The sequence below is a fragment of the Cimex lectularius genome, unplaced genomic scaffold (genome assembly GCF_000648675.2).
Source record: "Cimex lectularius strain Harlan isolate CLEC.00 unplaced genomic scaffold, Clec_2.1 scaffold312, whole genome shotgun sequence".
NCBI classification, from domain to species: domain Eukaryota; kingdom Metazoa; phylum Arthropoda; class Insecta; order Hemiptera; family Cimicidae; genus Cimex; species Cimex lectularius.
Window position 1 is genome coordinate 189,266 of NW_019392856.1, and position 251,630 is coordinate 440,895.

A 251,630-nucleotide genomic window follows, 5' to 3' on the forward strand; every position below is an offset into this window, starting at 1 on the left:
TGAAATTGGAAAAGAAATGACAGGTGGTTGCATCTGAGCATCTGTTGAAAGAAACATCTGTCGAACCAGAAGAAAGTAAATTTCTTTCAAATATAAAAGGCAAACTTGTAACGTATCGTATTTAAAGCCGTTAAAAGAGGCATCCCCATTTTTTCTCCGTTCGAGGGATACCGAATATCGAGTTTTCCCGTCGAGAAAATCGACCATAAACAATCGTCTTTTTTTTTTTGGACGAGCAGTCAGTTGTTTCGACCACCGGTCCTCATTAATGATTTCGGCGTAGGACCGGCCGGTAGTGTTTTTTTCTCCCCCGATGCTAAATATCTTATGATACGAAATTCACATTAAAAAATTTGTTTAAATCTCAAAGCCAATTCGTTTCGATCGTTTCGAAACCCCGTGTCGTCCGTCATTAATCCCGTCAGCGCTGAGCCAGTCGATTCGACCGAAAGGTGGTGCTACATAGGAAACTCGACCCCCTCCACAGGCACAGATATATAAATACTAGTGGGGGAAGGAAACGCGTTCATTCTTGGTGTGAGTCTCGATAAGCCAACATTGTAAGGCTTGACTAAACCGGAAAATTTCAAAGCTACTTTGCCTTTTCTTTCAAGTCGACCCAAAGTTCTAAAACCAACTATTCAATATGGTAAGTACAAACTTTATTTATAAATTGCCTACCTTAGAATATTCAATTAAACTTAGCAATAGTTAAAATAAGGGTTATTTGATTTTTACAGCAAGAGCTAAACGAAGTTTCTTTTTTAATTCAAAGCGTTAACAAGTCATTTAAAAAAAATCCAATTTCAATAATTTACGAAATTACTGAAATTGAGCCACGTGGCATTTCCTCCGTAATAAAATTGATCTCGTTTTGTCTCTTCTGGTTGAAACTCGACTGACATTCCTTTTCATTTTTCAGTGTTATTTTTTCCTTTTTCTCCTTTGATTTTCCATAACGATTTGTAATATTGTGCAATACTTAAATAATTTTAACGATTTTTCGAGTTGCCGGTCGCCGCTAACGCCCCGCGGCCATTTTTCCTATTCTTCGAAGCGTGATCTCATCCTCGTTCAATTCGACCTTCCGTCGATTTTATTTAGAGATTCGTTTCAAACCTGGACAGTTAAATTGGCCGGCATAGTTTTTATGCGGAGTTATTTTTCATTTTCTGGTTGAAATATTTGAGAGACGGTATCCCGATTTTTTTCTTTTACTTTGTTAACCGGCCTCCCCTCCATCAAAGTTTCCGTTGTAGATGTTGCCTCCGCTTCCAACTGTCCGTTAAGTTCCCGCCCAACGGTCGCCGTTGGAAAGCGCCGGAAACCAGATGGCGGGAGCTTAAGTTATAAGAAAACTGACAATTTTCATAAATGGAATAAACAATTTTTTAAACTTATCGCTCTTAAGGATAAAAATTAAACGCATTTATCTTTAAAAAAGCTCATTTTTTAAAAGTGTACTTAGTTTTTGTTAAAAAAAATAACAACTTGTGTCGTTCTTTTTTGGAAAAAAAACTGCTTCGTTCTATTAAAATTTAAAAAAAAATTATATTTAAAACTTGGACACCGTACGCGAGTAAAGCATGTAGATAATTTAAACTAAAAAAAAAGCCAATTCGAAACGGAACGATAGGATCATTCTTCAAGTCATCCTTTTTAGTTTTCATTAAAAAAAAAAAAAAAAATGGTTGTGTTCAGTGGAAAAAGACTGAACCTTTGCTGGTTTAAAAAAAAATCAATCTTTCGTTTATTAAAAAAAGAAAGTGCAAAAAAAGCATACTGGTTTTGCCCATTGGATAAAAAATTATAGTTCCTGTAGAGGACTCTTGTGGTTTTGTACAGAGGAAGAAGTATTCAGAACTTCTGTACTTACGGTGTTTTATCAAAAAGGTTATTCAAAAAACGTTTTAATACTGGTTTTGTTCAGTGAAACCTTTTATTTTTTTTTTAACTTAAGTACTTAGGGTTTTCTAACAAAAAAGTTCAGATAAAGCTTTAAAGCTGATTTTACCAAAAAATTATTGGCCCTTTATTGTAAAGAAAGCATACTTAAAATTTGTTCCGCGAGAAAAGTAGTTCAAACTTATTCCTTCAAAAAGCATATTTTAAAATTGCATAATAAAAATAAATTATGTTGAAAACTGAAAACTACACCTTTTTAGTATTTTGAATTGAAAAACAATTTAAACTGTTAGGAGACTTTATATTTGAAAATTTTACAGTCCTTGTAGAATAAATAAAAAACCTGAGAACATATTTTGAATTGTCTTTTAAAAAACCCATAAAATTGAGTTTTACCGGTAGAAAATATCAATAAATTTATATATTTCAAATAGTGTCTGACAATTTCTCAGATGGTGTAACTATTTTGTCAATTTATCATACTTGACAAAAATAAATAAATTGACTATTTTATAGTACAATGCCCCAGATGGGGGAAACATTGTAGTTTTTATTATAATTTTTTTGGAAGAAAGAATTGCATGAATAGGGCACATATGGTGACACAAAACATTGCACAATACAAAATATTATTTTAAGAAAATGAGAAATTGTAGTTGAAAAAACCATCAAGGGAAGGGGTGAATTTACCAATATTGAAAACAAATAGGTTTATAGGCAGTTTTCCCCTTTGCAGGAGTGAGATTTTTTTTGACACACTTACAGGTGAAATTGAGTTTTAAATGGGTAAATGGTTAGGAAAGTCAGTGGTTTACTTCTTTATATGGTGAAAGGTAGAGAACTTCTGAGAGTTGTTTTCCCATATTAGGCAAGTGGGGCATGAAGGATTGTAGGCATCACTAACTTGTTGATTGTGAAATCCCCCCCATTTTAATTTTATTTTTATTTTATTAACAAAATCTGTTCCTTTTCAGCGTGAATGTATCTCTGTACACGTTGGACAAGCTGGAGTCCAGATCGGAAATGCCTGCTGGGAGTTGTACTGCCTTGAGCATGGCATCCAGCCTGATGGTCAAATGCCATCAGACAAAACTATTGGAGGAGGTGACGACTCTTTCAACACCTTCTTCTCCGAAACCGGAGCTGGAAAACACGTCCCCAGGGCAGTTTTTGTGGATCTCGAACCGACTGTAGTTGGTGAGTTTCAAATATTTTTTTGAAATTTGTGAAATATTGCAATCAAATATTTATACCAATTTCTCAATGTTTAGATGAGGTTCGTACTGGGACATACAGACAATTGTTCCACCCTGAACAGTTGATCACCGGAAAAGAAGATGCTGCCAACAATTACGCTCGTGGACATTACACTATCGGGAAAGAAATCGTCGACTTGGTACTTGACAGGATCCGAAAATTGGCCGACCAATGCACTGGACTCCAAGGATTTTTGATCTTCCATTCTTTTGGAGGTGGCACTGGCTCCGGATTTACTTCCCTCCTCATGGAACGTCTCTCGGTCGATTACGGAAAGAAATCAAAGCTTGAATTCGCCATCTACCCAGCTCCTCAGGTAATGACATAATTGAATCTAAAAGTTCTTTTTTGAAGTATCATTTTCCATTTCTGTTATTTTCTTTATATTAATATTTTGGTTTGCTTTTAGGTATCTACAGCCGTTGTTGAGCCTTACAACTCCATCCTCACAACCCACACTACTTTGGAACACTCTGACTGTGCATTCATGGTCGACAATGAAGCTATTTATGACATCTGTCGCCGTAACTTGGACATTGAACGCCCTACTTACACCAACTTGAACCGTCTCATCGGTCAAATCGTGTCATCCATCACTGCCTCCTTGAGATTTGATGGTGCTCTCAATGTAGATCTTACTGAATTCCAAACTAACTTGGTCCCCTACCCCAGAATCCACTTCCCTCTTGTCACCTATGCCCCTGTTATTTCTGCTGAAAAGGCATACCATGAACAACTGTCTGTTGGAGAAATCACCAACGCTTGCTTTGAGCCAGCCAACCAGATGGTGAAATGCGACCCGAGGCACGGAAAATACATGGCCTGCTGCATGTTGTACAGAGGTGATGTCGTGCCCAAGGATGTCAACGCCGCCATCGCCACGATCAAGACCAAGAGGACAATCCAGTTTGTCGACTGGTGCCCCACAGGTTTCAAGGTCGGGATCAACTACCAACCACCCACTGTCGTCCCAGGTGGTGACTTGGCTAAGGTACAACGTGCTGTCTGCATGTTGTCCAACACCACTGCCATCGCCGAGGCTTGGGCAAGGCTCGACCACAAATTCGACTTGATGTACGCCAAGCGTGCTTTTGTCCACTGGTACGTCGGTGAGGGTATGGAAGAAGGTGAGTTCTCCGAAGCCAGAGAAGATTTAGCCGCCCTCGAGAAGGATTACGAAGAAGTCGGCATGGACTCAGCAGAGGGAGATGGCGAGGGTGCTGAAGAGTACTAAAAGCAAACGAATTGAATTATTTTTTACATTTATATTTTTTTATTTGCCTCCCTTTCCAATTCTGTTATTGGCCAAGGTACTCTTTAAGGGCGTTCTTAATTGAAATATAAATTGAATCATTTATTTGTTTTATTTAATTATTACACCACTTTCCTCATTTCTTAAAGAATATGAGTGTCAGCACTCAATAAGGCCAAGTTTAGAAAACTTGCTGTTTTAGTGTATTATACTGCATAATCAATCATTAGAAATGGCAATAGGGAAAAATGCTCACTATTTTAAAAATTCATAAATATACTATATAATCATTCATTAAAAAAACTTCTAATTTGAATGGAAAAAAATAAAATGGAATGAATGTCAATTGCATTACCCAATTCTTTTTCTTTTTGCTCTTCAACATATTCATGTTGAAAGAAAATAAAACAAATCAGACACTAATAATCATAATTTATTAAAACATCCAAAATAAATATATGGGTATGGGTCTGAATTAAAATTAATGAGATATATTTTATAGTTTTTGTAGAATTACAGCATTTATATGATCAGATTCCTCCTTTTAATTTTGTTACCATTTCAGTGAGATCCTCACTGCAGATGGCACAGCCCAAAATCACATTTGACTGACCCTGTGCTGATTCTTTTTTTTTTTTAATTTATCTTTTAATATAATTTTCTGTATCACCCAAGTTCGATTAATTTCTGTTTTTACGTATAAAGACTTGCTTGCTACATTTGTAAGTTGAAAATATGAAAGAGGGCAGACTTATTTTTGTTTTAAAAACAAGGCTCCTATTTCTACAACTCTTAAAAACAAATTTTTCAGGAAAGGTAAAAACTACATATTAGCCTAGATCTTTTGGAAATAAGGGTCTCATGTAAGATTTATAGAATACTTCAAAAGAAATTTATTATACTAATTTGTCCTTGTACCTGGAAAGTTAACTGAAATCCTAATCAATTGTTAAGCTTTTCTTTTTTCCTCATGTTCTTTTCATTAGCCTAATTGATTTTTTCTTCAAATACGCAGAATAAAATTTGAACCTTTTTCTTGGTATGATAAGGATAAATACCTGAGCACCTGGTCCTGAATGTTAGCATAAAGTTATAGCGTACAAATGCATAAGAAAATTAATTCCAAAAAAAAATTTCATTGCCCAATTTATGAGAATTTTTTTTCGAGGGTTTGCAACAGCAGAGGTCATATAAACCCGGGGACCTTTACCTTACAGTGATGAGCGCCGTGTCAACACCTAAAACGCTGCGGCCACTGACACCCTTAATTTGCTTCGGCGGTCCATGTACTAAAATTGGACTTCTATTATAAAATAAGTGAAAATTTCTCCATTATTATTAGTATGATCAGAATAAAACAAGATATTGCTGGATATTTCTGTTGTCTTTAGTTCTAATCCAGTGGCAGGTCTCAAGTCAGCATCACAGAAAAAGTGCAAGATCTGACCTGTTTATGTCGTTTCTTTAACTTTTTGTTAGACGTTTATGGAATATTCATCGCCGTATTGGTCCTTGTAGATGTGGGATGATGACTCAATCGATGCCGTCGACTGCCCACTGGCTTATTCATATTAATGGAAAAGCCTTTTGGACAATTATTCGTCTTTGCATGACTTCAACTTGAATTTACCAACTGAACCTGCAGTTCTTAAAACCATGGTGCATAAACAATGAAATAAGAAGACAAATGAAACAGTTTGTTGAATAAAAAAAAAAGTAATTTCTTAGTAACAGAAAGGCTTTATGTCCAACTACCCATTGGGAGTTGTGGATGAAAGGTGAAACCACTTTACAGTCCATGTTTTCATTTCATACAGTCCAAATTATCGACTTAGGCAGAGATTTGAACACAGAACCGCTAGCGTGGCAAATACTAGTCACTAGTCAGACACCCTATCCACTCAGCCAACACGGTCCCTTGCACTTTCATTTTTAGATCTGCTATGCCCAGGTTTGAAGCAAGAACCACTAATGTGGCAAATATTAGTCGGACGCCCTCACTACTTGGCCACCAAGGTCCTGTGAATATGTAAATAAAAATAAGTAGTAAAATAGTGGTCAATTTCTCCCTTCCAGTTTAAACATTGTATAGTGCAAAATAAAAAAATGGCAACATTTTTACCAGACATCCACAATATTGATTCGATCAGGAATAAAACTTAAGGAATGGATAAATAATATAAAACAAGAAGCAACTGGGATAATTTTAAATAATTTATTATTTTAAATAAACCACTTTATTGTATTTAATATTGTGCTTGAAAAGGTTCCTTTTAAAGTATTTTTGTACTATTCGCTTAAAACAACTTTGACCAATTGAAAAATTAAATGTAAAATCAAATGCTGTAGTTTTTAACATACATTTTGTAACGATTATACAAGAAGGATAATCGTTCCAAATGGCAAATAGTCTGAAGAAAGTTGACAATGAGCCTTCAAATAGAGCTTCGTGGTGACCTGTTTTGTCCTTGGTAAAAAAATCCTGAAAGGCCTAGATAAAAATCAGACATATTTATTGGGCGCAATAGATGATAATACAGATATATTTTTCAATGTGGTCAGTGAAAAGTAAAAAAAGAAAAAGGGCTTAAAATTTTGAGAAAATATTCATATCTTACATAATCGTTACAATTTATAAATGGAAACATCAATTTATATTATTACAGTTTAAGAGAAGGAAATTCTTTATACTGTTAATACTATAATTTTAAAAATGACTACGTTTCTCTAATGTTAAACAAATCTACTTTTATTTTATTACGCTACAATGACAAATATGTTCTACTGTTTGATGTCTGAAAAAACAAATTAGTAAATTGACTGTAAACAATATGTCCGATTTTAAGTAAATGACAAGTTAGTTGATACAACTCATAATTACCGTAACTACTTCAAATTTATAATTGAAAAAGTTCAACAATGGCAATACTTGTGGGTTTAAATTAAAGTACTAACATTTAAAAGTATCATCGCCTATGCCTACAAGAATCCCTCGAAAGGGCTTACAGATCAAGATAAGTTTTGGTAACTTACTTCCTTTTATGTTCTAAAAGACACATTTCACTTAACACTTTAACACCAATTATTTTAAGTATTGATAATAAACCAAAAACTGTTGCGAAAGACCATTTTCATTTTCTTACAACCCAGTGCACTATTTAAAAAGTGTCACAATCTTGTCAACTTTTTTTCATTACTCTTTTTTTTTTAAATATACATAGAAAATATAAATACATTTGGTACTAAAACGTTTATTTTTGTACTGATTGATTACTTGAAGAGTTTTAGACAAAAAACAAACTCAATTTAATTTCCCAAAAATATACATACATACATAATTTGGTAATTTAAAAAAAAGAAAGAATGTATATTAGAAAATTAAAAATAAAATCAACTGTCTTATAAACAAAAAATGTTTATTTTATTTTATTTTTTTTTAGTTAAAAACAAGAAGTTTTGCATTTATTCAAGCTATTTTGTTTTATTTGATGCTTGTAAAATATTTACTTTTTCCCTTTTTTCTTTTTTTTCAGTGTTTTCTTAAATCTAATTGCAGGAAGATTCTTTTGCTATAGATTCAGTTGTGGGTTGACAGTTCCATCAAGTTCGAACTGATCCTGTTCGATTGGTTTTTTCATCCAAGTTCCGAGGTTTGCTTTCTGAAATGCTTGGACCATCTGGATCTTGGCTTCCTGCAATGCATAAAACGACGATTGTTTGTATTTATGTATAGAAAGGTCGAGATTTTACTTTTCTTACCCTATATGTCACCTCAGCATATTTGGCATCCAGGTAAATGTCAGGCATATCCGCCACTCCTGACCTGGTTGGGAGTTGAAAGTCAACAAGTGTGCGGAAGAGGTGGTAGAATTTCTGCTTGCACAAACGGGAAACGCTGCCGGATATGCACTTCCCAGTCATAGTATTAACAACCTCAATTGGTCCATCATCTGAAAGCATATTATTTATGCAAGTATATTTAAGTAATTATTTAGAGATTGCAACATTCGGTCTGGTGTGATGTAGATTTAGAAAAATATTTTATTTCTAAGGTGAAAGGGGCTGATAATGAAAAGAAAAGTCTTTCACCTCAAAGAAGCCGACCCTTCACAGAAAAATGAATTTCTATCCTGACTTCCTTCCCCACTCCTTCAAAATCAAACATATATAAACAAAAGACATTAATATCTCACAACACTCTCAACACGACACTCTACACAGAAAACACTGAGTGGGTACAAATACTTTGATTAAATCTAAAAATTTTATATTATACATCATTGTATAAATTTATTTTCATATCTTATATGTATTTGTATAATTTAAACAATATTTATAAATCCCAGGCCTTGAAGATGATCTCAATAAAGATCGAAACTTTGAAAAGAAAATGTTTTTCTAAATCACATCTCACGATCTCTAAATAATCATTAATTAACATTCACTAAATACTGCACACTTTTTAAGTAAATTGAGGCCTGCTGAAGAAAAAAAAAATTTTGGATGGGTAATCACGAGAGCTCGAATTCCTGTACATCTTTTTTTAGGCTACTGTGAACTTCACAAGATCAAGTTATTTATCGAGTCAGTTGGTGTATTCAAAATCAAGTTCTATATTGTGCGAAATCACAAGTTTTGAGGATTACACGAAACGTTGCACAAAACTGAGCTACAGAAATTCAGTGTTCAGTTGCATTGTGCTAAAGTAAACAAACGCCCCCAGGTATTTCATAGAACTAATTAAACTATGGTTTGACTTTTTATTTAGTTTTTTATCCCACTGTAAATTTTGAAAAAAAAAGTCAAAAGATGAAATTAGTAAATCTTCCAAAATCACAGGATAGAAAAATATTTGGAAATAAACATAGATGCCGGTATGGTTTATGGTGTTCCAGTACAAAACTTAGTTTTGAGAGAAAATCTCAAATTGAGGCTCAATGTACCACTAGTAAGTATTTATTGTATATTTTTAATAAACAGAAACAGTCTTCTGACTAAAAGTTATTAACCCGAAAGCTGTTCTTCTAATAATCTTTTATGCCAAGTTAATTCTAACTCTAAGCCTGTCAAGAAATTTCTGGAAAATATACCCAACAAAACAATGGAAGAGAAATTTTTAAGAAAGTTTCGGATGAGTCTGTTCAAATTAATAATTATACCAAGTCGCAGCCATTGAAGTCAAGACTTTTCACAATATTATGTGATGATATGGGAAGCCTTCATCATTCCCAGCTTCTCCAGGAAAGCACTTTAGGCTATTACAGGAATTTCATTCTGAAATCTTAACTCCATTGCTGTACCACTGTGAACTGTCATATTTATCATTTATTTAATTTCATTTTCATGAAAATGAATGAGATGAGAAAGATCGCGCATTCAAAAGAAAAATCCAGATTTGGGTTGAATCTGTTGAGAAGGAAGAGGTGAAGTGTTTTCTTGTCTTAAACAATTTTTTAAAAGAAAACTGAGACTTGCAAACAGCACTTTGATTGTTGAAATATATAAATATGTGAATAAATAAATAAAATAAATATGTGTAATATATAAATATGTGATGAAATATATAAATATGTAAACACATTCGAAGTTTAGAGATGTCTTTTGAGTACTACTTTCCAACAGCTTGTGGCACAATGCTACAAGACCAAGAATGGGTGGTCAAACCATTTTCAGTTTCAACAAAGCAAATCAGCCTATTTTTAATTGAATACTTAAGTTTGATAGAAATTACTTCATATAATGCCTCGAAATCTACTTTTGAGTCCGATACTTACCCCCATTTTTAGCTCTGCCTGGAAAACAAAAGAGTTCACCCACTCGTTGAAAAAGCAAAACTTTTGCCACAATTTATCTGTGCAATTTTTTATACAACCACTAAAACTAAATACCGAAGCTGTCTAGATGCTGAACCTAATATTCGTCTCCAGCTATTAAAAATTAAATCCAACTTATCCAAATTTTGCAGACTAAAAAGTCTCATTCTTCCCCATTAATTGATTAAGTTTAAATTATTACTTTTGAATTTGCCTTGTTTTACATACAATTTGATTTTTATGTTAAAGATTTTGTAAATAAAGTTAAGTATGTTAATCTAATGTTTGTTTGCAGAGTGATATCCTCCTCCATCACCTAATTAGTAATGGACTGGCTAATTTATAAAACTTTAATTTATTAAATACTGTAAGTATCTAATTTTAAATATTTGAATGAGGGGGTTCGCCTGGGAATTTTTTCTGTGAAAGGGTCTGCTGGGCTAAAACGTTTGGAAAGCCCTGCTGTCTGATAAGAGATGATCAAGCTAAATCTTTGTTATTAATTAAAATTATATTTTTGAGGTATATTTTCCATACCAATTATCCAATTCACGCTGTGGCTCGGAGCTTTTCCAATATGCCTAGCTTCTGGGGAGCTTGTAGTATTTAGCTTGAGTTTATTGAGACGGAAAGGTGGAGGGAGACCCACAAGTGTGTTTTCAATCCTTTGATATAAAGCCCTGTAATTAAAATTAAAAGTTGAATATATTTTTGTACAAGTTTTATTTTTTCTTTTTTTGTGAAAAACGAACCTTCTCAGATGGGATGGATGGAATAGAGAGCCAACGACTAGGCTGTGTAGGTACACAGGTTCCAAGAAATGCGAGAGGAGGGAGCCTTGCAGTCCGACCACATTCCACTTAGCAATCTTATCTGAGCATGACATCGTCAGGAGTCTTTCTCCCTGTAAATAATTGCAATTAAGTACATTTGGAATTTAGTCAGCGGTGGCGAAAATCTACCTGCATCACTCCGTCCCAAGTCTGGATAGAATTGGCGGATTTTACTGGAATCGTCCCTTCCCCAGATTCAATTTTAGTTCTCAACTGGCCTCTCGACTGACGGTTTGGATGCCTGTCAACGGCCTCTTCATTCTGGCTGTCAGAATCGTGAGGAGAGAAAATCCTGAAATCAAAGTTAAACACAAAACTTTCAGTGGAGAACAGCTTAAAAGAAGAAAACGATAAATATGAATTTATTTAAATACCTCGCATCGCCGCAGGGTGAAGTGCTAATGTACAAATGAAACTTAAATTGAGGTTTCAAGCGAAAACCAGAAGTGTCACTTCTCTCAAAAATTGAACTCTCAGCAGTAGCTGAAAAACAATTAAGAAAAAGGGATATTTTTAAATTAATGTGCTTCACAGTTCACTTTCAAGTGATTTTGTTTTGGTTTTTCATTGGTGCTGAGTTGCAAAAGTTAATATATAAAATTATACTATAAAGGGGTTATTAGGCAAACATGTGTTAGTGGAAGCAAAAGCAGTAAAAATAAATATATCAACCAAAAATGGGTACAATATGCCAAAAGAACCCTGTAAACCCCATATTATCAACAAACAGTAATCAATTAGAACATGGAAATGCATTTAATTTGCCATAAATTTTTAGTGAAATATATAAATTTGTTAACATCCATCACCACCCAAAATGATCTTATTAGAAAACCTAATTAGCTATTTAAAATAAATTTTACTAACTTAATTACAAATTTTTAATAGTCAAACCAATCTTTATGTTAAAATATTGTCTGGGTTTAAAAGCAAGTATAATCTTAAGTACAATAATATATGGTAAGATTTGTATGTATAAATACATTTGTATATTACAAATAGGGTGAGTATGGTAAATTTATATTTATGTTATACATACTATTAGAATAGTTCGGAAGAAACTATAATTATTGAATTAAATTATTAAATCTAAATAGATTAAGTGTTTAATTGCACCAATTTAAATGATATGTAAGTTGATTTGTATTGTTTAGCAACACATACATGATCCAAACGAAACTGTAAAACAAAAACAATTTAAAGAAAATTACAAATAAAGGAATTATATTATAGCCTTACAAAAGTTACAGGTCAGAAAAGCATTCGTGATAACAAGGAATAATTAATTTGATTAATTTATGAGTTCATAAATTAATTAAACATACAAAAGTATACGAAGGGCATTTTTTGATCTGATTTAATTATTTGAAGCTAATTTATTAGCTACTTTATTTTAGCTGGGTGTTAACATGGATCAAGTTTAGTTTTCAGTGTTAAACAGACATAACCTCATACAGTAATGTTATTGTACAGTAGTACGATATACATCTTTGTATTTTATAAAAACTAAAGGTCCATTGTAAGAGAAAAACATGGAACAAATATTTATCATTTATGCACAATCCAGATTAAAAATATAAAGGAAAATAATATAACCTTTTTCTAAAATAGTTGTATGAAGAAACAGTATTCAGTATACCAAATCTAATTAATAAAATAATAATACGATAATAAAATAATAACAGAGAGCGACATTTCATGAAAAAAAATTATTCACCCTACTGATTATTTAAAATGTTGTAAATTATTCACTTAGAGCAGTGATTCTCAAACTCCCAGAGGTGCTGTGGCAAAACACTAAACCTCCTTTTAAAAAACTCTAAAAACTAAGACTTTGGTGGCCATCCAATCTCAATATGGACGGTTAACGAGACAGCTGCAATAGTGTATTTTATATTATTGCCCCTAAAAAAAAGTATTCACTAGTTTTGCTATTAAGTGTGTAATCACTTTTCAAAAGGCAAGTTTTTCAATTTTGCAAGAAAGTGAGGAGTTTTGATTATTTATTAAATAAAATTGCAGACAAAATAAGAGCTTTAGATATATCAATACTTTTCTGAATTGAAAATTAATTACAACTACTATCATAAAGTTCATGCTGAGGTAGACCATTGTTTTGACTCGGGGTGCTGTGGAAAAATTCTGATATATCAAGGGCACCAGAAACAGAAAAAGTTTGAGAACTGCTGTCTTAGAGCATAAAATTAATTAAATTATATTGGTTAAGAAAAGTTCTCTGCAATTCTTTATTAAAAAAATATTCTATTACTCAACTTTATTTTCAATTGAACGATTCGGTAATTAATGAAAGAAGAATTAAGAAAAGTTATTCTTACAGATTGTACTGATTGTCAGACTGAGACCGCATATGTGGTCATTACGCAGGGATAAAACAGTCAAGTGTATTTTTAACAGTGGATGGCTTGATGCATATACACAATATTTTGTGATACCATCAGGCACAGATCACTGTTCCAATACCTCAAGCTATAGGGATAAAAATTCCTAAAATTTGTAAGTACAGTTTGTGTTTTGTTTATGAACTATTGGAATGAATGTAATATGTTAGCAGGAAAAGGTTGTTTAGCCCGGTTTTGAGGAATATCAAGTACTCTGGGTGAGTGTGTGAGATATGATGAGTAAAATAAGTTAATAGCCAGAATGGAGACGGTTCAACCAACCTCCCTGTGGGATATTGGGTGCTCTTGGGGATTATTGTGACCACAGTTCTACTTTTGATTGAATGGTGATGGGGATATTGGTGTCACAATTGCTTTTAGGGATGGTTAGGTGGTGGTCACAATTGCATACTACTGATACAAAGCATGAAATTTCGACGTATTCTGCCAGCCGTGTTTTCTGGAGTGGGGTGCCATGGGGGTTAGTTTTTCCACACATTTTTACAAGCATAATCTCATCAAATAGCTTGCTTTTGCAACATCAGCCCTATATACGGCAAACATTTACTCGACGTACCCTGGAGAGTCTTACAGCAACACACTGCTTAGGTTTCTAGCTTTGGGATTGCCCTGGCGATCGGATGTTTAGTTAGACGAACACAACTCTCTGAATATTTATGTATTATGTTTAGATATGTGATAGTTCAAACCTGAGGTAAGCTCGAGGTTAGAATGTTAACATATGGTTCATAGTTTTTTCCCCACTTTCTTTCTTAATTATATTTTTCCAGTATATATTTTTTTTTGTGTGAAAAAAGTAAAGATGAAACATTAGAGTAGCAAGTGGGCTTCATTCAAATCCATGACATCTTCATTTATACCCTAGGTGCAACTTGAGCCATCATGTTGTCCCCCCCATTAACAACTTATCTCAACCTACAATTATTTAACACATTCAGTGCATCCTGGTATTTCAATTTTCACCCTCCCATGCAGCAAAAATGTTCTATTCCTGGAAATACTGGCTGTTTGTATTTGGAAAAGAATGATAATGGCAAAAGCCTAAAGCTATTCTGAAAAGAAATGTGTAGTGTTTTCACAGTCAAAGTTGTAAGGTACCTTGCAACATGATAAAAAAGAATGGAAATTTGTATGCTTCTGTGTGCAGGTCATGTGTCTTAGCCAGTCAAGACAACAGCATTTTCTGTTCTGACCACCTACCTTGACAATTCTCATTAACCCAAGAAAGCTTACGCCTTTCTTATGTTGGGGATGCTAGGTTAGAAAAATCTAAGAGTAATTACCACAATATAACTGACAGCACAAAACCTGATAAGGGCACGAGGGAGCTAAAGCCTTCAGGAAGACCGAACAGACTTAAACTTAGTCAAATATGCTTCAGTTTTCTCAGTCTGAAATCATAGCAATTGAACATAGCACCAGAAAAATAAAATGGCTAGGAACATGTTCTCGCAAGATCTTCTCTGACAGTCAGGGAGCACTTAATGCCTTAGCCTCAAGCGATGCGAAGGCAAAAAGTGTATGGTACTGGATGCCCAAGCAAAAGTCATTGACACAACTGACCCCGGCACGAGTCTTTGGACATTCAGGGCAAGATGCAATGAGAAAGTGGACATGTAGTCAAAATAGGAGCCAACATGATTCCTCCCCCGACACAGAGGTCATATCAACTCTAAGGGTGTTGGTGTTTTTAGGGGGAGTGTGTCTGGCTCAAATGCAAGGCCCTGACCTTTACCTTACAGTGATGAGTTTAGTCAACGCCTAAACCGTTGCAGGTACCAACACGCCTACCAATATGAATTCTCTAGGCCCTAAAACCTGATGTGTCCAAGCATCTTTCCACAAAAAAAGATACATTCAAAAATGGATCCTTAATGAGTCCAAGACCTGCTGGAACAATACCCCAGACACGAGGCACACAAAGGGATTCATAGAAGGGCCATACACAAAACTTACAAAGGAATTATTGGAAGGTACCACAACAGAATCAGGATTCTGGTTGGGCTCCTGCCAGGGCACTGCCACCGCCTAAGAAGGCGCATGGGAGTACAGACAGAATACTGTGCAGATACTGCTAGGAAGAAAAATAAACAGCAAAACATGTTTTGTGTTTATGTGAAGGTCTATGTATGCTGATTCTGAAACTGCAAGACTACATTGAGCCACTGGCAAGGCTATAGAGGTTGATTAACAACCTGAAGCTGGACAGTGAGTTACAAAAATAGAAGAGCACAATAGATCTACTTAGGTGGAGGTGCAGAAGGCCCCGAGGCCACCTCTTTTACCCCTATCCCCTACCACAATATAACAAATTGAGTAACTATTTAAAAAGATTTTTAAAAATATTTTATGATAGATACCACATTATTTGTGTGGTTTACAAAAAATAAAGTAACACCACAACTATGTTTGTATGTTTTTGATAATTATTAAACCATATACTGTATTGCAGAACTTAATTGGTAAAATTGGTTTCTGATGCATGACAGATCCACACTTAATTTTTTAATTAAAGGTAAATAAACTATATATCATCCGGGTACCGCAGTGGCTGAGTTGTTAGGGTGTCTGTTGCATTTGCTGCCACACCAGCAGTTCTGGGTTCGAATCTTGGCACACCCCATGACTTTTTAATTGAGTATGAAAAATGCATTGTAAAGTGGTTTGCCCCCCTCGTCCGCTACACCTAATGGCTAGTTGGACATTAAGCCTTCCTGTATGACAGGAATTATTTAATTTTGCTTTATATCATCACTGATAAACAATTTGTATTGTTTAGCAATAGATATATGATGTATTTGCTTTGCTCAATTAAAATAAGCCTATTATGTGTATGGAACCTCTCTACTGAGAAGGGCACCATCTGCTTGCACCCTGAACGTTCTAAAATGCAAGAAAGTAAAGGGGTAGGAATGTTCAGTTCTGAAACCAAATACTTACAATCCACGGGGTGAAAGTACACTAGCATCTTCCAGGCTGAATCCATGTAATTGAGTACTCAGTTCAATTTGAAAAAGGGTACCAAACAAGAATATAGTTATCAAGATAGTCAGGCAACCATCAAAGCACTAAGCTCAAAGATGGAGTTGAATCAAATGAAATTAAGTAGGTATGCAAAATAAAGTCACAATCTGCTGGGTCTCAGGACATGTAGAAGTAGAGCAAAATGAGAGAGGGGATCTTTTGCAAGTAAAAGGGCTGCTAAACATAGGTCCTTTTGCACAGGGGTTCACACTGTCATTGAGTCTTAGATAAAAAGACAAAATGAACATAAGCAAACAATGGAATTCATTCATAGGGCATAAACAACCAAGAACCTTCTAGCAAGTTTTGGAAGAAGCAACAGAATGTAAAGGAAGTACGACAAAACATCGAATCCTAACAGGATCTTAATGGGACACTGCGGAATGAATGGGCATGTGAAGAAGATTGGCACAATCCATACATGCAGATTCTGCAAGGAAGCAAAAGAGACACCTACTAACAAACTACACTCGCCCGCAGGAGGAATTGTTTGGGATATAAAACATAACCGTGGAAGAAATTCAACCATTGAAACAGCCTACTAATAAAATTTTTTTGAGGAACTAGGACTCACTGATGTGCTATAGGTACAAAGTAGGGGATTCAAGAGCTCTCAAATGGTGCAGTATATTACTCATCTTGAACAATACACATCAGTATGAGGAAAAAATCAATGTTTTTATCAAATGAAAATTAGCTATAATTAAAATTTTAAACATTTTGAACAAAAAACAAAATTTAGTCATACTTTCAATATGTTTAAAATAACTTGTATTTTCCAAGCAAGCGATTCTAAGTTTGAGTCTGGCATAGCTCATGCCTTTTTAATTTACCTTAACATTTCACTTGATCATATTTTTATCAGTATTTCCAAGCAGATACAGAAAAAAATATGTTTTAAAAATGTTAAAATGAACTTTTCCATTCTGTATCAAAAAACAATACCTGAGCTTATCTGTTAACTACTAGTGTATCAATTAATTTTGAACAATAATGAACTTAAGTTTAATAATTGTGTTATTTCAATGTTTAAAAAAAATTATTAAAATTTAAAATTCAGCCTAACAAGCAAAAAGTGGGTGAACAGGCTCAACAACCCAGATAGCAACAACTACAAACTCAAGTCCACAAAATTTACTAAGGGTCTTTTAACTTCCACCACATGAAGTAAAAATAATAATTAGAAAGAAGCAAACTGCAAGCTCTCATTAAAAGATAAGATAAAATAAAATAATAATAATAAATTCGGTCAAAAAATAACACTACCTCTTTGGCAACAGCCTATTGGATTCTGAATTCCGTCTGTAGGGAATTCAGTAAGAAGAATCATAAACAGCTTCTCCTTGTATCTCAAATCCAATTGTTCCCAAACTCCATTTGTTTGGTGTTATGTTCACTATGGTCCTACTAGAAACATATATTAAATATTCAGAACCTACGTTCTTGATGCAGTTCTTTTGTATGTTTTCTTTTTTTAATGTTTTGTCCATTTAATGTCTATTCGTTTTAAACATATGAAAATTCCGATATGATTGTAGAATGTAATGAACTAAGTCCATAAGTTTCAAAATTTGTTATACTGTTATTTGTTAAGTTATGCTGTTAATTACATTATAGGATCAGTTGGCAAAATTCTGTTATTTTTAAATGAAATTACAACTACAACTCATATTGGCCAAACTTTGTTGTTTATTGAGCTACATTTTTTTTATTAAGTATTTTTAAAAATTACATGATAATGTTTTAATGTATCTTGTGACCAATATGAAAATCATCAAAAATGTAGACTACAGTGTACAATGATATATAAAAATGATTTAAAAAATGTACAAATAGCAAATGTTAAGTTAAACCATGCTAGATTAAATATGAATCATCTTTATTATTTGAAATGAATGAGTACAATTTGACAATTCAAAGGACCCCCAGTTTGATTTCATCTTGTTTTCTTTAAGCAAGACAGCAAAACAAATTTATATTAAACATTTAATCTGTTTTATGGAAGTAATTATTATTTCTACAAAATTAACGAATACAAAGACAGTACTTTCCAATAAATTAAATTTTAAAAGAACTGCACCAAGAAGGTACATTCAAAATAAATAATATAAGTTTATGCAGGCACAATTAACAATTTAAAAATACAAAACATACCAACAAAAACAAAAAGGAAAAAAGAGAGTGAAAAGAAAGATAGAATTTAAAAGTGGCTTTTCTTCATTTTTTCTAACCTGGATCTGTGTGTAAGAGAAGTTGCTTATAGAAGAAACGTATGAGGCCTCGCCTTGCGATAATTTCAGCGTGACAATCGTTAAGCACAGCGCCTTTCACGCTGATGTGCTCGCCCCCGACACATTTTGTCCCGGTGCCCAATGAGATCATCTGTATGTCGCTTAGATCCTCCTCCGTCGACATGAGAACGCCGGCCAAAACCTTTCTTTTGGCGTAATCTTGGTGGTTGGCCATCAGATCGTAGTAGTGTTCGAGGACAATCCTTAAACAGACATTTACAAAATGAAACGTGCATTTCATTTTGTCAATAGCTGAAGAACTGCCGTCTCAAAATCATGTTTTGTACAATCAATTTCTAATAATAATACTGTATAAAATTAAAAAAAAAAAAAAAATGTGTTTTATAATGTTTTATGTATTATTCTTTTTTTAAAAGTATTTTTTAATTAAAAGCATAACTACATGCCTATATAAATTGTGCAGCGGTAAAAGATTTATCTTTCTTCTATTGTACTGTTGAAACTGTAAGCGTAATAGTTTGAAAGCACAAGAAGCATTTAAGAGTAGAAAAAATTGAATCCAAAGCTCTTAAAAAAAATTGTGAAGAATAAAATACCTCGGAATTACGCCAATATGACTGTAACACAAAATTAATTCTTTTAATTACTATGCTTTAACTTTAAATTAAAGAGTTTCATTGAAGTGCACAACAAAATAAATTTTTCACTTTAAAATTATTCTATTTATTTTAATTCTAAATTAATCACCAAGTTTCGTTTGATGTACATGTTTTGTGTGACCACAGCTGCACTTGGCATGAAATGTTTATCTGTTAAATTTTTTTTACATTTCAAACATACATATATGTATAGAAAGATGCATGCATATGATAAATAAGAGAAAAATTGCCAGTAAACGATGAACACTGTTAAGACAAAGTAAAAGTAAAAAAATCCACAAAAAGATATTTTCATTACTGGGCTTTTTTCTCTTTAACTCATAATAAAAACTTAAACGGTGATGTAATGAAATTCAATAGAATGACATTAGGAGAAAAAACTTTCAACTATATTTCATCGCCAAGTGATAAATTGGAAATTGTTTTCATTATTTAAATAATAACTTTTTTTTACATTTTCTAATATTAGATATTACTAGTTTATTACTGGGTAAAAATAATCAATATGGCCTCTTATATCTTGGATGAAATGCATTTAAATGTTATTCATGAATGTAAAGCAGTCAAATTTGTTTATAATCATGAACTTGCATCAACATAATTTCAAAGAATTAACTTTTATTTTGTCGATTCGATAAAATCAATAAATGTAATTAATTCCATTTTGATTGAAAAGATAGGAGCACCAAAGCACAATAATTTAGTTACTTCTTATTTAATTTGGTAGGCTCAAATGAACTTTATCTGCTTCCATTTGGTGCGCGTAACAGTTCTAAACTGACTTTTTGGATGAACTGCCCCTTTCTTTTTTTTTCTAGGGCTTTTCCCACCCTAGAGCTAACGGGGCTTGCAAGTAATAACAGATAGCCTTTATAAGGATGCAAGTTAAAATTTGAAAAAATGAAAAAACTTATGCACACCCAATATTTGCCGAATTAGCAGTACTGGGTTCGATCCGCTGCATAGCCATTAGAATTTTATTTGAAATTAATTTGGACAAAGTATTGTTGTTAAGTGGTCTGACCCGTCATCTGCCCAACATAGCTGAACGTAAAACCCTCCTGTATAATGTGAATGACTTTACATTAAATAAAGATTTGTTATTTAAATTAATGTTTTGCAACATTTATACAAAAATTTTTTATAACAAACAGTTGAACAATAATTGATATTTTATAATCTGTTTGCTGGAAGAAGCAAAATATAAAATTAATAATTCATAATATTCTTTCTGTTTTTGTTGTCCTTTCTTCTTATGGATTATTTATATGGGACATATTATTTTTCTTTTAAAAATTTTTGATAGAAAGCAAGTAGTTAGATCAAACAAAAATTTAATTTCTAATTTCCTGCCTTCTACTGAAAAAAAATTATAATAATACTACAAACAATTTATTGTATCAATTTAAAAATCTTGATAAAAAGATTGGAGATAAGGATTTCTTTGTTATTTTTTCCCCAAGTATCCAGACTATGATTAATCATAATCCACTTTGAAACAAAAGGTTATTGTTGCAGGCACACAGCCATAAAGTGAAATTTAATTTAGAATCAATTGGTCAGCCTGTACAAGGGGATTGTAAATGTAATGACTGTGTTCTTAAAAATTCAATATGTTTAAAATAATATAAAAAGTTTTATGTTTTACATAAAGTAATAAAAATTCTTTACTCGACAATTTTATTGGCTGCGATGGGCTGTAGGGACATTGGTCCATTCTGCGCGAAATTGTTCTGTCCAAATGGTGGCGTCTCGTTCAGAGCAGAAGTACAGAGATGCGAGAATTTTGTCAGCAACACCGACCGGGCTGCAGCAGCTTTTGCATTCTTTTTGCTGTTTCCTAGATATCAAATCATATTTGAAAACTGATCTTTTTCCCCCTCTTTGTAACAAATAATTTTCTTACCGGAACCTTGAAACGTTGTGTTATCAACAGTCACACCGAATACAAACGGTGAAACGAACTTTTGCGAGTTCTCAATAAGACACTCGTATTTCAGGCCTGGAATGAATTCGTTTAAAGCCATTACTGGGTTCACGGCTCCAGACATCGCCTTCGCTATTAAAGTCTCCATTTTAAGTTTTTTGGGAAGCAACTGAGCTGGTGCTAAAATTAAAAATGAAATTAGTCAATACAGGGATAAACCATTTAGCCTGAATCCTACTTTTATCATGGGATGCAGAATCTTTAGTGAAATCTATGTTATCAGCAGGTGTCAACAATGACGGGCAAAGGGTAAGCAAAGCAGCTTCCGCTGCGCGTTGTTTTGCTTGCTTTTTTGCATTGGCGCTTCCACTGAACACAATTCCATCGACCTGAACAAAATCAAAATGCTAAAGTATTTTACAATCACAAACAGTATTAAAAAATAAAAACTTGACTGTGAGAACAATTCTGATATAGAATGAACTCGTAGGTAGGTACTCATCCACTGAGATCTTGTTTAACTCATAAATTCATTATGTTTGAAACAATAAGTTTCTATATTGTAAGTAGATGTTCACATTTATTAATCTTGTAAATTATTAATAGTTTTAAAGTCCTAATCATATATTCATTGAAAGCTTAATGAAGTTGTACTTTCTTTAAAATTGCTATTATTTTTTATATTAATTATAATTTTTTTTAAGTTGATCACAATCAAAATTTACTTGTTAGCATAAATTGTTGATATAATTATTGTTTATATAAAAATGTTGCTCACCTCAACAGAAGCAAGAAAATTTGGACTGTGCGGTGGTCCATCAGAGGAGACGATTTTGTATTGAAGTCCTGACCTCAGTTCATTTAAAATTGCCAATGGTGTGTGCGAACCATTTTTTCTCATTTTTTTGGCTTTCGGCTCCAATTCTGAAAATCCATTTTTTCTTGCTAAAAAACAGCAAAGTCCAAGAAAGTGCAAATTAACAAAACAAGCAATGCACAAAATGAATCGAAAACAAATTAAAAACGGAAAAATGAAAAACGGTCTCGGTAAATAACCTGTGACATGTATACGAAATGGAGATGGAAGTCTGCTATTCAACTCGATCAGATTTTGAATGATGCGTGTGTTAATCCATATATAATAAAACCATAATAAATGCGATTGGGGATTTTTTTCATCCTCGTTTCTAATAAAGAAGCCATCATCGCTTTTGTCTGAGCTCATGGTGCTTTGTTTCAAGTTTTTTCAAGGAAAGATTTTGTAGTTGAATGAAAGATCCGGGTGAAAGAAATGGCTGAAGTGAAATAAATCAATCCAGATTGTGTAGTCTCCCCACTAGCAATTTGAAATGATAAAGCCATTTTGTATTGGAACTATTTACACCTTTCACAAGAAAAACAATAACATTCAGATTCTATTTCACAGCCTTATTTCACAGCAGAAATCCAATTTATTTAAATTTTAAAGTTTATTTTTACATTTAGGAAGATCGGAACCTAATTTAAAAATATCATAAAACAATAAGAGTAAATATTAATTTTTAAAAGCAAGAAAAAACGCACTGTTAATATTTAAAAAAAAGGGACAGATTCAAAAAAATAAACTTTTAAGAAAAGAAGCAATTAATTACCTCCAGGGGAACGACTCCTCCTAAGTTTGTTGGAGTCTTTCCTCTGGTCATGGCTGCTATTTGGCGGAGATTCTGAAACCTGGAAAAGTTTATTGCATTATTATGTTATAAATGTTTGTCAGGTAAACATTTAGGTAACAGTGAATGCTTTAAACTCGGCAAAACCAAAGACTTACAATATAAAATACACACTGCTCAGTTGTTTGTTTACATTTAAATCCTGAAAGCAGACCAATGAAGAATCAGCTTCACGAGATCGGCTGTTATAGTTTATAATTATTTTGATTATGCAGATAATTTGTTTTAAGCAAGCCTCAAGAAACATCTTGATAACATCCGTTATTCAGTTTCTTCATTATTCTGCATTGTACAAACTAAACTCTTTCATGTTTGTTTATACATAATGTTTATTCTGACTGATTTTGTTTTAATTTTTTTTTTATTCATAAAGGCTTGTATCTTTGCAAAAATGAAAAATTCATAGTATAAAAACAAATACAAAATTCTGTAATGATTGACTCACAGACACAAAATTGTGTTTATTCCATTTTTGATCAATTTATTGATTGTGAAGATAAATCCGTATTAGCATACACAAAACGCTAACTTGGAAACTTTCATAAGCATAATTTTACAAATTTGAAAATCTATTTCAACAGACCTAGAAATTTATTTAACCTCGCCAATAAATAAAATATGGAGTAGTGCTTCCATTTTTCATCTGTAATTAAAGTTAAATTTAGCTTTAAGTTCTATTTCTATTCAGAGGAGATACCTTTCCTTGTTACAAATATATGCGATTGCTTTACAGGGGAGAAAAAAAAATCTTACCTTATTTTCACCTGCCTCTTCTTTTACTGCAAAATAAATAAATAAATTGTATACTCATAAATGCATTAATGTGATTTATATGCTAAACTTACATTGAGGCATAATGGAAGGATAAACTGGTGTATCGTAAAAATGGTTGGAGTCCTTAAACATACAATAAAATTAATACAATGCTAAATATGAAGAACTATTAGAAAATATTGTTTAACGAAGTGGTATGCTTACATTTATATGTTTATTAAAAACCATTGATGCACCTGGAGGCCCAAAAAATTACAGCATTAATAAGATTTTATTATTTTAAATATATCAACAATATAAATTATAATATAAACAAACTTTTTTAATTAAAAACATACATAACATTACAGATTTTTTAGTAAATTATACATTTGAGTGGCTGTAGAATTAAGTTTGGACCAGTTAAATTGTCTAATAGTTAATGCATTTTCTTAATTATTTGAAAAGTTTTAATGAATATTAATATTTAAAAAAAAAATAATATGGATGCAACATGAACGTATACTCCAACAAGAAATAAAAATATTATTTAAATTAATTGAGTCCTTCAAATGTAATTACAAAATACACAACAAAAGCAATTTATTTTATTATAATTATTTTTGTGAAATGTGATGAGATTGAACTAAATAATGAACTTGGAGTTTGATCGTTCCTGATTAATGTCTGCCTATTCTCACCGGTTTTGTCTCTTAATCACATTTAATATTGCAATGCATTCAGTGGTGAAACAATAAGTGAGCGCACTGATCAAAAGTAATGCAAAAAATTTGTTTCTGAGAATGAGAGGATTGAAGATGAACCAGTTTGACAGACGTTCTGTCTTAAACCATTCGCTCCAGCTTCCATCATCTTAGGAATATGTGGAAGATGAGCAAATGCCCTCCTCATAAAATGACAGATGGTAACAAGCATTAGCATCTAAACATTTGCCTTCCACTGCTTTCGTAGTGCAAATTAGACGCTCAACAGGATCTGTACAATAAACCTAGGTTCCAGCATTTTAACATGTCAAGTAAGATAAATTAATAGTTTATACAAATATAATCTAAACAAAAGGATAGATTCGATGTGAAATGCACAGGCTAACCACTAAAGTGAAAACTATATTAAGACATATTTTCACGATTCAACTAAAGTTGAACAAAATCTATCGTGAATACCTTCAGTTCAACTGAGTTGATCAACATTTTAGTTAATCCTGTCAAACTTTTAGTTTATGTCAAGACTTACATTTTTTCAAGTTAAAATATGTGAGCAACTCAGCTGTTTCCTGTTCAACTTTTACACTGGATGAGTGGTGCTGTTATGTTTTTTGTTTATAGAAGAGTTTAAAAAATAAAACAGCCTCAAATAGAGTAGAAGAGAAATTATTAGAATTTTGATATAAGCATTAATGCCTTTGAAATCACCCACTTAAGTACTGTTAAAAATACAGATTTGAGATAAAATGCTGGAAATGGAAATTGCTGGATTCATTATTGCAAAATTAAGACGTTTGCCTAGTCTCAGATACCAGGATACAATGAACTGGACAAATGCACCAGGTATGAAACAAGCTAAAAAAATCATAAATCTCTCAAAAGGGAAGGCGGAGAAAATCCTCTCTCTGCAGGCAGGATTTGAGGAAAATCCTAGGGCTCTTTATTGGCCCTAGCCGCTTAACAATCATCTGACAAAGATGGGCAAAATGTGCATACACACTAAGCGAATCTCAGCTAATGAGCCAACCAATGGCCATCCTCATCAAACCAGAGGGTTGGGTAATTTGGCCATGTGGAACTGCAATCAACAACGTCAATCCTTTTGACATTACCACCAGTAGTCCGAACCCTGACCAAAGCCAACCACTTCATCAGGTCTGATTCGCCTCTACAGAATGTAATAATAACTAGAATGTATACACTAAGCAAATCTCGGCCAATGAAAGCCAACCAATATATCAGACCAAATGTTGGTTGCCAACATATTGGACATCTTCTCCAAAAACCAATGGATTTAGCCATGAGGAATCGCAGTCAACATCACTCCTTTGCGTGTTACCACCAACACGAATCCTTGACCAAAGCCAATCGCTTCAATGGTTCTTATTTACCTCTACACACTAAGCAAATCACGGCCAATGTTTTGACAGTTTATTGTCTTTTGTCAGCCGTGATTTGCTTACTGTCCCACCTAAAGCAGTCAGAAACATGCCATACCTGTCAGATGGAACCGGAAACATCGGCACATATCATTTGTCAATGTGAAGCATTAGGCTGTTTACAGCATAGCCTCTTAAGCATAACATTTCTCATACCAAAGGAGTCCGCCAAGGAAAGATCTTAATCTTACGGGAAAAATCACACTTTCCAAGGTACAGCTATAATTTACAGGGGTTCCACAATATATTTACTTAGTGATTAATTGGAGATCGTGAAATGTGGTCTGGTGTGACGTAGGTTTAGAAAAACATTTTCTTTATCGTGCCAACGTTTCTATCTTTATTGAGATCTTCTTCAGGGCCTGAGATTTATAAACATTGTTTAAATTATACAAATACATGTAGGATGTGAAAAAATGAATTTATACAATGCTAGAAATTTTAGACTCAATAAAAGTATTTGTACTCACTCAAAGTGTTTGTTTTCTGTGTGGATATCATTATTGTGTGTCGTGTTGAGAGTGCCAATGAGATATTGATGTTTTATGTTTATATACGCTGGATTTTGAAGAGGTGGGGAAGGAAGTTGGGATAGAAAGACATTTTTATAAGAGGAGTCGGCTTCTTTGAGGTACAAGGAGCCAACAACGGGGAAAAATGGATAATGGGCCTGATTACCCTTTCAGGATTATATAGATGGGGATAATTAGGGAAAGGAAAGACAAATTGTTGAAGAATTAGACTATGTAGAAATGTTTGATGTGTGGAATGTGATGATGATATATGAAACCTCATATTTTTGGCTTCTTTGAGGTGAAAGGAGCCGGCAATGGGAAAGAATAAGTAATGGTTTTTCTAAACCTACGTCATACCAGACTGCATCTCACAATCTCCAAATAATCATTAACTAACGGTCACTAAACACCACACAAATCTACTTAGGTTGAATTTGAGGAAAGGATTGTCAATTCTATATTAACCTCCTCAACTCTTAAAAAAACATGATCATCCTTGATCGTCCTGGCCAAAGTACCCTAATCGTTTCAGCAATTTGGCATCATATGTTGGTCTCCACTGATTAGCTGAACATTAGAATCTATTTAATGGAAAATAATCGAGGTGAAATTCTTTACTTAAACTGGCGAAATAGGCTGGTTAAGCTTGTAGCAACACGCTTTTCTTAATTATAAAAATAACACACGTTTGGTGGCATAAAGCGTGGTCTTATTTTTACCTTTTTCAGGATTCATTTAAAACAATCATGTTTTTCAAATTGTCTTCTAAGTAGTCATTAGAAAATACACAGTTATTGACTAAAAGCTTATAGCATTTTTATTATGTTGTAAAAATTAAAAAAAGGTTTGATATAGAACAGAGAGAAAACGCACAAATAAAAAAACACAAGAAAATCAATCGTTGTAAAAATCTTGAAAAAACTGACTCACCCTTTGTAGCCATTCAATCAGAGGTGTTTAATTATAATCAAACAATAGACAACAAAGAGAAATGCCGATAAAAATTACAAAGGAAATCAATATAGTTGATTATCTCGGGGCTTATGACAAGGGGGGGGGGTTAAGAAGAAGTATTCAAACAATAAATAGGAGAGAGAAAGAGGGAAAAAACGGCGAAACAAAACAAAACCCCTGGGAATGTAAAATATCTGTTAATTATTAAACGGCATCCGGCTCGTCCACATCAACGAAACGACGGAGCCGAGAGTTAAAAATCCAGTTTGTACTTTGTGGAAGTTATCGGAATAAAAATAATATCGGACAGGGTGAGAACTGAGTCACTGAGAAACCAGCGGACACAACCACAAATGTTCACTAGATCTGTAAGTTTTCCATTCTGACAAAAGGCCGTATCGATTTTAGGCACTGATGAAAATAGGATTAAAGCTTCCTTAAAAAAAAAAATAATAATAAAATAAAAAACTATACATTATACACGCATTAAAAATGGATTGAAAGACAAATAACAATAGGGGGAAAAATCAAATGAAGTAAAACTCAGCGAAACCTTTATTCGACATTAATTCACTTTAAAATCGACACACGAAAAATATTCTTTTATAGCCATCAGAGGCTTTCTTCATTTTTACTTTAATCAGGAACGAAATAAATCATGAAGGTGAACGTTTGTAACTTCATAGCTCAGAGTAAGAAAATCATAGGCGCCGGCTTGAATTTCAAGTAAGTCGCTTCAGTTCGTGAAATAATCCATCTAAGTAGTTGGTTAAACGTTTGGAAAATTTATATTTGGAACGTTCAAGTACATGTTTGTTTCTTTAAAAAAAAATAATAATAATAAAACCTACAGCATACACATCATAGTTGTAATAAGTAATTGTAAGTAATTGGATTGTAAGTAATAAGAGAGCTGGAAACAGCGCTAGAATGCAGCACCAACCCTCTTAAAAAATCATGTTCATCTTGCATACAATGGAATATTTATTAACAAATTAATATCTCAATAGAAATAAAACTTTAATTATTATTAATTAATAGAATCTTATATGTAAATTACTTGTGATTTTTAACTAATTATATCAAAATTTCATTTTCATTCATTCATGATGCTTTGATCATATGCACTGATGATTCCAAAAAAATCACATCACATCAACCCTTTCACATCATCACATCTTGGTTGGGGAGGAACAGCTCTGACATATTTAATTTTGTTTTTTTAAATAAAGTGCCTGATAAAAGGACTACTTTGATAGAGTAGAACATGCGATATAATCGCCTTTATTATAAAGCATAGCTCGCAACTAAGATCTAGGGTTTCAAAGCCCCTCATGCTTTAATAGAACACTTTATAAAAATATATATAAGCAAAATATAAGCTTTTAGGCTCATACCCTAAGTACAGAATTTTAAATATTAAAGTATTATTCTTCACTATAATAATTATAAGAACACTTTTAGTCTTAAGATCAAATAATTGATTTAGAATTTTTTTCTTTTCACCTCAAAGAAACCGACATTATACAAAAATGTCTTTCGATCCCGACTTCCTTCCCCACCCCTTAAAATCCAACGTATATAAACATAAAACACCATTATCTCACTAGCACTCTCAACACGACACACAAGAATGGCACAATTACACAGAAAACAAACACTTTGAGTGAGTAGAAATACTTTGATTGAATATAAAAAATAATTTTTTTGCATTGTATAAATTCACTTTTTTCCACATCCTACATGTTTTTGTTAAATTTAAACAATGTTTGTAAATCCCAGGCCCTGAAGATGATCTCAATAAAGATTGAAACGTTTGCACAATAAAGAAAATGTTTTTCTGAAACCATCACACCAGATCGCATCTCACGATTTATGTATAATCATCGACTAACAGTCACTAATCATCACACATTGATTTAGAATTTGAATAGGATTAGAAAATAATTTAATATCTTTTATTCCGTTAATATTTAACCCTAAAAACAGAATACTCTCTGAAGGATGTATAATATATTTTTTAAATCAAGCTATTAGATCTATATTATTACTTTTTTCTATTTTAATTAAACCTATGCAAATCATTAAATTAATAAATATTGGTTGTTCTTATGTGATTGAGGGTCTCACTCTTCTATTTTTCATTTAGCCTCACTTTTCAGTTCATATAATGCAGAAATATTTGCCATTTTAGCTTTAGATGATCCCTCGTATCATTCAGTATTTTCTGATTCTTATAGTGCACTTTGAGCAATTCAGAACCCGTACTCTAAAAATTCTTAGTTCAGAACATTTGGCAAAACGTTAAAAAAAAAATATAAAAAAAAATCGCTGAACAGCTTTTCTGTTACTTTTGTTTGGGTACCAAGTCATGTCGGGATTAAGGGAGATGAGCTAGCTGACAAGGCGGTGAAAGCTGCATAGAACAATCCCATCATCTCAGTATTAATAAATCATGAATATATAAAGTCTGCTTTCAAACTTAAATTAATTGAAAATTGGGAAAAATCGGAGGAAACAAACCACTCACAATAAATTACGAAATATAAAAGAGAACATTAAACCTTGGGAAACATCCTTCCAAACTTCCAGGCGTGATAAGGTCGTACTATGTCGATTACGTATAGGGCACACAAATATGACCCACAGGCACCTCATGGAAAAACCTATACCACAAACATGCTTTTTTGGTGATCAATTAGACACATACTTGCGCCCCCTCCCTTTTGTCTGAGGTGGGCTCATTAGCCCAAAATCCCCTGGACTATAAAATAATTATTAGGGAATGAACAGAAAAAATTGATCGAGTCTTCGATGAGGTCTAAAAGTCTAAAAATGAGGAATCTCTATAAACTTATATAAATTTCCACAATTTACAATAAAACACTGGTAGTACAAAGGTGATGATAACCTTTGATTTAAAAAAACTCATTTATTTTATTTGGGAGATATTTTAAGCAAGCTGCTATATACTTGACAAATTATTAGTATAATATGTAATTAAATTCACTAATTTCGTGGTCCGCTTGACCAATTATAATATGTAATTATTACAAAACATTTAACATAGTTACAGAACCGAATAGAGGCAAAAAATCCATGAAATATAATATAATAATCCAAACTGCACATACATATATACTGATGGTTATAAAATAGCTGACAGAGTAGGAACTAGGATGTGCCAACACACTAAACAACCAACCCTACTCATTCCTGCTACCATCAATCTTTAGCACATACAGCTAAAGAGCTGATGGTGATTAGAAGGGTGCTGGATAGATTAGGAATGATTGGAAACAATTTCATATTTTCTGAATGTTACAGCGCCCTTCAATTGATTCAAGATCCTTATTCAAAAAATGCAATCATTTAGAAAATATGGGAATCTATTAGCCAGAACAAAAAAAATTGTGTTATTCTGTTGGATCCCTAGCCATGCAGGTGTAAAAGGCAATGAATTGGCAGACAGTGGAGCAAAATCTGTACACAATTTATCAGTAACCCCAGATTTAATGCTATACCAAAATATCCTTTGTGCTTTTAAAAGATTCTCTGTAGCAAATTGGGATATAAAATGGGAAAACATAGAAGATAAAAAACTAAGAGTTACAAAAAGCACACCGTGGAACACATCAAGCCAAAACAAATTTAGGGATTGAAATTGTAATGTGCAGAATACGAATAGGCCACAGTTACACTACACATGGCTACTTAATGGACTACAGTACCCCTCCTTATTTTCAATGTAGAGAGGTATTAAGGCCTCTTTCAGGCTCAATAGGTTTCTAAAACCTATTAGGCAGATGGATAATATTTCACTTACAGTTAGATTGTACAGTTGAACCTCTTTCAATAGATAGATTCATAAAGCTTTAAAAACATGTAAACTTAATAAAAATACTAGTAAAAATAATTGTTGCCAAAAACAAAACAGTCTGTTAAATAGTGCAAACAAAGATAAATTTAAGTAAAGCTTTTTTTTTTAATCATCGGATGATAAAAATTCTTTAGATACGTAGAATTTTTTTTCTGATTGTTAGTTTGAACGATAAAATCTTCATGGCAAATCACCATTCTGCAGCCTGAACTTACATAACAATGGGACCAACTTTTAATGTCTTGAATTTTATACAAAATAGAAAAAAAATTCTAGGAGCGCGTCTTAATTATATGTAAGTAGATGAAATTAAAATCCCAGATCAAGTCCAAATATGAATTTTTACAAGGTCGTGTGGTAGTTGAAAAAACATGTGTATTTTTCAACATTATTACAATCTATTTAGGAATATTAAAGCACTGGAACCAGGAAGTGTCTATCTGTTGAACACAAATAAATGTTTATTTAATTTTTTAGGTCCGTAGCCAAAGAAAAAGGAATCCCATTACCCACAGAACCAGTGTTGTTTCTCAAGCCAACCTCTTCTTTCATACAAGAGGATAAAGACATAGAGGTAACATAGCTACGTATACATGGTAGTATAACTATCAAAAATTCTACTTAAAATTTATTGTTTAAATTTATTTTTTATTAAAATGTATTAATTATTACACATGCATTTTAAGATATTAATAAAAAGTAAATTATTGTAATAACCATAATTTTAGTTTTCATCCAAAGTCTTGGTTGAGGTAGAAAGTATAATTAATTGAATAGGTCTTATAACTACTGAACATATATGGATTAATATAATAATGATAATTTTGTCTTTTCAGATTCCACCTAATTATGAGGTCAACCATGAAGTTGAACTTGGCGTCATAATTGGCAAAAAAGGTAAAAACATCCCACGAGATGAAGTACCCAATTATATTGGTGGATACTGCTTGGCTTTGGATCTGACTGCAATGAATAAATTGGTAATAAAATGACAGAACTGTTACAACCAAAAATTAATCACTGTCTCATTTAGCAAGAGGCGTGGAAACAAGCGTTGCCCTGGACGATGAGCAAAAGTTTCGACACTGCTTGTCCAGTGAGCAAGGCTATTTCAAGAGAATGTCTACCCTGCCCTGACAAAGTTACACTCTGGCTCAAAGTCAACGGTACGATGAAGCAAGAGGGAAACACAAGTGATATGGTGTTTCCTATTTCTGACCTGGTATCTTACATTTCAAAAACCATAACGCTCGAGCCTTACGATGTAATCCTGACAGGAACACCGGCCGGGGTGGGTCCCATTAAAAGTGGTGACACCGTCTGTGCGGGTCTTAACAATTTAATCAGTATGAAATTTTTGGTCAAATAACTTAAGTTGGTTACTTTTGAGTTGTTTGATGTAATTATATAAGAGTCGTTTAAATACTGGTGATTACATCGTTCAAAATAACTTACTGGAGGTTTTACTGTTGTCATCAAACATCCTAGAAGATAACATAAAACTCACATATCAAATAAATTCATGTCATTAAATATATCATAGTTAGATTTAAAAATAAATTTACTTTATGAATTTATAAACAAATTAAGTAATCATAACCCTTTTTTCACTCTTTTAAAAAGCTCTAATTATGTAACTACATTATGCTCATGTTAAACTTTTCAAATTTTATTCTTTTTAAATATATTATTACATATAAAATAACAATTAATATATTATAATAGAAAAATGGTTACTTTGTTTTGACTTAAATTCCCTTTCGGGTAAAGATCTGAGGTCCGAGTGTCTGTTTGTGATAAGGCTGGATGTATCTTGTTTGGCTTATTTTTCAAAAAATGAAAGTGCATTTGGAAAAAGCTTCGTAGGCTTTACTGTCAAGCAGTAGTTTGTTAGTGTGTAGATCAAGTCTTTTAAGGAACTTGCTGAACTTTAGAGCGCAGCACTCATCCATACAGTTAGCTTCTTGACTAATGCCAGCACTGTCATATATGCTTGTGTGACATTTTCCGAGGATTTGACCTCCAGGAAAATACTGGGAATGGAACTTGAACTATGAAATTTCTAGGTTCTTTTAGATACAATCTTGCAGTAAAATCAGCATTGCTTATTTTGTTCAAGTTCTTGAAACTAGAGTGAGATAGTTTTCATCTTGTCTTTTTGGATGGCTCCAATACAACACATTATTTTTTTTTTTAACAATTATTTGAAGAAAGAAAAGAGCACAACCGCTGTTCTGAATCAAAAATTGTTTTACATTTAAAGCTATAAAATTGAATAAAGAAGAATTGAACAAAGCTATAGGACTTTGTTCGAGTCAAATATATCAGGAGCTTGCCAGTGTTCTCTAAGAGATAAAACTATTTGTTATAGTTTATATCAACTTAGAGAGATGTGGAAGCTGAGCAAGTTGGTTCCTCATAAATTGACCGACAGCAACAAACTTCAGCATCTAAACATTTCCTTTCTTGCTTTCACAGCACAAAGTTAAGATGTTTTTGCCTGGATTGTCGCAAACAAATAAAAAATTCCTTTACAGGTAACACCAAGAAGTTATACTCATGACCCTCTTCCATTGACGAGTAAACCGAGTATTTACCAACAAAAGGTGATAACTTTTGTACTATGTGATTAGTTTGGTACATTTTGAAACATTTTGAACCACTTTTGGGCAGTACGCTCACTTGTTTCCTAACCGAATGCAGTGCAAATTTTAGAATCTGCATCGGTTAGTACCAAGCTAAAATTTATACAATAAGCTTGCACGAATTATGGGTTTTGTAGACTTGAGAAAGAAAATGCTTTATAATTTACAGTGAACTGTTCAAGATACTTTTCATTTATGAACTGTATCATGGTGTACATGATGTTAACCCCTAATCTTCCTATGTAAATAGAAATATCGATTAATGATATTAAAACAATAACAATTGCAAAACCACACATTTTCTGGTTACTTGGTATATATTAAACAAATATGACTTTGATATACAGTACAAAGTTTCTTTTCTTTGGCTAGTCAAATGTATTAAATAAATATATTAAAATTCAAACCCGACATACGTACAAATGGGCTTTTTTTCAAAAACACTGCCACCCTGAGTGTTCATATGACCCCTGTTACTTGGTATATATTAAACAAATTTGACTTTGATATATTAAAAAAAGAAGTAATTATTTGATAATGTTTCTTTTCTTTGTATAGTCAAATGTATTAAATAAATATATTATTAATAATTGTTTCATTTTGAAAAAACTGTAGTTAAAAAAACAACAAGAGAGTGCGACCACTGTTTTGACTTTAAAAAGTTTTAATAAGGAATGTAAATATATGTAAAACCATAAAAACTGTGAACTATATATTTAGTTCAATTTATTTTTCTTTAATATATTAAATACATACTTTTTTTGTTAATATGTGATGCAAAATCTAGTTCTAATGATATAAATTATTTTCACTGTTCCATATAACATTTCACATTCAAGCTTAAAATACAATTTAAAAAGTCCATTAACAGGAACAGAAGCTTAAATGCTTAAAATACGCCTTTTTTTTGTTTAAAAAATATCTTTTGCTCTTCTTTCATCCATGCAGGCAGGCCTAAATATTCTCTTAGTTCAATATCCGGCAATTAATACATATTTTTTACGAAAATAATATTATACCCAACTTTTTTTAAATTTCCTTTGTTTACAAATAGTAGGAGGTACTTTAACATACATGCACAGCAAATACAGCCTTATAAATAATTTTTGAAAAAGCTCACAATAAATATTTTATTTCTTTTTTAAATTTTTTTTATTTTATATTGCGCCTTGAGTTAACTAGGTATTTCACTACAGTATTCAATTAGGTTTTTTTATGGACAAATAAAAAATTTTTATTACTCTTTATACTTTATCATATTCACATTAAAACATACAATTTTCAAGTGACTCATCAAACAATATTTGTTATATAAACGACACATACAATATATAGAGAAATATGTTTACACTTGTTATTGTATTGAGCAATACAAATTTAGAAATAGTAAGTAGTCATAAACATCATATTTACAAAGCAAAACAATTTATAATACAAAGTATAACAAAAACATAAAAATTGCCTATTTCAATTCTTATGTAGTTAAAGACATTTATATATCTATTACAAAATTTGAATTTTTAATCGAAACAAATGAGATTCTTTTTTATTATTAGTAAATCTTAAAATAATAAAAAAGACCAAGTTAATACCCATTTTGTACCGAGCTAATAAGCATTGAGCATATTTCACAATGCAGAAAACTAGAAGCCTGCTGGATGAGCTATGGAGTTCCTACTGACCAAGCATTACCACTACTTTTAACTATGTGTTGTATTTTCTGTGTTAGTGTGAGTAAATTGTTAGTGCGGATGAGAGAAGAATCCCCCTCCAAGTAATATCAAGTGCTCTGGGGTGAAGGTGTAATGTCTGGAGGACCAAAGTTAGTGTGATGGTTAGTTTAAACCCTAGGGGAGTGAATGTGGCCAGTCGTCTTGTGTTGAGAGGTGAAGTAAAACCAGCGTTGTCGGAATATCCAGTCACAACATCAGACATGTGCTTTTGTTTCTCTCGTTGGGGAACTGCAGCATCTTTTAAAGGCATAGCATACTGGGATATTGCATGGAGACGCTGGGCTAAGCATGGGGAAGCAGGGAGTTATGTGTTATGGCTACATGTCATCTTGCTTTTTCAATATTAATTTGCTAACCTGAGGTTATGAGAGGTTAGAAAATTGAGCAAACAAGATTTTAAAAAATGTGCAGCAATGAGAAAGATCCAGAAAAGAAAGAAAATGTTTGTATTATGCGCAAAGGGTCAATGATGGCCACTAAATGTTTGTCAGCCCATAAATAATATATTGTACTACTATAACCATATTTATGAATAAAGCTTGCTCTTTATTATGAAAATCATCCTAGAGTCACAAAATCATTGGCATATAGAGCCCCTCCCCCAAGTACCTCACAGAAGTCATTTAGATTATGTTATTAAACAAATAGACAAAAGAATCATACCAAAACGTCCCCCTTGCCTACTCCCTGAAGTAAAATTCAACTATTTGTTATATAAATACACAAAGCAAGATACAAGTTATACCAAATATAGGCAAAAAATCCTTGAAATATTATATAATAACCCAATAGCTGGCCGAGTACGAACTAGGATGTGCCTACACACTGAACAACCAACCCAATTCATTCCTGCTATCATCACTCTTTTGCACATACAGTGTTGAGCTGATGGTGATTAGAAGAGTGCTAGATGGATTAGGAATGATTGGAAACAATTTCATAATATTTTCTGCCTGTTATAGCGCCCTTCAATTGATTCAAGATACTTACTGAAAAAATGCAATAGTTCAGAAAATATGGGAATCTATTACCAGTTTAGCCAGGACAAAAAAATTTGTGTTATTCTATTGGATCCCAAGCCATGTAGGTATAAAAGGCAATGAATTGGCAGACAGTAGAGCAAAATCTGCACACAATTTATCAGTAACCCCAGATTTAATGCTATACCAAGATATCCTTTGTGCTTTTAAAAGATTCTCTGTAGCAAATGGGCATATAAAATGGGAAACCATAGAAGATAATAAACTAAGAACTATAAAAAGCATACTTAAACCATGGAAAACATCAAGCCAAAACAAACTTAGGGATGGAAGTTGTGATCTGCAGATTATGAATAGATCAAAGTTACATGGCTATTTAATGGACTACCTCCTTGTTGTCAATGTGGAGAAGTATAAGGCCTCTTTCAGACGCGGCGGGGCAACTAGTTGAACGGACGGGTGTCAAGGAGTGTGTAACCTGGTAGCAAAATGTTTGGGAATCGCCCCAGCCACTTCACACACAATTAACTCGTCTGCCCAGGCGACACACACTTTTCACAAGTGCCTGTCGTGTTATCATCCCCACTGCTTGACTCAACTCAAAAGAGATTGCTCGGCATTCATCCTTCACACCAGTTGCTTAATTGAGTCAACTAAGTTGACCATTTAAAGTGTTGCAATTGCAAGTTTCAACGTGGAGCAATTCATTGAAGACATTCGAGTTAGACCTGTGATATGGGACTTGAGGTGTGAGGGGTGAGGAGGAACAAAATTATAAGAAGCAAAGCTTGGAGGGAAGTAGCACAACAGTGTTTGAGAGAAAGATTTCCCAATTTTATAACAATGGATAAAACCACACTTTTCTTTACTGGGTTTCCTCCTTTTTTGCTTCTCCTTTTGCAGAAGACCAAGCACAAGAAGTGCTCCTGCTTCCTCAAATTCTAACATCATACTGACCTCCCGTTGAGAAGAGAGGTTGATACCACAAGTTACCTGGTGTGAAACCAACAAAGAAGAGTTTTCACATGGCAGTAAACTAGTTGAGAGTCAACCGGGCAACTCAGTAGAATCAACCAAACCACCTCGTTTGAAAGAGGTCTGAGTGTCAAGCATTTGTTGTCCTCGCCAAATACGTGTCCAACTTACTCCCTCGTTCTTTACCAATATCTTAGGGGATGACCAATATACCAAGAATAAAGTTATAGAAAAAAAAAAAGTGATGGCTCTGAGGGTTTGGCTGTTGGCAGTGCAGGCAGATCCTCGCCCCCCAAACAGTGCTAGAAAAACACTAAATTAAAGTTCAAAAACTGGGTCTTGCACGGCGCCATTTTTTTCCAGTCCCTTTTTAGGGCTCTCTCGGATGTTGCTTCATTTGGGGTGCAGCCACATGAAGTGCTGACAAAACCAATCATGAAATAGCTAGCAAATAAACGAAATGACTAAATTGAAAAAGAAAAAAGGGAATTAATTAATTTAATCAGGGGAAAGAAAAAAAGAAATAAATAAGAAAGAGTAATGAATTTTAAATAAATAAAATACGCAAGCAAATAAAAGGCAATGATAACATAGTAGTTTATCGCCTATAAAAAGGAAGGGCAAAATGTCATTCTTTTTCCAAATTATAAAAAAAATTAAATTAAAAATTAATTAATTAAAAACCTATTAGACAGATGGATAATATTTCTTTTACAGTTAGATTGTACAGTTGAATCTCTTTCAATAGATAGGCTCATAAAGCTTTAAAAGCATTTACCCTTAAGAAAAATACTAAGAAAACAATTATTCACAAAAACAAAACAGAATTGGGCTGTTAAATGTGGCAAATAAAAAGATAAATTTAAATAAAGCTTTTTTTATCATCATTTGATAAAAATTCTCTAGATATGTAGAATTTTTTTTATGATTGTCAGTTCAAACGATAAGACCTTCATGGCAAATCACCATTCTGCAGCCTGAACTTACATAACAATGGGACCAACTTTTAATGTGTTGAATTTTGTACAAAATAGCAAAAAAATCATAGGAGCGGGTCTTAATTATATGTAAGTAGATGAAATTAAAGCTTTCAAGTACTGGATCAAGTCCAAATATGAATTTTTACAAGGTCGTGTGGTAGTTTGAAAAACATGTGTATTTTTCAAGATTATTACAATCTATTTAGGAAATATTTAACCACAAGAACAAGGAAGTGTCTATCTGNAAAAGCTTCGTAGGCTTTACTGTCAAGCAGTAGTTTGTTATTGTTTAGATCAAGTATTTTCAAATAACTGGTTGAACTTTAGGGAGCAGCTCTCCTCCGTACGGTGAGCTTCTTGGCTAATGTCTGATATGCATGTGTGACGTTTTCCTAGGATGTGACCTCCAGGGAAATACACTGGGAATGGTACTTGAACTATGAAATTTCTAGGTTCTCCCAGATGTACAATCTTGCAGTAAAATCAACATCGCTTATTTTGTTCAAGTTCTTGAAACTAGAGTGAGATAGTTTTCATCTTGCCTTTTTGGATGGACTTAATACAACACATTAATTTTTTAAACAATTATTTGAAAAAACAAGAGCGCAACTGCTGTTCTGAATCAAAAATTGTTTTAATTAGGAATGTAGGGGGGGGGAGCGCCAGTGGCTGCAACAGTTTAGGCGTTGACATGGCACTCACCACTGTAAGGTAAAGGTCCACGGTTCAAACCCGACATACGTACAAATGGGCTTTTTTTCAAAAACACTGCCACCCTGAGTGTTCATTTGACCCCTGTTACTTGGTATATATTAAACAAATTTGACTTTGATATATTAAAAAAAGAAGTAATTATTTGATAATGTTTCTTTTCTTTGTATAGTCAAATGTATTAAATAAATATATTATTAATAATTGTTTCATTTTGAAAAAACTGTAGTTAAAAAAACAACAAGAGAGTGCGACCACTGTTTTGACTTTAAAAAGTTTTAATAAGGAATGTAAATATATGTAAAACCATAAAAACTGTGAACTATATATTTAGTTCAATTTATTTTTCTTTAATATATTAAATACATACTTTTTTTGTTAATATGTGATGCAAAATCTAGTTCTAATGATATAAATTATTTTCACTGTTCCATATAACATTTCACATTCAAGCTTAAAATACAATTTAAAAAGTCCATTAACAGGAACAGAAGCTTTGTAATGCTTAAAATACGCCTTTTTTTTGTTTAAAAAATATCTTTTGCTCTTCTTTCATCCATGCAGGCAGGCCTAAATATTCTCTTATTTCTATTAGCTGGCAATTAATACATATTTTTTTATGAAAATAATAATATACCCAACTTTTTTTTAAAATTTCCTTTGTTTACAAATAGTAGGTGGTACTATAACATACATGCACAGCAAATACAGCCTTATAAATAATTTTTGAAAAAGCTCACAATAAATATTTTATTGCTTTTTTAAATTTTTTTAAATTTTATATTGCGCCTTGAGTTAGCTAGGTATTTCACTACAGTATTCAATTAGGTTTTTTTTATGAACAAATACAAAAATTTTATAACTCTTTACACTTTATCATATTCACATTAAAACATACAATTTTCAAGTGACTCATCAAACAATATTTGTTATATAAACGACACGTATAATATATAGAGAAATACGTTTACACATTGTTATTGTATTGAGCAATACAAATTTAGAAATAGTAAGTAGTCATAAACATCATATTTACAAAGCAAAACAATTTGTAATAAAAAAGTATAATAAAAAACATAAAAATTGCCTATTTCAATTCTTATGCGGTTAAAAACATTTATATATCTATTACAAAATTTGAATTTTTAATCCAAACAAATGAGATTCTTTTTTATTATTGATAAATCCAGTTATTTGGTAAAATTTTCATTAACATTAGGTAAAAACGTAATACTTGAAATTAGTTCTCTTTCTCCCATTTTATAAATCATTCCCATACATGCATTGTTGATAAATTTTGAAGAATATAGAGTTTAATACATCTTTCTGATTAATTTTAAATATAATTTTATGAAATCCCAAATATTGTTTTTTGTTTTAATACAGTGATATTAAAGACGATATAACAATCTATAGCTTTAAATATTTTCAAAAGGACAAAGTAAGAGGGAATGAGGGAGTGGTAATAGTGAGAAAAAAGAAGCACTCATTCCATTCTTTTTCCTATACAAAAATTTCGAAGGACTGAAATATTTTTTTAAAAATTTTGTCAGGAGTTGGGGCTTGACATGATTTCTACGTCTCTATTATTTAAAAAATTTACAAAATAAAATAAGTCTTCAACGACTTAATTAGTTTGGTAAACATAAATATTATTTAAATACAAATAAATATTTTTAAAAACTGTCTTTTACCTCAACTTCATTAAAATTTGTAACCAATATTTACAAGATCAAGACTTATTTTTAAAAATTGACAAATATAAGGGGGTCAAATATTATGGCCAGTTGATGTAAAACATACATGCAAAAAAAGCAAACATAAAAAGCCACCTGTCAGTTGGCTTTTTTTATGAGGGCATATCGCAAAGTGATAAAGTTAAATTCAATAAAGGACAAGCTTTTCTACTTATAAACATGAAATATATCGTAGGAAATGAAATATTATTTAAAAAATAAAATTATTCAACTCCTCTTAGACCATCTATGGGCATAGAATGAAGAACTTCATCAAGAAGCTGCAGAGCTCGATGTAAATGAACCTTAAAAACAAACAAAAAGTATAAATATAATAAAACCCCTTTTTAATATTTAAATGTAATATTTATTGTTTATATTTACATATTTTTAAAACAATTTATGGCAAGTGAACATATTACTAAATCAATATTTATAAGATGATTATTCAGAGATCGTGAGATGCGGTCTGGTGTGACATAGGTTTCAGAAAAACATTTTCTTTATCGTGCCAACGTTTCGATCTTTATTGAGTTCATCTTCAGGGCCTGGGATTTACAAACATTGTTTACATTTAACAAATACATGTAGGATGTGGAAAAAAGTGAATTTATACGATGCAAAAAATATTTTTTATATTAAATCAAAGTATTTCTACTCTTTTTTTTATACTTGATTGAATATAGAAAATATTTTTTGCATTGTATAAATTCACTTTTTTCCACATCGTACATGTATTTGTTAAATTTAAACAATGTTTGTAAATCCCGGGCCCTAAAGATGATCTCAATAAAGATTGAAACATTGGCACGATAATTTTTTTAAAAAATATTAAATCAAAGTATTTCTACTCTTTTTTTTAATACTTTTATTGAATATAAAAAATATTTTTTACTTTGTATAAATTCACTTTTTTCCACATCATGCATGAATTTGTTAAATGTAAACAATGTTTGTAAATCCCAGGCCCTGAAGACGATCTCAATAAAGATCGAAACATTGGCACGATAAAAAAAAATTTTTTTATATTACATCAAAGTATTTCTACTCTTTTTTTTAATACTTTGATTGAATATAAAAATATTTTTTTGCATTGTATAAATTCACTTTTTTCCACATCCTACAAGTATTTGTTAAATTTAAACAATGTTTGTAAATCCCAGGCCCTGAACTTACATCACACCAGACCGCATCTCACGATTTCTGAATAATCATCGACTAACGGTCACTAATCACTACACAAATATTTATAAGGGTGGGGCTAGATCAAAGGGACTTCAACTTCGACCTTCCTACCTCACACTGAGCATAAACATCACAGACTAAAAACCTTCATAATATGCACAAATTCATTCACTGTGTCTTAGAACCAGGTAAAGAAGGGAAAGGGCCATACTAATGAGATTAAGCATAGGCTATACAAGGCTTAGACCCTAGAGACATAAGGATACCGAGCATGAAGAAGCGAAGTGACTAGCGTGACTTCATCATTGCTCCCCATCCTCTCCACCCATTAGATGTTATAAGATTCATGACAAATACCAAAAGAGAAAAATGGGAAATCGCTGGGAACATTTTTCTGCCAAATAATGAGGCAAATGGACTAGCATTGGTCCTTTGTCCATGGAAACCAGGTTGAGAAGGGAAAGGGCCATAATAACAAGGTTATACAAGCCATACTAGGTTTATGCATGGACACTTGCTGGCCAGAAAGAGACCTCATTAGTGCCTATTATGTACTGAGCAAATAAGCATTTAGACATATTACTAAATCAGTGTTTATAAGGGGAGGGAGTCAGATCAAAGGGACTTCAACTTCAATCCCTCCTTGTTTTCATATATGAACAAATTCGCTCAGTTGGTCCCAAGAAAAAAGCCTCCATGTTTCCAACAATAAATAAAATAGACAAACAGCCAAAAGGGATCGATGCCAATGGGAAAAAGATTGTGCTGGTCTGAATTCCTAGACATATAAGGATAGTTGCTAGGGATAGCTGGGACTGAAGCAGCAGACAAAGTGGCTGATGAGGGTGCATTAGTGCATGGCTCACACCCCATCCTCTCCGGCCAGCAAACATTATAAGATTAATGACAAAATAAATGAGGAAATCGCTAAGACAGACTTCTGCCAAATTATAGCAGATAAAGATTGGCATTGGTCCCTGGTCCAAAGAGGTCAGTTCGAGAAGGGAAAGGGCCATACTAGGCTTTCACACGGGCACTTCTGGCTGAAAAAAGACCACATTAATACCCATTATGTAGCTAATAAGCATTGAGCATATTTTACAATGCAGAAAACTAGAAGCCTGCTGGATGAGCTATGGAGTTCCTACTGACCAAGCATGGCACATCAACGAGCACAGTTGATTATTTCAGTACCTCGGGATTATAACTTTTTTTAAATGTATGTGTTGTATTTTCGTGTTAGTAATAAATTGTTAGTGTGGGTGAGAGGAGAATCCCCACTTCAAGTAATATCAAGTACTCTGGGGTGAAGGTGTAATGTCTTCAGGACCAAAGTTAGTGTGATGGTTAGTTTAAACCCTAGGGGAGTGAATGTGGACAGTCGTCTTGTGTTGGGAGGTGAATTAAAACCAGCGTTGTCGGAATATCCAGTATCAGTATCACAGGGGACTGCAGCGTCTTTTAGAGGCATAGCATACTGGGACATTGCATGGAGGTGCTGGGCTAAGCATGGGGAAGCAGGGGTTATGTGTTATGGCTACATGTCATCTTGCTCTTTCAATAGTAATTTGATAACCTGAGGTAATGAGAGGTTAGCAAGTTGAGCAAACAGGATTTAAAAAAAAAAAAAGTGCGGCAGTGAGAAAGATCTGGAATAGAAAGAAAAATTGTGCGTCATGTGCAAAGGGTCAATGATGGCCACTAAATGTTTGTCAGCCTATAAATAATAATAAACTATAACTACTACTATAACCATAATTGTAAATAAAGTTTGCTAGCAATGCAGTAATATCAATATTTTCAATTTACTTACTTCGATCCAACAAGGTGTTTCTTTAATTGACTGCCTAGGATAATCCGGTCCCCAGCCTTTTACAAAACTCAACCGTAGGATGCACAGCCTTCTTAAATCATCAACTCCAATACATGCCGAGGCGCTTAAACCTTTTCAAATAAGGATATTTTATTAATTAATTATTAAAAGAAAATGTATATTCAAAAGAAATCAAATTCATTTTTTTGTTATGTAATACTCACTGATAGCAGGAGCAATTCCACCGACGCTGTGTGGTCCGGGGATGTGCCCTGCAACAGCTGCAGCTTGAGCAGCAGCTGCCGCCTGAGCCGTGGCGGCTTGCTGTTGCATCTGACTATGGCATTGCCTCAGGTCAAAGACTTTGATGTAGGCAGAAGGGTAGATTTTATGCACGGCATCTCCAGGCGATCGCCCGGCTTCCCTGTCTAAGTAGTACGACTGTACAAAAACTGAGTGATCACTAAGACACCTCAGCCAGACATCCCCTTCCCCGCGTAGGTCCAATTGTACACCTTTACCTATATGCAGTCTTTGAAAGAAAAAAGTGTTTTCAGTAAACTTAGTATATTTTATTACCCTGTTGAGTATCTAAGTGTCTTATCCGTACTAAATGCAAAAATAAAAAGAATAAACATCCAACATGATTCTAATAACTGATGTAATTTATAACTGCTTTTTACAAATTATGATTTTTTTTTTTTTTCAATTTGTAATATATTTAATGATTGTCAATGGGATTGTAAATTTATTCTCACAATGCTTAGAAATTTTTTGTAGTTACCTTGCTCGCTCACTCTGTTCAGTACGATGAACGTTACTAAGAGCTCCAAGGCAAAATCTATTTGCCCCAGAAGGATCGACATAACCATCAACTGTAACATTTGGACAAGAAGAAGAGACTTTGAAAGTTTCGCCGACTTGAGTGTCCAATTCAAAATAGGCGATTGAACACCAGTATTCAGGAGCCGGTTGGTTTGAAAGTAATCCACCACTGACTCCCATTTCGGACCCAACTCCATGACCCCCTAGATAATAATTAGGTTAGTATTTTGAAAATATTTCCAAAAATTGAAATGCACAAACAGTATGTTCCATGGTGTTGAGGCGGCGGCTGCATGCTCTGGGTGTACGTCAACGTGTAGCCACTCCAGGCCGCTTGACTGCCAGTATTGAAAGTGTCTGGCTGTTGGCCTTGTGGAGGTGGTGCAGGGCTTTGGGCCGACGTCGAGAGCGTTGTCACGCCTTGCGGCTGGGCGCTGCTCACAACAGGTACACTTGCAGTACCCGTAGCCGTACTGATGGGACTAGCACCACTTTCCGCTACTAGCGTCACTGCTAAAAATTGAACCGAATGTATTTCAAATATGGTTATCATTATACAAAAAATGACTAACAAAGAGTGGTTTCCTGAGAATCAATTGACTGCTGAGGTATACTCGTGTAGAATGTTTGTTGAGATCCTTGTTGATTTTCTGTAGGGGATACCATACCAGTTGGAGAAGACTGTACAACAGGGCTAGGTGCTGATCCACTTGTCCCTGAAAGATTATTATCGAATGTGAAAATGAATAATAAAACAAATATATAATTATTTAAGCATATCTATTTTAGTGTTAATGTCTAATTTTCCCCACCCTTCCTTTCATAAATTTCCCTTTTATTGTTAGTAGAAAACAAAAACAAACACTTTGATAACGAGTATTGGAATAATACACCCCTCCCCCCCTAGAGTTTATAAATTACTTATAATGGACTATTGATACTTTATTACAGGATATTTGCAATACTTATATAATCAGAAAATTCATTGACAATCTTACAGAACATTTTATTATGACAAACTTTAACCAAAATTAATGATTCACTAAAAATAGAACAAAACATATAAAAACATATATCCCTCTAAATGATCTTTAATATCATTTGAGGATTGAAACAATTATCACAATTTTACAAGAAACTGCGATGGTTAATGTAAAATATTATGGTCATTTATATTTAAATTCTTTTATTTATTGTGACGATGCAACAGTTACTTTATGTTGACCGATCGACACTGATCACTTTGCTGGGTCTTTCTTTTCTTGCTGATTTACATTTTACTCATACACATTTCTGCCACTATGTTTATAATTAAAGATAGCATGAAGCTAAAATATGCATAAATGAAATATAATCCAGCGAGAATAGACAGACTCAGTTAAGCGATCAGTGTAGATCATTTCAACATGCGTCCAACCAACACTACAAACATACTTTAACTTATAGATTATGATACAAATGAATACTGTTTGTACATTGTTAGTATTTTCAACTCCAAGTTAAGCTAATTAACACTGAATCATCAAAGGTAATTTTTAGAAAATTAAGAAAAAATAATTATCTTAAAATATTTAACACTTAAATTGGTACAAAATGTTTACAATGATTTGAACTTTGCTTCTTTTATTTGGAAACTTAGGCCCAAAACACATTGGACTGTCTCAGGCTGGAGGATGCTCCAGGATGTTTGAAGCCAACGTGACTGTTTTAGTAAGGTTCAAGTGGAGACAAACCACACCGGCCAAGTCAAACTTCAGTCTGTTCCAAGCAAAATGATTGCCTGGTGTTGTTTGATAAACGGTTTGCTTCAAACATTACCAACAAAAGTAACATATACTATGCATTTTTCTAAGTCCCACATCTCATTTTTTGTCTCATATTTTTAAAGAAATGACCGGCTGTTACTATTGACATGGTTGCAAACCTAATGATTCATTTTCAGTATCCAGAATAAAGTTAAAAGAGACAGTAAACTCCAAATTGACTTGGTTGATTTTTTTGACAATTAATTGACTTGAGTGATTGTTTTGACAATCAATTGACAAATTGATTTTTTAAGAATTTAACCCTAACCATCCCCAAATTGACATTTTTGAAAAGTTTTATGACAGATAAATTATCAGATGTGAGGAAGAATTTAATAAATTGGAAGATCAAAGCAAGTATGATGTGACCCTTTTAAAATAATTCATTGAATAGCACCAGTTCATCAGCCAACAATTAATTATAACAAAATATTGAGTGCACACATATATAAATTGTAATTTGTCACATAATCACACAAAAACTTCACTACTGACTAAACAGGTTTGTCGTTCCAGTTATATTGTTCAGGTTAGATTCAAACAACTTGACTTATCCGGTGTGTTTTAGGCCTTAAGATGCATGGGACAAAACAGTGCAAATCCAAGAGAAAAAAACAAAAAACTAAAAACTGCAATAATTTCAAAATCAAGAAATCTAACAAATAGCATAACATGAAATGTAATGTGTCTTTCATGCTTTATTCAAAACAAAACTTAAAACAATTAAAACGATGGGTGGATGGAATGTTAAACGTACCTTGAACAACAGGAGAGGTGATGGATAAATAATACTTAAAAAACATTTTATCACTTATTACTCAAATATTGGACCTTTGACTTACTGTGAATTTGCGAATGTTGAGGTGCCCACTGTGGTCTTATATCCACTTGTGGTCTAGGAGGTCTCGAGTCTATTTTTCCCATGTAGCTGCTTCCTGGACTGCTGACTCCACTTGTTCCACCTTCCCCAACATTTACTAAACCTGCATGCACAATCCACAACACCCAATTGTGTAAAAGAAAAAAAAAGGAAAAAAGAACTGTTGACATCAGTACTAAGCAGTGAAAAGTGGTTTTAACTGTAGAGCGCTAATGTTAGCAATATAGTTATATTTTATAAATGCGAAACTCACTTAAAACTGCTGATATACTTACCTTTCTCTATTGAACTAGAGCTTAGTTAACATAAAATTCATTACAATTAAGCTTTATCTAGTATAAAGAGCCGACTTAATTACTGTGAAAAAAAATGTTTATGCTTTATGAAACAAGTGAAAAGGAGAATCAAATGTGTGCATAAATATTCTTTTGCAACCATGCAAGTGTGATAGGCTAAAAGAATAAAGAAATGTGATATAAATATAAAACTATACACTAAATGTACACAAAATACAGGCGAAAAATCAATTTGAACAACCGACCTTGCATGGGGTGCGAGTGATACTGCATCTGCTGTGGAGCATGGTGCTGGACCGTGGCCTGATCTTGATCGACTTCGATTGCCCCTGGGACGACACTGTATTCATCTTTCACTCGGTTCGGCCCAGACTGAAGGCTCAGACCTGACAGGTCTGTTGGACAACACTCAACGATATTAGACATAATTCAACAATTTTAACACATAATAATAGAGATAGAGACAATCGTAGTTGCCGCATCTGTACTAACATGCAAATTGGGGTTCTAAATGTGTACACTCAGTGGCAGTTAAGATGGTAAATTCTAATGATTATCAATAGAAAATATATTTTTTGTTTGTTAACCAAATAAAAATGTTTTTAAAAAGAAATGCCATATTTTTACACACATCTGAAGTTTGTCTATTTTTTTAGTGTGGACAGTGTAACCATAAAATAAAAACTATAATAAAATTATAATTCATAAACTATACAGAAAATATATTTGTATAGTCTATTTATTTCTGAAAATATCAACAATTACGTACAATGTAAGATGTTGATCTGGTGTATACATGTGTTGTAACAGTTTTCAATTCCACAAACCTGCATCAACAAATATAATGCACTCCTGAGGATGGCTTTATAAAAGGCTGAAAGCGTGGCAAGTGATTGCAGTTTTTTTCTTCTGCACCAGATCAACATCTTACACTAATACCACTGGTTGATAATTCCGTATGGTCATAATGTGCAATAATAATAAAAATAACTCTCTTGTAACTCATCAAATTAATTTTTTTTTACTGTACAACATTTAATTCCCAACTGCCTTTAAATGAAAGTGAGATAATTTAATATCCTTGGTTATTATTTATTTATTATTAAATATTTCAAGCATAACCCATAAACATTTCTAAGAGATAAAGCTTTTTTGTAATAAAGTATAATTTTTCGGAATACAAATAAAGCCAATAAATTAATTCTGTTTTTAATTGATCCAATTCTTCCTTCGTTGTAAAAATGTAAAATTTTTAATATGTGTATATAAAAATTAATTTCATGCTGTAAAGCCCAGTTGTGTTAAGTTAAAAATAATAATAACAATTAAAGCTAATTAACTAAATAAAATAGAAATTAAGTAAGAAATAATTTATTGTGCATTTAACATTTTCAGACTAGTGACGAGTTATCTCGTCCTCGTGGTTTTTTTGCCTTTTGGGAGCCCTAGCTGGACACCCATGTCATATATATACATAAATGTAAAATTAATTAAGATTAGACCTGAAGCAGACAAAATATTTCATCAAAAGCTTAGTGTTGGTACAAAAGTATTGTTTGTTTTCTGACCACAACCCTAATCCACGAGATTCTATTATTCAGTAAAGGCTGATTGATCGGATAGAAGATATTAAGTTTTAAAATACATAATAATGAGGGGATGGAGTGGCCGAGTAGTTAGGGTGCCTGACTTGTATTTGCCATACTAGTGGTTCTGGGTACAAATCCTGGTTAAGCCCATGACTTTTTAATTGATAATGGCGTGACGAAAGTATTTTAAAGTGGTTTGATACTCAAAGGGATTATGATAGATAGTTAAACCCTACATGACAGGAATTACTTTACTTTACCTTTTTTCAATATTCTTTACATAATACATAATTTTTGACTCAATTCACTTAAATACAATTTTGAATTTTTTCCATTACATTAAAGGAATTGGTCAACGTTATAGAAGTAAGAGCAATTCAAAGCGAGACTTTGAAATTCAATGTATAGTACAAAATAAGTCAGGCAAAATGCTGGAGTTTTACCATCTGAAAATCAGTCCCAAAAAGTTAATAAATTGTTAAATGCACAATAAAAAAATTGTTAGAAAAAAATACGTAAAACTGTCACAATTTTGTTATTAGCAAACTGTGAAGAGACAGTTGAAATGAGTGAAGAAGTAAATTTGGAAATAAAAGGAGAAATTATGCAATTTATTTTAACCAGAAGATAATTTTTGAAGATTATTATCTACAAATTTAAAATTTAGAATAAATTAAGTAATTTTCAAAGAGAAGTGAAACATAATGAACAATACTTATTATTTTTAAATTAATTGTTAAGGTGTACACTTAAATTATTTAACACAAAATATTCAATCCACTGACCTATACCTGGGGAAACGACTCTTTCATAATGGTAAGGATTCACACACACAGAGTCACACTTGAGATCAAATGCGAACTGGCAGTATTTAACGTGCTTCAGTTCGTTTTTGTGCAGATCAGGCCAACGCCATATCCTAGCATAAATGACATGGGGAAAGCCTTTCCTCCCTGCAACCTAAATTATTTTGGTGTCAAACAAAAAATAACAAATTAGGATGTATAAAGCCATAAGTCTTTCCTTATTGTTATGTAAATATAAAATAAAGGATTAGTGTTTTCTTATCTCGTTAATGCATGTATTGAATATTTCTATTGGTAAATATAACAAATTCTCAATTTATGGCTTGATATAATTTTTTCTTGGTGTTTTACCTGCAATCGACCATCAAGGGTCCTTTGTATAGTGACACATTTGCTATGATGAGATCCATTTGTTGTGATTGCGGTGATCAAACTGTCGAGTTCATCTCGTTTTTCCTTAAATTAAAAAAGTAAATAAATACTGACATGTTTTGTAAATAATTAAGTTTTATTACCTTCAGTTTTTTTACAAGACTTTCTATGGCCCTTTTTGCAAATCCTTCTGATTCACCACCTTGCCGGTGGCACATCAAGCTATGGACTATGCTTAAACAGGCATCTGCAGATGTAGGTGTGCTAGTAGTCATAGTGGTAGTCATTTCTCTCACTGAAATAATAATGAAATAAATGTCGTATGAAAAAAAAAATGTTAAAAATGATCAAAATGCAAAGTCCTATAGAACAAAACTATTTCAACTGTTATTGTTTGCGCGGGACTACCAAAATGTTTTCTTCACACATATTACAATGTTTTGAAAACATCAATGCCAATGCCAATTAAAACAAAAAATTCTGAGATTTTATATTTAGGTCTTAGGACGATGGAGTTGTAGTTTGGGCATTTCCAATCATTTGGTCTGCCTATCCTTGCAGTTTTGTTCTGTCAGATGTGTTTCAGCTTCTCCTCAGTATTGAACAACAAGTATACCAAAATGATTGGAAACGACTAAACTAGAAATTTAAATAATGTCTTCTGTTTGTCCTGCATAATTCACAAATTTGCAGGCCAGAATTTTAAAATATAACATTATATTGGTATGAATGAAAGTATAAGTTTTGGCATCATATAAATATGAAATGTGTGTATTATAGGGTGTAATTTTGCTAAGATATTCCAAACTTTAACACAAAATAAGAATATACAATAAGAAGTTTGCAAAACATTGCGACAAGGTCGAATTGTGACTAGACCATCCCAATCTTTTAATTTTTGCTGAGTTTGTCCACCAGAAGCATGATTATGTTGAAAAGTCTGAAATGGCTGAAATTGAAACCGGCAAGGACAGCAAGATTGCAATAATTAGGGTTGATCAAAATATAACTTGTCAGTTTGTTTTATACACAAAGTATTATTAATAAATTTAAATAGAAGGACTGCCATTTTGCACTGATATTTGGTCACTTATTGGGTCTGTTTACACTCTTGGGAAGTTACTCAAATGCGTTTCGGCTTTGATCCATCTTCAGTGAGGAACTCCAACCATCGCTGAAGATGGTGCAAAGCTGTAACACGTTTGAGTAACTTAAAAACACGCAGGTGTAGACGGACCCAGAAAGTAACCCACCTATTCAACACGTGTTCACATACATGCAAAACCAACACCCACCATCAACCAGAACTGACATTGTCATTGATATGTAGGTATAGAGTCAGAGGTCTTGAGTTTGAGTCCCATTCGTGTCACCAATTTTTCATCTCAACCACACTTTACATAAAAGTTATAAATTAATTTAAATAAATACTTTTGTTAACTATGATCAACTAAAACAAACAGATATTGATGATAGAAAAATAAGGAAATAACACAGAATGATCTCATATTGATAATTTAGTTTTAGAAATGTATTAAAATTGAAATACTTGAATGAAATAAACTGTGAAAAAATGTATTTTAATATTTTTCAGAGCCTGTGTACACAAGTTTATTTTTAAGTCAGCCAATCTCTATATGATTTGGATCTGACATTTGGACGCACTGTGATTACACATGAGTCAAAAGTCAGATCAGATATCAGACCAAATATGAACAGTATGAACATAAAAACATTTTGACCAACAGATCAGGTGTAAATGGCCAACCTAAATTAAAATTATATAAACTCTAGATTTCCTTAGAGTCACTTATTAACTTCTTATTTTTGTTGATATATCTACATTAAGTGAAGTAAGTTCTGACAAATCAAAGGAAAATTTAATCAAAATAATACCTATTGCCTTAGAAAATCAAGGCTTTAAAGGATTGCACAATGTAGATAGGATTATGACTGAATATTTAGGAAGGAAAATAGACGCACTGGACTTTGTAAACTTTTGAACCGAACATCCGTCTGATAATTATTGTTAAAAAGTAAAATATTGAATAAAAATGGCTTGATGTAATGTCTGTGTACTAAAGTGTATTCCTACCATCAGCTCTGACTATAGTGAAATGATGGTCAGTTCTGACAGTTGGGTGCACTGTGATTACATCCGACTCAGCAGTCATATATAATCACAGACCAAATATGAGCAGTATGATATATACTCATATATATATATACACATATTTTTAACAACATATCAGATCTAAGTGGGCAACCTAAATTAAAATTAAATAACCATTTTAGATTTCCATATTCACAATAGTTAGCTTCTTGCCGCCTGTCTCCTTTAAATCAGAGATGAAGCCAAGACTGACATTTCCTAGTAAAATCTGGCCTCAAACCAAGTTATGTTGCTTAGAAAACCAATGCTTGGAAAGATTGCACAATGAAGATATAATTATGATTGTATATTCAGGGAGGAAAATACAGGCACTGGGGCTTGTAAACTTTTGAACCGTCCTTCCGTCTGAAGATTATTGTTAAGCAATAAAATATTGAATAAAAATAGCTTGAGGTATTGTCTGCAATCTAAAGTTTAGTCCTACCATCAGATCTGATTACAGTGAAATGATGGTCAGTTCTGAGTGTTGGGCGCACTGTGATTACATCCGACTCGGCAGTCATATACAATCACAGACCAAATATGAACATTATGATATATACACATGTTATTTTTAACATCATATCAGATCTAAGTGGGCAACCTAAATTAAAATTGGATAACCACTTTAGATTTCCATATTCACAACAGTTAGCTTCTTGCCATCTGTCTCCATTAAAACCGAGACGAAGCCAAGACTGACGTTTCCTAGTAAAATCTGGCCTCAAACCAAATTATGTTGCCTTAGAAAATCAAGGTTTTGTAAGATTGCACAATAAAGATATAATTATGATTGTGTATTCAGGGAGGAAAATGCAGGCACTGGGGCTTGTAAACTTTTGAACCGACCTTCGGCCTGAAGATTATTGTTAAGCAATAAAATATTGAATAAAAATAGTTTGCGGTAATGTCTGTATGCTAAAGTTTATTCCTACCATCAGATCTGATTATGGTGAAATGATGGTCAGTTCTGACAGTTGGGTGCACTGCGATTACATCCGACTCAGCAGTCAGTATAACATCAGACCAAATGGAAACAATAATAAACAATAAACATATCATTTTTAACATCGTATCATATGTAAGTGGGCAACCTGAATTAAAATAGATTAGATTTCTTTCCTCAAATTTTTTAACTTGTTGTTTCTAAGATGTGAAATATGCAGAGTTGAAGTATGAACGTTTCTGTTTGAATAAGATGAAAAACACCAATAAACAAAGAACTTAGGAAATTTTTCTTCGTAATCCCAATGAAAATCTTGCAAAAACTTGGCATTAAGGGAAATTTTAGAGATTCTACATAGCCCTCGAGACTGCAGAGGGCCTAACCGATATGGAATTGTGCAGTAACACTCCAGAGGACAGGTCGTCCCTCCAGGGGGTTGAAATAGAGGGTTGTATTCTTTAAAACGGGCTCACCTTCCATTTGAAAATTATTGTTGATTTGGTGCCCAGCACCCGAGAGGCCGACCATCATGTAAAGACGGTGACCATCCGTCCTGAATCCAGCAGGACAGTCATGCGATCGAGTACCAGCACGTATGGGTCCCCTTTTGCAGGAGAAGATGCGATGCACTCCTCTTTTCCGCCACGGAAATCCACTTTTACTATTTAAATAACAGTTTAAAACTGTCCCAAGTAACCTCTCTTACTAGATAAATAAATATATATGCAGTCAGCCTGTGAGGATGACATAGAATCGGACTGTCATGGGGCTTAAGTCGGATTTAAGATGACGGGCGAAATGTAGAAGGGTGCGGGGTGGACGTCACGTGGTCATTCCCAACTCCCTGTTTCACCAATTTCCTCCCCTTTCGTTTTTCTTCTTCTTCCTCCCTTTATTAAAGAATAACAAACATTTTTTTCAATTAATACTAATAAACTTTGTTTTAAAATTTCCAAATGCTGTACTGATATTGCTGTATTACATGAGTTTAACATAAACTTTATTCAATGTTTGTCATTTATAGCTACTTTCATCAAACAAGACTAATTTTATGAGAGTGATGAAAATTGTAATTTAATAATGTAGCACGATATTGTTTAACTCCACTTAATAAACGGACACTTAATTAACTATTTTACCTTCTATTCATAAGATAGATATCAAATTGTGAAACTTAATTCAGTAACTTCTAAAAGAATAACAATATTGTCTGGTGTACCTCAGGGGTCATTACTAGGCCCATTCTTTTTTATTCTGTTTTCACTCCCTTAATTTCTCCCTCTTTTGCTGATGACCTGAAGTTTTTTCCCAACTATTCATTAATACACACTGAGAAGAAGAAAAAAATAAATACTTTTAACTAAAACCACAGTGTAATTTTGTCATTACCAATAATTTTTTGATTTTCATTTCTTTGTAATCTGTAAAATGGATTCGGCAATTTTGACAAAATTCTTCAAAGCCCACCACTGAAGGCGACGAGAAGCCAAATAACATTTGACAGATCAAACCAGGATCATCAACCACTAGTTTAACGGCACCAATTTCTTACAGATTAAATGAATTAAATAAAAGTAATAAAAACGCCAAATGATTATTTTTCACTCAGAAACAAAGAAAGACATAAAAGAGAGATAAATTATACGTTTTAACCAAACCACATTGTAATTAGTTCATTATCGACCATTTTTTGTCTTCCTATCTTCAGACAGACCAGAAATAGCCTTGAAATAATTATGTATCCACTAGTTTGAAGTTCCAATTATTTACAGATTAAATAACAAATAAAATTAATAAAAACTTTAACAATTCATTCAGTTTCACTGAAAAGGAAAGAAATATATCAAAAAAGTAATAAATTTTTAACAACTTTTAATTAAACCCACATTGTAATTTGTTATTATCAACCATTTTTTGTCTTCCTATCTTCAGATAGACCAGAAATAAATAGTTACGTATCCACTAGTTTGAAGGTACCAATTATTTATAGATTAAATAACAAATAAAAGTAATAAATACTTCTACAATTCATTCATTTTCACTGAGAAGGAAAGAAATGTATTAAAAAATAATAAATTTTTAACAATTTATTTTGAATAATGGTTTATTAGCAGCTTATTTATATATATATAAAAAAAAAAAAAAATACACTACTAGTTTTGATGCTCGATTGGTGGCATCCATTTGAAATGTTTCGTTGAAGTTATTTTTTTTTAATGCACTACTAGTTTTGACAAATAAATTCAAAATCAATATTTAATAGAAACCTCAACGAAACGATTTATTAAATTATTAACTTAACTTTTAACTAAAACCACATTGTAATTTGTTATAATCGGCCATTTTTGGTCTTCCTATCTTCAGATAGACCAGAAATTAAGTTAGTTTAAAGTTACCAATAGTTTACAGATGAAATAACTTAAATAGAATGAATAAAAATTTCAATTAATTAATTTTCACTTTCAAGCAAAGTAAGATATCAAAAAAGAGATAAATTATACTTTTAACTGAAACCAAATTCGAGTAGCAGTATGTGTTTGAATCAAGCGGGTTTTTGAGTAATAATTGGTTTGAATGGATCAGATTTTGAACTTAAATTTTATTAAATAAATTTAGCCAATAAGTACAAAATATTTATTATAAATAATGTTAATTTATTAGTAAAAATGTATATTTATAAACGTAAAAAAACTCATATAACAGCTAAATCTAGAAAAATATTTTTGGCATGATTTTCCCATTTTTTTAATAAAAAATTTATAATAATTTTTTTTCATTACAGTATTTACGTTTTTTGTTGAGAAAATTGTTTTTATAAGTCAATTACTTTAAGTTTGAAGTAGTTTTTGAGGGGCAATTTTGGTTGTCCTTAGGCAATGTTGGCCAGAATGGGGCCGCTTGTTTAGCTTTGTAAGTTGTGTTTGTTTTATTACTTTTATTTTGAATTCCTCGGATAATTTGTCTCTGGCCTCTTCTAGTACCAGGACGAGTTTCTAGCGTAGAAAACGCGTTTTTTGATATTCCTTGCCATGCCTTTTTACCCGGAGCACGCCTGCCGCCATCAGGAAATAGAAAAAGGCCGGTAAAGGGGAAACGAGATGTGATTCGTGAGAATTTCGCCGTCGGTTCGGTCGTAATCATCCGTGTGTCGGACCCGGACGAATATGGGAAAATGTGAAGAGAGTTGAACCATGGCAGGACGGTCTGTGATGTTTTGGCACATTTTCGTTCTGTTGGGCGTGTTAGACCGTTGTCAGTCCGACCCATGTCCAGTCAGGTGCGATTGCTCCAAGATTATCGCGTCCAAGCAACAGCCTGCAGAGAGGTACAAGTGGAAGTGCGGGGTGAACGGCCACCTCCTGAACACCCTCGAGGATCTGCACTTTGACACCCTCAACAATCTTTCAGACGTTTTCAATCTGTAAGTTATCATTTTGTGTCAAAATTTCAGTTTATAATTGATTCTGTTTCAGTGGATTTCAAAGCCTTTGGTCCTCACAAAAGTTTGGCAGCCCAAAATTATCTTCAATATGTGGTGTTTAGTTACCGTTAATTACACCATCCTTTACATACAACAATAACAAACAAAGGGCTATTTCTCAGAATTATTACCCCAAGCCATGAATATTTTCACCACAAGATCATAAACATTTCCTACATAACAATCACTACCCTAAACACAATCAGCAGAATAATCAACAACTACAACTCAACACTAACACCATCATTATTAATAATACTACATCAAATCTATCAAATATAGACAAACCAACATACATATCCATGCCGTTCATTCAGCGGAACATCTTCAACATACAGCCTATCATAAATTAAACACATTTCTCTCTTCTGATAACATTAAAATAGCCTTCAAAAACTATAAAACAATTCACACACTTTTTTCCCCAAAATTAAAGATCCCACACCAGTAACAAATAAGTCTGATGTAATTTACAAAATCAATTGTTTAAATTGTCCGGCAACTTACATCGGAATAACATCCTAATATCCGGATAAGAGGGTAAAGCATCATATCTATGATTGCAAAAAACCCAAACAAAATCCTACAGCACTCGCTACCCACCATTTTGAACACAAACACAATTTTGACTTCAACAATCCAAAAATATTACACACAGAATAAAACAAACGTAAATGTAATTTTTTAGAAATGGTTTACATCAACAGAGATAAACACAGCATCAATTACAGGACAGATATATGTAAACTCAGTCGCAGCTATGCTAAAATCATTAATCAAATTCAATATTGATAACATACATATATCATCATCACATTCCACACATCAAACATTTCTACATAGTCTAATTCTTCAACAATTTGTCTTTCCTTTCCCTAATTATCCCCATCTATATAATCCTGAAAGGGTAATCAGGCCGAACCATTATCCATTTTTTCCCATTGTTGGCTCCTTGTACCTCAAAGAAGCCGACTCCTCTTATAAAAATGGATTTCCATCCCCACCCCTTCAAAATCAAATGTGTATCAACATAAAACATCAATATCTAACTGGCACTCTCACCATGACACACAATAATGACACATCTACACAGAAAACAAACACTTTGAGTGAGTACAAATACTTTGAGTCTAAAATTTCTAGCCTTGTATAAATTCATTTTTTCACTTCCTGCATGTATTTGTATAATTTAAACAATGTTTATAAATCCCAGGCCCTGAAGATGATCTCAATAAAGATCAAAACGTTGGCACAATAAAGGAAATGTTTTTCTAAAACCTACGTCACACCAGACTGCAACTCACAACCCCAAATAATCATTATCTTCAATAGGAACGCATAATTTTACTTATTGTATATCACTATGCAGTCTGATTACCTCTGGATTAAAACTATTTCCACTAGCTTAATATTCATTTGTTTACAATTTGAAGATTTGAGGCCTTGCCAGCAAGATTTTAACTGCAGTGGTCAAGTGGTTAGGGTGTCCAACAGTATTTGCCTCATTAGCGATTCTTGGTTTGAGACTAGACAAAACCTTGGCCTTCTGTTTGAGAATAATTTAAATGAAAATATTCAATATTTATACAAAAATAAACTGCTCCACAAAAACAAAAAAAAAACTTGACAATGTTTTGGCCATATTTTTTTGTTTTACACCTTTAAAAATGATTTAATAACTATAATTAGATGGAAAGTATTAGTTTTTGTCATTGATAGTCTGCAAAACCACTTTTTTCATAATTTGATTTAAAATCTTCACAGTGTAAATCATCAACAGAGGTATTTAATCTTTAATAATGCCTTGGTGTTGGTGGCTCAAAACAAAATAACCAGCAAGTTGCCCGTGCCATTGCACTCATTGAGGATGGAAGAAATCAGCGTTACGCTGCAAGAATTTTAGATTTGCCTAAAATGGTTGTCGGACATTCAGTGGTCAACCAGGAGATTACAAGGATCGGGATGCCCAAGAACCAAGGGTCCAGCTGATGACTGATTTATCAGATTTCACACTCTGAGATATTGCTTTTCTGAAAGTCTCAAAGACTTCGAATTGTGCGGGATGTGTCCGTTAGTGCTGAAGCAGTAAGAATTAGACTTGCAGAAGTGAGTCTATATCCCATCAAGCCAGCAACGGGTTGCTTATCAGAGACCATCGTCAGGACTGCTTAGAGTTTGCAAGAAAGACAGGTGTAAACATTAATGAAGGAATGTTATGTTTTCTCTCAATTCACCAGATGGACGTCTTTGAACTTATCGAGCAGCTGTAGAACTCTACAGCCAGTGCAACCTTGGTGGAAGAGGGTCGTTTGGAGATGGTTCAGTTATGGTGTGGAGCAGAATTAATTTGGAGGCCAAAATGTAGATACATATTTTTAATAGGATGCCATTTAATGCAGAAATCTATGTGACAGAAATTCTTGAGAAATATGTAGTGCCATTCATTTGCTCCGTTTATTGGCAAACAATTTTTGTTTATGCAAAATAATGCAAGACCAACTGTCACCACCAGAATTATGGTAAATAAAAATTACCTTTGAGATGTCAACATTTACACCTTTATTCCTGATTTGAACCCCATTGAGCACTTTTGGAATGAGCTCGGATGTTAAATAAAACAGGGGGGGGGATAAATAACCCTCCTACAGCCTTAATTGAGCTGAAATATAAGTTAGTTGAGACTTGGGTAACACATGTGTTAAGTTTGTTTTATAATGTTTTATGTTCATACAAAAAAGTGATTTTTCAATTATTTTGTTTTTGTTTTTGAAAGATATTTTTATTTTCCCACTAACCTAATCTTTTAATAAATACTTCAATTATAAAAAAATATCGGTGTTCGTATTACTGAAAAGACAGAAATATCAAAATTTCAAAATGCACCACTTTTTTGTGGAATAGTAGTAAGTAGAAAGTAATAACTTCCTATATTTAAGTGGTTCTGACTCCTTGTCCACTTGACCTAACCCCTTGGATGTTAAGCTGTCTTTGTATGACAAGAGATTTTTATAAAATATTTATTGGATGGTAATAATAATAATAATAATAATAATAATATAATACTTTATTGCAAAAAAAGAAAAGTTATAAACATTACATAATATATAATTAAATAATATATAATAATTAAAATGCTTATTGGATGGTATTGTATGGGATTTTCCTTCATTAAAATAAAAATATCATATATAATATTATATTTAGAGTAATGTTTATTGAGAGTTTTGATGTAATGATTTCTGTTTTAATTTCTCATTAACATAATTTTTTGTAATAATGTGCCCACTGTGTCTACAACTTAATTTTTTTTTTCAGTGACCTGTCAGGAAATAGCATCACACATTTACCAAAAAGGGCCTTTCCTTTTCCAGAACTTCAAAAATTGTGAGTCTATCATATCACATTTGTTAATATTATTTGCTTAAGAGCATTATAATTTATTTTTCTGTCGTTTTTAGAGATTTAAATAAAAACAACATAGAAATCATAGATAGCGGTGCGTTTACTGATTTGACTTCCCTTAGACGATTGTAAGTAACGATTAATGTGATGAATCTTTATTATTATATACATAATATCCTGATCGATTATTTTTAAAGGGATTTGTCAAACAATCGTATTCGTTATCTTACGGCATCCATGTTTGTCGGTCTCCAGAATCTCGAAAGGCTGTACGTATTTGTATAATTCATACAATTTTAAGACTTCCTTCCTAATTTTAATAATTCATCCTATTTCAGAAAAGTGAGTCAAAATATGATACGGCAAGTGAAGGACGGGACATTTGAGGAACTCATTTCTCTGAAAATTTTGTAAGTGCTTTCATACTGCTGTTTTATCCCTGTAAAATTGTGTGCGATCTGTAAAATATATAAAATAATATAAAGTTAATGTATTATAATACACATAATATAATGTAAATAAAACCTTTGGTGCTTTTAGCTTCAATTTTTATTTTTAAAATGAAGTTTTGGAATTTTTTGTATGAATATTGGTCATATCTTGAAAGAAGGACAAATCAAATTTTCCATTGAATATTTAAAAAGTTAAAAATAAAACAAAGAATATTGTTCTCATTGTGGAATACATTCACCTAGCTGTGTATATTTGTCGAATCCTATGTATAATCAATATAATGATTAATAATAAATTAAATAATTTGGCAGAGACTTATCAGGGAATCCGTTAGTTTGTGATTGTGACCTATGGTGGCTGTGGGCACACACGTTGACGTTTAAGCTTTCCCCAATGCCTAAATGCTCAGAGCCTCTTACTTTCAAGGACCAGCCGTTGAAAAAACTTCGGACTCTGACTCACTGTTGGGGTGACTACTCGTCCCCTTTGCTTGAAGTGACTCCTGATCACGATCAAGTAAGTTTAGATTAAAAAATAATGAAATGTTTATAATGTGATTTTTTAAACGGTTGCAATTCGGTTTGCAGGTCGTTTTTGAAGGGGATTCTCTTCAGCTGGATTGCAGGGCGGGCGTCACAAAAGCAGCGTGGAAAGACACAAGCATTTCTTGGTATTGGGCCGGTCTCCCTCCTCAGACCGTATTCCCATCTTCGATACTTTTGGAAAATAAACAGTTGGTGGATACAGGCCTTATTGAAAGGTAATTTTTTTAAACCTGAGTTAGAAATAAATTAAAGCAGTTTAACATATTTTCTCTTATAATTTTATTTTTAATAAGTAATAACTTTTTAATAATTTCAGCTCTTTGGTTATAAATAAGTTAAATGCCAATCACACGGGCGAATGGAACTGTGAACTGATATCGAGTGAGGGAAACCATTCCAGCACATTATCTGTTATTGTTATATCGGGTTCGACAAAATACTGCCGACCAACTGGTACAGTTTTTAATATGAAATATATATTTAATTACAGTGCCAATAAACAATTTAAATAATTTTTAGTTACCAAAGACAATAAAGGGGAGTATATTTGGCCCAAAACAGTTGCTGGTCATGTCGTTGAACTTTCGTGTTCTGCTGAAATCGGATTTGCCGTTGCAAGAAACAACTGCACGCTCGACGGTTATTGGGAAGGGGCCAACACATCCTTATGCCCTTTTATCAGCGAAACTACACGAATTTTACAACAATACGCAAAAGTACGATTCTATAATTGAAATTTTCATTATCAAATTGTTAACGAATGTAAATTTTTACAGATGAACTTAACCGCTGGGCGTAACAGCATTCTAGAAAGTGCTGTCCGACTGCATAACTACACGTTAGAAAATAAAAGCAAATTCAACGATCATTTCGATGTTGTTTTTATTACACAAACTATTGAAAATTACCTTCAGTTTGTTGAGGCAGAGAAAGAGGTAGATTCATACATATTACAATGACAATTTATTATTTAATTTTTTTAAACTAATAAACAAATATTTTCAGCTTGGTACTCTTTTGCTAGATATTATTAGTAATATAATGGATCTAGACCAACAACTGTTATCAGATGCTCAAATACACGATCGTTCTTGTACAAAATTGTTGTCAGCCATTGAAACGATTACAGAATATCAAATTATTCCTGCTGAACCTGGCCATCGAGTAAGTCTACCATCCTAAAACAATGTGAACATAAATATATAAATATTAAATTTATTGAAATTTAAAGCATATCTAATTTTTGTAAAATTTGTGACGCCTGTGAGTTGATTATCCTGTAGCTTGTTCTCTCATCATCCTGGCCAATCTATTTTTTAGGTAGTTTTAGAATATTTTTACCATTTCTACACATTACACATCACATTTACATTATAATATCATTGTACCATTTTTCCACATTTATTTTTTTGTTTTTGATTTTTTATTAATGGCCTTATTTAGTCAATATTGGTTAGATTTTTTTTTTTTTTTACTTTTAGAGTACATACTGAAAGTCTGATGGGTTCACCACTCGGCTACTGCGGTACCGTTTCAGTGATTTTGGCTTGTGTGTTATTTAGATTTGCCAACAGCTAAAGATGGCAAATTGCTGATGCTATGAAAAGGCAATAAAAATAGCATTTATATAGTGTAATCACTAAATCATTTATTAGGTAAATGGTTAATTAGGTTTAGGTAAAAAAGATAAATAATTATAAAAAAGAAAGGACAATTACTTATGAAATCTACGATTTCTTCATAGAGTCTGCATGGTGATAAACCTGCAGTTTGGTCGTTTCTGATAATTTTGATCTGCTTCCTACCCTTGCTTGAAACCAACAAACCAGTAATGATAGGGCAGCCTAAACCGATTGGAAATGACCAAACTATTGTCACAAGTTCAGTGATCATCCCTAAAAGTGTTTTGCCAGTGTGCACCTTTTTTTTATTTCTTATGTGCACCTTTGAAAATATACTTTGCACTGGCAATGAGGTAAATGAAAACAAATAAGATAAAATAAAATATGAGAACTATATCAGAAAAAAACTAGTTGACCCTCTTCAATGATTTACATACAATTTACAAAATATTTTTATTTATATTCTTGTGGAACAAAAACTATAATCAAGCCTGGTTTCCTACAACGCATTTGATCTCCAGTACCAGGAGTCCTTCAGTGCTTTCCTCTTTTTCCCCTCTCCAGTGCACGATCTCTAGAGGTCCTCTAGAGTCCTAAAAGAAATTGCAGGAAACCAGCTTTTTCATGTTTTTTCTTTCACTCACAGTTTCCGTTCTGTGTGCCTTGTTATGACTGTAGCCTGCCTGTCCCTGCCTCCTCTTGATTGGTTGGATGGACCTGAGCCATTCAGTTCGCTGTCCTCTCCTCTGCTTCTTGAACCACCCAGACATTTTCGACCTTTTATGGTGGGCTCCTCCATTTCAAGCAGGCCCAACTTTACCCTTGTCACGATTTTTTTACCCTTCTTTGTTTCATTTTCTTCATCGATTACAAAATATTTGTCATCTGTGAGTTGATGATCCTGCAGCTTGATCTGTGACTAAGTTGGTCAGCCAGGTCTAGCTGGTTTTGAAATTTTTACATATTCAGTGGTTGATTTGTTATTTACTTGCCATGCACTAAATATGGCAAAATGCTGAAGTATGTCGTGTCTGTCAAGACTGACACTGACTATGATGATCCCAGAACTATAAAGATAGTATTTTTAATGTAACCTGTGAAATGGTTGATTAGTTTTATGTAAAAAAAAGATAAATGATTAGAAAAAGTACAATTACTTCTGAAATATACAGTGCACATTATACAATCATACATGAAATGTATAATTTCTTCATGGGTAATAAATCTGTAGTTTTTTCTGTAGGTCTTTTTTGATAATTTTGTTCTATTGCTTATTCTCTTTGGAAATGACTAGACTATTAATGAAATGAAGTAAATAGTACACATTCAACATTACATTTTTAAATTATTTTTCTTAGTAAATTTCGTTTTAAATTTTTGTAAGTTTTATTCCAAATGCTTTATTTACTTCTTATTTTTCAGTGGAATATGGCTGTTGAAAAGTTTAGGGTGTCTAGGGAAAGTTTTCTTGGCATAACATGTACTTGGTGGAATAGCAAAGAAAAAAATCCGAAAGAGAGGTTGTTCCACTGTTCGACCACAAATACCAGCAGTCTTCCTGTTACGTTTGACAAGGTATTCGAAGCCTCGATACAAATACCTTCGTCGCTGTTCCACCAGCTTGAGATAAGGGGGAAACCGTCAATGGCTCAGCAAGTCATGGTCGCGATATTCGACAGCGCCAAGTTGTTTCCAACCCCTTTCAATCTCAACCGAACAGTCTTGTCACCCATAGTGGGTGCAAAAATTATAGGCGTTGACGTCAGGGATTTGAACGAGCCCCCGTCTGTCACGCTCGGCGGAATTCAAGACGGTGTTATGCCGGCCTGGTGGGATGAATCTCTGGGAAACTGGGTCGCAAGGCCTTGCAGGCCGACATTCTTCCATCATCTACTCGTCACCAAGTGTCAACATCTTGGCTATTTTGCGCTTATTTCTGACATGAGATATGAACCAGCTCCAGTGTAAGTCTTCAGAAAACTTACAAAACACCAGATCAAAAATAAAGTCAACAAAAGGGTTCTATTGAATTTAACGAAATTTTTCAGAATTGAGCAAGCAAAATCAAGGATGAGCAATCCAGCGATATTTGTTGGAACGTTTGTTGGTTCAACATGTCTGCTTGTCGCTGCATTCACTTATGCAGTATGTCATTCATCAATTCAGATGTCGGACAAGATGAAACATGCTTTATCTAACACTTGGATTGCAATATCCTTACTTTCCATAGTTTTCAAGTATGTCAAATAAATCAGTATAATATACACCTTAATAACTATTTCAAGTAATTATTATTTATTTTAATATTTTGTCAATTAATCAAATTTTTATGTGTTTCCAGCATTGGAATGTATCAGACAGAAGATGTTTTCATTTGTCAGGTGATCGGCCTTCTTCTACACTACTTGACGTTATGCTCTTTATTCTGGATGGCTGTTTCTATTAAGTAAATATACCGATAAAGTATTTAAACATCTTTTCATGTATAAATATAACAAATAATTACAGCGGGATGCATCGTGCCTTGGCCAAAATGGAACCAGTCGTTTCAACAGGCAGCGACGATGGTAGTGGAAGGCCTGAAGTCGTTGGACAGCCACTTGTCGGTCTTTATCTGGTCGGATGGGGAGTCTCCGGACTACTTGTCGGCCTTTCCGGAGCGGTAAATCCGAAAGGGTATGCGACACCTACATATTGCTCTTTAGGCCCGGGACCAGGATTCACACCCGTACTTGTACCTATATCAGCGTTGTTTATATTTATTTTCACCAGGGCTCTTATGGTAGGTAAAATAATTGATGTTGAGTATAATTATATAATTATGTATAAAAATGTTTTTTTGTTTTGTTTTTAAAGGTAAGATCTGCAGCAGTTGAAAAAGACTCAAATGCTCAGTTGTCAGAAGGCACACAAGCGACAGATTTGGAATTGTTGGAGACGGGGCTTCCGTCCCCCGATCGAGCTAGTATTCAAAGCATCGCTACACCTAGCAGTCATGTTGAAGATCTCGAGCACCCGCCTTATGTCCAACTAAAGGCTTTTCTTATAATAATTGTCCTTTTTAGCATCACTTGGGTTTTTGCAGCCCTGTCTGTAATAAAACCTATAAATATGCCATACGAGGAAACAATATTTAGCATAATGTACGCAGTTTTTATAATTATTTTAGGGAGTTTTGTCATTTTTTTCTACTGTTTTTCAAGAAGCGATGTTAGATCGGTTTGGTTCACTCTAAAACACATCAAAAGATCGAGGAATGTTACTGATTTCGCTCCTCCTCCTATAATGAATTCATCTGAAATTCCGACGCCAGGACGAAAATCCATCAGTCCTCGGCCTGAACCTCAAGGGGAACTGATGCAACAGAAAACCAATTTTGTAGATTTACACAGGAGGCAATATCACAACAATATTATTGTCAACGAGCCGAATTCATTTTACAACCCACAGCAGAGCATTGTTGCTAAAAAGTTTTTCAAGAAACAGAGGAGAAAGAGAAACAGCCTTCGTAGGCGAAGGGGCGTCGGTGATGGGACCCCCGTCTCTCCAGATAATTCCGAACTGTTTCATCTAGGTTGTAAATCTACTGTCGGTTCTACCACACCGCATTCCGAATCGAGGAATGTCATTTGTGACAGGAGACCTCTCGAGAGGCTGGTAATCGGAGCGGAAAGCTCAAGGCCGACACAAACGAATAACGACGGCAGTGTCAAATACGCCTCGGTAGCCAGTGAGTGTTGCAGTTGCATGGTTTCCGAAGCCCATTCCATCACGGACTGCACAAGAGACTTGACATCGGAGCATTCGAGTCGAAGCAGTCATTTATACGCGACAGTTGCGCCTGACATGTCGCCTCTTCCAAGGCATAAAATGAACCCGCAACTTTCCATCGACATTAAAAATGAAGCTGTCCGACTGAACATATCAGAAAGTAATTATGATTTAAAATCTTCGGACGAAGAGAAAAGAGAAACAAGCGTATAGCAAAGACTATGACTACTAAGTAGTCAAATATATTAAAACTGATAAAATCAGTTTAGTAATGTAAATAATTTTTTCTATTCAATTAAAATTATTTTAATGCTTTTTTACTTTTTTATTTATAATGTTTGTTAATAAAATTATTTAATAGAAAATGAATTGTGCAAATGTTAAAAGACCATCGTGTTGAATTAGGATACAAAAAAGTAATATTTGAAAATAAAAAAATATAGTTATCGCTTACAAAATATATAATTTGTTATTATACAATTTATAGAAATATTACAGATATAACTTTTTTGTCATGTTAGTGTAAAAAATGTATTTTAAACCTTTTTTAAAATTTATTTAAAACTTTTTTAATCTGTGTTTGTCAATTTGTAATTCTATCTGTGTGCGTGTTGCATATATGTATTTCTGTTTGCCTGAGTGTGTGTTAATTCTAAGATATTTTCAGCTCTCTTCAAGTACAAAAACTTTGTATTAAGTAGGTTGTCGGATAGCGAAACACGTACAAAACATTCTTTTGTGATCTTAAGCATATTATTCTATTCAAGAACTTACAACATTTAATCGTACCTTTTTCAAAATATTAAATTGTATCTTAGCTATAAGATTATAAATATTTAATGTTGTTGGAAATCGACTGAATGTGAGCATGTGCTTATTTATCTGTAAATACCTTATTATGAAAATGTAGACTTTTTAATCAGTTGTAATGTGTGTATTTTTTAATCTGTTTTCTTGATAACGTACAGTTACGTTTATTGCTAGGAAGTTTAATATTGTTGAAATGATTCCTTATCGAATATGTTTCGCATTTACAAATATTTATTTTGTTAAAGACTGATTTTAAGAAAAAAACAAACAAACAAACTGCTTTCTGATGTAATATTTTAATCAGTGTGATCTCAATATAGCTTAGAGAAATAAAATTAAAATGTCCCAATGCTTTATTATTGATGTCTGTTTGCTTAACAATAAAGTTAATAAACTATTTACTAGTAGAATTTTCTGTGTAAACAACATATCAAAATTAGAGTTTGTAGGTTTTTTTACTTTTATAATTTGAAATATAGATATTTTCCATTAATTTTATAGTATTTAATAGCTCATCAGGTTTTCATGTTCCTTATGTGTTTGTAAGGTTTTTTATGTATTATTTATTTATTATTATAAATATGTGCTAATATAAATAAAGCCATTGTTAACATTTGTAATAACTCATTCCCCCCCACCAAATCGTTGATATATATTTTGTTTACAAGTTGTTATAAATTATTTTTTTATGCTAACATTAAAGTAAAGTAATTCTTGTCATAATGGTTCACACCACGGTGAGCAAGTGGTTAGGGTGCTGACTCGTATTGCCTCGTTAAGGGTTCTGGGTTCGAATCGTCGCTTAGCCCATGGATTTTTAATTATGAATAATAGTGGGAGAAAGTATTGTAGTTTTTCTTTGATTTATGATGGTGTGGAGGGAAGGAATTGGTTTGGGTTTGTGTGTACAGTTGAGAGACAAACCCATACCAAAGAATTATTGTAGGGTGGTTTTATGCCTCATCTGCGACATCCGATGGATGTTAACCCCACCCGTGCTATGGTCGAGGTGGATACCAAGCGCTTGTTCTACTGGGCATATGTACCGTTTTTTTTATGTATCAGAGAGATGTGGAATGTGGACACAAATCATTTAAATGTCCACATCCTTCCCCAATAATCCAGGGCTCAGTGCCCAGAAACCAGCGGAAACATCCCAGACAGGACACCCCCATAGGGCAGTCACTAGAACATCCATTAATTAAATAACTAATTGATTACTCTTAACGAAACTTCAGACTATGAAACAACGTTTATATTTTTATTGACAGCAATCTCGTTTTCACTTTGCAGCTGTCAGCTATTATCACTTATCAGTGAAAGGTATATTACTGTTACATTTATATAACAATTTGACATTGTGGTTTATTTGGCAAGATTAAATTTTCGATTTTGAAGCATTTTCTGTTGAAGTTCCGTTTAAATTTGGAACGCTTTTCGTACCCAGCAGGCATGGTAAGGCTCCAGGCAAATGTTTGGTAAAATTTTCTTAATTATTATAGTTTTTCATTCACGATTGTTTACTTTGCTCTCACCTTCACCAAGATTTATTGGAGTACTGTTAGTGCGAAAAACCTTATAAGTTTTTGCTTACATTATTATTTTTCCTCTACCAAATCAGTCTTTTTCAATATGAAATTATTTAGCAGAAATGATGCGTGTTCTAAGCTTGTTCAAGCTTCAAGGTTCAAGGTAAATTAATTAGAAATAGTAATTGAGCTATGTGGGAAGATATCAACTAAAGCTTCGAGGGGACTCTGGGGATGCGTGTTGATGTCTGGGCATTCTCAATAGAAGAATAACCATCTACTTGGACACTGAAGGCAGTTAACGCATCAGTGGTGAAGTCCAGTCATTTGGGACTGCGTCAGAGCCCTGTCCGACATTGAGAAAAAAAAACTACCTTTGTCTGGGTACCGGGGCACACAGGCAACAAAGAGGCCGTTAAATTAGCCAAGTAAAGTTTGATGAGGAGGCCTAATGGCCTGAACCATTTTGTGGCTCCAAACTGCCAAAAACACAGATCCATTAGACAGTGGATTAAAATTAAGTCCTCCATTCAATGGGGAAGTAGCCCAGGACAGAGGTATGCAAAAAGTTTATCAAACGTCCATTGCAGAAACTAACAGCAAAAATAAATCTAGGACGTGCTAGGACTAGAATAATAGTTGGACTGCTGACTGGGCACTGCAGACTCCGGAGACATATGTATAGAAACAAACCTGTGCAGATATTGCCAAGAAGAAGAACAGCGGAACATATCCTCTGTCGGTGCGAAGGCCTTGTAGTCTGAGATTCTTAATCCTGGGAGAGGAAAAGCCTGGTTCTAAAAGATGTACACCATGGAAAGAGCCGTTGAAAAAGCTTTGGGGTCTCGTAAAAAGCCTTAAGCTTAATGAGAAGCTCTAGATTAAAGGAAAAAAAAGGAGTGCTCAGGTTGTAAAGAGGCCGGCTCCTATATAATATCTCCATCTATCCTATCTATGTGGGAAGATATTCAAATCAGCTAAGAAAGAAAAGCTGCAAGAGAATAAAACGTAAAAGAAAATGGGAAAAACAAAAGGAAGAGTGAAGAAAATGGGATGATTCATGTCATTTTTAAAAACTCAGATGCCATGGATCAGAAACAAGCCAGCGAGGAAGCAGAACGTACTTCCCAGGGAAGCAAATCCCATTGTCTTGACCTGCAATTCTGAAGGATGAGGCTAAAGTTTTAGAGTAGAAGGTAATGGAGCAGATTGAAAGTCTAAGAAATTGAAAAAATAGTGCTATGTAAAAGAATAAATTAATTACTATGGATTTAATAATGAGAACTCTAAATTTCTGTTGAGTGAAAAAGTTAAGGTATTGAAGAGAATGGAGGCTTGAATAGAGCTTTTTTAATAATGCTTATTTGGAGATCGGACCGTATCTCATGATCTCCAAATAACCATTAATTAACGGTCACTAAACACCACACTTTTTAATAATAGAGCTCACATGGTCATGCCATATAAGCTTGGAGTTATAGCTGAGATTTTTAACTTTAAGACAAAAATTGGGGGGGCCGCGGTAGCCGAGTGGTTAAGGCGTCAGACTCTCGGCTAGTAGATCCTTCGGTCGTGGGTTCGATCCCCACCATCGCCTCTGGATTTTTTCTGACACCTAAGGGGACCGGTGGCCGCAATTGAAAGAAATTGACGACACACAGCAATGGAAGGAGCGGGATCAGATCTCAGCGACCCTGAATTTGGTCCCAACCCCCTTCCAAAATGAGTTTCTTCGATGGAAGAACACTGGCACACTGGGGGCTCAAATTCACACTTGTGTTGCTTTTATACATATTTAAAAAAAAAGAAAAAAAAAGGGAGCTGTTGATGTAAGGAGATATGCAGTTCTATAACGTGGTCTCTTTTGCATAACTATACATAAACATTGTAATATAATAATCTTTAACTTGTTTAAAAATGACTCTTTTATTATTCTGTATATTAAAGTGAAAATTCAATTATCCTTTTAGTTCACAGACAATCTTCCGACAGATCCAAAAATAGTGATTATCGGAGGTGGAGTTGCCGGTTTGGCCGCTGCAACAAGACTTCTGGAAAGGGGCTTTTCAAAAGTTAAAGTTTTAGAAGCTGAAAACCGATTAGGCGGTCGTGTTAAAACAGTTGCATTTGGTTTGTTTACATTTTTGCATTGTTAATATCAACATTAATTAAAAATATAAATTTCAGGAGATAGATATGTGGATTTGGGTGCTCATTGGATTCATGGTGAAGAAGGGAATTCTGTCTTTAACATTGCATCCTCAATGGAACTTACCTGTAATTCTAGGGACTTTGAAAATGTCATGTTTGTCACCGAGGATGGCGAGGAGGTCTCGTCCTGCCCGGAACTGTATCTCAACATGGGTGAAATTTTAGAAGATGAAGACACTCTGAAAAATACCAAGGGCAACTTGTACGACTTTGTAGTTTCCAGGTATTCTTAAGGTATTCTATTTAATCAATGCGATTAGACCTTTTACCACTCAAAAAGAAGCAATTTTTTGGTATTTATTTGAAAGATATGTTGAAAAATGTTGTGGAAAGGTGATCGTCTCCTAGTCAAGGACAATCGTGTGAAAGGATTGAAACATGAAAATACAACATTTATCTATGTATGATCCTAGTCGTCAATAGTTGGTATCAGTTGTCAGATAGTTAGGGACCGCAGTTAGGGCATCCGACTCTTATTTGTTATCGATTGTGGGGTCACAGCCCATTGTTTGTTTAATGGATTATGAAAAATGTATTGCAAAGTGGTTTGAACCCTTGTCCCCGAGACCTAATGGATAGTGTTAAACCCTCCTGAATGACAGGAATTACAAATACTACTACTTACTTATTAGGATCGGTATGTCGTTCAATAGTAATGGAGCACACAGTGACTTGAAAACTTACTTTTTTTGTCATTCACTTTGATTCTCCATTTGTAATACCAGAGTTGGGCAAAATCTAACTAATTCAATCATGATTAAGAATTTTGATTGAAGTTTAATCATGATTGAATTAGTCATGAGTAAATTAATCATTATATGATTTAATCATAATTAATTCAATCATGAGGTATGGCTAAATCATATAATGATTGATTTACTCATGACTAATTCAATCATGATTAAACTTCAATCACAATTCTTAATCATGATTGAATTAGTTTGATTTTGCCCAACTCTGGCAACTTCTCTTTTTATTACCCGCCACTGTTTTTCAACTCTGATACAATGACCAACTTACCAAAATCCAACCGACTCCGGATAAAAATTTTGAGATGAGAGTTGTGCTCAAGGCCAACCTTCAAAAATTGTTATCATAAACGAAAACCAAAGTTACTTAATTATGTCTACTTATTGTTAGTTACTATTACTACATGTCTATTTTATTACAATCAAGACCCCTAGATGGTGTATTTTCCAAATAATGTAGAAATCTCTCCTTTTAAGTGGAATAAATTTTTTCAAAATATAAATAAATTTTAAAAATATTTTTTCCATTGATCAGTTATGTAAACATATTTACTTTTCAAAGTGTAGCTTGTTCTAGGATTTTTTTTATTTTATTTTATTATTATCATTATTTTTTGGCTTTTCATAACGACGGAGTTTTACTTATAATTGGAAGATTGATTTTTGTTAAATAAGGTGTTGAAGGATTTTCGTTTTGATGAAATAAATTTCTGTTAGAAAATTTTTTAAAAGTGATGAAGTGTATTTTTCATTTTTTGAGCACCCATTTGAACATGATTTATCGAAATTTAGTCATAACTAACTATATTGTGACTAAATTAGTCATGCCTTGTATTTAATCAATGACTAATTTAGCCATCAATCACATATGACGAGTAACGACTAAATTAGTCATTTTCTACCAATCATTTCTAACGGTCTGAGAGATCAATCATCAATCATTAGACATGACTAATTTTTTCCCAACACTGTGCAGTACCAGTCTTTTAATAGGGTGAGGCGGCTTTGAAGATAGGAGCTCATAACGGATAGGTTTGTGATAAGAGAGGATAGCTGTGTTGCCAACAAAGATAGAGATGACTGTGTTTTGGTAAGTAGGAATGTCGGAAGTGAATATTGTAAAAAGGATCGGATCAAGGATATTTCCATAGGGCACTCCAGTTTTTACTGGAATATATGGTAACAATTCCTGCCATAGAGGAAGGCTTAACACACAGCGGACAAGGGGTCAAACCACTTTACAATACTTTCTACATATTTTCCACAATTAAAAATCCATGGGCTATGTTGGGATTCAAACCCAAGACAGTGAGCGTTGCAATTCAATTCTGATACCCTAAACACTCGGCCACCACAGTTCTGCGTGTGCCCAGTCAGACTTAGTGTTATGTATTGCGAAAATTTTTATAAATGAAATTTAATTTTGTAATGATATAGTGATTAGTGATCAAATATTATTGTTTTATTAAATTCACTAGTTTCGTGGTCCGCTTGACCAATTAATATCTTACAATTAATTAAGGTGTTCAGTTGAGATAAAAAAGTCAATGGCACGAGTGGGATTCGAACCCACGATCTTCGGCTTGATACGCCGCTGCTCTACTACTTGAGCTATTGTGACCTCGATCCTCTCGGACACCAACCTCCCATCTCTCAGTAGAGCAGCGGCGTATCAAGCCGAAGATCGTGGGTTCGAATCCCGCTCGTGCCATTGACTTTTTTTATCTCAACTGAAAACCTTAATTAATTGTAATTATTATTTTAAAAGCTATAACTACATATTTGTTTTTGTAAATATTTTTGAATTGAAATCAATTATTGATATTGAATATTTTAAAATAGAAATAGAAAATAATGATTTTTTTTCTATTTCAGGTGTACAAAAATTTCAAAAGAGAAATTGTTAGATCATCGGGTTTTACAGGCTTTTGTAGAGTGGTTTATTAAATTTGAATGTACTATCGAAGGATGTGATGATTTGAAAGATGTTTCTGCACCTGGCTTGGCTGAATACAAAAGATGCCCAGGTGACTCTGTAATGACTTGGAAAGACGGTGGCTACAATTCAATTGTTGAAATACTTTTGGTAATTTCTTTGATGATCGATTCAATCAATAAATACGTAGTACTAATTAAAAAGTGTGTCTTAGAATATGCATCCTCTTTCCGAGGGCCCAGCTGTTGATTTGGAGGAGATTGTTTTTTTAAACTGTGAAGTTATTGAGATCGACTGGAGTGGTTTAGAAGCACTGATAAAATGTGCCAATGGGTCTATCCACCGAGCTGATCACGTTATTGTCACCGTTTCTGTCGGTGTATTAAAAGAAAGACATTCGACATTGTTTAAGCCACCCCTGCCAGATTCAAAGCTGGATGCTATCAGAGTACTTATTTTTGAGGAGAAATTGAAATGTTTCTATAATTATTTTTTAAAATTATGTCAAGGGTTTAGGTATCGGCACCGTGGATAAGATTTATCTTCATTTTCCTTATCAATGGTGGCCACAGAATTGCTCAGGGTTCAGTCTTCTTAGAAAAAATACAATTTTATCAAGAAGTGTAAGTGTTTTAAGTTTTGGATATCATTTTGTAACTGGTGAAAAGGCGTAAATTATTAAAGCCTAATTCTAACAACTAAGAAAATAAAATTTGGTATTGTAACTAACGGAAGTTAAATCATGTAGGAAGTTTATCCTTGGGAAAATGGTGTCATAGGTTTTTATGCCGAGAGTTCGGCACCCAAAGTGCTTGGGGCTTGGCTTATCGGTGATGCTGCTAGGGATGCTGAACTGTACACCGATGAACAAATTTTAGAAGGATGTTATAGACTGTTGAGAAATTATCTCGGCCATAAATTCGTTATTCCGGAACCGACTGATGTCTTAAGGTAAACATTATAGCGCTAAAGTATTTATAATGAATTCAAGTAGAAAGTTTTTTTATCATCCTCAATCGGATAATAAAAAAGTTAAACAAATAGTAAAAATGTTGATTAATCATGGAAAATATTTTTTTAAAGGAGTAAATGGTTCAGCAATCCTCATTTCCGGGGTTCATACAGTTTCCGAAGTTTAACTACAGAGGCCTTAAAAACTGGTGCTAAGTCTTTGGCTAAGCCTATTGCCAATTTTTATAACAGAGAAGTACTTTCATAATATATTTCAAATTTAACTATTATAAATATTTATTTTATTATTATTTTTGTTAAAACAATAAATTTTTTATAATAGCTTTTAATGTTCGCTGGTGAAGCTACACATCCCAATTATTATTCTACTGTCCACGGTGCTTTGGAATCAGGCTGGAGGGAAGCGGATAACATTGCCAAAAAATATGTGTTGTAAGACATTCTGTTTCTAATAAAATGCTTCATAATATTTCATTTTCTTTGATTTGTGTCTTGTATAATAAGATATTCAGTAAGGATAAAATTTTCCATCAACACGGATTTATTTAAGATTTTTAATTCAGGACAGTTATTTTGTCAGATTTGTTTAATTTGAAATTTGTCTTTTAGGTCTCGCAAATGTTCGCTGTAACAATTTATATGTGAGTATTGTGTAAGATGAGATTATATGGAATTTATTTTAATCACACACTGGCATGGTACATTGTCCTTGGCAATGTTGGGACTAAGTCGGTCTTCAAGGAAATTTGAGATCGCCTGTAAAAAAAAAACTTAAATATACCAATCTCTAGACATATTTAAGATTGTTTTGCCCTGATGATGACTTTAAAATAGGCTGAAAGCTTGGCAGTAACAACTGAATTTACTTTCTTCTTCAAGAACATACCTTGATCCAGTGTTCGAACATGTATAAAATTCTAATATATATATTTGCCATTTTGGAAGCAGCAACTAACCATTGGTAATGGTACGGTTACAAATATTTAAATATGAAATTTTTGACTCCGAGTATGAACAGGAAATAAAAATGCAAGCCTGTTTATTTTAATTCAGCGCTGTAGCATTTTTCTGTCTGTTTAATTATTACACAGTTTTTCTCTAAGATAAGTGGGATTATGTCATGGTACTAACAATGCTTTCACATTACTGAAAAGGAAAAAGATCACTTGCAGTTCTCACACTCATTGCCTAAACAAAATAATTGCCTAAGTTTTTCCTAGACATAACATTATTTCAATGGGCTTTCTCATACTGCGGACATAAAGCTATGTTAATACGATTAAAGTTTAAAAACAATTTCCTGGTAGTGTCACAGCATTAAATTAAAAAAAAAAAAAAAAATATGCAGAAAGGTTTAATATTCAAGTACTGACGTGTTGGTGGCCTAACAGTCAAGGTAAAGATCCTGAATATGAACAACATAATAACAAATGTAACAAAATTTTTTTTTTTTTCCCAAACACCGACACCCTGAGAGATGACATGACTGCTGTTGCGAACCCTTGTAAAAAAATTGCTTTTTTCAAATTATTCTCAATTAAAATTCCAAATGCTATGCTGGGATTTGACCCCAGAACTCCTACCTTGGCAAATTCAAGTCAGATGCCCTGACCACACAGCCAAGCAATCACTTTAATAAAAAAAAAAACAAAAAAAAAAATATGGTCAAGGATTAAATTTAATTAAAGTATATTATATTTCTCTTTTTAATAAGACTTTTTATGAGGGTGGATTGTAAAATGTAAAATATCTCCAAAAATTGACTTTTTTTAAAATTTTTTATTGCAAATGACCTGTACAATTATCTCCTGGTGGATGGCTCGGGAATTCTGAACTACTGTGAATGCATGTGCATATTTTAGAGGTGGTTCGAATGAAATTAACGTCTTACCTTGTATACAATTAACAAAATCTAATTTTAAAAAAAAAATTGACAAATAAAGAGTTAATTATTGCATTGACCTGGTTGTAATTGAACAAGGAGTGAGAAGAAAAAACCCTAGAAATTATTAAGAATTAAAACAAGACTCATAGTTCTTGTTTCATCATAAATTTTTTTTTTTTTTTTTTATTGGCCTTGGTTTTCACCATAGCGCAAAGTCCACACCTACACCCAGGAAGAAGAGAGCCCCAGCCCCCCCACCGGGGAAAAATGCGGCACCAGGGGACTCCACCTCAAATTCCAATTTGACTCAAGTACGTCCGATCTCCTGGTGAGATGTGCGTGTGTGCCTGGCCACCCACATTCCAAACCGATCGGGGACGGCTATCGATGTCCATGTACCAGAGCCACCCCAGCGCCACACACCCCCAGCAACCAGACAAGGAACCCCCACCCCCCCACCCCAGGCAGCAGGCCAGAGACAATTATCATCTCAAATAGTTATGTGGCACTCATGGACAAATTTAACGATATTTGTATAAATACAAAGATCTTTAGGAAACAGTAGACATCTATAATCAAATGGTTTGTCCAACGTTAAATTAAATTTTAAAATTGGACAAAACAATATTTCATCAGATTTTGTTTTATACATACAAAGACAAAACAACCAGACAGAACATATTTTATTGTTTATTTCAAATAATATGCATTTTATCGTTATACTAATTACAACACATTTATGTTAATTTAAGATTAACACAGATTGTTTAATTCAAATTAAACAAGATGGAAAATTATGAGTTTTAATAAAAAATATTTAAACATGGTGGTTTGAATGAAAATTCTCCAAAACAGGAAATCATTTAGTGACAGATTTAACTAACAATTTTTTTAAAACCTTGTTTTGCTCTGAGCATGCTGTTAACAATAAAACTAGGTAAAAAATTATTAGTTAAATTTTAATCTATCATTAAATGATTTATCAGTTTTGTGTTTTGTTGCTTTGTTGGTGATTTTTCTTTCAAACCGTCATAATTAAATAATTTTGATTAAAACATGAATTTCTGATCTCGTTTAGTTTGGTTTACATTACAATAAGTGTGTTGATATGGTAATAAAAAAACATATATGTAGTTTGAAATAAACAACAAAATATGAGTCTTTTTTGATTATATAAAATTGAAGAATATTTATTTATTGTTTATTGTTTTTAAGTTCTACAATATTTGAAATATTTATGTTTTTGTTTTATTTTAAATTCATTATATGTTTATTTTTTGTTTGGACGATGCAAGACAGTTCTTTTTGCACAGTGTTATGTATGTGGCTAATGTGTATATAAATTTGTATTAATTTTTGTGATATTGGTAATAAAGTTTATTATTAAATATTATACCTACCTATCTATATATTTAAATGTTTGTATACGGATTTTGAATTTGTTATTTTATTGTATAATCTATTTTTATTATTATAGGCGTGTGTGTGTGTGTGTGTGTGTGTGTGTTTAGTAGTTAATATACATTAGAATTGTCAGTAGTAATTAGTATAGTTAATAGTAGTTAATCCTCCCATTTAATTCGGAAATGATTAACTTTATCAAAAATGGACTTATGTAAACCCCAATTTAATTTTGGCTAGGAATCGTGTGGTGGTAACAGATTTAACATAACTTTCTCATCAAGCTGGAAAATGACACGAACTTGGGAAGAATCCCATATTTTTTATTGTACGATTGGATTTTAGATTTATGCCGCTTTTACTGAAAGGAAAATTCTGATAGGATCGGCCATTTCTGAGTTATGCCCGATGTATGCCAGCTAGATGGTGGACTATAGAAGTTGACACACCCTGTATAATATATAAGGAATAGATCAGATTTGACTGGCCCGTGGCTAGATGTGGCGACACAAAGCAAAAAAAAATTAATTAAAACAAGCTAATATAATAATAACGTTCGTAGTTTCCGATCAGTCTGGTCCGCCTGTCTTCCCTGGTTTAGTCTGTATATCTTGATCGATCTGCATGTTGCGATTCTACTACGACGAGTTAAACACTTCAAAACAAGTTTTCTTATTATTTTCTAAATGAACAACTTAATATGGCTGTATGTACGAGTTCGAACACACACAAAAAAAAAAAAAACACGAGACGCTTAGGTTCTTGTCGACCGTGCTCTTTTAGGTGCTTTCATTAACAATAAAGAAGATAATATTGACAAATAGTCCTTTTTTTGTTTTACTTGTCTATTATAATGCAAATAATAATACAATACAAAAAAAAAAAAAAAAAGAACTATTTGTATATTAAATATTCCACATCATCTAATACTTCAAAGATATTATAAATTTATAGTAATAAAATTAATTTATCTTTTTATGTAAGGTTTTGGTTGAAATGAAAAAGCTAGTGGCACGAGCAGGATTCGAACCCACGAACTCCCCATCTCAACATACCTTTCGAATTGGCCCTCCTTTTTACCATTTGCCAAATGTGTAATCAGGATTCGATTCTCGGCGAAACATATGAAGTGGCCACGAAGAGCTGTAAGTGAAGATATACTTCGTTTTACTTACTAAATCCATTATATTTCGTCGTCGAAAGGTAGGGCAAATTTGGCAAAATGGCAAAAAGGAGGGAAAATTCGAAAGGTTGTAGGATGAGATGTGGAGTTGGGGTCCGAATGGATCGAAGTGGTAGAGCAGCGGCGTATTCAACCGAAGGGCGTGGGTTCGAATCCCGCACGTGGCACTAGCTTTTTCATTTCAACCAAAACCTTACATAAAAAGATTAATTAATTGAAAGAAGTAATTTGGTCAGTAGCCCACTAAATATAATAGATTGATAAAATTATATAAAGATCGATCACTGAAGGTGGAAAAATAATAAAACGCACTTGACATACCGAATAAGCAAGGATAAGCGGATCCAAGAATATCGGAAATGACTTATCTGCAGGACAAAAAATCTCGCAATCAAATTTGAAGCCGTTTTAGACAAGGATAATATGAAAAGGCAAAGTTTTATCGTGTTTAATAAAATAATGAAAAAATTATATTTGTTTTCTTTTGCAGTTTTGCATCTTTCAGTTCGCTAAGTATGATTCTTACGAAAAATTTAAATGTTATTATTTTAAAGCATATTTTGAACCGTTATTTAATAGAAATGGGCGTAAAGGAGTAGAACATGATTAAAAAATGTATATTGGTCATATTGCTTCCTTAATTCCTAAGAAACTTCCCGAAAACGCGCAGTGACTTTCACCAGTGGTTGGAAAAGTATCTTGTAACCACTTGTTACACATTCGGTCATTGTGATCACGTCATCCAATTAACTTCGTGCTTAATTCTGTTTTGAACCAGTCTTGGATTTGCATGCGAGGAAAATTGTCCCAGTGACGAAGGGACATAGGCAAATTAAAAAAGAAAAAAAAGACATACCTTTCACTCAAATTGTAATTGTCCTAATTGAACATTGAAAATTAAATCGATTTGCAAAAACATAAAAAGTGGGTCAAATGTTAGTTTTAATGTTTCAAGCATGTCCGTAAGGCTATGGTTGTAGAAATAATAAACTGAAATAAAGAAAAAAGTGACTGTTATTGTTAGTATTTATGAAAGTGCGCCAAAGGATGTGAGCGCGTTGCAAAAACATCTCTGGTTTTTCGAAAGCAATGATGTAAAAGTTATAGTTGAAATGGGAAAATATTAAAACCGGTTAGAAACGTCCAAAGGAAATACAAAAAGTCGACGAAAAGTTTCATTAAAAAACAATTACGAAGCAAGTTTCGTTTGATTGTGATGACCAAAATATTTTTAAGAAGAGCTCCAGGTAGACAAACGACTTCAAAATAAAACTGAGTGTTTAGGATCGTATTTTCCAGATAATGTTTATTTCTCTTTGAATGCTTGAAACCAACCAGTAAAGTTTTTCATTTTTGACGTACCAGAGTGAATTGACTGTGCATCTCATGTTCTGTAACCGTTTGATTTGACTATTGGTCCCTACAGCTGGATGCCATAAGTCCACATGGGTATGAAGTAAAGTAAAAGCTTACTTTAAATGGGAAATGGAGAGTTCCAGCCCATAAATCAGCCCCATATTTGGAATTTGTTGGTGAGCTAAGCTTCTTATTCGTTTTTGACGTGTGAGTGCTTAATTTAATATAAAAATATTGATAAATGAACATTCACGTGTGGTAAATGTAACCAATTTTAATGTTTCAAGTAATTTTAGAAAAATCAATTACAAACCGTTCTTGTGGTTATTAAAAATTATTGACGTGAAATTATAAGGAATAAATCGATATAAAGATGGATCCAATATGGTAGCAGAGAACAATATGGTGGTGTGAGCAGAAAAACTAAATAAATAAAAAAACTAACTCTCTTTACGTAGAACGGAAAAATATCTACGCACAGATCCATAAGTTCAATCTGACAATTCTAACCCAGCGAAGTCAAGAAATATCCAAAGAAGTTACATACTGACGAGTAGTTTTTGGCCAAGATTAACGGGGACTGCTCACCTTAAGAGGACCAACGATAGAAAATTAAAGTGAATTTGCCAAAGACCAAAGATGGAGATGGTGTGGACTAAATCCAAAAATGACCTTATGGTCATATCTACGATTGGAAGAGCCATGATCTCTTATGCAAGGTTCATATATTAACCAAAAATATAATAAAGAAAGGTTGAGGAAAATCTACAAAAACTCAAAAGAATTGTAGTATCATCGGTGCTATTAAAACAACGCTCACAGCCGCAAATGAAAGTATACTCAAGATGTCACCTTTACTAATGTATGTGAAAAGGAAACCAACGATATAAGAACTGAGAATACATCGACAGTGGAAAGTGCCTAGCCATACCAAAATCTTTGACAAAATTAAAATAACGGACATGGCTAAAACTAATTTGTCATAAAAAAATATTATACTTTGAAAACCAAACCAACTTTTAGTCGTGTGTGTTGGTTCCAGGTTAGTCTTGAATCTAAATGGAACCGAAGGTAGCGGACGCAGTCTGTTTTTGGCATGGGATTATTATTGAGGAATATTTTATGAAGGGTTTTGCTTCAAAGGGTGAATGATACACGTGTGCTTTTGCTTTCCTTAAACCCCAGTATTTGCTCCATTCGGACATTTGCAGGACATGTTCCTGGAGCTCCTCTGAAGCAATTATGGGATCAGGATCACAATATTTAGTGTTTATTTTATTGATATATAGGAAAAGTCTTCTTGCAGAAGAAAAATTGCCAGTAAAACAAATTATACAAAATTTTGCTTAAAAAACTTTTTGATAGCCTGATTATTTTCAAATACATACAAAGCTATACTAATCAATTATATAAATTAATTTTGGTAATTGTAATGATCGTAGGAGTCCGGATCCGCGAATCCCGTGGAAACAGGATATATATATTATGCAGGGTGGGCGACCAAGACCCTAGGTCGGCCCGTACCCCATCCCTAAAAGGTCCGGGACTTGGTCGGCTCACGAGTTTTGCGTAAACCTCTTGGACCTGTTTACAAACCCCAAGATTTTGGACCATTTTATCTTGGGGAGTGATTTGTCAATGTCCTCTCCTTCAAAAGTTTCAAATCTATCCCTGGCATACCTATCACATTCTGCGAGGTAGTGTCGCGCCGTTTCTTCTTTTATTTCACAGAAGCGGCAAAATGGGTCTGGTAGGATACCCATTATGAAGAGGTGTCTTCTCAAGGGGCAATGGCCTGCATCGGTGGTTCAGTGATAGAATGCTCGCCTGCCTGCCGTTAGGATACCTATCAGCCTCCTAATTCCCCTCCTTGAGTTAGAGAATCAATTCAATCTTATCAAATCTCGCTTCTTTTGGTTTGATTTCCTTCAGAAACTCCTTGGATTGACTATGTCCGGGGGACAGATTCCATTCTTTCAGGAATTGTTTCATGCCCCAGCAATTAATATTCTCTTTCGCTGTGCTTATAGAGTGAAGTAATACCGGTTGTGGCCCGACAAACGCGGTATTTGAGCCTTCTTTGGCCAGGCTGTCCGCCTCTTCATTGCCATAGTGTCCCTTATGAGCTGGTATCCATATGAGGGTTACCCTACTCTCGTCCCTGGTAGTAATCCTGTTAATAAGTTCAACTGGAAACAGGATAAATAAACTGTAATAACTATAAAAAATGTAAATCTAAAACATCACAGGTCTATATTAAAAACGTCTGTAAAGAAGCTTTAGCTTTCTTAATATTAAAATAACTAGTCAATCCTTAATATACAAAGAAAGACGAAAACAATTAAGAAATTTTTTTGAATGTTACGTTGCTTTTACCGAAGAGTATTATTTTCTACTCATACATACAGGCTGGCGAAAGGAATCGGCAAAGTTCTTCTTTCTAAAACGCTCTCATCATTTCAAAATTTCTTATCAATTTATTTTTATTGCGGTTTTTCCTGACATTTAAGAAAGTGAAAAACAGAAAATTGATCGGCAAAAAGTATTTTATCTGTGCAGTACTTCTATTTATCCTTTGCCAGGTTGGTAGATCATTAAGTAAAATCCTTCTACTTCAGAAGAAAATAAAATAAATTTCGTTCTGAAGCTTCAGCAGTTCAGAGGCGAGGAGGCATCTCGGATTTTTCCAACGTGGGTGCAGATGTGAGACAGGGTTGTGTCTTAAATCCCGTACTTTTTTCGTTCTTTTTTGACGATGTTATCTCGCTTCTAGAGGGGGTGTTCTCGCTGGTGGAACGAAAAAATATTACTCAAGCCGATGACATTGAGATTATCGCAGACCATCCGTTTATACCTCAGAAGATTAAAAATATAATCCATTTATGTTTAGTGGACTAATTGACCAAATTATTTATTTAAATTAATTATTCTTTTTATGTAAGGTCTTGGTGGAGAAGAAAAAGGGAGAGTCACGGGCGGGGTTCGAATTCCGCTGAAAGCCGAAGGTCTTGGGTTCGAATCCGGCTCGTTACACTAAATTTTTCATCCCAACCACGACCTTATATAAAAAGAATAATTAATTGAAATTAGAAATATAATTGAAACGTATTGTGACCCATAGAATTTGTTGAACTTAAAAAAATAAAAATAATGATTTTTCTAAATGGGGTTAGGCTGGCATCTGCAGAAAGATGATTTTTAAGATGTCAAAAAATAGAAATTTGAAATAGATATAAGTGTTTAGGAATTGTCTTCTTCACTCCCCGTCTTTATTTTGAATCTCATCTTACATAAAGCAGGGAAAATGTGGTTTAAATAGTGTCTGATCAAAGTTTATTTTTAACAAAGATGTTCCCTTCAATGTAAAAATTCAAACATTTAAACCAGTCTTTCGCTTTGTGGTCTGTTATGACGCTCAAATCTGGCTTTTCAGCAATATGAGTTACAAGAAAAATGCCAGCGATTTTTTTCAAAAACAACTTGACGTGCCATCGGTCATCTCAAACTTAAAGTTGGCCATTGAAACTGCCTTTCCCCTCTAACTTCATATAAAATACCGTTTAAAATCTCTATTTCTTCCAGATCTCCGTTTCCCGAGCAATAGAAAAGAAAACCTTTTGGTTCAACGTGAGGATCTCACTTTCCCACAAACATTGTCACTTCTTAAGAACTTCTTAACTTCAGAACATATGTCAATTATCACTGCTCCTTCTAAAGTAAGTACTGTTTATCATGAAGAATATATACACCGAACAACAACTCGGTTTTCATTGTATTGTCAATTATGGCAGATTGTAAGTTCATCACAAGCCAGTGGTACAAGAGAACCTGAATCTGGTTGAGTTAAAATGGTTTTTTAATTTTACTTTTTTTTTAAGTTGCAACAAACTCAGCAGACAGGTTGTCAATGCTTAAAAACTCTTATAAATTGTATTATTAATTGTAATGTTTTAATAAAGTTTTATTATTTTTATTATTAGTATATAAGTTGCTATTTCTAAGCAGTATTTACTCAACATCCTGACGTCGCCTTCCTCTCCTTTTCGAGAGAATCTTAAATAGATTCCGAACGGTTTTCAGACCATGACAGTTGTTATGGTGATAACTTTGAAAGTTATTCAAGTGATAACTGTAATTTATTATTATTAGCTGGTCATAGATTACGCAAATTTTCTCGAGAATTTTCCTCCTCGATGTATACCGGGGAAACATGATGAAAGTTGTTTTGTGCACTCGTTATATTGCTTTATTAAATGTATAATTAAACTTAAAAAGATTCTTGTGAAAGTGGGGAAATCAGGCAAAATGTCCAGAAGTTTGATAGTCCCTTATTATCCTAGTTGGCCCATTATCGCTGTATCGCGCGCTATTTTGAAATCTTCAGTGGAGCAGACTTTTTAAAATTAGTTTTGCACAAAATGCAGTAATATGTTTAGTATTTTATTAAAAGCCCCTTGTAATCCTGGTTCCGCCTATTCGTGCGGTGTCGGTTGTCTTTCTTGTAATCTACCTTCTGGCGTTTTATTGGAACATTTTATGATGATAAGAAATAAATAATGTTATGCGATTTAATACATGCCCTTTGGAATAAACGCGATTCTCGACTCACATTTGAATGGTATGATATCATTACATGTCAGTCCTTGTCCGCCTAGAATCGCTACAATACTCGTCATTTTGAATTCTTCGCCGGGTGATTAGAATTTTGTTTAAAGTATTAATTGTACTCTTACATACACCTACATAACAGTAAGTCTTTTATGATAGCAGTTTCGTAGTACTTTAGAAACTTGGTCTATTATGTGTATCATTTGTCGGCAGAGCTTCTCATTCAACTTAGTCTTTTACTAGAAAGACTTTTCAAAGCCTCCTGTTGGTATCCTTCAGGCTGGGGATTTTCTTCTCCCAGGAGTAGATCACACCCAACATAATCCTTCCCACCGACAGAGGACATGTTCCGCTGTCTCTTCTTCTTTGTAATATCTGTACAGGCGTGTTTCCGAGCCTCTGGAGTCTGCAGAGTCCAGTTAGCAGTCCAACTATTATTCTAAACCTAAGTCGTTCTGGATTTAGTAGTTCTGCCGTTAGTTTCTGCGTCCTGCTGAATTTTCTCGCATCGCTTTGTCCTGAGATACAGTTCCTTTAAACCGAGGACTCATTTTTAATCCATTGTCTGACAGATTAACATTTTTGGAAGTTTAGTATGTTCATGTTGCAACCTCCAGTGGATGTTTAGCTTTTTTATGGGTTGAAATTGTACACTCACAAATTTTGTACACTTACTTTTTTCTTGGGAATTCAGCAGAATAATAACATCTTGGTCCGCCCAATCTCGCTACATCAGTCATTTTTTAATGTTCGGTTGTTTAGATTTGTTTATATTATTTATACTTTTTGTTTTGCGCTTAATAACTGAAAATGTAGTATTTTTATCAAGTTTAATTATTACCATTACTTATTATCATCTTGATCAAAATTTTGACTTTTGGCTAGCTTTGTTGCAGTTCCAGTCCTCAACCTGAATAATTCTAAGAAAAGACAAAAACTCTAGAGACGCTGAGCGGGGAACGCACTCGACGAAACGAGACACGACGGGACCCAACGCCACCCGATGTATGTTGGTGGTTTGTAGCGTGTGCACATCTGTTCGACGTAGCACACGCCACGCGACAGACTATACAGTGTCAGTGAATATCACGAAATGGATCTCTCTGAGGAAGAATATGAAGAAGACGTGGAAGTCATGGCAGCAGCAGTGATTTTAACTACGAACAGAGGGGAACAGTGGGTTCATGAAGAGAACGTCACTCGAGGTGTATCTAGCGTATATCATACGTTGAATGTCATATCATAGAATATAATGATTATCGTAGAAAAGGAAGAAAAATGCTAATCGATTCAGTATTTCAGTGTTTTGTATTTTCGGATGACGGATGGAGGATGACTAGTATAAATTAATGCACATGCCATACATTATATACCATTTACCATATATTCACGTATACTTATTTTGTTGTTTATTTCAAATTATATGTATTTTTATCGTTACATTAATTAAACATACTTATGTTAATGTAAGCCAAATTAAACGAGATCAGTTTTAATAAACATATTTGAAAGAAACTTTTCCAAAACACCACAGTCATTAAAGCCAATACATTCAATTCAAAGTTGAACCGGCACTGAGCCATATTACTGGGTCCGCCTACACTCGCGGTTTTTGATGTCAACCGTTGGCACATCAGTTATTTACCCTTTTACCATCAATACTATATATATATATACATACANATCCATTCAGTGGATGTGTGTGGTGTTTAGTGACCGTTAGTTGATGATTATCTGGAGATCGTGAGATGCGGTCTGGTGTGACGTAGGTTTAGAAAAAAATTTTCTTTATCGTGCCAACGTTTCGATCTTTATTGAGATCATCTTCACGGCCTGAGATTTATAAACATTGTTTAAATTATACATACATGTACGATATGAAAAAGTGAATTTACACAATGTTAGAAATTTTAGACTCAATCAAAGTATTTGTACTCACTCAAAGTGTTTGTTTTCTGTGTGTATGTTCCATTATTGTGTGTCGTGTTGAGAGTGCCACTTCATTGGATGTTCACACATCTGATTTTATTAGTTTTACATGGTTTACTAAAAACGAAAAATGGGTAGAAGAGCAAGGAGTTTAGTAGCTCCAATAAATATACAAAATTGTGCACTCTAGCAATTTAATAACATCCTGGACAAAACTGTAAATTGTATAGGATTGTTGAGGTTTTGAGCTCCATTTCATCACGATCCACCGATTCTTACTACAACAGTCATCTTGGAATCTTCGTTGGACGTTTGTATTTACTTCCAATAAATTAATTTTTATGTGAGGTATTGGTTGAGATAAAAATGTCAGATCACGAGCGGGATTCGAACCCACGACCTTCGACTAAATTCGCCGCTGCTCTACCACTTGAACTATCGTGACTTCGATCCACTCGGACACAACTTTCTATCTCAACCTACATCCTTTCGCATTTTCCCCTTCTTTTGCCATTTTTCAAATGTCGTGTAATCTATTTGATCTCGGCGACAAATGAAATGGCCACGGAGAGCTTTAGTGAAGATATTCTTGGTTTTGCTTATAAAATTCATTATATTTCGTGGTCCGATTGACCAAATAACTTCTTTCAATTAATTAATTTTAATTTTTATATAAGGTATTGGTGGAGATAAAAAAAAAGAAAAATGGCAAAAAGGAGGAAAATTCGAAAGGTAGGTTGAAATGGGAGGTTGGTGTACGAGTGGATCGAAGTCACGATAGCTTAAGCGGTAGAGCAGCGGCGTATTTAGCCGAAGGTCGTGGGTTCGAATCCCACTCGTGACACTGACTTTTTTATCTCCACCAATACCTTATATAAAAATTAATCAATTGAAAGTAAATATAAACGTCCAAATTATACCGAAATATAATAAATATAAACATATTTAAGTTTTCTTTGTAGTTTTAAACTTACTTAAATAAAATTTAATAGTTTGTTTACTATATCATTGTTTAAATTTAACAAATACATGTAGGATGTGAAAAAAAGTGAATTTATACAATGCAAAATATGTTTTTTATATTCAATCAAAGTATTTCTTTTATCAAAATACTTTGATTGAATATAAAAAATAGATTTTGCATTGTATAAATTCACTTTTTTTCCACATCTTACATGTAATTGTTAAATTTAAACAATGTTTGTAAATCCCAGGCCCTGAAGATGATCTCAATAAAGATCGAAACGTTGGCACGATGAAGAAAATGTTTTTCTGAAACCTACATCACACCAGACCGTATCTCACGATTTCTGAATAATTTTGTTTTACGTATTATTTTCACATTTATCTAATATTACTAATTACTACTACTCGTGTAAAAATGTAAGTCGACAAGTATTAGAAAGTTTTTATTGGTAATTAATAATTGTCCTTTGGTAAAACACGATTCTTGAGTCATATGAACCATATCGGAAGATCGTGAAAGGTCTTGTTCCAATATGTCCACATCCAGGGCACAAAGAGCCCTCGAGGATGGCTTCTTAATCCGTGAACTTAATTGCAACACAGGCAACCTTTTGAAGTAACAACAGTCGCTTCGATTTCATTATGGATACCATTTTATAAACAGACTAAAAATAACCAATAATCAAAACTGGTTGTAAATTATATTTTAGTGCAACTAGTGGTGAGACTGTTTAGAAATGTTGATTACTCTCAAGCTCAATTATTTCAATGTATGTACTCAAAATTAGTCTATGCACTTCGAATTGAAATAATTTCCCTATTTAAAAAGATTCCGACATGTTCTGGAAAATCGTAGAAGGAAAAAATCGCCAATATTCTCTTTGGGAAATATTTTTTTATTATACAACTCGTGTATATAATAGTTGCCATTTTTAAAATTAGTAATAATATGATAGGTTGTGAGAGTTCCGCATCCAAAAAAGAAAGTGGCTAGAGATTCGGCGCGCTGAACATATACATTTAGGCCTAATCGCCAGCCCAAGAAGGCACTCAAATTACCATAAGACTCTACGGCTCTTTATTAACACTGTTGAAAGTTAAGAAATCATCACCTTCGAAATACTATTTTTCATATTTTCCCTAATTCGGTGGGCAAAGTTAAGAATTTCAGATGGAAATTAAATTTCATGGAGTTATGGAGTTTTTCTCTTTTCGACCCGAACGAGACGTCCAAGTTTCTATTTCAGTTTAAAACTACACCAGATCATCCGTGTCAGATACGTTGTCAGAGCAGTATCGTCATTTCGACACCTTCAGCTGACTCAACAGCAAGATGTGGAAATGTCGATACGCGTCTGACCGACAAATCCGTCGAGGATATGATGAACACGATGGTCGTGATGAAGATTGGATCGCACGTTTCAATTTGTATACAAATTATCGTGTCCTTCGCTTATGCCCTTATCACCTATTGGTTCGGCCAATTTTCAAATTAAACGTGGCACCGTTTCTTCGATGATCCATTTGGAAGAAATATGTCCTTTTCGTATATGCACACTTTGTTAAACGTTAGTTTTAATTTAAATAAGAATATTACTTTTTGTACATAATATGTACAGGTAATAGGCTAAGTAGGTTTGGTATGAGTTTACAAGAATGAAATTGTTTCAAATTTTATTATTTATTTCAATTAATTAATCTTTAATTAAGGTTTTGGTTGAGATAAAAAGTCTGTGTCACAAGCGGGATTCGAACCCACGACCTTCGGCTGGTAGAGCAGCAGCGTATTTAGCCGAATAGCAGAAGGTCGTGGGTTCGAATCCCGCTTGTGACACTGACTTTTTTATCTCAACCAAAACTTTAATTAAAGAGTAATTAATTGAAAAGAATTTATTTGGCCAAGTTGACTACGAAACCTAATAAATGTAAATTTATTATTTATATTAATTATTTCCAAGATAGCCATGTCTTTTTAAACTTTTAAACGCTATCTAAACTTAGATATACAATCCATTATATTTTGTTAGGCCCGATTGACCAAATAACTTCTTTCATGTAATTAATCGTTTTATGTAAGGTATTGGCCGAAATGAAAAAGTTAGTGCCACGAGCGAGATTCGAACCCACGACCTTCGGCTAAATACTTCGTTGCTCTACCACTTGAGCTATCGTGATTTATGTACTTTTTCATTTCAACCAATACCTTACGTACAAAGTTGATATATAATACTCACTGGCTATTTAGTTTTGAGATTGGTATTTTTTGTAGTGGTTTCTCTTTTTTTAACGATAATCTGATCGGTAAAAATTTATTTGTAGTACATTGAACCTACATAAATATAGCGTAATATTACTGTAGTGTTAGCAGTTCATACACTGACAGGTAAAAAAATTCCACCAAATTGATTTTTTTTTCATTTTCTCTATAAAAGAAAATTCTGCAATTAATTTGTCTCATTGGTTTTACCAAAAAATATTTTTTATGTTATGTTTTAATTAGAGGTAAACACACTTAATCATTAATGAAAAACAAGGATAAAGGATTTTTCAATGTTTACGAAATTTAAAATGTTTATTCAGTCTCGTTTGAATTCTGAAGCAATAAACTGTTTAATTTTCATCTTTGTTTTCTTAATTTCAATTTTTAAATTTAAAAATCCCACTTAGTGCTGAGGATGTTGCACGTGGTGTGGTACTTACGCGGCTATTGCTTTCGGAGTTCCCCCACGAAACACTGCGAGACGCCGTTTGACGTTTTCGAAAAACTGTGTCCTACCATAGAAGGCTCGGTTCTGGACACCCTCGGTTAACAGAACCACAGGATGAGAGTTTTTTGAGAATTTTGCGAAACCGGCACGTTCTTCATTAGCTCCAGGAAGTTCGAAGTTTCCAAATTTCTGAACGCACTGCTCGAAGATTAAATCAGTATGGACTGTTGGCTTAGTAAGAGGATCAGAATTGACCAGAAAACACGTTGCACGGCTCGCATTTGCTCGAGAACACTACCATCGGTCTGCTGTACTTTTTACATATGAGTGTAGATTTGCTCTACCATCTCCAGATGGGCGTGAAAGAGTGTGGAGAAGGCGAAATGAAAGATAGGAAGCCTGTAATTTTTCCCAGAGCCAACCTTTTCAACGTAACTCAGTGATGGTGTGAACGGAAATTTCAATGGAGAGTCGCACAGAGTTGGTTGTTGTTCGTGGATGGTCTTTGACGACCACTCCCTATGTGGATGAAATTGGAACATCATGCGTTACCTGTCTTCTATAAAATCAGCGACAATCCAATTCTAACGCACGATAATGGCCGTCCACATGTCTCTAATATCTTGGTCTTAATCTGGCCAACCCGTTCTCCATACTTGAACCACATCGAATATTTATGGGATAACCTCAAAAGACGAATAAGAGCAGTCCATCACTTCCTGAGACACTCCACGATCTTGAAAGGACTCTTCGTGAAGAATGGGCTAATCTCCATCGAAAGCCATTGGAGAAGGTAGAAAGTATGTCCAGGCGTTTTCGAAATGTAATTAAGGCAAGAGGAGGAAATAAGGAATATTGAAATGTTAAATACAAATCTAAAACAGAATTAAAACCAATTTTTTCTGTCCGAGAGACTCTCACTGTGAGTAGGAACTATCTTTAAAAAAAGGATTAAACATTTTCTTTATCATGCCAACGTTTCGATCTATATTGAGATCATCTTCAGGGCTCAAAGTGTTTATTTTTTCAGGGCCCAAAAAACTGGCACTCTCAACACGACAGACAAGAAAGATACATCTACTCGGAAAACAAACTGTTTGAGCCCTGAATTGATCTGATGATCTCAATAAAGATCGAAACGTTGGCATGATAAAGAAAATGTTTTTCTAAAACCTACGTCACACCATACCGCACCTCACGATCTCCAAATATTAATTTTTATTTGACTTTTTTAGACAAAGACTCAATTATTAAACGTTAAAAAACGTGATGCTTTGATCAATATATAAAAATATATATAATAAATATATATATAATATGTAATATCAAGTTATATTACAAGTGGGTGGAATTTTTTGCATGCCAGTGTAGTTCCTCGTCATGGAAGAATAGGTCCCAACTAGTTTAGAGTCAATAATAGATTTGTGATCTTCAGAAGGTGTTCAGATTATTATTTTATTAGAATTAGATTAAATTGAATGAAATTTAATAATATTTAGTATGCCACTGTTACAATTCCCATCCATTTTTCAGTGGATGTTCTAAAACTAAAAAATAAAATTCCGCTTAGGTACTTCAAACAAGAAGTAAATAGTTGTTATTGATAATGACAATTAATTAAGGCTTTTAGTTGAGATGAAAAAAAGTCAATGGCACGAGCGGGATTCGAACCCACGATCTTCGGCTAGATACGCCGCTGCTCTACCACTTGAGCTATCGTGACCTCGATCCACTCGGACGTCAACTTCCTATCTCAACCCCATTGGAAAAATGGCAAAAGGAGGGAAAACTCATAAGGTGGGGTTGAGATAGGAAGTTGATGTCCGAGTGGATCGAGGTCACGATAGCTCAAGTGGTAGAGCAGCGGCGTATCTAGCCGAAGATCGTAGGTTCGAACCCCGCTCGTGCCATTAACTTTTTTTCATCTCAACTAAAAGCCTTAATTAATTGTCATGTATTAATTGGTCAAGCGGACCACGAAAGTAGTGAATTAGTTATTGATAATATTAATTGTTTTTGAAAAAACATGATAATTGTGTCATATTTGAAAAGTTTATACTCAAATATTAATTTAATACTAATCTCTCCTTATCCGCCTATTATCCGTACATCAGGCGATATTTTGAAATTTTACTTCCATGTGCCACTTCCTAATGTATTAGTTGTAGAATTGCACAAAATTTTGTATTTTTTTTTAGTTGTTATTAGTTTTGATTGTGTGGAACGTTTTTTCGCTGTCCAATTTGGAGAAATGTGGCTTTTTAAATGCTGCTTCCTTCCCAAATGATTTATTTCAACGATGTACACTCGGATTTAAACATTATTTAATATAGAATGTATGTTTTCGTATGTATAATTTTAAAAGTTTATATTTGCGGTTGGATTACTGATTATTGATGTATATAAGCTCAAATCTGCACACGCCTGTATATATGCACACACTTATACAGAGTCTTCTCGCAGTCCAATGGCAATTCCAACTTCGGTAAATTGTAATAATTATAAGCAGGCCTCGAAATTCATCCACTCCCCCAGGTGTAGAGATCATAAGACCTCGGTCTTGTCCGTTTAACCGCCGAGGTTGGGCTCCAGGGACTATAAACAGCTAGGTCATTTCAGCCCCCAACGCAATCATTTCCTAAATCCATTCACACTCTGACTCACCCTTAAATAAATTCTTACTTATTTTCAAACCATTCACCCAGTTAGGGTGGTAGAGTACTCGATATTCCTCCACCACTCTTTGAACCTAACCTAATGGAGGGACGATGAGGTAGTCAATATTCTGTCATCGGCCCTCTCATATTCAACTCAAACGCCCAGAATTAATTAAGCCCAGACGTGTGTCATCCTCGCATGGCCTATTCTTAATCGGGACAAGATGAACCTTTTTCTACATATCAGATCTTCCGAAAACCATCTGTCGACCGTGTTCTTACAAAACGCGAGCTTCTCTTCAGGCTGTCATTTTCTTTTAATCGTGCTTTTTTATTTGTGGTTGGAGTTGTTAGTAAAAATAAAATGTTATTGACTTGTAGGTGATAAACAATGATTTTCTGTTGTACATCTAACTTTTTTAAAGATAACCCTTGTTTTTAAAAATCCTCAACGTTTATCAATTTCGTACGGTACTTTTTTTTAAAAATTTAGTTTATACGATTTTACCTACTTTTCTTTCTACTGACCAAAAAATTAAATTCTATGAAATTAAATGTAAAACTCGGAAAATAAATGATCTAAAATCGTCTGAAGCTAAAGGAATGTCATACTACTGACCTACTAAAAAAGAATTATTAAATTATTTTTATTTTTAAATTTGTTTTAACATATATTAAAAAAATATCTAAAAATCATCTGATTATAAAATAGAATGTCAGAGTACATGTACTTTGTAAGTGTACAAGTACTACTCATGAAAAATGTAAACATCCATATGAGATTATAACATGGCGATATAGTGAGTATAGGCGGACCAAAGAATCAACTTAAATAAACCTAAATCATGTAAATTTAAAACCAATACAAAAACTTACAATTCGCACTTGTCTATTTTCTCCACTTCATAGAAAAACATTGAATCATGGATGTGCAAATCCTAATTTTAACCCTACCTAACATAACTAACTGAATACACCCCCCCGTAACGCGAAAAATGTCAGGCAAGAAAATTGTGAATTGAGCCCAAAAACATATTCATGTTAAAATATATATAATCAAACATACCAAACTTTCCATAATAACTGTTGTAGCGAGCCTGGCGGACCAGGATGATAAAGGGCTATCATATCTACTGAAAAACTGAAAATGTTTTCAGTTTTGGCGATTAGTGCACAACTAAAAAATTGACCTAATTTTTACTTGTACTGATAGCAAAAAATGTTTCGAGGCTTTGTTTGTATAGTAAAATCATAGAATGATTTTGTAAACATTAGCCTGTTTTTAGTTTGTCGCTGAATAAATCGTTTTAGAAACTGACACTTTGTCATGTTTATACTTTGGCATATGATAGAATTATCTAGTTAATGGAGATGTTTTCTCACCTCCTGGGGTTTGCCATTATCTGCGCTGTGTTTCTTTCTCGATGTGGTCTGCGGGATGAAAAACCTGTACTTTCATCGTTACCGATTATTTCGGTCTGCATATACTCGGTGGTGTGACAACAAACTAGGCAAACCAAAATTATTGGTAACAATCAAATTGAACAAATAATTTTGTATCTTAAGTTTGTATATAAATCATTGGATTGTTTGGTTAGAATACGTCTTTTTGCTTCTATTTATTATGGGCTTCGTTTTTTTTAAACATTTCCCATAAAATGTCTAAATCGCTCTTATCATCAAACATGATGATAACAAATTTTTGGGATTGCATTTGCGCAACATTTTTAGCTTTTTAAAGGCAATCGATCATTTCGTTTTTCGTACTTTCTTTTCACAACGATTTCTAATATAAATATTTTTTCTGTACATAGCTATATATACAGATAAATATAGAAAAAAAATCATGTGCGAAAAATGATAAACGTTGAGGATTTTGAATTACTTCCTGGTTCCGAAACACCTACTCTTGCTGAGGGGGTTTCAGCTGTGGTGCTTCTTAGCAGGTGTTTCACTCTACATGTCCCGTTTACTTTCTGGTCAGTACAAAAATCCAAGGGCAACTTCTGAAAATGAACCGCGTACCGTTTACGGCATTAATCTCGGCTAGCGGTCCTGCTGTGTCTAATAATAAATGGATAGAATGAGTAATTATACACAAACAACATTACCTGTTAAAAAAAGTAGATTTTTCTTCCTAGAGTCCTAGAGACAGATGAAATTGATCATCACCATTAATCCGTTCCTTTCGACAAATTCCATAAGATAAATTCCTTTTGTGGTCAATTAGAAAAAAGACCCTACATTGGTATTAATTCTAATTAAAACCTATTTTTATGTACTGCAAAATTGCTATTCTCAAAACGTTTTCCTAACGACCATTCGTTTATTTGATATATTTATACATGCAAGTTTACGAAATGTTCTGTATATCACCGTATTGTACAATTTCTTTTTTTCAAATAAACGAAACAAAACTGTTTGATATTTTGTATAATTAAAATCGTCGTACTCTTAGAGAGAGAGATAGGGAGGGAGAGAGAGAGAGAGAGAGAGAGAGAGAGAGAGAGAGAGAGAGAGAGGGAGAGAGAGAGATAGGGAGAGAGAGAGAGAGAGAGAGAGAGAGAGAGAGATATGGGTGGGAGATAAAAAGAATGAGTGGAAAGGGGAAAAAGAGACAGAAAATGAGAGAGAGAGAGAGAGAGAGAGAGAGAGAGAGAGTGAGATGGGTGGGAGATAAAAAGAAAGGGTGGAAAGGGGAAAGGGAGACAGAAAATGAGAAGAGAGAGGAAAAAAGAAGGAATAAATAGAGAGGAGAGGGATTAAAAGAGCGAGAACGAGTGAAAGTGATAGGGAGATAATGAGAAAGATAATGTAAGAGAGAAAGAATAAGAAAGAGATAGTGAGAGAAAATGAAAAGGAGAGATTCTGATTGTGGGAGAGAGAGGAGAAGGAGAGAGAATGAAAACAAGAAAATGAGATAGAGTGCGAGAGTGAGGGAATGAAAAAGAGAGTTTGGGAGAGAGAGAGAGAGAGAGAGAGAAAGAGAGAGAGAGAGAGAGAGAGAGAGAGAGAGNGAGTGAGAGAGAGAGAACTAGTGGAAGTGAAATAGAAAGTTAGAGAGAGTAAGACAGAAAATGAGATAGATAGATAGAGAGAGTAAGACAGAAAATGAGATAGATAGATAGAGAGAGTAAGACAGAAAATGAGATAGAGAAAAAGAGTGAGAGAATGAGAGAGTGAGAGGGAGTAAGAGAGAATGAGCGAGATAGAAAGACGTAGAGGCAGAGAGTGAACGGTATTGACACCATCCCCCTGTGTCCTGGGCTGCGATTCGGCTGAGCCATGAACGGGTGGCACGTCCTGACTGGCGAAGGAAAGAGGGAGTCCTTCGCGAGGTCCTGTGCACCGGCCACGGGGGTTGCCGTCCGTTGATAGTGGGGGCGTAAGTCCGCTGATACGAGTCAATTCACTCGCGTTTCAGTCGCCCAACAGAGCCGGAGAGACGATGGCCACGACCCGCTCCTTTCTACTTTTTTCTCTACTTTGCGTATTTATTTACGCCTCTTACGGTCTCCCGGCGAATACAGGTATGCCGAGTTTATAAAAAAACAAACATCTTTATACTATCTACAAAAGTACTGTTTGATCAAATGAACCTAATTAGTCACTATTATAAAATATACATACATTCTGAAATTATATATTGAAAAATATTGGCGTTCGAAATTTACACTAGTAAATCAAGTATAGAATTTTTGGAAAATTATAAGCACTCTAGCGACCACAACAATTATTCTTTTTTTTTACATTAAATTACACATATACTTTTTCAATTTAGATGATTAAAAAGCACCTATTTTACGGTCATCTTCAGAGCAAAACAATCTTAAAAATGCCTGCAAATTGACATAATTAAGGTTTTAATAGGCGATTTCGAATGTCTTTGAAGACCGAATTAGTCCCAACATTGCCAAGGACTGTAACATGTAACATTGAATTTAGTTTTATTGAATTTATCTTTTGAATTTAATTTTTTCCATAAACAGCGGTTGGACTTGGCCAAATGGGCTAAGCATTATTATAGCTTTAAGATTTCCTCTAAGTGCAAAAAACAAAACATCTTGATACGAGTGTGTGACAACAAAGTCGTTTAAAAAATAATAATTTAAAATTTTATCCAGTGAAATTTTCATTTTTTATTTTATTCGTTAATTTTTTTAATCGTTCCTTTCAATACATAATTAGAGGTAATAATTAGTTCATGATATTTATAGTTAAAAAAATTAAATTTGAGATATATTTTTCTATAATTTAAAAAAAAAAGTCAGGCTCACTATTTTGTTGGGCCTATTGTTTATCTGTATTTATGAAGTTGTACATTCTTACTGATTACAAATGGAAATGGGAAATTTATAAATACAAATGATGGTGATAAGAACTCTCCAAATATCATTACACACTCTTACAATAAAATTTGTCAATTTATTACCGTATAATTGTAATAAATTTAATACAATTAAATATTTCATTCAAAATGTGAACGTGGTTTATGATATATATCTATCGCTTCCTTGCAAGAAATAATAAAAAACATCAAAACAAACCTGACCCTCCTCGTGTTTTTTTGTTTATTTCAATCTTTATGTATGCATTTTTACTGTTACATTATTTACAGCATAATTTTTTTACTGTAAACCAAATTAAACGATATCAGAAATTTACGAGTTTAATAAAAAAAAAATTAGGATGGTGCCAAATAAAATTCACCAAAACACCGGGAATTCATTTAGGGAAAGTTTAAAATTGAACTAACAATTTATTCTTTCTGTAAATGATTTTTCGTTGGAGAATGTTGTAAATAATATAACGATAAAAATACATATAATTTTACAACAAACAACAAAATACTAGCGTCTGATTTTTTGTCTTATATTAATTAAATATATAAATAAATTAATTGTGTAAGTTTATCTAATGAACTTCGTTTCCCCAAATCAATGTATTTTACATATTTCTGTTAACCTGCGAATACCTTATGAAATTTGTCTATGGCTTCCTCGCAATACATATTTATTGTTAATTAGTAAATAATTACTAAAGAATATTTATGATTGGACCATTAAGGTATACTTGTATAATGTAGAATTATACTACAGTTTAAAAAAAGTTTGTTGTGAGAGGTCGAAAACGTTCTGTTAACGAATAAAATGTTATGTTGCAGTTTATGTTAAACAACCTGCAAAAAAAAAATTCAATTATTATTTAAACAAATATGAAAATAATATTGAAACACATTGTTTAATTAATTTTAGAAGAGAATATTCTGTGCTGGTACAACTTACATCTTCGATCATTTTAAGAGTTTTATTTAATTGCAGTGAAGATTTTCTAAATTATTTTATCATTTTCCTTCCTAAAAGGGGAAACGGGAAAAATTAACCATCTTATGGTATTACGTTATGGGTTTTTTTTGAGAATTGCTGGAGGAATATATAAATTAGTGTGCTATTTGATCAGTTTTTCTCCTTTTTACTGGAACTGCATTAATAAAAAATATAAATGTTGCACGGGCCTGATGCAACATTAAATTGTTACGGGGTAATTACAATTACTTCAAACATGATTTGGATATTAAAAATAATTCGTTTTTTTTCTCTCTCTCTTGGGGAGGCGGGAGTTTCATAATTTTGGATGTTACGGGTAAAAGTTTACTTTCGTTGTGAATCAGATGATTATGAGGTTCTAAGGAAAGGGTTTGAAAGTCGGCTATTACTTTAATTTTTTATCTACGTAATTATTTATTATACGGTGAAAATGGTTTCGGCTAAGATTGAAGACACGCCGCGCCGACCATTGCCTGCCTCAACTTTATTCTCGGCAATTATTTGCTTAACTGAACAGCGCGAAAAAATACGGGTAGAAACGTTGTAAAAATTCAAGAGAGTGAAAAAAAAGAAGAAAAATGTCTCTAGTATTCAAAGCACGGCGGTGGCGTTATTCACGGGGTTTGCCTAAAATACGACCTCCTCATTATATATTGCACTTCCTCGTGAGGGAAAGAATCACATTTTATTGACACGCTCTTCTTACGTCGAGAAACGCGGTGTTAAATCATTTTCGAAGAGACCGTTTTCGACGGGTTAGTGAATTTACGAGACCTCGGCCGTCGAAACTTGCGATATTCAAATCTCCTAGATGATGGGACGGGGTCGGCGAAAGTAATCAGAATCTTTGTCCATTTACGTAACTCCAGCGAAAGCACCACGCGGCTTCATCTGTGACTCACGGTGTACTCGTTATCCTAGCTTTTTCCATTGAATAATGAACGTCAAATTGGATTTTAAGATCCAGTCCAAGTCGCTAACCTTTGATACATGAAACGAGACAAAACTTCAACGATGACAAGATATTGCACTTAAATTTTTTTCCCACGTTCGTATTTGATGATCATGGGTATGGTCCAATTGAAGAGTATTGTTATACCTCTACCTATAATAATCACAAATTTGGTTTACAATGTATACAACAATTTTTCAAAGAAAATATGTTTAACGGATATGGTTGGTGTACTTTTCTCAAATTTAAAAAGAAGGAATTGAAAGTAATGATAAAATTGATTGCCTTGCAGTAAGATCACGTCTATGATAAAAGCGTAGCCAATGTATAAACATGAAATTCTCTGTTTGTAATTTACTTTTCAACATAATTTTACATTCTTTGTAGTTTGAAGCGAACAAGTATTCCGGCACGTTGCTCAATGATTGTTGATTTTTGCACATATTGTTTGTTGGCCTGAAATGTAACTGATATGTACTGCTATGAAACTATAACTGAAACAGTTCCTCGCTGAACATGGCGTAAACCGGAACGCTTTATTATGAGAAATGTTGAAAAAGAAAAAAAAACATTAGACTGAATGAACAAGTAATATCATAGATACATAGATGTTCGATGGAGAAGTATGTAAGGAAGTGGAAAGAGTAATGCGAGTGAATGAAAAGAAGAGAGAGAGAGAGAGAGAGAGAGAGAGAGAGAGAGAGAGAGAGAGAGANGTAATTTATTTATTGTAAACATTTTATTCTACACGATACAAATTTTCCTAAATGGTTGGCCAATAAAGGTAGAAAATCTGATTAGTAAAAGCGATTAAAAGTTTCTTCAAGTCAATACTTCTTTTTCTTGAATCTTTAGATTTTTTTTTGTGTCCAATCAACAGAAAAACTTTTAATTTTTGTTGTCTTCATTAAATGAAAAATGAATAAACAATTATTTCAACCCCTGTCTTCGCCTCAGAAGAGAAGTTTAAAAGTTAAACTTACGCCGAATATTCATTCTTCGTTTCTCGATTCTTCAACATCAGAAATAAACAAAGAGTGATATTAAATATATTTACACACATACTATGAGGGTGAGAGTGATTGTAGGTGAGAGAGAGGGAGAGAGAGAGAAAGAGAGAGGGAGAGAGAGAAAGACAGAGAGAGACAGAGAGAGACAGAGAGACAGACAGACAGACAGACAGACAGAGAGCGAAAGAGATAAAGAGTTCGGCAGCGTCGTATTATTGTACACATCAATCGTTCATCCATTGTGACTAGAAGGATGATAAAAAAATTAGGGAGAAATAAATAAAGAAAAATATTACGAATAAAAAAAATATTGACAGACGCCATCGACAAGTATGCACACAATATATTTATGTTTTCTCGGTTTAATTTAACATTTGTAAAAAAACTGATACGACTACAAAACTGTCATTATGATTAAACGCGTAGCATATTTTGATCTTTAATGAAATATTGTAGAATAAAGTTTATTAGAATAGGAAATAATGCATAGATTATACAATTCGTATATGGCTGTATTTATACGCCAGGACAACATATCCTCTTCCATTCTATCAGTAAATGCGTCAGGGTTTATTAAGTAGATTAGCAAAATCACTATACACTGTGTTGAGATTTCCATGGAATCTGCAGTATTCTTCCGACAAACCCGTTTTCCAGTTTCTTCCTTCTTTCTCCCGGTATCTTCTGGATACCTTTCTTTTCAATTATTGCAAGGAGATTGCATTTGAATTGCAGGATCGACTGTGCCTAATGTTAATTATGTTATTATACTGTCTATCTTTATGTAATGAATTTTTTTTTGACATTGTGTTGCATTTAAATACGTTTGTTAATTTATGTAGATTATTCACGAAAAAAAGGCGAAATGGACACTTAGGTCATGATATAAAAATTACTGTATCATACTACGGCACTTTACTAATAGGCTGATGTTAAGATTTATTAGTTAATGGCCTTCTGTTCATTATTTTTAATGGGGGAAGCTGTGAAACATCAAATAATCGTAAAACGATAACTATCTCATAAACGGTCTGAGGATTGAACCATGTTTAATACGAACGGATTTGTTTCAAATGACCTATAAATTAACCTAGTGACGGATGGCGGAGGAAATGTGATACATCCTGTATAAATAGGGTGTCCCAGTTCAAATCAGTTATAAATAATAGTTTCAGAGTTTCAGGTACTGTGTATGTGATGATGCTTTTGTTTTGTAAATTACGGTTGAATTTTTCAGGGGAACCCTGGTTTTTGTAAAGATTTATTAAATTATTTAAAAAAAGCGAAACTGAGGAAGAAAATATGTTTAGTGATCCTTTTGAAAACCGAATTCACGAGGTTCAAATCATAAATTTGTAAACAATGATCTTGTGCATTTAATGTCCCAATAAAAAAGAACAAGTTGTTAGATTTTTTATGTAATTTAAGTGCAAAATTACTGCGAAATGATCAAAATGTTTGAATAACTATTAACTGAAGATAATTTTCCCCGTTTTCCATCATAAAAAGATGTTTCAGCGCAGTTTTTAAAATTGTAACATCTAAAAACTACATTTTCAACGGAACAATCAAATAATTATCGCGAATAAATCAAGTATTCAAAGTTTTAAGTCATGGCTTGTAAATTTTTGATAACACTTGTTACACACCTGATACGTTTTTATTAGAAAGACAAAGAGTATAGTGACATTCTCGAATTTTACCGTGGGAGAAGCACGGCCGCCCCCGACGCCCGAAGCCATGCGGGCCCATTGAAAGGTCTTAACCTTTGTACTCTTGAGCATGCTGCCTGTCCTGGTTCCAAGCAGCGCATCCATCTGCAAGATTGCCCTTCGGGCCGTGATGAAATATTGCCGGGCTGGAGATCTTTTTTTTCGCCCCGCCCCGCAAGGTTATTGAAACGTGCTTGTTTCTATTATTGTTTTGCCATTCGAGAAAAACGCTATGTGAAAATTCTCAATGTGGGAATTTAGCCGTTGATGGGACTTCGGGTCTGACAAAAGCTTTGGTCTTGGTGAAGATTTGGTCACAGACGCGGCCTAAAGGGACTCTTAATGAACTTGCCTAACTATGTACACTAATTATTTTTGAAAGAAAATTTGTCAAACATTCGTATTTGGTATGGTATAGTGATAAGGATACTAAGAAGCGGGGTTTGTCCTCCCCAGAGGCACTACAGCCTTCTGGCTTATTGAACTTTCCTAATTTCCTAGTTCAGTGCAATAGACTCTATCTTTCTCCTTAGAAGCATCAGGTCATTGACTGTCGATGCTACAATTTCATTCCCAATTTTTTTTATTCAATGTTAGATTGAATCTCCATTGTGCTGTTGCTTCGCATTCGAAGGTGATAATGGGAGACTGTTTTTTCTCCTCCTCATTAAATAATCTGCAGATGGGATCTTCGTTGTATATGCCCATCTGTTTTCTCAGATGCCAGTGACCGATTAGTAGTCCTATCACTCCTCTGAGTTTAGCCCTCTCCATTGCAGCATTTCGCCAGTTTTTATGAGGGTTGTTTCATCATACGTTTACTATGTCTACCACCGCAAGAGTTTTTCCACTTCTTCTTTTGTTTTGTTTGGATCCATTCTGCGATGGAGGATTCTATATTTGTTTTTGTTATCCCAAGAATAGGTTCGGGGCCTATGTACGGTCTTGCGGATCCTTCTCTGGCCAGTCTGTCTGCTTTCTCGTTACCCAAAATTCCTCTATGCCCTGGCAACCAAGATATCATCAGGTTGTTGTGTTTTCCCAGGTTTTGGAAATTTTGGATGCGCAACACGTACCACTTTTCTAATTCGGTCGTTCCGATAGTGTTGATCTTCACTATGTTGACTGATGTGTTTTGGCATTTCAGTACCTTAAGTGTTGAGACTGGGCGATTTTTCTGAAGCCAAGTAGTTTTTAATTAATTTGTTGGGAAAAGAATCTAAGAACAAAATACAACGCTAGAATAGGCAAATGATCGGTAACGATACATGCTCTACACCCCGCAGAAAAAGACGGAGAAATCTCACAATCAAATAGTTAATAAATATTGTATATGCCTGTTTGTTAAAGCTTGGTGTTATTGCTGGTAGCATCGGGTTAATAGATATATATGATAGATCAATGTATAGATAGATATATTGTATGAATATAGTAGATAGATCGATGGATGTATAATAAATGAGACAGATAAATAGAAGAGATAGGCAAATATATTGATAGATAGAAATATTATATTAATATAGAAGATATACAGATATATAGATATTAGATAGATAAATATATATGTATATAGACAAATAAATATATTGACATATAGAAAGATTTACTGATAAATAAACAGATGCATATGTAGGTATATTAGATCGAATTTTATGGAGATTGATAGATAGACCAATATGCTAGGCTTGTTGCTTGTGATGGATTGATATCTTGACTATCGACCGGTATGGAGACTCTATCAGGAAAGGCAGAGGGGTGGATGGAATAATATATTTTCTTATTTATTAAGATAAATAGATAGTTAGATACATTAGTAGACAAATTGATAGATATGTAGAGATTAATAGATATAATAGACAGGTAGATTGATTGTTATATAGATAAAGAAAGATGAAGTTAAATAGTTGGACGGAGAGAGAAAGTGTATTTCAAAAGTAGTTGGGCATAATATGTATATCTTTCAATTAATTAATCTTTTTGTAAGGTATTGGCTGAATTTGAAATTTGAACCAAATTTGAAAAATGGCAAAAAGGAGGGAAAATTCGAAAGGTAGGTTGAGAAGGAAGGTTGGGTTTGAGTGGATCGAAGTACGATTGCTCAATTGGTAAAAACAGCGGCCTATTGAGCCGAAGGACGTGGGTTCGAATCCCGCTTGTGACCCTAACTTTTTCATTTCAACCAATACCTTACATTTAATATTAATTAATTGAAAAAAGAAATTTAGGCAATTAGACCACTAAATATAATGAGTATTAAAAAACTTAGGTTTTTCATCAATAAAAACAGTTTGTTCAAAATTCCTAAGGTGAGGATGAAATGGGGAGTTGGTGTCCGAATGATCGAGATAGTTCAAGATAGATAGCTCAAGTGGTTAGAGCAGCGGCGTATTGAGCCGAAGGACGTGGGTTCGAATCCCGCTTGTGACCCTAACTTTTTCATTTCAACCAATACCTTACATAAAGATTAATTAATTGAAGGAAGTTATTTGGTCAATCGGACTACGAAATATAATGGATTTAATAAATTACTAACATCAAATGACACTGCAACACAGTTGTTAGGAAATATAAGAAATATAGGAAATATAATGGAATTAATAATAAGTACATTTATTCACAAGCATTGAAACAAATTAAATGACGAATTGTATCTATGATTACTTAGACCTAGATCGTTAATATACTATATATGATTTATGAGAATAAATAATAGTGCCGTGGATTATGGTTGTGGTCAATATGAATGTCTGTGTGAATGTGTGGGTATGGTGTTACTTTAATATAAATATATTTAATGTGAAACATTTACTCAGATGTATCACCTTAGGTTGAGATTGAAGATGTTATTTTCATGAAATCGGGTCGAAGGCGGACCCGCTTGACTTTGACGTCTCACTGGTTTTGATGGTTGCTAGTCCCCGCCATAACTCTGTTTTTAATTATAATTGCTATTACTTTGCAAGCATATCATGGGAAACGGTACTTATCATTAAAAACGATATCTATCTTTTTGACAGTCGGGGCCAACAAAGTTGAACGAAGGTCTCGATGCACTTTACCATGGCCGGATTCGTTCATAAATAGTGTTTATTTGCAGGTTATTCGATGGATAAAACTAGGAATAAACGTGAAGGACTTTTAAACAACAGTTATTCCGAGGTACGGAATAACTACTGTATTTTTTTGTCACTCCACTTGCAAAATTTATTTCAACTTTACCTTAAGAAAAAACACACACAGAAAGAAGATTGAAACCGAACGCATCAAAAGAGAAAATATACATAGCGAACAACCAAAGCAGAAAAATTGCACAGGGAAAAAACAACAACAAAAACAAAGACAAAAGAAAAAAACGAATATAGAAGGTGTAAAACCTAACTCTCACAAATAAAAAAAAAGCACAAAAAATGTAAAAATTAAACAAAACACATAAAAACGAGGTAATTAACATAGTGAACTTGATTTTTTTGCCTGATACATGTATAGTTGTTAATGGTTGTAAGTCAATCAAATTTATTGTTGCGTCCAATTTTAAAAATTTAATTACTGGTTTGTAATAGTTTGTGTGAGCTTTTGCTGAAATGAATGTTACAATCATAAATAGGTCTGTGTTGATCTAAGTTAAATTTTTATTAAATTAATTTTTTTAAATTGTATTTTATTTTTTACGAGGGTTCGCAACAGCCGAGGTGATATCAACCCTCGGGGTGCCGGTGTTTTTGAAAAAAAGCCCATTTTTAAGTATGTAAAGCAGGGCCGTTGGATTCGAACCCGGGTCCTTTACCTTACAGTGATGAGCGTTCGGGTCAAGGTCTAAACCGTTGCAGCCACTATCGCCCCCCTAAAAAAAATTCTTTATTATGTTCCAAATTTCTAAACTTTTTTTTATAGTGGTTCTGGGTTCAGAGGTAGGTCTTTCTTTGGTCCTTTTGTCTGCCTAGAACTTAGATTTATGCGTGATTTTGCGAATGGTTTGAGCTAAAATACGCCTTCGATTTTGCAAGTCGTGATTAAGTTGCGAATGACGAAATCTTGAAATCTCTGCCTGGAGCTAATGGATTACAATATTTGCAAAGTCCGGGTTGGTTAAACGAGACATCGCGTGATATCTATGACCGAAGATTTGGTACAAAATGAGTACTCTTGCGAGATGTCTTTCGTCACTGAAGGAAACGCACTACCGTGTCTTCCTATTTTGCCAGTTTAACAGTATTCCGTATTTTCCTGGTTGACTCTAGAAACGTGTAATTATTTCTGCTGCTTAGCCTGAGTTCCTACTCGTGGGACGACCGATAAGGCGGTGGCATCCCCGACCTTCAGCCGTGTGCTTTCTCTGATCGCACTTCCTCGCTTAAGTATTACTCAACCTTTTATATACGAAGCCTGTTTTGCGGGTGAAAGCGTCGAAGGCCCTCGAGGGCAGCTCCTTGGAAAGTAATTCGGCGAGTTGCACAAGACTGAACAGTAAATTGTGGAAGGTCAGGTCAGACGGAGAAAGCAGTGGGTCAGAGCCAATTGTTTACTAATTCGGTTGGAAAAAAAAACCAACTCATCAGGTGGGCCATTCGCCAAAGTGACATGTCACTATATTAATGATGAAGTGGCGCTTTCTAATGTTTGTTTTTATTCATACCTTCTGGCAGCTACAGCCTGATCTTTTTATAAATGCGCTTCGTTGATTCGTTAATCAATTGCGAAATAAAGTTCAGTGGCTGAGATCTCACCAGTTCAACCAGTTGAAAATTTATTTCCTGTTTATAAATATAACAATAGTAATAATTTAAAATTCCACGTTACATTCTTATGTTCTCTTTAAAAATATCAATAGCGCTATTTTTAAATCATAGAATAGGTTCTTAATATATGTAAGGACTTGGTTGAGATAAAAAAGTCAGTGTCACGAGCGGGATTCGAACCCACGACCTTCGGCTAAATCGCCGCTACTCTACCACTTGAGCTATCGTGACTCCCACTCGGACACTAACCTCTCATCTCAACCTACAACCGTCCGAATTTTCCCTCCTTTTTGCAAATTTTCAAATGTTCTAATCCCGCTGGTGACACTGACTTTTTTTATCTCAACCAAGACATTACATAAAAAGAATAATTAATTGAAAGAAGTAACAGTCAATTGACCACTAAAACGTAAATGGATAAATAAGATAGTTAAACATCATAAAACCTACAACACCTTGAAATTAAATTGCTTAAGTGAATTACAACCGAAGCTCATTTTAGCATGGCATAAACATAAAATTTTTATTAACGAACTTTTATCTAATTCTAAGAATCCAAGGAGGAAAAAATCCTTTCAAATACATAATATTATGCTAGATAATTGGAAAAGTTTTCTTTAGAAAACACGAGCCATTTCGATTATTTGGAACATCGGATAGGTATTGTGTTTCTGCACAGAGGTGACTCAAGTTACCCAATCGTGATGACAGTCCTCACGATTGACATTACGCCATCATCGTTCAACTCTGTTTCTTCACTAAACGTAAATTTGAATATTTACTGGGGGAGCAGCAGAAGAAGAAACCATATTTCGATACAAACAAAGATTCTTTTACGCTCAATTCTTAAGTTGAACAAATTGAGTCACGTTGTATATACTATAAAAAAAAGTACAACTTGCTACAAAATTATCGTTACTGCAAAAAATATATGAATAGTACATGCAATGGGCAATAGAAAAGCAACCTTTTAAAAAATGGGAACAAATTGTAAATGAGATAACAACAATTACAACACAGATAGACACGTGAAATGAATGTGATGAAAATGTAGAAGTTCAAATCTCACCCAACATTAAAATATAATGCAAATCCCCTGAAAATGAACTATAAACTGTCTTCAATGTTATAATTAATTCCATTATATTTCGGGGTCCGATTGAGCAAATAACTTCTTTCAATTAATTAATCTTTATGTAAGTATTTAGTTGAAAAGCTATTGTCACGAGCGGGATTCGAACCCACGACTTTCGGCTAAATACGCCGCTGCTTTACCACTTGAGCTATCGTATCTTCGATTCACTCGGACTCTCTATCTCAACCTACAACCTTTCGAATTTTCCCCCTTTTTTGCCATATTTCAAATGTATAATCAGGATTCAATTCTCGGCGACAAATGAAATGGCCACGGAGAGCTTTAGTGAAGTTATGCTTCGTTTTATTTATTAAATCCATTATATTTCGTGGTCCGATTGACCAAATAACTCCTTTCAATTAATTAATCTTTATGTAAGGTATAGGTTGAAATGAAAAAGCTAGGAGCTATCGAGCAGGATTCGAAAAATGGCAAAAAGGAGGGAAAATTCGAGAGATGAGGTTGAGATGGGAAGTTAGTGGCCGAGCGGATCGATGTCACGATAGCTCAAGTGGTAGAGCAGCGGCGTATTTAGCCGAAGGTCGTGGGTTCGAATCCCGCTCATGACACTTGCTTTTTCATTTCAATCAATACCTTACATAAAACTTATAATTAATGTTACATTTTGGTAATACGACAAAATGTTCCTTTACATAAGAAGATTTGAAATGAAGTTACACGGCTAAGAAAGTAAAGCTACGAATTCGCTGTCAACCATGAGCAACATCAAGTGACGGCCGAATTAAAGAGTGAGAACGAGAACAACAACAAATTCTAAAAGTAACAGACTCTAGGAATAACTGCCATTTAATTCTAAATATCATAAATATTTTCCCCAGGGAAAACAAACGTGGTTTTCCCAGCATAATCACATACATTTAAAGCTGGAGACGTTAATTGAGGAGGCCGAGGCTAAAACTTTGACCTGTAAGGTAATTACCGCTGAATTGTTTGGAAAGAATGAACTATCTCCGATCCATAGCTAAAACTGGCAGAGGTATGCAAAAAGGCAATCAAAATACTGTCAACTCGTATCATTCAATAAAAAAACCACGTGTAAACAAATTATAACCTATATAGACCCTCAAAGAGGATCCAGGAATATTACAAATGAATATCTGCTTTTAGGCTTCAATCAACAGGGAACACGAGGGACCTGTCTTCAGACTCAGTGAAGACTTCTGACTTCAGAAGACCGCTTTGGAGCCATAAAAAGGAACACTCGACAAAGAAAATCTAGATCGAATTTTCTTAGTACTAGCGAATAATACCGTTCTACACCTTATAAAAAGGTTCTATTTTTAACTCTAATCACAGAGAATCTTGATGAATAATAGGTCTAAATGGCTGATGTGTTGAACATTAACCAATCAACGAATCTGCTGAATCGGCGTAGGTTCTGATTTTATTTTCAATAAGTTACATCAGGAAACGTACAGAGAAGACCAAAACAGAAACTCGTCAGTTAAACTTAATCCTTACAAAAAGTGTGATTTTTGTGTGGATACAGGGTTTTAATCCTGTAATTAAAATGGGTTTTACACTTTGGATATAAGTTTTAAAGCCTTATACGCTGGACAACAATTTGGCCGTCGGTGGCCGCAACGGTTTAGGCGTTGACACGGCGCTTATTATTGTAAGGTAAAGGTCCAGGGTTCGAATCCAGCGGCCCTGCATTCGAACCAGATATACTTACAAATGTGCTTTTTTCAAAAACACCGGCACCCCGTGGGTTGATATAACCTCTACTGTTGCAAACTCCCGTTAAAAAAAGAAAAAACTTTTTAAATTTAGATTTACACTTTTTTTAGTTATAATCTCTGAACGTTAAATTCACAAAAAAAGAAAAACTGTTATCTTTGAACTACTATAAACAACTTACAATATATTTCACAAAAATTAAAACTATTATCAAAAATAAGTGAATTAAAATTTTTGCGCAATTCCGAAGGAACGGTGGAAATAGGAAACTCAATCGATGAATGCTCTCTTCTTGATGTTCTCTGGTCCAGAGAAAAGTCCGTCCCCAAGAAAAGTTGAAGAAGCCAACTTGGAGGTGGTGTGCCCGCAGTCTCGAGATGGAGTCCCTCTGTTATTCTGCCTTTCAGCCTTTCCGGGCCTGTTTGCCACGAGATCCAAAGTTCATCGTTTCCATTGCTTTGATTTTGATTTGCTTGGCACAAGTCCTCATTCATAAGAACCAACAATCTTCTTATATTTTTATATAATACGGATAGGTATTAGCTGTAACCTGGTTTGCCTGCAAGCCCAGCTTTGTTATCTCTTAGAAAAAAATATTTTCGGAGGCAAGGCAAATCAAAAGACATTCAGTTCTTTTATTTTCCCAGCCTGACATAATTGTTGAAGAACAAGGACCTTTGGTACGTTTACCTAACGGAGACCGTTTCTGGGCCGGCGGGTACAAAAGATACCGAAAAACCACGAGTTCTGAAAGGTTGTCGGTTACAATCGCGGTCGATTGGCAAAGATGTATTGTCGCGGTTTTGAGAGGCATTGTGACCAATGACGCAACCACCGCCATAGCCTACCCGAAGACCCACAATTCTTTTTCAGTGATTGAACGTAAAAGAAGTGATGAAAGTGTTTAGATGAGAAACTATCAGGCCAATGATGCATGTACTTACACAAACATGGCATCCGGCGAAGCGAAAAAAGATGCGTTTTAAATTGTATGAACAGAATGAAATTTAGAGTAGAACTAGAAAAATATAGACAAAACAATGTTTGGTATTGCTAACGCATAAACTATAAAATTCGTAAGAACCACTTAGAGTTTATTTATTATATTTCCATAATCAGTGGTGTCCACTAAAGCGAGTAGAAATTTAACCACACCTTAGACAAAACCATTTCTCATGGGAACATAACATTGTCAAACGATATAGATCTCGTATCGATTCTCATATGTGATATGATTTCACGATTATTTGATTGGTCTTTTATAATGAGCGCGGTTTCATTATTCCTCCTCATCTATTGTTCCGCAATCATCGAGGTTATTAGAGTCTGTAAGCGGTGTGACAAAACATTCCCACCGCACAGGGCAATCATTCCATTTCACCAAGGAACGAACAAAGACAGGTTCTTCCTGGTGCACAGGTCAAAACTCTTTATTTACATACGATCAGCCGTATATGCGGGTGTTGTATTTAAATTTTTGACTTTTGTTTTTTGGACGGCATATTGTGTATGTGTACGTACAACGTAACTAGTACTCACTGGTGTGCTATAAGTGTTAATCCACCCCCTCGGAAGGGGCAAGCGGGAGAAGTCGACATGTCGGCAGTTTGCTGCAGGATGATTTGGGCTTCTATACCGAACCTCACGGAAGAAGCAGATTTTCCGTGCGCGGAGGTGAGTCGCTCCTAACTTGAGAATCTAAAACGTGTCATAAGGCCTAATCGGCCAGGTGCGCACGCTAAAGAACAAGCTTTTAAAGAGCTCATTATGTTACGCATCTCGGACATTAATGTATGTAGGTTATTGGTACGGACCATTCTGTTGCTTAGGGATTAACACTATCAATGAGTACCTTAGACAAAAGGACAAAATGAAAGTGAGGAAACAGTGGAATTCACTCATTGGACATAAATAATCCACGAACCTTCGAGCAAATTCTGGAAGGAAAGAAATAGCAGAATGCATCAAGGAAAACAGGCCAAAACTTCGAATTCTAACGGTATTCTTATCAGGACAGACTGAATGGGCATCTGAAGAAGATTAGTGTAACACAACACGGCATGTGCAGATTTTGCAAAGAAACAGAGGATACACCAATTTTACTAACAAGAAGAGTTTTGGGATGTGCATCGTAACCGGAGATGAAATTGAACCACTGAAACTAGGCCTACTAATCAAACTATTGTACTGGATGAACTGGAACTCACCGGAGTGCTATAAGCACAGAATACAATTGTTCTCAAAGAGCTCATTATATTACACTTCCCGAACATTAATATATGTGGGTTATTAGTACGATCCCTTCTGTGGCACAGGGATTCACACTATTAATGAGTACCTTAGACAAAAGGACGAAATGAAAATGAGGAAACAGTGGAATTCACTCATTGGACATAAATAATCCACAAACCTTCTAGCAAATTCTGGAAGGAAGGAAACAACAGAATGCATCAAGGAAAGCAGGAACAATTTCTAATCTTAACCGTATTCATATCAGGACTCTGCAGATCGCATGGGCATCTAAAGAAGATTGGTATAACACAACACGGCACGTGCAGATTTTGCAAGGGAGTAGAGGATACACCAATTTTACTAATTAGAAGAGTTTTGGATGTATATCGCAGAAGAAATTGAACCATTGAAACTACGCGTATTAATCAAGATATTGTACTGGATGAATTGGAACTCACCGGTGTGCCATAAGTACACAATAGATACAAGGACACAATAGCTCTTAAATGGTGCAGTATATTACACACCTCGAATGTTACATCTACTTTTCAATTGGTTCGATACAGGCCACAGTTTTCAGTTTCAAAGGAGGTTCAGTGGAATCGATTTATTGAATTTCTCTTGTAATACCGATATGAAACGTACTAAGTCAGAAATGGCAAATGCATTAGACAAACTGTGAGTATGTGAAGTAATAATAATTTCTACCATGATGGTAAAAGTCGAAACATTAACACGTTTAATAAACCTTGAAAGATAAGTTAAATTTAAAAAAAGATCAAACCAAATCAAGCAGGAAATGTTAGTAAAAATGATTCTGCAAAAAACACAAGGTGGAACGCTTGCAGATTATTAGGTATTCTTTAAATTGGATCAAGTTCGTCTCAGATGATGTGAAAACAGGAAATTTCAAAAATACAGAATACTCAAAAAAATACCAGTTTTAACATCTAACAATTACTTCTACAATCGATTCTAGACATGGAAAGTGTACTTTTAACACTATTAAGCCATTACACCTTTCTAATATATTTAAGCTCCATAAATGTAAATAAGTACAGCTCACGAACTATTATTAAAAGCTGATTTGTGCTTTCTTGTTTTTCGACCATTTCTACCCAATTTTATCATTATCGAAAGTGCTGGATCACTCCGGTCAAAGAACCGTTTCGATTTGTCACTTTTCTCTTCCGACCTCGAGACTTCGATTTGCATTGAATAGAAGATCCTTGGATGCCACCCTGGAACCCGTCGCCACTCGATCCAGATCCGAGCCTCACACTATTTTACATCTGGATCCTTTTCATCTGTAATTTTTCAGATCGCAATCATGATCCTCTTTGTGTCCTGTGCTCGTTTGTCCTGCTGTTTGTATGTCCCTGTGCTTTGTTATGAGCCTGCACATAATTGTTCACTGTTAATAGATTTTGTTCTTTGTTTATTTCTGCTATTTTTTATATGTGTTAAAAATTTCATAGTCATATCTATTTTGTGTAATTTTATGTTCTGTCATAAAATCAGGTTCTCCTAAATTTTTTGGAATTGTCAGCGAGTAAGGCACTACTAGAAAAAAAACCTCCATAGGCCGGCATACTTATTGATCTACAATAAGCTATTTAGTTAAATATAAACTATAAAAGTGTTGTCAGAGTTTGACACATTCTGGGATTACGTTTGCATTTAAATTTTATGCGGAAAATACTAAATCACTTCAAGGGACTTGTTTATTAGTTTTGGCTTTTTAATTTACAACATGCCTTGGTGCACAAATGGAACCAGTTTAATGCAGGAATTTACAAGGAAATCCTTGAAACAAATAATCCGAATAATTTAGTAAATAAAATGCATGCAGAAATAAAACAATTTTATGCAAAATTTGAACCACCGCTTTGTAAAACTTAACATTAGTTTACATAATTTATCGTTAATATTAATCTAACTAAACCATGAACAACAGAAATATATCAGGACAATCATAGATACCAAGTGAAATTGTTCGTGAGTTTCAACCATTTAAAACACTCTTGTGAAAATTATTTAAATAAAATAATAAATTTCAGAAATGTTTCAGTTGAGAATTTTCAGTAAGATTGAACAGGTCTTTAGTCGCCTTTTCAATCCTATTTTTGAGTTAATGTCTGCATGTTTCTCTCACGCCAGAATCTTTTATCCTAATTCAGTAATAGTATTAGCCTCCGTTTGATAAACCTAGCGAAAGTGGATAAGGATTGTAGTATAGTAAATTATCTTTTTTTTAACATTATAAAATCGTCTGATCATTTTTTATTATTAAATATCTTTTATATTTATTATTTTTTATATTTCTTATATTTTTTAAATTTTTTAATATTTATTTATAACTTAATTATTTGTCTCATCAACTTATTCTCTTGTTTTCTTTGGTCCTACCTCCAATGAATGCCTGCATGTTATCGATCGGTATTGCTCAGTGAAACAAACAAAAATATTGAACGACCAGGATGATTTTCTGTCACTTGCCTCTTCTCCAAGATGTAAAGTAAAAGTAATAAACGTCTGACCGACCTAACGAGAACAAGCGGACCAGAACGCTCTTTCACATTGTTAAATGCTAACAATTGCTAATTCAGTAGTTTGGAAAATAAAAATATTGAATAAAACAATGATAAAATGTGATTAATAAAAATTATTTTTACATAAACAACTACTTTTGATTTTTTTGCGATTTATGGTTATAAGTAGTAAGTTAACTAATAAACTACTAACTTATTAACTAATAACACGTTACTGAACTTACTACTACTTATGGTGAACTACTAATAAACGACTAACTTATTAACTAATAACACTTCTTACGCTGTTAATGATTTACGATAGATATAAAACGATAACAGTTGGACCAACATAATTTAAATTTATTATTGTTACCTAATTAACTATCTACTTAACTTATCATTATTTGTGATGAACCACTAATAAACGACTAACTTATTAACTAATAACACGTCTTACGCTGTTAACGATTTTAGTAGCTTGGAAAATAAAAATATTGAATAAAATAATGATAAAATGTGATTAATAAAAATTATTTTTAGATAAACAACTACTTTTGATTTTTTCGCGATTTATGATTATAACTAGTAACTTAACTAATAAACTACTAACTTATTAACTAATAACAAGTCTTACGCTGTCAACGATTTATGATAGATATAAAATGATCAGTCGAACCAAAACAATTTAAATTTATTATTGTTACCTAATTAACTATCTACTTGACTTACTATTTTTTGTGATAAACTACTAATCAACGACTAACTTATTAACTAATAACATGTCTTATGCTGTTCACTCTTTTAAAATTCTTTTGAAAAAAAAAGATTTATGAAAGATGTAAAAGATAAGAGTACGACCATAGTAATTTTAATTTATTATTGTTACCTAATTAATTATCTACTGAACTTACTACTACTTATGGTGAATTACTAATAAACGACTAACTTATTTACTAAAAACATGTCTTAAGCTGTTAACGATTTATGATATATATAAAACGATAACAGTTGGACCAAAATAATTTAAATTTATTATTGTTACCTAATTAACTATCTACTTAACTTACAACTACTTATGATGTAGTACAACTAATAAACTATTAACTTATTAACTAATAACATGTCTTAAGCTGTTCACTCTTTTAAAATTCTTTTGAAAAAAATAAATGATTTATGAGAGATGTAAAAAATAATAGTACGACCAAAGCAATTTTAATTTATTATTGTTACCTAATTAACTATCTACTTAACTTACAACTACTTATGATGTAGTACAACTAATAAACTATTAACTTATTAACTAATAACACGTCTTAAGTTGTTCACTCTTTTAAAATTCTTTTGAAAAAAATAAATGATTTATGAGAGATGTAAAAAATAACAGTACGACCAAAGCAATTTTAATTTATTATTGTTACCTAATTAACTATTTAACTTACTACTATTTATGATTATGATTAACTACTAATAAACGACAAACTTATTAATTAATTATATATCTTACGTTTTCATTTTTTAAAGAATCTTAAACAAAATAAGTCTATAAAAACCACGAGAAACATGAAGCAATGAAAGTCTGATGGAAGCAATTATAATTGATTATTATTAGCTCCGTGTAAAATTGTTTTATTAGCGTTGCACAACTAGTTACATGCATTGCCACTTCCCCTTTGTGTATCCAGTTGCTTTTTGTTAATTAGGGCGAGTGGTTCCTTTTCCCGGTTAACGGCCTAATTAATTGTCTGGGTTACTTAATCCTCAGCATCGTGTTGTAACATCTCAAGACGCATTGTTGCACTTATTCGTAATGAATGAAATTTGAATAAAAAATTACATTATGATCAAACGTAAAAAAACCCTATTTTACTGGCGATGTAGTATAAACAAACTTCATTTCTTCTACTTAATTACTTTCAATTAATTATTCTTTATGTAAGGTATTGGTTGAGATAAAAAAGCCAGTGTCACGAGCGGGATTCGAACCCACGACGTTCGGCTAAATTCGCAGATACTCTACCACTTGAGCTATCGTGACTTCCATTCCGACACTAACCTCCCATCTCAACCCAACCTTTCGAATTTTCCCTCCTTTTTGCCATTTTTCAATTTCTACTTAATTACTTTATTAAATAAAAGATTTGACATGTTAACACGATATTTGATCTGAAATGATAAATCGTAAAAAAAAATGTTATGAAAGTGAAACCATGCGGCAGGCGATATGCGGTGATTCGCATTTTAACAAAATTTAAAGCTGTGAAGTAGAACAAGTAGGAAGATATTAATTTTGAACCGGTAAGGTAATAATAACTTCCAACATTGGTATTGCACAACATTTGATTTGGAAAAGGAGAAAAAAACGCACGTGCTATTCAACAACCGGCTTTCTCTTAAATCGTTTTATCCCAGTTTTAACAATACGATCATGCATTTACAAGAAAGGTTCATATAAAGATTTTATGTTTAAACAGCGTGCCTCTCTGACATTTTATTTTCTGCTTGTCGTGAATCTTTAATCCGATACGACTGAAAGGATTGTACCGAGAGAGATCATCACTCCTTTTGTTTTAAATTGTTATGAAAGAGATTTCACGTTAGTACGTACTAATGTACAATCGTGCATATATAAAATGTAAGAATTCTCTGCCTACCACCTCGCAGGCCTCGACTCGATATTGTTTCAAAGCCGAATGCAGTTCATTGACGACGGCGCGCCGGCGAGTGGAAAAAATGGGCGAAAGTAAAGATATTTCACAATCGCCGACCTTGCTGGAATCGGAAATTTCGCGATGATTTAGAGCTTGGAGCTTTGCCCAAGACGGGAGTCGACAGCTTTCTCCTGCGTGCAGGCACCTCTGCCACTCCCCATCTCGTGTCCGATAATTAAAATTCGGAGATAATAAAGTTCAACTTCGTACACGATAACGTGCATAAATATTTAACGCGTATCGTCATGTGATTCATGGCGTAAAATGCCATCGGCAACGTTTAATGGCATGTGTTTTTCTTAAAGCAGAGTTTCAAAAGCAATGAGCTGTTTTGAGCCTGAGAAATAACATATTGTCAAAAAACAAATTTGATTTTTGTTTTAATTTTAGCACATTGAAATAAAACTGTGTGGATCGCATTAGTGTAAAAATAAACCATTGGTGTAGGCTATTAAAAGCAGATCTTGTGTATCATTGTATTGGTAATTTTAGAAACAACTACGATCAACATGAATGCTATACAAAACAGTGGCAAAGAAAGAAAAATTGTTTCAATAAAATCAGCAATATAATAATAATATATCCTCTGTATTAATTTGAACTTAAGGTAAGCATTTAGGTCAGTCACTATCAGGAAACATATTGTCTATTTGTATTGATGAAAAACTTTGTTTTTTAAAACCCATTATATTTAGTGGTCTGATTGACCAAATTATTCTTTCAATTAATTAATCTTTTTATGTAAGGTTTTGATTGAAATTAAAAAGCTAATGGCACGAGCGGGATTCGAACCCACGACCTTCGGCTCAATACTCCGCGGCTCTAACCACTTGAGCTATCGAGATCTCGATCCATTCGGACACCAACTCCCCATCTCAACCTCACCTTAGGAATTTGGAACAAACTGTTTTTATTGATGAAAAACCTAAGTTAACAAAACAGTGGCAAAGAAAGAAAAATTGTTTCAATAAAATCAGTAATATAATAATAATAGTAATATAATATTAATATATCCTCTGTATTAATTTGAACTTAAGGTAAGCATTTAGGTCAGTCACTATCAAGAAACATATTGTCTATTTGTATTGATGAAAAACATAAGTTTTTTAATACTCATTATATTTAGTGGTCTGATTGTCCAAATTTCTTTTTTCAATTAATTAATATTAAATGTAAGGTATTGGTTGAAATGAAAAAGTTAGGGTCACAAGCGGGATTCGAACCCACGACCTTCGGCTCAATACTCCGCTCCTCTAACCACTTCTGCAATCGTACTTCGATCCACTGGGACACCAACTCTCCATGTCAACTTACAACCTTTCGAATATTCCCTCTTTTTACCATTTTTTCAAATGTGGTCTCCGATTCTCGGCGACGTATGAGAAGTTATACTTCGTTTTACTTATTAAATCCATTATATTTAGTGGTCTGATTGACCAAATTACTTCATTGAATTAATTAACCTTTGTATGTAAGGTTTTGGTTGAAATGAATCCTGAGAATTGAATCCTGATTACAGGACATTTGAAAAATGGCAAGAAGAGGGAAAATTCGAAAGGTTTTTTTAAAACGTTCATTTTTGGGTGGTTAATAATGGCTAGGGTAACGAAAATAGTACGAATAGAATGGAATGGCGTGAGATGGTTAGCGACAGGTGGCTATGGTAAGCTTAGAGCACCTTAAAGGAGATGGTATGTGTTAGAATAGCCCAGGGATTGTTAGGTTAAGTTTGGTATGAGATTGTTAGTGATAGTTAGCGATAGTCAGATATAGAGCACCAATAAAAATATAATGAAAGCTATCAAAGTTTATTAATAACCGAAAAATTTCTAAAAACAAAATATTTTTCAAGTAAACTAGGTAATAATGTTTTTCGTGAAACTAATATGAAATTTTCCTTTAGCACCTCTACATACCCCTAAATATAAATTTTGGTTTGAATTTCAATTTTTTGATCCCTAAAGGAGAGATACTTGATGACTGCTTAACTGACATTTTTAGTGCAAACTGTAACATAATTTTTGTCAAAAGCTAGTGGACCGATTTTACGGTAGATAATTCGTTTCAAAAAATTGCCAAGTGCATTTTATAACGCTATCAATTATTAAACCATTTTTAAAAACGAGATTGATTCATGATAAATAATTTTGTTATTTTGTGTATTTTCTTATAGATATATTTTAATAGTACGTACGTCGTTAAAAGGCTACGTTCTTCTTCTTTCAAATGGTCTGTTTGACGTAAAAATCCTTTTCGCCGTTTTTGAATTGTAGTCGTTTCAATCTGATAACCCGATAAGACTTCTCAAAAATCGGAAAAGTTTTAGGGGTCAAAAAAATTCATAAATTTAATTTATAATTAGGTGTCTCTAAAGTTGTTAAAATAACTCATAATAGTTTCACGAGAGAGAAAAATTATTACCTACCTTATTTGGTTACATTTGGTTTTTAGAGATTTTTTGGTTATTGATAAACTTTGAAAGCTTTTGCTATGTTTATTGCAATCTACCTAAAAATACTGTAAAGTGATATATATTAGTTGATTTGAGCAAGTAGAAAGGCGAAATAAAAATATTAAATAACGGAAAATTTCAACTTCCCAAAAAGATTTTGGGCAAAACCAGGACTTATTCACAAGGAGTGGCGTATGTGTCCGATACTCTGGAGCGTACAATCACCAAAAATAGTTTGCTCCAAATTCCTGATCCGCCAACCTAGTAGTTCCCTTGTAAGTTTAGCACCTCCTAGGGACGCTTAGCTATGGTATAAATTACTTAGGGATTGTTAGCAGCAACTACGCTCAGAGTTTAGAAGTGGTTAGCAATGCCAGGATATGTCACCCTTTAAGGTAAAGAGTAACGTTTAACGACGGTAAGGTGTAATTTTTTTAGGAATGGTGTGAGATGGTTAGGTATAGGTAGCGATGTTTAGGTTTAGAGTTCTTTAAAAGTAGATAGCATTGTATGAAATGGTTAGCGATAGTTAGCAATGAGTACCTTCAAGAAGATTAGCTATGGTATGGCATAAAGTAGCCTAGGGATAATAAATCGGCGATGGTTCTTAGGATTGGCTATAATGGTAAGGTATGCAACTTTTTATGGGTTGTATACGATGGTTGGTGATAGTTGGCGATGGCTAGGTTTTAAATGTGATTATTGACTAGCGATAGGAAAATACTACATTAGAGGGTTAAGTCTTTAAGTTCAAGAAGACTTTATTAAGAGAAGATCTTTGATAAACCGCCATTTCTCCAATAAGAACAATTGGTTCATCTGTATGAAATATACATCTAATAATTAATAGTACTTTATGTATACGTACAAATTATGGAAAGTAAATTATTTAATTTTTACTACTTTCTTCGCGTGATCTGTCAAAACACACGTAAGTTGTTAATAGTAAACAGACGATTGTTAAAAGTCTGATGCTTTGACTGTTTTAAGGTTATAATGCGTGAGTTGACCTGAGACGGTTTTGGCCATAAAGTAGTGAATTACGCAACAAAACAGTGTCACAGCTTCAGATAATGTATTCCAGATGGAGAAAGCGCTTCCAGATAGAGACCGGAAGGACAGGGTCATCTTTCTCCAGTTTTCCTGTTCCTCCTACTCTGTAATGCAAACTTAGGGGGAAGAATGCCTTTGCTCTCGCCGCCAAAAGGTCTGAAGTAATTGTACTTAATTGGATAAGTACGGTTTATCTTGATATGAAAGCGGATAAAGCACTATCGTTTATAAGAAAGGATTTTGTATTCATGAGAAAGTAAGACTGCAAAAGTAAACGATGCTTTTATATGAAAAATTAAGAAAACAAAAAGATTTCAGGATTATAACAAAAGTGTTGCTTTATTAGCCAAACAACAAACAACAACAAGAAACATACTGAACTAAAAATAGCATTACATTACGGATTTTAAGCTGGTTTTATAATTGATGGTTTAATTAACTATAAGTTCGTTTTGTCTAATGTACTGGATTTTAGAAAACAACTGAAATGTACTAATAGATGCGACCTCGGACCTTCTCGGTACACATTTTACCGGTGCACACACACACACACACACACACACACACACACACACACACACACACACACACACACACACACACACACACACACACACACACAAACACCAAAATATGACGGTGTTAAACTATAGTTTTTTTATTTTTTATTTCCGATGAACCTGGCCTTAATAGGCGTCTCTGTGGTTTTAATCTGTTACACGCGTTTTTGGGCACGATTGACACAACAACACTCAGACAAACCACTGAAGAAGGTGAACTCGTCCGACAGGCAAAGCCATCGAGAAAAGATCAAGTCGAGAACGATCGGGGATGACCAAGAACCTTGCCCTTCTTGTTCGCTGAAATTTATGAAATTGTTAGTAGTTAGCAAAAATAAATCCAATGATGCTTCTGTATGAAAAATTAAGAAAACAAAAAGGTTTCAGGATTATAACAAAAGTGATGCTTTATTAGCCAAATAAACCGAAGGCGAATGTCCTTATTACAGAGACCAAAGATAACTTGTTTTTTAATAACTATACTATTCTTGATTGTTCTTCTTCTTTGATTCGTACACATTTTCAATAGAAAGGAAGAGTAAAAGTTTATTTTTATGGTTTTAGAAGGCTAGAAATGCTTTGGATAATTTTAGAGTTTATTAGAGGTGGATGCACTAGTTAATAATGGTAGATGATTTGAGATGGCTAGGACAAATCTTTTTTAGTGTTGGGAACAATGGTTTGGAATTATTAATGATTAGGTTTAGAGTTTCTTAGGGGTAGTTAGGGGTGGTTAACGTTGACGATGGATAGTTTTAGAGTTTGCGATGGTGTGATGACATAATTAATTGCCATGTAATAATCGAACGTGGTTATTCCCATCTGAACAAAATCGGTTTTTCTAGACTTACATAACTTAAAAAAGCAGAAAGCTTAATAACACCTTTTTTTATTACCATGGAACATAACATTGTTAGATTATCAGTTCAAATAACTTTATACAAGTCAGAGCGAAGACGGAAATTTACAGTGCATTCTCAAGAACTGGTATGAGGATATAGATCGAATTTTTTTTATCTCTTTAGGTTTTAGGAGTAAGGACTTTGAGGACCGGTGTGATGCAATCGAACGACCGTCCATTGATGGACCATAAAGCTAAACAAGGAATGGAATGACATTTTACAAAACCGGACTTTTGATCATAAGATCGAGCCGCTTTGAGATGCTCCTACTGGACTATTTTGTTCATTAATAAGCTTTATTTTATTTTGAATCAGTTGGCGGCTTAAGAAAAACAATGAAAATTTTATCCTTTAGAAGCAGCAATAGAGGATAAGTATAGTGTTTATTGGACAATATTTTAAATGGATTTGATTGATCTATTGAGAGGCCTTAGCAGTAGGAACTTATCGTATTTTTAAATTAAATTGATTGAGAGGTAAATTTGCCTTTATAGCAGGAAGGAATTGAAGTGTTAGTCCTCAGTAAGTCCCAGGATGACTCATCATGATTTTAATAAAATGCTTGTCATATTAACATGACGATTTTATTAAAATTGACTCATCGAAGTGGAAAGAAGTCGTGACAACCGGTGGCAAGTCGGGTGGGCAAAGTCTGGCCAAGGTGCCTCACTGTTCGGGAAGAAAGTATCGACTTCCTCGATCTTGGCTCCAAGGGCGGCTACTTTCTAAGCGGCGGTCATCGCCTGCTCGCCCAAGTTCGCAATCCGCCAAAAACAAAGGGACAAATTCCCCCAATGTTTGTCGCATGTTTTATACAAAAATAGTTGTATCGTGTTAAATGAGTTGGCTACTAAAATAGTGCGAATATCTGCTAAATGTGCTAACGTGTTCAGGAAGATTATCCACAAGTTTTGTCTTTCTTACTGATTTTTTAAAATAATTTAAATTGTTAAATTTAGAAAAAAGCCCATTATATTTAGTGGTCTATTGACCAAATTACTTCTTTCAATTAATTTTTTTTTTTTGTAAGGTTTTGGTTGAAATGAAAAAGCTAGTGCCACGAGCGGGATTCGAACCCACGACCTACGACTAAATCCGCCGCTGCTCTACCACTTGAGCTATCGAGACTTCGATCCATTCGGACACCAGGTCTCCATCTCAACCTACAACCTTTCGAGTTTTCCCCCTTTTTACCATTTATCAAATTTCGTGTAATCAGGGTTCGATTCTCGGCGACGTCTGAAGTGGCCACGGGGAGCTGTTAGTGAAGCTATACTTCGTTTTACTCTTTAAATCCATTATATACAGTGGTCTATTGACCAAATTACTTCTTTCAATTAATTAATCTTGTTTTTTGTAAGATTTTAGCTGAAATGAAAAAGCTAGTGCCACGAGCGGGATTCGAACCCACGACCTTCAGCTAAGGTATACGCCGCTGCTCTACCACTTGAGCTTCGAACCCCGCTGGTGGCACTAGCTTTTTCATTTCAACCAAAACCTTACAGAAAATAAGATTAATTAATTTAGAAAAAAGGTCGAGTTTTAAGAGTAAATGTTTAAAAGTGTCTTGTTGGAAATCGTTTGAAAATTGATTTCATCTTTGACCACATTTTTTAATATTTTCTTTATCATTCTATAATGTTTCTTCCTTTCTGATTATTTTTTGGGCACTGTCAATCTCAACTTCTCGACTTAAACATGTTTAACTCGATTAGCATATTTGCGTGATTACTTTCTTTAGGTTATACAAAGAAGTAAAACAAGTACAAAGAAAGTAAGAAGGCACGGATGATCTAGAATTTAATATAATTTTTTCATTGTGCCATATACGTATATAATATTTAAAAGTATTTATAGGTCAGTCTTGCTCATTTCGCACACGATATCATATTAAAATTTGCAAATTGTATATATGGAAGTAAAAACTGGAATAAATTTGCCGATCCACTTAGTTGCATAATGGGCAAAAAAATTATTTATTCCGCTTATTTATATTGAAGCATATAAACAAACTCTTTGAATTATTTATTGGTCAAATTCTTATCGCGGTCTTTCGTAACGACTCACAGCTGAATTAATTTTCTTAATAAAATTTAATTCCTCTTTTTTTAATTTATTAATTAATCTTTATGAAAGGTATTGGTTGAGATAAAAAAGTCAGTGTCAAGAGCGGGATTCGAACCCACGACCTTCGGCTAAATACGACGCTACTCTACCACTTGAGCTATCGTTACTTCGATCCGCTCAGACTCCAACTTCCCATCTCAAACTCACCTCTCGAATTTCACGAAAGCTCTCCGTGGCCATTTCATTTGTCGCCGAGAATCAAATAGATTACACGGCATTTGAAAAATGGCAAAAAGGAGGGAAAATTCGAAAGGTGGGTTGATGGGAAGTTGGTGTCCGAGTGAATCGAAGTCACGATAGCTCAAGTGGTAGAGCAGCGGCGTATTGAGCCGAAGGTCGTGTGTTCGAATCCCGCTCGTGACACTCACTTTTTTATCTCAATCTTTCATAAAGATTAATTAATTGAAAATAAAAATTAATTAGTCAATCGGACCACGAACTGTAATGGGTTTAATTCCTCAGTTAATCAGCGTTCCGAAATTACTTCAGAATAGAGATTCCAGTTAGACTCCAGAGTCTGCTATTTGGTTAGGTGTTCTACCTAGCTAGGTTTTGTAAATAAAAATTGTTTTGATTTTTTGTTTTCCAAATGTTTAAAATAGTCTAATTATAATAAGGGAGTTCTTAAGATAATAGTTTTAAGAAAGAGCCTCAAAACGCTCAAACTGTAATTTCGTCTATCAGGATCTTTTCGGGATGTTACCATATGAAATGGGATTTCAGAATGACATTCAGTAGGAAATCACTCAATCATCACACTAGAAATCAATCAACATCATCAGTACATTAAAACACGGACTGTCCAATGGCAAGAAAAGAAACAGACTTCTTTGGCCTTAGTGTTCGCCATAATAAATTACTTATTATTCAATTTTTTATGGCTAACTAAACAAACATACTGACCTAAAAAATAGCAGCATATACGGATTTTGAGCTGGTTTATATTGATTATTGATGGTTTAATTAACTACACACCAAAATATGACGGTGTTGAACTGCATTTTTTTTACTTCCTGGCCTTAATAGGCGTCTCTGTGGTTTTAATCTGTTACACGCGTTTTTGGACACGATTGACACAACAACACACAGACAAACCACTGGAGAAGGTGAACTCGTCCGACATGCAAAAGCCATCGAGAAAAAATCAAGTCGAGAACGATCGGGGATGATCAAGAACCTTGCCCTTCTTGATTACTGAAATTTATGAAATTGTATCATTTATCACCTGAATAAACAAAAAAAAGGAAAGTGAACTCTTCTTTGAAAAACTAATAATTTTATTAGAGTGTGGGCTGCTTGAAAACCCTCCCATCAGTATATAATATTTTTCCCCTCTAGATTCCTTGTATTCACAAATTTATAATTCGTTTAAATTAAGGGTTTTATACAAGGGCTGTTCTTTTGTTTCGGATTTATTGACAACTATATATGGATATATGACTTAATCTTTAAATTAATTGGTCAATCAGCTAAAGAGCAGTTGTAAGATAGTAAAAAGTTCAAAATTTTCAATCCCCATTTCAAGGATCGACAGGACAAAGAAAGGAAAATGCTGTTTTTGTTATGCTCTTCCTTGGTCCTTGTCAATTGTAATTAGCAGGGCTAAATACTATTAGTAAATTCAAAGTGATGCTGCCCTGTCAAAAGACGAATTATAAAAGAGGGCTTGATGTGGAAGCAATCTGTTAACATAAATTTTGGTCGGTTGGTTTGTCTAGCTAGACCGGTTTTGTAAATAAAAAATTGCAGTAGAACATTTTTGCTCTCCGACCATTGTTATCCATATGTTCACACAAAATAGGCTAATTTATTAGAAGGGAGTTTGTACGAAAGTAAACGTTTGTAAAGAAAAAAAAAGGCATGGATGTAAACTATTTGTATTTATAATATCCACTTTGGTAAATCTAGATCAAAATCAAATCATTCACGTAAAGCGAGAATAAATGCGAAAACGAAGCAACCTACTTCGGTGACCATTATTGCAAAGGCTGTGAAACCTACATGGCCGAATTGTTTAACAATCACTTTTTCGATTTGGCTGGTGCAAGAAACGTTGTAAGCATTTTCCCGGGTGCATTTTCCAATCGCTTTATCGAATTTACAGCAAGATGCCGGCAGCTGCTCGATTTTCCACTCCTGCTTTCCGCGAGCTCCGCAACATTCCATGTGTTGTTGTAGAACGTCGATGCGTTGTTTGTGCCTTTCGTAATTTTCGTAATGCTTTTCTAGTCTAGTAGATGATTCCTTTTTCAGGTTGTTTTTATAGACGTACGCCAGAACCCCGAGGACGGTCTGCAGGAGGACGAGCGCTATCAACGTCCCCGCGTACGCCATTAGCATACAACTGTGTCCATTCATAATTCCGTAACAACCGAGGAATGAGTTGAGAAGAATAAAAATGCCAACGACGATGAACAAATTGGATATGATAGTCAATTGGCCGTCCAGGATCGAATTGAAGGGTCGGCCCTGAAGGTACGCCATCGCTCCAATTAGAATGACTACCAAGCCCGATATCGCACATAGGATGTTGAGGCCCCAAAGGATGTACTTCATTGAATGACACATCTCTCATTCGTCCTGCCCACTTATTTTTATCTCACTGGATTTAAAATAAAATTTACGCTGAATTTTTTATTTTCTATTAGTACATGTAAAGAATATAATCGAACTAAAGCGAGAAAAATAGCAAACGAACTATATCAAAACATAAGAATTGTGTGTAAACATATGATAACACTTTCCATGTTGTCCAGCGGTTATTTGAAATATTATAAAATCGAACAGATTAATAAGGATTTATAAGACATTTTTGTTTTAAAAGTTTTTTTTTATTATTTCAATTTGTATTCAAGAATCTCACTGCTGTTATGTTCTTTCTTTCTTGTATACAATTGTATTCATTCTTTTCGCGGAGAAAGGAGCTTGGAGGAATGACTCTTTTTTTCTTCGGGTGACGAATCCCTTGGAAATTTGTCGACTATCTTCCGAACGTAGAATTTGCTTAAGCAACAGGATAAAAAGACACATTGTATATCCAACAGAACGAGAACGAAGGAAAAGATGCTCATCAAATAGAGACCGTTTTCGATTAGACTTCCCGCTTTATCGGAACAAGAGGAACTGTAGGCCGATGATACCGAGCAAGTACCTGTTTCCCGGCCGCAACACGATGATGGTAGTTCCGCTATGTCCCATTTTTTCGCGCCCCATATGCCGCAGCATAATAGGGCCAACTGGAATTGGTCCATTTCGATTTTGTGCTCGTCGTACGTTCGGAAATTTTCCTCGAGTGCCTTGTTGAGAGTGTGGCGGAAGTCTTTAACCCGAATAATCATAATAGAACCGATTGCGATTTGAGTCAATGCCAGAACCAACATAAAACACGCGTATATTTTGAACAAGGGGTCACTCTTCGATATCACCCCCACGATGCCGACAATGGATATTACGAATAGAACAATCCCCACGCTGATAAATCCCTTTACGACAAGGACTTGATCAACGAGAAAAGCCTTGACGAGGAGGGCATCGTTCATTTTCCTCGAACCGATTACAATAATGCCGATTCCTAATAACCCATTGACGATGATTGCAATTAGGAAGTACGCCCTTTTAAGTTTACCCATAATCGAATTTAATAGCTTCTTAAAACAAACAAAAACTATTTAAAAAATGAATGACTCTAATAAAACTTTCCTATCCAATCCGTCACATCTGTTTATTTCCTGCATATACGGAATACTACCGTTCCTTCATCTTCTTTATTAAGTGAATGTATGTTGTTCATTTATAAAAAAAATAATAACATAATTACACCCGTAGATTAGTCGTTTAAAACTACAACATGGTCTCTCGGCTTTCAGCGACATTTATTATTATGTTATTATCTATAACAATGGTTCTATTATTATTTCTATTACTTTTATGAATTAGGCCCTGATGATAGAATGTCAAAAGCCATGCCATATGCCAAAAGTTAGCCAAGAAAATACTTAAACAATGCTATTAATGCCCTCATCTGGATATCTTCTATTCCGAAAAAGTAAAGATCTTTGGAAGACAAGTCAGCTGTATGTAACATACAAAGCTTCGTCCACAAAGAACTGACAGTTAATTATTACTTAAGAAAAAACTAATTTAGCATTTCTTGTATGAAAGTTAACGATAATTAGCTACTGTTAGGGTTATTCAACACTGACCAAATTTGTCAGTATTTTTGATTGCAATCAATTCAAATTTAGAAAATTCAAAAAATAATTTTTTATGTGTTGGCAGAGAAAATTCACATTTGACATATTTATTGCAAAGGGATCACCTGTTTTACATACTTATTGTAAAATATTCCACGTGATATAACCGTCCATGAGTGAACCTCAGCACCGAATAATTTGTATTATTAGATATATTAAACTTACAGACGCTGCATAGAATGTCATGTATGTCATGTATATATATAAATATATAGTATATTTATAAATGTATATTTATGTATATATATAAATGTATAGTAAAGTATATATATAAATGTCATGTATTCACTTACAGAGTGCATGTAAAAACGTGCATAAAATTCAAATACTTAAAACTATGTGAGTGATTTTTCACAAAATGTAATGAATTTATTGAAATTTCATGTTAAATTGAGAAATTTTTCACAAGCACATCTAAGCACTAATCAATCATTAATTAATTTACAAATAGTTCAAACATATCAGGCATGTAGAAATGTGTATAAAATCCAAAAACATAAAACTATGTAAGTGAATCTGGATTTTACACAATAGTGTAGTCGATTTATTGACATTTCTTGTTAAGGTGAGAATCTTTTCAGATGTTCACCTAAATGAATTATTAATTTACCACAAATTAATCAATTATTAATTAATTTAGAAATATTATACTATCGTACATTTAGAAATTGCAAGTATTCATTCATAAAAATAGATAATTTTATTTATATTAATGTAATTGACTCTTGGACTACCCTTAATTTAAAAAAACATTTTAGGAAGAGAAAAAAGGTAAACAAATTATACATAGAATACATGAGAGAATTTCAATTTTTCACAACAGCGTAGTCAATTTATAGACATTTTTTGTTCAATTGAGAAAATTTTCGACATGCACATCTAACCACACGTTGATAAATTATTAATCAATGACTAAAAAGTCTCATGATTTTTCTCAACAGTACAGTCTATTTATTGACATTTTTCGTTCCACTGAGAAACTTTTTCACATGCATATCTAAGCACAAGTTATTAAATTATTAATTAATTTACAATAACGTGTATGAATTCCAAATACATAAAACTATGGTTGTGAGTCTTGATTTTTCTCAATAGTTAGTTAATTTATTGACATTTCTTGTTAAATTGAGAACTTTTTCACATACATATCTAAGCACAACTTATTAAATTATTAATTAATTTACAATAACGTGAACGAATTCCAATTACATAAAAGTATGGGTGTGCATCTTAATTTGTGTCAACTGTGTAGTTAATTTATTGACATTTCTTGTTAAGGTGAGAGTCTTTTCAGATGTTCACCTAAATAAATTATTAATTTACCATAAATTAATCAATTATTAATTAATTTCCAAATATCTTCAAACGTTCCATTTAGAAATTCCAAGAAGTAATTAATAAAAATAGATGATTTTATTTATATTATTGTTGTTGACTCTTGGACAACCCCTAATTTAAAGAAACTTTTTTTAGGAAGAGAAAAAAAGGTAAAAAATTATACATAAAATAGATGAGAGAATTTCAATTTTTCACAACAGTGTAGTCAATTTATTGCCATTTTTTGTTCAATTGGGAAACTTTTCCATATGCACATCTAAGCACACGTTGATAAATTATTAATTAATGACTAAAAATGTCTATGAATTCCAAATACATCAAACTATGGGTGTTAATCTTGATTTTTCTCAATAGTGTAATTAATTTATTGACATTTCTTGTAAAATTGAGAACTTTTTCACATGCACAAATTTATTAATTTAGAAAGATTTCAATACATAGTAGAAATGGATATGAATTCCATCGATGTATAGTCAATTTATTGACAATTTTCTTTTTAAAATTAGAATATCTAATTATCAACTTAATAATTATGGCAATGAAGCTTACAAAAACACGCTCTAAATAGTTAGATAGATGAAAATGTCCGTTTATGCATACATTGCTAATTCAGTTTTTTAAGGCTGGAGGTGTAATTAAGCCGAGCAATATACCGGAGTTTTTTCAGATGTGGTTATTGTAATATTTATAGATGAAGGGTTCAATTTATTAGAACGTTACTGTACTGTCACTGATTGATTTAAAGAACACCCAGGAAAAGACTATCTTAAAAGCGGCACGTGCCAGAATTTCATCTTCCTGTCTTGGATATTTCAAATTCTTATCGACGTCGGCTTTCTTTCGGCCAAGGACGAACGCGTTTATCAACGGCGGTCATCAACTTGGCACCGGATCTATCACCAAATTCCCACCCTTTTGGTAACAGACAAGGAAGACACTGTCGCCTGACACGAGTCGGCACGAAAGTTTGACGAACTCGGTACACACACACAAGCACAAGTGTATTTTTTTTTTTTAAGGAAATACGAAAGGAATTCAATCACGGAGTAATAAAAACGGTCGTTACATATTTCATTTTGGGATATCATAGCTGGTTGCGACAACTCTCCGTTAAAAGTTAATAGACCAATTTTGGCTGTTACTTAAAGACCACTGGCTGTTGGAAAACACCTTCGGATTGATGAACGGCTTAAAACGATCCTCTGACACTAATTAATAGCCATGAGCGGAAGGAAAATAGACGATGTGACTATCCGACTCTTCTATTCCAGGATAGGCGACAATTTTGTCGAGGGCACCGGCTTCCACAGAATCCTTGGCCGTTTACGTAATGAAACCGGCGACTTCTGACACTTTCTCCGATTTGCATCGCTTTTAATAATTCAGGATTACCTGAAAACTGTTTCTTTTATGGCTCCGTAATCTGAAGAACAGGTTGGTTTGTGTTCGTTGTATAAAGTCTGTCAAGGTTACTAGATCACTAAAGTCGAATATGTAACATTTATAGTTTTATAATATATAATAGTTCTTGAAAACTTTTTTTGTTTTTATAAAAAAAAAAAATCTTGCTTACATAGCCCTGAACGCCGACAGGAACTAGCAATTTCGATGTTCCCTGAAAATGAATTCTCTGTACAAGAGGTCAGGGCCAATTACACCATTGACCAATTTGTGAGCAGAGATTTCGAACTAGTCAACAATTTTCAAAAGTAATAATATAATATAAAAACATTTTCTAAACAGACCAAAGTACGTGTTACTATCGAATTTGCTTTACTTTCGTGTGATTTTATATTTGAAAAACGTGTACAACTCTAATGATTGAGTATCAATAATTACAAAAGAAATAGTATAAAATAAAGCGAATGGAGAGAGATTTGTTAATTTGATTTAAGTAGTGATAATCGCAAAAAGTTGATTAGTTCATCAAAGGGGCCATCGACAACAAGGTCATTACATCCCCGAACGTAAATAGTTTTTACTTAGACACACTCACATTCTTTCTTATTCCTAAATATGTACATTCACGTAACTAGTTATGTACATACTCATTCATCTTTACACCTAAACACATACTCAATGTTCCGCCATAGGTTCTCTTGTACTATACATTCACGCTTATAAATACATTTTCACGAAACAGTTATTTACAATTCAAAAATCATAAGCACCCCTGTTTCTTTCAAAAAATTTTCTGTTAGGATGATACCTCCTCAGCGATTTAGATTTTCTAAGGGGCCGTGTTCTTGATGCAAGAGCTTCTCGGATGATTGATAAATTATTATTCTTATCATAACTCTAGGATTTGTAATTGAGTGAGATAATTTATTGGTTTTAGGCAACCAATTTTAGACTGAAATGGCTTTTTAATTGTTTATTGCTCTTCATTATAGCTTAAATGTGTCAGTACATGCAAAATAGACTGCACGTTCAAACAAATCTACACAGTGTTAGAAAAAACAGTAAACACCAATATAAAATTATGAAAAAAATCATCATATTAATTGAACATAAGAGTATAAATTTTCTTTGACAATATTTTTTTAGTTTAAACGAAATACTGTGAAAAGAGTTAAGTTGTATTTTAAAGATTGACTGTTCTACTGAAAATACTAGAAAACTAGCTTAAAGTAAAAAATTATGAATCAATATAAAACTATGAAAAATTAAGTGTGTAATGAATAAATAAAATTACACAATAGATAAAAGACAAATCAGAACATTATTCACCAATAGGAAAGTACATTATTTTTTAAATATATATTCAACACCATATGTGGAGAAGTATCGCCCTTATGCGACTTAGAATAGGTCATAAGCTGTTGACATACGGACTTTTTGGCGAAAGCCCGCATAAGTGCCCTTTGTGCAGAGAAACGTTGCTCGATGTGGACATAATGGACGTTTGTCATGCTTTGGCTACATGTAAAGAGCGTGCAGGCATGCAGACGGATATAAGAGTGACTTTAGGGCATGGTAGTCGGTTTCTAGTTTCCCCTTATTTCAATTTTAAGAGAAAATATTTTTTAAAATTGTATTTGGTTCGTTCTTGTTTTGCCAATCTGTGTTATGTTTGAGTGCGTATTTATTGTATTGGTATGAATGGAGAGGGGCTGTTGTTTATAAATGTTTATAAATCCCAGGCTCTGAAGATGATCTTAATTAAGATCGAAACGTTGGCACGATAAAGAAAATGTTTTTCTAAAACCAACGTCACACCACACCGCATCTCACCATCTCCGAATAATTATTTTAATGTTTTTCTTTCTTCAAATAAACTCTCTCCTGGAAGAAATATAATTAAGATAAAAGTTTAAACGATGTAACATCTATGTAAACTTTGAAAGACCATTAATCCCTGTGTTAGTTTTGTAAAAGGACGAAAAGGATCGGGGATTCCTTGGATCCTTTTTAGTGATGTAAACACCAAAAGCAATAATAAATTCATGAACCTGTTTCGGTCCCCATGTGGAGACAATAAATTGCCCTTTTTAGTTTACAGCTAAAAAAAGCTAAAGATAAACAAGAAAGTCTTCAAATTATTCACTTGGGTAATCTAACGCAGATGTATAAGTTGGAAAGAATAAATTTCGGATAATCTAGTATACCTGTACAATTTGTAAAAAGTAAGATGTGCTTTCACCTCTCCAGACTGCTGAAACTACAACGTTTTTACACTTCTTAATAACTGAAATGTGATTAGTAATTATTTTATAATAATCTTGTCCTTTTTAATTTTAATAATTATTTTGTTTGATGTTATCTACATAAAAACAATTATATAGGCAATTTAAAGTGACGATAGTAGGTCCGCTCGAGTTCACTGGTTCCTCTGGAACAAATCGAGGACCCGCGTAACCCAGCTCGGTTACACGCCGGTCCCTTGTATAACAGCCGGTCTTTTGTCTCCGCGTCACAGTTTTTTGAATACTTCGATTTAAACGCGCCCGGTCTATTAAAAAGATAATCGACAAAAGGCTTTATGACCGAGCTTTTAAAGGACCGAACCTACGGACATAATATATGCAAATCTTAGCCGATTCCCAGCTGAAATTAAGCAAGCGGCAAAAGCGTGGGCAACGTAAGACAATACTTTTCAAGACCTTGGCCTGCAAGGAATCCACGTCAACGAGGACATCCTCATTAAAACCGTGGGGAGTAATCAATATTCATCTTCCTGCGAGTCAATAACGCGAGCCTAATGTCAAGAGCAATTAGCAAATGCCAGTTTTTTAACTTCAAACTTACTGGAAGCTATTTATGCAAGCTTATTTCCTTGTTTCAGTTAAGTAAAGTAGGTACCTCACAATTATTACTATCAAAAGAAACAAAATCACAGCAAGAAGAATATGTAGAAAAGAAAAGAAATTAGTGTGGCTATATGAGTTTTCTTTTTAATCACTACAATTAACATCAATCCACTAACGTTAAATTTGTTTAAAAAAAACCTAATATTAAAACGCGAAACTTGTACACAAGGCAAACATTTATAACACATCTCAACCGTACAAAAAAAAAAAAAAATACACATGTAACACGTCAAACAAACACCCAAGAACAAATTACACACAAACAACCACACATACATTGAGACACTAAGAGAATCAAATTATAAATACAAACAAACCCAATCACCAACACATATCACACAAAGAGCCATATACTACTGTGACCGATTCCATTGGTTTCGACTAAAAAGAAGAAGTATGGCCAAAATAAAACAAAAGGTCATTTTCAAGAGGAGAGATAGATAGATAGATAGATAGATAGATAGATAGATAGATAGAGAGAGAGAGAGAGAGAGAGAGAGAGAGAGAGAATAGGAATAGAAATGGAAAGAGATAAGAAAGGAGAGTGATTAGAGAGAGAGAGAGAGAGAGAGAAAGAGAAAGAGAAAGAGAGAGAGAGAGAGAGAGAGAGAGAGAGAGAGAGAGAATAGGAATAGAAATGGAAAGAGATAAGAAAGGAGAGTGATTGAGAGTCAGAAGAGAAAGAGAAAGCGTGTTTTGATAGAGAGAGAGACAGGCAAGCAAACAGAATAGGAATAGGGATCGAAAGAAATAAGAAAAGAGAGAAATTGAGAGACAGAAGAGAAAGGGAAGGAGAGAGAGAGAGAAAGAGAGACAGACAGGCAGAACAGGAATAGGGATCGAAAGAGATAAGAAAGGAGAATGATTGAGAGACACAAGAGAAAGAGAAATATAAAGAGAGAGAGGGAGAGAGAGAGAGAGTGAAAGAGACAGACAGACAGGCAGAACAGGAATAGAGATCGAAAGAGATAAGAAAGGAGAGAAAATGAGAGACAGAAGAGAAAGAGAAAGAAAGAAAGAGAGAGACAGTCAGAACAGGAATAGAGATCGAAAGATATAAGAAAGAAGAGTAATTAAGAGACAGAAGAGAAAGAGAAATAGAAAGAGAGAGAAAGACACAATAGGAATAGAGTTCGAAAGAGATAAGAAAGGAGAGAAATTGAGAGACAGAAGAGAAAGAGAAAGAAAGAGAGTGAGAGAGAGAAAGAGTGAGGGAGAGAAAGAGACAGACAGACAGCAGAGACAACCAAGCACTTATGGTTATTTTTTTGAACGGTAATTTTGATAATGAATATCTGAAATTCTTGATGGACGAGGGTTCTGTTTTCAAAAGATTCGTCCTCTCGTTCCTCCAGGGACTTTCGGGTTGACTTCGGGTTCACCGAGGGAAAGTACAGTGAATGTGGGGCGCCACTTTTTTTCTTTGGAGGCGAAAACAGAGCTTCACGTTTTTAATCGGTCATCCAGAATTATGCAAGATTATAGTTCAGTATGGTTTAAACAAAAGTTTAGCAATTTTCAAAACCTTCTGTTGTAGGCTTTCCGGGATGATTGAAACAGACAGTTTTGTAACAGGCGATTTGACAATCGGCTAATATAGGTTTGACAGTTAGAAAGAACGGTCTCGGCACCGAGGACAAACTAGAATATTTGACTGTAATAGTAAATCATTAAACCTTATTTATAACCGCAAGCCGCAAACACTGTTATCAATAGGTCGTTAAACGCACCCGGGTTTCATTTCCTTTTTGTTATCCTCACCACACTTTGTCCACACGCTGTTCTGGGTTGTAGTATTTCCTTTTTTTTCCACATGCAAGATTATAAATAAGTCTATACGAAAAATGCTAAAATTTTAATAGTCTGATAAGAATCATCATCATCATCATCATCGTTTACAAAAATCATCGAAATTTTGTTTGGCGTGATTACTGGACATCGCCTTTATCATAAGTCGTATCTTCTATTTTATATTACTTTTAGCTAGTTAAAATAGTTGAGAACAATAAAATACTATAAAATTACGTAGTTTGAAAAATTATTTTAAATCTACACTACTCCACTCTAAATAACATTTCTGGCTAGGCATCATACTTTTTGTCTTCGAACATGTTGATAGAGATTATTGACGCACGCATAAGCACACGAATACCACACACATACATTTATGGAAACTGTAAACATTTGGGATTTTATGGCAGAGTTTATTTTCAAATTCCAACTAGGTAAAATAACATTAAAAAATTAACTTTATATTCATGATAGTTCTTTTGTAACGAAGTCGTTAAAAGCATCATCGAAAACAGTAGAATGGAAAAAAGAAAGAACAAATATAGGGCAATGTACACGGTATAACAAGAAAGATAAAAGTATATTATCCCAGATGAATAAAATCAAAACTTTAATAATGAATCTTAGTCTTGGTCGAATAATTGAGCATTATGCCAATGCTGATAGAATAAAAGATGTAGATGCAACTAGCGATGGTACGATAAGCATAATAAACCAAACATTTCATGACCTAAAACCGTAAATTTAAAAATCAGAATTTTCGTTTTCCTTTTAAAGTAGGGTTTCGTTTTTTCACCTATCACTCCATAAATTTAACAATTCATCATAATCTCACACGGTTAGGTTTATGTTAGTAGAATTCAGGCTAAAACCTGGCGCACCACGACCAATATCATTTTCTAGATCTCTTGATTAAGCTTAAGGCTTTTTCCCATTTCTCCAAGCTTTGTGAAATCCATTCTATTCTTTCTGGCAATATCTGCACTAGCCTGCTCGCCTGGTTCTACTACTGCGAGTCTACAGATATGCCTCCGGAGTTTGCAGTCTAGTCAGTAGCCCTACTATCGTTCTAGCCTAAGGCATTCTAGGTACTACAGTGTTTCTTTAATTAACTTTTTCGCATACCTCTGTCGTGGAATACGTTCCCATTGAACCGAGGTTCTTAACCCATTGACAGAAGGATAGTTTGGCGATTTGGTATGCAGCAAAAGGGTCCCGGGCTATGATCTGGGTGGACTTTATTTTGGCCAATTGGCCTCGTTGCCCACGTGCCCTGTTGCTAACAGCCTTTAGTGCTGTCCGGTCCTGTATGGCTCATCTTTTGTTAGTAATAGCCTTTTGATCTCCTTGGCAGTGTTCAATATCCACAGTCTACGCCTGAAATAAAGTGGCAAATTTCCCAATATACGAAACATAATCGGTATTAGGTGAAATCCATTTCTCTTAGTCTGCTTTATCGGTTATTTTAATTTGAAATTTCTTAACAAATCTGATTTTGAATCATGGCGTTGACAAGCATTCCCAAAACCTTATCCGTTTGTTAATTCCAAAGCTTTACTTATTCCTTTGTTGCCTTACTTGGCAAATCAAGCCTGTCCCTGCATTCGTGGTGCCTTCACGAACGGCGTCCTTTACCGAAAGCAGTCTCCTCTAGGGGGTGGTTAGCAATTCCACTTTAAACAAAACCGCGGACGGAGTGGATCCGGAAGTCCTTACGCTGGAGGAGCCCCATACTCTGGGAGTGCGTGGGAGACCAAGCTGATGCATTTCGGCCACCTTGGGAAGCCCTTTACGGTTCGATGCTTAATGCGGACCCGACCACTCGGAATGGGCAAGCGGAGAGCGAGATCCAACTTTCCCCTCGGGCTTCTACACCAAAGCTCGCGGCTGTAACACACGTCCGGGAGCGAGGGGAGGTGCGTCATCTCTCATCTTGAGAATCAAAACGTCCGGTATGGCTAGGTACGGACGTTAAAGATCCTCATTGTCCTTTTCAGGACGACCGAGTATTTGGGAACCTTATGTCCCTGCATTCGTTTGTGAATTATGTCTCTACCTTCTCCCTGGATGGATATAGTAATTATAGAGTAAGGAGAATAGGAATCTCCTAGGAGATTATATGACAGCAGTGGGTTCTCATTGCTCCAGTAATGNAAACCGCGGACGGAGTGGATCCGGAAGTCCTTACGCTGGAGGAGCCCCATTGCAGGAGACCAAGCTGATGCATTTCGGCCACCTTGGGAAGCCCTTTACGCGCGGCATACGGTTCGATGCTTAATGCGGACCCGACCACTCGGAATGGGCAAGCGGAGAGCGAGATCCAACTTTGCCCCTCGGGCTTCTACACCATAGCTCGCGGCTGTAACACACGTCCGGGAGCGAGGGGAGGTGCGTCACCTCTCATCTTGAGAATCAAAACGTCCGGTATGGCTAGGTACGGACGTTAAAGATTCTCATTGTCCTTTTCAGGACGACCGAGTATTTGGGAACCATATGTCCCTGCATTCGTCTGTGAATTATGCCTCTACCTTCTCCCTGGATGGATATAGTAATTATAGATTAAGGAGGATAGGAATCTCCTAGGAGATTATATGACAGCAGTGGGTTCTCATTGCTCCAGTAATGCAGCTAGTCTCTGGGTAGTACTAAGAATTGTGACCTGTAATGTATTCGTACACCAAACCACTGATCCGTAGGTTATAGTGGGTCTAACAAGCGTAAACCATAGGGGCACCTTTGGATTAATTCCTTTTGGTGTTAGTTATAGAAAGTGTGCTATTTCGTAAACTATTTTGTGGTTAGGCTTTGGCTTCCACGAAGTGTTAACTGCTTAGGAAGCTTTATCAGAAAGGAATATAAAATTAGATAGATAAAGGAAGGATGTGAAAGACGATGATCAAGGCAGGATAAATACTACTTTATCAAAAAATCAATATCAAGGCACATATAATCTAGTACCTCTGTCTTTTTACTTAAATTTAGCATTAAAAATGTTCATTAATTAACGAGAACTCGCAAAAACAATGAATAACCTAAGTTAGCTGATAAAATTGTCGAACAGCCAAAACATATTTACCACGATATATTTTAAATATGTTGTGAATTGATTGTAATTATTAATAATTTTGAATCTGAATTTTCGATTCGTTTTTTGTTTTGAGGCTAATGTGCAACAATGATATTGCAATAAATTAATGTAATCATTTAATAAAAATTTGACTTTTATAAACATAAACACGTGTTTGTTAATGAGAAGTAAACAGCTTCCACCTTTTAGGAGATCGACCGCACAGTCTGATCGGGCGAGAAAGCGAACACCATATTTTTTCGGAAGTGAAAGGATTTCTCCAAAGAATCCAAACATTTCTAAAAGAAAGAAAAAAAGAAGAGTTGTGAGACAACCGCACCCGGCAATTACAAAGTTTCGATTACAATCGGCAAATTCAATTTTGCCCTGATTGATTATAGAACGAGCAGGAAACGCCGCGTGGTTTTAATTTTGTTTCGGCCTATTTGAGTTAGGCCGCTTCATTTTGTGCCTCTTGTTTATCCGTTTTAAATCGTATCAAAAAAGAGCCCGAAATAGCGCGAGAAAGTTTTAAAATAGGTTTAACAAGGAAGAGGAACGGCTCACGATCCGTCCGAGTATATCACAGCCTGGGACCTTTTATCTCGACCCAAATCAGTGATACTCGTTGTTGGGAGGACTTTATGTAAGCACGCACAGAGTCCTAACGAGTGACTTTCAGTTTTTTCTTTTATTGCCTTTAATTTTTAATGAAACAACGCTAACCGTCACTTGATCCCTAACAAACCTGGGCTGAAATTTTACCAGCTTTGTAAAACAATTTAATTATTAATAAACCTTGATATTCCAATAAAACGTATTACACTTTATTTTTTAATGATTAAGATCGTGACATGCGGTGTGGTGTGACGTAGGTTTTAGAAAAACTTTTTTCTTTATCGTGCCAACGTTTCGATCGTTATTGAGATCATCTTCAGGGCCTGGGATTTATAAACATGCCTTAAATTTTACAAATACATGTAGGATGTTAAAAAAAAATTTCGTTAGTTTAATAATTTTATTCTAAATTATATTCTAAATTTGTATTTTTGCTATTACAGATGGAATAATTGCTAAAGGCTCTGCATCAATTACAAGAGTGCCGGTAGATGAAGGTAATAACACTTACTTTATTACTATTTAATTATAATATTTAAATATAATTAAATTACGAAGTATTTAAAATTAATATTATTGTGAGATTTTTTATTACATTTACTTTTTATTTACAACTACAAATATTGTACTAAGTAAATGGAGCAGACCTTGGCGTATAAAGCTTAGTGAAAGCAAAAGCTTCCAAAATTCATCCTTCGAAGCAAAACCCTTCTCCTAAAAATTGACTGCGTCCACTACCTTCGGTTCCATCTGGACTCAAGACTAACCTCGTACGAACATACACGACTAAAATGACAAGCAGTGAACAAACTTCGGACTACTCTACAGACTACCGTCACGCAAACAGTAAGTTTCAATAAAACACAAATGGAAAATATACAAGAAAATGCCAAATTCAATTTGGATGTATGGACTGGAACGGTGGAGCACCGTTAAACCTTCCATCATCCAAAGGGTACAGACATTCCAATCCTTCAGAATCATAGTCAATGCTTCTTACTACGTCTCCAACAATGACCTCAAAACCCCTTTCGTACAAAAAATAATCCAACCATCTCCAATAACCTCTCCTCTCACCCACATCGACTTGCCCTTACAATCCCAAAAAGCAAAATATTTTCTATGCCGGGTGTCTTTTTTAACACGCATCAGCAGGGTTTCCCTATTTTTTGAACAGATGCAAAAAAGTGACAAATAGTAACCACCTTTGTTTTTGCGTAGATTCCAAAACTGACGTCAATTTTTCTTTCGATGTATCGTCGTCATTTGTTTATTTCAAAATGGAATCCCAAATTTTTAATTGTTTTCTGAAACTCAAGTTTATTTCTCAACTATGGAATACTTTCAAAATTGATGGCTCTTGGATTTTTTGAAAATATTAATTTTTTAATTTTTTTAAAAATATTTATTAAATGCAAGTTTCCATTTTCTTTTGTCCTGTGAGGTCGGTAGTTAAACGTAACAATTTTTATACACAACCATATCTCATAATAAAAATGTGTGAAATTTGCGTATGTATTCGGCAGCAGAGTATTCAATTTGATCAATTTATTTGATGAAAGGTTCACAAAACAAAATTAAATTTTCGGGTTAATTTTTTTTTTAAATTTGTGGTACATTACAACTACTTTCAAGTAGGTTACATGTAACAATGAGCAAGGAAATATATACAACATTAAAAACAAGAGTAGAGTGGAGAAGATACCTATTGGTATTACTACAACGATTTTCAACCTTGCCTAAAATTTTCAATTAATTAAGGTTTTTAGTTGAGATTAAAAAAGTCAGTGTCACGAGCGGGATTCGAACCCACGACCTTGCTGACCTTACGTTGCATGATAGCTCAGGTGATAGAGGAAAGAGAGAGAGTTAGTGNAATTGTTTTCTGAAACTCAATTTTATTTCTCAACTATGGAATACTTTCAAAATTGATGGCTCTTGGATTTTTTGAAAATATTAATTTTTTAATTTTTTTTCCATTTTCTTTTGTTCTATGAGGTCGGTAGTTAAACATTATAATTTTTATACACAACCATATCTCATAATAAAAATGAGTGAAATTTGCGTACTTACATGCAAGTATTTATTCGGCAGCAGAATATTCAATTTGATCAATTTATTTGATGAAAAGTTCACAAAACAAAATGAAATTTTCGTGTTAATTTTTTTTTTAATTTGTGGTACATTACAACTACTTTCAAGTAGGTTACATGTAACAATGAGCAAGAAAATATGTACAACATTAAAAACAAGAATAGAGTGGAGAAGATGACCCACGACCTTGCTGACCTTACGTTGCACGATAGCTCAGGTGATAGAGTAGTCGAAGGTCGTGGGTTCGAATCCCGCTCGTGACACTGACTTTTTTATCTCAACTAAAAACCTTAAATAATTGAGAAATATTAATTGGTCAAGTGGACGAAAACTAATGAATTGACTTGCCTAAAATCTTAAAAGAATTGTCTGATTGATTTATAATTTGGCCTTTTTTTAAAAATAAGAATTAGAATAGTTTGTCGATCAGAAAATATAATTAAAAAAAGAAAATGAATCACCGGATAAAGAACAACTGAAAGGATAGCTTTGTCAAGTTTCGGCACGAAGTTACCCTTAACCCAAAATCGCCCAACAATAACGTCAAATTGTTTCAAAGCTTGTGATCACTTGGAGAGCAACAAATGTCGGCATTAGACACAGGACGGTGACAAAGATAGTCCTTGGCAAGTGCTTTCCGACATCATCTCGAAAGGACAAAAGCGGACGGCCTCTCTCTCCATTGTTATTGTCGAGGCAAATTAACATTTCTTGGGAAGTTATCTGTCAAATCAGACGAGTTGACGTCAAATTAAAACTGTCCCGAAGTGAATTAAAATAAAAGTTGTACAGTTGTTAATAGAACTAAGATCTAGGATGCGTCGTATGCGTTTTATATAATTACTCGCTATTTGTCTGTCTCTCTGATCTCTGCTGCTTAATTGACTGACTCTCTCTCTCTCACTCTCTTTTTGTCAATGAATCAGTTCCTCGGTTTCTCACTAACTCTCTCTCTTTCCTCTATCACCTGAGCTATCATGCAACGTAAGGTCAGCAAGGTCGTGGGTTCGAATCCCGCTCGTGACACTGACTTTTTTATCTCAACTAAAAACCTTAATTAATTGAATGTTATTAATTGGTCAAGCGGACCACGAAAAATAGTTATGTAGTTATGTGTGTTATGTTTAGTAAAAAATGTAATAACAAATTTTATCGAACCTGTTAAAATTATTAAATAAACTACACTCAAGTGCAGAAGACGTTGAAATAGCCAGAGGTAGGTAGGGAGATAGAGACACATGTATAGATAGATAGATAGATAGGGAGAGAGAGAGAGAGAGAGAGAGAGAGAGACGGACAAAAAGTATGAGAGAAAGAAGGAAACTGAAGAAACATAGAGAGATTGAAAGACCCCAAAAAATAGTATGAGAGAGGGGGAGAGAGAGAGTTATGTTCTATGTAACAGAGAGACAAACAGAACAGCAAAAAGAGAGTATCAGAGAAAGGGAAATTCTGAAGGAACAGAGACAGAGAGAGAGAGAGAGAGAGAGAGAGAGAGAGAGAGAGNTATCTTGACTTCCATCCCCTCGGGCACTAACTTCCCATTTCAACCCCACCTTTTGAATTTTCCCTCCTGTTTGCCATTTTTCAAATGTCGTGTAATCGGATTGGATTCTCCGCGACAATGAGATGGCCACGGAGAGCTTTAGTGAAGTGTACTTCATTTTAATCAATTAAATTCACTATTTTTCGGGGTCCGCTTGACCAATTAATAATATTCAATTAATTAAGGTTTTTAAGTTGAGATAAAAAAGTCAGTGTCACGAGTGTTGTTATTTTGTTGTTTTGTTGTTTTGTTATTACAATAGATTTTGCTAGGAAAAAGTTTAACCTTAAAAGCTTAAAACATTACACAAAAAGATGCCTAACGTAACAAATTTTAACGTAAATCTGGAACAATTTGAAAGTAAAAAGGAAGATTAATCAAGAATTAACGAATTAACAAGAAAAGGTAGGCTGAAGAGTGACGATCTGAATTAATACGTCATATATTGGAGTTTTTTTATTACCTTTTATATCATGTTAATTAGCTAAATTTTCTTAATTAGCTAAATTTTCTTTATAGAAACAATATTTCAAAAATATATATGGATGTTATTACCTGCGAGTGTTGTCTCCCAGATGGTTCAAAATTGTTGACAAAAAAGTTTTTTTTCTAAAGACTAATCAGTCTAATTTGTGCCAGCTTGTAAACGTTCCAATGGCCTAGTGTTGCCATACTCCAATGGAGCAGACGGTTGTTGAAAAAGTTGCCAAAGGTGCCCCAGTTGCGGACGAGCAAACAGCCACAGCCCGTGGTAATGGGTATAAAAAAAACGAAAATAGTTTTTAATGGACTGGCGTAAGATTGGGATTAAGAAATCGCTCATTAAGATTTTAATAGTTTATGACTGACTGTCCCCGGAATGAAAAACAGAGCGGATTTTATTTTCTCTCTATCTCCCCATATTTTGGACCATTACAAGTGCAGTTTCAACGGTTCCAGTGTCGAAAATTTATTGGCTTTTCGTTCCACGTTTCAACGGCCGATTGATTTTCTAAACGTGGATCGTGGAAAATTTCGCAAGCCGGTGGTTTTTTTTTAAGGGGAGAATTTAAACAATTTCTTGCAATGATATATTCATGATTCGACGCCTTGTCAAAAATAGACAGGGCTAGCCCATAATTTAATAACATTTCATTTTAAGCTTAATGAAATACTGCGAAAACTCTGTAAAAGTTCATTTTTGGACTGAAGATAATCTAGGTTTACTTCATTGTCAAAATTTGAACAAAAAAAATCTTGTTGGATATTTGTACGACACTATTTTTTGACCAAAAAAATTAAATACTGTCTTTCCGTTTCTCTGTAACACTTCTCTTTTTCTCACTCTCATTTTTTCCTTTTGTCTGTCTCTCTCTTTTACTTAACTATCGTGCTCTCAGTTTCTCATTCTATCTGTCAATCTGTCAATCTGTCCCTTACTGTCTCTCTCTCTCTCCTTCCCTTTCTCACACTCTCACTCCCTCTCTGTATATCTATGTTTATGTATCTCTCTGTCACTCTCTCTCCCTCTTCTGTCTCTCAAGCGTCATGTTGGTTGCTCTGTCTGCCTCTCTCTCTCCCTCCCAAACTCTCTTTTTGTGTCTGTCTGTTTCTCCCTTTCTTATTGACTCTCTCACTCTTACTCTCTTTTATTGGGTCCGTTTGTCTCTTTCTATATCTTACTGTTTCTCACGCTCTCTCGTTCACTCTTTTTGTCGGTCTGTCAGTTTCTCTCTGTTCCTTTCTTTTTCGGCTTCTTCTGCCTTTCTCTTTCTCTGATACACTCTTTTTGTCTGTCTGTCTATGTGACTTTCTCTTTGTTTTATTGGTCTGTCTGACTCTCTTTCTTACTATTTATCTTTCTCTCCCTTTCATTATTTTTGGCGTTCCAACAGTCTTTCTGTTCCTTCAGATTCTCCATTTCCCTCATACTCTCTTTTTGACGGAATGTCTGTTTCTCTGTTTTTTTACTTGTTTCTCTTTCTTCTTTCTTTTCTGATGCTTTAGTCTTGTCGGTTTCCACATTAGCCATGGAAATAGTTTAGCCAATAGGACAGCACTGACCAGGCATTCAAGTCTTTTTCGGATTTTACCACTTCTCTCACTCTTTATTGGAAAGAGAAAATCCATTACATAAATTCCTTCAGAAAGAAGTTCATAAATCGTTTTGATTTAAACTAAAAAGAAAAAATTTCCATATAATTACAGATCATATCAGATTAATGAAAGCCCGTTGACTAAACAGGGGGTAATTAAATTTTTACACCGGCTGATAAATTAGGTGGTGGTTGGGTTCTGACTGGTTGATGGCCCCTTTTGGACACTCAATCGTCCGATTACTTAATTCGTGTCAGTCACTTTGGCAGACTTTTCTCAAAGTCTTCTCTTCGTCGTGATAAAGTAGTATTTACTTCCCAGTTATGAAACAAGATGATACTCAACTTGGCAAAGCTGATCCTGTCAACCGATATGAGCAATGTTTTCTTACTTGTCAGCTTCTGGTAATTTATTACAATCATTTATTACGGATGGCAAATGAAAATAATGACTTCGATGATTTCCAAAGGCCGGGAGGTTATCGTGTGTTTTTGTGGAACTGAAACCATACCTAGTAAATATCAAAACTGTTCTACTTGTGTAATATATTTCTATCTATACTGTCGACAAAAAGTAACTTATAAATTGAAAGTGTGGTAAGTCCACCACTCTCTCTTTCACTTCCTTTCTCTACTTCATTCCTTCTTATATATTATCTCATTCTTTTGCCTAATTCTCTCGTTCGCAGTCTCTCTCTCTCTCTCTCTCTCTCTCTCTCTCTCTCTCTCTCTTTCTCTCTCGCCTCCTCTCTCTCACACACATCACCCTATCCCAGTATTCACTCTCTAATCTTCTTTTGTCTCAATATGAATCACCTCCTTTCTCTTGCTATTCTCTATCACTCATTCACTCAATCACAGATCATTCATCAATCATTCACACAAATCAGTTTTTGTCTGACAACCTGCATGTATATTTCTTTGTATAGATGTCTGTCCGTCTCACACTCTCTCTTTCTCGCTCTTTCTCCTTACTCCTTCTAGATTTCTAACTTTCTTTACCTATGTTTGTATTCTTTTTCACTCTCATTTCCCATTTTGGTCTGTTTTTCTCTGTCTGTCTTTTTGTCTGCCAACCTACCTGTATATTTCTCTGTATAGATGTCTGTCCTTCTCACTCTGTCTCTCTCTCTCTCTCTCCCTCACACACTCTCTTTCTCGCTCTTTCTCTTTACTTCCCTCCTTCTAGATTTCTAACTTTCTTTATCTATGTTTGTATTCTCTTTTAATCTCATTCCCCATTTTTGTCTGTTTTTCTCTGTCCGTCTTTTTGTCTGACAACCTGCCTGTATATTTCTCTGTATAGATGTCTGTCCGTCTCTCTCTCTCTCTCTCTCTCTCTTTCTCTCTCTCTCTCTTTCTTTCTTTCTCGCTCTTTCTCTTTACTTCCCTCCTTCTAGATTTCTAATTTTCTTTATCTATGTTTATATGCTCTTTCACTTACACAGTCACTCTTATTCCCCATTTTTGTCTGTCTGTTTTTCTCTGTCTGCCTATCGGTCTGTTTGTCCCCCTCTCTCCCTCTCTTTTTTTTCCATGCCAAGGAAAACAAAATGAAATATTTATAAAAAATTATATTGTCAACAAAACAATTTTTTTCTCTCTACAATATGAATTATAAGTGTAAATGTGATATCTCTTACTTTCTTTTTTCGGTCTGACAGTCTCTTTTCTCGCATACTATTTTTGTTGGTTTGTTGGTCTGTCTGTCTTTCTTTATTACTGACTCTCTCTCTTTCTCTCTCTCTCTTACACTCTTTTTTGGGTCCGTGTGTCTCTCTATTTCTTCTCTTCTCCTTTTCTTAAGCACTATATGACTACTTATTGATTGATTGTTGCCAATTTTTATCTCCCACCTTCATATTAAATGATGCTTGAATATGCGAAACAAAACAGATTGCAAACAATGAAATAATAATCGTCAACGGTTGATTTGTAATTTTGTTTAATGTCGGAACGTCACGTAAAATAATAGGATTGCCCAAGGAGAAGAACGGCTTTTGATGTAAGGCATTATTAAATGATAGAAAGCAAAAAATATCGAACATTTATGACGTTGTCTCTCCGCATGTAAGCGCATCGACATGGCATCTTTTGCAATTAACTGTGAACTCTGTGAGCTATTGTTTTCTTCTTTGAAATTGTGAAATTTCGTTTTATAACCCATTGCGACCAAGATCTCTTAAATACAACCACGAGTGGTCATTGAATAATGATAATAGTAATAAAGCATGATGTGTTAAACAAAATTGGAGTACACAGTTGAAACCCAATTGTTACATGAAGGTCGTGACTGTGTATAATAAAATAATAATATACATGTTATTATAGGACAAATATCGTATTAATTTTGAGATAAATAGAGCCACTTTGGACACAAAGCTTTGTAATAGGTCGGAATAAAAGATAATTACTCGATGAAAAAATGTTAATATCAAGTAGAAGACTTTATTTTCAAATTTAGAAAAAATTGTAAGTTGTAAAGTGACAGAACAAAACTGGAAATAATACGGATTGACCGGAAAGAGAGAGGGCAGGGATAGGAGAAACCCTGAACCGGCGACCCAGCACCACGCCTACTGTTATATGTGACTTCCTCCATTCTTGCAGAACTCAAGGACCATCCATTTCTTAAAACAAATTGTATTTGGAAAAGGCTTCCTTTCTTGAGGAGATAAAGGTAACCCTATACCGAGGACCTTCCCCGAGGGTGTAACTAAAACTAGCCATTTGGCCAACCTCAGCACAAAGGAACCTGTTGAAAAAAATGTATGCTAAGGTCTTTATTGAACTGTTTAAATTAATATTGCTAGAAAAGAAAAATCTAATAACTTTTATATTAAGTTAATTTCCTAAGTTAAATAGTTTACTCCGTGTCAATGTTTTTACAGACACGTTAAAGATCTTCAGTAAATATTTTTCTTCGTGGATGCAGGATCTAGAACCTAAACCATACTAAGATTTTTATGATTATTCGGAGGTCGTGAGATGTGGTCTGGTGTGACGTAGGTTTTAGAAAAACATCTTCTTTATCGTGCCAACGTTTCGATCTTTATTGAGATCATCTTCAGGACTAGGGATTTATAAACATTGTTTAAAATTTACAAATACATGTAGGATGTGAAAAAATGAATTTATACAATGCTAGAAATTTTAGATTAAAAAATAAATAAATAAAATGAATTTGTACAATGCTCGAAAATTTTAGATTACAAAAAAATGAATTTATACAATGGTAATGTTTATGTTAAATATTTTTAAATGGGGAGTAGAAAATGTAGCGCGTGAGCATGACAATGTCTCTCCTTTCGCTATCACTTACGACTTGAACCGTTGTGTTGAGTGTTTTGGCCTTGTCCTTCGGTTCATTTTGAGCCGGACGTTCAACAGAAAAAGAAACATTATCTTTTGGCAATGTTTGATCAGCATGCGGGCAGTCGTTGAACTGCTTAAATTGTTACCATTGAATAAAATATATCAGTGAGCTCCGAATTGTAGGAAGATCAAAAGCTAAAAACGATACAGAACAAGGCTGACAATGACAGAGAAGGTCTCCTGAAAATAGGGTTTTTATCAAAAACCAGCTTTATTAAATGACCGGATGTGGCAATAATTTTTGAACGTAATACTTAAATAAATGGAGCGCTTCTGGACTCGCCCCCGGGCGAGGTTTTTTGAATGGGGTTTTTTATTTTCAAAAAGAACAAAAGAGGCTATTGGAAACACCGTTCTTTTATATTCAAGGTTGACACCAAACTTTCATAACGTTCCCTATTAACACACAAAATTACCAAGTCACAAGACAGTCACGGAGGTGTTCCAGTTTGAACGGTATCAGACGGTTATAAAACAATAAAGGAAAATTGAAGGAAAATCAACAACATTATAAGTCATTTTCTCCATTTTCGTCTTGTATTGTCAGTTACAAAAATAATATATATAATAGAATATAATAATATAATAGATAGATGATAATAATAATAATAAACGTTGTTGAGATCGGTATATCTAACATCATGAATAAATAATACATAGAGACATTAGACAAAGAGGTAAATCTCAAAATATGGCATTGATCAACGTATATGTAGATATCAAGGATAACTTTTTTTTTTTTTTTTCAAAACGTCAAAGCACATTTTTTATTTCTATATTTCACCTGGATATCAATTTTCAATAATATGCAAAAATTTTGAAGAAAGAAAATTTATTTGAGATATGGAGTACTTGAAAATATTGTAAGTACACACACACACACACACACATAGACAGAGAGAGAGGAGAGAGAGAGAGAGAGAGAGAGAGAGAGAGAGAGAGAGAGAGAGAGTGAGAGGGAGTGAGAGAGAAATTCATATCAAGAAAATAAAACTTGCGAATTGGTACAGTAATAATCATGCTGAGCTGTTAGCAGTATGCAAGGAATTGGAATACGCATCTGATTAACAACGCCAGCTACTGTGCTCCAAGAAAGAACTTTAATAATAATCTCTGATATTAGACCGAAGCAGCCACTTCCCAGTAGTTGACAGAATAAAATGTCTTGGTGGAGCACCAGGCTTTTGGATGTAGGGTGGATTTGTAGTGGGTGACTTGCCTTTTCAATGTAGGGATGAACCGAGATCAACAAAAAGAAGACATTACCCTTGAAAAGTGGGAAGTTATGGAGTCAAGATGGAATCAACGCTAAAGTATTTTTCGAAAGAAAAAAAAACATACAGCTCTTCCACACCTTCAATTTCAAATAAGTGTTGAGATGCCATGGGAAAAATGCGTCTGGAATTTATAGGAGACGTAAACTTGGGAGTTCAGTTGCCGACTTCCTAAAAGGACGAGAGGACTGAATAGCTGCAACCCATAAATAAATGGTACTTTTAAGTTTTGGCCAATGGCTCTCTTTTCTGGACAGAAAAGAAAACTTTAAAAGTATGCTAATAAAGACAGATAGTCACATTTCTCTGGGCTTGCTTCAAAATGATTGAAATAGTACAAACGCAAACCTTCTAGGATCAAAAGAAGCTGAAGCAGCAGCAAAAGAAGCCTCGCAAGATACAGACTGCGCACCCACGCACATACAAACCTGGATTATTTACTGAGCACCGGCATAAGCTGGTAATGATTAATAGAAGTTAATCAAGAAGGAAACGACTTCATTGACACTAAGTTACCACGTTGCCTGGGTTAAAGCCCACGCGGATACAGTTGGTAATGGAGATGCACTTCATTTTGGGAAAAAAGCTTCCAGGACCGAGATGTACCAATTGGCTATATTGGGATTGCCAGCATCTCTCCTTCGCTGGCCATCCGCTAAGACAGAATTGCTTCAACCGCAAATTTCACCCTTCTTTATGCCATTCATAAAAGAATTTTTATTTATCTCAATAATTAGAAAGAACAGTTTTTTTTGCCTTATGATCTTGCATATTAGCCATGGTACAAATTCTTGTGTGTTCAAATTGGGGGTTATCGGGAAAAAAGGGCCAGAGGCGACGGTGGGAATCGAACCCACGACCGCGACGTGAGAGTCTCTCATGCTAACCACACGGCTACCGCGGTCCCCTAAAGAATAGTTTAAAAAACGTTTTTGTTTTCAATGCATTATTTCGATATTTATCATGTCTGCAATTCTATTTGTTATTGATAATTCTTATTTGGTATAAAATGAAGCGTTTAGTATCATGTCTCTTATTGAGCGGAACATGATATAAAAATACAAACAAACAAAACCAAACTCTGGTTAGGAACATAATATCACATTGCTGTCTAACCGTAAAAATGACAAAACTTTCATATGACAGAGTTAGAATAATAATTTATTAAATCCATTATATCTCGTGGTCCGATTGACCAAATAACTTCTCTCAATTAATTAATCTTTATGTAAGGTATTGATTGAAATGAAAACGTTAATGTCACTAGCAGGATTCAACCCAGCCGAAGGTCGTAGGTTCAAATCCCGCTCGTGACACTAACTTTTTCATTTCTTTCTCTTCACATATTTCATATCTTATAATTACGAATGTGTGTATTTATTAGCGAGAATATTGTTGAATGAGTCTGAATGAAAAACAGATGTCTCAACGAAGTATTCAAGTACGTCAACGTCCGGTTACCAAGATTGTAGTTATCTGTGATCTTATGAATGAGAAATGACCATTGGCGGAATATTGACTATCCTGACGGCCCCATATAAGTTTTTAATTGTAAATAGTTTGTATGTATATCTTTGCGTCAAAGAAAAAAAATATCTGAGAGAATGATGATGTTTTAGGGCATAGGTTTTCATATGAAATGATGATCGTTTAACATCGGAATTCCGAGTACATCATCTGGTATGCTGGTTTTTTGTATGAATGATATATTGTTACAAAAATTGATTTGGTGATATGCGATGCAGAGGAGAAAAATGCAGAAGATGGAAAATATGAGAGGCGACTATCGCCTTGCTCTTTGTTCGAAAAATGTTTCTTATTAAATTGTATTTATTTCATCTGTATTTCTTCTATCATTTATATATTTGTTCCTTATATTTAATCAACATACATATATATTAACTATATATTTACATAAACGTTTTCTAAACTTAATACGAAAAAATAAATTAATTAAAAAATTACGCTTAAACGCCTTTCAAAAACGTGATGTTAAAGGACGTGAGACCATATAAATTTTGTATAAGGTCATAATCTTTTGATATTTTCGAAACCGGGGTATGACTAATGGTTTAAAAGTACGTTGAAATTGTTTTATTTACAAGAACAATTAAGTGTAATTATTGTTTGAATATTTGTCGTTCAATATAACACGTATCATGTTAAAGGGACCGTATCAATTTTGTATAAGGTTGAATGTTGCAATATTTATAAACGGCTAGTGGAAAGCTAATGGGTTAAACGTTGAAAATATTTACAAAAGTAATTTAATTATCTCCTTTCAAGATATTTTTCCAATACGTCCGGTCAATGTAATTAAGACATCTTGGTCGTCTCATTGTATTTGAGAAGCCATATTAATTTTGAATCAGATATTAAAATAAACATTTTCAAAAGATTACGTGGTCTATTTTTGATTATTTTATTTTAGAAAGCCTCAAGTGAACCATTGTGACAAATCAATTAATAACGGGAGGGTATGTTTGCTCATCGACTTTCCCCTTTTTGTAAAGACTGCGGAACAATCCATCGCCTACATCAAAGGCCTAATGTACATTCACTTCCCAGTAGTGCCAGTTGACGATTAATTATGCTAATTGTTTCTTTTCAATGGCAATGTTATTTCTATCAATTTTCATCTTAAGCCGGTCAAAGACGTGATTATTTGAACGGGTATGACACAAGAATGTCCTTTTTTGGAAAATTCGTGATTCATTTGCATGAGATGAAAATAAGGAAACAGGCAGAGAAAATTACTTGAAAGAGAATTACTCGGCCAAATATGAGTATCAAACGGCACAAGAGGATGATTGCGATGATGATGAATAGTAGGAAGTGGGTTTTTTTTCCTCCAAGCACTGCAAACTTCTGCCTTGTAGTTTCCTAGTTCCTTAGTTCAGTGCAATCAACTCGATCATTCTCTTAAAATGTACTAGGTCATTGGCTGACGTTACAATTCCTTTTCATGGGTTTTCTTTGTATCAGTTGATGTCTTCATTGAGTGTTTGCTTCGAAGATGATATGGGCGGCTCTTTCTACCTCCTCATTGCATAAACTACAAATGAGTTCTTCATTGAATATACCCGTTATGTAAATTTTCCCAGTTGCCAGTGACCGGTTACCTGTCATTCCTCTGTTTAGCCTTCTTTAACGTGAGTTTCCCAAGTTTTAGCAAAAGCTTACTGAGCCTAACCCTTCTAGAGTTTATCCCCTTCTCCTTTTGCCTTCTGTGGTGGAGGTTCTGCGGTTGGATTTGTCATCTCGAGAATAACTTCAGGGTAAACACACCAAACAATGAAAATGACGCCTCTGACAGACAAAACATGCGAGAAGAGTGAGTTCTTAATGATGAATGACGCTCAGTAAGTGTCATTAGAACCAATGCAATGCACGTACAAGGGTAATCGCTCATACCAACCAGAAACGAGGCCAAAGATCTCCAGAACAGTTTTAATAGTTTCGTTACAGAGAGTAAACCATTAGAACCTATAAAAAACATAAGCGCGGGTAAACGAACTGACCAATGATAAAACTGCGTAAACAGAACTCTCTAACCGTTTGCCATAGATAAGGTTTATTTTAACATAAGCTTATTGTGTCTAGTACCTCTAGTTCTCATTGTGCCTTTTTTTTATCTATTCTGTGGTGGAAGATTCTGTGTTTTTGTTACCCCAGGAAGAGGTTCAGACGTCTTGCAGATCCTCCTCTGGCCAGGGTGCCTGCTTTTTCATCACCCCAAAATCTCTTGTGTTCCGCTACCCAAGATATCATCAGGCTGTTCTTTCCCCAAGTTTTGGAGATTTTGATGACTGAGATCTAATTTTGATGTGATTTTTTTACATGATAATGATTTAACAGCAGCTTGACTATCCGATCTTGTGAGGATTTTTCATCAGTGTAACATTTTTTAAGACAAGAGGTTAAATGCCATATAAATCTAGAAATTAAATGCAGTAGTCAATAACCCGTGATGCTGGAAAAAAAATGCAAGTTGCCTAAACGGCATCCAGTTGGATTCTTACATAAATCTTTTTTTTTTGCTTGAACGTCGGCGGATTTGCGGTGTTATGCTCCAGATGTTCGGATAGCCATCTAGCTTTTAAATCTTCCGCGGTCTAAATGGTACCAGGCCGCAGATTGCGCAGATAAGTCCCTGTGGGAAATTACATTTTAAAAACAATTTCTATTTTTTTTTTTTTTAATCCTCGTCCCCTAAGAAATAGATTAAAATATTATCGGTAAATAGTTATTAAACTTCTTTCAATTTATACGCGGCCTTCACCTCCAGTTAGAAATGGAATGCGACAGTTTCATATCCTTTCCCTTGTTTCCGGGTAAACCTCCAGCACGAAACTTCAACCTATGGAATGACAGTTTGAGATAATAGTACGTAAATATATACCGTAACAGAATTAACGGAAAAATACGTGGATTAAGTCAGACAATTCCCTGCAGACAAAACAATCACTACTCCTTCACTGGAGACGACTGGATATTAAGTTCATTACGATTTAAAAACATTAGACAATAAAATATGCTATTAGATTGTGTAAAAACATAATTTCACAAATTTCATAACACCTAGGATCATCTTAGACATTGCAACCCATCAATTGATCTTATTTCTCGTGTAATTTGAATATTTTGAAATTTTTTATTTGAAACTTGGTCCTTACAGATTATGCTCATCCTCGCTGGGGAGACTCTGAAGATGGCGAAATGTAGACTAATAAAAACCTGATCTAGATAGTAAGCAACGACCCGTACTAGGACAATAATCCTGTTTGATGGACGCGTTTCTAAAGAATCTATAGCCACCTGACACAAACATAACACTTAAGATTCCCTCTATCTTCCAGCTGTCATGTTTCAGACTTAGTGCTGTATTGAGGCCGGCACGACTATCCCATTTCGCGGTAGTTGCTTCAGTATTCAACCAATAATCAAGTCTTGCTCTCAAGAGTTCAGATTTGTTTCTCTCCTAACGCTTCTTTTTGAAGTGGCAGAAGAAAGTTTTTGTGTGAATTTGGCGTATTTACGATCATTTGGTGAGCCTCTCGTCTCTTGTCTCTTGTAAAATGACGGCATTGTTTATCAAGAAATTAAATAAAAAATATTAAGATGCTGTAAGTAATGTTATGAGACAGGGTGAGAACTTAAGTCAATGAACAGTTAGAAAAGATTGAAATAGTCATTGTTTCTAGTTTGGTCGTTACTAATTATTTTGTCTGTCTGCCAGATTCGGCTTTTCGCCATCTTGAGTTGTGTTATTTTGTCAATCGTTTTCTTTTATAAGTCCAAGAGTTAGTGCAAGATAGCTAAGACCCAAAAAGCGTCATACAGATCAACCCAGGAAAGATAGGCAGATTTTAGATAGATTTTATTCGTATTAAAATAATAAATAATATAAGGATAGTAAAATTCCAGATAGTAAAAAAAATTGTTAGCCAAAAACACTGTATTTATATCAATTAATTATTCTTATTATATAAGGTCTTGGTTGAGATGAAAAGTTAGTATCACGAGCGGGATTCGAACCCACGACCTTCGGCTTGTTGCATTTATAGTGTTGAACATGATCATTCTTTTCAACTTCAACAAGTATATTTAATAATCTAATATATAATGTATAATCATATTATTCTTAGTTTTTTAACATCATATAAATAAATATTAAAATTATAATTGATTATATTACAAAATATTGTACAATATTGGATCGAAAAAAAATTAGCTTCAAGTATGTCCGTCTATTAGTTCTGGGATGATTTGAAGATAGAAGATTGTTTTTAATTCCCTAATTTCGAGGTCCGCTTGACCAATTAATATATTACAATTAATTGAGGTTTTTAGTTGAGATAAAAAAATGGCAAAAAGGAGGGAAAATTCAAAAGGTGCGGTTGAGATGGGAAGTTGGTGTCCGAGTGGATCGAGGTCACGATAGATCAGGTGGTAGAGCAGCGGCGTATCAAGCCGAAGATCGTGGGTTCGAATCCCGCTCGTGCCATTGACTATTTTATCTCAACTAAAAACCTTAATAAATTGTAATTGTTTTTAATATTGGAAAACTCTAATACCATAAATATTGACATGAAAAAGTTAGTATCACGAGCGGGATTCGAACCCACGACCTTCGGCTTGTTGTATTTATAGTGTTGAACATGATCAGCCTTCTCAACATGTACAAGTACATTTAATAATGTAATATATAATATATATTATTATAATATTCTTAGATTTATTTGAAAATCATATAAATAAATATTAAGATTATAATTGATTATATTACAAAATATTGTATAATATTGAATCGAAAAAGAATTAGCTTCAAGTATATATATTAGTTCTGGGATGATTTGAAGATAGAAGAATTTTTTAATATTGAAAAACTCTTATATCATAAATGTTGAGATGAAAACATTAGTATCACGAGCGGGATTCGAACCCACGACCTTCGGCTTGTTGTATTTATAGTGTTGAACATGATCAGCCTTGTTCATGATTCCTTCAGAACCATCGCCATTAACTTTTTTTCATCTCAACTAAAAACCTTAATTAATTAAGATTATAAATGATTATATTTCAAAATATTGTACAATATTGGATCGAAAAAGAATTAGCTTCAAGTATGTCCGTCCATTAGTTCTGAGATGATTATAATAATATTTGATAATATATAATTATATTATCGTTACATTTATTTTAATATCATATAAATATTAAGATTATAAATGACTATATTACAAAATATTGTACAATATTGGATCGAAAAAGAATTAGCTTCAAGTATGTCCATCCATTAGTTCTGAGATGATTATAATAATATTTGATAATATATAATATATAATTATATTATCGTTACATTTATTTTAATATCATATAAATATTAAGATTATAAATGACTATATTACAAAATATTGTACAATATTGGATCGAAAAAAGAATTAGCTTCAAGTATGTCCATCTTTTGTTCCTGGTATAATTTGAAGATTGAAGATTGTTTTTAATATTGAAAAACTCTAATATCATAAAAAATATAACAGTCATACAAAATTAGGCAGAAAAAGTTGTTAATGTTTATTGTATCAAGCATGATCAGTCACATCTCTCTAAATTTTCTCAGGCTATATAGAATTTCCCAATACGAGATTCACATATGGTTTTGTAAGTATAGTTATATCTAATTTTTATAACGACAACGTGTCGCAATTACTCGAGTACCTAGCTAAAAAACCAAGGACGTCAAATCGTTGCACAAAGACAAGGAGATATGTGCCAAGTTTATAATCCGCCATGAGTGGGATATGATATTTCATAAATGAGTGCTTTTAGGGTCAAAGAAAGAGGAGTGAGTCGCATGAAAACATCGGTACAAGACCGTTTTCCAACAAATGAATTCATGTCTCGAGTGGTTCGTGATTTGGTACCAAAGATAAGTTCGAGTCATTCCTCGTGACCTGAAGTCTATCGTGAGGCCCTCCGCTTGTCCTTTTACAAAGACGAAATATCTTTATACGAGGGTTAAACGAACCTTTTGATCTTTACTTTTGCTAGAAACTTTATTCTAAAGAGTACCTCTCACGGGCTTTTAAGTAGGAAGTTACGAAAATGGAACGTCGAACTCTCAAGGGGCCGATTTCGGTTTTATCCGAGGAAGTAAGTCATGTCATCACGTGAGTATTTAGAACGGCCGAAACTTTCTCACGGCCAACAATTCAAATAACGCTTTTTTTCTATATTTGTATTTTATTTCACTTTTAATTCCTTAGATACTCCTTGAAAGGGTTTGCTCAAAAGTCGTAAAACAGTTTATTTTAATTGCAGTTATGAGTAAGGAAAGTCACCCTGTTAATACCTGATGCACTCCCAACCGTTCATCCTATGATGTTGGCGTGTTTCCATTTTACTGCTGTACATTCACGCTATGTACAATGAAAATTCAAAAATTAGACGTACAAGCCTAATATCTTAAATATACATCTTACTTCAATAGTCGTATAAGCAGAATGACATGCCATCTGGTATGCAATAAAACTACCGAAAACCAATAACTATGAAACCAGTTTAAGATAGAGATTTATACTTCGGAACAAGAAAAAGTGGACGAACACATCTAAAAGTAGACATTAGCAAATCTACTTTCAAACAAATCGAACCCAACTGGGATCAGAAGGACCCATCAAAAAGTATTCCGCCATATTAAACGACTAAATCCTTAACATACATTGGCAAATTTCACTCGATAAAAAAACTGCTAAACTACAAAAAAAACATAGAGTGAGATCAACATAATCGGGTAAAAATAAATCAAACTGATTGTATTCTAAAAGAACGTTTAACAAAACTTGCTGGATTCATTTTAAACATCTGGTTTATCAAAAGGAGACCGTCAACTAAAGCAACATGTGCATGCAATAGGGATCAATAGAAACGTGCTTATCTGCAGACTCTGTGATTGAGTTTCATGCCAAATGTTCAACCGTGACTTCACTCGACTGGAAACTGTGTGAAAACAAAACCCAAATCAAAACTTCTTAGTGAAACTAGAAAACGCCTTCCTGGGATTAATAAAAGTATTTGATAAATTTATAATAAATTGATTTAGGATTTTTGATACAGCGAAATCGGGTACGATCCAGCTAAATGACTGGTATACTGGGCCTCAACCAATTGCGGTCAACAGCAACGAAGTAGGTTAGGACGCTGTAATAAAGAAGTCTCCCTTGGGTCAACTGCGAACCAACAACAAGGAAGAATCGATGAAGAACCGAAATCGAATATTCTTATTATTAGAAAATAGTGGCGTCTCAATACTTACAAGAAGTTTAAAAATCTGACCGCTAGGAATGTTAAAAATACACTAATACAGAACAACAAAAACGAATCTCACTAAACTTAGACACACTGGGAAAGTACAATCTGCCTCATTTTTCATCTTCAATTGTGAAGCCATAACCTGAACCTCTCTACGGAGCAAACAAAAACGGAACTCCTTAGTACTAGGAAATAATCAGCTACCAGATCCAATAAAATCGTATGATTTATGACCCTGATACAGACCTAAATGGCTGTTGGGTTGTTGTTGAACCAGGCCTCAATACAAGCTGTCTAATTAATTTTTCATCTTCAGATATCAATCCACAAAAAGTAACGAGTTATAAACAAAACACTAACCGGGACTGCCTAGTGCTATCAAACAGTATGGTTTAGGATGCTGAACCCAAGAAATCTATTGCTTGAGCTAATAGGGATCAACAGACACGATCCTTCTGACGCAGTAAAAAAGAAGAAGAATCAGTTTCATTTATATGTATAGCAAACTGCTTAGTGCAACTAAACGTTGCCTTCCTGGACCTAATAAAAGGTTATGATCGAGGGCTCTTTAAATAGATGGTATAGAACTTTAACCAACCCATTTAGGTAGTTCTAACCAGGGTGAAGTAACTTTGGTTGACAAATTCTGTGATTATTTATTCAGATGAGCAGTATAATTATAATGTCTTGATCTCGCTTTCCATCATTTCGCTTAATTGTGTAAGGCAGTCTGTGGTTTTCGCTAAACGGATCGCATCCGTGAACTGGCCAAATATTTCGTCGTGGCGGTCACAAATTTCAGTTCTCGCCGAGGACTTTCGGCGGTTCGTAATTTATAGGAAGTGGTTTTATCCCCCCACGTTGGGCGGTATCTGTAATTTTTGTCCAAGGGTGCGGATCGACACGTGTGTCCGGCGACAACGAAAGAAGAGTATTTATGCACAATTATCAGGAATAGGGCGTATTCGTGATGGTGGGGTTGTGCAATGGAAACTTGCCCTTGTTCAAAAGGTCGAGCAACCAATACCAAAAGCACAATCACGTCCAATGGCGAAATCTATTCTTCTTGAAGACTGCGGTCTCTTCATTGCCCAACGGACATCGCGGGATGCCTCCTTTCTAGCCTCACGCGACAAAGTCATGACAACCGAAGACCTTGTCCGATTTCGTTCGATGGGAACCCTTCGAACCCGTCTCTTTTGCAACGTAATTTTGTCTTCATTTCTTTATTTATTACCATGAACCCGATGAAAAATTTCTTCATTCCTTGATAATAGACGTTTCTTTTCTTTACTTTCGCTCGGAAAACTGTTTATATTGTATACATTTACATTCAGCAATAAATTTTTCTAATTTTCTTAGTTGTTGCTTTGCATTTAAAATTGTTATTTTATCGCGCATAAATAACTTGTGGGTATTGGGGAAAGTTAAGCAATTAATATTAGCAATTAAAAATAGACTACATCTTGCCAGTCAAGTTCGGCATAAAAAATTTCACTTTAGAACGCAAACATTTTAATTCCTCTCTGACTTTCTATTTTAATTTGTTTAAATTAAAACATATATTGAAATTTAATATTCCGAATTCCAGAAAAGAGATTTTATTTTTCTATAGGCATAAAGGCATAACTTAATAATATCGGCCATTAGGACTTGTGCTAGAAGCTTTCTATTACATTAGCTTAATTAAACTCAAAATATAATAGTGCTAAAGTTAAAAAAATCTCTATCATAATAACATTAATTATAAACATTGACCTTGCTTGTACCAATGAACTACAACCTGAAATCAACTTGATGATTAACACTGCTTGCTATTGCCAACCTTGGTCTATAACTATGATGATCAAAGGGTGCAAAGGCTTTTCCTTATATCGTCATCACCTGAATAAATGACAATGAAAATAGCATTTTTCGAAATCTCCCAACTATTGGCAATAAAGAATCTAAATTTATTATAACGATTTCTCAGCCAAGCGGGCACAAGTTTTTATTTTTCACATTAATTAAATTTTAAAAGTAATATGCAGTGAGAATAATAATTATAAATGTGTTAAAATTTATCATAATTTGATTGAATGTTAAGTAGAAAGTATTCAAAATGTCGAGTTTTTGTTGGTTTTCAGGTGGTTGGTCTGTGCGTTTTCCCACGTAAATATGCTCTTTGTGTATGCTTGTTAAATGAGTTAGAGTGAGAGGGTTGCTTGGGCATTGTCTTTGTTGTAATAAATCTTGGTTTATTCGACCTTTTTTGTTCCGTTTCTCTGTTCGTCGGTTTCGTTTTCTTTTGACGTTGTGTAATGTTTCGAACGAAGGTAATGTTCGTGAATAATTTGTGTTCGTGGGTTTTATGGTGCTGGCCTGCATTTCCTTGAGATTTCTGGTAAATCTATTTTCCGACCAATTTTCATACAAGAAAATAACAATTTGAATCTAGAAAGAACAGACACTAAAGTAAATGAACAGACCATCAGTCAGAATCAATGGACCGATGAAAATGACCCATGGGGCGTCGGTGGCCGCAACGGTTTAGGCGTTGACACGGCGCTCATCACTCTAAGGTAAAGGTCCCGGGTTCGAATCCAGCGACCCTGCATACAAATTCAGGTTCATATAACCTCGAAGTTGAAATACACTCGTTAAAAAAAAGACCCATCTGGCAGACAAAACCTGCGTGAATAAGTTCTTAGTTCAATGATCAAAAACGTAATTATCATTAGAACCAATGCGATGGACAAATGGTAGGGCAAACGCTCAGACCAACTATGAAGCCGAAGATCTTCGTAAAATTCAGTTTTAATAGTTTCCTTACTGAGAGTAAACCGTTAAAACCTATAAAACAGACATAAACGTGGGTAAATGAACAGACCAATCAAGAAGATGACGCTTCTGGCAGACAAAACCGAGAAGAGTAAATTTTTAATAATCAAAGAGGATCAGCAAGTAGCATTAGTTACACTGCGATGGACATATGCAAGGGTAAAAGCTCAGACCAACCATGAAGCCGAAGATCGTTGGAAAATTCAGTTCTAATAGTTTCCTAACTTTACATAACGGGTTAAGTAAATCGTTAAAACCTATAAAACAGAAATCAACGTGGGTAAATGAACAGACCAATCGAGAAGATGACGCTATTGGCAGACAAAATCGAGAAGTCAATTTTTAATGATCAAAGAGGATCAGTAAGTAACATCAGTTCCACTGCGATGGACTCATGCAAGGGTAAACGCTCAGGCCAACCAGTGGAGATATTATTATCCATTGTCATCAGACATGACGATATCTTCAGCGGTCGCTATTTACCTTTTTCAATATTAATGTCTTATTTGTTGATTCTAATGATGATCGTCACTGATTTTCGTGAAATGAGAAGCGTCATCTACGTTGGATGATCTGTTCGTTTATCCATCTATTCCATGGGGGGATGATGGTCAAATCAAAGAGAATGTGCGGACCAGGATGATGGAAGATGATTAAGCTTCAAGTCGTCAATTCGCAGACCACAAAACATTATATTTTATAAACTAAGCTTGTTATTTATATCGTTAGAGTTAATAATAAATTTCATGCAATATTTATACAATGTTGGTAAATTTTTACTTTTTTGTTACGCTCGCTTAGTTAAGTTGGCGTCTAGACCTAAGATCGTTAAAGCAATAAGTCCAATTTTGTCTCAATGAAACTTTACATAACGGGTTTTTAACGATCTTCCGTTGAGTGAAAGACTTTTGTGCCTACGCAAATCGGCCCGGGGAATTGACGGACAAAAGGCCAGCAAAAGAAACCTGGTAATGAAAATTGACTGTTCCGGTGGCAAAAGGGCCAAAGCAGCGTGACGAAAACTTGCGTAACCTACTTAAGCTCGCTATTAGGGAAGAGGAAGGAAGAAACAATCGAAAGGAAATTTTCGCACGATTCCCTTGCGCTTGTGATATCGCCACGTTTCTGGGCATCTTCCTGTTCTCAAATTTTCTACTATTAAGCAACAAAGGCTAAAAATTGTGTAATAATTTCCTCGAATTAAGTCTGCTTTCCCTATCATGTGAAATAATTAATTTTGAAAAATTTAACGATTTTCATAAAAATCTGGTGTTTTCCAACGTATAACGACGAATGATTTCCACTTCCTTCCTCAAGCGTTTAAAACTGATAAAGTTGATAATTTATTTATTAAAAGTAATTAGGAACTTGTCGCATTTACCTAAGTTGTTGACCTTAATTTTGTATTGTATATTTAAAAGTGTCACGCGATCCTTAAATCCACTCTACATCCTGTATCCTTAGAGGAGAATGAGATTAATACGATCTACCTTTGTTCTTGACACAAAGGATATTATTATCGACGAAGATGAAGGTCATCCCCTGAGATACTAAATTAGATACATTATGGCCCGTTAAAACCCAAATCATTTTGCCTTCATTTACGGTCTGCTTCCGTCAGAGCACGAAGGATTTAGGGAAAGCAGTACTTGTGAGATAGTAGAAGAAAGTCGAGAGTGACTTGATTTGGGCCCATTGATATAAAAATAGTTTCAGAGAAAACACTTTTAAATGCCTCAGATTAAACTCGGAGAAAGAGCACAATTACACACAGGAAATTTAATTTGTCGAAAATGTTCAAATATATCGAATTTATGTTCGTTTTTTGTATTTCAGATGCTGTCGAAGATGGAAGCAGAAAGGAAGCCGTCGTCGAAGAAGCCGATGATGGTAAATTTGTTAAAACTAGTAGTCAGTTCGAACAAAAATCAGGTCTGGTAAGAAAAGGGAAAGTACTCTATCTTTAAATTTAAATAGGAATTTGATGTATTTGATCACAACGATCCTTACTTGTTTTCATTAATACAAGCATAAACATTTGTCAATGGCCATGCGTGTTGTTTTTTCTGCCGTGATAGTGAAACGTTAGACAACCTTTCGTGCCAAATTACCGGTTTACGGTCTGAGCCGACGGAAATTAAAAGGTGTGAAAAGCCGAGAATAGGTCGTTTAATTCGATCAACTCGTGATTCAATGCTCCTTTTATAAAAAGGACAACAACAAGACGCTGTTGCACATAATTGGTTCACCGGGGTTGTTGACAGATGCATGAAAAATTGGGAATTACCATGGTGCAGAAGGTGTGAGCCGACCCAAATTAACACATAACACACATGCATCAAGTGTATTTTGTTGTTTTCTTCCTTTTCTTTTAAATTGGCTAATACTCGCCTGTAGAGTTGGTACAACAATCGAAAGGACCTCAATGTAACTCAACGTTGCTTTGAAAAATTAAGCTGTCGAGATACGTCCTTGGAAAGGAAGAAGGATCATAAATAGATATGATGATGTCAAATCAAATTGACTCTCTAGTACTCGTGTACTTAAAAAGACAAAATTCACATTCTATTCCCAGTAAACCTACGCTAAAAAAAAACCACCAAGGCTGGCAAACTTACTACTACTTACCGTTAGTCAATGAGTAATTGGAGATTCTGAGATACGGTCTGGTGTGACGTAGGTTTTAGAAAAACCTTGTCTTTATTGTGCCAACGTTTCGATCTTTATTGAGATCATCTTCAGGGCTCAAACTGTGGGCACTCTCAACACGACAGCCAAGAATGACACATCTACACGGAAAACAAACACCTAGAGCCTTCAGACCGCATCTCGCGATCTCCGAATAATCACTGCCACAACGTTACAGTTCTACAGTTTTAAAGAGAGCTAAACTCAGAGGAGTGATAGGACTATACGAGGAGGAAGAAACAGCCACCATTTCAAATTCGAATCCGAAGCAACCGCAACATAGGAGGTTCAAAGAAAACCCAGGGAATGGATTTGCACCGACGGCAGTAAATGACCTAGAACTTCTTAGGAGGAGAATCGAGTCGATTGCGCCGAACTAGGAAAGTACATAAGCCAGCAGCCTGCTTCCTAGTAGCCAGTATCATCATTATCATCACTCGTGTCAGATTGTGTGGGGTGTTAAAGCCCGTCAATCTCAATCTACTCGAAATGCGGAAGGTCATCATATCAACCTACGCCACGGTATCCGCTAAGAAAGAAGAAGCTTGCGAAATCTTTAGTTTTAAATCATTTTATTATGCCTTCGCAAGGCTATGAAGTGGTGACGTCTTTACTTTGATTATATTTATTGTTTAGGGAGTTTTTTCCTTTACAGGAGTTGCTTAGGTTATTATTGGTTTTATATTTTTCTCCCTCTCCGCCTCTCTCTCTCACTCTCACGATCGTAGTATGTATGTAAATATATTTTCTATCACTCTTTGTTTTTTTCAGGAGCTGCTGAAGAATCAAGTAATGAGGAATCAATATTCGACGTAAGTTTAACTTTTAAACTTCTCTTCTGATGATTATTAAACGCCAGCTTTGGCTTCTTCGGCCAACCTAGAAAGACAGGGGTTGAAATAATTATTTATTCACATTTCTTTTAATGAAGACAATAAAAATTAAGTTTGTTAATTGGAAACAAAAAGAAATTAAAGATTCAAGAAAAGAACGTGTTGACTTGAAGAAACTTTTAATCGCTTTTACTAATAAGGTTAACTTGATTTTCTACCTTTCTTGGCCAGCGAATCAGGAAAATTTCGATCGTGTAGAATAAAATATTTATAATAAATAAATTAGACAGGCAAAAGAACTAGCTCATAAAAAGCGAAGATAAGCGGACCTGGATGATAGATGAAATTGGGGAAAAAAATTTCTTCTGAATATTCCTAAAAGAAACATTCAATGCAAAAATTAGATTAGTATTTTTTTATAAATGTAAATTGTATAAATTTTATCTTTAAAAAATTAATTTTTTAAAGACAAAATTTATTTACGTTTGTATTCATGATGTTGAACACGTACTTTACTTTACTTACGAATATACATAGGATTTTTGTATGCCTGCAACAAATAAATTAGCATTTTGCTAAGAACGTGACACGTTGAGCTACAAAGTGTTAAAAATGATATAACAAGGAAGTAAACGCATTATGCGTTGTACGTTATCGCAGTTACGCGCTCAAGTGCATTCAGAGCATAACAGCGTTCATGTTCTTGCAGACGGAACTGATGAGCGGCGATGAGGCTGATGAGGACGATGACGGCGAAGAACAGGGCGACTCAAGCTCCGACGGTCAGCATCTCTTTCCTTCCTTCTCGTCCCTATTCTCAACACCCCTGGGCCATTCCAGGCCTACGAACGCATTTTATCAGGAACCTCTGAGATCCTTCCAGACGGACACATTCCATAGGTAAAGAACTAAAATATTTTTTACGGTACACTATGGTATAGTAGATGCCATATTAAATAACCGTTTTTCTTCATTTTGAAGTCTAATTTTAAAATAAGTCTTAGGTTATATTTTCGAATTATCCTGGGAACGTTTTGCCTATTAGTGTTTTTATGCGCGACCTTTCATTCTGAAAGTTTACCACTAAAACCTTTAAATGCAGAATCGTGTCCGTGATTTGAACAAAAGGCTAATTTAAAAATTATCAGATGGAAAGAACATAAAAGCTTATTTTAAAGGGCATCGCGTATAGTTCATCTCATGCAAACATTTTGGGTAAGTATTGTAGTATGCATTTAAACTTTCGTCTATTATTCTGAACTCTACTACTGATTATCCTAGAATATTTGCGTTTCTTTAGTAAGGTGAAGAATTCTTCTCAGGGGTATGGTATCAAGCATTTCATTTTTCAGGATTGGCTCTCTTAGGTACGATAGCCTTTTCATTGTTATTGCTTGGAATTTGCAGATCATGTGTTCTGTTGTCTCAGACTTCTCTAGATAGAGATGATATTGGTCATCACTTGGACCATGCCCAGTGCAATATACCCGTTTGGATTTTAAGCTTCTTTTTGTTGTGTAAGATCTCTCTTTTCTCATTGGGTTATTTTTTTCGAGTTATCTTTTGCTTACCTCCTGCCTGGTATTTGTTGTGTTCATTAGTAGCGCAAGAATCCAGTTCTTTTCTAAAAGTGGCTGTAATTTATTACACAAAAGGCATTTGGGTCCCGAGGCTCCCGTTTGTCTAGCATGTCTGTGCCGCTTTGCCTGAAACTCCCTCTTGGCTTGGGACCCTCCTTAGCATAGGCTATTTGTACATGCCAGTTTTTATGGGTATTTAAGCAGCTCCAGATTAATTTTCAGTTGATTTCGTAGGCTTGAAGAGCTTTTAGACCTGACTGGTAGTATTATAACAGTTGCGCCTTGAGATATTCGATATGTATTTACGCGCAATGTTTCTACGACTGGTAGTTGGACTTAAAAGATGATTTCGGTAGAGTCGAGGGCCATGTGGCGAACACGTTTATGGGCCTTTCCTCTCTCTTTCCATTTACCATCTTTAAGCTACCGTAATAGCGTGAAGAGCTCCTGTTTTTTCCATTGTGCTCTCGTTTCAATAATTATTTGGAATGGTTTTTGCAAAGTCTAATATTTTATGAGATACGTCAGAGTTAATTTTAACCATGTCAGTTAACTCTGTCGAAATTTTTGGAATGACCAGCTTGATTGATGTTTTCCTTTCAGAAAATTTGATTCTTTCTTTCTATTGACCGATGAATTCTTAGTTCCTCAATCCCTGCCGTATTTCTATTTTAAAAGGTGGGAGCTTGAGAATAAGTTGCAATTCTTTAGATTTTGTGTGGTATTTCCCTTAACTTTTTTGTTATTTTTTTGAACGTCACATTTAGCTTGCATACTCATAGACGACGACGGTCTGACGACAAAGTCATCTAAAGAGTTAGTTCTCTAATCCTACCACAAAATACTTGGCATGTCCATTGTGCCTTTGTGTAAAAAATGTGCTTCGGTCGAGAACTATTCCTAGGTGAATGGCTTTCTTTTGACTTTATTTATCTATTTCAATATAAAATTTAGCTTCTTCCACCTGGTGAATGGCACAATTGCTTTGGAGTGATTTATTTATACCAAACCTTTTTCGTGGTCTCCTTTGAATGTTATGCAATTAAATTAATATCTGGCTATATTAAAAAGAGCTTTTGAGAATGAGTTTTATTATTAATATAATTTATTATAGTGAAGGCAGAAAGTATTACTAATTCAAAAAATTATTTTTCAGTTATATTAAATTGAATTATGACTATAGCTCTTAAAGTTTATATATATAATTTAAAATTTTGATTTATGGACCTAATTAAACCAGACCTTCATTTATCAATCTAAAATTGATTTTACTGATACATTACTGGTTACATTTACTGATATCCTTAAAATCATGTTAATGAAGTATAATTTAAAACAAATAAGTTTTACGATCCTATGAAATACCATAATTCAAAAATTTGATTCGTGAACTTAACCTTAATTATTATTATATATTTAGCTACCATGGGACAATCATATTAACGCAATTTTAATCATTTTTAAATTAAATAAGTGCAGTTTTATGATGTCAAGAATTGCCATAATTCAAAAATTTGATTTACGGCCGTACATACTTATGGGTGTTTAAAATTAACAAATTGATTTGTTAGCCATATTAAATCTTGAATAATTTTATATTGGTTTGAAAACGAGGGGAAAATATAATTTACAGCCACAGTTACAGAATGTGTTTTTGTACAAATAAAAAAATAACAGATTTATATTTATTAAACATAATTTACAAATGTGTTTATGGTCCTAATTAAATCGATCTTGTTTAATTAAATTTTGAAAGTTCATAAGTGAATCTAACTTTCATAACAGAATCAAGTTCATGATTTAAATTAAAAAAGAAATATAATAAATTAATAACTATTAATTTATCGATATAATTTTACGCTTTTAATAGTACAGTTTATTTATCACTTTGTGGTTAGATTTTTTTTTATTATAAGCGTCCTAAATATATTTTTTGAATTAGTATTTCTATTTATTAGACACCTGAAGGGTTCAGAATTTATCAACGTATTTATGAACCTTATTAAATCAAACTCGCACCTTGGATTTGACTTTTTAGGTTCAACTGACTTTCCTAGTAGAATTAAGTTAATGATTTGAAAGGAAATTTGAAATATGATTTGTTTGAATGATGAAAATGATGATTTAAAATGAAATTATGAGTTTATTTAAAAATTATATAATTAGACAATTATTTTAAGCGTACAAAATGCAAGATTTTTTTTAAAATTTAATACGATGGATGATCAACGACGGATTTATTTTTGGACTTGACTAAATCGGCTCGACGACATCGACTCTAAGAACCCATGAAAGCAACATTCCGGTGTACCCGGAAGTTTTCAAGGTACGACCAGTATTCGAATTCGCGAAGTTCTCTTGTCAAAAATCAAATTTGCCCTTAGAATAATAATAATTTAAATTTTTTTAACATATTAGCCGAGGCTGTGAACGCACAGGCATAACACATTTTGAATAATAATTATCAGAAAGGGCGTGAAAAAATTTTCAAGCGTTTTTTTTGTTTTTTCCTATTAAATTTGAATTTAACCGTGAAATTTTAATATATAATTAAAATAAACACACGTTGAAGTTTTTTGTTTTCCCTTTTTGAATTAGAAAGTAGACAAAGTACATTAATCACGGCCAAGGGTAATTATGTGTTGTTTTAATTTTGGATATGTTTTAATACGTGAACTAAAAAAAAAATGAAGATAACATAAGATAAGAGAGAGAAATGCCGGCGAAATTACTTTTTTCTCCCTGGTTCTCACGATTATACGAAAAGTGTTCTTACCTCACGCGTCGTTAAGTATAAAAATGGTCATTATTCCGCGGTTTGTCGTGTTCTTACTTTTCCCTTTTTCCTGTAATACTACGTGCAGTAATGTTTATTTTTATCTGGCATTTTTCCTGTACTGGCGGATTTCAGTTTTCTGTGTCAAAATGTAGATGCATTCTTTTTCCAAAGAAATTTGGCCTTGTCGAACATATGCTAAACATTATATCATAGTGATCTACAGGATAGCACATTCAACAGGAAGGAAATGATAAATTCACATAACATAACAACAACTCTTAGGCATAATTTAGTTTATTACATAGTATATAAAGAAAACGAAGATTCATCAAAGACGCCATCATGTAAAAAATGCACCGACTCAAACCTTTCACGTCTTACGAATCTATTATAACTTATTATAAAAGCCATACACAAATCAACCACTGAAAAAGACATCTGATAGAACCAGCGAGACTTGACGGACCAAGATGGCGGTAAATGACCAAACCACAGACTCTTTTTTGCCGTGGCTCAGTTAGATAGTTTTGCTCCATGAAGATCTGCATATCTGAAAAACTTATTCAGGCCACCCAAATTAAGCTTGGTGGTAATTAAATCCCAAAATAAAAGGTTATTTATCACTCGATACGTGACTTTTATAGTCCTTATTTAGTAAAGCAATTTATGATTTTTTTAAAATTTGTTTTAATATTTTATTAAAATTGATTGAATTTTAAAATTAAATATTGAAATATATGAGTACTTAAGTACTTAATTTGACGACATACTTTGATAGAACATAATCATTTAACTATCGGTCACTACCTTGTTCTTCGTTCAGAATAAATTAACAGTTATATTACCTATTAACTTTCTACACTGCTTGTTCAACGATCAAATTACAATAATTGAAATTTATAAGGGAAGATTAAGAAATAATTTAATTTACTAATTTATACAATTATAATTGTAATTTATTAATAATTAATAACCAAATAAATTATATATTCCATGTAAAAAACTAAATAAGGCCACCTTAATATCAGTACTTAAATACTTGTAAATTCCTTTTTTTTATATTGTTATTTGTAACTTGAAAGATTATTACATCTTATTCTCTCTTATAACTGTTTTTATTATACCAGAGCGTTGACAGTGAATTGTGAACAATTCTAAATTAGTTTGGACACTGTGTATTAATATTATACAAAGAAATATTAAAAGATTCATTAATGATAAAATAAAATATAATATAAAATTTGCAAGGAACTTTGCTTCTACCGGTCTGTAAAAATATGACTGAAGATGGATACGGATGGGTATGGTAGGATACTGATGGAGTCGGCGATAAATGCTGGGACTGCGAATGCTGAGGATGGCGGATTCTCGTTTTCCTCACCATACCATGCGTATATCCACTTTTGTAGATAAAGGAGGGCCCACAGCCCACTCAATTCTTCCTTAGATGCGTGCCAGTGCGGTTAGGTGGGAAGGTGCGGTTCCTCGGCCTCATATTTGTCAGAAAGCGGAACTGTAATAGAAAGAATAAAGGTGGGGTGAGCTTGTCGATTCACTTTGTGTAAAGGATGGTTCTAACTCACGGGTTGCCTTGTGTTTTTGAGTAAGAACAATCCTTTACAAAAGTGAAATAATAGCTGAGATGGCAGACACGAAGCGACCTTGCCCACAGGAGTCATCCTCAAGTGGACATGGTTCTCAGATGCCCGTACAGAAGAATTACGGTAAGATTTCGCTCTCATACGCGATCCGCTAGGAGGAATCTCTCAGGCGGAATTACAGTGGATACTCGAACTGGGAAACAGTCAAATTCTCCCTGGGTCCTTCCAGGCGACCCTGGCCAGACCGACTACAATGTCATATCTCTGCTTCTAAGCTGGTAGGACTTAGGTGGAAGCATGTCGATTTTCACCTCGTCTTCACGAACGGCTATAAACCCTGCACCGTGTACAATGTAGGGGTTTTAACTTCATGGTGTATACTGCCAAGCTATTTGATCTGACACTTCCTCATTCTACCTCGTGTGCATCGACTCCCGTGCTCTTGTTGTAGAGATAGTCTGAACTGAAGTCTTCGCAAAAAGGTGGTTCTCGGTCCGAGGACCCATAATTCTAATTCTCTGACTCTAATAATGAAAAACTTAATAAAATGAAATAGCATCATCAGTGGGCAGGAGAAGGAGGCTAGACAAGCTCAACGCTTTTGACCCCTTTACACCCTTTTACAACAGGCAGTTATAATAATAAACATAGTTTTGTATGATGCTTATTAATTAATGGATCTTTACTTTGTCCAAACGTCAGGACGTTATTGACTCTTATAAAACCCATAATATCGCACCCATTCACCACTTTTAAAATGGTTTTATTATATTGAATAAATTGATTTATTATATTCTGATGTAATACAGCAATCTACGTATTTACTATTTCTTTTTTTTCTCTTTTTGTAGGTCTTTGTATGGCAATGACGATTCCGACAGGGTTTTGGGTTCTGGCAATTTCGGCGTAATCCGCGGCGGTACTTACTACAGTGGCGGTTCCAGCGACGAGCCCTTCACGAGGAACTCCCATTCCAGGCCGTACCGAAGGCCGAACCCTCTCCCGCAGTTCAAGCACGGAGGGGACTTCTTTTCGGGCTTCAGGGACTTCGCCGACATCACGACCCCTCCGAAACCGGCCTTCTCGGAGATCATAATCGTTTACGCCAACAAGAACCAAACGGCTTCAGCTGGCAACGAACAGCCTAAGAACATCCGGGACCTGATCGAAAGGGAGATGGCCAAGTCCAAGACAAAGAAGAAGCTGGCGCTTTACAAGGAAAAGACCCTGGCCAAAGAGTCGTCGAAGAAGTTCAGAACTAAAGAGCTCGAGCCTCTCCTCGCCCTTAGTTGAAATACATACACGATCTGAGGCTTTAGGATATTCAATTTGGTTTTTTATTGATAAACTTGAACTTTCAAAAAATTTTACACCCGTCTCTACCAAAAAATCGACAAAAAAGTTTTCATTTATTACATACATTTAAAGGGTTTACTGAAAAAAGTTTTTTAAATATCACTTCTTCGTCGGTCATATATTTATTCCCGGTTTGCTTAATGTCTATTCGATTTGATTTTTATTTTGCAAAAGCCTAATTTAGGCTTTAACAAGTTCATGTTTTATCAAGGAACAGCTCGAAGGAGGGTCAACGAAGTGTTATCGTACGCTACCACTTATGTTACCAACGCTATTCCCTCAAAAGGAAAAAAGATGTTACCTATTCACTTGATTTTACATAATCAAATTAAGCGTAGACTTCAGCAAAAGCCTCTGATACCTCTATTGTACAGTACCTGTTCCTTATTTGTATATAAACTTCCTTTTTTTATATTAATCTTATTTTTTGTTAAAAATTCATAAATCTAAAAAAAATATATATAAATATATACATAAGTATGATTATGTTTGTTTAACGCCAAAGAAACATTTTCTCGATGTGGAACATTTTGAAATTTATAAGTCTTTTGCAAACTAAAACATCTGTCTAAATGTGTATAAACGGTTATAAACATTACTGAAATATATTTTATTATTATTACCTATTATTTTTAGTGTTTTTATTTCTGTTCGAATTTTCACTTTATATATTGCAATATTTTGGCAAGTTTATATAGTAAAAAAGAAAAGTAGACTTGATTAATTTGACATTACATCTTTGCTCTGTTCAAATCAGATGTGTACATGAAATAAAAGGCTGAGGTCGATGGTTCTGCAATAGCAAGAATCCTATCACAGCTGGATGCCATTGAGTAGTATGGTGGTTGTCCAACCACGCTGGAGTGTCACAATATGCTTGCTTCATCTTTTTGTTCATCCAAATGGGTAACTTTATACTCACTAGTCGACATAGTGTTATTTACATAGCCGAGTAAGCGTACGACACAGAAAATAGAAATACAATTACTAAAATAACAAAAATCTTTGTTGTCTCTCCCATATAAAAAGGAGTGAGGACACACTGTTGAGGCAGGATGCCGGAAATTTTATCCAGGGAGTCGATCCAAGGCAGCATGTAGCAGATGTCTGTGAAAGCGGTGGCGAAGCCGAACTTCTGGCAATCTCTGAACATTTCAGCTTGTGTGAACATGCACTTTGTGTCGATGAGAGCGTGGCTGAGGCCGACGATCGCACCGTCGCAGACGAGAGCTGCTCCGGCATCACCTGGACAAAGGCCGCCGCCGTCTCTTTCCAGGCATATGGACCTAATGTTCCGCCCCCTTCAAAAGAAACAATCAGTTCAGCTTTTTTCAATTCATTCAGACTTAAGCTACGTCTTTCTAAGTACTCGTTAATACACGGGCATGAGTAATGACCGAATTTGGCGTAGGCGTAGAAATACTGGAGCCTGCGTTTGAAGTTTTTCGTCCCTATCTTCACGAGCCAACCGACGACGACGCACACCTTCAGTTCTTCGGGCGGCCAGAATTCAGGTTTTAGGCCCAAAGGTTTGACAGTTTTAGTCGTTTTGAATGACCTTGCAATCTAAAACAGATCTCAAATATTATATACATTTTTGTTTAACAATAAATATTTTTTTAATACTAGACTTAAAAGTTAGGTGATGGACCTCGTTTAAAAACATTGGTCTCCCTATCTGTTTGGGTATGACGGCTTTTATGTTGAAATGTTCTGCTTAAAACTTACAAGCAAAATCTTAATACTGAAATTAGTAGTATGATTTCTTTGCATATTACATGTACAATGATGATTTACACTGCATATTTTACGTAACGTTGAAATGAAAAGTGCCACGAGCGGGATTCGAAACCCACGATCTTCGGCTCAATACGCGCTGCTCTAACCACTTGAGCCATCGTGACTTCGATCAACTCGGACACCAACTCCCCATCTCATCCTACAACCTTTCGAATTTTCCCTCCTTTTTGCCAAATTTGCCCCCATAAATTGTGGGATTTCTTTACTGTCTGCAGGGTGTAGAACTTGAAATTTACTACTTACTTTACATTTACATTTACCTACCCTTCCTAAAATATTATGTGAGTTATTATATGAGTATTTTGATCTTTTCTAACAGTTCATTGGCATAATTTCTCACCCTGTCTCACAATTTTAAGGCATCAGCTTCGATAACCATTAATCCTTTTAATTGATTCTCTAATAAAAATGACTTCCTCGGTTTACAAGGGAATAAAGACGAGAGGCGCACCAGGATGATAGGGAAATGTCATAAATTGAAAAACGAAAAATTTCTCATATACTTTTCAAATATAGTCGCATTATCTACCTAGATAGATCTAGATTTATGGCTCTATCTAGACTAGACTTTTATTATCCTCCTTGATAGCGACACAGTTTTATTCTCTCAATTTAAATATTCTATGTTGTTAAGTTGAAAACTTTTCGTTGTTATAAGAGACCTAAAGACAGACGGTATTGAAACAAAAAAAAAATCATTCGTCAGGATTGCCACTTCTTCCGAATCCGTTATTGGGGTGATAAGAAAGTACTCCAGGTCTTCAAACTTCAAAACAATATGCATTAACTACTTAAAATCCACAAAGGATATCTAAGCCAAAGCCAGATACTCCTCTCCCAAAGCTGACTTTATAAAAATCTAACCAGGGACCCACTAGTTTCCATTTTTGCCATCAATAACTATAGTATTCAAGATCTTGTAAGCTAATCACTGGGCACTGACCAATGATTGACTCTAAACTTTAAACTATAACTGACCCATGACTCAACTCCACCTAACTATCCACCGTACACGTGTCAACCACTGACTGGCCAGTCAGTACCCTTTTCCTTTTTGGTAGTTCACTGGTACCCATCTTTTACAAATCTGTCCAGAGGGGTCAACGTGGGCTTTCTTCCCTGTGACAGCTGCTTCCCTCTGACTTCTTTATTTCCCTGTTCTTGAACTTTCCTTTAGAGGAGATTCTAGAGCGTCCAAGGAAGATACGAAATATGTCTCTTCGATGTTTACATATCCTCATTCAGTGTTCGACACAGTTTTGCAATAATCTTTACACAATTATTGCTATACAAAAAGTAGTATTCTAAAACCTTTTTTAAATAACTAAACAATTATTGAACACCGTAAGCATTGGCCAAAAGTTCTGAATATAAAACTAAGTTACGATTACAATTAAAATGAAAGCAATCAAATCTTATTTCAAGTTATTCTTCCAGAAAAGTTTTCTTCTTAAAAACTTTACCTTCTCACGACAATATAGTACTGTGGTTTCCTTTTTTTTTAGCAGAACCTACTCTTCTGCCACTCCGAATTTTCCCTCCTTTTTGCCATTTTTCAAAAGTCGTTTAATCAACAGTCGACATATCAAATGGCCAAAAGAAGGAAAACATGAAAGGTTATAGGTTGAGATGGGGGATTTGGTGTCCGAGTGGATCGAAATCACAATAGCTCAATTGGTTAGAACAGCGGCGTATTTAGCCGAAGGTCGTGGGTTCGAATCCCGCTCCTGACACTAAATTTTTCATATCAACCAAAACCATACATAAAAATGATAAGTAATTGAAATAAATAAATAAGATTGAATAAGAATTTATTGATAATATAAAATAAATTTATTTTCTATCTCTCGAAGCTGACTTTTTTACTCGCCTAATTTAAATTTAATTTAATGTCTTCTAAGAAACATAAACTACATTTTCATTCTATAGTTTTGCCCTATAGATAGGATTTGGTGAAAAATCCTTTGTAAATCCCGCATATGTTATATGTGTAGAAAGTGTTGTTAAATAGATGAAACACGAGAAAATTGGCCTCGTTTGACCAACGTGAACAACGAATGCAAGGCAACTCTGCGTGTCAGGAATGACTATTGACTGCTTATATCTGTTGAATACAAAAAACTCCACTTCATCTTCCCTATTCTCCAGATCGCACTGAAGGATTTTCACTTTTGCGAAATTTCCTGTTCAGAAACATTTGAATAATTAGAAGGTGGGAAAGGTGCCAGAGAATACTTGGTTCCAATGAAATTTTTTTAAATTGCCAAAATGAATGAATTTGTATATCGGTCGTTTCCGATCATTTTTGGTCTAACCTCGCGGTTTTGTTTGTTAGATAATCTGATTACGTCTACAGAACTAATCACCTCTTGCAAAATTTTGGCTGTATAAAATTCGACCAAGGTTCTAAAACACTTAAAACACAATTAATAAAAATTCTCTCATAATACTCTCTAAAGAAACATGCAAATACATAAACCAAAAATCATGCTTTCCAAAAAATAAACAAGCTTCAAGAAATGGGCCAGTCATACTGATCCCGGCACAACCTTACCGACAAAAACAAACCATTAGAAACCATACTTCCAACAGGACGTAAAAAAAGAAAAAAGAACGATGGGCATATTCCGAAACACACTACACAATAACTGAAATCACGACAACACGTAACAACACAACAAAATTACATTGACTTTAATGAACACACCAAAAGATAGACTGGAAATTGAACTCTTCATCAGACATGATCGCAGAAGTAATCTTATCAAACTTTGTAGAGAAATATTTTCCTTCAACTACGGTAAAACACAACATTAAGTTAGTGATATGCTCGACATAGTAGACACATCAACAACGTATAAACAGACAATAAAAAAACATATTCACTGCAAAATTCGAGCACTCAAATATACATGAACATAATAAGTTAACGACAATATAAAAATCCTCGGCTTAACTATTACAAAATTTGATTCCGATTCAACATATAAATAAAACCAAAGGTAACAGATATCATAAAAGCTGACACAAACCAACCATATAACCAAAATTATAGCACTCAAAATATATGAAGAATAGACTAGCAGAACAGTTAACAAATGAGAAGGACATACGTGGAAAATAAACAAATAAAAGCATAACCATAAAACAACGCCTACAACATAGGCACTATCAACAACCCAATTAAAAAAATGCATCAAAACCTCAAAAATAAGCACTAAATGGAATACCTTCCCTACCTTCACTTGTATAAGGTCCAAGGAGAAGTACAAACTAACTATTCTATTAAACAAATATGGCATAAAAACCTTTCTAAAGTCTATACTATGTGATGATTCCCTGTGTAAAGGTTAAAACAGAAAACCAACTACAACATACATGAAAAGGGATGAATCAAAACACGTACATATTCCAAAAATAGCCACACTTAAAATGGATGGACTAACAGAAAAGCAAACAAATAAGACGAACATACATGGACATCAAACAATCATAATCATGGCATGCGATAACACCTACAACAGAAAAACTATCAATAATCCAGGGAAAAAAGACATGCACCAAAACATGATGGCACTTCAAAAATAAACACTAAATACTTCAATACCTTCACTTTGATAGAATCCAAAGAGACAACTAATATGGCAAAAAAAACTTTACTGACTGTTTGTTATGTGATGATTGCCTGTGGAAACGTTAATATAGAAAACCAACTACAATATACATCAAAAGATGGATGAACTAATAGAAAAGCAAATAAATAACACATTGATGTCATACATGGGCATCAAACAATTAAAATCGTGGCATCCAACCTACAACCTTAACCTACAACAGAGAAACTATCAATAATCCAGTGAAAAAATACATGAACCAATTCATGATTACACCTCAAAAACGGGTACTAAATGGAATACTTTCACTTAGATAGGGTCCACGGAGAAGTGCAAACTAACCAACTAACCAATATATTTAACAAATATGGTAGAAAACTTTAACAAAAATTGTGTTATGTGATGTAAACCGAATTTTCTATTTAAACGGGGGCTAGCTTAAACCAGATACTTCGACGTGATCTCCCGATCTCTAATGAGCAAGCCACTCTCTCTGTATCAAAATAAGTACACAAGCAATAGTGTCATCTCAATAGCTCGTACTCATTGCTACACTCCGTTCTGACACCAACTCTGGCTTCTCCCATCATCTAGCTCACGACACTGCCATAATCTACCAACGCGATGTAAGCCGGCCCCCGTCTTAGCAATAAGTTAAGTTGTAAAATAAAAACAGAATAGGTAAACGAGGAAAGGGGACAACGGTTGTCCTTTGAAGGGGGACCGCCCAGATGGGAACGACGTGACACATCTGGCAAATATAGCTTAGAAATGGTTACCCAGGTAGACAGCTAGGTAAGAACGTCGAAATGTGAAGCAGACCCAGATGGGACCGACGTGACACATCTGGCAAATATATCTTAGAAATGGTTACCCAGGTAGACAGCTAGGTAAGAAAGGGGGACATCGTAAATTGGGAATACGTCAACGCTGTGCTAGACCGCCGTCTTTGTCGGCCCCGCCGCGGCGTGAGATCTCCCCCCGACTTTTGAGTTTCCTTTCCATCCCTACTACGGGAGAGACCCGGTATAAAAGGGATGACTGGAAAATCAGACAGTCTACAGTCAAGATACGAGACTCATCCCAGGCAGTCAAGACCGAGGACCGGGAGAGAAGCAGCCATACTCCGTCTGGGATTCAACAAGAGGACTCAGCCAGCCAGAGCCAGCGAGGACCAGCCGTTGCGACCATCGCGCCAAGTCAGAGGTCGAGAGAAGAGATGCTGTGGACACTGATCGTGGCGAGCATCGTTTGGGGTAAGTCCCTTTGTTGATAGACTGGGATTTAGACCTTTTCCTCGTTGTCCCTGGATCTCCAGATTTAGAGTTGTGGCTGATTTATAGATTAAGTAAGATTCTGAGGTTTTTTATATTAAGAGAAAGACTTGTGTACAATAAATTTTACTGAATACTGTCTCTGGTTTATTGAATTCTGGAACCTTACCTTCCCCTACACAAGAATAAGTAGCGACGCGCTTACGCCGACTAATCTCTTGTCGCTTAGAGAAAAACAAGCGAAGATCAAGAGATAATTCTGCCGCCGCGCCGTCGTCCGCTTACAGCGACAAAGAAAACTAAATTGAAGGAACTTATTGTCCTTACCAATTAGTAATATGCAAATATAAGATCTGAGGCAATTCACCCACATAGACACAACATGGATGGACGTTGGATGTTTCACACAGAGCATATAAAAGGACTCGACTAACTAAATGCACACATCCATCGTCTGATGGACCAAAAATGAAAGGATCGACAGAGCAAAAACGATTGAAAACGATCATCCTTCAACAGACATCAAGAAGAAATAATCTCACAATAATTAATTAAATCGAATTTATTTTGTAGCTATATTTACGTCAGGTTACAGACACCCCCACATTAAAAAGGAAACTATTGTACAAATGACTAATTGATTTTTTTTTTTCATTCTAGAGTGAATTATTTTAAGACTTAAACTCACTCGTATAAGACTGATATCGTGCTGCATCAGTTTTCCATCCTTGTAGTGTGGGTGATTGAAAGCTTTCATACCTTTCCTCGCCTGTATGACGTTCCTGTGCAAACTGTCGTTTATCATCGCCGGAGATGAATCCAGGTTGTCTACCCCGGCGATGATCCGTATCCTTTTCGCGTATTTGACGCTACCGATACAGCTAGCTGACGATATCAGCCAAAACCGTGTGATAATCACCGCCGTGCAGCCCAGACCTTTGGCCGTGATGACCAACGCGACGAAAGGATAATCGTAAACCGAGGCGTCGTACGTTTCATAATAGGCGGACAGATTGTATGAGTAAATTAATCCACTATTCAGCCCAACGATAAAAATAAACAATAAGAAAACCATTTGAACGTATTTTTATCATCTGTGAACCGGGAATACAATAAAACTGTCTGTGGAAAATCTTCAACTAATCGTGTGATCATTGTTGCTCTAGCGGTTACTGAAAAGTAAAATAATGGGAGTATATTGCTCAAAGGGAAGGTCGACAGAATGACCATCTCACGATGATGTTAGGAATGAATTTACTTAGGTTGTTTTGAAAATGTTTGCTGGCTTGAAGTCTTTACGAATAAGTTTCTTTTTATCGACGAATTAACAAAGAAAATAATTTGTTAAAATGTCCGTTCAATGAAGGATTGCCGACACGAACTGAGTGCTTACAATGTTTTTCGTTGACTACCTCAAAAAGAAAATATCCAGAATGAATGATTTTCAGAGATGTTTAAAGAATCTATCATGAGCAGATTAGTGTGTCGTCTATAATGCGTGTCGCAATAATGGACACAACTGGTTAATGAAATCATGGTTGGTCATCATAAACTCTTTGATGAGTTTATGAGTTCCCGATTGTTCAGGAAGGGACATATGAGGTTTTTTATGCAAAGGGAAAATAAGAAGAACGTAGAACTCACGGGGTCTGACCAGACCGGACTTGTAAGAACTACAGGGTAAACAGATGGTAGATCCGTTTTACAGAAGTTGGTTTAGTTTTCACAGTCTGGTAATGAAAGTGTTATTGCATATTAATTTCCTCATTTCTTCTGTTTCATTGCAGAATCTACATATCTTGTGTTCTACAAAGCTAATATTTTACACCGGTTGTTTATTTAATACGAAATTCGTCGCAAACCGGCGGCACAAAGAGGGGCAACAAAGATGCTGAAAAATTGGCCAAGGAATGTTCGATGGGAACACCTATTGGCCCTGGACCCTTTTGTGGCATATCAAACTGTCAAAAACGTAGATCCATCAAACAATGAACTAAGTCGTCCGTACAATGAAAATGTAGCCCAGGACAAAGGCATGCGCACAAGTTATCAAAAGCAAATGCAGAACTATTAATTCTTGGGCGAGTTAGGTCTAAACTAACAGTAAACTGGGCACTGCAGACCCCGGAGGCATATGTATAAAGTCGAAGGAGTAGAAACAAGCTTGTGCAGATATTCCGAGGAAGACGAGACAGTGGAACATGTTCTCTCTTGGTGCGAAGGCTTATTAGGTACTTATTCCTGGTAGAGGAAAAAAGTCCGGGCCTAAAAAATACACTCTGCATCAAGGTATGGTCTTGACGATGAAAGAAAATTCAGTTGTTATGGCCAAGCTTTCGAGCAGCATCATTAAAGCAGAATAACCTTAAATACGTTCTCTAGACATATTTAAAGTTGTTTGGCTCTGATGATGACCTTAAAATTGGTCGAACGCTTGGCAGTAGCAAGTGAATTTTCTTTCATCGTCAAGACCATACCTTGATCCACAGTGTGCGTAAGTGAAAATGTGCTCATACTTCTAATACTGAAAACTAAAAATAAACACGAGAGTCTTTGAAAAAGCTTTGGAATCTAACCTATCTACTCTTCTTAAGATTAAAGAAACCAGTTGAAGGTCTCATATAGGTTTCTGTTATCTCTTGCTTCTCAAACCTGGTAGACTAGTATTCAGTCAAAGGTCTTGTCAACCTTATCCTCTGTCCTAAAAAGAATATCCTATATGGAACGAGTTTGATGAGTTTCAAGACATCATGCACACCTAAGTATTGTATAAAACCAGTTTCACGTTATTGTCGGTCGAAGAGGCTGTTATCCTTTGATAGTGGTTGAAAAATAAAAGTAGGAAGAGTACTGCGCTCATCCCTTAATACAAAATCGGGAGCACAGTTGCTGTTTAGTGGTTGGTTTCCCCAAAGTTTTGATAGAACGTCAAAACCCATTTTTTAATAATTGCTGCTATTGGTTGGCCCAAACTAACACTAAACCCAAATCAAACACTGATAACGGTGTTATCAGAAGAGAACCAACAGCAAAATGGCATGGGCAGAAATTTCAAGAAACCAGTTTCATTGAAACTTCGGGTTATCCCTGCTTTATGACGTGCACGTAGTGATTTATGCAGACAGAATTGACATGGTCGTCTCAGATCATCCTGTTCATTCGCTTTTACATCGGTGGTTTTGCCTTTCGTCAGGCGCGTTTCGAAATTGTCATTAGTTGGTTTGTAACCCTTTTTTACTGATGTACAAAACCAAATGGGTTCATAGTACTTATTCTGTCTAGTTTTTCGGTTAGTAAGTTTGTCTGTTTCGTGTATTCTGATGTGCAACGTTAATGAAGATAAAAGTGAATTATTCTGTTAATAACAATAGTTTTCTCGTTCTGTACCATTATATCTTTTTACTTTTTATATATCTTTTTATATATCTTTTATATTATATATATATTAAATAATATTATATATTATCTTTTTATATATCTTTTTATTATATCTTTTTTAAGTTTACGAGTATGTATTATTTGTCATATCATACATGGTAGACTAGTATTCAGTCAAAGGATAGACTAGATGTGTAGACTTCTTAAGGAGACGGCCCTGATATGCCTTTTTAACCTTATGTCATTTTGGATTGTCACTTTTGGAAATAAAACCTGTCAAAAGGACATACAGGTGGGAAAACGCACAGACCTACCACTCTACAACTATCGACACGTCTTAAAGGCAGAACCGCCCACCTCCTCTCTGCCTTCTAAATATCAGGATTTCATTTAAAATTCTATGTTAAGCCTACTGAAAAAGACAAGTGATAAATCATCTACTGTTGATATGCAAAATTGTCGGTGTACATAGAGACCATCCTGCTACAGCCAGAAAACGAAAAACTCAAACAAAAAGTAGACCAAAAGAAGTATGTTATAAAGAACACTACCATTTTGTATGTAAGGAAAATAATGTGATAAAACAAAGATGAGAAAGCAGAATAGTGTTTAATCATTAAATTTTTAAAAACACAAAATAATTTAATAAATAATACTGGTAATAGATAATAAAAAATTCCAATTTTTGGGGGGTGGGGTGGTGCTTAAACATCTCCATGTATTAATTTTTAAGGAATGACAAAATATTATTCAAAACGAAAGATCTATAATAGGAAAACAACGTCATGTTACAAAATACTAATCTATCGATAGTTTTATCTTCATTTTTTTGCGTGCGTGTTTGTGAGATGACCTTTTTTTTATCATCTCGCGGTCTCGGCAAAACAGAAAGCGATGCATCTCTTGCGGATCGGGTTCGTTTTTATTCTCCTCTTTTCTTTCGGGATCGTGACTGGGTCCGACGTCAAAAATCCAGCCGGACAAATCACCAACTTGTACTTCATCAAGGCGCCTCGGCGATCATGCAAAGACGGACAAGTTTGGACGGCGGGAAAGTGCCGACACAGCATCAACCACCGGAAACACATAACGTTACAATATAAAAAACATAGTGTGGTATAGTTTTATGATTTTTGTAACGTACATTAAATAAATTGATAGCTAATTTTTTTTAAATATTTTTTCCCTTTTTGCATGAATCCAACGATTATGTAATACCATATAATATTTACAAAATTACAAAGAAAAAGGGCATTAAACGTAAGTAATTTACTTGTTTTCAACGCTACTTTTTGTAACGTAAGTAATTTACTTGTACATACAACTGCTAGAATAATAACAATTGAACAGCTTTAATTTTTAAATATTCTACTGCAAAATTGCCCTTATTCCAGGGTAATAAGATGCTGTTAAACATCTTTAACTGTAATATAATAATAGGATATTTAGGTACTTGTTAATTGAAATAAAACTGAAATGATGCAATCAAATGAAAGTTATGCCAAGATCTGATAGAGATTATAACTTCTGAAAATGATAAATTTACAAGAAACTTAATTATATATGTAAACATTGTATTTTGTAGGATCGAGGATGTGGTCCAAGGAATGTTCGGATGTTGAAAATAAGCCAAGCTTTCGGTGTTTTATTTCACCTTCCTCAGGGCAAGTTTCTCTGAATTTAAAATTGTTTTTCTTTTCAACATGTATAAATATTTTTTTACTCTTTTTGACATTTCGTACACTGAGTCCAATGTTTTCAATAAATAAATAAATGGCACTTATTACAAACTATTATCACAGACAAATTCAACGTAAACCTTTTTCAAATCCATTATTTTTAGTGGTCTATTGACCAAATTACTTCTTTCAATTAATTAATCTTCTTATGTAAGGTTTGCAGAAGGTCGTGGGTTCGAATCCCGCTCGTGACTTCTAAATAGTTTTAGACATTACAAAATGCACAAAAACCAGATTTATACGCATTAGAGGTAGTAGCATACATTCAATTTATTTCACTATTTTTTAATGTAATTTTCGAAATAATTATTTTATTAGTATATTAGTATATTACTTTTAAAAATTTCTCTTCCATAATTATTTATGTTTAAAAAAAAATTAAATCGATCATAAGAGGGAAAGGAATTTGTATCAGTTTTGATTTGATATATCAATCTTAATCCAGCATTACTTTAGGAACAATAAATTTTATTATTGAAGTCCGTAATGGGTAAATGTTTATGCTTATAAATATGAAAGCATAAATACATAAAAAATTGATTTTTGATACTTTAAAATCAATGGAATTGTTTTGTATTGTACCTTTTATGTTTATTTAGCAATATTTTTAATAAAGTGTGTAGTGTTTAGTGACCGTCACTTAACGATTATTTGGAGGTCGTGAGATGCGGCTGGTACGACGTAGGTTTTAGAAAAACATTTTCTTTATCATGCCAACGTTTCGATCTTTATTGAGATCATCTTCAGGGCTCAAAGTGTTCGTTTTCCGTGTAGGTGTGTCATTCTTGTCTGTCGTGTTGAGAGTGCCAGTTTTTTGGGCCCTGAAAAAATAAACACTTTGAGCCCTGAAGATAATCTCAATATAGATCGAAACGTTGACATGATAAAAAAAATGTTTAATCCTTTTTTTTTTAAGATAGTTCCTACTCACAGTAAGTTGTTTTCCAACCATCCGGATTTCGAGCCCTTAGCTCATCATCAGATTGAAGGATTTCTACAACCACGTCGTTTCTAAGAAAATGTTTTTATAAAACCTACGTCACACCAGACCGCATTTTACGACCTCCAAATAATCATTTTTAATAAAGATTTTTGAGCAATAATTATTGGAGATATTGTAGATTTTATGGTCCTACCCCAAACTAAGAGCCTATATGATATCAACGATTGTGCTAATGCATAATAAACAAACCTCGTTAAATCTGGCAGAAGAATATTTCTTAAAATTTTCAATTTATAAAATAATTTTCTAAACTTTTTTTATCAAGGTATCAACTTAAAGATTAATTTACTATCCAAAATTATTCCCAAACATTTAACTTGTTTAGAAAAGGGTATAATCAATTACAGAGCAAACAACGTTAAATGAATGTAATACTATGTTTTCATTAAAGTTATTTTGATTTGAGAGGCTAAATTTAACTATTTTAGTTTTAAGCATATTTAAAAGTAAGAAATTACTATCTAACCATTTTTTAATTATAATTAATTATAAATATATCATCATAATTCTTGCCAGAAAAAAGTATAGCTGTACCATCAGAGATATTCCTCTTCTGATTGGCAAAGCCATCGAGAATTGAAGGACCAATATGACCTCACTTCGCAGATACCACAGGATCCATTAAACTATTTAAAACTATAGTACCACAATTTAGGATTAATTAATTCTTCAGGTTCCCTACTTTAAAAGATGAAAGGTATCAAACAATCAGCTACCGATGAGATATGATGAAAAATGAAACATTAAAGAATCCAGGTTCATCATTTCTCAAGCCCTAAAATAATAAGGGTAAAACAGTCTAACTTGAACATGTAGTTTTATATCAATCAATTGAGATAAATAATGTGATAATATAATAATAACAGCCTAGATTACCCTCGTTATAAATTCAGATTGGAATTGTCAACAAAACTGGTTGGAATTGAAAATATTTTACGTCGCAATTAAAGGAGATTTATGACGTAGATAATATGATGACGTTTGAATAGCCCGTTATTTACGATGTGCATCTGGTCACCAGATGATAAACGTCTGGACCCGTTCTGACAGTGGAACTCTTAAGTACCGTAACCATTTGGCAAAACCTGAAGGGGGTCAGGAAAACTCGTTTGTTTGGAATATTTTTTTCCGTTTACCTTTTCTGTTATTAAAAGATAACTGTTCTTGTGTATATTTACGGAAGTGTATACACTGTAGAAAAGCCTTATTAATTTGTACAATACGAAGCTAAAATCTTGTTTTAGTTTTGTCAGATGTCATTTTTTTTCTTTTGTTCAATCGCTTGGAAGGCAGGCAGATTGTGTTAAACTAATAAATCTACACGATTATAGAATATATTCTAGATATACTATAATATAAGAAAAAGAACTAAAAACTCAGAGAGCAGGCGATGACCTCAGATGTGTCTCGACCTCTAAACCTCCCACGTTATTATTATTATAGAATACATTACCATTTCTTGATGAATTTTAAACAAGAACGACTTTCGGTCGTAGGCCTGATCAGCTCGGTTTGGAGCTTTTTAGCCGGTTTCTTCTCTCGGCAATCAGGCACAAATTCATCCCCCCTCGATGCCGGCCGTCCCATCAAACGGCCCCGTGCCCAGTTCAGTACCTCCTTCTAAGAAGGAAACATGCACCTCGTCCAATACGCTATTGGGCATAAACAAACGTGAAAAGAACATGGAGTTCTTGGCCGGAGTTTTCGTTTTGGTCGGTTTTTCAACATTGGTCGACGCACAGATACAAAAACCAAATATCGTTGTCATTGTTGCCGACGATCTGGTATGCATGAAAATAATATATTTTTTATTTTCTCCTCATTTTTTATATGTACCATTTAGTCCGGTCCTTTTTGTATTTTCGTTATGTATGAAAGCGGTGTGTCAGTGTTTTATCTTTGTTTATGTTTGATAATGTTTTCTTGATGAGAACCAAAAACATTCAAACCAGGTGAAGTTTACACAAATATAAAAAGTATAGATTTAAGTTTAACTTGTAGCTACTAAGCAACAATTTTTATTAAATCTAGACAATTTTCATCATCAACATCATTAAGTAACTCTATTTTCAACATATAAGTTTGCTCAAGTTTTTGCAGTTTCAATTAATTATTCTTTTTATATAAGGAGTTGGGTGAGATGAAAAAGCTTGTGTCACGAGCGGGATTCGAACCCACGACGTTCGGCTCCATACGCCGCTGCTCTAACCACAAGAGCTATCGTGAGTCGGTTCTTCGGTCTTGGTGTCCGAGTAGATCAAAGTCCCGATAACTCAAATGGTAGAACAGCGGCGTATTGAGCCGAAGGTCGTGGGTTCGAATCCGCTCGTGACTCTAGCTTTTTCATCTCACCCAACTCCTTATATAAAAAAAATAATTATTTGAAATAAGTCATTTTGCCAGTTAGACCACTAAACATAAATGGATTAATATTTTTGCAGTTTGGTGAATTTGAACAGTTGTTACTGCTACACGAGGCTATCATGTTTTGAAAATTTTGGTCATTTTTATAGGTCATTTACTGGTAATGTTACACGATTTTCCAGATTCTTTTTTTCTTATTAGTTACTACTTAATTATTATTATAACCCTTTCTGTTCGTTTACGTTCATTTTATTTGGTAGTTTTGACCTATAAAAAATTATTTTTGAAAATGACAGGGATGGAATGATGTTGGATACCATGGTTCTAACCAAATCCCAACACCCAATATCGACGCATTGGCATTTTCCGGCGTAATCCTCAACAATTATTACGTTGCGCCAATATGTACTCCGTCTCGGAGTGCACTGATGACGGGAAAATACCCAATTCATACAGGTATTCTAAATTCTTCGATAGTCACCGGAACGTGAATAATGGTCGTCTTCGAATTAAAGGTATGCAGCACTCCGTGTTGATGGGAGCTGAAGACAGAGGACTTCCGCTAAGCGAGAAACTCCTTCCGGAATATCTCAAAGAAGCAGGATACGCGACAAGAGCCGTGGGAAAGTGGCATCTGGGCTCCTGGAAGTCTGAATACTTGCCGACAAGCAGAGGTTTCGATTCGCATCTTGGATTTTGGACGGGACATCATGATTACAATGACCACACAGCAATGGAAACTGTAATTTGCCTCAAAATATGAATATGAGGAAATCATCTCCATTCCAACCTGTTGCAATGCAATCCTTAAAATAATGGACACTCCAATCCTTTAGAATACTCTATCATCCATACTTTCTACCACCCTGTCATCCTTAGAAAAGTCCTCGTGAAGCTTCAACTTATACAACAGCGACTATACTAACAGCTTTAAACCTCATTTCAGACAACCAAGTTCTGTCACTATCATCCTACTGAATGAAGCAGTGCTGTCCGAGTTGCTTCCTGAAAATCTCCCAATTATTTGACCAAGTACGGCTCCGGGTACATTCGCGATCGAGCCACGGTGTTCGTCAAGGAAGTATCCTCGAAACACCAATAAACCATACCCTATACAAGAATTTTTCTTTCACCAAAACTTTTATTTCAGCCGAAGGCATGACTATCTTATCCCCCTACTCGGTCAATCCACCCGTATAGTCTTCACCTAAGTAGAAAAGCCCTTTTTGAGGTGTAGTTAGCAGACGATTAAATCCAAAGTTACTTCACTCAGCCGACAAAAACGCCCAGACTGTATTCAGAGACTCAACCTGACCAAAAGTCAGCTAGAAAGCCATTCTAAACTAACGTTACAACTAGAACGTTACAGTACAAAAGAATTTGAACTTCTAACATATCCAATCCTTTCAATTCGATGTGTTCCGTGCAGAAGTAAACGATTCCTTCTAAGACATCTCACCACCTCAACTACCAAGCATCCCCTATGTCTAAGCCTTGCCAAATTGTCTCCTAATGTAGAATCTATCCCGTCCTAAGAACGACCGAAGCGGCGCGGCGGTGGCTCTGTGGCTGTCCGATACAGTCTCTGTCTAGCTATGACACCACTGGGCGACCGTCGATCAAACCATTCACGTAACACCTTGCACTTTTACTTGTTACATATTTTGTGTTTAGTAGGAAATAATCGCTAATACAAGCTTGTAAAAATTAGAGAATGTGGGGGCTTGACATGAGAAGAGATATGGAAGTGGCGTACGACCTTCACGGACGGCACTCGACGGAAGTATTCACCGAAGAGGCAGTTAATATCATTCATGATCATAACACTTCGCGACCCCTATTTCTATATTTAGCTCATGCCGCAGTCCACTCGGGAAATCCATACAATCCGATATGCACCGTTGACAAAGACGCATCCCTATTCACGAACATAACTGATTACGATAGAAAGAGGTTCGCGGGTGTTCTGAAAGGGCTCGATGACTCGGTCGGCCACGTTGTCCATGCTTTGCAAAAAAAAGAAATACTGAGCAATACTATAATAATTTTCACGACTGACAACGGCGGCCCCGCGGCTGGTTTCAACTTGAACGCCGCCTCCAATTGGCCTCTGCGAGGGGTGAGTATTTAAAACTACCAACAGCGAAATTTTACCAAAAATCTATATGTATTAAAGGTTAAAAACACACTATGGGAAGGAGGTGTACGCGGGGCAGGATTGATTTGGTCCCCATTGATCACCAATGTTTCAGTCATCTCGCTACAAAAAATGCACATCACTGACTGGCTTCCAACCCTTCTAAGCGCTGCTTCCATCGAAAAAGTGTAATAATTTTATTTTTAAATCTATATAAATACAAATTAACAATATTTTAATGTTTTTAGATTCCCGACACCGATCGATGGCATAGATAATTGGGCAGGGTTCTTCGGCCATCACGTCGGTCGCACTGAGGTCCTTCATAACATCGATGACATATATGGAAATGCAGCCTTGACAATGGGCGACTGGAAAGTCATAAAAGGTTATTAAAATCATCTAGCGATTATTACCCTCTATTTAAAACAAAAAGCATTAGCGTTGTCTTAATGTATGATTTACAACCTCCTGAAGACATCTTAAATGCTAATCAACCTTCAATTTTATCACACTTTACCCATCCCTCTGCCTGTAGGACACATTTTTGAATACAGTTTTGGATGTAAAACGACATAATGAAAACGTTTCTTTTCCCGTTAACCCAGATTTGAAATGTCAAACGAGTCAACTAGTGTATAAGCGGAAAAGAATCGCCAAAACAGGTTCTGTCATTAGACAACAGCGTAGGCGTTTTGATTGATAAAACATAAAAGAATAGAATGACAGAAATCGATGGAATGGTGGTATAATATAGTATTTGAAATCGATCAAAATCTTATAGCATTGCTTCTGTATACTAAAAACTTTTATAGTTCTTCAGGATGACGTTCATAAATAAGAAATGAAATTTTAATAGCACATATACAGCATTTTATTTTTTTGTCACCAAGTACAAGTCGCTAGGATTATTGCTGCACCAACCTGATAAAATAAATTAAATTTATCTGCAACCTCAACATAGAAATGAAGATAGATTTTTCTCCAAAATGCAGAAAATAATCCGAAGTAACAAGGCAGATTAAATGACAACATTCTGTTATTCTGTACTTATGATTTTATGACCATAATCATACAAATTCTTCTCCAATTATCATTACATACGATAATGATGATGTAATCACCGAAAGCATAAAACGATTTGTTCCCGATATCTTATCCTCGTTATGTTTTAAAAGATATTTTGTGACTGTCTTTAAAATTCTTCGTGTTCTAGGTTTTCAAGTAAGCCCATTTTCGTTCTTTTCGTGTGTCTTGTAATACCTTGTATGTACTTATTTCAATTCTTTTTATGTAATGTCTTGGTTGAGATAAAAAACTCAGTGTCACGAGCGGGATTCGAACCCACGACCTTCGGCTAAATAGGCTGCTCTACCACTATCGTGACTTCGATCCTCTCGGACACCAACTCTCCATCTCAACCGACAACCGTTCGAATACCCTCTTTTTCCATTTTCTTGTCTGTACAGCTTATTGTACTTTATCCCTGACTCCATATTTTGGGGGAGGGCTCGAACACAAATGTGAACTTGAGCCCCCGTTGTACCGGTGTTCTTCCATCGAAGAAACTCATTTTTGAAGGGGGTTGGGACCAAATTCAGGGTCGCTGAGATCCGATCCCGCCCCTTCCATTGATGAGTGCCGTATCAATTTCTTTCAATTGTGGCCACCCTTAGGCGTCAGAAAAAGTCCAGAGGCGACGGTGGAGATCGAACCCACGACCGCGGGCTCTACTAGCCGAGAGTCTGACGCCTTAACCACTCGGCTACCGCGGCCCCCCTCGATTCGGGGGTTCGTTTCGTAGGTGCTTTTTGCAGTGCTCCTTCGTGTGGTGGTCGAATCTGGTGTCGATGAGCCAGATGGTTGTAGAGAGTTGATGTCGAGGCCGGATTTTGGCAATGAGTACGAGCTGTTGAGAAGACCCTGTTGCTTGTATACTTGTTACGACGCAGAGAGTGTGGCTTAAGCCCTTCCTTAAATATTGGAGTGGTGCTGCATGCTCATTTGTAGGCGGAAACATGGTCGAAGTGGTGGTGATTGCCAACAATGCGCCTGGTGGAAACGTTACAGGTACATAAGTGTAACATAGTCTTTAGTAAAGGTTTTATGCATCATTTAATAAATAAACTGGTTTTAGTTGGTACTAAACTGGTGTACTTCTTTACTGTCTTCATTGAAGTATTTGATGATGTAGAATGAAATCAAATAATACTTTCATGAGGAGTGATGTTTTGGTGCTTTTTCACTATTGATTGCTAGTGGCTATGTATGGCATTTGTGTACTGTTTTTTTATTGTTTGTCCTTCTCATTTGTTCGGTGTTCTGTTGGTTCATCCATCACATACTTTGATGATTTTATAGAGTGCTAACCATTTTAATGGCAGATTTGAAACAGCTCTTGTGTTGTCTGTTGCGGTTAGTTTTCTGTATTAAGGATTATACTGGTTTTGTATTCGCCCCTAGCGGAAAATTTACATGCTTACATCACATTAAGTTGTGTTCGTATACTAAATATAAAATATGACTTAAAACATGTAACGAGGACAAACACCCAGCGGCGTTCCTCATTTGATCAGATTTTTAATAAATTCGGTAACAATAACTCCCATTAATTAATCACTACAGTAATAGGTACGAGTTTAGGATGGTACAAGATCGGAGTCTTTCTTTTCAGTCTTCTTTGTAATGTTGGAGTTGGTTGGCACTGGGCAATTTCTTGCATCAGTTAGTTGGGATGCGCCGTGGTGTACCCGTGGTATCGACTGTAGGTGTCCTTGTTCACATGTCCAAATCTTTGCGGATAGTTTGGTTCCGAACATGCCATCGAGCAATTGTTATTAACCGGAGGATACGGTTCTGAATAGTTTTTTATAATTTGTGAATCAGATGCCGATGACTATATGGTGCAACCGTATTTAATATAACGTGGATAGTTTGGTTTTTTGTTTTTACTGGGGAGGAGATGTTTCCTCTATTTTTATGTTCGATTTCTACAACCAATATGTGGATGAATGTTTTTATGTAAGGAGTTCAGATCTGTTAATAAAAAGAGAACACTAGTAATTCCTGTCACTAGGAGAGAGGTACCCTTTGGATGTCAGATCTGAAGTGATTCTTTTCAAAGTTTTACACAATAAAATTATATATTTGTCAAAAATGTTCAGAATAAAGCACACTATCCTATTTAGGAACGACGTACGGAGGGGAATGGGATGGATGGTTCGGTCCGTCCGGTAGAGGAGATGAATACGATCCACGTCTAGTCGTCAGCTCCTTAGCCGGCCAAGGGGCGATTTCCGTGGGACAGATATTGACTGAAGAGTCCGTGAGTAGTTTTTCAAATTACTTTTGTATTCAGTTTTTATCCAATTCTGTTTTTAATTTTGCAAGGTCCGATTGATGAGGAAGCACGCCGAAGTCGTTTGCCAGTCAAAGGAAAAGACACCTTGTCTACCCATGGAATCCCCTTGCCTTTTTAACATAAAACTAGATCCTTGCGAGTACAACAACCTAGCAAAGTCGTAAGTGCATATAAATATCTCAGAATATGACTGTTATTTATTTTTCCGTTTAAACCAGTTATCCGAGAGTTCTTAAGCATCTCATGGAAAGACTTTTGGAACTGAACAGGACAGCAATACCACCCGGAAATCGTCCTATCAACCAAAAAGGAAATCCAAAATATTGGAATAATGTATGGACCAATTTTGGCGACTATGATTTTGATTCTGTAAAGGTTACTGTAATTTAGAAAATATATATTCGCCAAATTACAACCATCAAAGTAATTACCTATTTACGACATTGTTTACATGAAAAATTGAAACATTCAAGTACAAACTAATAGCATGCATGTAAACTATTTTCCGCGTGTCTTTGCTGTGTTTGAATATTTGTGTGTGTGTGTGTGTGTGTGTGTGTTTTTGAATATTTGTGTGTGTGTGTGTGTGTGTGTGTGTGTGTGTGTGTGTGTGTGTGTGTGTGTGTGTGTGTGTGTGTGTGTGTGTGTGAAAATGTGTTAAAATATTTTTTTATTTTCCATATTGCGATTAAAATTTATTGTACTAATATTGTTGCCTTTTTTAAAAAGGTTGTATACTTGTTCATTGCTTTTTAAGATTTCGTTACGGCTTTTCACAATAATTATTTTTGATACAACAGTTACATTGTAGCACAACGATTACTATTTATTTATTCTTTTTCAGTCACGAATTAAAACTTATTAGGCTTATTATTTTAATGCAGCATTTATTGTTTAAGCCAGTAAGCCTTTTATTAACACCCAAAGGGAGGAATTCCTTAAATCTTGTTTTTCTACTGTTACTCCTTTAACTGTGTTCAACTTCCTCAATCCACTTTTTGGTGTTTTTTTTTTATCCGTTTCCCGTTTTTCTCTTTATTCGTGGTAACTCCAAATATTTCACTCTCGTCGGCTCTTTTGTTGTTCTCTTGATGGAAAGGTACCATCAACTCGGCAAAATGGTGGGTGATGTCTGGGTACCCGGTTACATAAGGCTGGAGGGTATCGAAAAGCCAGACGAGGCGGCAAAAGACGGAACGTCCCAACCTCCGGAAAGAGCCACCGCTATCCGGCCCTCGGACGCTACAGAAACATTAAAAACATGATTATTTAGAGATCGTGAGATGCGCTCTCATGATCTCAATAAAGATCGAAACGGTGGCATGATAAAGAAAATGTTTTTCTAAACCTACATCACACCAGACCGCATCTCACGATCTCTAAATAATCATTGAAGGTCACTAAATGCCACCCATTACAAAAATGATTGAAAGAAAGAGGCAGCGTCGGTGGGCCCGATCGGCGGAGCTCTCATCTATCCAGAGCACTGTTGAGGTGACCCTCGGAGGATCTGACGGGTAGAAAAAGAGCCATCCTTACCCGATTAAGGATAGGCCATGCGTGTTGACCCACGGACACTTACTTTTGGGCCATATCTTTTTCGACCGCTTTTGTGACCGGTATGTAGAGAAAGGTTGCTCGATCGTCCCACTCAATTGAAGAGTGTCATACGTTAGGTGTATGTACAGAGCGAGTAGGAATGCCACCCTGCATTTGGGGACGCCAGCGAGCATTTGGTTCCCTTTTTCCAATAGGCGGAAGAACATGGTTGTTTTATTGAGTATAGGTATAAACACGGAATATTGGCGTGAATGTGTAGATTGAGAGGGTCGGTGACTGAATATTGGCATCGACCCTCAGATTAGTTGTACATATAATAAGATGAAAAGGTGGTGTAGTACCCAACCACCCTGAGTGAATGATATGTAAATTAAAAAAATGTGATAAGAGTAAGGAGAGTGTGAATGGGTTTGTATCTGGACACTGATTGCGTCGAGGGGTGCAATGACCTGGTGTCCATAGCCCTGGACCACTGCTGGTTGGACGGACTGAGGTCTGACCCCAGACTGCTAACACCCTGGGTAGGTTATTCTCAAGCCCTTATCGTAAATTGCAAAACTAGAATTGCTAGCGAACTTTGAAAAGTTATAGGCCCAACTCTGTACACATGCATTTGCAGATTTAAGCTTATAACCAGTATTTCACTCAACTCCCAAACGTTTTACTCTATTAAGTTCGAGTGAGGACCTAGGGGCCTTCTCTCAGGCTTGGGCGAGTGGCACATCAGCGCTGAACGTTTCTTCAACAAAGAAAAAAAATTAATCTTTATGTAAGGTATTGGTTGAGATAAAAAAGTCAGTGTCAAGAGCGGGATTCGAACCCACGACCCTCGGCTAAATACGTCTCTGCTCTACCACTTAAGCTATCGTGAATTCGATCCACTCCGACACCAACTTCCTTCCCATCTCAACCCACCTTTCGAATTCTCCCTCCTATCTGCCATATTTCAAATGTGTAATTTATGCGATTCTCGGCGACAAATGAAATGGCCACGGAGAGCTTTCCTGAAGATATACTTCATTTTACTTATTATGTATTATTCATTATATTTCATTATACATAATCTTTATGTATTGGTTGAAATAAAAAAGTCAATGTCCGTTCCAGTTGGTGTGGTTCGAATCCCGCCCGTGTCACTGACTTTTTTATCTCAACCAATACCTTAAATAAAGATTAATTAATTGAAAAAAGTTATTCGTTCAATCGGAGGGTTCGTGGGAACCCTAATGAAATTAAACAAAAGAAAGGTGAGCCACCAAATTTCTTGGTTCCTCGTTTCAAATCATCTTACTGTCGAGGAACTCGCAACAGAAAGCCGTAACATTTATAATTTTTTATTGTACCATTTAAACTATTGATTGGAATAATTTCACCTAATATCACATAATTGTCAATATGTACTAGCTAAACATATGTTAAACAGAGTTAATGCAGTGTGTTTACAATTTTTAGATAGAATTTTTTTATTAGTGTCATGGACTAGGACGAATTACTACGTAAAATAAGAAAAGTTCAAGTTAGTTACCCTGAGCAGCTGGAACAGCCCAATATGAGTGTATTCAAGAGGGTGTTTCTCCTAATATCAACCGGCGTCTGTGGAGTAATAGGCATTACAATGATTACGCTCGGTGCGAAGGAAATCATGGATGGGACGTTTCTCGATGGTTTTGCTAAAGAACATCGTTATATCACAGCGGTTTTTATCACCTTGGGTGTTGTAATATTCTTGCTATCTGCTATCGGCTTCCTCGGGGTGATTTTGCAGAACAACACCTTACTTCGAATGTACGCATACCTTATGTTGACGTTGATCGTGATACAAGTGTTGACCGGTTTCTTGATACTGTTGTTCATCGATGATATACGTAATTCAATGTTCAACAAATTAAACGAAAAGTTCAAGAACTACGAGAAGAACAAAAACGAGATAGACCAACTCCAGTTGATACTGAAGTGTTGTGGATTGGCAGGTGCGAGAAATTGGAATGTGACCCTGCCTGCGTCTTGTTGCGGTCTGACAACGGGCAACTGTACCGTATCGTCGGCCTATCCTGACTCTTGTACCCAAAGAGCCGAAAATGCTTTAGTTACGACATTGTATGTCCTGAGCATAAGTTCCCTCCTCATTGTACTCTTTGAAATAAAATGCATCATTTTGGCATGTTGCCTGAGTAATGTGGAAAGTCCGACGCAAACTAGGAGGCAACTATCGCCAAAATTCGGAAAGCGTAAACGATCGTCCGATGAGAGCTCGAGTAGTTCATCGAGTTCGAGTTCTAGTAATGAAGAACAGAAAACAAATAAAAAAATAAATGAAGATCAAAAAAAAAAATAGGAATGCAATATGTATAAATCGTCGATTAAATATATGTCTACTTACAGAAACGTTTCTTATTAATGCAGTTCGTTTTTATTTTTCAACTAATCATGGAAAAATATCGAAAATGAAGGATTTACTGACTGATTTACATTCCAAACAAACCGATTGTTTTAAACATATGTGTACACATATTTTGCGTTTTTATATGGTTCATCCATGATTATTTCTTATTAAATTCACTAGTTTTTGTGACCCGCTTGACCAATTAATATCTTTCAATTAATTAAGGTTTTTAGTTGAGATCAAAAGTCAGTATGAGAGCGGGATTCGAACCCACGATCTTCAGCTAGAAACTCCGCTACTCTACCACTTGAGCTATCGTGACTTCGATCCACTCGGACACTAATTTCCCATCTCAACCCCACTTTATCTTTTATATTTATTAATAAAAATGAAAAGTTCAACTTAAATTCGCTATAGCAACGAGACCATGCAGTATTTTGAAAAAAAAATCTTATGTTACGGATAAATATTTGTTTATAACTGTTCGACTAATTTAATAAAGATTTTAAAGAAGGAATGATTGGTTTATGTAGTAAATAAACAGATGTGGATTGTACGTTTTTTTTATTAGTCTCACTACTTTTTTAAAAATTTTTGTGTCTTCAGAAGCTTCTAAATCTAAATTCTAAGGATCTAAATTGTAAAAAATGTGTATGATTAATATGATGTATCTTTTAATCGCAACGATCGCCAATGGGGTATTAGGCATCACCATGATTGTACTCGGTGCGAAGAAAATGTGCCAAGCTCTCATTCTCGACCCTTTTGTCTGTGATCCCGCACATGTCGTGAGGGCATTTATTAGCTTGGGGATTATCCTAGTAGGAATGTCCATCGTCGGGATCGTGGGTTTGATTACGTACAGCGAACCCTGGATTCAGATATACGCTTGTTTGATGTTGGCCCTGGCAGTGATCCAAATCATAACCGGTGGTATTATATTTCATCGGATGAAAGGCATTCGTACCGCCCTCAATAACGGACTCGAGGAAAAGTTCCAAGCCTACGCCCAGCACAAAAGCGAAATAGACAAACTCCAATCGACCTTTTTATGCTGCGGCTTATCGGACGGGGAAAAGTGGAACAATACGGATCTACCGTCGTCTTGTTGCGGCCGGGAAACAGGTATTTGCTCACCATCATCGGCCTTCAATTCCTCTTGTTCCGATAAAGTGGGAAATGTGGTCGAAGAAGGCTTTTATTTCGTAAGCATCTTCTGCTTCGTTCTAGTCATATTGGAAATACAATGTGTCGTTTTAGCCTGTTGCTTAAGCGATCTCTTCGTACTTTGTATGAGAGTCATCATGCGGTTGAAGAAGATGTCACAAGAAAGCCCAAGACGATCAACCAGCATCTCGAGAGATCCTTCTTCCATTCCAGAAAAAGTTAAGATAGAAGAAAAGAAAGAAGATAAAAAAGAAGATAAGAAAATAAGAAAGAAGATAAGAAAGAAGGTTTGAAAGAAGATAAGAAAGTAGATAAGAAGGAAGATAAAAAAGTATATAAGAAAGAAAAGAGGAGATTTTTTAAGAAAGAAAGAGCGTGAGAGCGATTCGGGGAAATCAAATCGTAAAAACACTTTGAAAACAAAAATATAAATCCTTATTAATTTGTACAATTTTATATTAAATTGAATGGAAAAAGTTATCATATGTTTACACATATTTCTTATGTTTTGGTATGGTTCGTTTGATATTTTTCTCGCTTCAGTTCGATTATATTCTTTAAATGTATTAATAGAAAATGAAAAATTCAGCGTAAATTTTATTTTAAATCCAGTGAGATAAAAATAAGTGGGCAGGACGAATGAGAGATGTGTCACTCAATCAAGTACATACTTTGGGGCCTCAACATCCTATGTGCGATATCGGGCTTGGTAGTCATTCTAATTGGAGCGATGGCGTACCTTCAGGGCCGACCCTTCAATTCGATCCTGGACGGCCAATTGACTATCATATCCAATTTGTTCATCGTCGTTGGCATTTTTATTCTTCTCAACTCATTCCTCGGTTGTTACGGAATTATGAATGGACACAGTTGTATGCTAATGGCGTACGCGGGGACGTTGATAGCGCTCGTCCTCCTGCAGACCGTCCTCGGGGTTCTGGCGTACGTCTATAAAAACAACCTGAAAAAGGAATCATCTACTAGACTAGAAAAGCATTACGAAAATTACGAAAGGCACAAACAACGCATCGACGTTCTACAACAACACATGGAATGTTGCGGAGCTCGCGGAAAGCAGGAGTGGAAAATCGAGCAGCTGCCGGCATCTTGCTGTAAATTCGATAAAGCGATTGGAAAATGCACCCGGGAAAATGCTTACAACGTTTCTTGCACCAGCCAAATTGAAAAAGTGATTGTTAAACAATTCGGCCATGTAGGTTTCACAGCCTTTGCAACAATGGTCACCGAAGTAGGTTGCTTCATTTTCGCATTTATTCTCGCTTTACGTGAATGATTTGATTTTGATCTAGATTTACCAAAGTGGATATTATAAATACAAATAGTTTACATCCATGCCTTTTTTTCTGTACAAACGTTTACTTTCGTACAAACTCCCTTCTAATCAATTAGCCTATTTTGTGTGAACATATGGATAACAATGGTCGGAGAGCAAAAATTTTCTACTTCAATTTTTTATTTACAAAACCGGTCTAGCTAGAGAAACCAACCGACCAAAATTTATGTTAGCAGATTGCTACCACATCAAGTCCTCTTTTATAATTTATCTTTTGACAGGGCAGCATCACTTTGAATTTACTGATAATCTGTAACCCTACTCATTACAATATTTCCTAAGAGTTGAGTATAAAATTGTCGAAGTATAGCTGTATACGGCCCGACATACTAATGTTAAACAGGAAATGACAAGGACCAAGGGAGAGCATAACAAAATTAGCAGTTACCTTTCTGTTGTCCTGTCGAGCATTGAAATGGGGACTAAACATTTTGAACAATTACAGTCTTACAACCGCTCTTTAGTTGGTTGATCAATAAATACAAAAACGAAGTCATACATGTGTCACGTTCAGATTTAAATGAACCGCCATGCCCCTCCACACACTCAAACAGTGAAAGGAGTAGGGGCCAAGAAAGGGCTGTTTTTCAAGTCCTAGAATAGATCCCTTTCTGGCTTGTGTGGGTAAACAGCTATTTTTGGTAAAAATAAGCATTTGGTGTGCACACTATTCAAGTAAGTTAATTTTATTACTTTGACGTCAAAATAAAAAAATAATAATTGTAATTTAGTTTTAAAAAGGTATATATTTTTATAAAGAAAAATAAAAGAAATAATATTTCATTTTAAAAGTTGTGTTAATATTTTAATTGTATTTTCTAATTTGGTGGTCAAAATTTTAATAATAATAATAATTTCTTTACCTTTCTTTATGGAACTATAAAACGAGAATCAAATTCCCTTTTAAAATTAAGGTTTGTAGATTTGAGATAGGTTTGTAATAGGATAAAAGGATTCTTTAAATTAATAATAATAATTAATAAAATATATTGTCATTTTATGTGAAAATAAATTGTAATTAAAGATTCAAATTTAACAAACATTTGGTGTCATAGTTACTTTGGTTTAAATGAAATATAAAAGGTGCCTGATCGATAAATGAAATAATTGTAGTCAGGTCCGATCGTAAAAAAACTCTGGGACCTGTTTTCGATTATCCGAATTCAGGGTTGGGCCCAACAAAAAAGAAGAAGACACGCTATATCACACATGGATACAAACAAAGGAAATGAAATAAAAATCAAAACCAAAAGAACAAGCTGTTGTACAAAACCCTAAAGTTTGACGACTGATGTAAAATCTAATGATTTGATTCTCTGGCTTTTACTATTTTTTGTTTATTCAGGTGATAAATAAAATTAACAATTTCATAAATTTCAGTGAACCAGAGGAGCAACGTGCTTGATCCCGATCGTTCTCCTCTTGCTTTTTCTCGATGATTTTGTCTGTCGGAGTTCTCCATCAGTGATTTGGGTGTGTTGTGTCGTTTGTGCCCAGAAACGCGGCTGACAGACCAAAACTACATAGACACCCAGTAAGTCCAGGATCATCGGGTCTACAGGTCCAACTCCATCATTTTGTGGTGTCTAGTTAATTAAACCACCACTTCTAAAAACAGCTCAAAATCCTTACTATGATGCCATTCGGTAGATCAGTAATTTGTGTTTGTTTAGTCAGTCATAAAAAATTGAATAATAAGGTATTGGTAAGTACAACCATCCAATAAATGTTGATATGAAGCCAATTAGCCATATATCCCACTAATAAAAATAAACATAGCAATAGCAACAGAGAATTAAATCCTACACGTCCTACACGAGCCAGGGTTTTCAACCAACCCTTATGCCCTGTTTAAAAAAGTGGATCGGTTATTTGTTTTTGTTTAGCCATAAAAAATTGAATGGTGAATAATTAAATAAGTTTTTTATTGATTACTGTTGAGCCTATCACTTCTCGCAGGCCACCGGCAATTCCAGCTTTTGTAATTAACAAGAATTGCCAGCGGGCCTCGAGAATCACCACCCTGAGTGATGGCAGTCCGGAATCAGACCTCGTTCTTATCCGTCCAACCGCCGAGTTTGGGCTCTAAGGACTATCAACAGCAATTTCAACCATCAACGCAATCACTTCCTAAATCCATTCACTCAGTTGGAATTTCTCCATCACCCATTCCACCTATTATATAACTAATTTAATTGAGGATCGATGCTCAATATTCCGCCACACCCTCTCACTCTACACACTCACGCTAGTAAATGCAAGACATTAAATTCATGTATATATGTTGTAAATTAATTACAATAAAACAACCTTGTTTCCTTCAAAAATCGGAACAGGGAACCCAAATACTAGCTTCCAAGAAGAATTCTCATATAGGATAGCGTTCCTACACGCTCTTTATATAGAGCCAAGTAATGTCACCTTTCAATTAAGTGGAATACATCGAGCAAGCCAATTTACATGTCGGGCACATCGTGTGAGGATGACACTTCTTCTACGAGTCAGGTCCTCCGAGGGCCACCTATCGAGTGTAAATCAGTTTTTTATGATATTTTATGATTTTTTATTGACGAACTTGTTAAATTGTTAAATTAGCACAATTAAATATCAAAATATAATACACCAAAAATTTGTTCTGATATTAATAACGTACAAATTAAGGGGAAAGCAGAACGAAGAAGTATTATGTTAGTTTCATTTTCCTTTGAAGCTTTTGTACATTCGATCATTTCAAATCATAAGTTCAGAAAGCAAAGTTGTTAAAGTGTCACCTCCTTGCATTATGTACTTGACACCTTGGTACCTCCTCTTCAAAAGATAAATGTCTCCCCTTGCCCGCCCTGGAAACTACGTTAACTTAGAATCTCTCTAAACTTGACTAAGTTTCTAAAAGAAAGCACCCCGCCTGAGATATGCAAACAGGAATTCCTTAAACTGTACTTCTCTACCACAAAGGCGATTTTCGTATTTGCCGACGTCTACAAGAATTCAATGGTGTAGGAGCTACCTTCGTAAGCAACTCCAGAAGTTATAAGATTGCTCTTCCTGCAATAAGCTCGTTGCGCTCAATAAAAGTTTGAATATTGTTTGCCCTCAAAAAGGGTTTAATACACTTAACTAAATTAATTAATTATATAATTCTCTATGCGCACTATCTTGTAAACTGGAAGACAGCTAAGGTTATAGTATTAAAAGATCTGACTCTTCAAAGCAGCTATCGCCCTTTTTCTCTTCTGTCGTGTATAAGCAAGATAGTTGAGTGCATTATAGTGAAAAGGTTGAACACGTTTATAGAAAATAACGATATCGTTTCAAATAAACAATATGGCTTTCGTAGGCATCATTCTACCGTTGCACAATTTGCAAGAGTGACATTGTAGAACACAATTATAACCTCAACAAGCATACTGGGATGGCACTAATAGTTGTTGAAAAGGCGTTTGACGGTGTGCACAGAGGTCTTTTTTTAAGCTACTTAGAGAATAAGGATTCTGGTTGGACTCCTGACAGGGCAGAAGGCACATACACCGGATAGGAGTACAGACAGAAGAAACACTATGCAGATACTGCCAAGAAGAAGAGTCCGCAGAGCATTCTATGATTCTGTGAAGGTTTATCTAGGTGCAGGTTCTTGCAGCAAGGATAAGAAAAACCTCAAGCAAGATCCTACTCTAAGGAACCGCTGGCAAAGCTGCGGAGGCTGATTAATAACTTGAAGCTGGCCAGTGAGTTATAAATAACAGAGGTGCACAATAGATCTATTCAGATCGAGGTGCAGTAGGCCTTGTAACCACATCTTTTGTCCTATCCCTATCCCTATCCATACTTAAAGAATAAAAATTCCATGTAGTAATTGGTAAAGCTGAATCATCAGTAAGACCTATCTCAGTTGGGGTACCCCAGGGACCCGTTCTAAGACCTATTTTATTTAACATATTTATAAACGATTTAACTAAAACGAAAACTAAATATAGTTATGCATTGTACGCAGATGATACAGCATTCTTTATATCGTCGTACAGAATAGAAACCATTACCAACCATCTCTCCATAGTTCTCAAGAAATGCTTCTAATACTTTCACAAATGGCGGATTTGAATGACCCAATGAAACTAAAACCGAAGTTATATTGTTTACGAAACGCAGGCCAAACGTTAATAGATTTGTTGGTGTAAACGGAGGAATACTCCCTTTGAAAAAAGAGATAAAATATCTAGGGGTAATTTTGGATTCAAAATTAACGTTCACTAAGTACGTTAATAAAATGTGTGACAAGGCATTGGGTACAATCTGCAATTTATGCTCTCTCTTAAACAAGAACTCAAAGCTTAGCACAACAAATAAAAATTTTATTTATTATCTTCACATTAGATCAGTATTACTGTATGCTGTTCCGGTTTGGTCAAACACGTGTAATACTATTTTAAGTTACAAATAGTCCAAAACAAGTGTCTCAGGTTGATTGGTTCCTTTCCTTGGTAGAATCCAGGAGATTATTTGCATTCCATATTAAACTTTGCCAACGTATCAAAACAAGTTTACATTGTTACTAAATGTTTTGTTTCCTCCTGTGTAAATAATAGCCAACCACATATTAAAAGTATTGTAAACTATAATTTAATTAATTAATCTTTATGTAAGGTATTGGTACCCACAACCTTCGGCTAAATACGCCGCTGCTCTTCCACTTGACTATCCTGACAGCTCGTGATAGAGGAGCAGCGTATTTAGCCGAAGGTCGTGGGTTCGAATCCCGCTCGTGACACTGACTTTTTTTATCTCAACCAATACTTTACATAAAGATTAATTGAAAAAAGCTATTCGGTCAATCGGACCACGAACTCTAATGGACTATATTTAAGCTCATTACAATACAAAAGATATAAAAATAAGCGTTTAAAACATATTCTCTTTTAAGGAAAATCTTAAATTATGTTAAGGTTTTATATTTTATTTTTTTACTTTTGAAATAAATAATTCTTTTTAAATTGTACAACTTTATTAGTCGATACTAAATACGCAGGGAACTGAAACATCTGAATCACATGTAGGGTTCCAATCTTTGTAGAGGTCATACAGGTGAAAAAAAGACTAAATGCTGGGTTCACAGCGCTTTCGGCACCTTATAGTGCCATCATCAGGATTTCCCAAGGATGAAGAAGACGATTAACATGGAAAACTATTGCACAAGCGTTTTGGGTTTAAGGTTAACCACCATAAAACCAGCATAATACATTTTTGTCGGTGAAAACAGACATCTCGCTAAAAATTAATATGACTAAAGGTCCAACTATTTTTTTTTTTTTTTTTTTTGCTCTAACAATTTCTTAAAAGTACTTTTGTGGTCACAGAGAATATTTACAAAAATTGCTTTCTTCACTAATCATACTAATCATAGCAGTCCAACCGGAGGCGACGGGGTTCGTCGTTCTCTATTTCTCATTAATTTTAATCCTTTGTACATAGCTTTAATTTTAGTTTTAAATACATAAAAAAGCAATTTTTATCTCAACCAATGCCTTACATAAAGATTGGTTAATAAAAACTGTAAACTTATATGATTTTTTTTCTATTTTATATTTTTCACACGCAAACATTATATGAAAACCGTAATTTATGATCATCTGACAAAATGCAAACAAAAATTAAAATCAGATTATGTTTTTTATTGATATTTTTTATAACACTAGTTAAAAGACGTACTTGTTAGTCCCCTTAGACTTGTATTTGAAAGCGGAGTTGACGAAGAGGAACAGGGATATTATGACGATGAAGGAAAATGTAAGATGGTAAATACTTGTCGGTTTGTTTGGGGAAATTACGAGAAATCTTATCCCGAAACCGAAACTCATACTGACGTTGAGAAGGCATAAAATAACGGTTTTACATTGCGGTTGAGACTCCAGATATATAAATGAATAAAAGTATACGTTCACGACACACTCTGCCAACGCTAGGCTGAATATTTGCAGAAAAACCCAAGGTTTCGACAATTCGGGGAATTCGTGGACTGGAAAACTATGCACATTAACATAGGACGGATTATCCCTGAATTGTCCGGGGTTCGTCAAAATCATTAAATACATGGTGCTCTTCCTGAATCTAATTCTGTTTGGAAAATGGAAATGAACCAAATTGGGTGCGACTCGTATTGCTATTTTGTAGAGCCCCTGAGGTATCTGAAAAAGGGTGGAGTTTTTGTCTACAAATCGAATTTCATTGCTCCTCTTCATGTTATAAAACCAAATCACAAAGTTACCGGGATTTTCTTTCGTATTCGGCGATGCTAGATGAACTTTGGCCATTTTATTCTTCTCTTCGTCGACCGAGGCCGAATCCGGCGAGTCTTTCAAGTCCAACATCGTGAAGCCGAGTCCGGAGATCAAACACGACTGCATCCTTCCTAATTCTGCCATTATGTTGAACGTCTCGTTAGTTTTCGAATAGGTATAATACACGTTCAATTGCGTTGACGACGTCTTGTTTTTCATCACTATGTTCAAAATGCTGAGGAACGCAAACCCATCGATTTTTCTCGAAGGGAACCACGAAGAACTGACGTAGATCGTTTCCTCTCTCAAGTTGTATATTCTTAGCTGGGCCGAACGAGCGGACGATTGCGTCTCACGAATATGCGACTTCTGTTCCCGGATAGCGAAGGCCATTAAGCTTGTCGCGACGAGGACGTACACGATGCCCATGAGATGAAAGTGGGTAACAAAAGTTCTGCATATCTTCATGAACGCTATTAAAATATACTCCAACGTTAAAAGGATGGCGATGGAAAAGCAGGACGTCAGGATGTGTGGATCCATTTCGGGAAGCAGCGCATGCACAAAGTCGGCGGTTTGGTCTTGATGGTACATACAAGTGAACAACAAGACGGCGTATGAAATAGTGAACGGATTGATTAAAACGATTAAAGTCACGACGTTAGAAAAATGTTTGCCTTCTTCGCTCATTACAGGTCCACTATTAACCAATTGAAATTTTTCCACAGAAGACGGGCGGCGGTAATTGCGTATATTGATTTTTTTACTACTGGTTTTGTACCATTCGATTAAGTAATTTGTGACAGCATGAGGCACTACCTGTTCCGAACGGATCATCTGCCTGCAATTCACGAGCATCGCCACGATTGTCAAGTGTATGGCCAGACAAACGAAAGATAGCAACAGGAAGTAGCTGAAATCGAACACCGTGATGACTACACCGATGATATAACCGATTATCTTCAGAATTTCGAGTTTCGTCAAGTATCTGCGGAGGAAACCGTTGCTTCTGTATGAAGACACTTGTTCGACAGCAATTATCTTCCAGATAACGCTAAAGGCGTGAGTTAGAGTTCCCGAATAAAAAATTATTTGTGCCATCGTAACATTTAAAGGCCCCATTTTAAACAATCTGCTACTTACTCCTGAAAAAAAACACACAAGTGGTGGCAATGTAGCGATACCGCCAGCAATAAACAATGTCTGTTTCGCTCCGATGTAATTATCCGAAATGTAGGCGTACACGAGAGATATCCAAGATACCAAGAATAGGTATAAATTAAACTGCGTTATCCCTTCGATATCTTGATTGGCGAAATACCATCCGAATTGTTTTCCTGCTTCTGCACAGAATGTTACTACAATTTCTGAAAACGGTCCCATTATTAAAAAGCCTCTCATGAATTGAACTTCTGAAGAATGATCAACTTCGTATATTCTTCCAATCATTGAACCTTTCTGAAATTTCATTTTTACAAATCAATGAAGCCAAAATAAAATATCATCAAACATATGGTATATATGTTTTGTTTTGTCATTCTTTTTTTTAATACAATATACATATATAAATATCAGAAATTTAGCAGCTGATCCTGCAGGAAGGAATCCAGCATGTTTACCAAAAATTAAATAAATAAATAATGATTCATTTGTATTAAAAAAAGAACCCTTCTTCAAACAGATCAGTTATTAAATCATTATCAATTATATCTGTCTTTAGTTAATAATAACTATTGGATTAATAGTAAACTTTAGTCGATATGTACCACATTACTTTATTTAGAATTCTAACTTGGATTTGGTACCAGACAATGTTAAAAAGACTATGTTCTCAAACTGGTACTACCAGGGCAAATTTGTTAGCCAACTTAATCACAAGAAAAAAAAGGTTAGTACCTACTGATATATATACACATATATATATATATATATATATATATATATATATATATATATATATGTATATGGTAACGACTGATACATTTAAATTTCTCTTCTCCGGCATAAAAATAACAAGCAAAACCTTTTGGTGGCAAAACTGGTATCAATAACAGAATAAATGTATACAATGTGGAAGAAGCAGTGTAATAATATAAAGCATAATCCACCACAATTTTGGGGAATTGGCGCTATGACACAACAGATCTTTTTTTAATTTAGAATTACCTTGTGGAATCACACAATATGAACAATTACTATTTGGTGACAGCAGTGGAATGGAATCGCACAACATAATTCTGAACAGCTGAGACCCCAATGGGAATCATATGGTGAAATCCTCTAAAATTTAGTGGTTAGGTGGTTTACACAACACAGCAATGGGGTCATTCAGCAAGCTTCCCTACAACATGTGAAAATACACAACATAACCTCTAAAAAAATTAATGCTAGCAGTGGAAACTTACAATATAATTCCTAACAATTTGGGTAAATTGATAGGATCACACAATTTAACTTCGGTACAATTTGGTGGTACATTGTGGAATCACACGGCATAGCCTACAAAATTTGGTTGCAGAAATGAAATGCAATGGAATTATTCTACATAATCCCTAAAAAAATTTGGGGTATAATGTATTGGGTTGTTTCACTTGAAATGTCCGTTTCCAAGGTAAAGGTTTTTTTAGTAAAATTAATATATAAAGACAAAATAATTTTATTGGAAGTATTTACCTTCATTTTCTACACATTTTGCCCATGCATGCATGGCCAACTTTTTTATGCCGGAACTGAAGAATTCTTAACTTTGAAAATATGTAAACAAAATCTGAAAATGCTTTTTGAATTTGAATATCATTTAGAAAAAAATTTTGGCGAAGTTGTCTAAATTCCAAAACAGGTGAAAATCTGTTGGAGACAAGTCTGGAGAATAACGTGCATGCTAAAGAACTTTGTAGCCAAGCTCTTTCAATTTGTTTAGAGTATGTTTTGAAACATGAAGCCTGTCGTTGTCATGTAGGAGTGTAGGACCTTCCGACTTAACAATGCAGGTTGTTTTTTAAGTAATTTTTTATGCTTTTCATCAATTTCCTTGCAGTACGGTGTAGGGGTAATGGTCTCACCTCTAGGCAAAAAGAAGTAGTGAATAATTCCAGCCATAGACCACCAATCACTGGGTCACTATCAATTTTTTAGGGTGTAAATTTGGCTTTGGCATTTGCCCTGGTCTTTTATAGTTGTTTAAATACTGCCCTGACCAATGCTGATTATATGCAATCCATTTTTCATCACAAGTGATTATTCTTTCAAGAAAAAGCGCGGCTTTTTGCCTAGCAAGCAACGAAACGCATGTCTCAAGGCAATTTAACTGCTGTCGCTCAGTGAGCTCATGAGGGACCCATAGATCAAGCTTTTTGGCCTTTCCTGTGCCTTAATTGTCTTGACAGCTGCCCTTGCATTTAGTTGTGCTGCTTTTGATTAGTCCGCTGACTGTTTTGCAGTGGTTTTCTTCCACCTGAAGCTTAAGGACATGTTGTCAATTAAAGTTGGTCTTCCGTGGAGCTCATTTTCCAATTGGTATTCCCTTCCAAAAACAGCAAAAAAATGGCGCAAATGGTCCATTCATTTACACTCCCTTCCCCAAACACCTTCCAGATATTTCGTGCAGCCTCAACTAACCGAATGAGCGATTTTAAACTCGTAAAGGAATATTTCAAGAAAATCTCATGTTTGAGAGTGTGAAGGTATACCAAAAGTGTGTAATAGTTTGGGGAGCTCATCAATATAAACAAAAGTGGAGGATTAATAACTCCTTATTATTAATATGCATTAATTATACATACATTAATAACTTAATTATATATACAAATTTGTAAACAATTGGAAGAATCTACAGAAAACTTAATTTCTGAAACTATAAAATTGGACATTTCATGTGAAACAACCCAATTTTATCGCTATAAACATCGACAATTTTATTATATTAGCAGAATCATACATACACTCTAATGATTTGATGGCAGAGATGGAAGCACATAATACAAATATCAACAATTTTGTGATACTAGTGTATCACACGTGACTTCTAATGATTTGATGGCAGAGATGAAATCACATAACACAAATATCAACAATTTTGTGATACTAGTGTAATCACACATGACTTCTAATGATTTGATGACAGAGATGGAATCACATAATACAAATATCAACAATTTTGTGATACTAGTGTAATCACACATGACTTCTAATGATTTGATGGCAGAGATGGAATCACATAATATAAATATCAACTATTTTGTGATACTAGTGTAATCACACATGACTTCTAATGATTAATTTTGTGATACTAGTGTATCACACGTGACTTCTAATGATTTGATGGCAGAGATGAAATCACATAACACAAATATCAACAATTTTGTGATACTAGTGTAATCACACATGACTTCTAATGATTTGATGGCAGAGATGGAATCACATAATACAAATATCAACAATTTTGTGATACTAGTGTAATCACACATGACTTCTAATGATTTGATGGCAGGGACGGAATCACATAATATAGATATCAACAATTTTGCGATAGTAGCAGAATCAGGTGGCATCAGTAGCTGCAACTATTAAGGAGTTGGCATGGCACTCATCAGTGTAAGGCAAAGGTCCAGCGGCCCTGCCTTCAAAGCTGACATACTTACAATTTTTTTTTTCAAAAACACCAACACCCCAAGGGTTGATGACTTCTGTTGTTGAAAACCATTCCATAACCAACACTTTCACATATTTCTGTTTGCATTCATTCAGGTTTTCATGTTGTCCCTTTTTATGTTAAATAATGAATTTTAATTGTCATTATGATGGTATTTCATTTCAAAAACTATATAAGTCAATAAATTTTCGGTTTTAAATCGATGACAGTGTGGGTTATTTTAATTTAAAAAATGCAATTAATAGCTGTTTATTTAATAATATTTTATAATATATATAGATGGATATTGTTCACTACTGCAACTTATATATTTACAAAACATAGCAACTTTTACTATTACAAAAATATTACTAAAACATAGTCAACATAATATAGGAAAATTTTATTTTTCATTTACAGTATTTAAAATAATTAAATTATACTGTAAGTACAACACAAGTGTTTTTAACACACTAACGAGTTTTAGCCAAAATAATAAATAAATAAATACACTTGTAAAACCTATTTACATAAACCACAATCATTTGGTTTATTTTGTATAACAGTTTCAAACTAACCATCAATAAAAAGAGAAGGTAATTTTATTATTATGGAATTTCTTTGGGAACTTTGCAACATTTAAAAAAAATATATATGTATCAATAACAACATTCTAAATTATACTCGGTCACAGTTATTATTGACTATATACGACTTTCGCGACTGCTCTATCACAGAAAAAACATTTCAAATAGTTAATTGAATTTTTACAGAAGTTCAAGATCGCAATGACGTATTTCAGGAAACTTTGTCTAGAAACAAACAAAAATTCAATTATAAATTTGTTGCATTTAAACAAATGGAAAAAAATGAATGAACCAATCTCACCCTAAGTTTCATCTCTATCCGATCTATTTCACTCCCAATGTTGTCTATAATGCATTCGCTGTGTCGCAGAATAAATGCTTCCAACTCTTCAACATTCTTAAACCCTTTCACTTCCTGAAATTTGTATTAAGAATTTGTTATTTATCAAAAAAAATATATATAATAAAAAAATGGGTACCTCCAGCATCGCTTGTAAATCTTGATGATCCAAATAAGATCTGGCCAATTCTCTTCCATCAAAATCTAGCTCAGCCTTGTATCTTTTATAAAAGAAAATTAATTATAAAATAGTATTATGTAACTTATAATATATAAAGTTAATTATAAAAATGTAAAAGCTTAATTCCAATATTATTTGTTAGTTTTTCTTCTTTAATTTAAAAAAATAAATAATTGCTATTTTTCAAATGCAAGAATATCCTTGTGAAACATCATTCAATTTTTCTGTTAACAATCTTACCTTATTAGAGAATTCCCCATATCAATCCCTTTAACATCATGAATTGCTCTGATCATTACGTCTTTTTCAAGCTCGGCATTGATCTTTTCTAAAAGTTCTTGTGGAATCGACCTTAAAATTATCAATTATCAAGTGAAATTCAAGCCATATGAAGATTAAACAGGCAGAAATTACCTTCCGACCAATGCAGCAACATTGGTATAAATAATAAAAGAGGCGACGGTACCAAGTAACCCACCGATTATCAAAGAACCAATCGCGTCGGGAACATGTGACTGATAAACGGATGTAAGCGCCATGCAGCAAGCCGCAACGCCCACACCTAAAACTGCAGCAATATCCTCAAAAAGGACCACGTTGACACTCGGGTCCTGACCTCTAAAAACTGAAATTACGTTCTTTTAATAAAAACCCAAAAAACATTAAAATTTGTCTGATATTTTGACATGAGCTTAACCATATTCTTGAAAAGACATTCCACTTTCTTTAGCACCCTTTTTGATGGAATTAATTGCGACCATAAGCGTAGCACCTTCTGAAACCAAGGAACCAGCAAGAATGCAGAATGCCTGAAGTAAAAACAATTAATTAAGAAACAATAAACCCAAAAGTTTAATTTTTTTATTACCCAAAAATAAGACTCAGTAGGCTGTGGATTTAGTAGGCCTGTAACTCCATGGTATAAAGACAAGCCAGTCCCTACACAGAATATACCCACTCCTGATATCAGTGATGCCACATATCGCATATTTGAATATCCGTACGGGTGGGCTGCATCAGCTCTCTAAAACTACTCATCTAAAGTTTGGACTAATTAAAATGAAATGGTATTCAACTGAAAAACCGTTATTTCACCTGAACGGACTTGTGAATTCCGAAAGCCAATATCAGCTGATTTATGGTGTCGGCCAACGAGTGAATACTCTCCGAAAACATGCTGTGCGACCCTGTGTACATCCAGGCAAGCAGCTTGAAGAGGAAGTTGCTTCCATTTCTACAATTAAAGAAATTAAATTTGATCAATAATTAATAACAATCAAATCTATATAACTGTTTTTCGTAGCATAACAGAACACTTTCAAATATATAACTACTCTTCGAACATTTTCAAAATTAACAATCTAAAATAAAATAAATTTTTTAGATTAAAAAAAAACCTTGCCACTCTTGCTGTGATTATAAATTTCATTAACACTTATTACAAAAAATTCTTTTAAATTAAAACTAGAAAGGAATTGAGTTTTTGTTTTTTAATTACTCACATTGTGATCGCTGTAAGAACGACTTTACCAGAGGAACCAAAAAGACCAGCTGTGTTCCTCAGGGCCATTTCTGTCTGAATACTGACTTCCCTTCTATAATCACGTAATCGTCTTTTGTTGGAAAACATACCTTACAGAAATAAATAAAAAATTGCAATAAAAGAAAAAATATACAAAAATGAAATAATTACTTTGTACATAAAGCTTTCTTTCAAGCTCCCTTTTTAAAAGTTCCTTCATAAGGTTTTCTTTTGAACCCCAGACTTCGATCGCTCTAAAATGTTGAAAAATAAATTAAATCTTTAAACCGCCTTTAATGGAGCTGCTCCTCCTCACTTGGCTTCAACGTCTTTCCTCCAGAAAACGCTGATTGGCGGTTCATTTTCATACGGAGATCTCCTCTTAGTCGCTTTGAGACATTCGAGGTCCTTGGGTTTTAAAGCGAAGTCTGACATCGCTTTAGCCGGCGTTATAAAATTCCGTTCCATCGAGGTGGCAGTTAGGTCTACCCGAATTCTTTTCTTTACAGCTGAAATTCACGCAACGGTAATTTTAAATATTTTATAAATCTAAAAAAATAAAGTAGCAGAATTAAATCTGCAATGTTGTATAGACAACAAAAGTCAAACTGAAACATAAATAAATCATTTAAAAAAAGTTAATTTAAAGCATAACAATGAAATATTTCTAACAAAGCTTGCATGCAAAAACCCAAAATTTATTTATAAAATGCAATCTATTTATTTTCTGTTTGGTTGCTATCAGTTCAGTTTTATACATAAAATAATTGTTAATAACAATAATAATATACATATTTATAATACATAAAAATGCAAGAAAAACTATTATTCTTCACAAATTGAATTAGAAAGAAAAGAACAGATAAACAACAAAGATTAATTTTTTTTATTATTTTGGCCTTTGAAATACACTTTAACTTAGTTTTGCTACCATTCCTAATGGTCAAAAACGTTACAAAAAAAAAAAAAGACTATGTTACAATTGGAAAAATCCAAGAAATAATCTGAAAAATGATTGTGCAAACATACTTTTGGAAATTAAATATTATGTCATAAAATGTTACACAGGATAAAACAGAGCAATATGGAAAAATGAAGAAAAAAAGTTTTCTGTAAACCAGTGATTCCTGAATTGATAAAACTCTGACCGATGGTAACCATGTTACACCAATGGATCCATAATTTTTAAAAAATAGAGTGTGTGTGTGAGAGAGAGAGAGTGAGAGTGAGAGAGAGAGAGAGAGAGAGAGAGAGAGAGAGAGAGAATAAGAGAGAATAAGTAGTAAAAGGTAACCACATTTCTTCCTAGAAAAACCAAGCACGAGCATTCATCCTCCACAACTGAACTCTGCGCAGCTGTTCAAAAGTTCCTAAGCTGTGTTTTAGAAATATAGAAACAAGCAATTAAGTGGCCACAATGCAACCCAGGGCATGAGAGGGTTGTATGAAATAAACAGGCTGATAAACTTGCAAAACAAGGTGCAGCACTCACTCTCGTCAGGCCAAAAACAAAATTAGGCCAATGACAACACGCAGCGGTTTTAACGAAGTTTTTATCACATCGGGTTTTCCAGGCTTATGAACAAGCAACAAACAATTCAATGAATCGTTGGGTCCGTAGAGCATGCACTGCCACAGAGAAATAATGACAGATTATCAATCCCATGCTCTTTCTATTTATATTAATGTTAAAAAGCCCAAAAGTATGTATCATATGAAGAAACTCCCACGTGTGTCACAATGCAACAACTCAATGCCAGGCGTTTTCAAAACTAACTCTCTGTTTCAAAAGTGACAGGTGGTATGCACCGTTATGTGTCAGCATAATGCTAAACCTATGGATGATGCACCGACTATGGTTTTCTCGCGATAAACTATTTGGTCAAACCTGCTGCGTGTGTCATTACCACATTTATTTTATTTGTTATTAAAAAATACTGGTCCACCCTGCTCTATGCAAAAATGTAAAAGATATGTCAACTCTATATAGCTGAAAGAGGAAAAATATAAATTTCAATCTTACCATCAGAGATGAGAAAAATATAAAGTAAAAAAAAAATGCAAATTTAAAATTTATAATATTAAAATATTAACACACAAATATCAGGTTTGTAGAAATTTTTGGTGAATAGACAAAATTTGTGTTTGTCGACAAATTTGTCTATTTTTTTAATGGCTCTTTAAACAATGTAACCTATCTCCTGCAACTTTTTTTTTTTTTTTTTTGGCAATGCTGTCATTTACACCAGCCTTACCTTTTTTCAATGGTTTCGCCTCTTTGGGCTTCTGACTTTTTTTCTCATCCTTCTCCACCGGCTTCGGTTTTTTCCCCAAAACGACACTAGCCTCAATTTCCTTCACCGATAAGTTTAGATTCGCTTTAACATCGGAGATCTGCTCTTGTTTCCCGGTTAGATTGGATTCGCTTATTACCGTCGTCTGACTCGTCTGTTTGCTCGGAGTCGTGCTTTCGACAGCCGGTTCCATTGTTTTCAAATCGCCTGAATTAAATATTGGCCAACAAAAACAAAAATCATAAAAGCAAAGGAAAAGTATGATTAAAAATATCATTAAAATTAAACATTGACTAATATAAACATTTGGTTGTATTTAATTAAACAATAATAAGTTTCTAATTGAAATTGTAATAAATAATATCTAGTTACAAAATGATCTGCATGCTAATTTTTTTTTAACTTTTAGTTTCCCTACCAAAAATTTAAATCCAATTGAGTTTTTAGAGTACCCCTTCCAAATATGCATGCAACAGGCAATGTCTCTACAGCCCTCACTCATTCCTGCTGCCAGGAAGCAATACAATTTATAAAAAATGTGTTTGCATTTATGTAATGAGAGAGAGAGGGGTCAATGGCATCTTCCCTTACTTAGGTTAGTAGTATATACTCTATATTGAAACACTGGACCAAAATGTGTATAAAAAAGAATGAAAGTTTTAAGAATTAGTGAGAAAGTGAGTGTGAATACATCTGTGTATTTATCTTATTATTTGATAGAGTTGGGCCAAAATGTGGTGATTATTGATGGTAGGGGGATTCACAAGACACAAGGTCAAACCACAGATGGCCATCAATTAAAATGAGTAGATCTAATCACAATAATAACAATTACAGATATAATGTAGAGATATAGACATCAAAAACTTCAAAATTAAACCGCTCATACCTCCTTCTTGTGACCGATATTTTAACACACTTTTCAACTACGAGGCAAGCCCTCAGAAAGTCCTGTCATTTTTTGAAGTGGGGAAATAAATAGTAAAAATATAGTTTATTGGTCCTCTTAATGAGATGAGGCCGTTTTTTAATTTCTTAAAAACTTTTTTTACGGGAAAAATGTTATTATTTTTGAAAGTCATAAAATAAGTCAGCTCTGATTTAAGACTTTGATTTTTAAAAATGTCCTGCTGAAGTCTATCGTCAAGAGCTCTGAAAATGTGACCATCTGATATCAACAGACCTGGAGAGTATGGAGGATTTCCTCTTAATTTTTGTGGTTTTTGGGCCTGAAGGGGCAATAAAGGTTTTTGATAAACTAAGCCTGAATTTAAATTTTTAAGTTTTATACCGTACCAAATTTGCTCATTACGTCACTTCTGGGTCAGTTGACTTGGAGGCAAAAGCTCACTGTGAACCCACTAATTTTGGCAGTCCAGAAAAGAGTAAAACTTGGAAGGATGTCAGGCTTAGGAAATTTCCTAGGTTCATTAACAAAGGAAATCCATTAATATGACCATCTAAAATTATTGACCCATTTTTTAATATAAATAAAAGAACTGGTTTAAGTGGGAATTTACTGGCACATCCGATTTGATATAGGCAATTCCAGACCACAGAAATGTGGTAAGATTGTGGTGGGAAAATGTGATAGGGATCTGGTTTAAATAAATCTCTACCTTTGTTCCGTCACCATCACGGAATCTAAAAAATCATCGAACACCGAGCATATTTTGTGAGCAGCCTCAGTCGCTTTTAAACTGGTGCTTAAATAAGTCAAAATCAGAATTAATTAGCATAGTAATACATTATAAAGAGAAACATTTTGTGTTTACTCTAAAAGGTCGCATAAACCACACACTGAAGAACTGATTGAAAAATCCTTTACTGGAACAACAATTTCTTACTGAAGATGACATCAAGTTGAAGTTCAAGAACAAGACAGACCCAGCAATCAGTGTCATCAGTTCAACACGTTCATCCACTCACAGACCAATCATCGCAATCAAAAACACTGAAGCTCAAATTAAGAACAAAAAGATTAATTTATAAGATGATGGGACTTTTCTGAGGGGCTGGTTATTATAAAAACTGGTCAATTATTAGAATCTATTGTTCTATGGCAATTATCTAATTTGCTAGTAATGATGTGCATATAAATAAAAAAAAAAAGCTTCTAAACAAAAATCTGTGAACTAAGGCTAGTTTTAACTGTAAAATAAAAGTTTAATAACAATTTATTTTAAATTGTGCAAATCTAATTCCAGTGTAATAATCACGTTTACTTGTTTGTAGACAAAACATTTGTTTTGTTATTAAACCATTTTTAGTGGCTTTCAGTCAATGTTTTAACAACATTTAGAAATCAGATACAGTGGAGCCTCGCTAATGTTTGCCTAATCACAACATGTTTCAGCTGAAGGAGAATTTTTTGTTTTAACTTTTTTATTTATTTTTTGTACTTCACTGGTATTAATTGGTCAGTGATAGTGGTATTTTTCATTCTAAACTCTAGCACTTCCATTCTTATATTTTGTTTTCTGGAGTCTGCCAGATGACGGACTGTAATTTGGGGATGTCCAAAACATATTTGTCTGCCTTTCCTTGATTTCTTCTTCCATCAGGTAAATTATGACTTCTTGCCATAGTCAATGTAGGGTTTCAACCAATAATTAAAAACTGAAGAAGGCAAGAAGCTGAAACACGTCTGACACACCAATATGATCGGTAACAACCAAACTACACTGTCACTTGTCCATCTTTTCAAAAGCTTACTGCTTATATTTCTGTCTGTAAATTCCTTAATAAAGCTTAATAAACCAGATTTGTTTTACTGCTTGTTCTGCATCAGCAGAGGTAATAAGACAATTCAAATTTATGCTAATCCTAGTCGCAATTTTCGGACTAGCTGGACTCCACTGTACCTAAATCAATTCCATTCATAAATCAGACAGACCATCTTGGACAATCACAATGCGAATTTTAAACATTAAAAACAGTATTGCATGTACACAGGGTGTCCTGTGAACAGAAATCGATATTTCAGGAGGTAATACTGCATGCCAAATTGGAATGTATGTCTGAATCTCCACAGTATTTGACGAGGTGCAGGTTGCCATAACGATTAAGGAGTTGTCATGGCAACTCACTACTGTAAGGGTTCATTCAACAGCCCTGAATTTAAACCCAACATATTCACAAATTGGCATTTTTTCCAAAACAGCAGCTACCAGGGGGTTGATATTATGTTTGTTGTTGTAAACCCCGTGAAAATAAATATAAAAAAATAAATAAATTTAAAAAATGAATCCAAGACATTTCTTTTCAGGTTGCTTGAACATTTCACAACTTTATTCCATGTCCCCCTGAATATCATAAAATCTTAACACTAATGTAAATTGGATTTCACCAGTGGAAAGAGCCATTGGTGAAATCAATTTATAGTTAACATTTTATAAGATAATGGGGGAGTTTAGAGATAGGGGGATAGGGATAAGTTGTGAAAGTTTGAACTGATTGTGATTTATATAAGCTCAAATCTGCACATACATGTAGAGTTGAGCCTATGATTTCTCGCAGTCCACCGACAATTCCAGCATTTGTGAAAATCACCCACCCTGCGTATTGGCAGACCAGGGTCACACCTTGGTCTTATCCATTCAGCCACTGAGGTTGGGCTCCAGGAGCTATCAACATTATTTCAGCTCTCAATACAATCAGTCTCTAGATCCATCTTAAATGTCTCTTTTCTATTTACAAGCCACTCAGTCATAGAGTACTTGATATTCCTCCATCATCCTTTACACCTATAACTAACTGACCTAATTGAGGGTCAATGGGGTATTCAATATTTCGCCAACGGCCCTCTCACACTGTACATTCACGCCAATAAATACATTCATTCTCAAACCACACTAGAGACATAAAACTATCAATACTATATACAATAAAACAACCATGTTTCCTCCAAGAATCAGAACCAGGGACCAAAACGGTGAAGCAGCCTGAAAAGTGAAATATCCTGGGTAAATCCGAGATTCAGACATTGTGGATTTTTTAGCTCTATTTGACATGCATGATTACCTGTTTACATATAATAAAATAAAATATTTATATCTGTTCATAGAATACCCTGTATACATACCCTTGTAGAGCAAACAGACACTATTTTCTAAGAGGAGACAGAGTGATCAAGCACCAGACCAGTTTGCAGATTTGGCAAAACTTTTACAAATGATTTTGACAAATTCATGCTGAAGATACACACCCTTCGATACGGCCTCTTTAATCATGTCCACCGTCTTGCTCTCCATCGACTGCTGTGAGGATGCAGCAGCTTTCTGCTCCGGCGGGCTCTGCGGAGGCTGAGTGGAAGAGTTCCTCACGCACGGAAACTTCCTCACGCCTCTCGAACGTGTCACGTTCCTCGCCTGGACTGATAAAATTATGTGGAACGTTAATGACGTGCATATTTGTCAGGAAACGTTTATACTTACCGACGGTGAGGCATGACAGCGGATCCAAGTAGTTGTAGAACTTGAGGTAGAGGCATTTCGCGACCTGATTTGACCGTGGTATCATCACAGCAAGATGGTTGTATGCGGTTCCGAGAGTGAAAACGTCAATCCGCACTCCTCTCAGATCCGATTAAAACAAATCGTGAGGACGGATTTTAACCTTTTTGTTTAAAACTAATCCTATCCTTTTAACGTTTATTAAATAGGGTTCAACTGTATTTAAATTAAAACGGATTGACGCGTTTGTTAACTGGCTCTTGAGTGTTGCTCTAAATTATAACAGAGAGGATGAGGTTACTCAACTCAGTTTCCATGTTTGTTCAATCTTGCTTTTTCGTCGTCTTTCGACGTCTCCCGTCGTTTTATTTCGCAATATTTTAAAAACAAAACCGGAATCTCTAAACTAATTACATCTTCCTACATATGTACTGGTTATGTTTAAAACATAAAACAAAAAGTAAATCAGCGTTTAACTCAATCTTCATTTAACCCTAAAAGAATAATAATTTTCGCCGGGTAATTTTCATCTTGAGCTATTATCTCACAAATCACATCGCTAAAGACGTTTTACTGCAAATGAAATTTCTTCAAAATCGATCGATGTGACAGAACTCTAAAACACTGAAATTCCAGTTTTATTCTTATAAAAGAAGAGCTGTATCATCTGGAAATTGCAAAACTTTTTAAAGCAATTCCATCAAACGTCTGAAGAAAAACAATTTCTTATTAAACTACCATTATTACATACTGGAAGAAAAAAAACCTCAATTTAATTCATGTAGAGCAAAAAAAATACAATGGTAATAAATCGGTTGAATCAAAATTTTTAATAACACAAGCATATATTTAAACAATAATTATAATCCTCTGCCTATTTTTTGTTTTTACAATAAAGCCAAACCCATGGCCTTTGGACCTTCGGCAGCTGTATTAGTTTAATAAACAATCCTATCTTGGAAGTTGAGACGACTCTTGATAATACTTAACCCAAGGGGCCACAAAAATAATTCGAATTATCAAGAGAGAAAAAAAAGTTGATTTGCTTTTTTCTATGTTATTGCTCAAATTGTGCTTATATAAAACAGTAAAAATAATGAAAAAGCGTTAATAGATCAAATGTAAAATTAAACGTTGTTATGCATTATTATAAAAAAAAAAAAAAAAAAATGAAGTGGTTTATGTTTAATGTGGCTTGGCGTCGTTTCCATGATTTCTGGAAGTGACTAGTGTGAGAACACATTGATAAAACACTGACCGCAGAACATAACAACTACAGAAAATTCAAAGAAACTTTATGCTAAAAGGAAGCAAACGTGGAAATATAGAAGAATATAACAAAGAAAAGGGGCATTTTTGGCAAACACGGGAAATGGATCGATTTCGGTTAATAGCGTGCTTTTTCTCCCCCTGTTATGAAAAATAATTTGTTGAAGTAGTGAGGAGCGATCAACAATGAGGTAGTTTAGAAAAAAAAACCTTTTTCGTGTTTTTCCCGATGTTTCGAACTTTACTCCGATCATCTTCAGTGCCTGAGTAAATTACTAAAAAATGAAAAAGGTGTTTTTCTAAATTACCTCATTTTTGACCGCTCCTCACGACTTCAACAAATTATAAAACAACAGGTCACTAAGAAACACACGTTACGAAAAATATTTCGTACATCAAAAGTATCAAAATGCACAAAAATTTTTCTAATTACCGAAGTGAGCTGCTTAGGAGTTCGTATTATCAAAAAATTCGAATTAACAAGAGTCTAATATATACATTTGTTTGAATAATTTCTTCTTTTTTTTAGAATTAGATAATAAACCTTTTCTTTTTAAACGTTTTTATTTTACAACCAAACCTATTTTTGGTATGAAAAATATGAATAAATCTAAATACATTAAAATTTAAGGGCAGTGTGCTCAAAAGATTAAAAAAAAGAATCAGACTCAATCAGCATAAATCTGTACATATAAATTTTAAAATTCCTTTTCCCACTATAGATGGATGTATTATGCCATACAGCGGATGCAGCTAGATATCTGGAAATGAACCTAGATGCTAAATAATATCTAGAATTGGAACCAAATAAATATACATCATATTATATTCAATCATCTGTATACAAAAACGAGTGTGGAGTACGTTTTTCATGTATGTTAGAATATAGAGGTTGAATTTTCTTATAGTCGGGTCAAAGGAGTCAAGTAGAACGTTAAGTAATTGTGGATTGAGACATCTGTGATAATAGTTTGTAAAAAGTGCCATTTATTTATTAAAAACATTGCATTTAGTGCAAGAAATGACAAAAAGAGAGAGGAAATATTTATACATGTTGATAAGAGAAAACAATTTTAAATACTGACTAAATCTAGCCCTGAGGAAGGTGAAATAAACAGGCTTGGCCTGGTTTTATTGCAACATATTAACGACATCTTTGATACTACCAAATATATTATACATTCTACGTAAATACAGGATAATGTATTTAAAACAAATTTATGTGCACGCGTGTCTTGTCTCCGGCACGACTTTTGAATTTGAGCGGTGAAAAACGTTTGGAGCGACGAGGAGAAATGTCGTCGGATTGAACGACACAAATGGGAAATTTTCCAAAGTCGGATCCAAACGAAAAGAGCGGACGTGTGAAAATCCGTTTTCACCACGTTGAATAAAGAATTTTCCTCCTGGATTCGTTCGGCGCGGAAAACGTTTCCCAGGGAAATCGAGTTAAATATTGACGGAGGGCGAATGCGTAAATGCCTCGTGACGTCGATAAAATAGGCTTGACCGAGCGAACGACTGCCGATTAGTAAGGCGAGGGCAGCGGTGGGAGGAGCGAGTAAGAGAGAGAACGAGAGCGAGAAAGAGAAAGAGAGAGACAGAGTGAGCCGAGCGGTCCTTTTTGTGTTCTTGGCCATTTTCAACCACATGGCTCTGCTTATTATTTGAACGTATTTTTCGCTTCTGTCCGAGACGAAACGATCAGACGTAACTGCGTGTCATTTAGAGATGTTCAGCGTTGGAGCGGGTAGGGGAGAACTTGTCGAAACAGCCGAAGGGAAATATTCGAAATACGCGACGTGTCGCGGTTAGGACATCCGGATATAACTGGATCCAGGTGGCTCGGGCCTTGTCCAATATTGTTTCAAAAGCGTAATTCACCCGTCGGGCTTTTTTTAATATAATTTCTTTTTTAAAAGACGGGATCACCCGGAATAAAAGGCTTTTTCCCCGTGTTCGTTTTCTTCTGTCTGACGAGGGGAGAGTTTTATTGGTTACGGGATTGACCGTTCACTGGCCCAGTTTTCTTTTCTTTCCTTTACATTTCGACGAGGGGTGAAATGTCTTCGTCGTACAGTTCGGAAGAGACGTCTTCGGACAGAAATGTCGAGATTTGGAAGATCAAGAAGCTCATCAAGAGTCTCGAAATGGCTCGAGGGTAAGTCCACTCTCCCACCGACTCCGCATTGAGCGATACCCTCCCTTTTAATACACGACTTCCTCGTTTTCTATTCCTCTATTATATTCATTTTGTATTTTTTCCACTTTCAGGAACGGCACTAGCATGATATCCCTGATTATACCGCCGAAAGATCAGATATCGAGAGTGAGCAAAATGCTCGCAGACGAGTTCGGCACAGCGTCCAACATCAAATCCAGAGTGAACAGGCTTTCCGTTCTGGGTGCCATCACTTCAGTACAACACAGACTGAAACTCTACACTAAAGGTAAGACGAGGAAATTTTAGGGAAAATGGTCAAATATGGTAACGGCCTCACTGAGGGTACTGACCCTGAAACTCCTTTAGTCTCTGATAACTTCTTTTTTTTCAGCCTTGCAACATTTTACTTTCTTCAGCTTGTTAAAATTCAAAATTTTCATTTCTTTGTATGAATGAATCAGTGAACACACTCTTTTTACCTCCACTGAAACTCCTGTAAATTTCATAATTTTATCGGCCTTTGAAATTATCTGATAATATAAAACAAAAATATGCAATAGTTATGCAACGTAAAATGTATAAAAATATTTCAATTAATTATTATTTTCATCTAAGGTCTTGGTTGAGATGGAAAAGTTAGTGTCACGTGCGGGATTTGAACCCACGGCCTTCGGCTAAATAACCACTTGAGCTTTGTGACTGATCCATTCGGACACTAAGGCCTCTTTCAGACGAGGCGCCTAGTTGAATGGATAGGTGTCAAGGAGTGATGTGGTAGCTCGCCTTCACACGCAGTCAACTCATCCGCCCAGGCAGGTGGCGAGCAGGCACAGGTTTTGCTCATGTTCTCATCCCCACTGGTTGACTCAACACAAAAGACACCGGCATGCGTCCTTCACACCAGTCGTCTAGTTTAGTCAACTGAGTTCACCATGAAAAGTGTTGCAATTGCAAATTTCAATGTGGAGCAGTTCGTTATTATTATTCAGTATTAGTCCCTTGATATGGGACATGAGGTGTGAGGAGTATAGTGATAAAATTAAAAGAAGCGAAGCTTGGAGGGAAGTAGCACAACAGTATTTGAGAGAAAGCGCCTGTTTCCCAATTTTATAACAACAGATAATCCCACACTTTTCTTTGTTGGGTTTCCTCCTTTTTTGCTCTGCCTCCTTGGGTTCTAACATCGTACTGCCCTCCCGTTGGGAAGAGAGGTTGATTCGGCAAGTTGCCTGGTGTGAAATCAGCAAAGAAAGTCTTCACATGACAGTAAACTAGTTGAAAGTCAACCGGGCAACTTAGTTGAATCAACTAAACCGCCTCGTCTGAAAGAGGCCTAGCTCCTCATCTCAACCTACAACCTTTCGAATTTTCCCTCTTTTTCCCATTTTTCAAATGGCGTGTAATCAGGATTCGATTCTAAGCGAATGAAGTGAGAACTGAGAGCTGTTAGCGAAGTGATTACTTCTCTACTTTTGTATTAATCCATATATGTTTAGCAGTCATAATTAACCATATTAATTATTTAAATTAATTATTATTTTATGTAAGGTTGAGATGAAAGAGTTAGTGCCATAAACAGGATTCGAACCCACGACCGTCAGCTCGATACACCGCTGCTTTAACCACTTGAGCTATCGTGACTTTGTCCACTCGGACACTAACTCCTCGTTTCAACCTACAACCCCTTGAATTTCCCCTCTTTTTGCCATTTTTCAAATGTCATGGTATCAGGATTTGATTCTCACCGACTTATGAAGTGGCCACAGGGAGCTGTTAGCAAAGTGATTATTTTGTTAATTATTGTATTATATATGTTTAGCAGTCATAATTGACCATATTAATTATGTAAATTGATAATTATTTGGAGATCATGAGATGCGGTGGTGTGACATAGGTTTAGAAAAACATTTTCTTTATTGTGCCAACGTTTCTCGCTTTTTATTAAGATCATCTTTAGAGCCTGGGATTTATAAACATTGTTTAAATTATACAAATGCATGTAGGCTGTACAAAAATGAATTTCTATCATTGTACAAATTTATTTTTTCACATACTATTTGTATTTTTATAATTTAAAGAATGTTTGTAAATCCCAGGCCCTGAACATGATCTCAATAAAGGTCACAACGTTGGCATGATAAAGCAAATGTTGTTTTTCTAAAACCTACGTCACACCAGACTGCATCTCACGATCTTCAAATAATCATTAATTAACGGTCACTAAACACCACACATTTAAATTAATTATTTATTTTATCTAAGGAGTTGGTTGAGATGGTAAAGTTGGTGTCTTGAGCGGGATTCGAATCACGACCTTTGGCTTGGTGTCAGAGTGGGTTGAAGTCACAATAGCTCAAGTTGTTACAGCAGCGGCATATTTAGCCGAAGGTCGTGGGTTCAAATCCTGCAGTTGACACCAACTTTTCCATCTCGACCATGACCTTAGATGAAAATAATAATTAATATGTTCAGTTATGACTGCTAAACATATATGGCTTGTAGATGAACAGGTTGTCTGAAATTAAGTGCACTCCTTAATTTTCCAGGTACATTAAGTGCTAAGGTTAAAGGCTAAAAGTGGTCGTCCTCTTTACGATCTTACATCAATATAGGTGTTTGATGTAATAAGGTTAAGGCTAGTTTCATACGAGTTTAGTCGATTCAACTAGTTTCCTGCTGTGTGAAGACTTTTCTTAGCTGGATTCACACCAGGCAACTTGTGGAATCTGACATCCCTTCCTTTCAGGAGGTCAGTACGATGTTAGAACTAAAGGTAGCAAGAAGAGAAGCTATAAAAGAGGAAACTTAATTGAAGAAAAGTGTGGGTCTGTTACAAAATTGGAAATCGAGTGCTTTCTCAGCCTCACTCCTTTTAATTGTTATAGTCCTCATACCCCCTGTCCCACATAGGGGGCTATTCTTCAATGAATTGTTCCTCTCTGAAACTTAGCAATGTTTTCCATGTTGAACTCAGTTTACTCAACTAGGCGACGCGTGAACGAATGACGAGATGTAAACGTGAGTGGCACTTGTGCCTGCTGGTCATCTGCTGATTGGATGAATATGAAGTGATTTGTGCAATTTGCAACAGAACTGAAGACAATAATTTTCCCCACCCTTTTAAAGAAGGGTGACACAATTGCATGGAAATCTCGAGGAGTAATAAAACTTAAAGATATTGAGGTTTTTTCGCTCCCTCTCCACTATATTTAAGTGTAACCTTGAATTTTTTGATAGTGAAGTTTTTGTCACTCTATTTTTCTTTATTCTTTATTAAAGTTGTTTATACATTTGTTTGAGATATTGAGTTTAAAATATGTAGAAAAATATAGAATGTACCAGGACCTCCTTTGAGTTATTAAAATCTGACAGTTCTAAACAAGTTTATAATTTTTTTATAAAACTTTTTTTTTAATGCATTTTAATTATTGACAATTTGGATGGCTTGTCTCAGTTATTTTTCACCGAATAAAATAAAAGTTGTGCAACTTTGGCATAGGACGGAAATTTTAGATTGCTAGTGTCATTGATTTTACATCGATGACTCGTGCACCCATGCATCAACTATGAGTGTACACTTCTATTATTACTATGTTGATTGTATATTTCCACATCAGCAACCCTTATTGATTTTGCTTCAATGGCTATGTATGAAGTATGAGAGAACTTTTTCTTTTATTTTGGAATGATTTTCAAAATGCGCATCTCTTTATAGCAGCATTTTACAGGACTTTAAAATTCACAATATGGCAAGTATAAACAAAATTATCTATATATAGAGGGAACTGAATGGGCAAAAAATAAGCATAGTTTTTCAAAATATAGTTAAAAAATCAGCTCAAAATAACAAAAGCAAAAATAAATGCCATAAGGAAAAACTATTGCTAATTATTATAATAAATACCATTTAAAGAAATAAAAATTCAGCTAATAAAATTAGATAAAATATACAGCAAAAATTTACAAATAAATCTACTTATAAAAACAAAATTATGAAAATGCTGTCGCAAGTACATTAAGTTAGTCATTACTAAGCCTAGTCCACACCTAGCGACAATGTTCCGCTACAGTCCTAAGACAATGTTGCGTGTCCACACTACAAAGACAATTGGGCTACAAAAATCAGAACACGATGTCAAGAAAAATGCACTTTGCGTTTTTAATTTGTATATGCAAAATTTTACACTTTCACTGCAGCTGTTGAACACGTGTCGTCAAAAACATCCTTTGCAGGTTTCAAAGATTTGACATATTTTTAAACTTGAATGAGCAGCTTATTGTTTTTAACATATAAAATTATTTTCACTAATTAAAATAAAGCTTTTTATTATTTTTTTTTTTGGGGGGGGGGTTTACAGGATATTGTAGGTTTAATATTCCTCCAAATGTAATTTACTTGTTATCACTATAAGCATATAATAAACCCTATCTTAAAAAATATATATTGTATAAAAATAAATTTTACAGAAAAAAATTAGATAACGGTGCAACAAACAACAGTTGTTTGCTGAAAAGCGATTCTCGCCTGGTTATAGGCCTTAGTGATAGCAGATGATGCATCTGTTGACAGCAAATGAACCGCAGGTCAAATAAAAACGCATGACCCCAATTTACATTTTTGCCCCAGTAAAAAGAAAATATAACGAAAAATAAAGTAACAAATTATAAAGTGCATTTTAATTATGCAATCATGTTTGTTGATTAAAGAAGTTATTGGTTGAAAGTAATGGCATCAGCTTAATGTAAAGAATGTTTTTGGTCAGGTAGATGTCAACAAGTTAAATATAAATCAATAAAAGAGGGAAACGATATGTATAAAGAAGTTAAAAAGAAACTAATTAAAATTAAAATGAGTTATCAGCACAGAAAAAGACAAATGACGACTTGGACAAGGCAGGGAATGTGTTAATTTTATTAAATAAGAAAAGGCGTAAACCTAAACATTTTGTTTTCACATCTAAATGGGGATTTTAAATTGTCGAGTTTTTCCTCCTCTTGAGTTGGTATTTTATTTATTTTTTTTTTGCGAGATTCTCAAGGGCATCTCCCTCTTTTATTCTGATTTGTATGATCATCTTTGTCACGTCCTGTAGGCAAGGAAAGGTTTGCCAATCTTCAATTATTTTTAGCATGGTTTCCTTGACAGACATCAGCAATAAACTGAGAAATAAGTTCCGGAACATGTACAGATTAGACATGTAGCGCAACATTGTATCAGTGTTATCTGTTTTCAACTGGGAAACTTGAAATGTGGGACTTTTGTATTGCGACAGTCATGGGGCAGGAAAAAATGTTGTTAGATGTCCTGAGACGTGTATTCCGCAACAAATGTCGCTAGGTGTGCACTAGGCTTTAAACACCTCCAAAATGATTTTCATAAACGCATAAGGTAATGCATGTCTTGATAAATAATTTGAAGCAAAAATATTGATAAAAAAAGAAAAGAATTAATAATGACACTTTCTATTTACTAAAGCATCTCATAAACTCTTTTAAATCTCCAATAAGAAATTTTACATACTTTACAATATTCTATACATACATTATTCTAAAAAATATAGTGAAACGTTCAATAAAATTTGCTTGGTTGTCTGAAAAAAAAAAAAAAAGTTTCTATGCATTATCTTGTAGTTTAGTACTGTTGAGATAATGCCGTTAATACAAAAACAATCCAGGCGTTGAATAAATGTTGAAACAAAACTAAAAAAATGTGCGACGTACGCTCAAATTGCATATCCGTTAGTTAAAATTTTGCTAAAGGCTATCTTAAACTGGCATTTCCAACAAGTTGAAAACATTTAAATCATATTGTTTATTCCCAGAAAAATCAACATTTTTTTAATATTTGATATATTATTGCATTTTGATTGATGCATTGTCATGATGTTTGTTTAGTCATTGATGGTTATGAAGGTAAAAGATGAGTCATTCTACTGCACTGTATTTTGTAAATAGAAAAAAGAAAGAGAAAAAAACTGAAGTTATTTAATATTTCATAATTTATGAATTTAGGTCATTTTACCCAAATGATTATTCTGAGATTTTGATTTGCCATTCATTCATCGCCTTTGTATGATTTTTAACCATGTTTACTTCAATATTTTAACTTTACTTTTTTATAATCAGTTATTGTAATTAATAAATGTATATGTGTATTTATAATAAATTTTAATATAATTTTTTTAAATTCAATTATTTAATTATTTTCAATTAAACTTTGTTCTATGGATTTTTAATTATGGTTTTGTTTCAGTACCACCAAATGGCCTTGTGATTTATTGTGGAACGATAGTAACTGAAGAAGGAAAAGAAAAGAAAGTCAATATAGATTTTGAACCATTCAAACCCATAAATACCTCTTTATATCTTTGCGACAATAAGGTATGGTGCTTATTTTATTAAAAAAATAAAATAAAAAATAAAAAAAATAATTATTTAATTAATTAAAAAAATAAACGTTTTGAACTTGTTTAATTTTTTTCTTCTTCTGTTTAGTTTCATACAGAAGCGTTGACGGCGCTTCTGGCCGATGACAACAAATTTGGCTTCATCGTTATGGATGGTAACGGTGCCCTTTTTGGCACTCTACAAGGCAACACAAGGGAAGTCCTGCACAAATTCACTGTTGATCTGCCCAAAAAGCACGGTAATTTTCAAAATTGTCTTGATTGAATGCAACATATATATAAGTTTTGTAAACAAATTAAATGTCTTGAGTGTAAGTCATTTTAATTGCGAATTTCAAAAACAGCTTGGGATATTTGAAAAATTAATTGAATCAATTTCGTATAATCTCAAGCAGTTTTGATAGCTGCTCATTGAATCAAGTGTTTTCCTTTAAATGTATTCCCAGAATAGGTGAGAGGCAGTTTTGAACTCAATTTCTGCAAGTTTAAAAATATTAAATGCTTTCACAATGACTACATTTAACTATTTCAATTGTTGCAATTTGACATAAATATCAAATTATTTCAATTAATTATTCTTTTTATGTAAGGACTTGGTTGAGATAAAAAAGTCAGTGTCACGAGTGGGATTCGAACCTACGACCTTCGGGTAAATAACGCCGCTGCTCTACCACTTGAGCTATCTAGCTTGGTAAAGCAGCGGCGTATTTAGCCGAAGGTCATGGGTTCGAATCCCGCTTGTGACACTGACTTTTTAACCTCAACCAAGACTAATTGAAAGAAGTAACTTGGTCTACTAAAACATAAATGGATGATTAAATCAATTAACTGGGAATTCATAATGCAGTTTTTTTTTTTTTTTTAATTCTATTTTAAATGATGAATCGTTTTTTCATGGGGTAATTGTAAATCAAGACATGCCATATACTGTTCCAGCATAAATACAAATACTATAAACGCCTGATTAAGCAAAAACTTCAACATTTTTCCTTTTTTTTTCTTTTCTTTTAATCATCTGAGCAATTTTTTTTTTTTTTAATATGAAATGCCGAATTTACGTTTAAAGAAATTATGTAAGTGATGAACTCGGGATGTAGACTGAAGCTGTAACATTTTGATTGATAATTTTTATTAATAGATTCCATCTTGATAGATTTGATCTAATGATATTGATGGATATAATGGATATATGAGCTTTATTGATTTAACTCAGCAATATATCACACATTTAAGAGATATTAATTTACAAAAATAGTACAAACTTACATTACAATGTCCATAATGTAATAACTCCTGTTACCACTTGTGAAATTTACAAAATTAATTTATATATAAAGTATTAACTATCAAAACTGTTTAATTATTTATAAATGCAACAAAGCCCTAGCAGATTTGGAAATATCCTGTATTAGATTAGATGAGATTACAGTTGGAACCGGCCTCTTTCCAATCTGCGCACTGCGGTTTCATGTAGTATCTTAAATCTTGATCCCTTGAGACTGGTTTTATGAAATTGCACCAATTACACACCATTTAAGATTTTTTTAAGGCAGAGGATAAAGCGGGTAATTCACCCAATGCCTTGTCTCGTGTGCACATCTGGTCGATGTCAAGCATATAGAAGAGTACAAGGTTAGCATTCTGGGGCATCAAGCAGATGTTCATGCCCCCATCACACTATCTAATGGAATGGACGTTGGATTTGTGCCTGATAGCTCTGAGTCACTCTGCATTGTGTTGTTTAGTGTAAATGTATTCCCCTCTTATGGTGAATCTTTGACCAAACTCGAGCTTTAAAAAGTGAGACATTAGAGACAAACTTTAGAGTTTCAACTGGTTTCCTTTAGATTAGATTAGGCCTCTTTATCACCTGCACACCATGACTATTGGTTTATTGTGCATATCCATTATTTAAAACTTTTAATTAAGCTAATGCTTTTTACCAAGACCCAAAGCTTTTTCAAGGACTCAGGCCCAGACTTTTCTTCTCTCAGGAGCAAGAATCTCAGCCTACATAAGCCTTATCACCAACAGGGACAAGTTTTGCTGTCTCTTCCTTAAATATTTGCACAGGCTTGTTTCTATCATTCTGAGTCTATACATATGCCTCTGGAGTCTGTAATGTTCATTTAGCATAATATATGATAACATAATCCAAATATGTTTAGAAATCATAATTGACCATATTATTTCAATTAATTATGCTTTTTATTCTAAGGTCTTGGTTGAGATGAAAAAGTCGTGTGTCACTAGTGGGATGCGAACCCATGACCTTCGGCTCAATATGCCGCTGCTTTAACTGAGCCGAAGGTCGTGGTCTGAATACCTTCTCAACCGAGACCTTAAATAAAAAGAATAATTAATTCAGATATTATACTAGTCTTAACATGTCCTAGATTTAGCAGTTTTGCCGTCTCTGTAGTGGTGATGAGTTTTTTCACGTGCTTTTGTCCTGAGCTACATTCTCATTTAACAGAGGACTTATTTTTAATCCATTGTTTGATGGATCCATGTTTTGGCAGCTTGGTATGCCACAAAAGAGTCAGGGCCTCAGAAATAGGTGTCATCAAATTTTCCTTGGCCGATTTATCTCGGCCTCTTTGTTGTCCCTCTGCTCTGTGCCCTGGTACCCAGAGAAAAGTAATTTTGTTGTTTTCCCAATGTCTGACAAGGCCCTAATGCAAATCCCAAATTACTAGACTTCAAAGAAGTAATAAAAGTAGGGTGAATATGTCAATTACTCACAGGTTATTTACCTACTTTTACTACTATTTTACAAATTGCTACAATTATTATTAGGTTAATATTTAGTTGTGTTGCAATGTTCAAAATTGAGCGCAAATAAAATCAGCTTCTAATTGGAAAATTGTGTAAGTGGTGGATAGGCAAGTCACTTTAACACTCATGTCAAGAGAACTCTGTAATGTTTCTTCAACCTGATGATGAATATTTAATGCTTGAAATCTGGATAGTTGTTAACAACAACCTGTGAGTAAGAACCAATCTTTACAAAAAGTGACTCAGGACTTGTCAGCTGATGTGGTAATTGCCCTTAGTGCCCTGTTTGAGTAGATGGCCATTCTTATGTTAACATAAGAGCAGGACGTTGCCAGAGCAGGACTTATAATCCTTTTGAAATCACCTTGGCACAATGTTTTCAGTCATCTCTTGAAAGTCAGTGGCATATTGCCCAAATCTTATAAAATATCCCGTTTGTAAAATGTTTTAATATATTCTAACAGATTGTTGTGGCTTCTTGAAAATCATTATTTCTAATGTAATTACATTATCACAAATTAATTAATTTTTTGTTATCTAGGTCGTGGTGGTCAGTCTGCTCTACGTTTTGCCCGTTTGAGGATGGAAAAGCGGCACAACTATGTAAGAAAAGTCGCCGAAGTGGCGACGACCCTTTTCATCACAAACGACAAACCCAACATCGCTGGTCTTATTCTTGCTGGTAGTGCAGATTTCAAGACAGAGCTCAGTCAGTCTGACATGTTTGACCCTGTGAGTTAAAAATACAAAATATAGCATTTAAAATAAATACGACGTTCGATGCTAATTGGTTTATGTTAAAAGCGGTTACAAGCGAAAATCATCAAGCTTGTCGATGTATCGTACGGCGGTGAAAACGGCTTTAACCAGGCAATCGAGCTTGCAGCGGAATCTCTGCAGAATGTCAAGTTCATCCAGGAGAAGAAGTTGATTGGTCGCTACTTTGACGAGATCAGTCAAGATACGGGCAAATATTGCTTCGGGGTGGAAGATACCTTGAGAGCACTCGAGCTCGGCTCAGTCGAAACTCTGATCTGCTGGGAGAACCTGGACATCCAGAGGTATGTCCTCAAAAATCACTCCAATGCTGAAGAGAAAGTCCTGCACCTGACGCCAGAGCAGGAAAAGGACAAGACACACTTCACTGACAAAGAAGTAAGTTTCATATTTAAAATTTTTTAAAATATTTTCAAATTTTTTCCGTTGTGTTGTCTATGAGACATGACGTTTTGCCGTCTGACCAAACTAGCACAAGAATAACAATATTTCATAATTGTTTTAAAATAAAATAATCAAAAGCTACATTTTTTATTTTTAAGGCTTTGTATGCCTTGTAAGATTAAACTGTTATTTTACATTACTTACATTATTTTCAGAGTGGGGTTGAACTCGAGTTAGTTGAAAGCCAGCCTCTTCTTGAATGGCTTGCGAACAACTACAAGAGCTTTGGAGCAACTCTAGAAATCATCACGGATAAATCTCAAGAAGGTTCACAGTTCGTCAGGGGATTTGGTGGCATTGGAGGTAAATTTTTTGAAGAAAAAATATTTTTAACCATTTATTTCTTCTTTTTTGTCTAACAATGTTTGGATTGACAAACCAGTTTAAATAATGGTGTATAGATATAAATGGTAGTGGTTTAAACTGGTTTAGTTGGGTCAACTAATGCTTCTCTTTTTTCGTGAACTTGAAAATTTCATTTATTTCATTTAACAATGTTACTTGAAACATTAACATTAAGGTCATTGCCCACTAGAATGTATCATACTAGGACCATAACCATACTGACACATACAAAGAAATTCTTTATACCAATAACATTGGAAAATGCCCATTGGACCATTCCGTCACCAACCCATGCCAGCGAATTGTTGACTGAAAAAAAAGCTTAAAAATTTGTACTTCACCTAGCATAGAAACTTTTCTTTAGATGTTTATACTATACTTTATATATTATATATAAAATTTATATATATATTATACTTTACATAATACATACATAAAGTTTATACTATATACTTTCTTTAAAGATGGTGTTTCTTTTGGTAATATCATTTTCAATTTTTCCCAGCAATTCACTAAATTAGAATGATAACGTAAGAAAATATTGGAGAAATTTTTTCTTCATCAACTAGGTGCCAATACAGGTGATCCTTTTTAGATGACCCAGTTTAATTTCTCTTGGACCGATGATGCTATAAAAAAATTAATTAATTCATTTATTTAAAGAAATAAGTTAAATATTTTTAATCTAGTTTCAAATTTTTACTTTTTTTTGGAGAAAAATCATTCAGGGTACATCAGGCCCAGTTCAACTGCATAATTTCAAATATGACTGGCACAACATTTTAAAGGATTTTTTACACTGAAAACAATGGTGCAATCAGATTTTAAATGTCAAAAAGTTTGAAAAACATGTTTCGTTGGTTTTGTTGTTAATTCCAATTATTTGTTTCTTCACTAAAGTAAACATTAATTGCCTTTATTGTTTACATTTTGTCATTGTCAGATTAGCATTAGAGCAAATCTTAATTCCTGGAAGTAAGTAAATTTTACAATTATACCTATTCGTTACATTCAGTATTCTATTCAAAATGAACCAAAGAGCACATTCTTCTGATCAACAGCGAGTTGATGTGGTACAACTGCTTTATTGATAGTGGTCGTATTGTGTGTCGTGCAGTTGAGTTGTACACACAGAAATTTCCTGATCGCCCCAGAGTAAACTGTTCGTGTTGCTCACAATGTGAGGTGATACGGACCAGTTGCTGTTCCATCACAAAGAAACCGGCAGCATAATTGCGACAAGGAGCATATTGTATGGTATGTTCGGGAAATTCCTCTCTGAAATGTTGGAAGGGTTTTAAATTTTTCAAAAAATAAAATTAGAGATGTACTCTGGACTTAAATTTTGTGTCGTATTGCTCTCACCTTGTCCAGGGACTTCGGGGTCTGATTATGACAGGCGTATAATGTTCCTTGCCCAAATTTCGACTTGGAAGGCTGAAGAAAAGTTCTTCCATACATCGTAAGGACTGTTGAATCCAAGTTCACCTCCAATGGCACTGTTGGAATTTTTTGCACGAGGGCAGAGGAAATATAAGAATTTTGTACTCTTGCCATCATCAAGTGGTTCACAGAATTAACATTTGGTGTGGACTTCTCAGAAATAAATTAATTGGGCTTATTTCTACTAAAATAATTTAAATGGTGCTAGTTCTTCAATTTTTTGAGGGAGGTTTTACCAACATTATTAGATGATGATCCTCTACAACAATGACAAAGAACGATTCTCCAGCTTAATGGATGCCCTGCACACAATTTTTTTGCAGGTGAGACGTTATTTGAATCGTCACTGTCGGGATAGGTGGATAAGATCTCATGGCCCAATCTGATGGCCTCCTCAGTCCGATTAACTCTCCACTTGACTATTTTCTGTAGGGCTATTTAAAAAAATAGTGTCTTCGCCAATCATAACTCAGTAACCTCAGTAAAAGGACTTGCATAGGATAGAAAATGCTTGTCATTCCATCTCCCCTGACTCTTATCACCCTGAGCACTCACTGGTGAAGAGTGGTAAAAAAGAGCAAATCAGGCAGACAGTTTGAACATGAAATGTGATTAATAAATAGCAAACCAAATGACTTAAAAAAAAATTGCCATAACTTTGTCATTTTTTGACCAATTTAAAATCCGATTGCACCATTGTTTTCAGCATAAAAAATCCTTTAAAAGATGCACGGGCGGTATTTAAAATTTTGAAGTTGAACTGGGCCTGAGGTACCCTGACAATTTTCATAGAGATTATTAACTAATAGCCATATTTTATTTTGAAGAAAGCAACCCCAGTTCACAATTCAGTACAGTTCACAGTCCGTGTTCTCTCAGCAAGAAATATACAGTGACCGGAACAGGACTGAATGGGAGACCAAATGTGTTGTAAATGGGTATAGAATGTTAATCCATGGGCATAGTAGTGATTGGAATGCTTTTTTCATGCCTGACCTGGTCATCGTATGATTCATTCTATTGGGCAAAGACCTTTATTCAGTATTTCATGGTTGTTATCAACCACTAACTGTTAGTGCTAATTTTTGGAGAAAACAAGTTTTGATAAAACGGAATTTTTTTAAATAGAAAAGTACATAACTATATTTAGAATATTGCATTGTGCTGTTTTTGTTTCTAATGTAAAACTAACAACATATCATGTTAAATTTTTAAATATATATTGGGTTTGGACATAAATTTTTTTGGGGGGTTTTCAGAAAAAAGTCAAATGTTCAAAATATAAATTTTATTTTTAATCCAAAACATAATTTCCTTCATTGTACATAAATACTGTCAATTTCTGGTAGCGACCAATTTTCAGAGAATTTTTGTTCAAAAATGCCCCCTACCTTCTAAGTCGTAGTCTAGGGAGCGGACCAAGTAAAAAATTGGAAGGGGGGAGGGTCTGGAGAGTATGGAGGGTGGGGCGTTTGTTGCCAGTCTAACATGGTGATTTTATTTTAAACAGCCGTGTGTGGCATGACATTGTCATGATGAAACGATGTTGTGTCTATTCTCCAGTGGCTGGATGTTTTTCCTTCAAAGCTGACCCAAGACACTAGTGCACATTATACTTGCAAGGGGTGTGTGGTAACTTCCCAATAAACTATTCTTTGAATACCCTACCAAACAGACAATAGGATTTTATGGACGGGGTAATCCTCTTGATGACGGCAGCAACACTCCATTCTTCTTGGTCTTTTGGTGTTGAACATTTTTATATAAACCACTTATTTAAATACCACCTGACCAAAATAGGAAATAAACCCTTCCAATTTATTCCTATTCAGATGTGAAACACCACGAGCCATGCAATCTCCTTGTTTCCGAGGGACAATTCTTGGGTCCCCCTTTAGTTTCACAATGTAACCCAGAGATCAGATTCTTCTTTCTATTGATGTACGATGTACGTGAAATCTCTCTGATGGCTTTGCTACAGTTAATTTTCCCTCATCCTCCAGTGCCACTACTAAATCTTCGCTTGTAACCCAGTTAGGCGTTGTACAACAAGTCTGATTTTTGATTAGTCCTTTACAAAAACATCAGAACTACTGTTGATCTGTTACGTGTTCACTTACTACATAATCACTGTAAATTCCAAAATATATTTCAACAGGCATCTGTTGCTCTATGCCTGTAACTAGTATAGCAAGCAATGCATCAAATAAATTTTATTTGCTTCCATGTCGTATTCTAGACTGACTTTTGTGATCAACTACCCAGTTCGTAACAATTGCTAGAAATTTTCCCACCCTGGAGCTAACAGGGAGGGGGGACGAAAAAAAAGTTTACACATATTGTGATCATAGATAAAAATGAATCAGCAGACTCAACCGTCAGGAAAGTGCCATTTTTGTGACATTAAATATTCAGGCTAATTAAAGATTTAACCTTACAGCAGTGTATTTAGGGAGGAGGGATTGTAAATTTTTTTATGAGGGTATTTCAACTACATTATATGAACCCTCGGGGTTGTTTGTTTATTTTTATGTGGGTTTTTGAAATAATTAGCCTAATTTTTGCTCATTTCTTTTTTTTTCTTTTTGTTCGCCTGTCACACTTACTAAATAAAAATGATAACCATGTCCAAATATGATAATTCCATTTGCCAAAAGAAAAAGGATTATATTTCATAAAACATTCATCGCTAGTTTTTATCTTAGGCAAAATTGAAAAATCTTTGTAGAACTAAGGAAATAATGTCACAATTAAAAAAGGCAAGTATTAGTCAAATTTAGTAATTACAATTAACTACAAAAAATATAACACTATTTACACTTAGGACAAGGTTTTTTTTAATTATTTAAAAAAATTAAAGATTGAATTTGTTTATTTACATAATTCATCACACAGTAACGTGCCAAAAATAAATGTACATAAACATGTTTTTTTACTAAACGCACCATTAATTTTTTTGCTGTTGTTGAGCATACATAATTGCATCCACATATTATTTTATTTAAAAACAATCAAAATTGGATTAAGACAAACTGCATATATTTGTTCTTGCCGCTTGCAAACAGGAATCCTCCGCTACAAAGTTGACTTCCAGTCTCTTCAAGCCGAGGAGCCACTTGATGACCTCGACTTAGATGATTATTAAAATGACTTAAAAAAAGAAAAGATAATTGCAGGTAGAGATAGGTTGTCGAAAAAATAGTTATTGATGTTTTTGTTTTTGTTTTTAATTATTAGTGAGTTTGCATGTTGCATGGTTAAAACAGTTTTCTTTCTTATTTATTTTATTTTATTTGTGATATTGTGAAGTAATTTGTTTTAGATTTTACTTCTAATTGTGATCTCACTTGTTTACGTTTATTTATTTAATTTTTTGATGTTTTAGGTCTGCTTCGGTACAAGGTTGATTTCCAAAGTATGCAGTGCGATGAGATTGACAACGATATTTACGACCTCGACGACTACTAACCAAAAACAATATCACTAAACTGAAAACATATGTAAGCAAAAACAAAAGAGCCTTAGAATTGTGTGAATTATCAGTGTTCTCGTTTTGTATCCTCCCTCGTCATCTTCCCCTCTCATGTTCAGAAACTTAAGTCGGATTAACATAGATAGCTAATTAAAAGAAAATATATGTATAATAATAGCGTTTATTTGAAAACCAGGCATAATTTGATTGGTTTTGGTATTAAATGGCAAAAAAATAGTAAGGAACCAAAAATGCTGCCAGTAAACTTTTTCTTTTTTTGGTTCAATTGCGTCCAACGTTACAGCAGGACTGGAGAACAAAAGAGCCCACTGTTTATAAAATGCCAAGAAGTCAGGGAACATTGAATTAAATATAAAATTAGGAAAAGGTTCATTGCAGAAAGTTTTATTAATTTGCATGAGTGCAAAGGAAAATGCTTTTTCTTCTTTGTTAAGGCAAAAAGATTCTAAAACATTTCTAAAATCAATTGATAATATTATAGAGAAAACATTTATTTGTTGTGGTATTTAAAACAAGTTTGGAACATTTTCAGCTCTTTTATTGTACACATGCTCAAGTATTATTATTTACATATATATTATATATATATTTAACAATGTAACACTTATATCATTCTTCAATTTTAATGGTTAAGATTGTTGAGACTAGTGTATCTTAAAGAGGAAAAAATTATATATATATATATTAAAAAAAAATTATTGAGAAGTTTGCTGGTGATGCTGTTTTTTGAGGTTGTCTATTGTATAGTGCAGCGACATCAGCAATGACCTCTCATAAATTTTTGAATTAATATTAATTATCATTAAATTAGGTTTTAGTTGGATAAATTAAATAATGGCAATTTGTTGTATGAGTTGTTGTAACATTTTTTATTGTTATGGTATGGCTAAATGTATTTGTGAAGTGTTGTATATGTGAATTTATTGTAAGTTCTTATCATTATATTTCTTAGAGCTAAATGGAGGCACAAGTTTTTCCCCCGATGTTTTAGAATTTTGTTTTAATTTATTCGATTCCATGGAATTGGTTATTATAAGGTGTTAGTGAAGTTATTGTTATATAAAAATGAAGCCATAGACTTAATTTTCTTATTTACTTTTTTCTTTTTTAAGATGAGAAAATGTGAAGTTCTTTTAAATTTGAGCTTGAAATAATTATGACAGCAAAAAAAGCAGAGCCATGTTATATTTATTAATAATTTCATCATTGAAAATATAAAATTTCGATGAAAAGAGGAATAAAATAATAAAACAGATTTCATTGTAATTGAATACCCGATCCCAATCAATTGTTCTTAAGTTTCTGACCAAACTTATGCAATTTCACTTAGATAAAATCATTTAAAAAATATACATCTTGTAATAAATCTTTTGGTTGGCCTAGTTTAGTCGGCTCTTGTTAATTCGAATCTTTTGATATCATCGGCAGGTTACTGGTTAATTGAAAAAATTGTGTATTTTGATGCACACGGTAATTTGAAATCTTTTTTGTTACAAGGGCAGAGAAAGCGTTCCATAAATTGAAATTGTAATGCTCCTGTACATATCCACATATAGCTTACTTCCTTGTAGCATAAATATTCTTTGAATTTGTTCTAGTTTTGGTTACGTTCAGCAGTCGATGGTTCATGTTTTGTGTTCACAACACTTGTCACTTTGGAAAATGGTTTAGAGAAAATTTCGCACATTGATACTAAAACATCTTCATTATTTAAAAAAAATATATAACAATGTTTAATTTTACAGTTGATCTATTTATACTTTTTCATTATTTTTAATATATGTTTTAGTGTTTTTAGTACAATTCAAGTAAGAACTTTTAAAAGTGCATAGTTACTCTTAATACTTTGATTTTTTCCTTTTCATAATTTGAATTATTTTTGTAGTCCTTATCAAAAGTCGACAGTATTTAATAAATAAAAAAGCGTAAAGTAGAATAAGAAATGAATGAAAGAGATCAACTTGTTCAACAAAGTATTAACAAGTTTTTAATCTATTGTTTAATAGTTACATATATTTTTGGTCTGCCTATCATCATTGATTTTTTTAAGTTCAGATGCGTTTCACCAGGTAAAGAAAAATAAAAAAGTTAAAAGTATTGCTAACTGAAATAAATTTGTGCTTAAATTTTCAAGCTGAAATTGATAACTTAGTTTTCATTTTTGCATATACAATATGAATTACAACTTACAAAGAAAGGATGATGGGATTTTATTAATTAATAATAATAGTCATAAAAAGAGTAGGAATGACTGATCGTTGAGTGAGTATAAGGAATTTTAAAATAATGCAATGAAACTTTTTTTAAATGTTATATTAAACTATAATCATACAAAGTAAGTATTTATTTTTTTATTTAATAACTTAAAGTTAGTATATTTGAATGCTAATTATTTAAAAGATCTGCGACATTCTTGTAATGGTCCCATGTGTTTGGAGTTCTTTACATCAACTTCAAATCTGTGTTCTGTTAATTATTAAGTAGAAAACTTTTTAAAAATAGATCTTTGATACTTTTTTTGTAATGTTTCTCTGAAAAAGGCACAATCTTCAAATAGTGGTGTAGCACAGTGATTGCCAAAGTGTGCACAGTGAAATTTTTCTATAAAAAAAAAAATTGGTTATATTTATAAAAAGCAAACCTAAAAACTAAACCCCCCTTTATAAAACCCTAAAAACTAATACCTTGGTGGCCATCCAATCTTAATATGGATATTAATGAGACTGCTGCAATTGTGTATTTTATACTATTGCCCCAAAAAAGTATTCTCTTTTATATTTTTGCTATTAAGTGCAAAATGGCTATGCATAAAGTAAGTTTTTCAGTTTCACAAGAAAGTCAGTATTTTTTATTATTAAATAAAATTGCACACAAAATAAGTGGTTTAGATGTATCAATACTTTTCTAAATTTAGAAATGAATTAATACTACTAACATAAAGATCACACTGAGATAGACCAGTGTTGACAAAAATAATGATACAAAGGGTGCTAGAAACAGGAAAAGTGAGGGAAACCCTGGTGCAGCAAGTAAAAAATTATGTACCGAGCATGGAAAAACTTTGAAGCACTGTTAGATGGGAAAATTGATTATTGCTAATTAATTGATTTAAAAACAAATCAGTTCCTTTTACTGCCAGTGAATGTACTTTCTGGCGTGAAGTATAATAGATTTAAAAAGTTAAAAAAAAAGTCATTACCTTATTCTTACAGTTGTGTTAATAATGAAATAAGTTAATTTATGGTCAAATGAATGACCAGTTTATTAAATTTTTGTCAGTAGTAATTTTTTTCTTATTTAATCTGGAAAGTTGAACTTTTTCATAGTTTAGCTTCTTAACACAGCGCTTTACTCAAGCCAACTAATAGTGTGAAATGGTAAATCTCATGTTGAACTTGAAACCTAAAAAAAGTGAAATTTCTAGTTCGTTTTTTTTTTTCCATTTATGTTTTTGACTACCAAATAATTATTTAAACCATTTTAAAACTAATAATAGGTTTGCTTACAATTATAATAAAGGGGAAGTTGAAATGAGAAATTTGTGGTATGGGTGATCGAAGTCACGGTAGTTCAAGTGATAGGAGCAGCGGTGTATTGAGCCAAAGGTCGTGGCTTCGAATCCCACCAGTGACACAAATTTTTCATTACAAAAAATGACATAACCACCCCTTGCTGCGAGAGAGAATAGTTTTGCTCTTATTTTCCAATATTGGCAAGAGAGATGATTCAGAGATTGCGTTGATTAACTTGGAGGAAGGTTAGCTTGAAAAACGGCCAGGGCGATGGTGGGAATCGAACCCACAACCACAGAGTCTTCGACTGAGAGCCTTACATGCTATTCGGCTACCGCAGCCTCCTGAAATAATAGAACATGTTTATTAAAATTTTCATATTACTTTTTTTTTTTTGGGAGGGGGATTGAATAAGTATTTTAAAAATCCTTTCCTCCACTGCGACCTGTCTATTGCGGAACCCCCATAAATTATCTCCATACCTTGGAAAGTGCACTTTTTCCTATAAGGCTAAGCAGTTTCCTTGGTGCCTCTTTGCGTACTTTTTTAAAGGAATTGCCTTAGAAGTCGCTGTACCAGGGTGCTAATGCTTGATGAGAGGCCCTTTTTTCGGCTAGTTGGTCAACCTATTCATTTCCTTCTATACCTTCAAGTCCCAGAACCCACTTTAATGTAATCTTGTGTATTCTTAAAGCCATTAGGTAATTTAGGCATTCTAGGCAAGTTTGGTGCTGGAAGTATTCATTTAGTGCCTTTATGGCTGTCTTGCTGTCTGAGAGTAATCTGTGAACCTTTCCTATTGCAACTATTTACTATTTTAGAACAATTGCACAGTACCTCATAATAAACAGCTTACCCTCTGATTTTTATTTCAGTTGTATTTTATTTAATCTACAATATTAGGTTTAAATAAATAATAAGGATGCCATGGCTAATATATATTAAGCTTTATTATAAAACATAAAAATTTGTTCATGACTGCAGTAATTTTACTATAAGAAAGGCAATTTTGGACAAGAACGCACAAGACGGCAAAATGCTAAAAACATGCCTGATTAGCAAAGCCAGTGAGAATTAATAAACATCTGATCATCGGCCTAGACTCAGGGACAATAGGAAGACATTGATAGACATTGAAATAGGAAGAAATTGATTCATTTCGCAGACCTCACAAATTTTTCACAACTCATTTGTCTATTTTCACTGTGGCCAATCCAGTGAAAAATGAAAATAGGTCAAATTATGTTGAATTGCTTTTGTTTATTTTTTTCTTTTTTTTAAATATGACATTCTTTTGTTATTGACAAATACAATAGTCATGTATAGTCTTTCTAGCCTCTGAGGACTGATAGAGCACAAAACTCTCGTAGATGGCAAATCTTGCAAGGCCACGGCTTGAAGATAAACAGCGGTATCATCCAAGAAATGAAACGATCCATTGTTGCAGAAACATATTTACAATAACATTTGTTTTATATGTAATTGAAGGTTTTCGCTTCTGCGTGTTTGCAAGGAAAAGTTCTTAACATTGTTTGTTTGTATTTTTTTTTTTTTAACATACATAGATTAAGTTTATCTTTGCACTAAAATATGGAACACCGTCTAGAAAATCACTCATTTGCTCAAGGTGAAAATAAAAATGGTCAATTTGACGATGGGAAAAAAAATGACTGAAGTCAGCTCATGTTTTAAACAGTCTGTATGTTCATGATTGTCCATGTTCAACATTCAAGAACGAATTCTTTGCCGACTGCCAAAGAAAGCTCATCATGATTCCTTTTCGTCATCTTCATGCAATTTAAAATGATTATTGATTAAAGAATTTAATTTGTTGGTTATTTTGTTTGGCCAAGGATTAATAATTAATTATATATTGAAATTGATTATGGTGGAGTGTGAAATTCAGGGTTAAGGCAAGTTGAGAATTGAAAAGGATGAGGTTGAGGTTTTTATATTTTTGTTTGGCTGGTTTCCAGTCGCCATTGAAGTTGAAAAAGAAGTTCCAAAACTAAAGAAAACCTGTTGAATGTTTAATCTTAAGACGAAAAGCTGAATGGTGTAGGATCTGCAATTGAAATTGAAATTAATAATAATTTAATATACAATATGCAGCAATCTAACTGGAAGATCATTAGGTCAGTTCGAAGAAAGTAGAACACTTCCAATTTTCTTTTTTTTTTTTATTTATCCCAAATCCTAACTAAAAATTTTTAGCGGTAGGGTCAATTATTAGTTAAATTACTGCCATGAATTGGATTATGAAGAATGGCCGAGTCCATTGTAAAAAATTTCTGTTTTAGGATTTAGGAAGTCGTTTCGACTGACACCACCGAATACAATTTTTTTGGTTTGCAAAATTGTTCATTGGATGAAGAAATGCCTGGATTATCAGATTAATAATCACTTAATTGTAAAAGGAGATGAAACTGGACAAACAAGACAATGAAAAACAGAATAAACAATTTTAAAGTTTAAGCCGAATCTTCCTGCATATGAAAAAAAAAGTTCAGTAAAAATTCGTCACAGACATGCTTAAACCAATGTAGAATTTCAAAATGTTGAAACAGGGACTTCAAAGACAAAACACTCCTGCATCATTATATATGCTAGAAAATCCACCTTTTAGTAATTGTCTCATGTTAAATATAATTTGCATCAAATAAAGTTAATTGTATACTAAATGTAAACATTGTGTATAACTGACGTTTTAGCTTTGAACTAAATTATCGAATAAGATCTTTATATTTATATTTTTATTTTTACAAGGGTTCGCAACAGCTCATAACAACCCTCAGGGTAACGTTGTTTTTGATAAAAAGCCCATTTGTATATCGGGTTCGAATGCAGAGCCGCTGGATTCGAACCCGGGACCTTTACCTTACAGTGATGAGCGCCGTGTCATCGCCTACGTTTCGGCCACCGACGCCCCCAATATCGTTATTGATGAAGTTAGTTGGATAAAACTATAATGATAACGTATTTTTTGGTTGTTTTCTTAAAATGTTATTTCGCCTCTTTTTATTTGCAAGGGCAAATTTTCTGCTTTATTCGCGGATTTTTTTTGCTTTAAACGTGCCCAAGCGTTTTAAACGTCTACATGCGTCCGATTATTGATTTTTAAAAATAAAATTGTTTTCGAAATTCTTAGAAAGTTCAGATCTGTTGATCCAAAATGGCATAAGGGTCTTTTTTTGCTTTTATGTTTAAAAACTGAGTTGAGTCAAATTATGAGTCACATTCACATTAGTGATATCATGAAATCTGCTGATGATACATTTGGATCGGAGGTCCGAAGTCGTCGAATCTAATGTACAATATGCTGCAAATGCCTTTAATCAGTTCTGTGTGAATAGAAATGATGATGTTTGTATAAATCATGTTTTCTTTTATCATCACCTTTGGATCGATCGATTGAATGAATCAGCGTTCAGATTACCGTGACACCGATGAAGCATTCTACTAAACAATTTGAATATAATTTAACAACTAGAACTTTTTTTATCTTCAACTTCAAGATAGGGTGACACAAAAGAAAGCAGATTTGTAGACCCAAATTTTCAAGTTAATCTAGACCCGATGAGAAATTACGCCTTGTAGTTTAAAATATACTAATAATGATACTTTAAATTGAGTGGTAATCATACAACATACTTTTAGAATGGAAAATCACGGCTATAAAACCATGAGAAGACACTCCTAAGACCTAATTTTGAAGCATGACTTGGGTGAATGCCTACGGTAACAAAGAGCTTATTTTGTGCTCAGGACACAGAATTGTTAGAAATTACGTTGGTCTGATCACAGCATAGTCATCCTTCAGAAAGCTTCTTTATTATGAACTTGATTATTTTTATTTACTATGATAAACCGTTGTATGCAGTTCGAGTTAATTATGTTGTATTGTTCGTTTCAATTGCTGTGGTTATAATGTATCATTAGTGTCCATCCTGGCTCTGAGCTCGTTGATCTGGAACAAGCATGTCTTTGTTTGACTGAATTATTCAGTTCGACAAAAGAAACTCAACTATGCAAGTTTCATAAATTTAATTAAATTGCAATGTGTAAAATTTTAACACAACCATGCCAATAATAATTTCTACTTACGATATGCGTTACAGATTATCACAATATAAATCGCCATGCCATAATGACACAATTTTAAATTGATGCAATGGCTTTACGGTTTGGCAAACGTTCAAATAAGTACGTAGTCTAAAGAATACTAGGGTTTCCTGTTTTTTATTTTGACTATGTCATTACAATAAATTATAATGAAATAGCAGTAAATTTCAGAAAAAAAGACGTCATGACAGCAGAAATTTGTAAAATTTCAAAAGGATTGAAGATATCACTGTCTTCAAACATGACACTGTTGTGCTCTTCTTTTTTTATGACATCGTTATTTACAATAAAGTGCAATAAAAGCCAATGTTTTTCTTTATTTGCAAGAATCATTTCTGCGTGTTGTCTTCATCATTTTAAAGAAGCACACTAGCTTGAACGAGATTCTTTGTTTGAAGGACTCACAATTTGTACTCAGGTTTTCTTCAATTCAAAAAAGTAACTGCTAACTTGTACCAAGGATCTTCTTGGTTAGAAAATAAGCGCTATCGTAAGTTCTTTATCTGATAACGGCATTAATTTGTGTTGAAATTCTTTATTGGAAGGAAACGCTAGATTTTCTCCAGGTTCTCCTTTGTTAAAAAGTCACAAAACTCAGATNATTATCGTGTGCCATGTTTATGTGAAGAAAACTTGATGATTCCTCTTTACTAGAAGAAAACAAATCACTAGCCTCTTTCAAGTGCAAGAAAAGCACGGCTATTTGACCAAGGCACCTACGGTCTTCTTCAAAAAGCACTAGCCCGAGTATTTTTCTTCTTTATATGAAGGAAGCTCCAAGTTGTGCCCAGGTTCATATTCATTTCGAAAAAGTACTAGCTTGGGTTTCTTATTTAAAAGTTTTACCGTGTTTCAGTTCATTCATAAACGTAAAGAAAAGTACTTTATGCTTTAATGTATTTGAAATAAATGAACTATTAATTAAAGAATGTTCGAGCGAATAGGAAGACGTGGTGTCGATTTTGGCGGTTAAAAGTTAAGACGTGTAGAAAAAAAGTGCCATTTATTTTTTATCACATTATTATTTCTTATTAATCACGATATTATGTTTATTATGAAAGCTTGCTAAGCAGAAATACAGCGCCGCCGCTATTTATTATTTTATATACGTTGTCGGCATAAGTTTTTAAAACTGCTGAAGTAGCACAGAAATGTTCTCACGAAAATTTCTCTTGTAGCGCCTCTATTTGGTATACCCAACATATTGAACGCGTTTTACTAAATCTTAATTTATAAGTAATTACAATGGGATTAAGGCATACTTAAGAGATTAGAAAGGCACGTCTTCGGTAGGAATTGGTAAAAGTCTTCAGCGATTAAAGAAAGCATACTTTTAAACTGTACTACTTGTCATTATGCTTTTGTGTCGTATTGTAATCTTTTATCATGTATTGTGTAATTTAAATTATAAATGGCTAAAATTGAATTATTAATGCATGATTATACCATAAACCGAGGGGTATTCGCGAGGATGAAGAGATGAGTTCGGAAGAAAGAAAATCGCCTTGTACTGTAGCTTATTAGTATGTGTCAGGTTTATGTTTTTTAAACTGTAAGACTGTGAAATAATTCATAATACAATTACAAAATATTTTTAGAAGAAAGCCGTTGGGTGGGTAGAAGTTTGCAACATAAACCTACCAAGCGAATATAGATATGTTCATTATATATTATCCTGTCTCATGTAAATGGGTTTTTTATTATCTTTCTGAGCATTCTGCCAGCTCCATTCTTCTATTTCTTTTAACATCGATGTTTATAAAATAAAGTGAGTTTCTATTAATTAATCTTTAAGTAAGGTATTGGTTGAGATAAAAAAGTCAGTGTCACGAGCGGGATTCGAACCCACAAGCTTCCGCTAAATACGCCGCTGCTTTACCACTTGAGCTATCGTGACTTCGATCCACTCGAATAGAAAAATGGCAAAAAGGAGGGAAAATTCGAAAGGTGGGAAGTTGTGTCCGAGTGGATCGAAGTCACGAGAGCTCAAGTGGTAAAGCAGCGGCGTATTTAGCGGAAGTTTGTGGGTTCGAATCCCGCTCGTGACACTGACTTTTTTATCTCAACCAATACCTTACTTAAAGATTAATTAATTGAAAAGAATTTATTTGGTCAATTAGGACCACGAAACATAATGGAATTAAAGTGAGTTTTACGTCGCATTTCGATTATTTAGAAGGACTGATGTCAAAATGAATTTGTGAAATTTCACTGTGAGAGAAGAATTAAATAAAATTCTTCAACATCTCCGCAAGAGATTTTTCTTCAATTTTTTAAAAATTATAAGGGAATTGTGGCACATTTTGACTGGATGATAGACTCGATGCTAGTAAAAATTGGCCAAATTTTTTTTTTGAAATAGGCAAGAAGATATTTTTACCCTTCTTCTCAACAGCTCTTCCATAAGCTCCATTCTTCTATTTTACATTTCCTACTATTTAAAAGGCTGGATATTCGTACTAGTGGGTGAAAAACGGGGAGAGAAGACCAATTCTTCTTGAACATGCCGTGTCTTCTTTTTTTCAACTACAGCCGAGTTTTACAAGAAATCGAACGAATTAATGGTATTTTAAACGTCAGTAGAAGAAAGTAGAAAGAATTGCATCTAGGACATGTTCTATTTCGAATGATATGATTTGACAGCAATAAAGATATTCCATTTTGGACTACCTTTATATAGGTATATACCATTTATATACCTGGATATACCATTTTCTTCTATTTTCTAAATGATAATTACAACGGAAAATTGGTAAGTTTCAGCGATTTGAAGGGTTTGAGGCCAATATGAGTTGACTTAAGTTCGCAAAAAGTACTGAATTTTCACCATCTTCTTCTTCGTGTTCTTCTATTTTTGGTAAAATGGATTTAAAATTTAGGATGATTTTACGGTACATTTGTATTATTTAGAAGGGTGGGTGTCAGTACGGATTGGTCAAATTACATAGGTAAAATGTCCAAAACAGCTCTCCCTCGCGCTTCTTCTATTTTCGATCCTGCCGATTTTTACAATAAATACAAATGAATTTATGGTATTTTAAACGTCAGTAGAAATTATCAAAACGTCCATGGTGAGTGTAGAATTTTCATATTCTAAGCCAAATTGCATCTAGACGTGTTCTCTGCTTTACGATCGATTTGATTTGACTTTGATGAAGATAATCCATTATTTTCTTCTTTTTTCAATAATATTTTATTTAATATTCATTACTTATGATTAATTGCAGTGAAAAACAGGTACATTTCGACGATTTGTATAAAGTCTGAGTTGTATAAAGTTCACAGGTGATACTGAATTTTCGCCTTCTTCTTCGTGCCTTTTTATTTTTGAGAAAATCGATTATTTGTAATATTTACGACCAATTTTACGTTATATTTGTATTATCAAGAAGGCTAGGTGTCAGTAAGAATTGGTAAAATTTCATGGGGAAAGTAGAATTGAAATAATTGCATTCTACAACTGCTCTGTTGTGTACTAATCTTCCATATTCGAAAAAATAAGTAATAATAATATAATATAAAAATAAGTAAAAAAGTCTATAGGAATTATTAAAAAGTTCAAGGGGACTAGAATTTTCATATTTATAAGTAAAATTGCGTCTAGGCGTGCATTACGATTATTTTTATTTTGATAGAAGAAAAGAATGGATTATCTATACATATTATAAATTTATTATAAACATACATACATTATAATTCATCTACTGTGATGAAAATATTCCATTCTTTTCTTCGATTTTTCTTCTTCTTTCGATTACAAATACAAAAGAATTTACGGTATTCTAGACGTCAGTAGGAATTATGAAAATGTTGAAGGTGAGTGTAAAATTATAAAATTTCTAAGCGGAATTGCGTATAGGCTTGTTCTTCTCTTAACGACTGATTTGATTTGGCTGTTTGACGATAATCCATTCTTTTCTTATATTTTTAAATTATATAGTTATTTATGATCAATTACAATAGGGAAAAAACATTTCGGGGATTGGAAGGGTTTGAATTTAGTATGATTCGGCTAAAGTTCGCAGGAAATACTGAATTTTTACCATCTTCTATCTGTTCTTCTGTTTTTATTAAAATCGATATTTATAAACTTTACGATGAATTTTACTTTTTATTTTTATTATTTGTATTATTTAGAATGCTTCGCGTCAGTACGAATTGTTAAAATTTCACAGGGAAAGTTCGCAGG

The 251,630-nt window shown here is 34.3% G+C and overlaps 17 protein-coding genes and 1 long non-coding RNA gene across 30 annotated transcripts; 11 read left to right on the forward strand and 7 right to left on the reverse strand.

Moving 5' to 3' along the window:
• Positions 1-237: 237 nt before the first annotated feature.
• On the forward strand, positions 238-4,519 carry LOC106661814 (tubulin alpha-1 chain). Its single transcript, XM_014385470.1, has 4 exons — positions 238-649; positions 2,880-3,102; positions 3,177-3,478; positions 3,572-4,519. The coding sequence occupies exons 1-4, from the start codon at positions 647-649 to the stop codon at positions 4,394-4,396; spliced, it is 1,353 nt and encodes a 450-aa protein (XP_014240956.1). The 5' UTR covers positions 238-646; the 3' UTR covers positions 4,397-4,519.
• Positions 4,520-6,628: 2,109 nt separating this feature from the next.
• Positions 6,629-27,799, reverse strand: LOC106661832 (double-stranded RNA-specific editase 1). Of its 4 annotated transcripts, none has more exons than XM_014385516.2 (16): positions 27,414-27,799; positions 24,030-24,061; positions 23,897-23,948; positions 23,805-23,830; positions 22,974-23,052; positions 22,121-22,287; positions 21,581-21,731; positions 21,322-21,522; positions 21,087-21,255; positions 18,736-18,998; positions 11,435-11,543; positions 11,190-11,352; positions 10,980-11,131; positions 10,765-10,907; positions 8,174-8,364; positions 6,629-8,106 (listed from the first exon to the last, which is right to left on the reverse strand). In XM_014385516.2, the coding sequence occupies exons 1-16, from the start codon at positions 27,424-27,426 to the stop codon at positions 7,984-7,986; spliced, it is 2,034 nt and encodes a 677-aa protein (XP_014241002.1). In that variant the 5' UTR covers positions 27,427-27,799; the 3' UTR covers positions 6,629-7,983. The 4 variants fall into 4 exon arrangements, with proteins under 4 accessions (XP_014241002.1, XP_014241003.1, XP_014241001.1 ...); XM_014385517.2 differs by lacking the exon at positions 27,414-27,799 and adding an exon at positions 26,027-26,234 and having other exon boundaries at positions 22,121-22,266; XM_014385515.2 differs by lacking the exon at positions 27,414-27,799 and adding an exon at positions 26,027-26,234.
• Positions 27,800-28,001: 202 nt separating this feature from the next.
• Positions 28,002-32,852, forward strand: LOC112127588 (acylpyruvase FAHD1, mitochondrial). Of its 2 annotated transcripts, none has more exons than XM_024228745.1 (4): positions 28,002-28,163; positions 31,795-31,891; positions 32,154-32,297; positions 32,351-32,852. In XM_024228745.1, the coding sequence occupies exons 1-4, from the start codon at positions 28,096-28,098 to the stop codon at positions 32,684-32,686; spliced, it is 645 nt and encodes a 214-aa protein (XP_024084513.1). In that variant the 5' UTR covers positions 28,002-28,095; the 3' UTR covers positions 32,687-32,852. The 2 variants fall into 2 exon arrangements, with proteins under 2 accessions (XP_024084513.1, XP_024084512.1); XM_024228744.1 differs by lacking the exon at positions 28,002-28,163 and adding an exon at positions 31,503-31,612.
• Positions 32,853-39,654: 6,802 nt separating this feature from the next.
• Positions 39,655-54,534, reverse strand: LOC106661881 (mothers against decapentaplegic homolog 4). 4 transcript variants are annotated; one of them, XM_014385614.2, is made up of 12 exons: positions 54,220-54,533; positions 50,792-50,943; positions 50,628-50,732; positions 50,262-50,430; positions 48,127-48,276; positions 47,548-47,688; positions 45,473-45,616; positions 45,162-45,413; positions 44,860-45,103; positions 44,300-44,607; positions 44,076-44,206; positions 39,655-41,382 (listed from the first exon to the last, which is right to left on the reverse strand). In XM_014385614.2, exons 1-12 carry the CDS (start codon positions 54,275-54,277, stop codon positions 41,302-41,304), a joined length of 1,935 nt encoding a protein of 644 aa, XP_014241100.1. In that variant the 5' UTR covers positions 54,278-54,533; the 3' UTR covers positions 39,655-41,301. The 4 variants fall into 4 exon arrangements, with proteins under 4 accessions (XP_014241100.1, XP_014241099.1, XP_014241102.1 ...); XM_014385613.2 differs by having other exon boundaries at positions 50,256-50,430; positions 54,220-54,532; XM_014385616.2 differs by lacking the exon at positions 48,127-48,276 and having other exon boundaries at positions 50,256-50,430; positions 54,220-54,534.
• Positions 54,535-56,636: 2,102 nt separating this feature from the next.
• LOC106661933 (adhesion G protein-coupled receptor A3) lies at positions 56,637-68,175 on the forward strand. The gene is made up of 16 exons (XM_014385699.2): positions 56,637-57,167; positions 60,543-60,611; positions 60,686-60,757; positions 60,827-60,898; positions 60,968-61,039; positions 61,394-61,598; positions 61,670-61,842; positions 61,944-62,080; positions 62,147-62,343; positions 62,404-62,562; positions 62,633-62,791; positions 64,672-65,213; positions 65,298-65,486; positions 65,591-65,695; positions 65,758-66,031; positions 66,106-68,175. Exons 1-16 carry the CDS (start codon positions 56,938-56,940, stop codon positions 67,231-67,233), a joined length of 3,783 nt encoding a protein of 1,260 aa, XP_014241185.1. The 5' UTR covers positions 56,637-56,937; the 3' UTR covers positions 67,234-68,175.
• A 975-nt stretch (positions 68,176-69,150) lies between these two features.
• LOC106661952 (spermine oxidase-like) lies at positions 69,151-78,505 on the forward strand. 2 transcript variants are annotated; one of them, XM_014385727.2, is made up of 11 exons: positions 69,151-69,285; positions 71,330-71,489; positions 71,547-71,793; positions 74,195-74,405; positions 74,470-74,703; positions 74,765-74,878; positions 75,004-75,206; positions 75,339-75,462; positions 75,550-75,659; positions 75,837-75,868; positions 77,321-78,505. In XM_014385727.2, the coding sequence occupies exons 1-10, from the start codon at positions 69,283-69,285 to the stop codon at positions 75,856-75,858; spliced, it is 1,428 nt and encodes a 475-aa protein (XP_014241213.1). In that variant the 5' UTR covers positions 69,151-69,282; the 3' UTR covers positions 75,859-75,868; positions 77,321-78,505. The 2 variants fall into 2 exon arrangements, with proteins under 2 accessions (XP_014241213.1, XP_014241214.1); XM_014385728.2 differs by lacking the exons at positions 69,151-69,285; positions 77,321-78,505 and having other exon boundaries at positions 71,436-71,489; positions 71,547-71,585; positions 71,647-71,793; positions 75,837-75,967.
• An 18,816-nt stretch (positions 78,506-97,321) lies between these two features.
• Positions 97,322-173,896, forward strand: LOC106661907. The gene is made up of 6 exons (XM_014385649.2): positions 97,322-97,450; positions 140,882-140,935; positions 164,273-164,326; positions 165,896-165,936; positions 166,667-166,857; positions 172,769-173,896. The coding sequence occupies exons 1-6, from the start codon at positions 97,369-97,371 to the stop codon at positions 173,208-173,210; spliced, it is 864 nt and encodes a 287-aa protein (XP_014241135.1). The 5' UTR covers positions 97,322-97,368; the 3' UTR covers positions 173,211-173,896.
• Positions 126,939-127,764, reverse strand: LOC106661909 (23 kDa integral membrane protein-like). Its single transcript, XM_014385651.2, has one exon. The coding sequence runs from the start codon at positions 127,627-127,629 to the stop codon at positions 126,982-126,984; it is 648 nt and encodes a 215-aa protein (XP_014241137.1). The 5' UTR covers positions 127,630-127,764; the 3' UTR covers positions 126,939-126,981.
• On the reverse strand, positions 127,903-128,771 carry LOC106661908 (tetraspanin-14-like). Its single transcript, XM_014385650.1, has one exon. It carries the CDS (start codon positions 128,688-128,690, stop codon positions 127,962-127,964), a length of 729 nt encoding a protein of 242 aa, XP_014241136.1. The 5' UTR covers positions 128,691-128,771; the 3' UTR covers positions 127,903-127,961.
• Positions 173,897-173,907: 11 nt separating the features above from the next.
• On the reverse strand, positions 173,908-181,036 carry LOC106661906 (thrombin-like enzyme bothrombin). The gene is made up of 3 exons (XM_014385648.1): positions 180,650-181,036; positions 174,643-174,839; positions 173,908-174,574 (listed from the first exon to the last, which is right to left on the reverse strand). The coding sequence occupies exons 1-3, from the start codon at positions 181,034-181,036 to the stop codon at positions 174,214-174,216; spliced, it is 945 nt and encodes a 314-aa protein (XP_014241134.1). The 3' UTR covers positions 173,908-174,213.
• Positions 181,037-184,190: 3,154 nt separating this feature from the next.
• Positions 184,191-185,132, forward strand: LOC112127589. The gene is made up of 2 exons (XR_002910638.1): positions 184,191-184,599; positions 184,925-185,132. It is a non-coding gene; the product is annotated as an uncharacterized LOC112127589 (long non-coding RNA).
• A 2,483-nt stretch (positions 185,133-187,615) lies between these two features.
• LOC106661985 (arylsulfatase B) lies at positions 187,616-194,381 on the forward strand. The gene is made up of 9 exons (XM_014385777.2): positions 187,616-187,865; positions 188,742-188,901; positions 188,961-189,187; positions 190,157-190,564; positions 190,622-190,770; positions 190,831-190,970; positions 193,771-193,907; positions 193,973-194,103; positions 194,162-194,381. The coding sequence occupies exons 1-9, from the start codon at positions 187,653-187,655 to the stop codon at positions 194,331-194,333; spliced, it is 1,737 nt and encodes a 578-aa protein (XP_014241263.1). The 5' UTR covers positions 187,616-187,652; the 3' UTR covers positions 194,334-194,381.
• Positions 194,382-196,861: 2,480 nt separating this feature from the next.
• Positions 196,862-197,877, forward strand: LOC106662041 (23 kDa integral membrane protein-like). Its single transcript, XM_014385846.2, has one exon. The coding sequence runs from the start codon at positions 197,053-197,055 to the stop codon at positions 197,836-197,838; it is 786 nt and encodes a 261-aa protein (XP_014241332.1). The 5' UTR covers positions 196,862-197,052; the 3' UTR covers positions 197,839-197,877.
• A 674-nt stretch (positions 197,878-198,551) lies between these two features.
• LOC106661657 (tetraspanin-6-like) lies at positions 198,552-199,276 on the forward strand. The gene is made up of 2 exons (XM_014385197.1): positions 198,552-199,091; positions 199,160-199,276. Exons 1-2 carry the CDS (start codon positions 198,552-198,554, stop codon positions 199,274-199,276), a joined length of 657 nt encoding a protein of 218 aa, XP_014240683.1.
• Positions 199,277-199,503: 227 nt separating this feature from the next.
• On the forward strand, positions 199,504-200,406 carry LOC106662000 (23 kDa integral membrane protein-like). The gene has a single exon (XM_014385797.1). The coding sequence runs from the start codon at positions 199,700-199,702 to the stop codon at positions 200,345-200,347; it is 648 nt and encodes a 215-aa protein (XP_014241283.1). The 5' UTR covers positions 199,504-199,699; the 3' UTR covers positions 200,348-200,406.
• Positions 200,407-206,052: 5,646 nt separating this feature from the next.
• On the reverse strand, positions 206,053-209,863 carry LOC106661994. Of its 3 annotated transcripts, XM_014385785.2 has the most exons (3): positions 209,085-209,270; positions 208,846-209,020; positions 206,053-208,137 (listed from the first exon to the last, which is right to left on the reverse strand). In XM_014385785.2, exon 3 carries the CDS (start codon positions 208,126-208,128, stop codon positions 206,098-206,100), a length of 2,031 nt encoding a protein of 676 aa, XP_014241271.1. In that variant the 5' UTR covers positions 208,129-208,137; positions 208,846-209,020; positions 209,085-209,270; the 3' UTR covers positions 206,053-206,097. The 3 variants fall into 3 exon arrangements, with proteins under 3 accessions (XP_014241271.1, XP_014241269.1, XP_014241272.1); XM_014385783.2 differs by lacking the exons at positions 208,846-209,020; positions 209,085-209,270 and adding an exon at positions 209,353-209,863; XM_014385786.2 differs by lacking the exon at positions 208,846-209,020.
• Positions 209,864-211,565: 1,702 nt separating this feature from the next.
• On the reverse strand, positions 211,566-221,358 carry LOC106661911 (zinc transporter 9). Of its 2 annotated transcripts, XM_014385658.2 has the most exons (14): positions 220,670-221,358; positions 220,441-220,608; positions 216,195-216,440; positions 214,256-214,448; positions 214,111-214,193; positions 213,920-214,049; positions 213,513-213,651; positions 213,286-213,441; positions 213,115-213,226; positions 212,832-213,042; positions 212,658-212,768; positions 212,376-212,457; positions 212,198-212,311; positions 211,566-212,121 (listed from the first exon to the last, which is right to left on the reverse strand). In XM_014385658.2, the coding sequence occupies exons 1-14, from the start codon at positions 220,752-220,754 to the stop codon at positions 212,077-212,079; spliced, it is 1,875 nt and encodes a 624-aa protein (XP_014241144.1). In that variant the 5' UTR covers positions 220,755-221,358; the 3' UTR covers positions 211,566-212,076. The 2 variants fall into 2 exon arrangements, with proteins under 2 accessions (XP_014241144.1, XP_014241145.1); XM_014385659.2 differs by lacking the exon at positions 216,195-216,440 and having other exon boundaries at positions 220,670-221,354.
• Positions 221,359-223,475: 2,117 nt separating this feature from the next.
• LOC106661823 (eukaryotic peptide chain release factor subunit 1) lies at positions 223,476-239,856 on the forward strand. Of its 2 annotated transcripts, XM_014385494.2 has the most exons (9): positions 223,476-224,117; positions 224,231-224,406; positions 230,374-230,501; positions 230,616-230,766; positions 233,847-234,037; positions 234,110-234,460; positions 234,682-234,829; positions 239,380-239,490; positions 239,700-239,856. In XM_014385494.2, the coding sequence occupies exons 1-8, from the start codon at positions 224,020-224,022 to the stop codon at positions 239,457-239,459; spliced, it is 1,323 nt and encodes a 440-aa protein (XP_014240980.1). In that variant the 5' UTR covers positions 223,476-224,019; the 3' UTR covers positions 239,460-239,490; positions 239,700-239,856. The 2 variants fall into 2 exon arrangements, with proteins under 2 accessions (XP_014240980.1, XP_014240979.1); XM_014385493.2 differs by lacking the exon at positions 239,380-239,490 and having other exon boundaries at positions 223,477-224,117.
• Positions 239,857-251,630: the final 11,774 nt, after the last annotated feature.

Coding starts and splice junctions, on each gene's coding strand:
- LOC106661814 (XM_014385470.1), top strand. Junction 3,103..3,176: donor TCTCGAACCGACTGTAGTTG/GTGAGTTTCAAA, acceptor CTCAATGTTTAG/ATGAGGTTCGTACTGGGACA. Junction 3,479..3,571: donor CCATCTACCCAGCTCCTCAG/GTAATGACATAA, acceptor GTTTGCTTTTAG/GTATCTACAGCCGTTGTTGA.
- LOC106661823 (XM_014385493.2), top strand. CDS start 224,020: ATGTCTTCGTCGTACAGTTCGGAAGAGACGTCTTCGGACAGAAATGTC. Junction 224,407..230,373: donor ACTGAAACTCTACACTAAAG/GTAAGACGAGGA, acceptor GTTTTGTTTCAG/TACCACCAAATGGCCTTGTG. Junction 234,830..239,699: donor GGGATTTGGTGGCATTGGAG/GTAAATTTTTTG, acceptor TTGATGTTTTAG/GTCTGCTTCGGTACAAGGTT.
- LOC106661933 (XM_014385699.2), top strand. CDS start 56,938: ATGGCAGGACGGTCTGTGATGTTTTGGCACATTTTCGTTCTGTTGGGC. Junction 62,792..64,671: donor CTGCTGAACCTGGCCATCGA/GTAAGTCTACCA, acceptor CTTATTTTTCAG/TGGAATATGGCTGTTGAAAA. Junction 65,696..65,757: donor TGGATGGCTGTTTCTATTAA/GTAAATATACCG, acceptor AAATAATTACAG/CGGGATGCATCGTGCCTTGG.
- LOC106661906 (XM_014385648.1), bottom strand. CDS start 181,036: ATGGTTTTCTTATTGTTTATTTTTATCGTTGGGCTGAATAGTGGATTA. Junction 174,840..180,649: donor ACGATATCAGTCTTATACGA/GTGAGTTTAAGT, acceptor GATCTGTTTTAG/ATTGCAAGGTCATTCAAAAC. Junction 174,575..174,642: donor TCATGCCCGTGTATTAACGA/GTACTTAGAAAG, acceptor TTTCTTTTGAAG/GGGGCGGAACATTAGGTCCA.
- LOC106661832 (XM_014385515.2), bottom strand. CDS start 26,057: ATGTGCCGATGTTTCCGGTTCCATCTGACAG. Junction 23,949..24,029: donor TTTTTAATAAACATATAAAT/GTAAGCATACCA, acceptor TGTATGTTTAAG/GACTCCAACCATTTTTACGA. Junction 21,732..22,120: donor ATTTTCTTGCTTCTGTTGAG/GTGAGCAACATT, acceptor GATTTTGTTCAG/GTCGATGGAATTGTGTTCAG.
- LOC106661952 (XM_014385727.2), top strand. Junction 71,490..71,546: donor TGTTAAAACAGTTGCATTTG/GTTTGTTTACAT, acceptor TATAAATTTCAG/GAGATAGATATGTGGATTTG. Junction 75,207..75,338: donor GAACCGACTGATGTCTTAAG/GTAAACATTATA, acceptor ATTTTTTTAAAG/GAGTAAATGGTTCAGCAATC.
- LOC106661908 (XM_014385650.1), bottom strand. CDS start 128,690: ATGGGTAAACTTAAAAGGGCGTACTTCCTAATTGCAATCATCGTCAAT.
- LOC112127588 (XM_024228744.1), top strand. CDS start 31,539: ATGGGACCAACTTTTAATGTCTTGAATTTTATACAAAATAGAAAAAAA. Junction 31,892..32,153: donor AAGAGGATAAAGACATAGAG/GTAACATAGCTA, acceptor TTGTCTTTTCAG/ATTCCACCTAATTATGAGGT. Junction 32,298..32,350: donor TGACTGCAATGAATAAATTG/GTAATAAAATGA, acceptor TGTCTCATTTAG/CAAGAGGCGTGGAAACAAGC.
- LOC106661907 (XM_014385649.2), top strand. CDS start 97,369: ATGGCCACGACCCGCTCCTTTCTACTTTTTTCTCTACTTTGCGTATTT. Junction 165,937..166,666: donor ATGAGGAATCAATATTCGAC/GTAAGTTTAACT, acceptor ATGTTCTTGCAG/ACGGAACTGATGAGCGGCGA. Junction 166,858..172,768: donor CAGACGGACACATTCCATAG/GTAAAGAACTAA, acceptor CTCTTTTTGTAG/GTCTTTGTATGGCAATGACG.
- LOC106661881 (XM_014385613.2), bottom strand. CDS start 54,277: ATGATGGTCGGCCTCTCGGGTGCTGGGCACCAAATCAACAATAATTTT. Junction 47,689..48,126: donor TCACTCGCACCCCATGCAAG/GTCGGTTGTTCA, acceptor TTGTGCATGCAG/GTTTAGTAAATGTTGGGGAA. Junction 44,608..44,859: donor GAACAGAGTGAGCGAGCAAG/GTAACTACAAAA, acceptor TTTCTTTCAAAG/ACTGCATATAGGTAAAGGTG.
- LOC106661657 (XM_014385197.1), top strand. CDS start 198,552: ATGTATCTTTTAATCGCAACGATCGCCAATGGGGTATTAGGCATCACC. Junction 199,092..199,159: donor TCGAAGAAGGCTTTTATTTC/GTAAGCATCTTC, acceptor CTGTTGCTTAAG/CGATCTCTTCGTACTTTGTA.
- LOC106662041 (XM_014385846.2), top strand. CDS start 197,053: ATGAGTGTATTCAAGAGGGTGTTTCTCCTAATATCAACCGGCGTCTGT.
- LOC106661911 (XM_014385658.2), bottom strand. CDS start 220,754: ATGATACCACGGTCAAATCAGGTCGCGAAATGCCTCTACCTCAAGTTC. Junction 213,652..213,919: donor GTTCTTACAGCGATCACAAT/GTGAGTAATTAA, acceptor CTTTAATTGTAG/AAATGGAAGCAACTTCCTCT. Junction 213,227..213,285: donor CTACTGAGTCTTATTTTTGG/GTAATAAAAAAA, acceptor TTTTTACTTCAG/GCATTCTGCATTCTTGCTGG.
- LOC106661985 (XM_014385777.2), top strand. CDS start 187,653: ATGCCGGCCGTCCCATCAAACGGCCCCGTGCCCAGTTCAGTACCTCCT. Junction 189,188..190,156: donor ACCACACAGCAATGGAAACT/GTAATTTGCCTC, acceptor TGTAAAAATTAG/AGAATGTGGGGGCTTGACAT. Junction 194,104..194,161: donor TACAACAACCTAGCAAAGTC/GTAAGTGCATAT, acceptor CGTTTAAACCAG/TTATCCGAGAGTTCTTAAGC.
- LOC106662000 (XM_014385797.1), top strand. CDS start 199,700: ATGTGTCACTCAATCAAGTACATACTTTGGGGCCTCAACATCCTATGT.
- LOC106661909 (XM_014385651.2), bottom strand. CDS start 127,629: ATGTGTCATTCAATGAAGTACATCCTTTGGGGCCTCAACATCCTATGT.